The 288,358-nt window shown below is 42.3% G+C and overlaps 6 protein-coding genes across 7 annotated transcripts; 1 reads left to right on the forward strand and 5 right to left on the reverse strand.

The window, feature by feature from the left end:
• Nucleotides 1-81,893: 81,893 nt before the first annotated feature.
• otomp (otolith matrix protein) lies at nucleotides 81,894-94,447 on the reverse strand. Its single transcript, XM_079573858.1, has 9 exons — nucleotides 94,356-94,447; nucleotides 92,345-92,481; nucleotides 92,096-92,198; nucleotides 91,837-92,022; nucleotides 91,397-91,571; nucleotides 89,085-89,152; nucleotides 85,328-85,512; nucleotides 84,437-84,608; nucleotides 81,894-82,073 (listed from the first exon to the last, which is right to left on the reverse strand). The coding sequence occupies exons 1-9, from the start codon at nucleotides 94,438-94,440 to the stop codon at nucleotides 82,063-82,065; spliced, it is 1,122 nt and encodes a 373-aa protein (XP_079429984.1). The 5' UTR covers nucleotides 94,441-94,447; the 3' UTR covers nucleotides 81,894-82,062.
• Nucleotides 94,448-96,982: 2,535 nt separating this feature from the next.
• Nucleotides 96,983-108,684, forward strand: acvr1l (activin A receptor, type 1 like). The gene is made up of 10 exons (XM_079573855.1): nucleotides 96,983-97,124; nucleotides 98,332-98,411; nucleotides 101,582-101,830; nucleotides 101,992-102,203; nucleotides 104,010-104,109; nucleotides 104,189-104,335; nucleotides 105,254-105,529; nucleotides 106,731-106,928; nucleotides 107,000-107,130; nucleotides 108,143-108,684. Exons 2-10 carry the CDS (start codon nucleotides 98,342-98,344, stop codon nucleotides 108,272-108,274), a joined length of 1,515 nt encoding a protein of 504 aa, XP_079429981.1. The 5' UTR covers nucleotides 96,983-97,124; nucleotides 98,332-98,341; the 3' UTR covers nucleotides 108,275-108,684.
• Nucleotides 108,685-114,357: 5,673 nt separating this feature from the next.
• Nucleotides 114,358-122,096, reverse strand: d2hgdh (D-2-hydroxyglutarate dehydrogenase). Its single transcript, XM_079573955.1, has 10 exons — nucleotides 121,961-122,096; nucleotides 119,977-120,311; nucleotides 119,829-119,886; nucleotides 119,607-119,746; nucleotides 118,518-118,711; nucleotides 116,848-117,016; nucleotides 116,644-116,787; nucleotides 116,428-116,570; nucleotides 115,440-115,605; nucleotides 114,358-114,695 (listed from the first exon to the last, which is right to left on the reverse strand). The coding sequence occupies exons 2-10, from the start codon at nucleotides 120,290-120,292 to the stop codon at nucleotides 114,409-114,411; spliced, it is 1,617 nt and encodes a 538-aa protein (XP_079430081.1). The 5' UTR covers nucleotides 120,293-120,311; nucleotides 121,961-122,096; the 3' UTR covers nucleotides 114,358-114,408.
• A 3,490-nt stretch (nucleotides 122,097-125,586) lies between these two features.
• Nucleotides 125,587-149,433, reverse strand: LOC306976025 (RNA polymerase II elongation factor ELL-like). Its single transcript, XM_079573865.1, has 13 exons — nucleotides 149,127-149,433; nucleotides 145,627-145,671; nucleotides 145,395-145,516; nucleotides 143,185-143,345; nucleotides 137,055-137,350; nucleotides 135,153-135,277; nucleotides 131,632-131,992; nucleotides 131,422-131,571; nucleotides 131,201-131,273; nucleotides 131,051-131,114; nucleotides 127,377-127,548; nucleotides 127,247-127,291; nucleotides 125,587-126,094 (listed from the first exon to the last, which is right to left on the reverse strand). The coding sequence occupies exons 1-13, from the start codon at nucleotides 149,253-149,255 to the stop codon at nucleotides 125,966-125,968; spliced, it is 1,872 nt and encodes a 623-aa protein (XP_079429991.1). The 5' UTR covers nucleotides 149,256-149,433; the 3' UTR covers nucleotides 125,587-125,965.
• Nucleotides 149,434-166,601: 17,168 nt separating this feature from the next.
• Nucleotides 166,602-218,335, reverse strand: LOC306976019 (single-stranded DNA-binding protein 3). Of its 2 annotated transcripts, XM_079573856.1 has the most exons (18): nucleotides 218,080-218,335; nucleotides 206,145-206,217; nucleotides 202,833-202,894; nucleotides 196,540-196,624; nucleotides 185,427-185,516; nucleotides 177,761-177,844; nucleotides 171,467-171,526; nucleotides 171,277-171,343; nucleotides 170,886-170,950; nucleotides 170,718-170,779; nucleotides 170,579-170,630; nucleotides 170,469-170,504; nucleotides 169,365-169,419; nucleotides 168,961-169,031; nucleotides 168,766-168,844; nucleotides 167,377-167,405; nucleotides 167,181-167,282; nucleotides 166,602-166,889 (listed from the first exon to the last, which is right to left on the reverse strand). In XM_079573856.1, exons 1-18 carry the CDS (start codon nucleotides 218,133-218,135, stop codon nucleotides 166,860-166,862), a joined length of 1,158 nt encoding a protein of 385 aa, XP_079429982.1. In that variant the 5' UTR covers nucleotides 218,136-218,335; the 3' UTR covers nucleotides 166,602-166,859. The 2 variants fall into 2 exon arrangements, with proteins under 2 accessions (XP_079429982.1, XP_079429983.1); XM_079573857.1 differs by lacking the exon at nucleotides 177,761-177,844 and having other exon boundaries at nucleotides 166,603-166,889; nucleotides 218,080-218,333.
• Nucleotides 218,336-267,943: 49,608 nt separating this feature from the next.
• On the reverse strand, nucleotides 267,944-280,528 carry keap1a (kelch-like ECH-associated protein 1a). Its single transcript, XM_079573854.1, has 11 exons — nucleotides 280,255-280,528; nucleotides 279,063-279,262; nucleotides 276,568-276,724; nucleotides 275,967-276,059; nucleotides 275,735-275,881; nucleotides 275,539-275,663; nucleotides 274,048-274,177; nucleotides 273,768-273,964; nucleotides 268,897-269,102; nucleotides 268,561-268,737; nucleotides 267,944-268,474 (listed from the first exon to the last, which is right to left on the reverse strand). Exons 1-11 carry the CDS (start codon nucleotides 280,462-280,464, stop codon nucleotides 268,293-268,295), a joined length of 1,824 nt encoding a protein of 607 aa, XP_079429980.1. The 5' UTR covers nucleotides 280,465-280,528; the 3' UTR covers nucleotides 267,944-268,292.
• Nucleotides 280,529-288,358: the final 7,830 nt, after the last annotated feature.

Genomic DNA, 288,358 nt, shown 5'->3' on the forward strand with positions numbered 1-288,358 from the left:
GGAGGTATTTTTCAAACCCGGAAGACACAACGCTTCGATCCAGTTAACTCCGCCCCCTCTCTCCGGGCATACAACTTTACCGTAATATAAATAAACAGCAATAAGTGAAGTCACTTCACGATGCAGTTATACGGAGTTGACATCTGCAACACAGCTTGATAAATGGCTAACACACATGCTAATATGCTAACACACAAGCTAACCCGCATTTGGATTGACTCACCGCTCTGGTCCATCGCTGTTTACATTATGGGATTCGCGTTGGTTATAAAAGTTAATCCACTTTGGTTCTGGCGAAGGTTCACCAAACATCCATCAGAGACAGTCACAGAAAAACAATATTTTGGTGAAAGTCGCTGAATCCCGGAGAAAAAAAACAGCTGAGTGGCCTCTACTTGAAAAAGGTTGAATAAACTCCTCGTCCTCGTAGCCAAACGCGCTTCTTTTTCTCCGTCAGTGACATTATCGTTAGTTAAGAATAAAGAACAGGTGTGTCCAGAATAGGTTATAACGAGCTCCATCTTCAGCTGCAGCGCAAACATGACTGATCTGTTCAGACGCTCAGGGGATGTGTTTGTTTTGGCCTCAGCTGACCTGGAAGCACCTCGGGCACATCCATCACACTTTTTTTTTTTCCCTTCACTTTTTTTTTCTCTTTGTTTCTCTCTTACAACAGAAATAATGAAAAGGCTGTTTTACAAATTAAAATCAGGCTGTAAGACATTGCATTGAAGACGTCTAGCACTTTCGTTCCGCTGTTACGACACAACTGAACACTCAGTCGTTCACCAGGAGAGGGCGGAGCCTCAGAGAGCAGGATTCAGGAGGATTACTGAGAGCTGCGTGAATGAAGCCACAAACCACTCTGGGGGTGTTTTTGATAAGGAAATAGCATAACAACATGGCTAAAAGCTCCAAAAAGTCGATTTTGCATGATATAGAACCTGCAAAGTTAGGGTCTGCAGTGTTTTGTACATCGTAAATTTCATAAATATCCGTCTTTGTCTCGTCCGATCAAAGCAGAATTAGCACAAAGAGCCTCCTACAAACGTTTACTTTAAGTTTACTCCATCCACGTGTCCTCAAGCGGCGCCACTTTAGCTTTATGTGATAAAAAAATTGAAAAAAAATACACAATTTCCATGCACCTTTCACAGTCAAGCGATTAATCGATTAATCGTAAAAATAATCGATCCATTACCAAAATAATCGTTAGATGCGGCCCTACAAACAACCAATGGGAACAGGATCTCTCAAGCATGTGTGAGTCAAATTTCTGATGAGGAAACGTTATTAATTGTTACAGGAAAAAAGGTGAATTGCAAAGCTAAAGAGGCAAAGTCATGAGCGAGACCAGTCGTCGGAGGAAACCAAGAGGGCACCGGCACATCAGCTCGGCTCTTATTCATTTTCATTTGAACCCCTGAACTCCTGATGACTTCCCCGGAGCAGAAGCGTCTGGTCAGCGGTGTGTGTGTGCCTGTGCAGAAGAGGAGAGTGTGCTCTTTCTCCAGCTGACCTCAGCAGTTCCTACAGGCCCGGATCCACCGCCTCAGCAGCACTCGCCGCCGCTCTCTGACGGACCATCCCTCTCCTCTCTCTCACCCCCCATTACAACCTCTGAGTGTCCCAAACAACCTTCGGGTGAGGGAGGGGGGATGGGCGGGGGGGTGTAGCAGGAGCGTGATTGAAAAGAGTTGGTACCAGGGTAGTGAAGCAAGTCGGCATTAGCGAGACCATGACGGTGTCCGAACGTCCACACTGTTCCCATGCATTGCGAGGAAGTCGGAGGAGAACAACGGACAACGAAATAAAAACAACGGCTGTTTTCAGACTGCCCGTATTCAAAGGGCCCATGTCACCGGCTGAGAGACTAGTGTTGCTGCTAGTCACGAGAGATGTCCCCGATACGTCCCCTGGCAAACAAGGCGAGTCTCCAGGTAGTCGCGGTGAAAGCAAGGTTAGATTTCAGCAGAGTCTGCGCATGATCTCCGAGAGGTCTCTGCAGTCTCAAGCCACTGTGGCAATGTTGCAAACGCTATTTGTTGACTTTTCTGTGACGTCCCTGCAATGTCTCCAAGACCTGTCAGAAACCAAGGAGATCTCAAAGTAGTATTCGCGACACGGTCTCTACTGAAATCGAACCTGTTCATTTTCGCAGAGACTGCCTGGAGACTCGCCTTATCTCCAGGGGACCTCTCGGGAGAACAATCCATCCATCCATCCATCCATCCATCCATCCATCCATCCATCCATCCATCCATCCATCTTCCACTTGTCCGTTGCCGGGTCGTGGATCAAATTGCACCAGCCCCTTATGGTTCCTCCTGCAGGTGGTGGGTCCACGGAAGGACTACCTCACGATTACACGAGCCTGTTGGTCTCTCATAAGAGACTTCTGACCTAGCACCTGTTTGCCATGGGACACCCTACCAGGGGCACGAAGCCCTAGTCTCGCCAACCAGACTCCGCTTCTTTACAGAGGAGGGTCTGGCAACACTCCACTGTGCGCTTTCAAAGGAAGTGACGCAGCGATATGGAGCCTACCGACCAATCAGAGCAGCTCCCTGAACGGGCGTCACGTTGTTGCGCAACCACGTCACGTAATGCTCCGGTATGCTTGTATTCTTAAGTTTTTCTGACATAAACGACAGAAGTCATTTACTGAACTCCGTGTGGCAGGAGCGCCATTGTTAATGTCCGAATGACACAACTTTTTGTTGCTGTTTCTGTCGTCACATCTGCTACGTTCTCATTGGCTGCTATGCGCTTCGGTTTTCCCACATTAGTCCCGCCTCCAGCAGTAGCTTTTCTACGACAGGGTCGCCAGACTAGTCTCCTGTTTATTAATTAATAAACATCGGAGATTAGTCTGGATGCCAGGCTAACGAAGCCCCCGACAACAGAGCCCCCAGGATCATTCGGGTGCTCAAACCCCTCCACCACGTTAAGGTGGCGGTTCCAAGAGAGGATGAATGAACCACTTACAGTAAATATAAATCGTCACGGTGATGATGAATTGATAAAAGTGGCTTCTGATCCTAATGTTGAAACACATTCAGTTTTTTTCTGCTTATTGTGGGTCGGATACACCTCTCACGGCCGCTAAACATGATCTAATAATGTGCTTATTATGGAGAAACTTCACAAAGTATATAAATGCTCTGAAACGGACATTCGGGGTATTATAATTTTGCTCCCTCATGGAAAAATATCCCTAGTGTTGGGGTTTGAGTAATCTTTAAATCTCTATCCGAGCGCTCCAAGAGGCGCCGCCACATTGACGCCCTTGTGATTCAATGACTTTGAATTTGCGCCGCCGTATTATCAATGCAATTTGACGGGGAACATGCGCTGGCTTTTGTTTCATCATTCCTAATCCAATTGGGACTGGAGCGCGTGTCTTGTTTCGCGCTATCTCTTGGGACGAAGCGTGTCCCGCAAGTTAAAAAAACACCAGCAGCGGAGTCGCAACGCCGTTACTAGGTTAAGAACGACTGGAAAATAGGGGCCTAAATGTCCAAATGGATTTTTTGTTTCTTAAGGTAGACTCTCCCACTGTCTGCGATGCTGAACGCGGGTGTTTTCGTGGCTCGTGGTAAGTGTGTGAGAGAGCGGTGGCAGGAGCTTGAGTAAGAGCCTGCTGTGAGCTATCTCAGAACTGCCAGTCAGTCTGGTCCTACCAACCTGCTCGCCTGTCTATCTAGATCCCTCCGCTCTCCCCCCTCGCTCTCTCCGCACGCTTTCGGTCTTCTGTCTTCTTGTCTGTCAGTCCATCTGCCTGTGAACAACTGCTCAGCGCTTCAGAGTTCGACTTCCTGCCAATCGCTTCAGTATGCACCAAATCCGGCCGTGACGCCAGATAAGACGGCTCTATTTTCACCCATTTTGTTGGTTGGGAAATGCGATATCGGTCTCAAACGGCTAATTCAATGCGTGACTTGGTTTGCTAATCATATCTGTCCCGTGAAGACCCTCCTCCCTTCACTTCCGACTTCATTACACTGATGCCTCTTCGGCGACTGTCGGGCTTCAGTGCTAGTCTAAGTTGCGATGCTCTGGAGGATGTTTTTGCCTCTTGCTGCTGAGGGCTGAGCTCGGGGCTGGACTGGCCATCGGGAGATTCGGGAGTTTTCCCGATGGGCCGATTTACTTTTGGGCCGGATGGGCCAGTCAGACCGAGATAAGGCCCGTTTTACCTTACACCGGCCCACAATTAGCGGGAAAGCCATAAGAATCTCTATCATTACACTAATGCAATTACACATCTCTTTCACTAGAGGAACTTTTATAAAATTACTTAACAATGTTAAAATGTGCATTCCGTTAATGAAGTTCCACTCGAGACTGCAACACAAATAAACTTCACAAAACCAACCACATGATCCCACTGTAGGTGAAGATGAAATGGTAAAACTCACCGCAGAGTTAAAGAGGTGTGGAGTGAGAATAGAAGTCCCAAAAAGGCCAAACATTGTAAATCCTTTCAATGGAAACTAGAAGATTTCCAAACTGCACTGACGACGAGGGGCAAGACAGAGTCACCTGACAACTCCCAGCATGCACTTCTTTGCAAACATTTGTCTAAAATGTATAAAAATGGAGGTCTAAGGTTCTGTGGGTCCTGGAGGGAGTTACAATGAACCATTTCCTCTTATATTCACAATGTGAGGGGCATGAGTGTTATGTCCCAGAGGCCCATTGCTCATTATACTAGATTATCTGGGAACCATAACTCAAGAAAGCGCCACCAGAGGGATATAAAAGGCGTCACGTCCCTCTAGTGAAAGAGTTGCGTAATTGCATAAATGTAATGATAGAGATTCTGATGGCTTCTCCTGTTAATTGTGGGCCGGTGTAAGGTAATATGGGCCTTATTACGGTGTGAATTGCCCATCCGGCCCAAAAGTACGTCGGCCCACCGGGAAAACTCACAAAACTCCCGAATCTCCCGATGGCCAGTCCAGCCCTGGACCTGGACCAGCACAACACAGGGGGGCCGACAGAACGGAAAGACGTGACGCGTCTCAGCTCTGGGAAGGACTGGGCTGTAGTTCCACATTGTTTCACTGGATACTTTCGTACATCTTTACTGTGTTTTTGTGATGTTCAGTGGATTTTTTTTACTGCATAGAGTTCATACAAGCCATGGAGGACCCAACTTTTTAAAAGAGTACACAAACAGCTAGTTTATGAGCTAAAGTATATTTGAGACCTACACATTTCTTCTTCTGAAACACTGAAGTGGCACTATAGAGGAACAAACGAGAAGATGGTGAAAGACTGTTGTGGAAAGGAGAAAGCTGCACAGGAGGAAGGAGAAGGAGGAGGAGTTGAGCAGTGCAGGACACCATGCTCTGAAACGGGACAAACCCAGGAGGCGGTGCACCGTGGAGCACTGAAGGCAGAACTTCGGTTTCCCTGACCTCCAAAAACATGTTGGTCAGTCGCAGGGGCTCAGGACTAACCCAACACCTGAACGTAATTTTGTTGTACAATTGTACAGTGAGAAAAAAAATCACTTACTTACTCATTGGCTTCATCATTTCAGCTCTCACTTCATCCATTGTACAATATTCTCTCTCCTCATTCAGCCACGCCATCCCCAGAACCCTCCACAGACTCCAACCTGTGACGTTTGTTTTGAGTTCCAGATGCTCCTGCTTTTGAATAGAATGCAGGAACACGTCAATTAACCTCCTAACTCCCGCCTGAACCTAGAGGATCTTTTTCCTCACATCATCAGATTTTTTTTCCATCATTTTTTTTCTTGGGTATTCAACTCATTTTTGTAACTTTTTTGTCCTTTTTTTAATCACATTTTTGTCATTTTTTTTGACTTTTTGGTCAAATTTTTATCACATTTTTGTAATTTTTTCGTAAATTTTTTGTCACATTTTTTGTCATTTTTTGTCACTTTTTTGTCATTTTGTATCACATTTTTGTAATTTTTTTTGTCACATTTTTGTCATTTTTTGTCACTTTTTTGTCACATTTTTGTAATTTTTGGGGTCAATTTTTGCCACATTTTTGTCACATTTTTGTCACATTTTTTGTCAATTCCTTGTGACATTTTTGCCACTTTTTCACAAATTTTTCATCACTTTTTTGTCAACGTTTTCTCACTTTTTTGTCACATTTCCATCATTATTTTCGTCTCAGTTTCGTTGCTTTTTTCACAGCTTTTTCCCAGAAGCTTTTGGACTGGGGTAAAGCCAAACTGGTAGAAAATGTGCTTGGTTCAGGTGGGAGTTAAGGGGTTAACAGGTTTAATACAATTGTAAATACATGATCACTTTATCACTAATATGGGAAAATAGCCACAAAAAAAGAGCATTGAATTAAACCTCAAAACATGAGCTTATCTTCGTGTCAGTGTGAAAGTGCCCCGGTCAATCATCATTACGCAACTCCAAACGACACTTTCCCACCGTTCTTTATCATTATTAATTCAGTATTTGTTTCAATTTCGCACACGCGTCAGTCTCGCCCTTGAAAGTGATGGAGCCACCGACTAAAAGTTACGCCCACGTTTTAACCATGTTACTGATCTCGCCGTGACGCCTCCGGGCGATTTTGGAAATGACTTTTATGATTCTGCTGAGTTTAATTTTTGAACAAAGGCACAGTGAGACGGCGCTCATCAGCTTTCTCACAGCGCTCGCAGAGTCCTGACTGACCAGCGCTGCGCGGGGGGGCCGGTGTTATCCAAGGACAAATACAGCTGCTTAATTAAAGAAAGGATTGTAACTTTTCTAACACTACGCCTGGGACACCACTTTGTAAATAAAAGATAAAAGAAAGACTCAATCGCTCTTGGGGGGGTCGCCAGAGCATATAGATGAAATATATATTTTAATATTATTATTATGGTGTTGTAGCATACATGCTATTTTACCAGGGTGCCATTATTTGTTCTAAATTTAATACATTTTGGTTTTAGCCATTGTTTTTTCTTTGTTTTTTAAGAGAGAGTTATACAGGTTAACCTCGCTCTTCCATGGGCACAAAGACCAGACCGGTACGTATCAACTCGTCTAAGCTCAGGTAAGAACATATCTCAGTTAGCTAAAGCTGCTGAGCTACAAGTCGTACAAACCGCTCCAAGAGAAAGCCCTGAACCAGACTCCGAAACATCTAGCCTCGGATACAACACGTGACAGAGGCGAGAGCTGAGCTGTTGCTGTAGTTTTTCCTCAGAGGGTTCATCGATGTGAGCCACAGATGTGTTTATTGTGTCGAGGCTAAATGCTAACCGCTGCGCCACGCTAACGTCTCGAGAAGCTTAAACACTGACTCAGACTGAGGCTCTGTTGACATGGCAAACTGTCGGAATCCCAGGGAAAGGTTTTCTGTTGCCTCTTTGATCAGATCATTTAGTCTGAGGGGTGGACGCAGATCTTTGGTAAAAATCCTGCTGTATTACAAAGTATTACAGTATTACGAACAAACTGATATTTCTGCATGTTGTAGTACAGCATAATCACACTTCAGTCTTCAAAATGGCGTCATAGCCCATGCTAATTTTGTAGTTGAGAGTCCCCGCCTTAACCTGGCATGTTCTACCAGGGGCGGACTGGGACTGAAAAACAGCCCTGGACGCGTAATTGTGACACTTCCACAAATACATATTTTAACGAGTGCACATTAACGAGTGCATTTTCCCCAGTTCGGCTTTTTATTATTATTATTTTTATCGGTATCATCAGCAAAATGAACTGGAAAGGTGGTCGTAGAAACAGAAGCAAAATCATTAATATAAATAATGAATAATAGTGGTCCCAAAATTGAACCTTGTGGTACACCATACTCCACGGAATTCCTTTTAGATTTTTTTTTAGTTTTTTTTTAAACTGGGCTTTACCTAAATCTAAAAGCTTCTCGACTGGAGATCAACAATGTGACGCCTCATTTGAAAGCTAAGACCTACAAAAGTGATAGAGACTTCACGTCACGTCGGTACATTTTTGTCATATTTTTGTTGTTTTTTTTAATTATTTTTTCTATCATTTTTTGTTGTGTTTTTCTCACGTTTTTGTAGGGTTTTTTTGTCCGTGTTTTTCTCATGTTTTCATCCTCTTTTTCTCGCTATTTTGACGCTTTTCTTTTTAGCTTTTAGATTTGGGTAAAGCTCGGTTGAGGCGGGACCGGGGTACCAAGAGCCAGTGGCCCTTCAGTGCTCTTCCAGAACGGACATATGGCCAGTCCGCCCCTGTTGTTCTACTGTGTAATCATGTGTGGCTTCAATGACCTGACACACATTATCAAATCTACAGATGATTTTCCCGGTGACATTTTTATGATTACATTTCAGACTTTCACACCAGGATTTACGGCACACTGTGGGCCACCCATTCTTCACAGATTAAGATGCGACCGCCGATGCCCGAGCTGTGGCCCACAGATGGATCGGTGTTTATTCAAATTCCTCGACATGCCAGCGGGAGATAAAATAGATGTCACAAAAATGATGAACATATTTGAGGCATGTGTCAAAAGGATAATATCAGATAGTGGAAAATGGAGCGCGGTTTAGATAAGACTGACTGATGGCGAGATGTAATTCTCAGATTGGGACCTTCCCTCAGAGTGTGTGACAGTGTGGCCGATAGATAACCCCACACGCGAGTCTTTAATGTGTTACTGTAATGCTCAGGCAGGCGGAAAAGCACTCGCCGAAGTCGGCCAAGGTGATGTGGGTCGACGTCTTAAAGGGAACCCAACATGCACAATTGATGATTTCTTTTTTTATTTATTTTTTTGCTTTTTCGTAAACCATCACTGACCCATTTCCGGTCGGTGTGCACTCACGCCCTTGGCTAAAACAAAGGCGTGTGTCATGACAAGTAATTCTTCCTGCTGCCAGCAGAAGGAGCTCCACATTAGACATTTTGTTGTACTATAGCAGGGGTAAGGCAACGTCAGGCCCTGGGGCCAAATCCGGCCCTCCAGCACAGAACCTCTGGCCCTCAAGATGATTTTGACGAATGCTATTACTCATATCAGAGAGTACTTTTAACATTATTAGAGTTAAATGGGAGAGAAAAAATGTATAAATACTGTCAATACACCCAGTTAGGTCATATATTATGTACAATACTGGCATTTGAAAGAAGTGCACTGGAAAAAGAAAAATAGTTTTATGGAAGAAATGACATAAAGCTACTTGAATTAAGAGATTAAATCTAAGGTTTGAGTAGATTTGGTCTGGTCTTAGATTTTGTGTCATTTCACCTGAAAAACAATTATTTTTTGTCAGATTTTATGTGGGTTTTATTCGTGTTCCATTGGCTACTGAAATTCAACATCGAAGAACTGTAATTCAAGCAATTTGAAGTCATTTATCATTACTTTGGGCTAATAATCAGCGGTTTCGGCCCTCGGTCTGTTTACAATAAAGAAAATCGGCCCTCCGCCAAGAAAACTTGCCTACCCCTGTACAATAGCGTCTTTCACAGTAGCTAAAAGTAGATTGCCGCAAAGCTCCTTTTGCATGGATGTCAATCGCTTGCATCGTTTTCGAAAGTTTTCCATTCATCCATTTTCTTCCACTTGTCCGTTGCCGGGTCGTGGGGGCAGCTGTTGGAGCTGCCCAAAGCACATTACACCAGCCCCTTATGGCGCCTCCTGCAGGTGATGGGTCCACAGAAGAACGGCCTCATGGTTCTAACCGGGCCTGTTGGTCTCTCATTAGAAGGCGTCTGAACCGCTCTTTGAGGACCTGTTTGACCCGACCATGATAAGGAACTGCAGTCAGATTGAAACCAATGTCGGCCACTGGTGGTCGATGTGGTCTCAGACAAGACTCGTTGTCATAGTAACATAAGTAAGAAGAGATAAATAGGTGTGGCCTGTCACTCTTCCAGCGCTGGTTGCTTCCATGTAACGCGTAACCCAGACGCTAAGATGCCTTTAACAGTCAAGCACAAGTTAATGCAATTCACAAGTTTATAATACGTTCAGTATATAGGAATCAATGGTTATATAATGAATACAAGCTAAATAGCACATACCGTAAATTCTCTAATACTGGCCTGTATTCCATTAGCAGCCGGGTCTCTAACAGTGGCCGGGTTCGCGGCTGGCGGAGGCAAATTAAAGCCGGTCTCTAAAACAGGCCGGGCTTTTATTAGAAACTATAGCGGTAGAAATATTCCCCATGTTAGGAATTTGTCTCATACTGGTGTAAATGAAAACTCACGTGCAGGAAGTAAACAAACGGGAACCCGGGCCGATGGGGGACGCTGTGGAGGAGCTGATCCGAGCGTAACTTTGACACAGATTTAGCCACTTTTCAAATCTCCTGTGACTATATTTGGAAACAGGGCAACAAATGTTGTGTGACCCTCCAGGGTTTTAATAAAGTCACGTCTTCAAAGCACGTCCAGCTGCTCCGTGTGCAGGTCAGTCCCACGCCTCAAAATAACTCCTCCGATCAGTGCGAGCGTCTCGTCTTCTCTCGGGTCAGTCTCATGATCGATCACAAACACAAACGCTCCGTCTAAACTCACCTTTTACACAAGATAACAACAAATAATCCGGTCTGCGGTAAAAACGAAACAGAAACCTAAAGCGACATTGATGTCGACGTTCCGCTAACAGCAACGAAACACTTCCTGTTGTCCCGACAAAATAAAGGCGTCAATGTTCCAGCCGCTGGGAGAGGGTTTGAAATGTTAATTAATAAATGAACCTAATATTTTAGGTTCAAATGGACACAAATCTCGTTTTTCTTCATTTTCCTGGTCGTCCGTTTTGCTCAAATAGAAATAAAGGCCTGTCTCTAATTGTGGCCTGGTTCCAATAAAGGCCTGGTCCTAGATGCCCTTGAGTAAATAAAGGCCCCGGCCTATATTAGAGCATTTACGGTAGTAATGCCTTTTTGTTTCTTACTAAATGCCCTCAAGGCTACAGTTATTGTGCAAAGCTTATAAGTAACAAATAAGTACAAATGAAGATAATGAAGGTGATTTTGTTAGAAATGAAAGGGAGGCCTGTATTTAAAACAACAGACACCATCCACGAGGCCTTAACATCCCCCACATACCACAGGCTGAACAAACATGCACATGCAGACATTTAATACTGCGCAAATTAGTCAAGAAATGTCACACAAATGTCTTTGTTCCCACCTCTGAATATTTTTCTCTGCATAGGTAAGTCCTCTTGTCAACAAACCACCTTCTTTTGTCAGTTTGTCACATTTCCAGGGCAGCACTACTTATTAAACAGCCTATGCTCCATTTGCTGTGCGCCCCCTGCTGTTTCCAACGCGGCGTCGCCTGAAGTCACCTGCCGTCGCTCCCCCGCACCGCCACGTCTCCCGGGGACGGCGCCGTTCATCTTTTCTCCCGGCTTGTTTGTGCACTGTATTTCCAGCAATATACACCCCACTTCCTTTTATCGCGGCTGGGCTCCCGCGATTAAAAATGAATGAGAACTTTATTTAGCGCCAGGCATTTTTTCGCTCCGCTCCTCCACTCGAGCGTGGGATTGGCGCCGGGGTGAATGAACCTGTTGTACGCGCGGTTAACCTATCCGGGGCGATGAGACCATAGCGGATACCGGGGTTAGCGCCAGGTTAGCTCGTCAGGTCAGCCGGAGTTCAGAGAGGACTAAAAGCGGCTCCGTTTTGAGGCAGGCGGGGGGGCCGAGGCGAGACAGGGAGGTAGACGGGAGGATGGTGAGGGTTTAGGAAAGGGGTAGAAGCCATGGGAATACGTTATCCGTCGGAAATGAAAGCGAGGAGCGCTTTTGAGGAACTGGAGGGAAACTGCCGGCTTGGATGGTGCAGTGTGATATTATACTCCTGCGTCATGGGAAAGAGCGGTGACTGATGTTGTTCCTCGCACACACAATGCTTTGGAGTTGTGTTTTGTGCCATTCTCGCACGTTGGAATCTTTGGATTGAGAAGTAGAAGTACACGCTGCACGCACAGATATTACTGAAAGGCTGTTGGGATTGGCGATCTCACTTAAAAACCTTTGAAAATGTGTCTTTAGATCGTCCCGTGACCCAGAGTCTCGATCAATAGTGGCCGGGTTTCCACTTTTCTCACATTGTCTCTGAGCACTGAACACCTTGTACTTCCGGACACTTCAGGTCGGCTACAGCAGCTGAAAATGGTAACGTCGCAAGATAATGGATTCCTGAATGGCCTCACGCTTGATTTCTCTTTGACCATTACTTTTTCCATCTCACTTCTTACGAGCCTTTTGTAGTGTTGTCACAATAAACCGAATGCCCATCTCGACTGGGAAATCAGGCTCCTAATTTGGGCGACCAAGCAAAACACTCCGCCATTGAAATGTGTGAGCGAGTTCAGGTAGCGGAGCGTGAACACTGAAGTGAACTGAGCCATTGGTTTAAAGACCGTAAGTCTCAAGTGATATTTCTGGCAAATATTTATGTTGTCAATATCTTGAAAGCGAGGGAGAAGTCAGGACGCCTGCGGAGTGGACCATATCGGAACATAGTGGACCATTGCGGACCATGGTGGACCATGGTGGACCATAGAGGACCATAGTGGACCATGGTGGACCATAGCGGACAGGGGGACGACAGGACCTGGGATCAGCCTGACACAGACACTGTCACTTTTTAAATCATTTAAATTCATCTTGGAATCAGAGGGGAAAGTTTAAAAACGGTGTTGATGTTAAATATCGTGGGTAAATTATGGCTCGATAAGCCATGTTGTACTGACAGATCACTCGTTAAATAATACAAATAAAGTAAAGATTAAAAAAAGATTTTGTTTATGTCCACCTCCTTATTGACAAAAAACAAGGATTCTATGTTTTTATTTCTCATTCCAGTTTAAATGTTCTGAATATCGGCCACATGAGGCCACAGTTTCAGACCCTTGGCTCAAGGGTCAGAAATGTTTTTCTCACATAGTTTTTCCAACTATGTGAACAAGCACTTTTGAAGCATCTCTACATATGAACGGTCTTTCAGTTCTTTCAGTTTCTGTCTTTCTCCGTACGCAGCCCTGGTTGTAAAGAATAAACTTTAAGTTAATATTGTAACAAGCTCCACGGTGACGACAAAAGCACTTTAAATCATCAACTCTCCAGTGGTTAAAACGGTCCAAATCAGAGCTTTCTTCGTTGCTTTACGCTAACTATCAATATTGTTTGGTAGCCAAAAGAAATTCCACTACCCATAATGCAACGGGCGACCCGAGATGGGCATTCAGCTTGTACCAACATTTCAGCCGAATTTCAAGTATTGATACCTACTTGAATGACTACCTTTTCCTTCCTTCCTTTGTGTGAGAGGAAATAGCCGCACTTTCTTTCTGCACACTTGATTCAGAGCGTGGACCTATATACATACTATACTTTGGCCTCTTATTACAAACTTCATCAAAAATCTGAGTCACCTGGGACACTTCAATCCACCAGCCATTCGATTTCAGTTTTGAGCTTGAAATTATAAGTAAGTAAGTGCTTTATTTGCCATTGTACCATCGAACAACAAAATTGCGCTGCGGAAACCGGAGTACTGCCTTCACTGCTCCTCTGAAAGGGGGTTTGTCCCTGTTTGAGCGTGGTGTCCTGCACTGGTCAGCTCCTCCACCTCCTCCTTCTTCCTCTTCATCCTGCGCAGCTCCCTCCGCTCCACAACAGTCCTGTAGGAAGATCATAGCAGACGAACACACCCCGTCTCCTCGTTTGTCCCTTTTGTTCCGCCTCCACTGTCTTTGCTGCAGGTGTGTGTTGCTCTTTGTGCCTCCTAAATGTTTCAGAGAAATGTACAGGTCTCACATGGTTAGTGCCAGATCGTCTGCTCCGGAGGGAGCATACTTGAATATTGAATATTTTGAATATTTTGAGGGTGAATTTTTCCATTTGAATTTGTTCCTACTGCAAATTTGACACTCTGGATTCCAACTGTTTAATTATTGATTTTTTTTTTTACATTGCATGTTTTAAGGGCTAATTTATGTATTTTATTTTATTTTATTTTTGGATTTGTTAAAAAATAAAACAGTGAGTATTTAAAAGATGAATTTTTCATTTTCAATTTAAAACCGTTGAAAAATGAGCAGCGAATGAAAAAAATATAAAAAATCAGACTTTCAATCTTCCATAAAGGTGAATAATGTGAATAATAATGAAAACGTTACTGATTTTGCCCAAACATGACTCCTTACCCGATTCATTTTTCGCTTGGTAAATCATTTTAACCTGGTCAGACGGCCGACCCTCAGCCGCCATCACAACGCGCCGCGCTAAATCACATGAAGCCCTCTGTTTAACGGTGACGTCCGATATTAAAAGTGAGTGCCCCTTTACCGCTCTCCATACGTCACTCGACAGCCTCTCATTAGAGCTCACATTACCCATCTGGACCGGGCCGCAGCCACCTGAGGGGAGGATGACCAGCGCGGCCGGGGCTGGAGAGAGAGAGCGAGGAGCGAGCCCGTCCCGCGAGGATATATACCGCGTGATGGATAGAGGGCAGGGAACAATGAAATATGGATAAGGGCGCTCTTGAAATTTTAATCCACGCTGTTGACTGGAGCTTGACCCCGCGGCGACCTCGCACTGGCCGCGGTGAAATATTCGCAGAGGGACGGCTCAGGGCAGAGACTGTGGAAAACGGCGAGGAGGGAAGACGAGGGTAATAAGGCGAGCCGCGGAGACGGGCTGGTCCATCGAGACCGACTACTTCAGGCAAAAAAAAAAAGCATGGTTCTTGGGAGGGAAGTGAGGAACTGGGCGATATTAAAGCAGAGGTTTGTACTTTTAGTGAAATTCCACCTGCCACGTTGTTTGAAAAGCGCTCGAAATGTAGCTACACGATAATTAGACTTTCAAGAAGGCAATTTATTTTGGTGGTTTAGTATGCAAACGTCCACGCACAGCAGTCTGACCTACTGACCTCTTTACAAAAGCTACCAATTATTGAGCGTGAATGTGTTTTAAAGGAGAGCTGCGTTCAGAATTAGACCCATTTTGGAGTTGACTTCTAAATGAATGTTACTCGTCTTCACGCTCACACGATAAAAAAAAAGCCAGGAATGTTTTTTTATTTATTCAAAATGTTAAATATTAGTTGTGGTGTATTTTGTTATTAATCACTTGAAGCATTTACTGATTGGATTACGCTATGTTGAGAATTATTATGCAAATTGTATTTCAGTGCCATAAAGGTAAAAAAAAAAGTTTTCAATGAAACTCATGGATGGTGTTGTGTCTCTGGGCTCTTTGAATCACTGTCAGGTGTCGGACCCTCCAGAGGTTTGCAGTTGTGCATAAACCTTCAAACCAGGGGTGCCCAAACTTTTGGTCTCCGAGGGCCAAAATGAAAAAGTGCCTGTGAACAAAAAAAATGGCAAATAATAAAAGTTACTTTATTTTATTTGTGGTATACATTTGCATTTGATTCTATCTAAGCCAGGGGTGTCCAAAGTGCGGCCCGGGGGCCAAATGCGGCCCTCAGACCAATTTTTGGTGGCCCTCTGCCTTCTTGCTGAATCGGGACACATCATCAGAGATAGTCCTTTTTATTTGAAATGTAATAATTCTACACAATTCTAACCAAACAACAAACCTTTTACTGTGAGACAGAGCTGGCATGAAGGTTTTGAGCATAAATAAAGGTGTGCGGCGCCATTTAAACCTCTGCTAGTCAAAGATTTTGCGGCACTAACCACCGATCTATAGCCCTTCACCCTGTGTACGCTTCAGTATGCGGCCCCACAGGAAAAAAGTTTGGACACCCCTGATCTAAGCAAATAACATACTACATTAAAACAAATGTTAACTATGGGAAAAGCCTAGTTTATTTAATACAAAATCAATCATTGTAGCAATATAATACAATACAACAACGCCTGTATCTACAGTACCTACAGTGACTTTACCTCATTCTTTTGTTAACTCACAGAAAATGCCACATTAGATCATTTTGAAAGTGTCAGTTCAGCATAAATTCTTTTATAAGTCATTTTTAACATGTACATATGTTGATGTAAACGACCTTTGCAACAAAAGTTGGAAAACTGAAGGTCGATGCTACAACGCTCTTTGATTGAAAAACACCAAGACATCACAACAGTGTTTCCTTAACTTTGCAAAAGGAGAGAAACAGTGCCCCCAATTTGACGCTGGAGGCCAAAAAGTGTACTGCATCCATATTTACCATTGAGAATGATGGGAGAGAACAGTATTAACCATATGCAGCACAAAAGTCACTCACTCTCTGGCACCCCTGGTCTAAACTGTTAATTTAATATTGAAGAGCAGAAACGGCTGCAGTCCTACACCTAGATGTTCGGGAGACTCCAGAGGCACCAGCAGCTTCAAATACCTGTTTGTTGCTTTGTAGCAGCTGTTCTCTTAATCTGATGTATTTGTCTGGCTGAAACTGTCCTCATTGTGCCTTTATCTGCACAAACCGGAGTGTGTCTGAATCATCCACAAATCTCTTATCAGTACGATGATTATGCTTCATCTTTCATGAAATATCGAAGGTTTTCATACCTAGACCAAGGCATTCAACTATTTCATGCTTTTCATCAACAGAGAGATCCTTTTTCTTTCCTATACTGCTTGATAATGGTGAACGGCCTTTTTCAGTAGTTTTTCCTTTAACTGAACTTAACCTGACAACTAATCATCCCAGGTCTCTGAGATTGGTCTCAAAGGTTTTTTTTCTGTTTACTTTATGGCACTGAAATATGCACCCCGGTGCCCCCTACCTTAAAATGCAGTCCCAGTAATTTGGTATACACACTGGAGCATCACATATTATTATTTTTTTTTTAATTTTGTATGGATTGAATATTAAAAATCCATTATATTTCGAAAATCTTGATACTGGCCTAAATTTTCAGAATGGCGAAATCTTGAGAAAGCATGTTGTATCAAGTATGTTATCAAGTAGATTCTAAACATATTTTGAAAAGAAGTAGTCCAACACTGAAAATTAGGCTTAACACTGACGCTTGTGACTTGAGGTGACTTGTCGGCTAAAGCTACCACTTGACTTGACCCCATGACCGATTGACTTGGACATGTGGGTTGCAACATGAGGGCACAATATTGGCCTGGCTCTCAGTTCCTTTAAGTGCTGGTTACTTCCAGGTCAACATCTGTAAATAAGAATGTCATTTATAATCAGGCCTAAATGTACCTTAGGATTTTATGATTAGAAATAAGGTTTTTGTGAGACCAGGGCTCAGGGCTGAACAGGATTGTTGCTTGGATCTCCCTCTTCAGGCAGGAGTTGGGATGACACAGTAACTCTCAGGGGGTGGAATAAGCTGTCTGTGTTTTCCGCCCATGCTGTTTTCCATGTAAAATAGTCTATAGTCAGCTTCTTTTTTTTAAAACAATGACTGTTTCGAGAGGCAAAATCTCAAATCCGAGGCTTTCAGAGCTGCCTTTTCAGCAAACCTGTCAAGTTTTGGATTTGAAATTAAAGGAAATTTTCTGGCGCCCGCCGCGAACCATCCCAGCTCTGCTTTCAGTGACAGAGGGAGGAAGGGGCGGATCGGAATCATCGGAGGAGAACAGTAAAAACCTGAGGATAATCCTGCTGCGCCGGGTACTGTGCGGTTTTTCAGATACAGTATTGGCAGCTGAGACCGAGCAGTACGGCAAATGTATTTGTACAGCACATTTCATGTACAAGGCAACTCAATGTGCCTCACAGCAACACCAAGCACACATAAACACAATCAAAAATACAATGAAAAGCATTAAAGACAAATCAATCAATACAATAACATTCAAATATATATATATATATATACACTGCATATACACATATATGTATATATTCAAATTAGTTAAAATAGGTTCAGTTACCATAGGCAGCAGTAAATAAGTGTTTTCAACATGGACTTAAACAAAGTCAGGGTTGAGGCCTGTCTCACGTCCTCACTGAGACTTTTGCTGCGTGAAACTGAAACGCAGCCTCACCATGTTTAGTCGTGACTCTGGGAACCACCAGGAGACCCCTCCCTGAGGATCTCAGGGCCCGAGTTGATTCATACGGCTGTAACATGTCAGAGATGTACTTTGGTGTCTGACCATGAAGAAACTTGTAACAAGCAGAGCTGTTTTAAAGTCTATTCTCTGAGCGACAGGAAGCCAGCGCAGAGACCGGAGCACTGGACTAATATGTCAGCCATGTGCATGCAACAAAACTCATGGGGCCCGATCTTGTGCATCAAAACGGAGACGATAGCTTCTCGACTGGAGAGCTATAGGCCTCATTTGAAAGCTAAGACGTATAAAACATGTTTTCCTCATTGTTGTCACATTTTTGCCTCTTTTTCCACTGCTCTTTTCTCGTCTTTTTGTTGCCCTTTGTTGTTGCGTTTTCATCTCATTTGTGCCACTTTTTTCCATGGCTTTCTTTGTCAATTTTTTGTTGCTCTTTTGTCACTTTTTTGGATGTTTTTTTGTTGCATTTTCATCCTCGTTATTGTCTCATATTTTTACGCTTTTTTCCAGAAGCTTTTAGATTTTTGGTCATGACAAACTGGAGAAATCTATGTTCCCTTTAATGTTTTTCCTCATGAACTCATCAATACTTCAGTGTATTTGCAGTTTGTGGACATCTTCTAACTTATACTTTCCTTCACAGACAGTGGTCACCAGCATTGGGGGATTTTCCTTAAATGTTTAGCATAACAATCTAATCTGTTCTTTATTAAAAAGGAACCACTTGATCCTCCTAAACAGGCGGAACATGGCGGTGTATCCCCAGGAAATCAGTCTGGCTTGGTTTTGGGAGAAGCATTTTCATATCTGTCTATTATCCCTGATCAGACGAGCAATCATAAACGCATTTACCACAAGTCTGAAGTAAGTTTTTTGTAAAGCATTTTCAAACTTCAGTGGTTCCTCATTACTTAGGAACACAGCCCTATTTGCACGGGATTAGAGTAGAATGAATGGTGGTAAAATGAAGGCCTTAGACCAGACGTTTGTCGAAAATACAACAACAGAAATGTCTGTAAATGTTCTGGCAGTTGCCCAAAAGTATCCCATTGTGTCAATTAGCTTTCAAATATCCAATGTTCTCATCCTTCCTTTGTTCACTGGAATGGATACAAATGTTTAGAAGTGACACATGCAGAGATGTTTGCATTTGGGGCATTAAACATGGATTCTTTTAAAGCATTACATTTGACCTGCTGCTACATGTATAAACCCTCATTAAAGGCACACTGTGTAACATTTTGTATTCTACTGGTGCCAATAAGAAAACATGTTCCTAATGACCAGCTGGTGCCGAAAATATGGTATTTTTGCCGTGGGTAAACAGAGAATGGATTTGGATGAGGAGCTTTAAATCTCAGGTCTGAGGAGAGCTGAGCGCTCACAGCAAACACACGGTTTTAGGGATTTTTCAACCCATAAAAAGTAAAATATTTAAAATAAAGACTCTATTATGTTGTCCTATTTATTGGGTGAAATAATGTTAGACATGACTCACCGCTTTCCATTAATAAACATATAGAGGATAAGGATATGAAATATATCATGCAAAATCGACTTTTGGAGCTTTTAGCCATGTTGTTATGCTATTTCCTTATCAAAAACACCCCCAGAGTGGTTTTTGGCTTCATTCAGGCAGTTCTCAGTAATCCTCCTGAATCCTGCTCTCTGAGCAGCTGCTCTGCCCTCTGCTGGTGAACCACTGACTTGTGACACTCTCACATTTTTTACATCATAGTGTCAAATAGGAAGTCAATCAAAACGCGTGTTAGCCATTTATGAAGCTGTGTTGCAGATGTCAACTCCTTCTAGCTGCATCGTGAAGTAACTTCACTTATACAGTAGCTGTGATATTTATATTTATTTTACTGCTAATTTTGCATGGCTGGATTAGCTCGGAGAGAGGGGGCGGAGTTAACTGAATCGAAGCGTCGTGTCTTCCGGGTTTGCAAAATACCCCCAGAAAATACTTTATACAGAAAAATTTAAATGCCTTTAGTTGACTTTGGAATGGCTAAAATAGCGCGATACAGATCCTTTAAAGCTGCCCTCAGCTGCTCCATTTTACCGGTCTGGAATGGTTGCATTCCCACATTACATCACTAGATACGCCACCTTCAAAACAGCAAGTAAACTTTGTCCCACAGAATCAGACGAGCGCCGCACCTCCCTCGCCTCACAGCGAACCCCAAACACACCCCTCACCCCCCCCCTTCCCACCGCACCATGTCAACACAAACACCTGCAGGGATCGCAAATGTTTGAAGCAGCAGAAGCGCAGCAGTTAGCGGCTAACACAGTCAGAGTGTAGCATTATGAATGAAGTTTACAACAGAAACCTCTGACAGACCTGCCTGATGCAGCTGAAATCCTCACTAAACGTCCGCTTGTTTAATAATCCAACATCTACAGAGTCGTCAGGTCTTTTTTATGTTACAAAGCACACACTGAGAAGTGCATGAGTCGCTTGAGGATTGCGAGAAATAAAAGCTCTTGTTCCAAAAAACCCAGACTTACATGAAAGTTACAGTTTAACAAATAAATATAGGTATCAAAATGTTTGAGAGTGGAACAACGGATGGAAATTAGCCCAAGGCTCTAGTACAGCGTGCCGTGTTTACATGCATGAGTCCCATGTATGTTCATGAACATGCACTGTACTGACCAAATCAATCAATTGATAAGTTGGATTATAGAAGCTTCCCTTCTGTCTTTGAACGCATCACAAGGGCAGTGTGTGGAGGAGTGAGGGGCGTGGGGGTGTGGGGGCAGGGTTCACTACTGACACCTATGAAGAAAAGCCAGTATATCTTATATTTTAATCATGACAATCCACACTTTCATTTTGTGCAGTGACTACATAACACAGTCTGTGTAATCATGGATCTGAGCGAGATCAACCTGTGTTTCCCTTCTATTCCTTTCCGACAACATCACTTAAACATCTACATTGCGTGTTCGCAGCCTGACCCTTATTCCCGCCTCCTTTTGTATCCATTATCACATTCATCCGCCCGCCTGGACGCCTGAGCGAGCGCGAAGAGCGGGTCACGCCGTGTGAAATCCATTTCCATCGCCCCGCCGTGTACATCTACTCACCGCTTCCCCGGGCGCACTTACCTGTGGAGCGGCGGCCCGTGCCCCTCATCATCAATAACCCCCGGCGCGTACCTGCGAGCGGGACCCCGGGCCCATCCATCGCGGCCCCTGCGCTTGTTTGTGTTCTGGGCCCGCGGTCACGGCGCTTCCCCTGGAACTGGCAGCGTCGTCAATCTGAGGCTAATTCACAGAGCCGGGCTGACCTTTTCCAGCGCGGAGAGGGAGCGCGGGAACACGGGACGGGGAACAGCGGAAAAGGCCGTAGGGGTGGGGGTGGTGGAAAGGTAGAAGGGAGGGGGGGAGTGATAAAAGTGCACAGGGGAGAAATCGTCGGCTGGGAGATATGTCAGATAAAACATCAGAGGGAGAATTCCTTGTGGAACTATAGGGAGTGTTCGGGTTTCTGAAGATGGATAAAGCAAGTGAGAGTATGTGCTAATGGAATGGAAATACACTGCTTAAGGGGAGACACTACAGGCAAAACTAATTTTTTTCAGTTTTCAGGTTTTGGCCCAAATTGTTCTCTGAATATACAAAGCTTTCACCCGGAAACAGAAAATACGCCTAATCTTCACAATAACATGTTTAAATATTGCGCTGATTCAATGTTCCCCCATAGACTTATATGGGAGAATGCAATTTCAAGGGCCTTTTTCTCAAAACACATTTTTCTGTCATTGTGGCGACACTATGTCCACGTCAGTCGGACCTAAAGACTTCAAATTTTCCAGCCTTGGACTGAACAATATTTGGAAGATTTTTTCAGAGGGATTTTTTATTATCTAATCCCTAAGCCCCATTTATTGAGTTTTGAATGTCAAAAAATAAGGTGAAAATTACATTTTTACAACATTTTCCACAAAAAAAACAATAGATCCTAAATCCCCTCTGGAAAAGTCTTGGTAACTCATTCATCAATAAAATGAAACCATAAATTTGAATGTAGCTCTATCCATTATTCAGATCTCGTGGCCGAAAAGATGGGAAATTTGGGGCATTTTTAGGCATAAAACACCTTGTTCTTATATGAAAAGATAAAATGACAGAAAACTTGCAATGTGTTTTTTTCTCACATTTATGCCAGTGATCGACAGCAACAGTTTCAAATTGATATCTGTAAATATACATTTTTTCCCTATTCACCTGCAGTGTCTCGCCTTAAAGAGATGTCTTGTCTGAGATCTAATTTGCTTTTGGATTCACTTTAACCCAAGAAATGCACATCATGTAAATAAAACGTCACGCCACAATGAATGAAAAGAGGCTCCAAAAGCCCTGCCAAGTTCTTTGACTTGTTTTGGCTCCAGTTTTGATGTTTTCTTGTGCTTCTCTGTTACTTGTGCTTTTAAAACCTTTTAAAACCTCTTAGTGCAGTCTGGCTTTCCCCAATCTGAAAGGTTACAGCCTGTCGTCCAGTGTAACGCCTCATTTGAAAGCTAAGACCTACAAAACTCATCTGAACGGATCTTTTTTCTCGCGTAGTTGTCACTTTTTTTGACTCTTTTCATTGCTTTTTTGTCACTTTTCTGTTTCTCTTTTGTTGCGTTTTCATCTAATTTTTGTTGCTATTTTGACAGTTTATAGATTTGGGTCATCCTCCTGGAACCGCCACCTTAACGTGGTGGAGGTGGTTTGAGAACCTGAATGATCCTGGGGGCTCTTTTGTCCGGGTCTCCCAGGGCAAACAGGACCTAGGTGACGGGTCAGACAAAGAGCGGTTCAGAAGCCCCGCATGAGAGACCAACAGGCCCGGGTTAGAACCATGAGGCCGTCCTTCCGTGGACCCACCACCTGCAGGAGGAGCCATAAGGGGCTGGTGCAATGTGATTTGGGCAGCTCCAACAACTGCCCCCACGACCCGGAAACGGAGTGGAAGAAAATGGATAGATGGATGGATGGATGGATGGATGGATGGATGGATGGATGGATGGATGGATGGATGGATGGATGGATGGATTTGGCCAAACTGGAGAGAATGTGCTGGGTTGAGCTGGGGCTAAGGGGTTGGCCCATGAAAGCATGCTCATATTTCTCCTGTTCTGTCTGCTCCTCCCCGGCTCCCAGTCCAGTACAGAATTGATTTTAAAATAACTTTATTTGTCTTTAATTGCCTCAATGGCCTTGCCCCGGCCGTGTAATCCGCCCGACCTCCTGGTGTCATACTCCCCGGCACGTTCGCTGAGGTCAGCAGATCAAGCGATGCTTTTTTATGATTTTATTGCCTTTTTTGCACAACACTTTGGCCAACTTTGTTGTTTTTTAATAGTGCTTTGTAAAAACTGGATTGGATAGTGCACAATATGGCATAACAAACAATAACACAATGATTCAGCTCTTTTCTAAAGATTTGGTCATACATGTTACAGTATTACAGGGTAGTATAATACACTGGCCACGTGTTAGGCAAGGCAAGGCAAGTTTATTTGTAGAGCACAATTCATACACAAGGCAATTCAAAGTGCTTCACAGTTGCATAAATACAAGAAAGCAAATACAATCAATAAAAACATCAACATAAAATTAATCAATTACAGTAAAAGGAAAGAGTGTAGATAAAATACTTTCAGTCATATGCATTGGTAAAAAGAACTGTTTTCAGCCTGGATTTGAACATTGTCAGGGTTGAGGCCTGTCTCACATCGTCATGAAGACTGTTCCAGATTTTAGCTGCATGAAACTGAAACGCAGCCTCACCCTGTTTAGTCCTGACTCAGGGAACCACCAGGAGGCCCCTCCCTGAAGTTCTCAGGGCCCGAGATGGTTCATACGGCTCGAACATGTCAGAGATGTAGTATACCACTGATTACTACCACAACATTCCTGCAGAATTCTTCTCAAAAGTAACTTTTTAAAGGTTTCTCTCACTTTCGATTGATCGTCCGAAACAACAGCAGAGTCAAATTACAATAAACACAACATTTCTAACTAATCTTAACAACAGCGAGTGACAAACGCATTCACTGCAGCCGAAATCAAGTTCCCCCATTTTTAACCCCGAATGAACACTTTTTTAAACGTTATTTCCGCGTTATTTCCACCCTGTTACCATGTTAGTTTTTTTTACAAGCAGCTACCTTTACTCGTTCGGCTCGTTGTCCAGAGGTAGAGTCTTCTGCTGCACGTTTCTCTTCACAGTAAGTACGGAAACATATAGTCAGTATTTCGTAGTACTTTACACCTTCCCCCACTCCCGTCACTGCCCCAGGTGCACACCAAAACACCAAAGTACCCAGGACTCTTACTGGCGTACTGATCAGAGCAGGAGAATAGCCGTCCCCAGCACCCAGAGGTTGGCCACCAATCTCGCCGTCACTGCAGTCGTGAGAGTATATATGTCTTATTTCAAACCTTTGCAGAAATCTAAAGTCGTACTAATAGCTGGGTTCGTGTCATGCAATTTCAGTGAAACATGGGAGAATATGTATAGCATGGCGGGAGCTATGGCTGTAACTCGTTATTATTGAAATGAATCTCTGGCCATTTGCACCTAATTGCTCTGGCTCTACTGTTTCTGAACTTTTCTTCCATTTGAGCATGTTACAGTGAAATTGCTTGGAGATTGAGCTCGATTTGTGGGCTTGTGATGAGCCAGGGGGAAAGGGCCGCTGCCTTCTCATGGAATTGTTGCGGGCGAAAAAGACCTGATTTCGTGGGCCATTTTTCCAAAGCATTTCGATGTAAAGTTACACATTGTTTTCTGTGTAAAGCAATATGTTTTTACACCCAAATCAACCTTTACTTTACATTTTACGTCAGTTTAAAAACCGAAGAGATGAGACGTAAGATAATTTGTTTTAGTCATGTTTTAGTCGACGGAAATATATGACAATTTAGTCATGGTTTTAGTCCCATAAACAACTTTTAATTTAGTTTTAGTCGAACTCTGAACAGAAACTCATTTTAATTGCTCAGAAGTTGTGGAGTAAAGGAAAAGTTGCGGAATATTGGAATAGTTGTTGGAAAGTAAGCAAGTACTGTCTTCAGCGCTCCTCTGATCCTCTGACACCGGGCTGGGTTTGTCCCTGTTTCAGAGCAGGGCCGGACTGGGACTGAAAAACAGCCCCGGACTCTGACCAGCCTGGCCCAAATTAGCGTAATTGTGACACTTCCACAAATACATATTTTAACCTCTTACCACCCGCCTAAACCAAATGCATTCTGTCCTCTTTTGGCTGTGTAGCACCTCATTTGAAAGCTAAGACCCACAAAACTGACCTTTTTCCCCGCGCTGTTGCTGTGTTGTGTCACCTTTTGTATGTTTTTTTTTTCTTTTTTTTTTCTTTTTTGTGACATTTTTGTTGAATTTTTGTCACTTTTTGTTGATTTTTTATAATTTTTTTGTTGAATTTTTGTCACATTTTTGTTGAGTTTTTGTTACATTTTTGTTGAATTTTCGTCACATTTTTGTTGAGTTTTCGTCACATTTTTGTTGAGTTTTTGTCACATTTTTGTTGAGTTTTTGTCACATTTTTGTTGAGTTTTTGTTACATTTTTGTTGAGTTTTTGTCACATTTTTGTGGAATTTTTGTCACATTTTTGTTGAATTTTTGTCACATTTTTGTTGAATTTTTGTCACATTTTTGTTGAGTTTTTGTCACATTTTTGTTGCATTTATGTCACATTTTTGTCACATCTTTGTTGAATTTTTAATTATTTTTTTTAATCATTTTTTGTTGTGTTTTTTTGTCTGTGTTTTTCTCATGTTTTCATCCTCTTTTTCTCGCTATTTTGATGCTTTTCTTTTTAGCTGTTAGATTCGGGTAAAGCTCGGTTGAGGCGGGACGGGTGGCCCTAGAGCCAGTGGCCCTTCTGTGCTCTTCCAGAATGCACATATGGCCAGTCCGCCCCTGTATTCAGAGCGTGGTGTCCTGCACTGGTTCCTCTTGCTCCTGCGCAGCTCCCTCCGCCCCACAACACTCTTTCACCATCTTCTGGGAAGAGCGTATAGAACAAATATAATCCGTCTTATTCTCCAGCGAACGTAAATAAGTCACAACAATAGTGGGGATAGAAGGCGTGTGAGTCTTGCCCGGATACCTCCTTGTTTGTCCTCCTCCTTTTTTTGTTTCCAGAAGCGCCTCTTGTGATGCCTCCACTGTGCTGCAGGTGCGGGGGGATCTGATCTTGCGGGTTTGCTTGATTTTGCGTTGGGGACTGGTATTTCAACCTGGATAGACTCAAACAGACAAAAGCAGTGATTAGGAAGAGTTAGGGATGTCTTCCCCTGGAGCCTGGACGCTGGTGGTGGTATGGAAGACCCGTTACGCTGATGGCTGAGGTGGAGGTGTGGCCCTCTCGGAAGCGACCATTGGCTGGAGGTCGGTGATGCTAAAATCAGTCTATCAGGTTGAATTAACGCCTAGGCCTCATTTATTACGGCCCAACAAGCAGCTCCAACCAGGAAGGTAACAGATAGCGATGATCGTCCCTGTGCGCGTACAGTATAGGGCTTATTAATTTGACTTCGTTTATTCGAGTATTGGTACTCCCGCGGGAGGTTCTCCAGGCATGTCCTATTGGAACAGGCCCAGGGCACGCTGGTGGGACTATGTCTGGCCTGGTGTTGCCTCGGGGGTCCCCCCAGAACAGCTGGAGGAGGTGTGCGTGGATCTGGAAGTCTGGGCTTCTCTGCTGAGACTTCTGCCTCCACGACTCGGGCCCGGATAAAGTGGAAGAAAATGGATGGATGGAGTATTGGCACCTTGTTCGGTCCTTGTTCAGACCTGCTCACGGCTCCGTAAAGGTCACAAAGGTTTTGGCAATTAAACGCCTACTTTTCTTGTAATGGTTCGTCAAGAAAACCACCTGAAAACGGAGGCTTTTATTAAATGTGTGCATTTGGGCTGGTCATTTCTGGGTCATAAACGCTACATCATTACTGTGCCAAGCTTTTGATTGACGGGCCCGTCAGTCAAACGGGTCGGCGTTTGGGCCCGGATCCGGTCCGCTAGTTTGTGACCTCTGGGCTCGAGGCTTCGCTTGACCATCATCGACAAGAAGTGTCTCTCAAAAACAAACCTTTGGATGTTTCTTTGTCCGTGCTCGAATGGAAAGTGCGGCAGAACAATAGTTTCAAGCCTAGATTTTTTTTTAAATAAATTGTGAGATAATTAGCCCCTGCAGTCTGAGCACGTACGGGAATGTGGAAATATTTTGAACGCTGATGAGAAAAGACTAGTTTAGCCGTAAAATAAACTTCTGCAGAGCTGTTGTCTTGGGAATGGCTGTAATTTTTAGAGATATTAAACGTTTTGGAAACTCAAATGAGGTCCCCAATGGAAGCTGGGAGAAAAGGCTCAATAAAGCACGAATGTTAAGTAAAGCACACATAAGAATTGAATGCACTTGGAGAACAGTATTTTGAAATGAGGGGTGAGACGAACTCGTAAACTTTTGATTGCATTTCTTGATCTCGTCCATCCCTGAGCTACGAGCAATTTAAGGCTACACGGGCAAATGAAAGTTCGAAAATCCCAAATATAAACTAAGACTGAGTTTCTGAGGCCGTTAACTTGTCTTGATCTTTGTGCTAGAATCAGGAAATATGAAAGATCAAATCCAAAATACTTGGCACAGTTGATGGCTGATGATCTGCCAAGACCAACAAAAAGCAAACGAATGAATTTCTCGAGAAAAGTTCAACGTGAAGAGGGCAGCGCAATATCGGCAAATTTAGGCCTTAACTCCCACCTGAACCGAGCACATTTTCTCCAGTTTGGCTTTACCCCCAGTCCAAAAGCTTCTGGAAAAAAGCTGTGAAAATAGCAACAAAACTGAGACGAAAACAATGATGGAAATGTGACAAAAAAGTGAGAAAACATTGACAAAAAAGTGATAAAAAATGTATGAAAAAGTGGCAAAAATGTCACAAAAATATCACGAGAAATTGACGAGAAATTGACGAAAAATTGACGAAAAAATGACAAAAAATGTGACAAAAAATTACAAAAATATGACAAAAAATTGATAAAAATTTGATAAAAAAATTACAAAATGTGACAAAAATGTGACAAAAAAATGAGAAAAATGTGACAAAAAATTACAAAAATATGACAAAAAATTTGATAAAAAATTGACAAAAAAATTACAAAATGTGACAAAAAAATGACAAAATGTGACAAAAAAATGACAAAAAAATGACAAAAATGTGATAAAAAATTGACGAAAAAAATCACAAAAATGTGACAAAAAATGACCAAAAAGTTACAAAAATGAGTTGAATACCCGACAAAAAATGATGGAAAATAAAATCTGATGACTCTCGGTTCAGGCGGGAGTTAAGAGGTTAACCGAACTAACTAACCCGATCACCGTGTCACGAGATGAAATATCCAATGCCGTTTTCTCACCTGAAACTTTGAACTCAATCTGCCGTATTATTGTTCTAAAGTCCAGACTATTGGATGTTCACTGGAGCTACTTCTTCCATAGACATTACAGGCGCGCCTCTCATAAACACGACTGGTTGGTTTGGGTGACCATTTTTTCATGTTTTGGTTTGTGAGACATTTTTGGCCTTGACACTGTGTTTTTAGTGAGTGGCGTTTGCTTTAGGGGCAGGGCTGAGTCTGTTCCGCTTTGGGCTTTGGGCCGGAATTGGATGACTCGTTTCTATTTCCAAGTTGTTTTCGGTCAGTATTGTTTTTTGTGATGTTTAAAGTGTTCAACGATCACAAAACGCCAGAAAAACGGCATAATATGTCTCATTTAAAGGAACAGGCCCCCGTTTTTACATACTGAGATACGTTCTTACCTGAGCTTAGACGAGTTTTAACTGTCTGCAAAAAGACCAAAGATGTCGTTAAGCATTTGGCCTCTCCCAATGTATCCCTATAGCTCCAAACGGGGGTGAAGTTTGGAAGCGACCGAGCTCTTCCACGGGCACAAAGACCAGACAGGTACGTATCAACTCGTCTAAGCTTCAGGTAAGAACATATCACAGCATGGAAGAACTGTGTGCCCTCAGTCACGCAAAAAGACCAAAGATGTTGTTAGCATTTGGCGTCTCCCAGTGCATTCCTATGGCTCCAAACGGGGGTGAAGTTAGATGTGACCAAGCTCTTTATAGAAGACTGAATGCTAAAAAAGCTCCATAATCTCCCCTGGAAAAAATCTGTCTTTGTCTATATCAACAAAATAAAACCATACATTGAGATTTTCGCTAAAATTCTTGGCAATTTTGGCGCACAATACTTACACCCTTTAACCTTATATTAGGAAATCATGTATTTTGAAACAATAGGCTGTTTCCAACTCCAACTGAACTGATACTGGACACAGACAACCCTGTTTTATTGCAGTATTACTCAGAGTAAAGACTCGTTTGTGTTTTGTGTATTTGGTGAAATGTTCCGCAGAGTGGCTTTAATTTATCTTCCCCGCTCTGCTGAATGTGATCTCCTCGTAACCCGTGTCTGCATCGTTCCTCGCCGCTCCCCCCCCCCCCCCCCTCTCTCCTGTCTGTTCAAAGTCACCGTCTCCATCTCCTGTCATTGCCGGGAGAATTACCGATCGCTCAGAGCGGTAACTTCTGATGGACCGCGGCTGATCACTGGAGCAGCCAGCAGGGCTTTCACACCAAAAAATAATCCTGAACTTTTACAACTTAATCCTGGTCGGTTTGCGAGACACATTTTTGTAGCCTTAACCTACTCAACTATCAGCGGCACATTGTTTTTTTTTAATTAGATTTCACTCACACCTGAGATGAAGTGAAATAACTTTATTGAACAAGCAAGGAAGGCGAATAATGCTATAGATACAGATGACAACGCGTCATACAAGGGGGCACAAAGGGGATCAAAATCTCTCATGGGAATCACAATATTTTACTCTTTTTAAGAGTTTTCTGGCAGACTATGAACTTATTTATCACACACCAATAAAATCGGGGCCATAGGGATGTTTTTTCCCAGCAAATTCTTCATTAGAAGCGAAAACGGTGCTCATTAGCATAGATACAGACGGTATCGCGTCATAGAAGGGGGCGTGGCTTCGCCGAGGGGGGAAAACAGAATCTTTTGGGAAACACAATTTTTCACTCTTCAGCCATTTTCTGGCAAAGTATAAACTTATTTATCACATACAAATGAAGTCAAGTCTAAGTCGGGTCCATATGGATGTTTATTCACAGCAGATTGTTCGGTAGAAGTGAAAGAAACGGCAGTCGTTGCTGGCGCTAGCTAGCATTAGCATTAGCGTGATGCTTCATGTTATTAGTATGTTGTATATTATTATATGTATATTAGTTGTTAGTATTCTCCGTTATTTATGTATGGGGCTGTTAAACCACTTTGCTCCTCCCCATGTCTTTGTATCTTTATTTAGTAGAAAACTATGTTCATAATTCAGCATTTGTTAAAGTCATTTTGAATAATTAGATAAAGTTTCGATATTTCTCCAAATGGTTTTCCCCCTTAACTGTTTTCAAACGTGACCATATCTGGGCGATTGCAGAGATGCCGTCTGCATCTATCGCTTTGCTAACGTTAGCATACGTAGCATAAATTTAGCTTCTTCATATCATATAATAAAGGCTCGATGTCTCATACGCGCTGCTGGCCAATGGAGGGCGACGTCCGCACACGGCGGCCATCTTGCCACAGGGAGCTCGCTCACTCGTAACATTGTGTTTTATGGTGCATGTACTTTTTAAATAACCATAACGGGCTCAATTTTCTACCGATTTTCAAGCGGTTTGGTTTGTTATAAACGTCAGAGATGTAGTTATGACACTGCATGAACATGAACATAATCAACATGTTCAGAATTATAGCCACATTAACAAAGTTTGTAAGAAACCAAACCGTTTGTAAATCTGTCAAGATTTCAGCGAGATTTGTGTTCGTGCAGATCACTCACTTATGAGCTGGCCAGAAAGCTTCCCTGTGGCAAGATGGCCGACGGTTATGCCGGAAGTGACTCCGCCTTAAGACATCTAGCCTTTTTTATATGATACCTATGTGTGGAACCACTTTGCTCCTCTCCATGTCTCTGTATCTTTATTTAGAAGAAAAATATATTCATAATTCAGCATTTGTTAAAGGTACATTATGCAACTTTTTATGCAAAAAAAAAAAAGTATATTGTGCGTATTTGACCTTGTAGTGACCCAGCGGCTGCATGAGTGGTCAGCATGTCACTTTTACTTTCGATCACGGTGGTCTCTAGGACGCCCCAGGATGAATTGTTTGGAAGATTTCCATTCCTGACGGACCCTCACTCCAGAAAACGTACAAAACAATTGATCCCGGAGCGTTGTAGAGACCGCCGTGATTGAAAGTAAAAGCGCCATGCTGACCACTCATACAGCCCCTGGATCACCGAAATCAAATACGCACAAGTATCAACTTTTTCCCCGCATAAGAAGTTGCATAGTACACCTTTAAAGGGGGGGTATTATGCAAAATCAACTTTTTCAAGCTTTACATCATGTTATTATGTCACTCCCTCATTAAAAACATGCCTGAAGTGTTGCCTTGGCACATTCACGTATTTTTGAGTAATCTGTAAAAACTCTGACGGCGGCCATTTTAGGGATAGCTTTGCCTGAGTCCTCCTAGGAACGCCCCCACCTCCTGGAGACGCCTCCGAGCTTTCGTCACCAGCCAAGTAACCAACCACTGCTCCTCAGCAGAACCCCCTCCCCACTGATGCCACAGACAGCGTGTGGAGGGGGCGTGTCGGAAAGGCTCAGAGGTTCTTAAAGAGACAGAGGCCTATTTCAAGACATTCACTACAGCCATTTTGAGAGAGCAATTTTATACAAGGCAGTTCTTCTAATTTACTGCATTTACAGACCAACAGGAGGTTTGGTCATCATTGTAGTGTGATATAGACTGGTGCTATGCTTGAAAAAAGCATAATCCCCCTCTTTAATGTCTAATGATGGAGAAATGGAGGTAAGACGCTGCTTGTTTAGGCGTCGCCATAACTCGCTTTTCATCTGATTTGTTGATAGAAATGTGTGGCAGGAGCGTCTCATCAACAGAGGCAAATACTTTTATCTCCTGAAAATAGTCCCTGCCAGGGCTGAACAAAGAGAATCCCGCTGAGGGCGTTTGCAGTCGGCGCTAACTGCCGCAGCATCGGGCTTTTATCGCCGCACTTCGGGGCCCATACATCAGCGCGACAGTGGCGTCGGGGCGGGACGCGGCGCCGGCCTCTCCAAGGGCGACCCGGCTAATGTAAATGAATGAATAAAACAACGCGGCTTTGATGTGGCTGATCAACAACGCGTCCTTCTTTTTCGCCAACAGGAGAAAAAAAAAAAGAGGGAAGGGAGCGCTGCCCCGAGGCTCGGATAGCGAACGCACGGGGGATGAGCCGCGCACCGGACTTCAATCGGGGGGGGGGGCGGAATATACGGTTATTTATGCATTCAGTCCAAACGGCCAGAGGGAGGGATGGCTGCGCGGGAGGGTGTGGACCGGGCATGGCAGGGTAAAAAAAAAAAAAAACGTCCATAGAAGTGCCGTCCTCTCCATCTGCGAGAGAGAGTGTGTGGAGAGCCGGAGATGAAAAAGAGTCAGAGCGATCGCCCCAGGTAGAAAAGGCGAGGGGGTGGTGGGGGTGGTGGGGGGGGGGGGGACTGCGGGTGTGAAACCGGGGGAGGAACAGAGGAACCGGAGAGAATATTCGTGTGCTGGCCAGGGCTAGGAGGGGGAAAGTCATTCAACATTGATAAGTGTAGGTCAGTATTGAAATTGAAAGTACTTTCGGAGCCAGGGGGGAGATGTTAGGCCCGTGCAAAATCAATGTTTCGGAGGTTTTTACTGAATTGAATTTGTTCGCCCGTCAAAAAACTTACTTGGAATTGTGTTTGGAGCAGCACGTGTCTGAGTGATTAAGGCGGGACGCTGCAGGTGAATATGGGAAAACTTTAAGACGTCAATTTGAAACGGGAAAAAAATGTATTTCCGGTCGTTTTATGTTTCATATATAAGGCGTTTCGTGCATGGCCGATATTTTCAGTGGCAAAATCGAAATAACGGATTGAGCCAGATTTAAATGTATATGGTTTTATTTTGTTGACATATTTCATTCATTTATTGATTTGAGCAGCAAGACTCCGCTCAAAAGGAGTGGCCGAAGAAAGACCTTACAAGCGCCCACCCCCAAAATCAATATAATTAAAATGATCATTTCACAAGAACATATTGGAACAACAAAGGAACAAAACAAGAACAAGGAAACAACAGCAAAACAAAATAGACCAAACACACCCGCAGCATCCGACCGTGGCAGAAACGTCCATTTATAAGATGGTGTTTACATTATGGCTTTACATGACGGAAACGTATGCACCGTATACAATCCCCAAAAGGAGCAATGCTGATTACGACACAACTACGATAAAGCTACATACTTACAAACTATTTACAAAGTACTATAACTTACAAAACACTGTTTGACATGTTCATACATCAACAGAAAAGAAGCAAAATTACAACAACGGTCTCGTTTCATGTACGGAGTCTAGTACAAAGTTACAGAAAGCGATCATTGATACATTTCTTTAAGATGGTTGCCATGCCGAACATTGTTAGTATTACCGAGAGTCACTCGGTTAAAATATAAGTACATATACATTTACATATACATTTGATTTTTGTTCAGATGGGATTTTGGATATCTTTGAATAAGCACTTAAAAAACTAAAAATTTGACTAATTTTTTGTTTTGTTTTGTTCAAAGCTGAATAAATCAGGCTGGGAATTATCCATCCATCCATTCATCCATTTTCTTCCGCTTTATCCGGGGCCGGGTCGCGGGGGCAGCAGTCTCAGCAGAGATGCCCAGACTTCCCGATCCACTCACACCTCCTCCAGCTGTTCTGGGGGGACCCCGAGGCGACACCAGGCCAGCTCGGAGACACAGTCCCACCACCGTGTCCTGGGTCTTCCACGAGGCCTTGTCCCAATAGAACACGTGTGACTGGTGGACTTCTGCGTTGTGTAGTTTATGCAGTTTGTGATGTATTAAGAAGCCACGAGACACAGCGGTAACGTTTGGATACCGCTGAGATATATACAAAAATACAATCAGCAAGTGCCGCTAACAAGATCCAGCCCAAACTAAAGGGGAGAAGACAATGGACAATATTAGCATCTCCCCGCATTTCTTCACATGAATAAATGAAAACATCGGGGTGTGGACGAAGCTCAATATCAACGTAAATACAAATTAAGTATGTTCCCAGAAGATAATAAATATCAGATTTGCAAAGGGAAGAGGCAGGGGTCAAACCCCGAATATATACGAGGGGCATCTCAAAAGTCAACGAAGAAGAAACAAAAACATAGAAGAAGTGGCTGGAGGACCAAGTCTGCACAGTGTATCAAACGTATCAAAGGTATGGACAAAATTCAAGTAAACAAAAGGACAATTTTGTGTAATTATACCGTTATTACTTATGAACGGGTTACACACGCCTGGAACACCTCCCGAGGGAGGCGACCAGGAGGTATCCGGAACAGATGCTCGAGCCACCTCAGCTGCTCCTTTCAACATGAAGGAGCAGTGACTCTACTCCGAGCTCCTCCCGGGTAACTGACCTCCTCACCCGATCTAGGGATTATATAGCCTATATGTAATATTACAAAAATGCCTCTGAGTGGAACAACAACCTCATTTTGAGAAAACCATGTCTTATCCGTGATGTGTGCGTTTAAGTCTGACGGTCACATGGGAGACCTTGGTCCTTGAGACCAAAGATGGCGGTGAGGTTGTTCCATGTGATCAGTGTCCTCGTGTGAAGGTGAAGAGGACCAGTGGATATTTGGAGCTACAGTCTGCTAAAGGTTAAGAGGGATTTGTCCAGACCTAGGTTTTTTTTAATTCCATTCTGGCTGACTTTAATGGGGTTATACAAGTGTCGTGAGGTTACCTTGGCAACAAGTCCTGGTCAGGCGAGGGCAAGACTCTGTGGAGAGGAGACTATAAGGACTCGAATGTGCACATTGAGTTAAAGCTGTCGAGTTCTTTGTTCAACACGGCCATGTTTAGGATTCATGTTTAAAAAAGTTGATATTATTACTTGAGTAAAAGAACAAATACGACTGTTCAAATGTCACTCCGATTTAAAGTAAACGTTGCTCAGTCAAATTATTACTCAAGTACTGAAGTATTTGCTGAATACACCTAAAATAAATTAACTTAACAATAAATACATTCCCAAAGTTATAAGTCTTCTGAACTTTTCGCCCAAAAAAACCCCTGTGCAGGAATGTTTTTGGCTAACTTCCTGTTGGCCAGTGTAGGGTAAAAACTACTTCCTGTCTACATTTGAACATAAATTAAATATAAAATAAGACTTTAAAAAACAAAAACAAAACTTAAACATCAAGCTGTGTGTGTTTCATAAAAACTAGCGCAGGTGGTGGAGCTATTTGAACGTTTGCTAGCGTTAAATTAGGCTACTGTTAGCCTTTAGCTTCGACTTTAGCTCAGACACATTTATAGACGCAGAAGTCTCCTCCAGTGAAGTAGTTACATCCTGTGCAAACTTTAGAACATGTCGTAAGTAACGATCCAACAGTTGCTTGTTTTGTGCCACAGACGCTCTCCAGGAACAAAACACATTTTTTTATTTTTTAATCTAGGATGATGAAGCCAAGGTCACCCCCGCCGCAGCAGCAGAGACATGAGCCTCCCCAGGTAAACGACTCTAATGAAGCGATCTGTCCTGTAAACGGGCTGACACTGACGGTCAGCGCTCAGCCCGAGGACACGCTTTGAAAGAGGAGTAAAAGACACAACAAAGAAGCGTGAGACGGAGACAGGCGAGCGGACGGGACGGATCTGTCAGCTCGTCCTGTCAGCTCGTCCCGTCAGCTCGTCCCGTCAGCTCGTCCTGCTCCAAGTTTACAGGCACGAAAGAAGAGACGCATCACGGGGGAATGATGTCAACCTGTGTCAAAATGTCCAGTCCACATGCTTTTATCTTGTTTTTTATTCATTTTATTATGAATTCAGATTTCATTTAGCCATTGTTTTTTTCCCCTTTGTTTTTTAAGAACTATGCAGGCTAAGGTCCGGGACGGGGGTCATGAGCCCAGTTAATTGTTATAATGGGGGTCGTGGCTCTAAAAGGTTGAGAACTACTGTCTTAATCCTGGGGTACTGGATTTTTCCTATGCAGACAATTTTTCAATCTTTTCAGTTTTGACCCAAACTCGTTTCTAGCTTTCACTTCCAAATGATTCAAGCAAATAAAGTATATGCACGTTTCACGCCCATGTACGGTCTTGAGCAGTGACAAAGTGAAGCAGGGGGGACCACCTCCAAAACGAACAGCATCTAGATCAGACCTTGGGCAAAATACGGCCCGCAGGATGATTCAGTCCGGCCCACAACTTGTAGAGCATAAATTCATAAGTATGTCACAAAAAAAAGTATTGTGTGAGTTGTGACACAGGCTTGTAAAGTGCAATAACTGTCAGCCGTTTTTATGAGGCTACAGTCCTGTCAGGCTCATTATTATTCATTTATTGAAAAAAAGTCCTCAATGTATTTTCCCAATCAAAACATTTTTTTTATTTTGGAGCTTTTATTTATGGACCCCGGCGATACACACCCCATATATGATACTTATATCCCGACATAAGTTCGAGTTATTGTTGGTGCGGCCCTCCGACTCAATTCAGGCTTCTCATGTGGCCCCTGATGAAAATGAATTGACCCATGATCTAGATTCTACTTATATCTTTTATCACTCAGTAGAATGTGAGGTGAAGACCAGGCAACAACACGCGCTGAAAAGAACTGGACCAAAAATTACACTTTTTTTTAGCTGAAAGAAAATTCTCATTGGGGTTTATACAGGCAGAAGCAAGTCAAATGTATCCTGTCCATTCTTAATGCCCTACCTCAAACACGGAAGAAAATAATCATACATCTTGATTCTTGAAACAGAACAAAGTAATTTGTTTACCTTAATAAATCCTTTCCGTTGTCCCTCTGGGGGTCATGCAAGTGTTAATGGCATGATTGGGGGGTCGGAGTCACCAATACACACTAATGAAATCACAAAGAAGAAGCTAACAGGCTAACGGGCAGAGCTAACTGCGGGCTAGCACCACTTAAACAGTATTTACAGCCAAGTTTGAGTGAAAAAAATGATCTCCGTTGTGTAATTGGATGTACAATATCCCTCACTGCCTTTGTCTTTTCTGTCAGCGTAGTATTTACTCTCACGGACAATTAATGAGTAAAAAACCGTAACATGCTACGACACCTGCAGTGGAGCTCATGACCTCTAGGGGCACAAGTTACTTAGTACTAATATTGTGGGGCGGTGAAAGTGCAGTGTTCATAAAGAGTTCAGCCCTTTATTGGGATACTTAAAAATCCCCATAATAACCGGGATACTTGAGAGCACGTAAACACACTCACTGTGTAATAAACAGTAAATAGTGTATATATGGGTCTTTTTTCCTTTACGCGCCTAAAGAAAAACAGCACATACTGAAACACGCATTACTACAGGGCGACAAAATGGATGAGATATTGTTTTCCCCCCCGCCTTAAGTACCATAGCTGCACATCGCCTCCATAGCTTTAGTGCCTCGCCTTTGCACTCGCCTCATGTGAGCTCACAGCCATGAATCTGTTCGGGGAGCTGTGCTAGCACTATGGGCCCCGGGCGTGAATCATCCATCGGCGGCGGGGCCATAAAGCGCGGGGCTGTTAGCTAAGATGGCTCCTGGAATCATCACGGGCCAGCGCTGTATACTCCTGTCCCGCCCATCTATCTGCAGCGCTCGGCGGGAGGCTGCGCACTGCAAAAGCACGGCGGCCTGCACCACTTTGAACAGTGTACATGTGTGTTTGAACACCAAACACATACAACTTCAAACAAACTAAACATGACTATTTTAGAATGTCAGCGAATGTAAACCTTAGCAAAATGCAGTTAGCTAAAATTTTTGTTTGTTTTAGAACAGCACTAGTAATAATGGCTCACACGATGGTCGGCCACAAGGTACATTTACATCAGTACTGCTTTACTTGAGTAGTGTTTCAGTTAAGAAATTGCCTTTAACTCCTCTACATTTGAAAGATAAATATAATACTTTCGACTCCTCTGCATTTCTATAAAAGTACTTTTGGCCATGTGTTTTGTTCATTTTAAAAGCCTCATCATTATGAACAGTAGGTGGTGCTGTCAACGCCGTACAGTACATCTATCTTTACAACGGATCTTTACAAGTATTTTCTACAGCAAATACTTCCGTACTTTCACTGAGGTAGTAATTTGACTTTGTAACTTTTACTTTCATTGGAGTAAGATTTGACCAGTAGCAAAAGCCGACTTATGTTTTTCCAGTGGGAGCCCGGTCAAACCGACATAAAATAAGAAATAGTCGAACGTCGGCCTCAATCTCCCAAACTCTTAGTCAGGCGCTCTCTGTGGAACATCAGGCCACCATGTCTTTATTAATCTGAGGAGCTGACCCTCAGATTAATAAAGGCGCATGTGACAAGGAAAGAAGATTTACAGGTTGTATGTATCACTTTGTAATCAGGACATATTTGCCTTGACCCCAAACATTTGGGTGGGTGCTTGAGCTCCACAGCACCCACAGGATCGGGGCCTCTGACCAGTATCTGTACTTTTACTCAAAGGCCAGCACTGGTCTTACACTGTCCTACACTGTCATTACTCTTTCATTACATGCTCTGTGGTGGTAAGCTATGTATGTAGCCACAGCTGCCCTGGGGTAGACTGACGAAAGCGAGGCTCCCTCCCACCACCGCCAACCACTCACTCACACACTGCAGGTGTCAAGTGTCTTGCCCAAAGACACAACAACAGTCTGCATCTGCAGGAGCTGGATTTGACCCACCAGCTTCTCGCTCTCCGTCTGAGCCACTATGGGTCAAACCCAACGCTGCCAGCAGAGGGCGCACTAAACAACATACAACATGCTTATGTGTTTATTTGGTCAGGGCAGTGCTTGTTAATGAACATATATAGGACACATGCATGTAAACATGCCACCCCAGATTGTAGCCATGGCCGGGCCCAATTTGGGGCAAGATTGAACAAAAAACAAAAACATGTATTTATTTCCATTTATATTTCTGAGAGGAGCAGGGGCGATCATGAAACGTGCACAACACTTATACTGGAGGAGGAACCTCTGTAAATTTAGGAATTTTCACCGCAAAGTTACACGGCTCCCCGAGGCGCAGAAGGACCAGGGAGGGGGCGCTTGAGTCTCTATCACTTTCTTTTCTAAAGTTATGACTGAAAATCTGCGATATTGTAGATCGCAGGGGTTTGGGGTTCAAAAATGAATGCGCAATTTGGCGCCCTCTTCAGCAGATGGTGCCCTAGGCGGCTGCCTGGGTTGCCTATGCCCAGGGCTGGCCCTGATTGTAGCCATGGGCTAATTGCCATCCATCGTCCCACTCACACTCTCAAACACACTCTCCTTCATCCTGGCCTATTGTACATGTTTTTAGTGGTAGGGGAAACCTACACAGACACGGGGAGAACATGCAAACTCCACACAGAAAGGCCCCATCGAACCAGAGACGCTACTCAATAATTATCAGGCATCTTTCCTGTACACACGTTTAAAGCCTAAAACATGAAACACCAAAGTGCTCCATAAAGAGGATGCACATGCACCCCCTCACCTCACCCTGGATATTTCTCTTTTTGCAGTGCAGTTGGTTTAGACGGGCGAGCTGGTCACAGCCGACCACACTGCCAATGGCCATAATGTCAGGCGCGATGATTGAACATGTGAAATATGCGCTCTTTGTCCCTGGGAGTGGTCTTGCAGGAGGTCAGACGCAGGGTCAGGGGAAGGGTTAAGGCGAGACCTAAATTGCCTGCAGGGGAAAGAAAAGGGTCTCGCTCCTGGCCTCCATCTTTTATTAGGCAATCTGCAGACCTCGCCTCCGTGGCACTCACAATATTTGCCCAGTGTGTTCTGGCGGAGCATATTTATATTGCAGGGAATGGGAAGATAATAATTACAAAGCGGTCTTCTATTTCTTTAGAGGAACAAGGACGTTCTGCTGTGGTAAACAATCATCAGGGAAGCATTCGTTTCAGATTTCACAAAGCAACCCATTATCTCTGCGTAGGTTTAGGGACTTTCCGACAGTGGCGGTTCTGGCCTGGTTGGTGCCCTGGGCGAACAATCTTTCCGGTGCCCCACACTCCAAAATGCAAAAGTACGACAGTTTTGATGAGTGTTAATTTGATCGTCATATATCATCATTTTGATCTTTTGATAATGTAAACTACATTTTGACCAAAAGGGCTGTTGCTAAAGGTATAATTTTAATCAACAATATTTTAGGCTTGTTAACTTCAGTGAAGCAAGAGACACAAATGTCATTGAATAAAAAGCTCAAAAGGCTGGATCATATACAGCAGCTGGCTGTGCTCACAGTGCTGTTCTCCAAGTCTGTGCAAAACAAAAGGCCCAGAGGAGGTACAGCATTGAACAGTAAATGGGCTGTGAGGGATTTTGTTATTCCTGCATGTCTTTTCCTTCCTCAACTGTCGAGGAATCACCTTCGATTCGCCCCTACAGTAGATTCTATGCCGATAAGCATGTGGCCGTGAACAGAACCTGTGTAGCAGCATGTACATGTTCTTTCCCTGATGCCCATATCCAAAACCGTCACTGCTTGGCGATCAAGTGCATCGGTGGTTTAGCTCACCTGCATAGTCTCCCCCCTTTGAACCGAGCAATCTGGGATAGTGTCCGCATGATGGCATACTCCCTTCACATGGGGCAGCCTCACACAAACAGTAATTTGAATATGATACCTCTCCACTGGACCTGCTGTGTGCATCCACACTGTGATGCTGCCAGTCAGGATGCAGAGTGGAGGATGTGTGCTTGGCTAACACTTTGGTTTATTTATTTGGTTTATTTGGTAGGGACAGTGGGGACACACCGGATCCCTGGTCAAGAAAAGTAATCAGCGTCTCTACTTTCTCCGCAAGCGGAGAAGAGCCAGAGTCCCCCCTCCAGTATGTCCAACTTCTACAGAGGGACTATAGAGAGCATCGTGACCAGCTCCATCACTGTGTGGTTCTTCTATAGGGACTATAGAGAGCATCCTGACCAGCTCCATCACTGTGTGGTTCTTCTATAGGGACTATAGAGAGCATCCTGACCAGCTCCATCACTGTGTGGTTCTTCTATAGGGACTATAGAGAGCATCCTAACCAGCTCCATCACTGAGTGGTTCTTCTATAGGGACTATAGAGAGCATCCTAACCAGCTCCATCACTGAGTGGTTCTTCTATAGGGACTATAGAGAGCATCGTGACCAGCTCCATCACTGTGTGGCACGGCACCAGCACTGCCTCCTGCTGAAGGAGCCTCCAGCGCATCGTGAGAGCAGCGGAGAAGATCTGCGGCGCCCCTCTCCCCTACATTAAGGAGATGTTCTCCACCCGTCTCACCCGCAAAGCCATCAAAATCGCCAGGGACCCTTCGCACCCATCGCGCAGTCTCTTCAAGGTTACGCCTTCAGGGAGGAGACTGCGGAATCTACGGGTCAGGTTTGCGTACACAGGGCCATCGGCATGCTGAACTCCCTGCCCTCCCTCCCACCCCTCTTCCCCCACCCCCCGCTCCACAATCAAGGATGAGGGAAACCTAATAAAATCTTGAATCTTGAATCGCAGCCGTGGGCGATTCATCCTGGCCTATTGTACATGTTTTCAGTGGTCGGGGAAACTGGAGGAGGACACCAGACACGGGGAAAACATGCAAACTCCACACAGAAAGGGCCCCGTCCCTGGTGGGAAACGGAACCCGGACCTTCTAGCTATGAAGCACGAGCGCCAACCACTGTACTACTGTGTTCGTTTAGTCAAGTTTGTACGGTTTGCCCAGTCACTGCTGAATTGTATACCGAGCTTAGTATTCACAGTCTTTGTTCATTCCCACCGCACACGTACAACGCCCATGAATCAGAGTTAGCTGTGTAAAAGATGACATCCGTGCGCTTGGCCTTTAGCTGTTTATTTGCCCCTCACTGTGCTTCTCCTATCGCTCTATTCCTCACTGTCACGCTCCGCCCCCCTCCCATCGCTCTTCACCACCACTGTTTACATGACTTCTCTCGCGTTAGCCGAGTTACTTTGCATGTCTCCCCTATCCATATCCGTTACCCGGGCGCTCTTTTTTTTTTTGACAAGTGTGCCTTTCTATCATTCACACCTCCTCCAGCTTGAGCACGCGAGTCGCGGAGCGGGATGCGGCGGTGTTATCGTCGCTAAGTGTTTCATAAGGAGTTTGTCGGGCGGGAGCATCACTCAGGGTGGGCACGCGTGTTATTGCCGCTGTTTTGACAAGCGAGAGAGGAAGATCAATAGTGCCATCAGCAGGTGCAAGGGAGAGGGGGGGGGGGGTGTGGGCTTCAGGCGTTATTGGGGGAGGGGGAGACCCGAGACTCGCGGGGGCCGGTAATGTGGAAGATTTGTCAAAGATATCGAGAGGGCACGGAGAGACGGCAGAGCGGAGAATAATCGGAGCTGCAAGAGCGGGACGAAAGGCGAGGGTGTCACGCTGTAAAGGTTTTAGGACGTTCTCCGGTTTGAGGAATGTGGACACATCCGGGCACGCACTTCGGAGAGTTCATTTAAAGCCCGTGATGGAATTAAAGGTTGGATTTATTATGTTTAATAGTGGGACGTTATACCGTGATAATAGTGCTACGTGATACGATTTTTTTGCCTTAAGCGGACATGTTTGGTGGCAACTATAAATGTATGACTTTGTGTAGTGTATATAATCCATATGCTTCTTTCTTTCGAGAGTATTTAACCTCTTTATGGGTTCTTTGGTGACCTCTTGGATGAGTTGTTCTGGGTTCTTTGGTGACCTCTTGGTTGAGTTGTTCTGGGTTCTTTGGTGACCTCTTGGTTGAGTTGTTCTGGGTTCTTTGGTGACCTCTTGGATGAGTTGTTCTGGGTTCTTTAGTGACCTCTTGGATGAGTTGTTCTGTGTTCTTTGGTGACCTCTTGGATGAGTTGTTCTGGGTTCTTTGGTGACCTCTTGGATGAGTTGTTCTGGGTTCTTTGGTGACCTCTTGGATGAGTTGTTCTGGGTTCTTTGGTGACCTCTTGGATGAGTTGTTCTGGGTTCTTTGGTGACCTTTTGGATGAGTTGTTCTGGGTTCTTTGGTGACCTTTTGGATGAGTCATTCTGGTTCTTTGGTGACATCTTGGATGAGTTGTTCTGTTTTCTTTGGTGACCTCTTGGATGAGTTGTTCTGGGTTCTTTGGTGACCTCTTGGATGAGTCGTTCTGGGTTCTTTGGTGACCTCTTGGATGAGTTGTTCTGGGTTCTTTGGTGACCTCTTGGATGAGTTGTTCAGGGTTCTTTGGTGACATCTTGGATGAGTCGTTCTAGGTTCCTTGATGACCTCTTGGATGAGTCGTTCCAGGTTCCTTGGTGACCTCTTGGATGAGTCATTCTGTGTTCTTTGGTGACCTCTTGGATGAGTCATTCTGTGTTCTTTGGTTACCCCTTGGACCAGTCGCTCTGGGTTCTTTGGTTACCCCTTGGAAGAGTCGTTCTGGGTTCTTTGGTGACCTCTTGAATGAGTCGTTCTGGTTCTACGTTCTGGTTCTTTGGTGACCTGTTGGACAAGTCGTTCTGGTTCTTTGGTGACCTCTTAGATGAGTCGTCGTTGCACTCTTGGAGTCATTTCTTGACGTTATAGGTTTTCTTAGGAGATTTTGTAGCCTATTTGTCTGACTAAATGAGATATTTTCTTGATTCAACAAACTTGGCAGTAATCAGGCTTGGGAGTGGCCAATGAAAAATCTGAGAGAGAGACGGGGCATTTACTTGTTCACACAGGGCCAGAGAGGTTTGGATTTTTCCTTCCCTTAATAAATGTGATAATCATTTGGAAACCGCATTTTGTACTCCATGGGAATGTCTTTGTGTTATATCAAAATTGTGAAGTGTGGTAAATATAAGCAAATGTACGAAATCCGGAAAGGAGAAAATACTTTTTCACGGCACTGTATCTTGATATTTTAGGCAGAGGGTTTGTTGTGTAAACCAGTCCTTGATTTAAAAAAATGCGCTCATATCCATGTGCGCACTCTGATCCCCAGGTCAAGGTTAGTCTGCTTTCAGTCTGGCTCAGCTCCAGACACACACACACACACACACACACACACACCCACACACACACACACACACACACGCCCCCCACAGAGAGTATTCTGGACACAACACCAAGCCAAGCAGACTTTCCTCCTCTCCTAAGCACGCTCCATCCATCACAGCCCTCTGGAGGAGCTGGGGCGCCCTTTGGCTAGATCGGCCCAACAGCCAAGGCACTCTGGGGGGGGGGGGACGGGCGCTCAAAGAAGGTCATCCCTGAAGCTCCACAAGGAGAGGGGTAATAAAAATAAGCAGCAGCGTGAATGCACGTGTCCGTCCCCGCGCTCTCTTTTCTCTCGGTGGTATGGATTTCCTCATGCGCCGGCGAGGGGAAAGCCTGTGGGGAGCGCGGCGTGGAGTCCAGGATTCATGTCTCGCTGGAGGGGAGATAACTGGATTGAGAGCGTGATAGCGAGAGCGACTGGGACCCGGCGTCGGAGGTGATCGTTGTTAGGCCTCAGATCTGTGCCAGTTCTGTCGGAAAAAAGGGAAAGGTTTCCACGAAGGAATAAAGCGCAGGTTTGAAGTGGCTGGGGAGATGCTTTTGGGCCGGAGGGAGATTAACAACATCAGGCCTGTACTGGCAAAGGACCGGATTATCACGTCAAAAACATAACACACAACAGATCAATTTTACATAGTGAGGAATCTGTTTTCTTTCATATCTGCCTCCTTGGAAACTGATTGACGACTCAAAAATGCGCGAGTGGGTCGAAACACAGCTTCTCCAGGTCTGTTTTTGGTGAGAGAACAGCATGATTTTGTTGACTTTGGCATAATACCTGTTTTAATAAAGACCGAAACGATAATGGCAACACTTTTTACAACTAGTTTGGGGAAATTGATATATTTTTCAGAATGCACCACACATCAATGTATAGTTCATGCCTCGATATTTGTCGCGATATTAGAGATGATCCTGAGTACATGAGGCAGAACCAGAACATCTATAGCAGGGGTCGGCAAGTTTGCGTCACGAAGGGCCGATTTTCATCATTGCCAAAACACCAAGGGCCGAACCTCACTATTGTAGTTAAGAACCATTTTCTGCAAATGGTGGTCCAGCTCCGAGACCCGCCATTACCTTAATGACAAGCTGCGACCCAAATAAAACTGTAATTTGTGATATATCGCAAAAAAATATTGCATTTACCACACGTTTTTGTTGAACAAGCCGTAGATTCGCTTTTAAGACTGAAATTATGATCAAAACAACCCATCCATCCATCCATTTTCTTCCACTTTTCCGTTGCTGGGTCGTGGGGGCAGCTGTTGGAGTTGCCCTAATCACATTGCGCCAGCTACTTATGGCTCCTCCTGCAGGTGGTGGGTCCACAGAAGGCCTCACAATTCTCAGGCCTGTTGGTCTCTCATAAGGGGCTTCTGAACCGCTCTTTGTCTGACCCGTCACCTCGGACCTGTTTGCCCTGGGAGACCCTACCAGGGGCACGAAGCCCCCGACAACAGAGCTCCCAGGATCATTCGGGCGCTCAAACCCCTCCACCACGTTAAGGTGGCGGCTCAAGGAGGGGATCAAAACAACCCAATCAATCAAATTTGAACAGACTCCAGTGTGTTTCTGTGTAGTTTTAGATGAAAAATATTGAAAAAAAAAAGTTCCCTGTAGGTTCGCGACCCACTTTTGAGTCCCGACCCACCAGTTGAGAATCAATGTTTTACACTATTATGACCAAGTGGGATGTTCTGCAAAGACATTTAAAAAATACACCATAAAAAGACACTATTTTTCGCATTTTTAGAGTCCTTTAAAGGAACAGGCCACCGTTCTTCCATACTGTGATATGTTCTTACCTGAGCTTACCTAGCTTCCAACTTCACCCCCGTTTGGAGCTATAGGAACACATTGGGAGTGGCCAAATGCTAACAACATCTTTGGTCGTTTTGCGTGACTGAGGGCACGCACAAAGACCAGACAGGCACGCATCAACTCGTCTAAGCTCAGGTAAGAACATATCTCAGTATGTAAAAATGGTGGCCTGTTCCTTTAACAGGTATTTGATCGCTTATTTGCATAATCATATTTCTCAAAATCATATTGGGGGCCAGAGATTCTGTGCTGGAGGGCCGGATTTGTCCAGCGGGCCTGATGTTGCCTACCCCTGATCTATAGCAAACGATATTCCAAATGAAAAAACTTAAAATATTGGAAATCACAGTGTACTGTATCACGTCTGAAAACAAAATACATTAAAGCCACAAACATTCCTACCTAAACGTCTTTCCCGATGCTATACTGATCATCCCCAGGCCTATTTGTGATAGAAACGGTATTGACGTGAAGCCGAGTCATTTATCGAGTAACTCATAAACTCCAGTACGCCATGTGACCACAAAACATTTACCCATTACCTCATGGATCACAATTCTTCCCCAGAGACTGCAGCACGTCAGCCTGTACATACCCACACGTGTCCGATATCAAACTACCTCCCCACAGCCGAAACACCCGACACATACATCCTCATTATAACGCTTACCCTGACACGTCGCGCATAGGCCTGCCTGTCCCGCCATCACCACGGGAAGTTTCAATTGACAGAAGTGGTTCGGGGCTCGTCGCTCCTCCTTTTGTCTCGGCAGACTAATTAGGAAGTAATCGCTGTCATTTAGCGCCCGTAATTCCCGCCATGTGACGAATGCGGCCTCTTTAAAGTCGGCGCGGTGGCCTGCTTGTTTGCAGCGGCCTGCGAATCGCCTAATCCTGCTGGGTGCAAGTGCGGCCGTCGAGGACCGCCGAGATTTATGCCTCTGCTAAAATTACATTACACTCGTGAGCATTTTCTTTTTCCTAATGGCGGAGATTAAGCAAATGAGGGACATGTTTGGGACACGTAGAATTGGATAGTAAATATTAGAGATGCACCAATCCAGCTTTTTTGCTTTTTTTTGGGGGGGGGGGTTTGAGTGTCTGCTGATATCCAATATGACACCAAGCGACTTTCTATGAAGTGGCTTTCTCTATCAACTAAATCTCATCATTTCCTGCCGACTATGCAATGGAATAAGCAGCAACTTCCCTCTCTATTGGTACAGCAGTGTTTTTTTTAGTAAACAAACGGCTAGCTTACGAGCTAAAGACATTTGAGACCGACATATTTCTTCTTCTGAAACACAGAAGAGGCACCGAGAGCCCCCACACCTGCTGCACAGTAGAGGCGCTACAGGAAACATAAAAGGGACAAATGAGGAGGTATCAGGGAAAGCCTCACAGCTAAGCCACACATGCCTTCTATCCCAACTATTGCTCCAGCAAATGGACGTTCACTGGAGAATAAAAAAAGATCTTTTCCCAGAGGATGGTGAAAGACTGTGGAGCGGAGGGAGCTGCGCAGGAGGAAGAGGAAGGAGAAGGTGGAGCTGACCACCAGTGCAGGACACCACGCTCTGAAACAGGGACAAACCCAGGAGGCGCTGCACGGTTTCAGAGGATCAGAGGAGACTGAAGGCGGTACTCCAAAACCATGCTGGTCAGGTTGGCCCACAACGGCGGCGCGGCTCAGTCGCAGCAGCTCAGGACTAACACCTGAACACAATTTCGTTGTACAACTGACAAATAAAACACGTACTCATACTTACTTCTTGCAAACAAGATGTTACAGATCAATTCTCATTTATATATATTATATATTAATACACTAATGGAAAAAACATTACACAAGGATCACTGGACTTTTCTACTATACATCCTGGAGGATTTGAGGCTTTTAGGCTACATGAACTCACATAATGTGATCAGATCATTACAACTTGTGCATTGCTAATATGTTAGTTATTCTTTAACAGCATTTCATAAAGCACTAAAATACAAACACTTGGCCACTCCAGCAGTGGCCATTTTATTTCATGAATTATTTCATAATTTCCGCTAGCATTAGCATTCTGCAGTTACCAATAGCATGCTGTTGCTAGCCGCGGCATTTTGCGCGATGACCAAATATATGTTTGCAGATGTTGAAACTAACTCGATTGAATTCTCCAGGTTCTGCCTCTCAGATGAAATGAGCATATTCACTTACATTTAGTTGGTGAAAGTTGTGTTTTTAAAGCAGATGATACCCGATATCTAATACCAGTATTGGATCAGTACATCCCTAGTTCAAATGATTTGCTCAGAATTTAAAGGAGTCATTTATTTGAAAGCTTTTAACCATAGAACCGTACATAACAGTAACATTTATTCTGAATAATAAATATGTGAACAAACGGGATGTGCGGGAAGGTGAAAGATATTTCACTAAACTACCTCCGATTGTCATGGTTTGATAACGGGAGAATTCAGGCAGTGTAGCTTTAATCATGTCTGGGCGCCAAAGCTGCCCTGGGGTCAACTTACAGAGGCCAGGCTTCGGATTCACACCGGCCAAAACGTCCCTGTTACAACAAGACCGGCTCGACCCTCTGAGCCACTGCTGACCCGAAGTCGAGCACTATTGACCAGGGAACGTTACAACAAGCGAGAGCATGTGGGAGGGGGAATCTTCACACACGGCACAGAACATGTTTCTCATTTCTCCCATTATATTTCCAGCCTTTTGCCTCCCAGAGAATGTGTATATTAAAGCCGAACCACCTACGAAATTGCAGGTCAGCGGTAAACGGACGCTGAAACACTTGTCCTTTGTTGGTAATTGCGTAGGTGGCGCTCCCGAGGCCGCGCTCGGAGGGTCAGCGCGGGTCAAGGATGCTCAGCCTGGTGAAGCCAATATAAAAAACCTCCGCTGGGTCACATCTCCCAAGGACACGCTGTATTTAAAGCAGGGGTGCGCGGCTTACCCGAGCAGCGCCGGCTGCCCGCTGAGGCCTCGGCGGAGAGAGAGGACGCGGAGAGCCAAGGAGAGGTGAGAGTGGGAGCATTTACCCCCGGAACGGGCGGGACGCAGCTCATTAGGGGAGAGGGCTGTTTTCGGGGCAGGGCAGGTGAGTGTCCTGTAGGTCGCGGTCGGATCTGTGGACACAACCTAGTGCAGCGAGAGGCGTGTTCTAATAAGGATGGAAGGTTATGCAATGTTTAATGAGGAGGAGAATCCAAGGGCGCCGAGGTTCAGGCGGGAACAAATCAGTTCACACGACGTCACGGCGTTGTATATCGAGTTGGTTCAGATGTGCGATTGTGGTTACTATGGTAGCTTGATTTATGGTTACTATCTCTGAAATGGCAGGCGCTATCCATATGAAACAATAACTGTCTTCTGTCTGAGCACATTTGAACCGTCTCTAAAAGGTGAATCCAGTCGCTCTCACACGGTGATAGGGGAATTTTCTGTTTGGAGACTTCTTTCCTAAACTAATTTAGCCTAGCATTGGAATTAATTAACTGAGGAGGAGCTCAGTGCGGTTCGGGATGAGGCCTCGGGCATGAGCAGGTGCAGGTTTACATGTGGGCTGATTTAGCACTGAGCTTCCCCGCACTGGCTCAACACAAGGACCACATTTTCCTAACTTTCCTATAAGGAGGCCTATATTATAGACCTCCTTATAGACCTTAGAATTTACTTTTTTACTTTTGAAGAACTCTAACGGATCATTTCCGGTTGTGACGGAGTGACCCCGTCTGAGCCCGCGGGAAAGTTACCGCCACCCGCCTAGGCCCAAACGCACACATCCACTCACCTGTTGCCCGTTCCCGTTTTCCCTCCGTCTGTTCCGCGTTTGCGAAACGCTAGTATTCAAGCATCCATCGCGGGGGTCTTGGGTGCACACTAGGCCGTGGCTCAACCATCTCCCTTCCATAACTCCGTGGTCCACCAAACATTCTCCCGCACTCCGTGTTCCCCATCCATGTCCCCACGGGCAAACCGAGCGCCTGCATTCTTCTGGGTATATTGCGTCACGCGCGGGACGTTAATTAATTATAATAAAGTTAAAGCAGTACTAAGTAACTCTTCCCCCTAGAGGCCATAAGAGCAACTGCAGGTGTAGTAGCAAGTTATGATGTTTTAACGTATTAATTGTCTTGGAGAGTAAATACTACGTTGACAGGAAAGGCGAAGGGAGAGAGGGTTACTGTGCATCCAATTATACAACGGAAATATTTTTTTCCACTCAAACTTGGCTGTAAATACTGTTTAAAGTGACGTTAGCCCGCAGTTAGCTTTGCCCGTTAGCCTGTTACCTTCTTCTTCGTGATTCCATTAGTGTGTATTGCTTTCTCCGCACCGGTGGCAGTCAAGTTGCAAACATGGTTTTCTGGCCAGAGACACCAGGGAGAGATGAAAGACCCTCCAATCATCCCATAAACACTTGTATTACCCCCACAGGGACTACGGGAAGGATTTATTAAGGTAAATAAGTTACTTAGTACTGCTTTAAAGAGCAGTTTCCGGGCTCTGGGACATGCTAATTTAGTAAAGTTGATATTCTGCTTGTGCATTAAATTGTGTAGGACTGGTTGATACTGTTTTAGAGTAGTAAACAGCAAGTTGGTGGTGATTGGCTGAGGGGAGGGGCCAATGAGTATAAAAGAGAGGCGCTCTCTCACCCCATCCAGTCTGCATTGGTCTGTCTACAAGGGAGGTAATTATGAGAGCCTTGTTTGCCTCATTATTGTAAATATATTGAAAATGTAAATAATGTATTGTTTGTTTGTTTGTAGTATGCACCTTGGGTTGTATGTTGGGAACGTCGTTTGTAGAAAGTAAAAATGAAAGATGGTGTTATAAAAACGTACGACCTTTGTCACGCCGTTTCCAACACTATCAGCCATACGAGCCCCGCCACACCGGTCTATTGAGTGCACCTGAATATAAGCCGCACCAACTAAATGTACAACAGAAAAAAAATGTGTGCATGTATTTTGGCGGCACTGGTCAATAATGCGCTGGAAATAGAGAAGGGTGGCCTACAAGTACATTTACTTTTATTAAAGTGTGTTAAGAAGAACGCAGTACTAAGTAACTTGTTTACCTTAATAAATGCTTTTCGTAGTCCTAATACAAGTGTTGATGGGATGATTGGGGGGGTCTTTCATCTCCCCCTGGTGTCTCTGACCAGAAAACCAAAATTGCAACTTGCCTCTGGGTCGGAGTCACCAATACACACTAATGGAATCAGGAAGATGAAGCTAACAGGCTAACGGGCAAAGCTAACTACGGGCTAGCGCCACTTAAACAACATTCACAGCCAAGTTTGAGTGAAAAAAATGATGTCCATTGTGTAACTGGATGTACAATATCCCTCTGTCCCTTTGTCTTTTCTGTCAGTGTAGTATTTACTCTCACAGACAATTAATGAGTAAAAAAACGTAACATGCTACGACGCCTGCAGTGGCGCTTATGTCCTCTAGGGGCACGAGTTACTGAGTACTGCTTTAAACGTTTTAAAGCAGTTAATTAAGCACGGCGACTCCTCGGGAGCGTGAGCGCCCCACATCCCCCACCCCCCCCCTCGGCCTGTCTGTGCACGTGGTCCTCGTGTGACAGTCCCGGTGTTCGAAGCTGCTCTGAGCTGTTCCTGGTGAATCACTCGAGGCTTTGCCTGTAGATGCATTGTTATTGATTGTAAGGATTATAACCAAATCTGAACAAGCCTCTGACTCATGCTTTGCTCACACGCTACAGAGACCAGCTAAAGACCATGTCACTGAGATGAGCTGACAGACAATGGTCCACACCATAATCATTCTGAACATAACGTGAAGTACAGATAATATTCAAACACATAGACACAAACAACTGACTCACTGATAGGCAGTCACCCTCTCCACGCAGAGAAGAGCAAGACTAGGATAAAAGGCAACTGTCAATGGAGGTCTGGACTTCACTTCTTCCTGTTCTCTGAAGTCACCAGCTGGTTTTACTGCTTTGTAACAAGGAACGACGGCAATAAACACCTTTTCTTTGAGACAACTTCTATCTCCAGTGTCTGCTTTGGCTATTTCCAAATATCTCTTCTCGCGTGATACAAAAGAACCAGGTCCTAACAACAACATTCAGTATGACCATACAAATCTATAAATTAGGTCCACCGTTGTAAAAGCCTCAAGGTTGATGTTTTATTGTAGACATTTTAGCATGATGTGGACTGATGGTTGTAATGGGTGAATGGTTGAATGAATGAATGAATATTTGTATTTGAGTGGCAGATGGAAACTAGCTCAAGATAAATCTGGTGCAAAGCATCTTTAATTCATGTTTTTGCACATTGTCCCTGTTGAAATAAACTAATGAACTACACTAGGTTCAAAGTGTGGGGAAAGAAGTAGCGGCTTTTAGTCAATGTTGGGCCTAATTATGTTCCTCAAAATGATCTGGAGGACCAGAGAACAAATGCTTGAGGTCTTGACGTTGCCTGTGCCTGCTCTGCAGAGTTGCTCCTGAAGAGCTGGACAGGGAGGATGGGGAAGGCTGGGCTGCTCTGCTTCAAAAGCTGCAGCCACAACCTGGCCCCAGATAAAGCAGAATGGATGAGAATTATGAAAAGGTTGTAGAGCAGCAGAGATAAAAGGCGGAATAAAAACACACTGTCCAGATGCCCAGGTATTGTTCCACATGCATCATTTTCAAATCAAATGCTTTATGGTACTTTCTCATACTTTACTCTTACTTTCTCAACAGCGAATGTCCTGAATGTATGTAACATATGGAGCTCTTCCTAAACATGCCTCTTATGTGTGTCCCTGTGGGGGGGGGGGCTGTCCCGTCCACTTCGCACACCCAACGCCCACAGTAGCCCACAACAGGCAGCAGTGTGACAGCTGCACCACACACATGCTTTCAACAGCGCGCAGTGGAACACACTCCGTCAGCCTGAGTGGTGATTCCTCCTCCGGCGCGGCGTCACTGCTTCAGTATTAAAGCTGGCTGTGCGGGGCAGGGTTTGTTCTGCGGGGCAGGGTTTGTTCTGCGGGGCGGGGTTTGTTCTGCGGGGCGGGGTTTGTTCTGCGGGGCGGGGTTTGTTCTGCGGGGCGGGGTTTGTTCTGCGGGGCAGGGTTTGTTCTGCCCGACTTCTCTCCAGGGAAGACGTAGCAGTGGGTTATTAAGTGCAGGTGAGCCAAGAGAAATGAAGCCGTGATCGTGTTCCTGAGTTGGACATTTGGTCCAGTTTCGCATAATAAATACATAACATTGCCAATGGAAGAGTCCCAAAAGAACCAAGTGCAGCGCTGGAAAGGAAAGTGAAACCGCACGAGCGCGTGTAAATCAGCTGATGTTGTTATCATCTTTTTTTTATGCGGTGGTAAAAGCAAAAAGGTAAAAGAAAACACAGGCTGAAGGTTCAGTAGGTTTGATCTTTTTGTGAACATTTAGTTTGTGAACATTTTCTTCCTTAGTTTTAATAATTGTGAATGATCGTGAAATACAAACATAGCCCCAACGGGGGGACAATAATCATTCTAGTTTTGTGTCTGGACACTGTTCTTTTTGATGAACCGGACCGTCTAAAAGAGCCAGTTCTTTTGGTTCCCAAATGGCTCTTAATTTTTAAAATGTATTTTTATTTCAAGAGGAATAGCCCTTTGAGATGAATCATTCCTTTTTCGAGGGCGTCTTCTAATTCAAATTACCATCAACAAAGAGGGAACAGTACAGACATTACATTACAAAAACATTTATTTTTTTTACCGACATTTTGCAGGAATTTTGGATTCATGGCTTGTTTAATGAGCAACTAGTCCCAGTACAAAATAAGAACTATAATCACGAAAGAAATTTAAAGAACAGTACACTTTCCTTTTCCATTGCTATTACATGGCTTGTACATTAGTTTCGTGTATGTACTATTTTATATTTTATTTAAAGTAAAAATCCTTAGTGTTTCCTCTGCTGCCTGTGTCAGCTCCTGTCCTGCTGCTCCTCGCGCTGAGAGAGGAATTCAGACTCCAGACATCACTCAAGTCCCGACTTCAGCCAGGACTCCTGTACTTCTGCTTTTGTTTGCTTTATAATGGGCTCACGCTCATGTGGAGACAGCCACGTATCGCGCTCCACACGAGGTCGCATTGTTTACACTCCACAAACACGACGGAGTTCTATCTATCCATAAAACCGGAAATATGAGGCGGATTTGAATCGAATAAAAAGTGGCTTAAAGCTAGACATGTGTTGACTGAATGTATGGATTAGTTTAAGTTTGTAGAGTGTTTTCCACCTCGTTTCTCCAGCACAAAACACAGCACACAGATCTCACGAGTGCAGCTCCAGCAGGCCGTCTCCTCAGCGTCTCCGTCCGGGGTCGGTCTTCCCGTTCTCCCGTCCTCAGGGGCGGACTGGCCATATGTCCGTTCTGGAAGAGCACAGAAGGGCCACTGGCTCTAGGGCCACCAGTCCCGCCTCAACCGAGCTTTACCCAAATCTAAAAGCTAAAAAGAAAAGCATCAAAATAGCGAGAAAAAGAGGATGAAAAGTCAACAAAAACATGACAAAAACACACACAAAAATATGACAAAAATGTGGCGACGTGACGAAAAGTTTCCATCACTTTTGTAGGTCTTGTTGATCTCCAGTCGAAAAGCTTTTAGATTTGGGTAAAGCCCAGTATGAAACAAAACATGAATCTAAAAGGAATTCCGTGGAGTATGGTGTACCACAAGGTTCAATTTTGGGACCATTATTATTTATTATTTATATTAATGATTTTGCTTCTGTTTCTGCGACCACCTTTCCCGTTCTTTTTGCTGATGATACCGATCAAAAAATAATAATAAAAAGCCGAACTGGGGAAAATGCACTTGTTAATGTTAAGGCGGGGGGTAAAAGGTCAATATATGTATTTGTGGAAGTGCACAATTACGCTAATTTGGGCCAGGCTGGTCAGAGTCCAGGGCAGTTTTTAAGTCCCAGTCCGCCCCTGCCCGTCCTCCTTCCTGTTTCCCCAAAGCTTCCCCCCTGCCCTTTCCCTCAGGTGTACTTTTTATGTGCCAACGAGAAGGGGCCAATGGACTAGTCAGGGGTTTCTCTGAGGGCGTGTCTTGGAAGTCTCTCTGCACGTCATTGGTTAACAGTAGCCTAGACTAAAATTCCCCTCTTACTGGGTTCATGCACAAAAACAAACAGAAAACAAAGCCCTACAAAATAACTCCACAAGAAGAGCATCACCCAAGAGGACTGCGTCGCTGCTCCTCGTGAACAGCTCAGTCCAAAAAAAGAAGACACGCGTTTCACAAACTTTCATCAATTCAGCTCCTCCAAGAATCCTGCAATTGTAGCAACTGTTCCAATAAGCTGAATCCTTGCAACTACTGCAGCAGTGTCCAGCAGTGTCTAACAGCGCTCTTTCCCCGCGGCCTCACACCTACATCAGATCTGACTTTGCAGTGAGTGGCTGCTCACGGCTGAGTGCAGGGATGGCTTTGTTTCAGCTTTATTAAACATCGTACTGCGCCACGTATAGGGCTGGGTACCGTTTGTTCTTTTTTTTCGATACCACTACTTTAGCGATACCTGCTTTTCGGTTCCGGTGCCTTAACGGTGCTTTTTCCAATAGCCATGTTGTTTTAATAGATTTAAAATAATGTGTATAAAAAGTATCATTCAGGAGAAAATCCTAAAACAGCACAACAAAAAGAAAACAGGCCGGAGCAGCTTCACCTGTAACGTCATTTTTTGAGCAGAACTCCCACTTAAGCAGCGATAAAAAGGGAGAAAGGACATTATTACCTCCAGGGCTGCAGAGACAGACCAGATCCACATCAGGCACCGTTTTCTTTCAGATAAACTTTTCTAAACACACTGCGCTGTTCGACAAACTCCACACGTCAAAGATCTGTTACATAGTGTTATATAAATAAAATATCAAATAATTTACCAAAACTGCTCCAACGTTCCCATGGTTAATACAGAGTGAGCGCTCACTTTATCCACAAACAATCTTTGATCTCATCCTCCGGTGCAGCTGGAGTTTAAACAACAGCAGTAACTTCAGGCTCTGGGGCTAAAGCTAAAGCTAAAGCCCATGTGTTTTGTTGTTGTCACTGCTTTTCTCTTTGTCTCTAGCTCTAATTTCTTATTCAGTCCTGGTTTAGTCCTGGTTTTTAGCCAGCTTTGTGGTTTAGTCCTGGTCTCTGATAATGACTGAAGTGTTCGTAAGTTTATAGCTTTGCTTCGCTTTAAGAAAACATCTGCATTTGCGCTGGAGCTGCTCATGAGTTCAGGCTTTTTTAGACTCACTGCGGATCATTTATTGTCTGGAGAGAAAAAGTAATTGACACCGGAAAAAGTATTTTTGATACCGCCCCCTACTGGAGCTTTTTGTTCGGTACTGTTATGGAAATTATGGAAATCCAACTGTATATTATTATATGTTTTATTGTAATCACATTACTTATGTTTTATGAGCGACTGACAAGTATGCAGTGTAACCTGTTTACAGCTAAAGGACACCTGCTCGGACACCTGCTCGCCCAGGTCAGGACATCTTATCTAGAATTGGAGACAGGGTGCTTGTGTCCTTGCTGTGGCGACGTTTGTCTTATACATTTCGTCAGTGTTTCTGAATGTCTTAGGTCAATCTGACCCATTACACCATTGGGGCATTCCATAATCGTATGATCATTGTGCTGTCTTTGTGTATAAATACTGTGAGCTGTGAACTGTTCTTCAGAGCATCTTGTACCCAGGTACTTGATGTGTCTCCATGTGCACATGTCCAATAAATCGGCACGCTTGATTCATGACAACTTCTCTCTGGTTTTTATTTAATATGGTCTCAATATTTACCATAACAGTACCAAGTAGGTACCGTTAAATGGTACCCAGCAAACTGAGGTTTAGACGAGCTGATCCCGTCTGGTCTTTGGGCGTGCCCGTGGAAGACCGTGGTAGCTTCCGTTTGGAGCTATAGGAACACATTGGGAGAGGCCAAATGCTAACAACATCTTTTGTTGTTCTGCGTGACTGAGGGCACACACAAACACCAGACAGGTACACATCAACTCGTCTAAGCTCAGGTAAGAACATATCTCAGTATGGAAAAACGGTGGCCTGTTCCTTTAAAGCCTTGTTTCTACCAGGCTGTAGCCTTTTCAAGCTGAGTCCATCTACAGTCTATAGAAGAATGTGCAACATACTGTAGAGATGTGGTAGATTGAAGGAATTTAAGCTACAGCTACACTTTTTAAATCACTTTCTTCTTTGACACTATCTTTCTCTGACCACTGGAAAGTGAGTTTATAAACTCACCGCTGAAGATTAAGAGCGAGAGGAAAGTTCGGAAAGACTTTTTGGCCACTGCTAGCGGTTTAAATTCACTCCCTCGTTTGTAAACTCACAGAAAAAACATCAGGTACGGGGCCTTTAAGGAGATGTAAATTGTAGCCGTTTACACTCACAGCCACAGATCAAACCCCCCAAAGCAAACGCTCCGCTCTGGTTCCGTAACTCTTTTCTTCCAAAGTCGTAGAAGGAACAAACTTCCCCCCCCCCCCCTCACTCACCTCTCGCGGGCAGCACTCCAGCCCAGCTACTTTCTCTGACTGTTTAAATGTGATAAATTGGCTTGGCAGTCCAACAAAGCGAGCAACAATTTGCAGGGGAAAAAAAAAAGAAATAATAAACAGAAAGGAGAAAGGAGCGTTCTGGAATTGCAGTTTTTGAAGTTCGGAGGTTGCGTTTTCGGGGGTCGTTTCCGAGGGGGGGACGGTTTGCCGAGGCGCTTGCAAAGACGGCGAAAGTGAAGGAGGTTTGTGCTGAGACCAGTCTGTTTCTCCTGCTTTATTTATCCATCGATACAGAGGTGGAGAAAGAGCTGCATACGCGCACGGGGACAAATGACTGCCAATAGCCCCATCAGCCGACGGAGACGTGAAATAATGGCCATTTGTTTTCCGATGATGCGGCCTCTCTGGGAAATAGAAGCAGCAATAAGAGCTTTTTCAGTGTTACAATGTTGTTCTCTCATCAGAAACATACTTGGAGATGTGTTTTGAATCTTTGAAGTGCTTGTTGAACCGGAGGCCAGGAGTGGGAAGCTTTTAATAAGCCTTTCAAGACGATTAAAGCTTTTTCGAACAAGCAAAATGTAAGATAAGGGTTCAATATGATTATCTGTGAAAACAACCATTGACCTGAAAGAGTCTGCTTTTGCAGCTGATCAAAAGTTTGGGAGCACATGCCTTTAAAGCAGAACTAAGTAACTTTTATCACTTATAAATCCTTTCCGTAGTCCCTCTGGGGGTAATACAAGTGTTAATGGGATGATTGGAAGGTCTTTCGTCACCCCCTGGTGTGTCTGGCCAGAAAACCACAGTTGCAACTTTACTGCCACCGGACCTGAAGCAACCAATACACACTAATGGGATCACGAAGAAGAAGCTAACAGGCTAGCGGGAAAAGCTAGCTGCAGGCTAGCACCACATAAACAGTATTTACAGCCATGTTTGAGTGAAAAAAATGATCTCCATTGTGTAATTGGATGTACAATATCCTGTTCTCCCTTTGTCTTTTCTGTCAGTGTAGTATTTACTTTCACGGACAATTAATGAGTATAAAACCGTAAAATGCTACGACACCTGCAGTTACGCTTATGGCCTCTAGGGGCAAGAGTTGCTTTGTACTGCTTTAAAAGATCAAATCTGTTCAAAAATGTGGATTCAGTGTCATTTTCTGTCCGATTCTTTTTTTGCCTTTGCCATCAGGACATCATGACAGTGTGAATACCTGACACCTGATGACAGTGAATCCATATTTTTGCACAGATCTGACCTGTACGCACCGTTCCTTGGAGCCCCATTTGGCTGTGTGTTGCTGCTGCTTGTCCTGGGTAGCCAGGGTCCTTTGCTGTGGCTGGTTACAGGGCAGGGCTCAGCTGATGTCCAGCTTGGCAGGCACATGGTAAAATGCGTTGGATGGTCTGTTTTGTGACCCTTCAGTTTCATAGCTCTGTAAGCTATGAGCATCTCTCTGTGGGACTCAGGGTTCAGCAGCACTGGCACAGCCGTCCTGCTGCCTTTGGGATTTCATTTGCTTGTTTACAGATGTCCTTTCCATCCATTCTGTTTATTTACAACAATGTCCTGTTATGTTTTGGTCATAACTATAATGTTAACAGCGGAGGAAGAAAGTATATCCAAGTATATCACTGCAATCATGATCTGTTTCAAAAGCTGGAAAAAAAAGAGATTGAAATCAACCAACCTAACTCATTATAAATAAATTCACATTTTTTAGCTCAGAAACTTGCCTGTTTTTGCCCTTGGTGTGTCACACATTGTCTGTCTCTGCTGCACCGCACGTCCCTCCCCCTCTGTCTTTGTGGTCCTGCACGCCCAGGTGTGTTGGCCTTTAATGTACTGTAGCAGAATGCTGAAATGAGCGTTCTACTTTGAATTCAAATTGTGCTTAAAACCTTCAAGACTTCAGCCAGCCCTGAGACTGTCCAAGAACACAGCTCACAACTAACGCTGCATTCCAGCTCAATAAACTCATATAGTGCTGGGTGTCGTTAAAGGTTTCCTGCAAGGTTTCAAAAACAATATTGGGACTGTCCTGGAATATATTACTTTTTTCAGCAACTAAGGAGTATAACATATTACTTACACAAAAAACGGTAATATATTAGTGCATTTAAATGGTTTGTATTGAAATACCAAATTCCCCCCAAAAACACTGCATGAAATCAAGTTGGAAGTTGGTGTATAAGATCTGCAGTTGTGTATAACCAAGGTCATGAAAACAAGACATGAGAGAAAGAGGAAAGCAAAGGAAATCTGTGACTGCACTTTTGCTCAGTGGCATTATTTCTATTTTCAGTTTTTATTTTGCCAAAAGTAACTCAGTAGTAACTCAAAGTAGTGTAACTCAGCTACATTTTTGAAACGGTAACTGCTAATTTAGAATATATTACAATTTTAAAGTAACTTGGTTGTTTCAGCTGAAATAAATGGCATGCATTTAAAACAAATAAATGGAACAAACTCACATTATTGTTCCGTTTTATGATTCTAGATGACAAATACTTTAGCATAGGTATCGGAAAAACAAGGCTGTGGGAACCCAGGGTGCTGAGGATTCTGTAGCAACCCCTGGTGGAAAGTTTGCGAACTGCAGGCAATATCAATGCACTTTTGGGGTGAATTTTGTCCCTCAGCACCCCTAAAATATCTTCCCACGGCTCTGAAGTACCGGTGTTAAAAGAAATATGTAACCGTACCCAGTCCTACTCTTATGTAAACAAAACGGCTAATGCAATAGCAGCTAGCCGATAAGATGCTAACATTATAAGAACATTTCTTCACTCCAAATACAGGTGCTCATCATATAATTAGAATATCATGAAAAAGTGCATTTACTTCTGTTATTCAGCTTGAACTGTGAAACTAATATATGATATAGACTCATTACATGCAAAGCGATATAGTTATAGCCTTTATTTGTTATCATTTTGATTATTATGACTCAGCTTGTAAAAACCCCAAATTAAAAATTGAATTGAAAATGTGAGCCATAATCATCAACATTATAACAAAGGCTATCACTTTGTAATGAGTCTATATCATATATTAGTTTCACAGTTTAAGTTGAATAACAGAAGTAAATGCACTTTTTCATGATATTCTATGACGAGCACTTCCATCCATCCATCCATCCATCCAACCACCCAACCACCCATCCATCCATCCATCCATCCATCCATCCATCCATCCATCCATCCATCCATCCAACCACCCATCCATCCATCCATCCATCCATCCATCCAACCACCCATCCATCCATCCAACCACCCATCCATCCATCCATCCATCCATCCATCCATCCATCCATCCATCCATCCAACCAACCAACCACCCAACCACCCATCCATCCATCCAACCACCCATCCATCCATCCATCCATCCATCCATCCATCCATCCATCCATCCATCCATCCATCCATCCAACCACCCATCTATCCATCCATCCATCCATCCATCCATCCATCCATCATCCATCATCCATCCATCCATCCATCCATATCCATCCATCCATCCATCCATCCATCCATCCATCCATCCATCCACGGGAGGTATTCCAGGCATGTCCTAGTGGGACAAGGCCTCGTGGAAGACCCAGGACACGGTGGTGGGACTATGTCTCCGAGCTGGCCTGGTGTCGCCTCGGGGTCCCCCCAGAACAGCTGGAGGAGGTGTGCGTGGGTAGGGAAGTCTGGGCATCTCTGCTGAGACTGCTGCCCCGGAAACCTTTGCGGACACAGGGAGAACATACAAACTCCACACAGGAAGCCCCTGTCCAGGTGGGAATCGAACCTGGGACCTCCTAGCTACACTTTCTGTCTTCAACTCGCGCCACTCTGATCATCTCCGAGTTTACATGTTGTAATGACCCGTTCACGCGCCGTTCTAGGGTATCTTTTCATCATCCAAGGTTGGAAACGCACCAGTCAAACGTCCCCTCCTGCCCCTGCCTCCTCGCCCCCCACGTCCCCTGTCCGCCGCCGTCCTGACATCCCGTCCCGCATCTCCTCTCGTCGCTCGCCGCTCCCTGGCTGTGCCCCCGCTCCAGCGCCCTGTAGCTAATGGTGCTTAACGGCGGCTCCAGCTGTTGTCGCGTCGGGACTAAATCACAACAGTGGTGACTTATTATCAGCGGCGCGTGAACTGATTGTGTTAATGCCGGCCTGATTGGAACGCATCCATCATTTCATTCGGTGCAATGAAGAGGTAATAACGGGCCTTTTCTGCTAATGGACGGCCACTTTTCCAGGCAGATTCCCACTAAGCGCCGATAACGAGCCGCAAATTTGCCGTATACTCGCACTGCGGTGCCCTTGAACTTTAATGAACAGTTCGAGCTGTGTCACTTCTACACATTTGTATGAAGTGTAAAACACATCTTTGTTGATCGGTTAGTGGACTGTTTATATTTGCTAGTATCGTGTGCTTTGTGTTTGGTTTTGGCCTTAGTTTGATGCGCTGGGATTATTTTATGTAAACCTAACTCAATGGCTTTCTAAAGTATAGGTTATTATGAACTGATTAGCATGTATAGGTATTTCAATGCAAAGGTCGCAGTTGGTTGCATTTGTTCTGTGCAAAAAGTCTCTCAGTCTTGAGTTGAGTAAACAATACTTGGTTACATATCCATCCATCCATCCATCCATCCACCCACCTAACCATCCATCCATCCATCCATCCACCTAACCATCCATCCATCCATCCACCTAACAATCCATCAATCCATCCATCCACCTAACCATCCATCCATCCATCCACCCATCCATCCATCCATCCATCCATCCATCCATCCATCCATCCATCCACCTAACCATCCATCCATCCATCCACCTAACCATCCATCCATCCATCCACCTAACCATCCATCCATCCATCCACCTAACCATCCATCCATCCAGCCACCTAACCATCCATCCATCCATCCATCCATCCATCCATCCATCCATCCATCCATCCATCCATCCATCCATCCACCTAACCATCCATCCATCCATCCATCCATCCATCCATCCATCCATCCATCCATCCATCCATCCATCCATCCATCCACCCACCCCTTTGTCTGACTGTCACCTAGGACCTGTTTGCCATGGGAGACCCTACCCGGGGCACGAAGCCCCCGACATCGGAGCCCCCAGGATCATTCAGCTTCTCAAACCCCTCCACCATGTTAAGGTGTCGTTTCTAGGAGGGGTACTTGGTCACATATGCCCCGTTTTATTCCGTTTGTGGCAGTAAAAACATAGAAGATGGGCATGAAAATCAGTGATGTGTTCCTTTGTTATTGGATACAGCTTTCAACATGACATTTGTTTTGCATATTATCACTTAGAAATGGGGGTCAGCCCTATGTTACCCGGTACCTATGTTCCCCCTGTCAATAGAAGTGCTTAAGATTCGGCACCAGCCCACTATCCTGAAGGTTGGTGACTAGGGCAGGGTCAGGGTTAAGCTGATTGACAAACTATGTCTGACGTTTCACTCTCATGACTTGTGAATGGTTGATGTACCAACTCACCTACGAAAAAAAATCGCACTTGTGGAACATAAGACCCGGGGAACATAGGTGCGCACCCGCGTCATGCTAGCTTCTCATTAGCAACTGTTAGCATCAGCAGGTTCAGAAAGAAATTTGAGTACCCTACCCAAAGCTCTTTAATAAAACTCTAGATTGGACATGATGCTTGTTGGCGTTGAAGACGTGGCGGCCATCTTGTGACTAGCTGGCGAGGCTAACCCTTATAGCAACCGATCGGAGCAACATTTTCATTGATTCAACAGCAGAAAGTGAGATAAATCATTGTTTGTGATTGTTTTATTACTTCTAAGTAGCCTATCTCAGTCAGGAATCCATTTCTTTAAAATGTTTTTTAGTTGTGTTGTTTAGCCGTATTAGCATTGTTTTCTTTAGGGTTAGCATCTGGTGGTTAGCATTCATTGTTTCACTGTCCTACGTTCATTAAATATTGGACATGTGTAAAAAGTATAAATACTGTGTTAAAGTAAGAAACAAATAATGTTTTCGTTTAAATATATAGAAATAAATGAATTGAAGTTTTTGACAAAGGAAAATCCATGAAGGAAAAGTGTATGCCTCCTATAAAACTGAAATAACAATTGAAAAAAATGCATAAAACATTATTTTCTTGCTAGATTTGACACAAGTTCAGTCACAATTATCATAGAGTCATGAAATAACTCAATATAGATGAAAAACAGTAGCAAGGAAATACATGGCGTTTCCATTTACATTATCTAATTTTTTGTCACTTTTTCGTCAAATTATTCTAATTTTTTTGTCAAATTCTTTTCACTTTTTTGTCCATTTTTCCTACATTTTCCGTCAAATTTTTCTCACTTTTTTGTCAAATTTTTGTCCATTTTTGTCATTTTTTTCTACATTTTTTCGTCACTTTTTCGTCAATGTTTTGTCACTTTTTTCACATTTTCATCCTTGTTTTCGTCTCAGTTTTGTTGCTATTTTCACACCTTTTTCTACAGAAGCTTTTGGACTGGGGTAAAAGCTGGAGAAAATGTGCTCGGTTCAGGTGGGAGTTAAGGGGTTAATATTGCCTGCAGTTCACAAACTATCCACCAGGGCGTGCTGCAGCGCCCTCAGCACCCTGGGTTCCCACGGCCTTGTATTTCACGCACAAGTTCATATCACTTGTACACCTACTCATGGTGGGAAGAGTAATTAAAATATTTACTGAAGAGACGATAAATACAATAATGTACGAAAACGTAAGAATGTAAGAAACCACCTAAGAGTTCCACGTCTTACTCATGCAGCTCTATAAGTAAATGCACACAGACTTTGCGACAGGCTAAATCCTAAAATAGCCCCCTTGTTATCCGCAGGTCCCGGCGCCGCTAACTTCACTCCTACAGCTAATTGGCCATTACCTGAACCTGAGTGTTTAACTGTCACACTTAGCCCTAATAGGGACCTGAGCACTGACATGTCTATTTTACTAGCCCTCTTTAAAGGGGTCATATACTGCGGAATGGGTGAGGTGAGGAGACAGCCAGGCCCGCAGCGGTAATGAGCAGGGGGGGGGGGGGGCAACCCAAAGGCGACGTCCTCCGATAAGGTCACGCTCAAGGACTTCTCTCAACCCTTTAGCCCGCCCTCAGGAGACGTTTAGCCACCGGACATTATGGAGACGTGGCGTTATTCATCCGCCTCTGTGTTTGATAGTGAGATTTGTTTTGTTTTGTTTTCTCATTTTAATTTTGTCACTTTTGTTTATTCCTTTCACCTGTCGCACCGAATAAGAAGCCGGCACCCGCTATATTCCCCCTCTGTTCATCCTCGCATGGGGCGGCTTTCCTTGGCAACCCACGTGTCTTCTATCGGGATCATTTCACTCATTCGTTCATTCATGAGTAATCTTTGGGTGGGAGGGGCTTCTTGTAGCTCACTCGGAGGATCGGGAAGTGAAACTGCCGGATGCTTTGTGTCAGCCATTGCACGTCAATATTGCGTTTTCTAACCAACAAAGTGTAAGATGGTGGACACAATGTGGGTTTTCTAACCGGATAAAAGGGGGAACTATATTGCAAGGCGTAATAATACCAGGAGTAATTTGGCATTCGCACAGTAAAGTGAAGATTACTGCGCGGATTTCGAATTACTCCTGGTATTATTACACCTTACAATATAGTTCCCCCTTTTATCCGCTTAGAAAATCCACATTGTTTAATTTAGTGTAATTATACTTTGTAGTGGAACACTTCACGTAACCATATTTAAATAGGGAAAACGTGGAAGAGCTTGGTAGCTTCTATCTTGACCTGTTTTGGAGCTATAGAGGAGAGAGGGAGAGGCTAAATGCTAACGCCGTCTGCGCTGTGTTTACGTGACTGAAGGCACGGGGGAAGATCAGACAGGTCCTAAAGAACTCGTCAAAGCTCAGGTAAGAACATATCTCAGTATGTAAAAACGGTGGCCTATTCCTTTAAAAAAGGTTACTTTAGAGTGAGGTTTGCAAATTGGCCTGGAGCGCCCTCTGTAGCCTACAGAGGGAATGGCATTTCAAACAGTGGCAGCGTTTACAAGTTAATATTTATAAGTTTAGGATTATCTTATATGTAATCTGATTTATGTCTGACTTTTCACACTTACGCCAACAATGCAACAATGAGAAAGAATTAAGTTATTAAGTGATGGGTTTTGAATACTGTTGAGTTTGTCCAGTGGAAATGTTTCCATGATTGTGGCCCTAGTGAGAGGTGGAGCTACAGCACCTAGCTAGACTGACCGTTAGCATGTTCTAATATTTTAAAACCAGACACCCTTTCCAGAATACTGACTTAAACTTATGACTGTACCCAGGGGCGGACTGGCCATAAGTCCATTCTGGAAGAGCACAGAAGGGCCACTGGCTCTAGGGCCACCAGTCCTAGAGCCAGTAAGCTTTACCCAAATCTAAAAGCTAAAAAGAAAAGCATCAAAATAGCGAGAAAAAGGGGATGAAAAGTCAACAAAAACATGAGGAAAAACACGGACAAAAAAACCCCTACAAAAACGTGAGAAAAACAAAACAAAAAATGATAGAAAAAATAATTTCTAAAAATATGACAAAGATGTGGCGACGTGACGAAAAGTTTCCATCACTTTTGTAGGTCTTAGCTTTCAAATGAGCCGTTGCATTGTTGATCTCCAGTCGAGAAGCTTTTAGATTTGGATAAAGCCCAAATATAAAAAAACATGAATCTAAAAGGAATTCCGTAGAGTATGGTGTACCACAAGGTTCAATTTTGGGACCATCATTATTTATTATTTATATTAATGATTTTGCTTCTGTTTCTACGACCACCTTTCCCGTTCTTTTTGCTGATGATACCGATAAAAAAAAAATAATAATAAAAAGCCCAACTGGGGAAAATGCACTCGTTAATGTTAAGGCGGGTGGTAAGAGGTTAAAATACGTATTTGTGGAAGTGTCGCAATTACGCTAATTTGGGCCAGGCTGGTCAGAGTCCAGGGCTGTTTTTAAGTCCCAGTCCGCCCCTGACTGTACCTCTGATAACAGACTCAGAGGGCCGTTGAGAATAAGAAATGATATATGTTTTGGTACATGCATGTGGAAGTGCCAACGATTGCGCAGCCATAATGACTGAAAAGAGTGAGAAGTTAGTTGAGTCGCTCTCAAAACACACAATTACACTTCCTCATGTACGTACGCAGGGAGTTACATTTTTACACTTCAGATCTGATCATTTGGGTCACGTGATTACTCTACTTACCTAATTTCCCTGACCATGTAAACATAGCAAGTGAAAACAAGCTTTCACTTTCAAAAACGGCATGCTAGCAAATCGGTTGTGGCTGTGATGAGCACATTTTTACAGTAGAATGACTCCGGTAATGAAGTTTGGGCTCAAAAATGACATTGTGCATAGTTTTGCGTTCCCTCTGTGATGCTTCAATTACTCGGACGCTTCAATGGTAGAAGAAGAAACAACCTCTGTGAACAGGATTCCTCAAAGAAGCAAAACACTCTACTCTTGTGTGATGCGTCGAATACTTACGCTGCTCTTCCCACCTCTGCATGGTGCGCGTTGAGGGCTGCTGTCGAAAGCTGACTCACCTCCTGTCTGATATATGGTACAGTATAGTGCTGCCTAATGCGTGCAGTAAAGCTGGGGCGTGTAGGCAGAAAAGCAGAGGAGGGAGGCAGCGGCGGCGGTCATTAAACGGTCTGGTGAGTTTAGCGAGCGGCTGGGAGCATTAAGAGCAGCGTGTTTATCACAAACACGCGTAACACGAGCCCGTCCGCATGCGAGACCCCGGCTGGATGCATGAGAAAGTACAAAATAGTAAACAAATGTAGGGACATGACCGCAGGTTGTTGCAGAATCGGACGCTGGAGTGTGTTGTTGTTATAGGGCCTATATATATATAATATTTCACACGTCCTGCTGTGTAATGCATCAGGCCTTTTGCCATCGTTGCCTTTCTAAACTTTCTGAGCCAACACCCTCTCTTTGTCCCCAAACTGCTGCGGATTCACGCTTCACTGGCGGACTCCGCTGCTCTGGAGGTTATTAATGAGAGCGTGTCATAACAATTATACAAGCACTGCCCCTTGGAAGTCCATAGAGGAGAGGAGAAGATGTGTGGGACCAACGTTTATGAACGTACACAGAGCAGAAGGCATGGAGATAAGTGCAAGGGAATTCTGCACACCCCAGAGCTCCTTCATTTCTTTATGTGCTGCTAGTTGAAAGTAAAAGCTTATGTGTTAGATTAAGATTGTTAATTCAGGGCATCCGTTTGGTAATGTCGAACACAATGAAAGGATGAGAATAAAAGGCTAAAACTACAAATTCCTCTGTGGAATGTGTTTTTTCCCCCCTGCTTGTCAAGGGGACGATTTATAGGGTTGTCTCTGCTCCACTGTTGAGCAGTGAATCCTGCGTTATCTCTTCTCTGAAGTGCAGGAAACCGGAGAAAAGGCACCAAGTAAAAAAAACATCACTGTAATCACTTGTATCTGCCGTTTAAGTCAGGCAGTTCCCACCGCTGCCAGCAGAGGGTGCTATAACCTAGCACCGAGATACACACCAACATTGACCTTGTGTACATACATTTCAAGATGTAGGACATTAATGCAAAGGTGCCCAAAATGTGTTTATAAGCCTCAATTATGCATGATGTGTCCTCTTTAATTAAGACAAACTTAACATCCGGAAAACAAAACCGTAGTTAATGTGGATAAAAAGAGAATGGTTTGTCCTTGGAGAGAAACATTCCATCAACAATTGACCGGTTCATAGACTATAAATTGAGGGCTGGTTCTTGATGTGGCTCCTATGGACTTTACATTTTAACTTTATGTCCCTCTTTGTCATATTAGGGACAAAATAAATATATATATATATATATAATATGTATTATATTGAACACAGCCTTGCCATTCTAACATCCATGTGTTTGTCTTAAGGGGAGACACTACAGGCAAAACTACATTTTTTCCGTTTTCAGGTTTTGGGCCAAATTGGTCTCTGAACATATAAGTTTTCACCCGGAAACAGAAAACATGCCTAATCTTCACAACAGCATGTTTAAATATTGCGCTGATTCAATGTTCCCCCATAGACTTATATGGGAGAATGCAATTTCAAGGGCCTTTTTCTCAAAACACATTTTTCTGTCATTGTGGCGACACTATGTCCACGTCAGTCGGACCTAAAGACTTCAGATTTTCCAGCCTTGGACTGAACAATATTTGGAAGATTTTTTCAGAGGGATTTTTTATTATTTAATCCCTAAGCCCCATTTATTGAGTTTTGAATGTCAAAAAATAAGGCGAAAATTACATTTTTCCACTAAAAAACAGCTTATTTTAAAACTAAACAAGAAATCCAAACTCCCCTGTGAAAAAGTCTTGGTAACTCATTCATCAATAAAATGAAACCATAAATTTGAATGTAACTCTATCCATTATTCAGATTTCGTCGCTGAAAAGATGGGAAATTTGTGGCATTTTTAGGCATAAAACACCTTGTTCTCATATGAAAAGATAAAATGACAGAAAACTTGCCATGTATTTTTTTCTCACATTTATGCCAGTGATCGACAGCAAAAGTTTCAAATTAATATCTGTTAATATACATTTTTTCCCTATTCCCCTGCAGTGTCTCGCCTTAAAACACGGTCTTATTTTGTCCTTTTTTCCGCCCTATTCTAACTATGAGCTAGCACCAAAAACCTAGCCAAGCATCTAGCATCAACCAGCTTCAGCCACGCACCCTCAGTCCATTCTCAATGTACAGTCTGTATGATCCAACTCCACACAGGAAGTCCCCACATATATTGTATGGGAGTTCGCTTGTGAATTATTATTGTACATACACAAAAGTCGGGGTAAAAAAAAACAACTACTTCACCCATCATTTGCATTTGTATGTGTATATTAAGAATCGGACGAGGCAAAGCCGACTGGACTGGAAAGCTGGAGTTGCTTGGGCCACAGCGTCCCCTGGTGGTTTGATGAGTCACAGGCCGTTCCCTCATCGGTCTCCACACGGGCAGCGTCATTATGGAGGTGACACAAGCCATTAAACAAGCTGAGCGGAGGACATATTTACAAGCAGCACGGTCCCAGGAGCCCCGCCGTAAGAGCGGGGAGTGGGATGGGGGTGTGCTGATGCGTATGGTGGAGTCATAGATCTGTGCTGCACTGGGACAGCAGAGGCAGTAACCAGTGGTACATAAAGGAGCAATATGTGGTCAAGTGCATTTGGCCATAAAAATAATTAATCTAACTATGCAACTTAGGTGGAGTTCACGCTGAAGAGTTTGTAGCCGAGGGGGTATTTCCACTTAAAGGGAAGGACTTAAGTTTTCTCTGTAGACTTTGCTGTATTCACCCAGATGTCTGCAGACTGTGTTCAACGTCGTTTTCAGAGCGAGAGGAAGAAAATGTTTGATCTATGGGCTTTTGGACGACAGAACAATGAGGTTAACCCTGCCCTCTCAGCAGATCTCCAGTGTCCGGAAAGTCTGGTCTTCCCTATACAGGCTGTAATAAGGCCCAGTCTCACAGCTTTTAGAATTCTACAGGCCATAGATACAAATGCAGAAAGGGGTTTAGATTACACCAATTACACAAGCCATAGCTTTCACAAAATCTCATGGGGAGGCAGGAGAGGAGGAGGTGTCTCGTCATTCTCGGACGTAGGACCGTTCTCACCGTCAAAATGCAGAGAAAAAATATACCTGCTGCCCTTTATCTGCTCCACATGTTGAAACACATGTTGTCCACTAGGGATGGGCGGGTTCGATACCAAACGGCTACTTTTAAAGCATCAATATTGGGCAAAAAGTATCGATACTAATTGTTTAATTAACCAGTTAAAGCAATATAATTTTAATTGACCAATGAATTATATAAAATAACCAGTTTTAGAATGTATATTGATTGAAATACATTCACCCATATGAAATGATGAGTATCGGAATCGACAAAAAGGACCCCAAAAGTATCGGTATTGTATCAATTCCAAAAAATATGGTATCGCCCATCCCTATCGTCCACATAATTTTTTGTATTGCCACCGCTTTGCCATGTCCGCTTTTTGTTTGGCCCATTCTCACAAATCTCGGAAATGTGATAAAAACATATCTGGATTCCTGAGAACAGCAGTGCTAAGTTCCTTCTTCTTCTTTCAACTTAATGGCGGACTGTGAGCCAAACTAAGGCGAATGCCGCCTCCTACTGAGCGTAGTTCGTTGGCGTTTGAAAATGTTTTTGTTGCAGAAAACTTTGGAAGACTGACTATCGAAGGGACTCGGGCCATAGACACCCATGCAAAATGAGCGCTTGTTTCGCTCTAAACCCCATGATGCTTTGCGGCGCTCTATTATTAGCTCTGGTGACAGACGCTATTAAAAGCTGTCGATGTTGTCTTTTGTACGTCTTGCATGCAGCCTAACATCTGAATCTGTTGTTCCTGTCACAGTGGACCCCCACAGTTCTCTCCAGCTTTCCTTGATTTGCTTGTCTGAGATACGGTGGTACGGGAGCACCCGCATAGACTAAAGTTTTTGAGGATCATTTGTGTTGAGAGCTTATTTATTTTATTTATTCACATAAAAAAACATCCTTTACATAAATAAACCTTCTCCAAGGATTTGCAGGAATTCCTTTATGTAACTTTGCTTTCAGCCTTCTTCCTACGCACCCATCACAAATCGATGTGCGAAGTCTCCGAACCCTTTTTTCTACAATTCCACTACAACTGAAAGATAAATGGTAGATTTTATTCTCCACTACATTTCTATAAATGCTCCAAACTACATCTGAAACCTGTATAAAGCGCACTCCAGGTCAGTAGGTGGCGCTGTGCCGATGCATTGTCAATGCCACTGACTCCCAACAAGCAAGAAGGTTTGTCCCCGTTTGGTAGCTGTTTACAGGTAGTACATTTGGGCACACTGTTGTATTTTAAAGTGACATTTACAAAAAATGCAGTACTTTGACCATCACTGCAGTTGACAAGTTGAAAACAGGTTTGTTTTTTGTGAGAACAATATGATGACGTGAGAGAAAAAGCTTCAACCAGAGTCGAGAAATATCTGGTACATACACTGCTAATTCAAGCTAATTCAGCGATTAGGAAGATTTATTGACATGTATATTAGTTTGGGCGATCAGACCCCGGCGGCAGACATGGATGTATGAAAGTCAGTATGGATAAACAGCTTGTAGTTAGGGATGTCTCCCCCGGAGCCTGGACACTGGTGGTGGTATAGGAGACCCGTGAAGCTGCAGCAGGTAGAAGCCGTGGATGGAAGAGGTGGGGACGGGGTGGAGGCGGGTCGCAGTGCAGCTGGGAAGCGAACCAACCATGATTGCTGGGGCTTAAAAGCGGGACCGAGGGCGATGATTGGCTGCTGTGGAGGTGCGGCTCTTACGCTGATGGCTGAGGTGGAGGTGTGGCCCTCTCGGAAGCGACCATTGGCTGGAGGTCGGTGATGCTGAAATTAGTCTATCAGGTTGAATTGACGCCTAGGCTTCATTTATGGGATGCTAACACATACGTACATGATGTAAACGCGCTAGGCCGAGTTGTAGCCCTTGGTTAACTGGCCCCCCTCGCACTTTCAATCAATAAACACAGACACAGGAGGGAAGGCGAGTGAAGTGGACGGACACAACTCCAGCTTAAATCGGTGGGAGATGGTTTTGAGCCTCTTGGACGAATGCTTCAGTGTCTGCCAAACATCCATTACATATATGGCTGGCATTTACCTTGCAATTCGCCCTTGGTCTCAAATGTCCCCTGTAATACTTGGTTAGTTCACCCATATCTCTACCCGGCCCCGTGAAATGGAGGGGAAGTCCTCTCTTAGGAACAAACAAGATCTAATAAGAGTTAAGGCTCTGCAGCACTAAAAGCTAGTGCGAACCCTTCGCCAGCAACCCACCCATGCGCCCAGCCATCTTCGCACCCACCTCCCGGGCTGTTCCCACCCCCCAGCCGGAGCCAGAGCGCCGCGTGCCCGGGGTTATCGGCGGTGCTAAGCGTGGCCGGTAATTGAATAATGACAGTAGGCCCCCCTGATGGATCACCTGTCACTCTCCGGCCGCTCCCGTCTCCATCACTGTCACGCGCTAACGCTAGCCGTGCCACCTCGGCCCAATTGTCTCCCGGTGGATGTTGTTAGCGGGCCAGACACATAAACAGGCGCACTTTAGCACTTAGCCGCGCCGGTGTGAAAGTACCTGTCAGGATTGATTACAAGATAGAAGTAATCAGCTTAAGTAAAGAACAAGGAGCGGCAACGGCGCTAACCCCGGAACGCCCGGTTACAAGGTTGGTGCGTTAAGTAGCAATCTGTCATAATTTGGTTTGAACGGCGTTAGTGTCGATGAAACACAAAACCGTCCTCAACGTTTTTAAAGCCTGTGACCAGAAGACAAGAGTGTGTTCGTCACGGCACCGTGGAGTAGCCAGCATGCTGTTGGCTGTGACAGAATGTGTACTTTATTCTATCTGTTTAATCCTTCCGCAGTCAACAATTGTTTTTTCCCTACTGCTGCCTGCAATGGGAGCTCTGGGTCAAGTCGAAAATCTTGGTCTTCAAGTGTCAATTGTGCATGACTTTTTAACGCTGGTAAAATTCCATTCTTCTTCTTTTGTTTAATTAGACCAAGATGTGCTGAAGTCCCTCGTCCCGGGACCACCCAGGACGCTGTGTCCCAAACTGACCTTTACCTGTCGGGTGGTCCGGACTGGCTGAGCAGCTCAATTTCAATGAACACCTCTTTGTCAGGGTCTGCATTGAGCAGCCTCTCACTTCATTCCAGTTAGAGAGCGCTGCACTGAACCTGCTGGCTGCACAAAGCTACTAAATATGAAAGAGGGAGAATGTGAGGGTCTGAGGGTAAGCAAATATAGGCTTTCAAACATGACATTTAGGTAGAAGTGAAGCCGCTTGAATTAAACCTTATTCTGAGACACAGTTTGTGACAGAATTTCCCACCAGATATCCAAGTTATTCAGTTTAAAGCAGTACTAAGTAACTCTTCCCCCTAGAAGCCATAAGCAAAACTGCAGGTGTAGTAGCAAGTTACGATTTTTTTTACTTTTTAATTGTCTTGGAGAGTAAATACTACGCTGACAGAAAAGGCGAAGGGACAGCGGGATATTGTACATCCAATTACACAATGGAGATATTTTTGTTCACTCAAACTTGGCTGTAAATACTGTTTAAGTGGCGCTAGCCCGCAGTTAGCTTTGCCCGTTAGCCTGTTAGCTTCTTCGTCGTGATTCTATTAGTGTGTATTGGTGACTCCGACACGGATGCAGGAAAGTTGCAATTGCGGTTTTCTGGCCAGAGACACCAGGGGGGGATGAAAAGACCCCTAAATCATGCCATTAACACTTGTATTACCTCCTGAGCACCTACGGAGAGGATTTATTAAGGTTAACAAGTTACTTAGTACTGCTTTAAGAGAAAAAACGGGAAAAAAACCCACTCTTCACACAACATAATTCCCTAGAAGCCTTTATTGTATCAGCGACAAAGGCCTGTTGGAGCCGATATGGGTGGAAGAAACCAGCAATATACTTTAAAAGATGTTGAATTTGTAACATTGTGTATTTTTGTCTAAATGAACTTTGTTAATTTAGTTTTTTCCTCAAGCATAAGTCATTTACTTGTTTTTTAAGTGTGTTTTGAGATTAATTTACTGTATTTAGGAAAAGTCAGTTTGGAGAAAATGTTGTGTAGCCTGCAAGCGGTCATCGAGAAACTGCAGGGTCGCTGGTTCAAAGCTTGTCCAAACCATAGACTGTAAAAATAATGGACGTCTTCTGCTCACTCCTCCCCGTTTACCAGAGTGACCACGGCCGTGGGGGGAATTCATGGCGGATTTACAGACTCCCCCTCCCCAGCTCTGACGAAGCATGTTCCTAAAAAGGGAATAAGGGCGGGATCTTCACTGTAGACTCCGCCCTTGTGTGACGTGTAGCTCGCGCTGCTCCAATGCTAACAGTCTGACCCTCATTAAGGACGAGATTTCAAAAATTCATATTACGAAAACCAGCCTGGTTTCTTACATTGTGACTAACCCAGCGTTATCTCAGGAGGAATATCGAGCCTAGTCTAGATTTAAAAAAATTGAAACTAGGTGTTAAAGTTGTTTTTAAGGCGTCTAAACTCCAATGCTTTTCAATAGGGGCCTAGTGGCGATATGGAGGTACTACAGCAATGGCGGAGCAATGGCAGCCCCCACGTTCCTGGTCAAAAAGCAGGGCAGCCAGCGGCCATTGGTCCAAACATAAAGCCCACTAAATGTTACACAATTGCAGTCAAACCCAAATGGCTGCGATTAGCAAATCCCAAAGACGTGTACTAGGTACTATGATTGTACAATGTCTGTGTCATGCTTTATACCCTGCTAAGTTAAGATCTCCACAAAGAGGTTCTATAATGCCGTATGATTATTATTTCAAAAGTTCCAGTTTAAACTGAATCTTTATCTTAAGACACTGGCTAAACTGCAAATCTATTGGCAATACGTAGCTAAGCATCTAACCAAAGTTTCCTGTAAGCACCTTTTTGGAAAAATAGCATAATGCCACTTCTGCTCAGTGGATGCTCAACCCTCAGTATCAGGTTTGTTTCATTTACATGCCACTATTTTTTGGAATAATTAGAAGCCAGATCCAGCCGTATCATAATGAAAGAGGGGATTGTGTCATTGTCGGTATAATTGGTTGCTGTATTATTACGGACTCAGAAGACTGTTAAAGTGTAGAAAATAATAAAACAAAAAAAAAATAAGCGTGTTTTGAATGACATTAGACTGGATAAGCCTCTATTAGCCTCCACTAATGAGGCGCTCCGGCTTCCCACTGTCACTGCTCCTAAACTGCACACCCAGCAAACAGCACCGGCTTAACTGCAGTTTATTAGCAGAATCTGCGTCCACACTTGCCCCCACGACTATACCACATATTACACGAAAAGAAAAAAAACATACAGCCGGCCCTATGGAAAATATGTTGCAAGAATTTCAATTGCATCGCATATCTTTCTCCAATTCACTTTCGTCAAGGTCAGGACTGAATATACAGTAAGAATATGGAATTTAACAGTGCTGGAAAATAGCTGCTCGTATACAGTATGCTAGCTCTTTGTCAGTCTCGGCGTCGACTTGAGTTCAACTCCCGGCTCTTCCATTCTTACTCGCCCAGATGGCAAAAGATGTTAATTCGACGTTGATTTTTGGTCAGATTGGTTATTTATGGTTGAGATTGAAATGTCAATGTTCAACGTTAAGGCATTGTGGATTGTTGCAAGCCATTCTGTTTTGTTGTCAGTGGGTCAATATGAAAATAAATGTAAGCATACTCAAGAAAAGTACAATGTCTTAGAGCAAGCACCACCTCATAATTTGTATTTGACCTTCCAAGTACGACAACACTCAGATCAAGATCAAATCAGGACTAAACCGGGTTGAAATATGAACTAAATTGGACTAAAAAATACGCCCTTCACACATGTTGTTGTGCATAAAGTAACAAAAAAACATAGATATAATATAATAAAGATGAGCGGGTCCCATTCAGCCCCATTCATCGAAAAGGTTCTGCGCTCGTAGGACGGGCGGAGCCTCCACAGAGCTCCAGAGCTTGATTGACATGTCACTGGAGCCAGTTAATGCACTGAAAATGCCTCCAATTTTCGGGCAGACAGTGTGGTTAAAAATATTTCACCTACACCAGCGTTGTCACATGGGTCAAAGCGATTTTTAGAAAAAGAAAACTCTTTGGAGCCAGGCTTTGAAGCCGTTATTGGGACGTTTGAAGTCCAATTAGTCCCATTGCAAAAAAAACAACTTGTCGATCTGTTCAAGACAAACAAAAAAAGTGGTGTGAACTCTTGGTTACTGGACGACCTTTTACGCATTATCATAAAGAGACCGTCGGCCGGTTCTATAGACACCAAACCATATCTAAAAGGTAAAGCAAAAAAACAACACACTCACAATACATAATTTTAACATTTTTAAACTCCATATATCCCTTTAAATGCAATACCAATAACACCAATAATTGATTATATTTCTAGGTGAAATAAATAAATTCAAATTTAAATTCAAAATGGACAACCCTGAGTCCCACCTGAAGCTGCCCGAGTGCCACAGTGGACAATATTATATTCTGTTTTTGTCTCAGCCTTCAATACCGCTCATGGGACAACCTGTCAGGAGCAGTGCAACACCCCAGTTTGGTCAGGGGGATTAGCCTTTCGTACATGTCTTTGAGTTTAGAAAGTAACATGACCACTGGAACCTTTAGAAACCCCTCGATCACCTTGATCCACAAAACCCAGTGAAGTCAGAAACTGACAACGTTATTAGTCCAATACTCTTTTAATACAATTTAGCGTTGAATGTACAATGTAGCATTAGCCACTACAAGCAGAGTAGCATGAAGTGATCGGAATCCACTCGCCCCCCCCCCCACACCCCCTCTTACCTGTAACAATACACCGATCCGGCCTTTTCAGACATGAGAACGCAGTGATCCAATAAATGGCAAAGCTATAGACGCCATGGGAAACTAGGAACCCTACCGAGACAGTCACATAACGCATTGACACATACGCAAGAGCTCCCACACACTCTGTATAATGTGCCAGACTGCCAATTAGGGCGATAATGGCTAAGGAGAGCTAGCGCGCGCACACACACACTCATGCTAGCACACAGGAACTAAGACTCTTAAGCTTCTAACGCTAATAGCACCCTGTTGTTCGGTGCCAGAGATAGACCCTGTGGGAGGGGGACGTTGGGAGAGAGAGACACAGAAGCTAATTTGGCTAACGTTAAATTCGTTGGCTAGGCTAATGTTGAGTCATAACTTGAAGGCTAATAAAGGTGAGTGATGAAGAGGCTTTATCGTGAGAGGATGGAAAAATGCTAATTTACTTAATAGCAAATGTGTTCACTTCAAATTAAATGTAAAAGGTTTAAATCACTTTATTTACAACTACAAAAGAAATTGTAAGCTAGCGTTGCGCTAATGACAAGATCTAGCTCTACAGGAGGCTAGTTACAGGCCAGGATTGCCAGGTTTCAGCTGCAAAAGCATCTGATAACCTGCCCAAAACCATCCGCGGCTGTAATTTCTTATGTTTTGCTTGTTTGAAGAGCCTTTGTGTACCTAGGATGATGAGAACCAGCCCCGGTTTCTCACTCTCGCAGAAAGAGCAACAATGATGGCCTTGGATGAGAGGTTTTGTAATTCTAAATAATGAGCCTGACAGTTGTCTCTTTTTTGGGGGGTGGGTCAGCCATTGGACTGGGCACACGCTGACACAAAACATTCAGCGGTGCCAATAGTTCTGATATGCTACCTTTACTTGTAACATCTTAAATCAGTGGTTCTCAACTGGTGTGGTGTCAGGACCCACAGTCACCCTGGGATGACAAGCCATGACCCAAAAACAACTTAGGCTTGTAAATTATTGTTGTTGAATAAGCATTAAATAAGCCCAAAAATTAAATAAATATGAAATTATGATCAAAACAACCCGATAACAGTCATTTTAACGGACTCATGTATTGTTATACTTATTTCTGTACATAATTATTAAAAGAAATGTTGGTATCGCTTTATATTAACGCAATACTAAGTAACTCTTGCCCCTAGAGGCCACAAGCGCAACTGCAGACGTCGTAGCAAGTAGCGATTTTTTAATTGTCCGTGAGAGTAAATACTACGCTGACAGAAAAGACAAAGTGAAAGAGAAATATTGTACATCCAATTACACAATGGAAATATTTTTTTTTCACTCAAACTTGGCTGTAAATACTGTTGGAAGTGGCGCTAGCCCGCAGTTAGCTTCGCCCGTTAGCCTGTTAGCTTCATCTTTGTGATTCTATTAGTGTGTGTTGGTGGCTCCGGTCCGGTGGCAGTCGAGTTGCAATTGTGGTTTTCTGGCCAGAGACACCAGGGGGAGATGAGAGACCCCCCCAATCGTCCCATTAACACTTATATTACCCCAGAGTCACTACGAAAAGGATTTATTACGGTAAAAAAGTTACTTTGTACTGCTTTAAGGTATCAATAAGGTATTAATAAGGTGTTAATAACCATTCGTAATCTGCTTTAGATTAGTGTTAAAAGTAGGTTTTGGGCTGATCATGAGTAAACCTATTATTCAGAGCCGTGGGAAGATGTTTTAGTTGGGGGGTGCTGAGGACCAAAACTTACCCCAAATATGCTTTTTCTGTGCATATTTCCTATTAATTAATATTGTCTGCAGTTCCTAAACTTTCCACCAGGGGGTGCTGCAGCCCCCTCAGCACCCTGGGTTCCCATTGGCTTGCTATTATTCACGGCCTATTAGTACGTTAATACATAATAGCAAAATAAGCAGCTTATCAATATCTGTACAAGCATATTCTTCCTGGCCTGTTGATTATTCATGCTTATTAACACCTTATTAATAATTAATGAGAACACCTTAGCATGAAGTGTTACCGAAATGTGTTCTGGGTAAGGCTCACGACCCACTGATAATGGGTCAGTTGAGAACCATTGTTTTAAGTAACTGTGAAATTGCAGTCTACTCCACAGAACTTTTTGTTTTACCTCTAAACTTTTGATGACTTTTAAGCAAGACATAATTCAATCTATTTTACCAACCTTCCTAGAGGAGCAAAACGTCTTTTTGAGAAAACTCTCGATTTGCTGCTGTTTACAATAGCCATCTTTCATGTTTCTAAAAGCTTGCATGTGGTACCTAAATTGGCCACCACTGCCAAAAAAAAATCCAAGCGATTTTGTTTTAGCCGTGACTCTGTTTGTTAGCAAAGCCAAACTCCACAGAACAGTCGCACAGAACAGTCCCGTTTTGAATTTTTTATTTCTGGCTCCCGTTGAACTGAGAAGCCGTTGGGGGACAGTGGCAGCACCATACTGGGCTTTCTAGCATGGGTGCATAATAATTTAGGCTATGTCCAAACAAATGTGTTTTGACTCCGATGAAAGCGTTGAAACTTTTGGAACGGCGGCCTCGCCATTGATACGAAGACTATTGGGCGTTTTTATTGAGTCGTACAAAGCAAAAAGCACACTGCACTAGTTTGGCCGTCCCACATGCAGTGAGACGGGGACAAAGATTCATGAAAGAAGCACTCAGGCCATGTCTGGAATTGTGGATTGCTCGTCGCAGAGTGAGCCATCCTCTCGCGGAAGCTATGATTTCTGTCAGGTGTGTCAACAACAAAATACCACACCAGTGTCCAGGCTTTTACTTTAGCTTTTACCTGGGCTTTATTCCAATAACCCACAGTTGGTGTTTCTAGCATGTTTGTTCAAGCAGCCAATCAGTTTTATAGCAGTTTGGTTGTTCTTGTGACATAGCTTCTTACAATCTGGAATGCTACACAGGCTGTGAAGGCACATTGCGAAACATTTAAGATAACACTGTTGCCAGCAATACAAACATGCTCGGGTTGACCAACTAGACACAGAAAATGCTATTTTTGCAGTAGGTAATCAAATAACGGATTTGAATGAGGAGCCAACTTTTTCTAATCTCAACATCTCCATAGAAACGAGCTGGAGACGCACCCACTCCCTGTAAAGTTACTTTTTTTGTGTCATTTTTCACCATAAAAGATATATAACAAAATAAATATTTGTATTTTATTCTATTAATTGGGTGAGATGTAGGGATGGGCGGATCGATACCACAGTATCGATATATCGATACCAAACGGCTACTTTTTGAGTATCGATATTGGGCAAAAAGTATCGATACTAATTTGCATATGTAAAAAGTAGGCGTGGCAGCAATTTTAAACATAAAAGGACAATTTACATCTTTGTTCTGAGCCAAAACAGTCCACAGCAGCAGGGCCAGCCATATCATTCTGGTTTAGATTCTGTCTGTCATTAAAGTATTAATTTTAAACTTATTATGTATTTAATTTCACATTAACATTGTATAATTAACCAGTTAAAGTAATACCATTTTAATGTACCTATTAATTATATAAACCAGTTTTAGAAATGTACATTGATTGAAATACATTCACTCATATAAAAATGACCGGTATCGGTATTGGTATTGGTATCTAGAAAAATGACCCCAAAAGTATCGGTATTGCATCGATTCCAAAAAATGTGGTATTGCCCATCCCTAGTGAGATGTTATGAGGTGTGACTTTAAAGGTGCATTACGGAACTTTTTAAACAGAAAAACTTGATATTTATGCGTAATCTACCTTTTTGTGACCCAAGGGCTGCATGAGTAGCTAGCATGAATTTGTAGTCCGGCAATTAACCGCATTTTACTTAAAGGTACACTGCATAACATTTTGGACTATACTGTTGCAATCATTACAAAACATGCTCCTAATGACCAGCTCGACAGAAAATGCTGTAAGAAATCAAAGAATGGATTTGGATGGGAACCTAACCTGTTTGAATCTCAAATTCTGCTGACTTTAGTCGACATCTCCATGGAAACGGGCTGGTGACGCACCCACTCCCGGTAAAGTTATGTCACGTCTTAGGAGAGCTGAGCCGCTCACAGCAAAATCACATGTTTGTTTGAGGTATTTTTTAATGCCGAAAATATCTGTCATAAAATAAAAGCTTGCATTTCAATTGAATTTTTGGGGTAAAATTCTACGCAGTGTAACTTTAATAATTCATGTTATTATCATACTTAAAGGTGCATTATGGAACTTTTTATGTGGATTTTTGTTTTTTTATTAGTGAGTATTTTACCTTTTAAGTGACGCAGTGGTTTGCATGGCACTTTGACTTTCCATCACAGTGGCCTCTACAACGCTCCAGGAACAATTGCTTTGTAGACTTTCTGGTGAGAAGGTGAAAACCTACCAGAAACTCTAAAAACGATTGATCCTGGAACGTCATAGAGGCCACCGTGATGGAAAGTAAAGGCGCCATGCAAACCACTGGGTCATTTAAAAGGTAAAGTACTCCCTAACATTTTTTTTTTTTTTACATAAAAGTTCCATTATGCACCTTTAAGTATAATAAAATGTGGTGAATTGCCAGACTACAAATTCCTCCATTGTGACTCTGTTAAACTGTAGCTCTTGCTGTTTGCCTCCTGCACAGTCCGGTAATGTTTAATGTGAAATGTGATGCGTCTTCTGATATACCCAGACCAAAACAAAAACAGAACAGACTCTTGTTTTGCCACATTTAGCTACACAAACCCAAACCGAGGCTCTGAGATCTATCTGTGAGTGGGACTGGCTGGTTGACACGAGGACAGGGACGGGAACAGAGAATCATTGAGTGTAGAAGAGGAGCGGGGAGACGCGGCACCGGGCAGATGGTAGGGCCGGACCGCCGGATGGGAGGACAGAGATGGACGGACGCACTGGGTAAATCCCTTCTGTTCCATCAGCAGAAGCCTGGTGGAGAGAGAGAGCACGCAAATGAGCCCACTGGACGCCACATGTTAGGATTTCATGGATTTTTTTCCTTGTTTTTTTTATTTTTTCATATTATGCTCTATTTTTGGCTTTTGAACATGCAGTAATGAATATGCGTATATGGAAAATGCAAGCACTGAAACGATTATGAGCCCAGTGAAGATGTATCATGGACTTCGAGTCAAGTCAAAGTCACCTTGAACCAAGTCGAGTATTCCTTTTTTTAGTTATTTTTTTGCCGTCACACTCACAAAATCAGCTTTGTTTGTAGAGGGAGTGAACACGCACCGACTCTGGTTCGCATCAACAATTCGTAACCAAACCGGGAAACAATGGAAGCAAAAATAAACAATCCCTGTTCATAAATCACGAATAGGAGAGAAAAATTGACAAGCAACAAACAGGGCCACGCACAGTACGTCACGAGAGTAACAGAGTGCAGATCGTAATTCTGTCCAACACTGAAATATCGCTCCCCTTTGGCTAGAGCTGGTACTGCACCGAAACAACCAAGTCAAGTCTTTAATCCTGTCCCTCGACCAACAGCATCAAAACTTCTCCTCTAAAGATGTATACTTTTTTGGCACCTGCTTTCGATTTTTTTGATACCAGTACTACCTAAAACTTTCCCGGTACCCCAGCCTTGTGCCTGATGCGATGTACCAGGGGTGTCCAAACTGCGGCCCGCGGCCCACTTTTAATTGGCCTGCAGCAAATTCTAAAAACATAATTGAATTCATTATTTAATTTATTATGCAAAATTCGAGTTTATTTAATTATGTCATTCCCTCATTAAAAACATGCCTGAAGTGTTGCCTTGGCACATTCACGTATTTTTGAGTAATCTGTAAAAACTCTGATGGCGGCCATTTTAGGGATAGGTTTGCCTGAGTCCTCCTAGGAACGCCCCCACCTCCTGGAGACGCCTCCGAGCTTTCATCACCAGCCGAGTAACCAACCACTGCTCCTCAGCAGAACCCCCTCCCCACTGATGCCACAGACAGCGTGTGGAGGGGGCGTGTCGGAAAGGCTCAGAGGTTCTTAAAGAGACAGAGGCCTATTTCAAGACATTCACTACAGCCATTTTGAGAGAGACATTTTATACAAGGCAGTTATTCTAATTTACTGCATTTACAGACCAACAGAAGGTTTGGTCATCATTGTAGTGAGATATAGACTGGTGCTGTGTGACTGAAAAAAGCATAATACCCCCTCTTTAAAGCATAGCATTATATGCATGCAAGTTGGTCATTTTTATACTCACTACTGCCACCTTATTAAACCTTGACTTACGCGTAACTGCAGGTTCTATATTAAGCTTGTGCATGACGCCACAAATAAACACCTTTTTGAGTGACAGTGCAGGATTTTTGAGGCAGTTGTGGTGAACAGGTCTGAACTCATTCGACACATTAGGACATTGCAGGAACATGTGGGGCACATGTGTCAAGGTCAAGGCCCACGGGCCACATGCCCAAGAGGTGATTTATTGTGGCGGAGTTATGGATTTTTAATAAAATAACCAGAATGCTCACTCCAGCCACTAAGGGGCAGCTTAAATTTAAAAAAGGAAAGATTTCCACACGTGTCCAGCAGAGGAGGCTGACAAGGATATAAACAGCATATTATAGCCATGTGGTAAATGGTATACTAATAGTATAATAGTAACTTACTGCCATGAATGAAAGATGACTTCATGTAGCACTTTGAGAAATGTGTGACACAGGCTGATGAAGCACAATGAGTGTAAACTGTTGTTATTTCTTAGGCCACAGTCCTTTACAATATATGCAGCCAGTGACCCTGCGTGGGGGCTGAATTTCGGCCCTTGACCCAGACGAGTTCGACACCCCTGATGTAAGTGATGAAAATACATAATTTTAACATTTAAACATTTAAACTCTGTTTAGTCGCTTAATAATTGAATATATATAAAATAAATTATAATCAACTAATAGAAAGCTATGATGAAGGCTGTTTTTTTTTTTTTTTTACTTTAAAGATATTCAATTAAAAAGCAGAGTTAACATTTTATTGAATTTTTTTCTTTAATACAATAGAGGTGAAGTCATATATCTGACCTCTACCGGGTGCGGCCCAGTTGTTGCCCTCAGTGAAAGAAGTTTGGACACCCCTGCGACCGACCAACAAGAAAATGCCCTTAATCTGCTTTTGAGCTAAAAACCTTGTTCATTACAGCGCCTACAAGTCCAAGTCCTCTGGTCTGAGCCTCAAGTCTAGTCACTGTCCCTCAGGATAAAAAAAGTCATCAATCATCAATTACGCCCAAGTCCTTGAAAGAAGCGTGTCGTCTTTAAACCCTCTGTGTGCGGTTCTCTCACCCTCGCACTCGAACGCCTGCAGCGCGGTGGTGTAGCTCGGGCCCAGCCAGGAGGTGTAGCTGCTGATGACCCTCTGCAGGTGGTGGGTGGAGTCGCTGAACATCAGGTCCGGTTCGCCGTACGCCAAAGAGCTGTACATGTGGAAGCTCCCGGTGGAGTTCCCGAAAGCGTTCTGCACGGGACAGGGATCGACATGAGGCCACTGCAGCAAACACTCGAGATTTCCGTAGCGTTTTTTTAACAAAGAAAAAAACACTATGGGCTTGATCCAAACTTTATATAAACTTAAAACATATCAAACAAACCAGTATCCTAAAACATCCAGTTAGATTTACAATATAAAGTCCAATCGATCAAAACAGCTGGACCATTCTGACTCAAAAAAGAAAAAAAAAACAATCCTGACACGTTGAAAGTTTTGCTTTTCTTGGGCAACATAGCATGTCAAGATTTAATTAATTGTCCAAAATAATGACAATTGTAAAAAAAAGAACACTATGAATGCTTCTAAAGTGAGAGAATGTCTGGTTGTGGCAAAGCAATTACTGGGATATCTATAAAAGGCTTTCAGGAGTCTAGTGCTAACTGTCATACAAAAAAAAAGTTGCAGATGTGAGTTGTTAAAAGCTAGCTATAATAAAAACAAAGTGGTCTATTTTCAGACTATTGATTTCATCCATTAGTTGAGTAATAGTCTGCGATGCTTTAGGTTTAGGATCTATGATTGACAGTTTCTTGTCTATCTCTTTCAAAGGCAGTGGAATGATGGTCTCAATCAATCTGTAAAGCACTTTAAATAAATAATAACACACCTCTGGTACCATATTACAGTAAGCATGCCCATGACAAATGAATTCCCTTCCTTTCCATGAAGCAACACCATAGACAAACCTCTAGGCGCTCGAGGAACTTCCAGACCCTGCACCTGTCGTCGGGCCGGACCACCACGGCGTTGGTGGGGACCACGGCCAGGTGGCACTGCTCGAACTCCTCTGGGCCCGCCTCAGTTCCATCAGGGCAAAGCAGCTTCAGGTCCTCCACCTCCATGTCCAAGGCCCAAGACTCCTGGTTCTTACCTGAACATGTGTGGGTGGGGGGGGGAGTCACAATCTGTAAGTGACCTTTTACTTTTATACTGATTATATATGAATGTATTAAGTTATTAATTTAAGTAGTTAAATGAAAAGAACAAATGTTAGAAGAGAAATGAAAGCAAGCTAGCAGTGGCTAAAGCTAGCGTCTCCGCGATGTGTGAAAATGATCACTTAGAAGCAGCAATAGAAACAATTACTGCTATAGTAAAAGTGGATATCAAGTTTATGGGGCTTAAAGCATCCATTTTGGTACCTGAGCGATGATATTTTACATTCTATCATTTGAAACAATGCAAACTTTCACAATGATCAAACAGCGTGGTTAGCTACTTACAACTCCAGGTATGTTTTTGACAAGGAACAACACTACAACTTGGATTAAAGCTCAAATTGTTGATTTAGCATGATATTCTTGTCTCTCCACTGGCAAACCAGCTGCCAGCAACAATTAGTAAGTAGTAATAGTAGTAGTAATAGTAGTAGTAGTAGGAGTAGTAGTTGTAAATGCCTAGTAGAGCAAAGCAGGGATTAGCGAAAAAGATAGCTCCAAACTAGCTTGTTAGGTAAGCTATTTTTATTTTTTTATTTTTACCATTGCAATTTAGGTTTGTCCTCTTTATTCCTTTTTCACCAAGGTATTTACAACAGATGCCCTTCCTGCAAGGTAGCTGAAGTGTCTTGCCCAGAGACACAATGACGGCGGGCAAAGTCCCTGCACTACTGTGAATGAGCAACTGCAGGTGTCGGAGCATGTTGCGATTAACTTATTAAATGTCCCTGAGAGTAAATACTACACTGACAGAAAAGACGAAGGGAGAGAGGGATATTGTACATCCAATTACACAATAGGAATATTTTTTTCACTCAAACTTGGCTGTAAATACTGTTTAAGTGGCGCTAGCCCGCAGTTAGCTTTGCCCGTTAGCTTGTAAGCTTCTTCTCCATGATTCTATTAGTGTGTCTTGGTGGTTCCGGTCCGGTGGCAGTCAAGTTGCAATTGCGTTTTTCTGGCCAGAGACACCGGGGGAGATGAAAAGACCCCCCAATCATCCCATTAACACTTGTATCACCCCCAGAGGGACTACAGAGAGGATTTATTAAGGTAAACAAGCTACTTAGTACTGCTTTAACACTGCGGTTCTGTATCTAACTGTCATTTTACAAACTCAGAACTTAAAATCCCAGTAAAACTCAACCCGTCTCTTAATATTTTCCCACATTAAACTAAAATGTGCAGCGGCAGCGGGCCCTCAGCGGTCTCATTCATCACCTCTCCCTTCCCGAAAACATCACATCCTTCTATTAAAGCGCACTTAGCAAATGGCTCGTGTAAGACGGATTCTGTCATTGGGCTGACATTGGCGAGAGGATAATGAATGTATCCCCGAATCACGAATGACTTAGGCAAATAGAGGAATGTAGCAGGGAAGAGTAAAGCCTGTGGACTAGCCGCAGGGTTGTGTTTTCTGACCCCTGTTAATTGCTGGACATTATTGACCATATGAAAGATCGCGCTTGGTTTGCCGCGTCTGTAGGTTCCTCTCCTCAGCTGTACAAGCGGAGCCTGTGTAGCGTGACTCCGGTAATGATCGCCATTAATTTTGGATGTGGCCCAAAGCGGCGCCATATGCAGCGAGTAGAGCAAACCAAAGGAGCCAGGCTATTTTATTCTCAATCTGGGTTTACACTGTGAAGGTTTGACAAGTTGAACATTTTAAACATTTGAGAGATGGCTGAAAAATCAACTCCTACATTTTGCACGTAATAAGACCTCATGGAGACAAGGTATTTTCTCGTCTGCATTTGACATCCTATACGGCCTAAATAATTGGCAGCCATTATCTGCAGGACGGTGCAACGGTAGAGTAGGAATGGACATTTGGCAAACTGCTGGAGCCAGGAATCAACCTCACGCTGATAAGGCAAGCGACGTGTGCTAGTAACTAAGCCCGAAGCTATTGTTCCGCGCAGGATTGTCACAATTGTTAGCGTCGTGTTCATAAAAACAAATGAATCCACTTTCAATCGCACCATTTCTTGATACACTACCCCGCTTGTGTATTATGTGACCTGCAAAACAAATCTTCTTCTGCCAAGTGACATTAAAGTGTAAAGGTTTCCAAGTAAATCGGATTTTGTACAGATTATGAAAAAATATATTGCTATCAGAGCAGCACAATTCATCTCAAATTGCTAAAACTGCAGAGATAATTTCCTCTGACAACAACAAAAAGTCTTATGAGGATTGAGGATGAGGCTAACTCGAGTTTAGATCTTTACAAGTATGAACTTTAGCAGTTTAGCAGCATATCTACATTTTCTCTTAAGTATGAAGCTTCTGGAGTTATTTAAAGGGACGCTGCGTAACATTTTGGACTATATTGTTGCCATCAGTGCAAAGCGTGCTCCTAGTGACCAGCTCAACACAGAAAATGCTATTACTGCAGTGAATAATCAAAGAATGGATTTGGATGAGGACCTACCCTACTTAAGGCGAGACACTGCAGTTGAATGGGGAAAAAATTTATATTTACAGATATCAATTTGAAACTGTTGCTGTCGATCACTGGCATAAATGTGAGAAAAAAATACATGTCAAGTTTTCTGTCATTTTATCTTTTCATATAAGAACAAGGTGTTTTATGCCTAAAAATGCCCCAAATTTCCCATCTTTTCGGCGACGAAATCTGAATAATGGATATAATAGAGCTACATTCAAACTTGTTGTTTCATTTTATTGATAAATGAGTTGCCAAGACTTTTTCAGAGGGGATTTTGGATTTCTTGGTTAGTTTTAAAATAAGCTGTTTTTTAGTGGAAAAATTTGTAAAAATGTAATTTTCGCCTTAATTTTTGACATTCAAAACTCAATAAATGGGGCTTAAGGGATTAAATAATAAAACATCCCTCTGAAAAAATCTTCCAAATATTGTTCAGTCCAAGGCTGGAAAATGTGAAGTCTTTAGGTCCGACTGACGTGGACATAGTGTCGCCACAATGACAGAAAAATGTGTTTGGAGAAAAAGGCCCTTGAAATTGTGTTCTCCCATATAAGTCTATGGGGGAACATTGAATCAGCGCAATATTTAAACATGTTATTGTGAAGATTAGGCATATTTTCTGTTTCCGGGTGAAAGCTTGTATGTTCAGAGACCAATTTGGCCCAAAACCTGAAAACTGAAAAAAATTGAGTTTTGCCTGTGGTGTCTCGTCTTAGGAGAGCTGAGCCACTCACAGCAAAGACACATGTTTGTTTGTACATTCATGAGGTGTTTTTCCAATGATGAAATAATCCATCATAAAATAAATGCTAGTATTTCAATTTTATTTATAAGTGAAAATCCTACACGGTGTGGCTTTAAACGACAGTGAAATGTTGTCTTTATTTCAAAATGTCATCATAATGGACACCGCAGTGCAAGCCAGAAAAATTGCAAGGTGGGTTTGTTTTATTCATGCGGTCCCCTTATAAGTATTGTGCAAGACTGACCCCCTGTGGTGCATGAGAGAAGTGCAAACTGGAAATGATGCACCTTCCTTTGGCAAACACTCACCGTCCATATTGTCAAACACCGTTGTGTGCTTAACGAAGGCCACGTCGCCGAGGTTCTCTGCCACGCACCTAGGCGGATACCAAATCAATTAGAGGCGTCAAATGAACACAATTGCGATGAACGGTTGCTTTGGAATCTGCCATTACATCAGCGTAACCCAGGAGACGGCAGTGGTCTCCCTCCAAGCCCTATTGTTCCGCTTACTCCATTTATTAAACCAACTTCAGAGCCGCCTGTATTCCCTTCTCAAATACAATTATGACTGTGCCGAGGGCTTGTACCGTACACACAGCTCCACTGCAACAATGTGACTGGAGCGTCAGAAGCAGCCGAACAAAGGGGAACAGGGCCATTTTAAGTGGCCGAACAAGGACATTTGTCAATTAAAAAAATCTGCCATTTGTAGGGATGTCAATTAATGATGGAAAAATGGGAGTAAAGTAAGAATTGTGTAAAGCAGTGGGACTCAAAGTGGGGTCCAGAAGCCCCTTGCAGGACCTCACAGGAAGTTCTAAGATTGTTTACTTATCAAACAGTATCAGAATGAGGTTTAAGGCGAGACACTGCAGGTGAATAAGGAAAATAATAATCATTTAGAGACTTTTGCTTTAGATTACTGACATAAATACAGTCCTGATCAAAAGTTTAAGACCAGTTGAAAAATTGCAAAAATGTACATTTTGCATGATTGGATCTTAGCAAGGTTCCGAGTAGAACTTCAATATGCAACAAGAAGAAGAAGAAGAAGAAGAAGAAGAAGAAGAAGAAGAAGAAGAAGAAGAAGAAGAAGAAAATCTGTGCAGAAATGTGCATTCAGTGTCATTTTCTGACAGGTTTCTCATGACGTCCTGATAGCAAAGGCCAAAAAGAATTCTCGTGTTGGTTGTTGAGCCACATGAGCAGAGCCTCTCGCAGTGCGCCATCACTGCTGACGTGGGACAAAGTAACAGTCATTTTGAATGTTTTAAAAGATCCTGAGGGTTATGGAACAAAAAAGTCAAGTGGAAAACCCAAAAAAATCTCACCAGCACTGAGCCGGTGTCCAGTGTCTCGAGCTGGAGCGTCAAGACACTGGAGCCGAATCCTTTTGATCAACTGAAAAAAAACTATTTCAGTTTATTTGTTGTTTGTAATAAAAGGTTCACTACATTTTTTGTTTTGTCTTACACCCATTTCTTCTTGTTGCATATTGAAGTTCTACTTGGAACCTTAGTAAGATCCAACCGTGCAAAATGTGAATGCCATTTTTCAACTGTTTTTAAACTTTTGATTGGGACTGTATACGGACTAAGTTTTTATATACAGTATTAAGGCTTGTTCTGCATGAAAATGTCCAAACTTGCCTATATTTTCAAGCCTGGCTATCGGCAGACAAAATCACAATATATTATAATATTATATATATATATATATATATATTATAATATTATCTATCTATATATATAATATTGTATTTAGTCTGGGGACCACCAATTCATTTTCTAGGAGAGGTGTGGTTTACGATTGTCCATAGTCGTTGATTGGGCGCTACGAATGTCTATCATGTGTGTCTGCTCGTAGCCGCAGTAAATTTTCAAGCTAAACTATCTAAAACACGGTCTAAAGCTTGATCGAAAGATGGCGTCGCGTCTGCTGCTGTCATGTTGGATCTATAAATAAACCTTTGTAAAAAAAAATATCCGTAAACAAAAGACAAGCTTCCGTATGTCGAATAGCGTATCATCGTCTTGCCGTCCCTCTTCTGTGATTTGCCCCAAATCCGTGCGAAGATTTCGGCCATGGTCCCCAGGCTGTTGTGCGGTTCGAAATGATTCGAGTGCACACACAGCAGCATGGGTATTCCCATTTTCAGCAACCAAATCTGAAAATTTGGTCGACCCATTATCATAAAGAAAACAATGGCAAAGTTTGATTTTATGTCTTTCTTTTGTTGATCTATTAGTGACAAAGATTTTTTTCGAAGCTCAATAACTTGGAGCTCAATAACCTTCAAAAATATTGTTCAGCACAGGACTGGAAAGTCTGGAGTCAGTAGGGTCCTAAAATTTGCATGCGCCTGTACATCACTGCCTTTCTTTGCCGCTGGTGTCTCCCACAAAGGAAATGACCATATTTGGACTACTGTGTCATCTCGGTCGTCTTTCATGCTACACTTGGGGAAAAGGAGGCAGTGCAATGTTGTGATGAGTTCCTGAAACACTACGCCAGGCAAGTCAAGAAAAAAATTCACAATAATAAGCATCGCAAAGGGTGAGTTTGGTCTATTTTGTAGCCTGCCATTAGAACCACGATGCTACCCCTCTACACTGTACCTGAGGGCCCCTGTCTCTCCATAGTGCCTCTCCCGGTGGTTGTTGGCACAGATATGGCGATCGTTCTCGTCCCCTATGCAGGCCTCGCACAGGTTCTTGGGGTTATTGCCTCTGGGGTCGTGCTGAGGGTCCTTCACGCCCGGCACACAGCTGTAACCGAAGAAGTTCCCCACGGCTGGTCCGGGACAGAAGGACAGAGTGTAGAGAGAGGACAAGTCCAATCAAAGAGGGCATTGATACTAGAATGGTTAGATTTTGATTGAAACAAGAGGCCGGTAGCCAACGCTCCTGTAGATTAAAGTTCAGGAAGTGTGAACTAGATAATTACATAACATAGAATTGGGGAGTATCAGAGTCTGTTTTGTGCAGAGGACAATATATGACCTCAATAACTGCAACTCGTGCAGCCTCCTCAACTGGGGTCTGAGCGGTGGTCTTACCTCGGGGGAAGTTGCACTGCTCACCCACGCTGATCTGGGACGTGTTGACCAAGTAGCCGATGGGGACGGTCCAGCCCACCGTGGTGCGTATCCCGGGGTGACACGAGCTGCGTTCGTGCATCTCCAGGAGGGACAGGTCGGCCGAGGAGCGCCTCGCCAGGGCCACCACGTAGTAATTGGTGCCGTCTACAGAAAGGGAAGTTGAGAAGCAACCAGAGAGCACGACCACATACTGTTAAAGTTGCGTACGGTGGATTACCTATTGCATTGTAAGACTCTCCTGCGGCCAGCTCCAGCCCGTGGCACAGCCCGGCAGCGTAGATGTCGTCGGCAGGCATGGACGCTGCATCTGCTGTCCCATTCTGCACACAACACACGTCAAACGAGATCTGTTTATTGATTCCTTTCCGATGCCATTTGATGATTATTTTTTTACGTACTGTTTATATATTGCATGGTCCACACTCAAGATGTGTCTTTTCGATAAAAATGTGACTGTCCGACTTACCTTGATTTTGCTGATACAGTCCTGGGTGTTCACTCCACGCACACACTCCAGGGTCCCTCTTATATTCCTGGCTGTGGCGTTACTGGCGAGATCCAGACACTTCAGCTCCTCTGCGTCGGATATCACACACCAACAAACTGCACCAAAACAGCAAGAACAGATGAGCAACACATTATACATGTAAGAATACGAGGAAGTAGTCTTTCCAACAGATGGTTATTCTGTGATCACTTTTTATATGCATAAATACATAAATAATTTTGCATGTTTTTGATCATTTAAGCAACAAAAAGAACAATATCCTAGGCCAGTTTATTCCACATTTAATTTTGCACTGCCATCAGACTCGGGAACATTAAGTAGACTCAAGAACACTAAATAACTCTGCCATGAGACTCAAGAACACTAAACAACTCTGCCATGAGACTCAAGAACATTAAATAACTGCCATGAGACCCATGAACACTAAACAACTCTGCAATGAGACTCAAGAACACTAAATTACTCTGCAATGATACCCATGAACACTAAACAACTCTGCCATGAGACTCAAGAACACTAAACAACTCTGCAATGAGACTCAAGAACACTAAATTACTCTGCAATGATACCCATGAACACTAAACAACTCTGCCATGAGACTCAAGAACACTAAACAACTCTGCCATGAGACTCAAGAACATTAAATAACTGCCATGAGACTCAAGAACACTAAACAACTCTGCCATGAGACTCAAGAACATTAAATTACTGCCATGAGACTCAAGAACACCAAACAACTCTGCCATGAGACCCATGAACACTAAACAACTGCCATGAGACTCAAGAACATTAAATAACTCTGCAATGAGACCCATGAACACTAAACAACTCTGCCATGAGACTCAAGAACACTAAACAACTCTGCCATGAGACTCAAGAACACTAAACAACTCTGCCATGAGACTCAAGAACACTAAACAACTCTGCCATGAGACTCAAGAACACTAAACAACTCTGCCATGAGACTCAAGAACACTAAACAACTCTGCCATGAGACTCAAGAACACTAAATTACTCTGCAATGAGACTCAAGAACATTAAATAACTCTGCAATCAGACTCATGAACACTAAATAACTCACAAATAACATTAAAAATGGTTGTGATACATGTATCGTATCGTATCGGAAACAATGTTTTTCAATACTTTTGAAACTCAACTCAGTGTAACAAAAATATATACAATTGTTTTTTTATTTACAGATAGTTTTTTTTAAAATCTAGACTTGGAGCTGATTGGTTGAAACAGAAGAGCCAGGTTTTTAAAATGCTTCTTCTGTTTCTCAAAAATTTGAAATTTAATTAATGCATTTTGCAAACAAAACTTTCACTTTCCTATTAAATTTCTTTGTGGTAAATTATCACAGTTTGTTATATTGGAAAATCATACATTTAATACTTTATGCTTTGGAATACATTGTATCGCAATACCTTTTGTATCGGGCCCAACCTATCGTACATATACATTGGATCGCAACAAAAGTGTAGCGTCCCAGCCCATTATTTAGACTTCAAATTATTTATTATTTTTTTTATACCCTTATAGGCGAATTATTAATTGGATCCTATTCTGATCCTGATGGGGATTTTGTAAAGAAGTAAACTTCATTCACAACACGCTTTTTGCAGACAGAATGTAACAAAGTGCTCAGAGAAACAACTCAAAAACGTGAAATTCAAGAAAGTTCAGTGACCACAGAGCAATAAGAAGGTCATGGTCAAGTCTGTGTATAAAGCACATTTACAAAACAGTCATCACCGCCCCTAAGTGCATTACAGGTACAGCGTGTGCAGTACAATAAACACTTGCTTTCAAATCATTCCAAAGTTGTGGTCACATAGAAATGGGTCGTGTTTTACGGACAGCGACAGGGAAATCGCTTGACCCTTATAACGATACATGTCGCGATAAGCCAAAGTAACATTTCAATTGTAATATCATGGAGCAAAACCCATGAACAATCGCTTACTTGGCTTCTTGCGGTCGGCCCTTGCAGACAGCAGCGGCAGCAGCAGGAGTAGACCTACGTGGACCGCTCTCTCTCTGTACCCCATCTCGATTCTGGATTCTGAACTATCCCGTTTACCTTAAGAAGAAGAAGAAGAAACCAGCAAGGGGGCGGGTCAACGGAAAAAAAGAGAAGCAGCTCCGTCCACCTCGGGCCCTTATAAGTTTGGAGCGGTGCACAGGTGAGAGGAAAGAGTCAAATTCATCTCCTGGCACCTCCTCCTGAGCAGATAATCCTTACCCCTGAAATCTGGAGATATACTATTTCCGTGCAGTTATCCAACAGGGGGAGGGGGGGGCAGACATGGTAGGGGGAAGCTGGGAGCAGGTAAGGTCACCTGGCACGCCGGGGTCTTTAATTAAAAAAGCCGTGGACAATGCGCCTCTATGTAAGGAGCAATGGATACAGGCTGCTTCAATCCACCGGAGATGCAGCCCCTTAGGTAAGGAAGGCAACCCCACAGGACCTCGCATTGTGTCCCATCGCGGGATCATTTCTCTGCAAAAAAAAAAAAACAACAACACGAAAGAACACATTAACTGTCATTCCATGTTGTCGGGAAGCGCAAACAGTAAACAAGAACATTTGAGAGGCTGCGGGGTGGTGATTTGGTTGTGGAGAGCAGATTAGCCCGGTTAGGGGAAGGAGATTAAAGCCCATATTGGGTTGCGTTCACCTTTAGAGAAAGAAGGGTCTATTCACAGGGTCAGCAATACGCGATCCGCCGGGACTCACAGCACGGGGCTCACGGGAACTGGAGCAAGCGAATGGAGCTAATGAGCGACGGGCATAAGCACAACATTAGTCATTTATAAGACAAAGTTACTGTTCCCATAGAAAAATGTGTTCTGTGCATTTGACACATTGACAGGAGCAGTAGACAACGACACAGTGACCCGAGAAACAGCTCTGGATTGTAAGTGTAATAATATACTGTAGAAAAAATACATTTTTACTTCCACTTGAAGGCTATAATAATGAAATCATTTCATCTGAATATGTTTTGTCTGAAGAAAAGTTGGAATTGCCTGCCCAGGGACTGCAGGTGGAAATTAGTATTATAAGTGCTACAACCTCAATCTGGTAAAATGCATGTCTCCTTTTCGAGTTTATGTATATCGTTCACTGTCCCTGTTCAAAAATTTAAAAAAAATACAAATTTGAAGTTGTGACATTTTTTTCTCAGGGTTATTCCGTAGATTACAGTGCAAGTACAGTACTATGCAACTTTTTATGTGAGAATAAAGAAGTTATTTGTGCGTTTTCCACCTTGTAGTGACCTGGCGGCTGTATGAGTGGTCAGCACATGTCAGCATGGCACCTTTGTTTTCCATCATGGTGGTCTCTTGGACGCTCCAGGATAAATTGTTTGGAAGGTTTTCACTGCTGACTGGTTTTCACTGCTCTCGCCAGAAAACTTATAAAACAATTGATCCAGGAGCGTTGTAGAGACCACAAAGTCGCCATGCTGACCACTCATACAGCTGCTCACGCAAATATCAGCTTTTTTATTCTCGCATAAAAAGTTGTATGATGCATACGAAGGAGCGGACTTTCCACAAATCTGGATGCAACAGAAAATATCCTATTGATTTTTAGCATTGATTAGAAAAGTTAAAATATTAATAATCAGCTATGTGTTAACTACCAACCATTGTGCAGGTTTTTACAAGAAAGATAAAACTCAATACTTGAAAATACAACAAAATTAGTTTTTAGTCTATAACATTTTAGACAAATCTTCTGTCGCACTTTCGTGCCTACTTCATAGCTACTTTGACGATCTTGACAAAAGGAACACTTGTTACTAACATCTTGATAAAAAGGGGATATATATATACATATATATATATATAAATCCATTAGACTTCTTGAAAAATACAATGTTATTACTCAAAGTTCGCAGACCCTTGTGTTACAATAATATTAATATATAATAAAGCAGTTTTGTATTATACAGAGCCCCTGAAGTGACCCAAAGCCGTGTTTTTTAAACTTTTTGGAGCCAAGGCACATTTTTTTCATTGAAAAAAATCACAAGGCCCACCACCAGCAACTCTGTAGCCTATATTTACAATATAAAGTCGTTCTCATCAAAGTGTCTTGAATAGTATCACAATGCCACTGTCACACCTGTCGCATCCATGCATCAGTAATTCACTTGTCTCAAAGAAATGAGCCACCTGGGCCACTTACTGATATGGAAGAGTATCACATGGTTACTCTGCCGATCACTAGACATCATAGGGACTGAACAACAGCACATTATTTGGGGATAATAATTCATTTGTTTTAAAAAAAATATATTGGATAATTTCCCAAGGCACACCAGATAATATCTCGCGGCACACTAGCACAGTGGTTGAAAAACACTGACCTAAACAGATAATATCGTGTGCTCAAAAGATCATTGATTAATACTTTTTTTTTTTTTTTTGTGGCGCAAAAAATAAAATTGGAGCACTCGATATTTATATATATTATACATTATATATTACTGATCTTGAAATATAAAAAATAAAGCAGACCTGTTGGAGGACCGTCCCGCCCCACAATGCATCTGTGCGCTAATGTTTTGATGACGTCAGTGGGTGGGCTCGCGGTGCTGCTCCTCTCTCCGCTCTGCGTGTCCCATCGAGAAACAACACAATCCAGGCGTTTATCCACCGCGATGTTCCCGTCCCCACACCCCGCACGATGAGCTAGACCCCCGGCCTGGTGTCGCCGCAGGTATGTGGGTGAAGGGGGCTCGCATTAGCGCCTGCGTGGGGCTAGTTTGTAGCGCTAGCCTAGCATGCGGCTAACGGAGCTAACAGCGGCAGACGGAGCCGTGCAGCCTGGCGCCGCTCAGTCGCCTGTGCTCGGCCAACAACAGCCTCGTTAACGGGCCTCCAGACGCACATCCACGAACACACACACACAACCTGTCCGTGAGCTCCGGGAGGACAGTCAGCCCCGGTACTGTCAGGCACAGACCGAGCTACAGTAGGGTTTGACAAAGACACCGGGGTTAGCACCTTATTACGTACAATAACAAACCAGAGGAATCCAATGAGCCAAGTGCTGGCTAGTTTTACTGTGTTTTAAGTGCAATGGCAGCAAAAGTAGTGGAGTGAGCTTGATCATTGCTTTGGGTGTGTGCTTATAGCTACTCAGAGTATAAATATTGACTCTATGACACTAAAGAGCTGCAAAATGGCTTAAAGAGGACCAAAAGAAATCAGCTAAAGGTAATAAAAACTAGACGAAAACGAGGATGAAAGTGCAACAAAAGAGTGACAAAAACGCAATGAAAAAGTGGAAAAAATGTACTGGAAAAAAAAGTCAAAAGTGACGACAACACGGCAAATAAAACAAGATCCGCTTTGTAGGACTTAGCTTTCAAATAAGGTGTTGCACTGGCTCCAGTCGAGAAGGTTTTAGATTTGGGTAAAGCTGAACTGGAGAAAATGCACTCAGTTGAGATGGGGGTTACATTATGACGACGTTAGGGCTGAACGATATGGATAAAATTTCATATCTCGATGCGATATAACTGTTTTGAATGTTCATATCTTGATATCGATGCGTTTATGATATTGTTGCTAGTTTGACATTAATATCTTGAATGTCTTTATCTCAATATCGATACAATAACGATATATCCTTCAGCCCTAGATGACGTGGAGCAATTCAAAAAGAATGGCCAGTGTAAACACTTTGTATAAATCTCAGGATTGTGTTGTCAAAACCATATTTCACTATATTTAACTAATGGAGATGTTTAAAATGTAGAATTTGTACAGGTGGTTTATTGTATTTACCAGCAGCAGAGACCCAGGAGCTAAGGAAATAGTCCCACATCTCTTTTCTCTACTTTTTATGTTGTTTAAGATGTTAGTCCACAGACATTGTTTGTGTTGCTTAGTGAGTCGTCTGTTTATTGTTTCCCCTTCAGAGCAGTGAAGATGGGAGTGTGCGGTGTCCTGGTGCTTCTGCTTCTCCTGCATGTCCTGCACACATCGGCTGAGGACTCAGGTACTCAATCCTCTTCTGCACCGTGTTTACTCATGGGTTTTCTCCAAACTGTTCAACTTTATGATAATCAACACAGCAATAATTGACTTCGACCAAAAGAATGAAATGAAAAACACAATTAAAACTCCAGACAATAAAAGTAAGCAGAGTAAGAAAAAGAGACACACTAAGTTTGGTAAATGCTTGTTAGTGTCTGTCCCTCACATGACGCCAAGCTGCATCATGTGATGCTCTGTCGCTGTTTAACTCTTTCACAATAAGAGTCTTACTAAAGCGATAATGTGCAGTGACTTTTATTGTGTAAACGGCAAACAAGAAGCAGTTTGTCACCGCTGAGCGACTTGACAATAAGGATCAGAGTTTCACCGCTGTTTTTGGAGAACTCTTGTATGTCCAAAGGCATGGATAGACTGCGTGTGTCCATGATTTAAGGATGCGGTGCCTGACAGAACTGTAAGGACGAAGGATGCACTCGCTTCTTCGCAAATGTGCCAGTTAAACAAATAAACCTGCGCTGGCATAAGTACTGCTGAATCAGAGATAGAACGCTGGGTTTAAAAGCTCTGGATCGAGGAGCCTGATCGTGTATGTGCTGTAGAGGAGCGACTGGCTGCCAAATGAGTCACTCAAATGAGAGACCGACCTTGTGTAGCAGACATGACAGATCATCAGCTCTGGAGATCGTAGGACGGTCTAATATCATCATATCGCTCCGCCCTACTTAAGTCATGTGTGATGATGTGATTGTAATGACTGTCAAATTTTATCAGAGTTATGAAATTATTCTTTCATACTTCTGAAAAACATAGTAAATAGGCAAAAATGATATTTAAAGGTATGCTATCATTATTAGGGATGGCCGATATATCGGCGCCGCCGATATTATCGGCCGATATTTGACCTTTTTTCCCATATCGGTATCGGTCCGATATGGGAAAATATCGGCCGATATTTTTTTTTTCTTTGAATTATTTACTACACCGTAATGTCATAGCGCACCTGAAAGCAGCAGCAGCGTAGACGGGCTGCACTGACCTGACTGGGGCAACAATTTATTCAAATTATCTCAAATAAACAGTGGCTCCTAAAAATAAAGAACCTCCAGCATAAATTCACACGTCTCCAAAAGAAAATATGTTTTTACTAAGTTTAAACAAAGTGGAGCGGACACTTGGACACCGCAGAGATGCAGAGCCACAAGTTGCTGCTTCAACAAACTGGACTAAAAGTGCCTCATGGACATTATTCTGAGTCAGGATTAACAGGAATCATTTTCTGATGGATTATGTGTCGCTACATCTGAGGTGAGTTTTGCAAAAGTTTCTCCGTCCTGACGCCAGATTTATAACTTTGTTTGTTAGCGCTAGCATAGCTGCTAACAGGCTAAAGGCTACTACACGTAAACATGACCTTTCTGTCATCATATAGGTCTAACTACAGTGATGATCATGTCTGTATTGACGTTTACTCTGCCCACCTTTGTCATGTTAATGACCTGTGAAAACGAGGCGTTATGTCATGTCGCATTTTCGCGCATATTTAATTAGACGCATTTGCGATCGTTTGCGCATTTACCATTGAAAAAAAAGCAGATCAAAGCTCAGGCTAATCTTGTAAATCTACTGTTTGCTTTTAGCCAGCTCTAAACCAACTCTAAATATTCAGTCTGGCCTCATAAGTTCATATAAGGTGCTGTTAAAGTGACATTATGATATTTCCAATTCCAAAGCTTCATACAGAGCTGTGTGTCCTTTATCAGATTTGTTTAAAGTTAAAACATGTAGATTAAACAACATGGTAGGCTACATATTTTAATAAAAAATGCAATAAATAGTAGCCTAGCATATTCCCAGTGTCAGTGTTTCCCATTAATAGAGGACATGGGTGAAAGTATAATAATAAGTAGGTCTGAGTAAATATTTAGCCAAAAACAAAATGACATTTCACTCCAACATTGCAATTGGTCTTTTTAGTATTTTTCTAATAAAAAGGATTGTTTCATCCTGGTGTGAGAGACGTGTCCCAGGCATAAGCATAAGACATTCCAATAATGGAACAATTTACAAACTTTACCACATTTGAGTAAGCCTTTCTATTGATTTTTAACGTTGAAATAAATATCGGCAAATATCGGATATCGGCCACACCAGAGAGGCAAATATCGGATATCGGTATCGGCAGAAAATTTTCATATCGGACCACCCCTAATCATTATTGCATATTGATTTGTAAAAGGTCTTTACTGCACATAAGAATAACTTTCATATTGATCCATATATATTTCTTAGTTTTTCAGTGGGACTGGATTTTAGTATCTGCCTCCTGGCCGGGTGTTAATAGGCATCTAAAAATGAGTGTGATTCTATTTTATAAATTCTTTTGCACGATTTAAAGCAGTACTATCTTTTTTACCTTAAGAAATCCTTTCCGTAGTCCCTCTGGGGGTAATACAAGTGTTAATGGGATGATTCGGGGGGTCTTTCATCTCCCCTGGTGTCTCTGGCCAGAAAACCACACTTGCAACTTTCCCTGCTCCAACCCGTGTCACCAATACACACTAATAGAATCACGAAGAAGAAGCGAACAGACTGACGGACAAAGCTAACTGAGGTCTAGAACCACGTATTTACAGCCAAGTTTGAGTGGAAAAAAAAAAGATCTCCATTGTGTAATTGGATGTACAATATCCCTCTCTCCTTTGTCTTTTCTGTCAGCGTAGTATTTACTCTCATGGACAAGTAATGAGTAAGAAACCTTCACATGCTGTGACACCTGCAGTGGAGCTTATGGCCTCTAGGGGTACGAGTTACTTAGTTCTGCTTTAATATACAGAAAATGTGTGTCCAAAAGACTATGATGAACGTATATATTTATAAACTCCAACCCCTGGTGAAATCTTTCATGGCGTAGAAGATCAACTAATCTAATAACTGTAATTAATGCCTCACTGATACAACATCAGGCTGGATATTATCGGCGGAGAATCTGGTCGCCAGCTTAACATACTGTACTGTATTGAAGTTGTTCTCAAGGAAATGTACTTGAACTTGTCATTTAAAACCACAAATGCTGCCTCCTACAGCCATTGCATTCTGTTCAACGCTTCTTTAAGTTATTTAAATCTCCGCCCTTATACAGTAACTAATGGCCTTCCTTTCCCGTGTGTGTAGATGGGCCGTTGGTGTGTGCGTGCGACAAGTGCCAGGAGGCCACGGACTGTCGGGGGACGCGCTGCTTCTCCTCGGTCAAAGTGGAGGGCGGCGCTGTGCTGTTCGAGCGCGGCTGCCTGAAGAACGACGAGCAAACCCACCTGCAGTGCTCCACCTCCTCGTCGGTGAAAAAGGCCATCTTCTGCTGCGCTCAGGACCTGTGCAACGCCAACGCCACAAGCAGTGCCCTCATGGCCCTACTGCCGTCAGGTAAGGCCGGCGGTGAAGTGTGAGGATGGTCCTGTGATCAGTTGTCTTACATTATCATCATCAAAGAAGGAAGGAAAGAATACTCGATGCTTAGGAACAGATCCTTTCAATGACTTCAAATGCAACCTCATGAGCCATACTCTGTCTTCTCCTGCCCACAGCCCCGGAGGGCGAGCCGGTGCCCTACCGGGTGGAGACGCTGGCTCTGTTCGTCCTGGCTCCGGTGGTGGTCCTGGTGCTGCTGTCTGTAGTGTCAGTGCTGGCCTGCAGGAGGCTCCACCACGGCCGGCTGCAGAGGCTACAGGAGTTCGACACGGAGCAGGGGGCCATCGACGGCCTCATCTCCTCCAACGTGGGGGACAGCACCCTGGCGGTGAGCCTTATGCTTAAGCTGATGAACCATAAATTAGCCTATACTCTGACTAAACAGATCAGATCCGTTTTATGTTTATGAATAGTTATTTTTCATTTGTTTTTGGTAGAGGTCGACAGATATGGAATTTTTAGTGACCGATGCCGGTGTGCTCGGCCGATATATTCGACTGACTCATTTCATTTTAATACTTTAGGTGATTCTATCATAATTTCTGTCCCAGTCTTGATTAGTTGCCAGTAGCATTAGCTAGCATCAGCATTGTGGAGGTTAAAACCCACTCACCGTTTGAATTCTCCCGGTTCTTAGCTTCAAAATAACACGCAGCATGTCCATATGAGATTTAACTTGTATTTAACGAACTTGTAGCGAACCAATTTTCATGGCGATGTTTCTCTGTTCCCCTGAGGCCTAGCACGTTGTGGGAGAAGTCATTCTAAAACCCTGACTTTCCAATGCAAAAAACGGGAAGGCTCTATCGCTTTCGGTCTCGGAGATATCGGCGCTAGATTGGCTTGATAACCGATATTGATAAATCCCCAAATATTGGCCCGATATATCGGCTGGACGATATATACCACCACAGAAATAGGAACACAAGCATTTATGTTATTAGATATTTTTATAGATGAAAAATATAAAATAATTGTATTCATTAGATTGAGAAGAGATGAAAGTTGAGGTTAATTCAAAGTATATGAAGCAGTTAATTTTGACAACATATTATGTATTTAGTTTAGTTTTAGTCTTAGTCTTTTGACTAAAATGTAATGTAATTTTAGTCGAGATTTAGTCAAAAAAATCTTTTCACTTTTAGTCTAGTTTTAGTCGACTAAAATTGCATGTCAATTTAGTCGACTAAATTTAAGACTAATTTAGTCGACTTATATTTATAATATTCATTATGCTCATATTTAATCTTGTTCCTCTGCTTCATGGAGCTGCTCCACATGAATAAAGCTCAGAGCTGCTCCTTTGACAGAGAATTTACATGATCTGAGGCTCTTTCAAACGGTCAATAGAAGTTTGGATGATTTTAGTCTCTCCTTTTCATTTTTATTTAGTCTGATTTTAGTCGACTAAAATATCTGGACATTTTAGTCATAGTTTTAGTCTCATGAGAAACTTTTAATTTAGTTTTGTCCAATTTTAGTCGTCAAAAATATCACTTTGACTAAAATTAAGACTAAATATTTTAGTCGACGAGATTAACACTGATATGAAGTACTCTTATGAATAACAATTTGCTATAATATAATTTGAGTTTGTTCTTATAAACAGTGTTTTGTCGCTGTATGTTCTGTGGTAAAAGATTCCATTCATGCGTTGGATGAAACATAATTATTGGACTAGTTTTGTTAAAGATGCATGATGCAACTTTTCATGGGAAAATTATGGTGGCTTTGTATCCATGGCTTCTATCCAGAAACACACAAAACAATAAATTGGTCCTGGAGCGTCATAAAGGCAACTGGGATGGAAAGCAAAGGCAATAATATCAACGTTATTTTTCGCATAAAAAATGGCATAATGCACCTTTAAATGGAAGCAGTAACTTCTGTGTTAGTGTTTCTATAATACTGTGTTTTTATACAACCATCTGGTCTTCCTCCAAAACCAGGAGAGTTGTTAATGGCTTTTTGTGACATCAGCCACATGTGCAGCCTTGTTTTGCACCAATTGCAATGTCGTTATCAATTCTATAAAGGCACAAACAAAGTATTGAAATCAGATGTACATTATTGTTAATTAAACTGCAGTGACTTCATTGTCAGTCAGAGGATGAAAGTAATTGTCTGTGTGCAGGATTTGTTGGACCACTCGTGCACTTCGGGCAGTGGCTCAGGTCTGCCCTTCCTCGTGCAGAGAACCGTGGCCAGGCAGATCAGTCTGGTGGAGTGTGTAGGTGGGTGAAAGCCTTTACACCACGTGAGATAAAACTGTGACCGAGCTGCCCACAAAGCCTGTGCGTCTGTGTCTCCCAGGTAAAGGGAGGTACGGGGAGGTGTGGCGCGGCCAGTGGCAGGGGGAGAACGTGGCGGTGAAGATCTTCTCCTCTCGGGATGAGAAGTCCTGGTTCAGAGAGACGGAGATCTACAACACAGTGCTGCTAAGACACGAGAACATCCTGGGTGAGCTGGTATACGCTGGGACTAGGGCTGTGCAATTAATCGAAATTCGATTACGATTTCGATTACAACAGTAAACGATTACAAAATTAGCATAATCGCAAAAAATCGATTATAATTTTTTTTTTCAAATATTTTTTTTTTTTATTTTCACATTTTTTGTTCAAATTTTTTTTTTCACATTTTTAATTTGGGGATTTTTGTCACTTTTTTGCTGGATTTTTGTCTTTTTTTCTGCTGGATTTTTGTCACTTTTTTGATGGATTTTTGTAATTTTTTTGATGGAATTTTGTCACTTTTTTGATGGATTTTTGTCAGTTTTTTTGATGGATTTTTGTCATTTTTTTTGATGGATTTTTGTCATTTTTTTTGATGGATTTTTGTCTTTTTTTTGATGGATTTTTGTCATTTTTTTGATGGATTTTTGTCATTTTTTTGATGGATTTTTGTCATTTTTTTGATGGATTTTTGTCTTTTTTTTGATGGATTTTTGTCTTTTTTTTGATGGATTTTTGTCATTTTTTTTGATGGATTTTTGTCATTTTTTTGATGGATTTTTGTCTTTTTTTTGATGGATTTTTGTCTTTTTTTTGATGGATTTTTGTCATTTTTTTTGATGGATTTTTGTCACTTTTTTTTGATGGATTTTTGTCACTTTTTTGATGGATTTTTGTCTTTTTTTGATGGATTTTTTTAAAGGCAACAAATAATCGTTTGAATAATCGTGATTTCAATTATGACAAAAACAATCGTGATTATTATTTTTTCAATAATCGAGCAGCCCTAGCTGGGACCCTCCATTAGGTCCAGATCCATTATTTCCCCCTCATGCTTTATGATCTCCTCTTTCAGCGTGGTTGTTATTCCCCCACAGCCTCTTCATTCTCCTCCCGTGTTCTCACTCTTCTCTCTGTCGTCCAGGCTTCATGGCGTCTGACATGACCTCTCGAAACTCCAGCACCCAGCTGTGGCTCATCACCCATTACCACGAGAACGGCTCGCTGTACGACTACCTGCAGCGCGTCGCCGTGGAGACGCCGGAGGGGCTGGCCATGGCTGCATCGGTGGCCAGCGGTTTGGTGCACCTGCACACGGAGATCTTTGGCACCGAGGGGAAACCCGCTATCGCCCACAGAGATCTGAAGAGCAAGAACATCCTGGTGACGAAGGACCTGCGCTGCTGCATCGCCGACCTGGGTCAGCAGCACTTCTATCTATCCATCTATCCATCCATCCATCCATCCATCCATCTAAATGAACACACATATGTCTCAGCTCTATTATTGATTTGAATGTAGAACGAAGAAGAGTCAGGCTAGCAAAATTAGCAAATCAACATTAGGACAATCTTTTTGACTGATTACATATTTCTTCCTTTTTTTTTTTTTAAGGAATAGGCCACCGTTTTTACATACTGAGATATGTTCTTACCTGAGCTTTGACGAGTTCTTTAGGACCTGTCTGGTCTTCCCCCGTGCCTTCAGTCACGTAAACACAGCGCAGTCGGCGTTAGCATTTAGCCTCTCCCTCTCCTCTATAGCTCCAAAACAGGTCAAGATAGAAGCTACCAAGCTCTTCCACGTTTTCACTATTTAAATATGGTTACGTGAAGTGTTCCACTACAAAGTATAATTACACAAAATTAAACAATGTGGATTTTCTAAGCGGATAGAAGGGGGGACTATATTGTAAGGCGTAATAATACCAGGAGTAGTTCGAAATCCGCGCAGTAATCTTCACTTTACTGTGCGGATGCCAAACTACTCCTGGTATTATTACGCCTTACAATATAGTCCCCCCTTCTATCCGCTTAGAAAATCCACATTGTTTAATTTTGTGTAATTATACTTTGTGTAACACTACACGTAACCATATTTAAATAGGGAAAACGTGGAAGAGCTTGGTGTTAAACGAAAACACATCAAAAAAGGCTTAAAAAAAATGTGACAAAAACATGGTGACAACAGCTTTCAAATAAGGCGTTACATTGTCGCTCCACTCGAGAAGCAGATTTGGGTAAAGCTTAACTAAGGAAAATGCACTCGGTTCAGGCATTGGGGAAGAGGTCCCCATATTAGTCCCCATTTTAGTCACATTAACTACTTAGTTTTAAATATATATTCAGTGAAAACCTTGCTTTGTCCAAACTTATCATGAAATATTTAAGCTGGTGATATTAACAGTGTTTTGAAGCCTAAATAAAAGTCACATAAAAAGTTGTTTCTTAAAAATGGTAAATGGAATAGAATTGTTTATTCGGGAGCGGTCACCTCCCTTTAACACGCTTACAGCCCGATGAAGAAACAATATCCTATAACAGTTTCTCCACCCTAGACTCCGGTTTAACAGTGATGAGCTTCCTTGTAGTCATTTGTGTTTCCATCTTCACGTCCTTCAGGTCTGGCCGTGACCCACTCCCAAGCTGACAACCTGCTGGACATCGGGAACAACCCGAAGGTGGGCACGAAGCGCTACATGGCCCCGGAGGTGCTGGACGAGACCATTCAGACGGACTGCTTCGACGCCTACAAGCGGGTGGACATCTGGGCCTTTGGGCTGGTGCTGTGGGAGATCGCCCGGCGCACCTACAGCAACGGTCAGCCCCGCACAGCTGGAATATGACCCGTGGTCTTAAAGCGTCTTCTAATGCCTGTTGTGTGATGTTAGGGATCGTGGAGGAGTACAAGCCTCCGTTCTACGACCAGGTGCCCAACGACCCGAGCTTCGACGACATGAGGAAGGTGGTGTGTGTGGAGCAGCAGAGGCCTTTCGTCCCCAACCGCTGGTTCTCTGACCCGGTCAGTATTTACATCAAGTCTTTGCTCATTTACTTTACGCTCGATGGCAGTAAGTTACTATTGTAGCCACAGCCGCCCTGGGGCAGACTGACCATTGACCACATTAGGGCTGTGCAATTAATCGAAATTCGATTACGATTTCGATTAAAACAGTAAACAATTACAAAATTAGCATAATCGCATTTTTTTTTTATATATATATATATATTTTTTTTTTTCAATTATTATTTTTTTGTTCAATTTTTTTTTTTTTTGCAAAGCAGACTTGCATTATTTCAGGCCGCTGGGATTATTTTCCCTTCGCTTTTCACGTGCCATGGCTCATGCTTTTGCCTGACTGCGCTGTGTGATGATGTCATCAGGCCGCGCTGCTCAGTTTGCTTGCGCAGGTGTGAGGCCTGGCCAGCAGGGGGCAGGTGTGAAACAGGGACCTCTCTTTAATCGAGGCGTACTTGAAATCATTTGTACTTTTATGACTGTCCAGAAAACACAAAATATCATCATAGTGTTTTGATTAATAAATAAATAAAATAAAGATCGACTTTTTTTCAAAGGCAACAAATAATCGTTTGGATAATCGTGATTTCAATTATGACGAAAATAATCGTGATTATTATTTTTTAAATAATCGAGCAGCCCTAGACCACATGGCTCTAATATGCTGTTTATATCCTGATCTCTTGTTATATCAATGCCCTCTGCTGGACACGTGTGGAATTCTTTCCTTTTTTTAACTGAAGCTGCCCCCTAGTGGCTGGAGTGAGCAAACTGGTTATTTCATTAAAAAGGAATGGGCTAGAGACTTACTTTTTTTTATGACATGCTCAGGAATGCATGCTCCTCAATGGGGCCACATTAAGTCATCTCGTGGGCCGCATGTGGTCTATTACCTCCGGACTATTGAGCACACCTGAACATAAGCTGCACCAACTAAATTCAGAAACAAAGTTATGTCACTTTTTTTAAATCTTTGGATGATGTAAATGTGCTAAATTCCACTCTCTTGTTTCAGACTCTTTCGGCCTTAGTGAAGCTGATGAAGGAGTGCTGGTACCAGAACCCGTCGGCTCGACTGACCGCACTGCGCATCAAGAAAACTCTAGACAAGATCTACAGCTCTTCGGAAAAGGGCAAAGATTCCTGAAAACTGCTCCAAGTGTTTCTTCCAAATGGACCTTTTGAGGACCACAAACTGTTCAGCCTTCACTCTGTCCAGCCTTCCGCCGTCATTGCCCTCTTCCTTGTCTTAAAACAAACAAACAAACAAACAAGCGCGTTCTTCTCCTCCTGGACACTTGACGTCTACTACGGACCGCCTTCGACCCACTGAGAGGTTCAGGTTTTTTCCAAAGTTTGTGATGGCGCCATGGCAGTACGCTCGAGGACAATCAACTTTTACATGCCAAGAAATGCCACCATGAAACAATGCTCACTTACAAAGGAAAAAGAAGCCAATAGGACGCAGCCGTTGAAAGGGGTGTATTTATGTGAATGTGACTTTTCTCAGCTTTCTATCACATACAGGGCCTTCATCCAAAACATACCTGGAGTTGTAAGATTCATGCATTTTTGAGTTAGCCTTTTATCGCTACTTTTGTTCCTTCATGGGCAGTTTGTTCTTATTAGGCACACACCAATACGTTTAGCTACAGAATGATAATGAGCATATTTGCGACGCATTAATGATCAGATTACTTTTTCCTCACAATGGGCCTTAAATTTGTTCTTAAAGGAATAGGCCACCGTTTTTACATACTAAGATATGTTCTTACCTCACTTTAGACGTGTTAATATATCCCCGTCTGGTCTTTGTCCGTGCGCTCTGCCAGGCAAACGGAGCACATACGCAGCCTCTCCCACATGTCCTATAGCTCCAAAAAAGCTCACGATAGAAGCTACCAAGCTCTTCCACGTGTTCCCTATTTAAATAAAGTTACGTGAAGTGTTTTCATGCGAAGTATATTTACCCAGAAATGTAGCATGTCGATTTTATAAGCAGATAAAAAGGGGGACTATATTGTGAGGCGTAATGATACGAGGAGTAAAACGTCCGCGCAGTAACTCCTAAAGGTTATTGCCGGAAGTGAGCGGGGGAAGTCTTTAGGAGTTACTACGCGGACGCTGTGCTCCTCGTATCATTACGCCTCACAATATAGTCCCCCTTTTTATTTGCTTATAAAATCGACATGCTACATTTCTGGGTAAATATACTTCGCATGAAAACACTTCACGTAACTTTATTTAAATAGGGAACACGTGGAAGAGCTTGGTAGCTTCTATCGTGAGCTTTTTCGGAGCTATGTGACATGTGGGAGAGGTTGCGTATGTGCTCCGTTTGCGTGACAGAGCGCGCGGACAAAGACCAGACGGGGATATATTAACACGTCTAAAGTGAGGTAAGAACATATCTTAGTATGTAAAAACGGTGGCCTATTCCTTTAAGGCATTCTTAGGAAGATTTTTGGCATTCACAAAGGCATTAATAGGATTTGTTCTAACAGAGGATTCAGCAAAGAACAGTCTGGAGGACTCAAAAAAATCTCCAGTTCTGTTCATGATCATGCTCCTGATCCGACCTTCTAAGTCCTATATTTGTAGTCTCGCCAACCAGACTCCGCTTCTTTACAGAAGAGGGTCTGGCAACACCCCATTGCGCGCTTTCAAAGGCAGTGACGCAGCGATATGGAGCCTACCGACCAATCAGAGCAGCTCCCTGAACGGGCGTCACGTTGTTGAGCCTTTGTTTTGTAGTTTTTCAACACAAGCGACCACTTCACGTAATGCTCCGGTTTGCTTGTGTTCTTAAGTTTTTCTGACATAAACGACAGAAGTCATTTACTGAACTCCGCGTGGCAGGAGCGCCATTGTTAATGTCCGAATGACGACAACTTTCTTGTTGCTGTTTCTGTCGTCACATCTGCTTTGTTCTCATTGGCTGCTGCGCTTCGGTTTTCCCACATTAGTCCCGCCTCCAGCAGTAGCTTTTCTACGACAGGGTCGCCAGACTAGTCTCCTGTTTATGAATTAATAAACATCGGAGATTAGTCTGGATGCCAGGCTACTATATGTGTGCATATTCATGTTTTAATTAATTTCAGAATGTAAATATAATTATAATAAATTATAGATGCCTTTATACAGAAATACAGAATACAGAAATTGCTGCCGCCAAATCTATTTAAATGAAGAAAAGGAAAACCCTTTTGCAATTTACAGGTTAAATCTGTTTTGCAATGAGTGCTAATTTGCGTGCCCAAAGTTTTAGGAGAGTCCTTGAGCACGTGGCACCGATTATCTTGGGGTTTTGTTGGTTATTATTAGTTTTGGATCTGTGTCATGGCCATCATTCATTTCCTCCTCTTGCATGCGGCACTTTTTCTGTCCTTATTTGGCGAATGATGGGCGGAGACATGTGCTAAAAAGTCCTCACACACACATACGCGCTTCCGAGTTGGGATTCACAAACTCGAGAACACACTTAGGCCTGTCACGATAACAAATTGGAATGTCGATATATTGCGGCAGGAAAATATCGCGATAAACGATATTATTGACTCTAACGATACTAGATGCTGTCAACTCTAAAGCATAAACGACAGTAAACCCTTGCTCTAAAAGTGCTTTATCATAACTTATCTTAATCATAGCACTGGTTTGACGCTTTTTTCAAGAAGTTTTTAGATTCGGGTAATGCTAAAATGGAGAAAATGTGCTCAAGGTTAAGAAGTTAAGTCCGATAACTCTGCAAGGTTAGGTACACCCATGTTCCCGGAAATATTCACAATAATGATAATCTTTATTTACAAAATAATCTTTCAATCACAAAATGCTTCAAAGTGATGAAAGATGATTACAGACCCTTAAGAATAAAGAAGGAGCCCAAGCTGACCAAGTAAGCATTAATTTGTTCAAAAGCGGCAAAAAAACAACTCCAGGTATGTTTTTTTTATGGTGAAAAGAGGAACTGAACTGGCCCTTTAAGGAAATTGACTTTTTTTTTTCTTTTTTTTTATGCCACTGGCGCACACTACTGAGGATACACGATTGATAAGGGTAAACATAGGAGTAACACTGCTATCCATTGTCACTACAGCGGGTCTATAGTCTGTCGGAAAACGATGCTGCCTGTGCTCGATGGGAGAAAACACTAGCATCCAGAAGATATACGTGTAATAATAACGAAAGTAAGTATTCCGTGTAAAGAGCTATGGTTATTATGATGTAGCAAAAGCCAGGCCCTCATCCATGACCGTGCACACAACGTCACATTGATCACACTACGTCGACTTTTGGTAAATGTTTCAGAATCAGAAAGCTGCTTAAGTGTGTGGTTGTTGTTTTGGAGAAAATGTTGCTGTCTTTTTTTTATATGTAATAATAAATATGTATTGCACTCTTAAGGGGAGATGTTTTGTCGATTAAATAGCGAGTTGGACCCTGAAACACTGAATGCTGTTGTAATGACACTGGAATACTTTTTTTGTTGCTCTGATCTGCTCCGCCTGTGATGATCCCGCCCTTTTCCTCTAGGCTGACTCCTATTGGCCGAGCTGAGTGTCTGTCAGCTGCTCTGTCCCGCACAGCAGCAGTTATCGGTGTGAGATCAGGGAAAGAGTTTGGGAGCTTTGGGACCAGCAGCACATCGACCTCCTCTGGATCTGACTCCACAGACGGTGAGTTCAATCTGCTCTCAGCAACGGCTCAGTCAGAAGTTTTTGTCATAATTTTAGTCAATGTAAGAATAGGACAAAGCTAATGTACAAGTAAAACATCTGAGCTGAAGTGTCTCGTATCATTTAACCTCTTAACTCCCACTATTTTCTCCAGTTTGGCTTTACCCTAATCAAAAAGCTTCTTGGGGAAAAAAGCACCAAAATAGCCACAAAAAATGTGAAGAAAACAAAGATGTAAACGCAACAAACGTGACAAAAATTCAACAAAAATGTGACAAAAATCCAACAAAAATGTGACAAAAATCCAACAAAAATGTGACAAAAATTCAACAAAAATGTGACAAAAATGTGACAAAAATGTGACAAAAAATCAACAAAAATGTGACAAAAATTCAACAAAAATGTGACAAAAAATCAACAAAAATGTGACAAAAATTCAACAAAAATGTGACAAAAATTCAACAAAAATGTGACAAAAAATCAACAAAAATGTGACAAAAATTCAACAAAAATGTGACAAATTCAACAAAAAGTGACAAAAATTCAATAAAAAATGTTACAAAAATTCAACAAAAATGTTAAAAAAAAGAAAAGAAAAGGTGACTAGGTCCAAGGAAAAAGATCAGTTTTGTGGCTCTTAGCTTTCAAATGAGGTGTTCCACAGGCCTATATAATGGCCAAAGAGGACAGAATGCATTTGGTTTAGGCGAGTGGTAAGAGGTTAAATTTAATGCCAAAGGAACAACTCCTGTGGAAAAAAACATCAGTGTTTGTAGGAGCACAGGTGCAGCTCATTAGTAATCAGTGCTTGGCACCTGCAGCTCATTAAAGCTCGGTAATTTAAAGGGGCTAGATGCAAGTTAGCTATTTTATACTCACTGCTGCCACCTCAGGTCATACGTGTAACGGCACCTTCTTTATTAATCTCATGCATGACGGCACTTCGGCCCAAATGAACACCTTTTTGAGTGACAGTGCAGGATTTTATAGGCCGTTGAGGTGAACAGGTCTGAGCTCATTCTGCACATTAGAACATGGCTGGAACATGTAGGGGGAGGAAATACATAATTTTAACATTTTTAAATTCTGTATAGTCCCTTTTAAATTTCACTATGACGATTAAATGAACACTGTCAGTTGCATCATCTCATACCTCCGTGTTTCATGTTCCTTTTAGTTTATTTGTCCCATATTCCTGTTAGTGTGAGTCTGTGCAGACGCAGCTGAAGTCGAGGCTGGAGACGGATCTGAAGGAACCACAGCCTGAGCCCAAATCCATCCCAGGTACAGGCCTTTTTAGCATCACTTTAGTGTCAGTATTTGTCTCGAAATTTGATAAATGCAAGGTTGACTGAACCAATTTTTGATTGTGATCAAATTTACATTAAATTTGAGTTTAGACTAGCATTCTTTAAGATCTTGAGTTAAACGAAATATTGTCAAAAAAGACTGAATAAAAATGAAGAAATGAAGACTTGACACATACTGTCAATGGGCTCTGTTTAATTTCCTAAATATAAATAATGTGTGTGTTCAAGTTTTAATTCACAAGCCTTTGGGCCCAAAATAGACATAAAATCCAAATGTTTGACTATCTGTAGGAGCGCAGGTGATTAGTCATCATCAGTGACCAGCAGCTTCTAAAAGGACTTATACTGATCTGACTTCTCGAAATAGAATGAAATAGATTTTCTCCCCTAATATATTGTAAACTCAAACATTTGTGGGGAAAACGGTGTGCGTCAAATTTGTGAACTTATAGGATATTTTCCTATCATTTTTGTGAAAGTGAGCATGCCTTCAAATGAAGACTAACTTTGCCAGAATAGTTACTCAAAATTAATATTCTAAATACATGTATTCAGTAACAACCCAACACAGTGAATTATATAAAGTAGTCAACATGACGGCTTCATTAGCTTCAGCTGCTCATCACTGATCAGCTGCACCTGTGCTACAAATCTCTCAAACACTGGCCTGTTTATTTGTTAGAATTATTTGTGCCCAAAAGGAACATTTATCACAACAATAATTAAAACAGGGTGATTGAACAAAAACACATGCAAAGTGCTTTAGAGATGAATTATAAACTACAAAAATCACTAAGTACTGCAGCCTGTGACTCCTGGTCTAAAGTTTGACTTCAGGCAAATTCTAAACGTGTATGATTTGAGATTGAACTCACCGTTGTGGAGCAGCTTCATAGTCAGATTCAGAGGTCGTCGACGTGCCGCTGGTCCCAAAGCTCCCAAACTCTTAGATTTGGGTAAAGCCAAAGTGGAGAAAATGTACTTGGTTTAGGAGGGGGTTAAGAGATTAAGCCAACCCTGTATTCTATCTCACTGACACCAGATGGAGCTAGTCTAATTGTTCTGCAGCCTGTAGGTGTCGCCATTGAGTCTAGCACAGGCACGTCTGTAAAACACACAATCCTAGATGAATCTCTTTTATTTAAGTGGCTCTGAAATATCTCCTTAAATCCTCTCATTCACATCAGAACATCAAAATACAGTCAGCACCATTGAGAACACATTTCAGTCAGTCATCAGTTTCCTTTGTACATAATAACAAAATCACTCATCACTATACTACACATGTGTCTGGATTAGCTCCCCAGTGTGCTGCCGTCTGCCTCAGTCTTGTCCGGCAGTGTCTTGTACGGGTTGAGGATGCCTTTGGGGTCGAGCAGGGCTTTGACGTCCCCCATGAGCGCGACGGCCTGGCTGGGTTTGCTGTAGTAGATGTAGTTTCTCTTCTTCAGGCCCAGGCCGTGCTCCGCGCTGATGCTGCCCCTCCTCCCGGCCGTCCACTCGTAGACGAACGGCTCGATCGCGGCCAGGAGGGCGGGGCTCTTCGCCGGGGACGTGATGTTGAGGTGGAGGTTGCCGTCGCCTGGAGGAACACAAACGAAACTGGATTGACAAAGTTGAAAGTGGTTGTAGGACACAAGTAAGACTGCATGAAAGGATGAAAACAAGAATTGAAACTTTCCCTGGATGTACTTTGAGGACAGAATCAGGGAAGGCTTGTTTGCTTGCTATTATATTTAGCCATATATCCTACTGCTACATGATCTTCTAAAAAAAATAATCTAGAAAACAATGAAAATCCTCGATAAAAGCCTTTACACTATCATTATTGTAGCGCCATAAGCAATAACTTGGATCGTGATATTTATCAGAATCTTGCCTCAAGTTTTGAAGAGACTTGCCCCTTCATGATGACTTTTATATGCAGGTCCCGAGGCATACGTGACCCAGGCCCCCATCTGCTGGAGGGGATGCCAAACTGCGCATACATTTTGTTTTTTTGAACCGGTATGAGGTCAATGCCCGTCTGCCACACGGCTGACTTTTGCTCATAACTTTGGAGCGGAAAGTGATAGAAACTTGCGATCTTTTGTGAAAATCGTAGCCCAAAAAAAAGCAAAAGCATGAAATTTAATGCAGTAACTAAAGAAAATTCCACACTAAATAAAAAAAAATATCATGGTAAGACTAAAAATACATTTGAGACTCTAGTTGCCATAGTTGCCGTTACTACTGAACGTCCCCTAGATACAAATATCAATACTTATCAGCCAGTGGGAACAGGATGTATTTGCTTCTGACCCTCCTGTTTGCTCTGACTGCTTACCCACGTGCCCGTACCCCACCACGCTCTTGGCCATCCCCCCCAGGTGCGCCCTCATGTCCGTGACCAGCTGGTAGATCTGCTCCACGGGGAGGGAGATGTCGTATTTGTAGGTGAAGCCATCGTGGGTCAGCGCCTCGGTCACACGCTCACGCATTGACCACAGAGCCTGGGGAAAAAAACAGAGGAATCCTTAAGAAAAAACTGTTCAAATGTTATGTTACCTGTTGATAAAATACATCTTTGACTGTTTCAGCCATCTCTGAACAGACTCTTTTTGGGAGTTACGAGCACTTTAAATCTTTTTAGAGGCAGAAAATGATCAGACCCATCGTAATGTTGGATTATTTGGTTCCTTTTATCGACTTATCGTCTTAGATATTGTGATCTGGCTCATAAAAATAACCAGTCTTTTGAAATGATTGGGGTAAAGCCAAACTAGACGCTCGGTTAAGGAGGGGGTAAAGCGGTTAAACTAAGTATAGGGAAAAATATCAAAACATTGCTGTTCTATCTTTTGCATGTCAAAGTAATATTTTGACTATTAGTTCATGATAATACATAACGCATTAGTCTTACGGACTTTTCCAAACACACACATTTGCTTTAGAATTTTGTGCATTATTGATTCACACCTGGTTCATTGTAGCCACAGCTGCCCTGGGGATGGAAGCCAGGCTGCAGAGCTGCGCCATCGGTCCCTTTAACCACCACTAACCACTCACTTGCATTTAACAATTGGTTTTAGTGAACTAAATTTGCATGAAAATGTTCAAATCTAAACAAAGATTTGACTCGACATTGACCAAAACCCATTTCCATTAAAAGACTAAAACTATATTAAAATGTTAAAAGTCCATGATGAACAACATAAGCTTTCATTTGGAATGTGTAAATAATTCAATCTACCTAAATGTTTGGCAATCGAGATTCTCAGCATTTCATGTACATTTTTTGAATAGTCAGACTTCACATTACATTAAGCCTTTACCTTTATTTTGGACTCTTCTGTGGCCACTGTCCCGTCAGTCACTACACACGTATTCATGGCCTCCTCCAGGAAATGGTGAAGCTTCTCACTGTCGTGGTTTGGGTCAGATCCGGCCGTTTCTATGACGATGTAAAACGGGCAGTCTGTGGAACAAAGTCGTCATGATTTTGCTTTTTATCGCTTATTGCTCTGATCAAATGCGTGCCTCCTGTGTACCTGATATAGGATTTGAAAGTTTGAGATGCGTGTTCAGCAGCCTCATGCATTCACTGTCCAAAAACTCAAAGGCGGACAGGATTTCCCCCAGCATGCCTCTGCAAAGCTGGAACGTCTTCAGCAGTTGTTCAAACGTCTCACATCCTGCAGGCGAGTCACAACATTAGCCTCAACCACAAATACGAATAAATAGAGGTTTCTTACCGAGAAAGACGACGTTGACCGAGTTGGGTTTCCTGGGACACAGGACGGAGACTGCGGTGATGACGCCCAGCGTGCCCTCGGAGCCGATGAAGAGCTGCTTGAGGTCGTAGCCCGTGTTGTCTTTCCTCAGTGTGGCCAAGCAGTCCAGAACCCTTCCATCCGCCAACACCTGCAACACAAGGGAAGCTATAAAAAACATGGTTGATACTCAAGAGCACTCCATGAAATCTTTAAGCTTCTTGACTGGAGCTCAGAGCAGAGATTTGAAAGCTAAGACCTACACAACTCTTCTAAGCCACTTCCTTTTTAGTACTTTTTGTTGTATTTTTTAAATCACAATTTCCTTTTTTGTTACATTTTTGCCACATTTTAATCACATTTTTGTTGCTATTTTGTGGAATTATTGTCACGTTTCTGTCAGGTTTTCAATGATTTTTTATTTTATTTGAGTGTTTTGGAGTGTTTTTGCTGGTCAGGAGGGCCAGCTCCGTCCTGGGCTGCCCCCTGGTCTCTGTGGAGGAGGTGAGGGACGGCAGGGTGTTAGCCAAGCTCACCTCCATCATGGACAACACCTCCCACCCACTGCACGGGACTGTAGAGGAGCTGAGCAGCTCTCTCAGTGGCAGACTGAGACACCCTCAGTGCAGGACGGAGCGCTACCGCAAAGCCTTCATCCCCACTGCTGTCAGACTGTACAATAAGACTGTGAAGTAACATGTGCAATAATCTCTGTATCAATTGCACTTTATTAACTCTGAGTGATCTTCCTGAACGCCGACTGTAACAAGTGAATTTCTGAATGTAGCCGCGAACAAGCCACAAAATGTGTGACCAAAACATGTCAAAAAAGCAACAAAAACGTGATGAAAACACGATCATAAAAACAACCAAAAAAAAGGACGTGACAATCATAACAAGGAAGAAGCTTACGTGGGTTTGGTCGGTCTTAGCTTTCAAATTCACCTCAGTTCGGAGCTATGCTGGGAGAGGCTAAATTCTAACATTTGCGTGACTGAGCGCACACTCAGCTACGCATCAACTCGTCTAAGCTCAGGTAAGAACCAATGGTAAGAACATATCTCAGATGGAAAAAACGGTGGCCTGTTCCTTTAAAGGCGGGGTTAGGAGGTTAAAGTTATAAACACACACATTATCAATCCTAAGGTGTAGAAAAGAAGTTCAGAAAGCCATAGTAGAGGACCTTTGGATAGCTAGTATTCTGATTTGGTAATAAAATGTCACAAATCAGTTCAAACATTTGGTGATTTCACTTCTTAAATCTGAAAATACCATAAATGAGCTTACACTCTGAAAACAAAAATCATCATGCTATCGCTAAACACGGTAGAAGTTCTTCCACTCAGATTTGAGCACGTTATCACAGTCCCTTTTGTTTTAAAAACATTGCCACCACATGCATGTTCTTTTGCAAGGTTAACTACAAACAATTTCACCCACTGTGAGTTAATGTCCCGAGAGAGAGAGAATATCTTGATGCGTCCCTCTCTAGTGCTAATAAAGTCTGCGTTTAGAAACACAAAATCAGGCTCTCCAAACCCCTGAACCATATGCCTATTTGACCACAAATTCAAAATAATGTACAAATAAAAAAATAGGCTCATCATTTTGCGTCTTGTATAGTCTGAGTTTCTATGGCGGGGCCCACTCACCACTTCCAGCCCCAGCACGGTGCCCCTCAGAGAGCCGTAGCGCAGAAGCCTGAGCCCTCCCGCGTTAGTGGCCACATTCCCTCCGATATGGCAGCTGCCCTTCGCCCCCAGATCCAGAGGCATGATGTAGTCCCTCTCCTCCAGGTACAGGGACAGATTCTCCAGCACGCAGCCCGCCTGGCAGGTCAGGATTCCTGGGGAAATGACATGTTTATAGGTGAAAATGTGTGTTTTTCTAAGTATTTAGTTCATCACTACACTACAAAAAGTAAATATCAAGTATTGGCTTAAATGACTTGAATTAAGGAAATGTATCTTGTTTTGAGGGGTTTTCACTAATTTAGACACTTTTCCTGATCGGACCAAGTTTGCTTTGCTTGTTTGAGGACATTTCAGACCAGTTCTAGGGTAAATCTCGCTTGAAATAAGAAAGTAAAATTGCCAATGAGATAAGACCAATTTTCTTTCCCCATTGGCAAAGAAAATGACCTGAAATAAGGACGAAATGTATCGAAACGAGTCCGAAACATCTCAGAACAAGTGAAATAATCCAGGACAAATGCCCAACAACTTCTTAACTAGTCAAAACAGCTAAAATTTGGATTATTATGCTCAAATTGAGACGTTTATACTGATCTAGTTAAATACTTTTTGCAGTGTAAACTCATGACGAATAATTCCTACAGCGCCAAATCTGCGAATAAAAAGAAAACATACTTGATGCATAATCTCTCAAAGGGTTTAATAGCTTTATAGTTTATGCACTTTTGTAGTTCTGTATCTTTTTGAGCGATAAGATATTCCTTTTTGTCAATATTGCCCCTATCATGTGATGTAGGAAAAGGCATATTTAACACAGCCATTCAAAACCTGCGTCTGCTACACAAGAAAATCTCTCGTTACTGTAGAGCAGGGTGTAGACAAACATGTTTTTACAAATACACTCTTTGACTCAACCATTGACCTTGCGTGTTGGGCTATAAACAGCACACAGTGTGGACGGTTGAGTCAAAGCGTGGGATATGTTACATATTCCTGACACGTTGCGTAATCACCGTGACGACTGAGGAAGCAGGTGAAAGAACTCACCCGAGACGCCGTCAAAGCTCAGCACGTTGTTCATCAGGGAAGTGGAGAGGATGATCTCGTCGTAGACCGGCACGCTCCCTCCGACCAGGCCGGTGTTTCCTCCCTGAGGGTTCACAGCCAGGTTGCGACCATTGCAGTACCTTCAAAATGGCACGGACACTGATGTGAGCGCGGCACGCATGGATTTGACTCTCACGGCTTTTCAAACATGCCAGTGATTACCTGAGTATTTGTGAAACTTCTGCTGTGGTTTGAGGTCTCAGCAGAACCTCGCTGGAACCTGCAAAATAACGCTTTTGTTAAGTTTTTTCCTCAAATGATGAGCGGTTGACATTTCCACAATGAAAAGACGCAACATCCTCCTGGTTACCTTGAACAGATTTGAGCCAGTCCACATTGTTGGACTCCAGCAGGTCCGGGTCGGTGATGGTTCTGCCGGGGAGGACGCTCCGGAAATACTCCACATCCTCTTCGGTCACTCTGGAGAAGGGCCGTCTCTCCGGTGCGGCCGATTTGGACTTCTCTGCATTTGTTGTCGTCAGTGCTCGAGCGCCGATCCCGGACAGGACCAAATTGCCTGATGCCGCCAAGTTATTCCCTGGGGCTAATAGTCGACAGGGCGGAGACACTTTGGGAAATCTTAGCGCCGGCGTCAGTCCGAAAGCTCTGCGCAGAATCCTGGCCATGTTTGCTTTGGACGAACAACTGAATGAAAAAAAATAAAGATTCCCCTGAGTATTTCAGTATTTCAGTCATATTCAATTTGTCTCTCCATCTCTAAACACATCCAGATGTCATAAGGAGTTAGTGTGGTGCTCGTTCTGAACATTTCAACGCTCAAAAAGTCTCCACTACGCATCATTTCTTGCTCATATCTGGCAACTATAGTTTGTTGACTTATTTATACTGTTATAGGGCTGTGCAATTAATCAAAATTCGATTATGATTTCGATTACAACAGTAAACGATTACAAAATTAGCATAATCACAAAAAATTATAATTTTATTTTTATTTATTTTTTATGCAAATTTCTTTTGTTTTTGCAAAGCAGACTTGCGTTATTTCAGGCCGCTGGGATTATTTTCCCTTCGCTTTTCACGTGCCGTGGCTCGTGCTTTTGTCTGACATAAAAACAAACGGCGCTGTGTGATGATGTCATCAGGCCGCGCTGCTCAGTTTGCTTGCGCAGGTGTGAGGGCTGGCCAGCAGGGGGCAGGTGTGAAACAGGGACCTCTCTTTAATCAAGGCGTGCTTGAAATCATTTGTACTTTTATGACTGTCCAGAAAACATAAAATATCATCATAGTGTTTTGATTAATAAATAAATGAAATAAAGATAGACTTTTTTTAAAGGCAACAAATAATCGCTTGAATAATCGTGATTTCAATTATGACAAAAATAATCGTGATTATTATTTTTTCAATAATCGAGCAGCCCTAGTTTTACCCCCTTCTGTGGATAAGTCCAAACATTTGTATGCACTCGAATCAGCATTGACATACTTTTACTTTTTATACATATTACTGCATTATTTAACTCCCACCTTAAAATTTGCTCCAATTCTTCTGAGCCCCCTACTTTTTGTTGTATTTTTTAAATCACAATTTCCTTTTTTGTTGCATATTTTGCCACATTTTAATCACATTTTTGTTGCCATTTTGTGGCATTATTGACGCGTTTTTGTCAGGTTTTCAATGATTTTTATTTTTATTTGAGTGTTTTGGCCACATTGCGTGTAATGCAGCCGCGAACAAGCCACAAAATGTGTGATGAAAACATGTCAAAAAAGCAAAACAAAAACGTGATGAAAACACGATGATAAAAAACAACCAAAAAAAAGGACGTGACAATCATAACAAGGAAGACATGGGTTTGGTCGGTCTTAGCTTTCAAATTCACCTCAGTTCGGAGCTATACTGGGAGAGGCTAAATTCTAACATTTGCGTGACTGAGCGCACGCACAAAGGCCAGACAGCTACGCATCAACTCGTCTGAGCTCAGGTAAGAACCAATGGTAAGAACATATCTCAGATGGAAAAAAACAGTGGCCTATTCCTTTAAGGTTAGGAGGTTAAAGTTATAAAACACACATTATCAATCCTAAGGTGTAGAAAAGAAGTTCAGAAAGCCATAGTAGAGCACCTGTGGATAGTTAGTATTCTGATTTGGTAATAAAATGTCACAAATCAGTTCAAACATTTGGTGATTTCACATGTTAAATCTGAAAATGCCATAAAGCATTGAGCATACACTCTCATCATGCTATCGCTTGTGTAATAATTACACCAGTGGTAAATATGTAACAGGCTAGTTAAAAACAATGCTGTGATAAGCTTGTATAGTGTGAAATACTTCCGTACTCACCGAAAGGCGTCACTTTTGCGCGCACATGGCCGGATTAGAAGTTCTTCCACTCAGATCTGAGCACGTTATGCAGAAAACCGAGTCAAAGTCACTCCAGTGTTTACAACCCGGCGAGCTAACCCTGTACCGGAAGTCAAAGAGAAAGTCCGACCAATCAGAGTCTCCCGTTTGGCTCGGTGACCAATCACGTCAGCGCTCTGTATCTCGGTGCAGCCAATCATGGCCTTCGTCAAGCGGCTTGTAAACAACACGGTCTTTAACCTCTTAACCCCCGCCCCCAGTGCAATGCCTCATTTGAAAGCTAAGGACTACAAAACTGATCCTAACTTTTTTGTCACCTTTTCATTGCTTTTGTTCACCTTTTTTATTACACTTTTGTGGCTGTTATAGTTGCATTTTTGTTGTGTTTTTGTAACTTTTCTTCCTCATTTTCGTGGCCACACCATTCATTTATCTTGATGGGAATACGTGTATAAAATTTTCCAAAATGCTCCCCAAAATCAATCCGTTATAATTTTAATTGAACTTACGTATAGAAACACAAATAAAGTATTAGAACTTTGTTGCATTGTGAGCATGAAGATATCTTCCGTAACAACAAAAATGCATGTCTGAATGTATTTCTTAATGCGATTGTTTAGTTGGTTATTTTATTGTGTTAAAACTGTTGACAATATTTTTTAACATTGTATTCACTTGATTTGTAAGAGACAAAAAACATACACGAGCTGCTACATAACTGACTATTGATTCATAACAGTTTTCAATAACCGCAGACTCACTTTTGGGATTTCTTTTACATAATTCTGTCGCTGTCGAAAGCTGGTGGTGTGATGCAAAGGTGAATAGAGTAACCAAAATATTTGGAGTAACGCTCCTTTGAAACTATTTTTCTCAAGTGGAGAAAAATACCTCGAAGTACCCGAGAGGAGCTCGGAGTAGAGTCGCTGCTCCTTCACATCGAAAGGAGCCAGCTGAGGTGGCTCGGGCATCTGTTCCGGATACCTCCCGGCCGGGGGTGTTCCAGGCATGTCCTATTGGGACAAGGCCTCGTGGAAGACCCAGGACACGCTGGTGGGACTATGTCTCCGAGCTGGCCTGGTGTCGCCTCGGGGTCCCCCCAGAACAGCTGGAGGAGATGTGTGTGGACCGGGAAGTTTGGGCATCTCTGCTGAGACTGCTGCCCCGCGACCCGGCCCCGGATAAAGCGGAAGAACATGGATGGATGGATAAAAATACCATTGACGAAAAACAAAATACCATTTGAATGCTTTGGTGCATAAAAGTATAATTAATTTAAGTTTTAGTGTCGTAATCTCGGTAACAAAATTTAAAATCATGCAGCAATTCTGATAATGCTAAAGAATACGCCTATTAATTACATAAAACAATGAATTCTTAAAAATACACAAATTAAAGATTCAAATTGATTCAAACTTTCATCCCTTTGTGTATGAGGCTTTTGTTACTTATTTCTTCAGTGGAAAAGTAACCAATTGTTATACTAAATGTAAGAGTATTCCTTCAAAACAATATTACAGCAGGCTACTGTGTGATAAAAGCACAAGGAATAAACAACATTAAAATATGAACTTTTATTTTGAAGTGCAGTTAAATCATGCAACAGCGATCGCTTCATCACAGCAGCGACGGACGAACATTCTCTTTCACTGCTGATTGAAAGACGCAAACACAGCTTGTACTATGAGTCCTGGGAACTGAGCTCATAAAGATGTGAATTCAGGCACCGGCAAAACACTGACATTATGGATAAAGAAATAATCCCACCTTCAGAACGAACACTGACGCACGGCATACTGAAGCCACGGAACCCAAAGATACTCTGCTTTTACAACACGTAGGATTGGAAATGTTAAGTGTCATGCTTTTAACTCAACACCACAACACTGACAGTAACTTAACACCGAAAACCAAGACGTCGTCACACAAGTAAAATCCCAACGTCATTGTCCAAAACGTCGTCGGTTCGTGGAAATCGGAATATTCGTAGTAGCTGCCGTTTCTAAACTCTTTTTAAAGGAAATGTCCAAAAAAAGAAAGTCCCAAAAAAACGTTCAAATCTTATAAAACGGTTAGGGATCGGCTCCAAAAGGACAAAAAATGTGCACTTTAATATTTTGTACCTTGATTGCTGTTGTGATTGGATAATATCACCACTTTCAGATGCATAGAAGTTGCGCCGTTTTTTTTGTTTTTGTTTGTTTCAAGTGGATACAGCCAGTAATTAAAGGAACAGGCAACCGTTTTTTCCATATGTTCTTACCTGAGCTTAGACGAGTTGATGCGTACCTGTGTGGTCTTTACCCGTGTGGTCAGTCACGCAAAAACATCCATGTTGTTAGCATTTAGCCGAGCTCCTCCTCTCCTCTATGGGGCCGAACGGGGGTGAAGTTAGAAGCTACCAAGCTCTTCCACGTTTTCCCTATTTAAAGCAGCACTAAGTAACTCTTCCCCCTAGAGGCCATAAGCGCAACTGCAGGTGTAGTAGCAAGTGACGATTTTTTTAACTTATTAATCGTCTTGGAGAGTAAATACTACGCTGACAGGAAAGGCGAGGGGAGAGAGGGTTACAGTGCATCCAATTATACAATGGAAATATTTTTTTTCACTCAAACTTGGCTGTAAATACTGTTTAAAGTGACGTTAGCCCGCAGTTAGCTTAGCCCGTTAGCCTGTTAGCTTCTTCTTCGTGATTACATTAGTGTGTATTGCTTGCTCCGCACCGGTGGCAGTTAAGTTGCAAACATGGTTTTCTGGCCAGAGACACCAGGGGGAGATGAAAGACCCTCCAATCATCCCATAAACACTTGTATTACCCCCACAGGGACTACGGAGAGGATTTATTAAGGTAAACACGTTACTTAGTACTGCTTTAAATACGGTTACTTGAGTAGTTACACGATGCAAGTATAGTCACACAAAATCAATAATGTCGATTTTCTAAGCGGATAAAAAGGGGAACTATATTGTAAGCCCCTGTACCCCCTAAGGTATTATTATGCCTTACAATACAGTACCCCTTTTTATCTGCTAATGCTAACAACATATTCAGTGTTTTTGCGTGACTGAGCACACGCGTAAAGACCAGACAGTTACGCATCAACTCGTCTAAGGTAAGAAAACATCTCGGTATGCAAAAAACGGTGGCCTATTCCTTTAACCGTAAATTTTACCATAGAATTCAGGCTTTAATTTTAAACTATTGGTGTGTTGTTGTTGTTTTTTTCCCCCAGTAACGTGACGTTTCCTGCTATGGACGCCATTTCGGGGACGTTTCACGGTCGAAAAGATCGAGATACTTTGTTCTGAGCAAATAGGCTCGGTGCATGGAATGTTTTTGGCTAACTTCCTGTTTGGCCAGCCTCGGGTAAAGACTACTTCCTGTCTACATTTTAATGCTACATTGAAAATTAAGTCAGATTTAAAAAGAAATTGAATTACACTTAAATAAACATCAAGCCAAGTGTTTCAGAAGGAAAAAAAAAACACTTCAAATGGCGTATATTAGCCTATATAATATTTTAGCATTTGTTAGCGTCAAATTAACGTTAGCATTTAGCTTCAAGGCTAAAACAGTTAGAGAAGTCTCCTCCGATAAAGTATTTTCGCTGTTTGTTTTCTGCCATGTAGTGTTTTTAATATTTATGCCAACTCTCCACAGGAATAAAACGCAGACAGGACACAGCCGTTACCCTCGGAAGTTAGCATCGCGTTACTAGGCAACATTCCGTGCACAGAGCCTATTGCCACGTCAGCATTTCCTCACATTTCATCACTCGAGGCCCACGGATCTGTCCTTTGGCACGTTGAACGCACTCTTATACACGCGTGGTGCGTCCCAGGCTCCGGCTGCCGGACCTCAGGGTGCCCGGCTGCTCGGTAACCCACAGCGTCGTGGTCCCTTCCCCCCGCGACGTAGCGATTAGCCACCACGTTTCAAACCATTTCATCGTTTTTCCAGTCGGAGTCTCTTCAGTTGGGGCTCAAGCTGTCCGTGCGGAGCTGCTGCTGGTCATACTCCGATATCAGCTTCTTGATGTGGGCCAGTTTGTTGTGCAGGTACTCGCAGCGGATCTTGTCCTGGCTGTAGTTGGGGTTGGACTGACAACAACAACAACAAAAGAGAGAAAGACATTTTTTTCATTATTGATAATATGTTGCGTTGTTGAATGTCATTTTTTTTGTTAGAGATTAGTTCCATAAATGTATTTGCAATTTTGCAGGTGTCGCATGTCATTTCCCATCTGATGAATTCATTTATTCAGCTGAAAAAGAATTCATAAATTGTAACTACAAATGTAAACAAATAAAATAAATAAATGTCGGTAGGAAGATTTCAAGTGGTCTTTGAGCTGCAAAAAGAGACTTCCATTCCATTTTCTACAATTTTTTTCCTTATTTTTGCTCCATTTTTTCTGAATTTCTTATTACTGATATTTCCCATTTCCCTCCCCAATCTCCCCCATTTTTTGCCCAAATTTCCCCCCAATTATTCCCCATTTTTCGCAGATTTCTTGACATTGGAGATATTGCACATTTGCATATCTTCCACACCTGGTTCTAGATGACAAGTATAGGTATCAGGAAAAAAAAAAAAAGTTCAGGTATTGGCATCAAAGACCCAGTGTCGTTCAAGTACAGGTATGGGTAAAAAATGTAAAGATACCAAACCCTAGACCAGGGGTAGGCAACGTCAGGCCCGGGGGCCAAATCTGGCCCTCCAGCACGGAACCTCTGGCCCTCAAGATGATTTTGAGAAATGTTATTATGCAAATACCTGTTAAAGTACCCTAAAAATGTGAGAAGTAGTGTCGGTATTTTAAAATGTCCTAGCAGAACGTACAACTTGGTCATTTTATATAATGTAAGACGGGGATTCTAGACCCAAAAGTGGGTCGCGGAACCATTTTCAGTGGGTCGCGAGTCTAAAGGAAACTTTTATTCAATATTTTCCATCTGAAACTGCATAACTAACAGAGTTTGTTAAAATGTTTGTTGTTGGGTTGTTTTGATCATAATTTCAGTCTTGTTCAACAAAAACTTGTGTGGGCTTAATGTTGGGTCCCGAAGCCACTTAAGAACCACTGATGTTAAACATTGGTATTTGCAGAAAAAAGTTCTACTTTCGGCTACAATGGTGAGGTTCGGCCCCTGGTGTTTTGGCGAAGATGAAAATCGGCCCTCCACTACACACCCCTGCCCTAGACCTAATACTAAGAATCTGACATGGACCTTTTTAAACAGTTTGCTCACCTTTTTAATCTTGCGATACTCTTGGACGATTTGATTATGAACAGTCTGTTAAAAATGAAAAAAAGTCAGATGTGTTAAAGTTTAGCAGTAAGTCATGCGTGTAAATACATAACAGAGCGTGGTGTCTGACCTTGTATTTCTGCGAGTCGTGCTGCAGGTGTTTGAGTTGCGAGTCCAGCTCCATGAACTGCCGGGTCACGCAGTCGATGCGGGCGTGCAGGTCGCGGTACTCGCTGTACTCCCGGTTGAAGTCCAGCTTGAAGCTCTGCCGCTGCTGGGACGTGGAGATGCTGGTGTACTTCCTAAAAAAAAGAAGAAGACGGCGTCACATCGGAATTAGTCATCGGAATCTAATTTAACCTGCTCAGGCTGGGGTTTAGAGCTCTACAAACATGTTCGGAGACGCATGTGCAACACCCGACCAAAAATAAACCGAAATATTTGGTCGGACCGGCTTTAGCTTGGATTATAGCAGCACTCCCAGTGGCATTGTTTCAATAAGCTTCTGCAATGTCAAAAGATCCAGTGTTGCATTCGTGTTTCACCAAGATCTCGTAATTTGCTGACGGATGCAGATGGCATCTCTGGAATTGCCCATATATGGTCATGTTTGAAGCAGTTGTAAAACAAAGAGGAGGAAACAAATGCTGAAATATGTGTTACCGGGCGAAATAATGGGTATCTATGAACCTCTTACCACCCGCCAAAACCAAATGCATTCTCTTCTCTTTGCCATTGTCGTCACTTTTTATTTCCCTTATGTGTTTTTGTCACTTATTGTGCTTTGTCACTTTATCACTTTTTTTCTGCTGAATTTTTGTCTTTTTTCTGCTGGATTTTTGTCAGTTTTTTGCTGGATTTTTGCCACTTTTTTTGCTGGATTTTTGTCTTTTTTCTGCTGGATTTTCGTCACTTTTTTTCTGGATTTTTGTCACTTTTTTGCTGGATTTCTGTCATTTTTCTGCTGGATTTTTGTCTTTTTTCTGCTGGATTTTTGTCACTTTTTTGTTGCTCTTTTGTCAATTTTTTGTTGAGTTTTTGTCATTTTTGTCGCTTTTTTTGGTCACTTGTTTTTGTTGCGTTTACATCTTCATTTTCTTGTTTTTTATTGCTGTTTTGTAGAAGCTTTTAGATTTGGAGAATTCGGAGAAAACATGTTCAGGTGGGTTAAGAGGTTAAAAAATGTCAATTATTGCTATATTTCACTAATGGACTAATGTAATACCTTTTGTCGACAAACGGTGGTGCTATTTCCTCATGCGTGAGCTTCCTGTCGATTTCGCACACTTTTATTTAAGAAAAAAAACACCACATTTTGAGCTGAAACAGAAAAACGCATTTAGGCCACAAGAGCTTCTACTTGATAATCGCGGAAAGAAATGATCTGTATGATGGATGATTCTGCTTGAAGTTTATAGAGGATGTTAACAGACAAATGTATTTTGTTTTCGTATGTGCCGCTGTAGTTTAGGGATGGGCGATACCACCATACCACATTTTTTGGAATCGATGCGATACCGATACTTTTGGGGTCATTTTTGTCGATACCGATACCGATACCGGTCATTTCATATGGGTGAATGTATTTCAATCAATATACATTTCAAAAACTGGTTATTTTATATAATTAACAGGTCAATTAAAATGATATTACTTTAACTGGTTAATTAAACAATACTAATGTGAAATTAAATACATAAACAAAATTTTGAATTAATACTTAAATGACAAACAGAACCTAAACCAGAATGATAGGCCCGGCTCAGTTCAATCCTTTGCTGTTGTGACTGTTTTGGCTCAGAACAAAGAAATAAATCATCCTTTTGTGTTGACAATCGCTGCCCCGCCTTCTTTTGACATATGCAAATTAGTATCGATACTTTTTGCCCAATATCGATACTAAAAAGTAGCCGTTTGGTATCGATCCGCCCATCCCTACTGTAGTTCACGTGTTAGTAACGCTGTAATAACGGCATTTTGAGGTGGTTGTTGAGCTGTTAAAAACAATAACAAAACCCTTTTTTTGCATTTGAAGTTGTGTGTATTGTTTATCCAGCTTCATATTAATATAATTTTCTACCCAATAAAGATAAAAATACATGGAGGAGCAAAGCAGTTTAACAGCCCATAATTACAAAGGGAAGAATGCTAACATGAAGTAGTAGTCGTAGCTAGCATTAGCATGTAGCTCGTTTTTTGAGAAGGGTCTAGATCATAGAAATATATAGATTCAGCAGATGGACATGCACGTGATCAGTGGAGCTCCACTTTTCCACAGGAAATGACGTCACCTAGGCCTGTCACGATAACACATTTGAAGTTCGATATATTGAGGCAGGAAAATATCGCGATAAACGATATTATTGACTCTAATGATACTAGTTAGTGTCAACTCCCAGGCATAAAAATTACAGTAAACTTTGTTCTAAAAGTGCATAATCATATCCTGCAATAAATATACAAAGAATAAATAGAGGGGAAATACTAATAAATGTACAGGCGATAAATATCGGGCCCAAAAATATATCGTTCATCTGCTATTTATTGAACGATAAGTCAATATAGTAATTATCGTGACAGCCCTAGCGTCACCTCTGCAACTAACCCTAAACCTAACCTTAAGGATAGTGGAGTTAAAGAAAGGTGTTTAATTGAGATTAATTTAAATAAATGTCATGGGAAAATAAGTGGAGCTGACGTCATTTTCTGTGGAGGTCTGGAGCAAGTTCCTCTTGGTTTTTACGCTTCTGCTGAACAATCTGCTGTGTAAAAACATCCCGATTTAGACTTGACTTTATTTGCGTGTGATAAATACATTTCTATTCCACCAGAAAACAAGGAGGCCACGCCCCCTTGTATGACGCATTGCCAACTGTATCTATGGGAGAGGGTGACCAGTGCTTCAAGGTAGCCAATCCAGGTGTGAAAATGATGTCCCTGAGCCACTCTTTCACAATGTGAGCCCGAGGAATCCGGGCATTGTCATCTTGGAATATGCCCGTGTCATCAGGGAAGAAGAAATCCATTGATGGAATAAGGTATGTATATGTTCATGCTCATTCTTTGGGCACATAGCCAGTCCCTCCAGGATTTCGGGGGGATTTTTTGTTATTGTTGCTAAAATCCCTGATTTCCGGGCCATTTTTCCAAAGGTGGCGATAAAACGTTTTTTTTGCATGTACTATACAATATATTTTTGTATTTTACATTATCAGTTTAAACCAAAGAGCCCGAGGAATAAGAAAAGACTTATATGGGCATTACTTTAAATAGTTGTGTCATCAAAAAAACAGAAGCATGTTCAGTCCGCGGAGGCGCTGGACACTTTCTAGTAAATAAAATGGATTTAACTGATCAGAAACTCACTTTAGTTGCGCAGAAGTTGCAAAGTTAAAGGCACTATACCTGATTTTATTTCCAGAAATGGAACAAAAGTGTGTTTTATCCTCCCTTTTTAGTATATGGTGAACACAAATGTTAGTGGAATAAACATTGTGCATCTAATTATAAAACATTTAAATGAATTTCATGAACCTTCAGGCTTTTTTCTGGCATTGTTGAGAACTTGACCCTGAAAGTTATGAAATGTGTCTATAAACTTGTCCCTGTGACAAATGTGGATGCTACAATTATTTTTGGGAGAGTTAGGAATGGGTTTTGACGACCACTGACAATTTTATTAAAAAAAAAAAAAATCAGGTTTAGGGCATTTAAGAAAAAGTTGTAAGGGAAACTGTGGATTACTGGAATAGTTGCGGCTTTTGGAAATAAGAGAAAAACTATATATTTATATATTGTACTTACGATAAATAGTCCATGGTGTCATATGCTTGTAGTATGTTAGAGTCTAGCAGCTTTTCACATGAATCTGAATGAAAAAGGGACAACTTCAATTATTTAAAAAAATACTTTAAAATGCAAAAGACTGTTTTAAGATGTAAGGAGTAAACTTGCCGGTGTAATCTTGAGAGATTTGGTTCAGGTCGTCTTCTACCTTGGCTTTTCTCTCTTTGCTTCTCTCTTTCTCCTTGAAAAAATAAATACATAAAAAAAAAATTAATATAAAGAATATATAATAACAGTAGTAGAAGTAGCAGTATTGGTCACATTTGTAAAAAAGAGCATCAGATTTTTTTTTACTTTGGCCTTCATCTCCTTTGATAAAGTGTTGTTACCTTCTCCTTGTGTTTGTGCCTGCTTTTCTTCCTGGCGACTTTGGGCCTGTTCAGGTCGGGCACTACCAGTGGTGCCGGCGGCTCATCGCATTTTGCCTTTTTGTCATTTTCTCGCGCTCCCCTGGTCGCCTCCTCGCCTCCCCTGATCTCCTCGCATCCCCTGGTCGCCTCCTCAGCTCCCCTCAGCGGCTCCTCGCCACCCCTCGTAACCTCCTCGCCTCCCCTGATCTCCTCGCCTCCCCTCGTCGCCTCCTCGCCTCCCCTCGCCGGCTCCAGCCTTTCGGCCGCCTCCGCCTCGGACAGAGACTGGAAAAGCTTCCTGGGGTCTAGCTGGTTCTTTTGCCCCTCTCTGTCCCTTTGAGCGGCCTGTTCTGCCGGCCGGGGCCTGGGCACGTCCGTTTTGGCGGACATGCGGGATATCCTGGGGCGCTTGGTCACCAAAGGGTCAGTGTACTCCTCGTGCAGCGCGTGTTTGGGCCGATGGGCTGGGGAGGAGTTGGGAGTGTCTCTTAACGGACTGACCTGGGCCTCGGGGACGGAGAGGAGGTTCTGCTGGGGCTGGAAAAGCCTCCTGTAAGAAGCGAAGAAGGACTTATTACATACAGTGGAACAGGAAAACAAAGACTTTCTCAACGACTACTTAGCGAGACAGGATAATGCTTGTGGTACGGATTAATTATAGCTTTACCCCTGTGTGTGGAGGCAATTTTATAAGTAGTAAAAAAAAACAATGCAATGAGACTACAGTATACTGATCTTACACTCATTGGGCCTGATTTTGTGTTTCTAAACGTTTCTATACGCATGTTTTTTTAAATTTATGTATTTAACATCCGTGCAAATTTACACAATTTACTACAATATGTTCATTTTCAATCAAATTCATCTTACACATAGATGTAACATGTTCATATAAGATAAAACAACAACAAAAAACACAGGGGTCTACTAATTTACAATAAGATTGTATTTTTCAAGAAGAGTGATGGATTTAATTAGTTTTTTATTATTTACATTCATTTTCTCAAGGGAGGCCGAATAAATGTTTAAATCCGATTCTTGAAAGTGGAACCATGAAGGTATTTTTTCACACCATTTCATTTTGTGGATATAATATTTTGCTAGTATTATAATTAAGTTTATTATAAATGTTTCATCTGAAGTGAAGGTGGTATTATCAAAGGTCAGTAAAATATGAATTTTTGTCAATGTAATACTCTTACTAAATATTCCTGTGAGGTCGTTCTGTACATCAGGCCAAAAAGTGCAGACAAAAGGACATTCCACAAATAAATGTTCAATTCTTTCACCATCACCTTCACAAAAGGAGCAATTGTTACTGACATCTTTTAAAAAACGACAAATGTAATCTTTTACCGGGTAATATCGATGTATAATTTTAAAGGGGGGGTATTATGCAAAGTTAACTTTTTCAAGCTTTACATCATGTTATTATGTCATTCCCTCATTAAAACATGCCTGAAGTGTTGCCTTGACACATTCACATATTTTTGAGTAATCTGTAAAAACTCTGATGGCGGCCATTTTAGGGATAGGTTTGCCTGAGTCCTCCTAGGAACGCCCCCACCTCCTGGAGACGCCTCCGAGCTTTCGTCACCAGCCGAGTAACCAACCACTGCTCCTCAGCAGAACCCCCTCCCCACTGATGCCACAGACAGCGTGTGGAGGGGGCGTGTCTAAAGGCTCAGAGGTTCTTAAAGAGACAGAGGCCTATTTCAAGACATTCGCTACAGCCATTTTGAGAGAGACATTTTATACAAGGCAGTTATTCTAATTTACTGCATTTACAGACCAACAGAAGGTTTGGTCATCATTGTAGTGTGATATAGACTGGTGCTATGTGATTGAAAAAAACATAATACCCCCTCTTTAAATAAGCACTCTTTAACCTTATTATTGAGAATGTAAGGTAACAGAAAAACTGTACTCCATTGTTTTCTACTCATAGGGATCCACTTTTGTTTACATATAGGGTTTGCAAAGTCATCAAAATGAGCTCTAATAAACTTCTTTATACAGTTTCTCTAGGCATGTGGACGAGTGACGTCACGAGCACGTGATACTGAGCTGTGGCGCCGCCTGGAGGGCAAAAGGAAAGCACAGGCCTTCATACTCCATTACAAATTAGCTAAAAACTTTGGTCAAAAGATCATGCTAAATGTGGATAAATAGAATAAAATCAATGCAGTGAACACACACGCCCCTGTCTGCGACGCTAACAAACGAAGGAAGGAAGGAGCGGAACGTTTCACTGATGTAAGATCAGATTGAACATGTAGAAAGCAACAGCTGTGATCAGGAGACTGAATCAGCAACTGTGCCAGGTTCATGTTATTAGAGGTAAGAAAATACAAACCTGCTCCACATGCACAGACACAAAAAGGTTACTACCATCAAGTTCCAGTCGTGTCTGCTAAAGCCTCACAGTAGATGTTCCTCATGCGGATCACGAGAGGACGGTCCAGTCACAGCAGACTTTTGAACCGAGCACTTTCTAAATGTACAACAGGTCATTTTGTCCCAATTGTGGGGATGCTTTGATCTTCTTTTGGTGAACTTTGGTGATTATAATGATGTTTAAGTGCTGATAATGATAATAAATTAATAGCCTAAATGTAATTGTTAAACTTGTTTAGGCGAAAATGTTGACTTAAGTATTAAGAGTAACTTTAGACTATAGTTTAAGCTTAAACTTTTTTGAATGACGTTGTGTCTGTAGTATATGGCACGGATGAAATGGGCTTTTCGCTTGCAGCAGTCTGACCCCGATCAGTGCAGTAGCTCGTGATCCTCGGCTCAATTATGCTAGGTGGTCTGTGAGGCGACGGTTTTAAAAACGAGGTTTTGAGTGGGCTGTGTTGATTGTGGAGGATTGAGGAGGTGAGCCTTTTGCCCTCCGGCGTAGTGCGCATGTGCGGGATCTCCGACAGTCAACAATAACATTCAACCTGCGTATAGTATAACATTTTGCACTTAAGTGGGCAGGACAGACATCCATGACCGGCTACATCTCTTTCTCCTGGGACACCGGACATGGTACTTAGTATGACCTTAAAAAAGCTCCATCTTGTGTTCTTCCTATCTTTGCTAAAGGAAGAAAACAAGGCAGTGCGATATAAACAAGCAAAAGAATGTGAAATAAACTACAACTCAGTCGACCACTTTTTGTTTTTTTTTGTCAAGTAGCGCAACAGCAAGATGGCGGCTGTCGAACGTCGCATTTGGAGCAGCGCTGTCCTCGAGTCAGATCTGCCCGCCCCCAAAAACAACGCAGCGCTCCATTGGTACAGTATGGTAGCACAGTGTGAAAAAGTGGTAACTGTCCCAAAATCCGGGCTTTTGTTCTAGATCCCGAATCCAGCTCAAATTGTCCCAAAAATGACCCTGACCCAAGAGCAGCAGCAGTTATTGCCGGAGTACAGGCCAACCCACGCCTTTATCATTGGGCACGCGGCGACACTCATACCGTGTCCCCCGTCATCTAACCTTTTTCTTTATTTGTACGCGACACGTGGCGGTAAACTTTGAGGTCAGAGGCAGGGACACTCTACATGTGCTCAGAGCTGGGCCTGGGTCTCCAATAACCTGCCGACTATGCTCACTGTGACGCTTCGCTCACCCCTCGTGCTGCAGTTGGTCGGTGATCAGCGAATGAAGCAAAGTTATCACTGCTTTAATGATGTTCCGGTGGAAAATAAGCTGAACCTCACCTGACGAGGATCCGTTTGAGAAGCTGCTGGTCTCCCGAGGTGTAGCCGGGCCAGTCCTTCTGCAGCTCTTTGAACAGACCGTCTTTCAAAACAAAAGCGCCGTCTTTACTGGTCAGCTGGCCCACCTGTGGTAAGACCAACTTTTATTACTCACAGGAAGACGAATGCAAGCAACCCTCACGCTGTGTCCATCTTTAGATTTCAATTAACCTCTTACCACCCGCCTAAACCAAATGCCTTCTGTCCTCTTTGGCTATTACATAGGCCTGTGTAGCACCTCATTTGAAAGCTAAGACCCACAAAACTGATCTTTTTCCTCGCCTTTTTGCTGTGTTGTGTCACCTTTTGTATGTTTTTCTTATCTTTTCTTTTTTCCATTTTTGTTGAATTTTTGTTGAATTTTTTCTTGAGTTTTTGTCACATTTTTGTTGAATTTTTGTCAATTTTTGTTGAATTTTTGTCACTTTTTGTTGATTTTTTGTCATATTTTTGTTGAATTTTTGTCACATTTCAGTTGAGTTTTTTTTTATCACTTTTTGTTAAATTTTTATCCTTTTTTTTTGTCACATTTTTGTTGATTTTTTGTCACTTTTTGTTGAATTTTTGTCCTTTTTTTTAGTTTTTGTCACATTTTTGTTGATTTTTTGTCACTTTTTGTTGAATTTTTGTCCTTTTTTAGTTTTTGTCACATTTTTGTTGAATTTTTGTCACTTTTCAGTTGCGTTTTTTTTAATCACTTTTTGTTAAATTTTTGTCCTTTTTAAAAAAAAAATTGTCACATTTTTGTTGAATTTTTGTCTTTTTTTTGTTTTGTTTTTGTCACATTTTTGTTGAATTTTTGTCACTTTTCAGTTGAGTTTTTTGTCACTTTTTGTTGAATTGTTGTCCTTTTTTTAGTTTTTGTCACATTTTTGTTGAATTTTTGTCACTTTTTGTTGAATTTTTGTCCTTTTTTTAGTTTTTGTCACATTTTTGTTGAATTTTTGTCACTTTTCAGTTGCGTTTTTTTTATCACTTTTTGTTAAATTTTTGTCCTTTTTAAAAAAAGAAATTGTCACATTTTTTGTTTAATTTTTGTCTTTTTTTTGTTTTTGTCACATTTTTGTTGAATTTTTGTCAAATTTTTGTTGATTTTTTGTCACTTTTCAGTTGCGTTTTTTTTTATCACTTTTTGTTAAATTTTTGTCCTTTTTAAAAAAAAAAATTGTCACATTTTTTTTGAATTTTTGTCTTTTTTTTGTTTTGTTTTTGTCACATTTTTGTTGAATTTTTGTCAAATTTTTTTTGATTTTTTGTCACTTTTCAGTTGAGTTTTTTGTCACTTTTTGTTGAATTGTTGTCCTTTTTTTTGTCCTTTTTTTGTTTTTGTCACATTTTTGTTGAATTTTTTCACATTTTTGTTGAAGTTTTGTCACATTTTTGTTGAATTTTTTCACATTTTTGTTGAATATTTGTCACATTTTTGTTGAAGTTTTGTCACATTTTTGTTGAAGTTTTTCACATTTTTGTTGAAGTTTTTCACATTTTTGTTGAATTTTTTCACATTTTTGTTGAATATTTGTCACATTTTTGTTGCGTTTACATCCTTGTTTTCTTCTCATTTTTTGTGGCTATTTTAGTGCTTTTTTCCCCAAGAAGCTTTTTAATTAGAGTAAAGCCAAACTGGAGAAAATGGGATCCGTTCAGGTGGGAGCTAAGAGGTTAAAACAGAGAAATGGAAAAACTCAAATCTTCTGCCTTGATCAACTATCGGTGAGTTCACATTCGGCCCATAACCTTGTGGGATAAACTTCATTGGTAACCACGGCTTCTACAATTCTCACGGTTAACCTAGCCTGTCCTGCTATAATCGTGGTTTACCTTGACATCCCTGAATGTAACGTTGTCAGACTTTGGCCTTACCTCCTGCAGCATGGTGTCCAGCTCCTCCTTCTCGGCCGGCTTCAGCCCGTCCCTCTGCAGCCTGAGGAGCAGCTCGGGTTTCTTGTAGGGCTTCAGAGCCAGCAGGTGTGTGACCCGCTCCCTCAGCTGCCTCGACTGGACCTCATTCCCAGCGCTGTTCGGACCCAGCGGCCCGGCGGTCTTCTTCACTTTGGACTTGCCCACCCCCTTCTTCATGGTGCTGAGGAGGGAGTGGCCCGGCGGCTTGGGCTTGGCTTGGCTGGAAACCGCAGGGGAGCGCACGGTCACCTTCCGACCTGCGAGAGACCAAAGTGGGCAGAGTTTTATTACAGGCGGAGGTTGATTCAATAGATTTACATTTTTGAAGAAACGGTATCTTAACTTTTAGCTTATTGCGACTAGGGATGCACCAATACCAGCATCTGATCAATAACATGTTATTGATCTATACTATACTGTATAAATGTGGTCCCAGATACCAGAAACCGATACCACTTGGTTCCTTTCAGCTGGGCAGAGCATGACAAAGCAACAAGCTGGAGAATTCTGACGAGTTACTGACTACTTTTTTTCAGTAACGCGTAATCTAACGCATTACTTTTTCCAGACCAGTAATCGGATTAAAGTTACTTTTCCAGGTCAACCAGTATCATTCGCATTTTGAGGCATGGAGGTGATGTCGGCAGCTGGTTTACGTAACTAATAAAGTAACTTGTAATCTAATTTAGTTACTTTTTAAAGGAGTAATCAGGAATCTGTAATCGGATTACTTTTTCGAGTAGTCTGTGGAAACGCCGATGACAGTGCTGAGTTTGCAGTGTTTTCAAGGCGAGCAGGCTAATGTTGCTAACTAGCAGCTAACGGGTCTGGCGACTCTTAGCCACTTCATGCTTAGGGACCTAATCCACTGACTTAAAAGGGGGGGTATTATGCAAAATTGACTTTTTCAAGCTTTCCATCATGTTATTATGTCACTCCCTCATTAAAAACATGCCTGTAGTGTTGCCTTGGCACATTCACGTATTTTTGAGTAATCTGTAAAAACTCTGATGGCGGCCATTTTAGGGATAGGTTTGCCTGAGTCCTCCTAGGAACGCCCCCACCTCCTGGAGACGCCTCCGAGCTTTCGTCACCAGCCGAGTAACCAACCACTGCTCCTCAGCAGAACCCCCTCCCCACTGATGCCACAGGGGGTGTGTGGAGGGGGCGTGTCTAAAGGCTCAGAGGTTCTTAAAGAGACAGAGGCCTATTTCAAGACATTCACTACAGCCATTTTGAGAGAGACATTTTATACAAGGCAGTTATTCTAATTTACTGCATTTACAGACCAACAGAAGGTTTGGTCATCATTGTAGTGTGATAATGACTTTTTAAAAGAGATACAAAACGTGTATATTGAGCAACATTTAGCTACTGCTGAACCAAAATTAACCATAAAGCTATATGCAAACACACACAGCAACATCCTCTAGTAGCACTAGTGATAAGGAACAATCTGAATACCATTGTAAACAAGAGGAAAAGTGGCATCAGTGCATCTCTAATTGTGACCGTTAAAAGAGTTTCAGTTGTGCTTTGTTCCAGCCATGTCCTAATGTGTAGAATGATCCCAGACCTGTTCACCACAACTGCCTCGAAAATCCTGCACTGTCACTAAAAAAGGTGTTAATTCGGGTCCGAAGTGCCGTCATGCACGAGCTTAATATAGAAGCTGCAGTTACGCGTAAGACCTGAGGTGGTAGTAGTGAGTATAAAATGACCAACTTGCATCTAGCTACTTTAATTGTGCTACCTCCATGGTAGATAGACTGCAAGAACACAAAGGTGAATCATTTTCTCTCGAGCCATGATCGGTTTCACAAATCTCGGTCATCTCGAAACACAATGCATGACTCAGACCGTCACGTGTGCTTTAAAACCTGTAGAACATTCAGCATATACGTATATACCTGTTTGTCTGTTTAGGGAAGTGGTTTTGTGGCAGCCAAATGCAAAACAAGTCTAGCTTATCTGTGCACTGCAGGGTTGAACAGTGTTAAGGTTTGTTGATGACGTCCCTCTTCTATGAAAAAATAACCAAAGGAAGAAAAAAAAACTATATAGATTGCAATATTTATCCAATCACATCACAAAATCAGTCATTATAATTATGTTCTACTATAATTATTAATATTTTAAGCACTTATCTGTGCAATGTCCCATTCAAATACGTCCCTGCACATTAAAGGGACTATACGGAGTTTAAAATGTCCTAATATGCAGAATGAGCTCAGACCTGTTCACCACAACTGCCTCTAAAATCCTGCACTGTCAAAAAGCAAAAAGTCATGCACGAGCTTAATATAGAGACTGTGGCTAAACGTATGACCTGAGGTGGCAGTAGTGAGTATAAAATGGCAAACTTGCATCCAGCCCCTTTAAAGTCCCTGTATCCGTGTTTTGTTTTGTTTTTTTCACTTTTCAAACAATGGCCCTAGGAACGAGCTAACTAAAGGCCCTGCACCTGATTTTTTTTTGTTTACAAGCAATGAAGAAGATTTCCACAGTTACTTGTGGTCATTGATAACTTTCCGAACAAATCTCCAACATCTCGATTCTTCACAGAGATGAGATTTTTAAGCACGTTGCACAACTTTCGGGCTGCGAAACACAGCTTTACCGCCAGTGATGCTTGTTCTCGATAACAAGGCTTTATATGGAGGCGCAGGGAAGGAGGACTAAACAGATTTCATTCCACCATGTACTTAAAAGTGGAGCTTTGATTCATTTACACAAAGGGGCATTTTGTATAATAGAGTTCAATTACATCAGTAGAGGTCGATATATCGGGCCGATATTTGGGTATTTTACAATCTATTGCCGATATCTCCGGAACCGAACGTGATAAAGATGTCCCGTTCTTTGCGTTAAAAAAAGGAGTCCTCCCACAACATCCCAGACTTCAGGAGCTGAGAAACGTCACGGTTAAAATCAGTTACAAGTTTTATGTATCTTAGATGGTATTTTATATGTTTTATGTTTCAGACTTTGGCTTATCATTTCTGAACCATAATAGGTTAATAGGTTATGGTAGACTTGGCGTTTTAGTTTTGGAATCTACTTTAATTGTGCTTTAATCTACTTTAATTGTGCTTAATTGTGCAAGGTTAGGGTTAGGGTTGGAATCTGATTTTTGTCTTTAAAACAAGCTCCCTCTCCCTAAACATGAATGTCCTGAATAAATCAGCCCTATACCCCTAATAAAGCGCCCCCTGCTGTCACAGTTCAACACTGACACTTTTTACTTTTCAGAGGCTTCATACACAGGACTGTAGACGAGGCATTTGGAAATAACGGCCAAACTTCCCCCAAAATTTGCATTGGTCTTAGTAAAACTCATATTGGTCGACCCCTTAACATCATCCAACATGAGCGTATTTTCTAAGCACATACATTAGCTGAAGTTCTAATTAAAAAACAACAAGGCTAAGGGTTATAAAGGACGGTTCACTGTTGTCTGGCTTATTTCCATGCAGACAACGCATGGTGGTCTGGTGTTTTTAGAAATATCTGCAAGAACAAATTTCCCTCAGCCATATCGACATAATCCGGTAGAGGGTCCACACACTAAAGTTTTGAGTTTTTAAGTTGCATTAACATGTCGGAAGGAAACATGCTCTAAACACGCTCCCAGGCCATTTCTGCTCATACTAATTTCTATGGCAACTGGAGCAAGATGGCTGAAACGCAGCGCAGGACAAACTTGTCTTGAGGCCAGTCTTATTTCGTGTTGTGTAAGCTCTAAGCAGGAGCGGATCTCAGCGCGGGTCTGTTTCAGAGCTGATGGCGCGTTTCATGACAAATACTGTGGGTAAAATTTGCAATGAATATCGAATTTTTCATTTCGAGCCAGATGATGGAAATATGAAGAGCTAACACAGAAAAGAATGACGGGCATTTCAAAATGTGTAGAGGTCCAAACTACAGTAGGTTTTATTCATGATGAGACCCCAATGAGAGGCACCGGTGTTCAGTTTCAGCATAGAACATTTAAGTGATAGTCTGGAACTGTTTAACCCCTTAACTCCCACCTGAACCGAGCACATTTTCTCCAGTTTGGCTTTACCTCAGTCCAAAGGCTTTGGAAAAAAGCTGTGAAAATAGCAACAAAACTGAGACGAAAACAATGATGGAAATGTGACAAAAAAGTGAGAAAACATTGACAAAAAAGTGATGAAAAATTGATGGTAAAGTGGCAAAAATGTCACAAAAAATGTCACAAGAAATTGACAAAAAATTGACGAAAAATGACCAAAAATGACCAAAAATGACAACAAAAATGTGAGAAAAATGTGATAAAAATTTGACAGAAAAATGTGACCAAAAAATTTGATAAAAAAGGGATGAAAAAATGACAAAAAAACGGATGAAAAAATGACAAAAAATTGACCAAAAAATGACAAAAAATGGACCAAAAAATGACAAAAATGTGATAAAAAAAAATTGACAAAAAAATGACTAAAATGTGACAAAAATGACAAAAAAATGACAAAAAAGTTACAAAAAAGTTACAAAAATGAGTTGAATACCCAACGGGCGGGAGTTAAGAGGTTAACAAAAGTTATAAAATGTGCAAAATCAACCACCTTGTCTCGCATTTCGAAATAAAGTAAGTAATAATATATATATTGTTATTTTATATATATATAGTCTTTCTTTGTATCGGATCTCCGCAACTAATCAGAGTGTAGTATCCTACCGTGTTGACCAATGAGACGAGCTTTTCCTGTGAACCAGCCTGTCAGGTCCAATCAGGAGGGAAGGGGAGGAGCTTAATCGATTGAAAATTCTGTTCCTGCGCTCCTCACTTTGCTAACAAAGAAGGGGGTTTCTGGTTGAAGGGGGAAGGAATTTAATTGTTTGCTTTCACTCTATCTCTCCTCACTTTGCAAACTTACAGATCGTCACTTTAAATAAACAAAATAATTTCAACTTTTGCGATTTACCCATGACTGACATTCATTCTAAAGTTGCAAAATCAATACACCCCATAAATACCTGCTGTTACAATGTAGTGTAGGACTCATTTTAGGCCATTTCTAGGAAAAGAAATCTGGTATAGGGCCTTTATACTGTGCCATGTGTTTGGAATTTGCATTTGAGAACATCTTAAATCTATTCATGTGTATATCTGTCTTTTAACCTCTTAACCTAAGCACATTTTCTCCAGTTTGGCTTTACCCAAATCTAAATTTCACTCTATCTCGAAAAAAATATAGCAACGAAAATGAGGATGAACACACAAGAAAAATGTGACAAAAAGCAACGAAAAACAATGAAAAAAAAAATCCAATGAAAAAGCAATAAAACCACTTCCAAAATAAGACAAAATTGACAAAAAATGACAAAAATGTGACAAAATGTGACAAAAAAATTACAAAAAATGTGATAAAAATCTGACAAAAAAGTCAAAAATGTGTGCAAAAAATGACAGAAATGTGACAAAAAATGAAAAAAATTTGACCAAAAAAAATGAAAAAAAAAAGTGACAAAAATCTGATTAAAAAAAAAAATGAGGATGAACTGAACACACAAGAAAAATGCGACAAAAAGCAACGAAAAACAATGGAAAAAAAAATCCAATGAAAAAGCAATAAAACCACTTCCAAAATAAGAAAAAATTGACAAAAAATGACAAAAAAATTACAAAAAATGACAAAAATCTGACAAAAAATTTATAAAAAATTGACGAAAGAAATGACAGAAATGTGACAAAAATGTGACAAAAAAAATGAAAAAAATGTGACAAAAATCTGATAAAAAAAATAAATGAGGATGAACACACAAGAAAAATGTGACAAAAAGCAACGAAAAACAATAAAAAAAAAATCCAATGAAAAAGCAATAAAAACACTTCCAAAATAAGACAAAAATTGCGGCGACAACAGGACCAAAAAGATAGGATCACTCTTGTAGGCCTTAGCTTTCAAATGAGGCGCTACACTGCTTTTGCTTTTAGATTTGGGTAAAGCCGAACTGGAGACGCTGCACTCAGTTAACGTGAGCTGAAACAGAGGTCGCTCGTGGGCCGCGTGAGGCCGCCGCGTGAGGCCGCCACGTGAGGCCGCCGCCGCGTGCGTGCGTGTGGTACCCTGGAAACGGCCGCCGTGCTTGATGACGATGGCCGCCCTGCTGCGCGTCTCCTCCTCGGCCTGGGCCATGCTCTGCTTGGCTTTGTCGTACGAGTCCTCCGTGGCGTTCACCGTCATCTTCTTCTGGATCACCCCCAGACATGACAGCTCCTCCACCGCTCTGGAGGAAGGAAGGAAGGAGGGAGGGAGACAGTAATTACACGGTGCAAACCAACGAGTCCTCAAAAGACCTCGCATCCGCCAGAAAGAAAATCACTGGCGTCACGGAGCGCTCAAATGTGGATTCTGTGGCTGTTTGTAGCCTCGGTAAATCAGTCATCTGAAGGGAGGGAATATGCTACATAATAAAAATGATTCCAAACAACAATTAACCTCTATCCTGACGACTACAACGACAGAACAGTGGACCTATGCCTGCTTTTGGACACTTCTGCATTGGTTTATTACGTATTCAAATTTATTAGAAGTTTTAAAAAGGAAACCAATCAATTAAGGTGAGACACTGCAGGTAGGAAAAATAAATAGATTTAGAGATATCAATTGAAACTTAAAGGGGCTAGATGCAAGTTGGCCATTTTATACTCCCTACTGCCACCTCAGGTCATACGTGTAGCTGCAGCTTCTATATTAAGCTCGTGCATGACGGCAATTCGGACCTGAATTAACACCTTTTTTAGTGACTACACATTCTACACAATAGGACATGGCTGGAACATGTAGGGGGAGGAAAATACATAATTTTAACAGTTTTAAACTCCGTATAGTCCCTTTAAGCTGAACATTACTGTTGAAAAATGTATTGTACGTTTTCTGTCACTTTATGTTTTCATGTAAGAACATAACATTTTGTGCATAAAAATGGCCGAGACGAAATCTAAATAATGGATAGACCTAGGTTTATGGTTTTATTTTGTTTACATACATATCTTTCGACTCTAGTTTGTTTTTTGAATAAGCTATTCACAAGTGAAAAAATCTGTAGGTTTGGAGTCCACAGGTGCTACTGTAGTGGTTATTTTGTTGCATGAGTGGAATAAAAACCTCATTTTGAGAAAACCAGCCCTAAAGTTTAGTAGCGAGTGCACATGCGCGACACATTTCTCCATATCATATTATGTGGATAAAAGTATAGCGCAGGGGTCTCCAAGTAAACCCTGCGCGGGCCGGATTTGGCCTGCGGGCCGCCTGTTGGAGACCCCTGGTATAGCGTGATCGCGGACACCCTTCTCAGGACCCGTGGATGTAAAACTATTCAACACTTACTACATATTTCCACCTCGCTAACAACAAAACATCATAAGATAAGCATCGTACGGGGCAAGTTTTGTCTTTTTTATTCTCAGACATGAAAACTAAGATGTTATGGGAGGGAACTAGCAAAACATCTCCACTTCGACCGTGAAAAATCAATACTTCAACAGGTTAGTGAAGGAAAGGCCCTACATGAGAAAAGGACTGCTCTTTTTGCCATCATCAGGGCAGCAAGGGATGTTAAGCAAACACAAAATACAAGCCACCATTTTTAGACAACGGCATGCTAACAAATTGATGGCACCGCGATGAGTCCAAAGCTACTTGACAAAATCCAGGAAACAGACGTCTTTGCAATAGATACAGACGGCATCTCGTCATAGAACGGGGCGTGGCTTCGCCGAGGGGAAAATAGAATCTTTAGAGAAACAAGATTTTCCACTCTTTTTAGACATTTTCTGGTGGAATATGAACTTATTTATCACACATAAGTAAAGCAAAGTGTAAATCGGGCCCATATGGATATTTTTTCACAGCAGATTGTTCAGTAGAAGTGAAAAAATGGCAGTTGTAGCTAGCACTAGCTAACCGTTAGCATTAGCCCGATGCTCACATGTAGCATCAGGTTAGCATTCTCCGTTATTCATGTGTTTATGGGCTGTTGAACCACTTTGCTCCTCCCCATGTCTTTGTATCTTTATTTAGTAGAAAACCTAGCATTGGTAAAGTAGTTTTTGAATAATTAAAGAAAGTTTCGATTTCTCTCCAAATTGTTTTCCCCCTTAACTGTTTTCAATCATGACCATATATGGGCGATTCCAGAGATGCCGTCTGTATCTACTACAGGTTATATGTTGCCTATAAATAAACAAAGAGGGCAGTTTAAATACGAGTTCCTGACTGGCGACATTATGCGAAACAAAATCAACTTATTATGATTACTATCTCGCTTGATCACCTGGTGTTGGTCTGCTGGACACATTCGAAGCGGCTGTGTGGGCTGTGGCTGGACACGTTGTTCAGAGTGAAGGTGAAGACACTGACTTTGTCCTGGCCGTCGCTGCAGGGGATGGTGATTTTCTGCAAAATCACCCGCACAATAGGGACATGTTTTTGTTATTACGGAGCCAGAAAAAGTCAAAATGTGACAACAATTGACAGCAGAAGGGGGAGGAAGAAAAAAAAATTACCCCTTTATTGTCGCCAAAACAGATGGTGGGGTTGGAGGTCCTGCCCTGAGAGAGAAAGAGAGAAGGAACAAACACTGATTCAGAGGAACTAGGTTACTGTGTCAGTGTAAGCGCACAGGAAACGCTTTTTTCCTCTCTAAGCCACAGGTTATAGGAAGCGGTCTTATTTCTTATCTCATTTCAAATACTTGTAATACTTCACCTCACATCATTAAATGTTTTGTGCTTGCTTTATCTATATTTTGTCAATAACCCAAACTTTAACCCACACCTACACAAGCAAGTCTTCTCTAGTTATTATCCGGGCATCCAGGCGTCATCAACCAAATCTAAAAAGCTTCTCGATAAAAGCATCAGAATAGCGACATACATGGGGATGAAAAAGCAACAAAAACGTGACAAATAAGCGTTAAAAAAAAAAGCAACAACAAAATTACACACACGCACACACACACGCAACAGGAAATGGTAACGGTAATGCAACTCTGCAAAAAACAAAAACATTGTCGCTGAGTCATTACTTAGTCGCCTCCCAGTCAGGGTGGTTTGTCCTATCAAAGTTCAAATCAGATTAGTTCTTCACATTTGCCTGGTTTTAGCACGATTTAATCGAAGTTTAAGGTCGGTTAGAAACTTTCATGTGTAATGTGTAGTTGTTATATTGCCGAGAACGTCCCAAAAAAAAAAACTTGCTTAGGCTAATCCTCCAGCTAGGAAGCCCAGACCCAACCCTCGCATAGTTCATCGTGATGCTCCACCAATGAGTGGCCGTGAATTGTGTTTATTATTGAACTTTACATTAATGGAGTCAGGAGGATTGTTTTCATCTGGCCGTTGTTGATTGAATCAGTTTGACGGAGATTGCTTTAGAGTCTAACCGTGAAAATCCCCCGTGTGACCTGGCAGGGGCGCGGTCCGAACCCGCCTTTTGAAGAAGATGAATGATTTGTGGTCGACTAAAGGTCAAGAAAATCCAGTTGGTGCGATCGGCTCGAGAGTTAAAGAAAACATCGACAGACTTTTACTGGTGATTTTAAGTTAGTTGCTTAGTTGTTGTTTAGGTCCCTGTTTCGCGATAACATACGGCGGTGCAATATCGCGATAAACGATATTGTTGCGATATTTCACTGAGCCATTTCAACACACTATGTCCCATTCTGCTTCACCTCGCTTTAACCCAGTGCATTTTCTCCAGTTTGACTTTACCCAAATCTAAATGCTTCTTGAAAAAAAGTGTCAACAATATAGTGACGATAATGTGGATTATAAAACGCAACGTGCCGGAAAAGCGGCAAAACACACACACAAATAAAGAGTGATGAAAAAGCAACAATAAACGCCGCAAAAGAGTGACAAAAACACAACATGAAAGCCGCCAAAAAGTGACGAAAAACTGATGTCGATGAAAAAAGCAACAAAAACCTGACAAAAAAAACTTAGAAAAACAGACGAAAACGCGAAAAGGCTGTAAGCTCCGGTCAAGTAGCGCTTTTATATCTGGGTAATTAAGACGTTTTTCAGCAAATTGTGTCAAAACAAGACTTTAAAAAACACAACATCAGGACCAAAACGAGACTGAAAGTTAACTAAGTTAGTAAATGTTTAACTAAAACACATTTATAAGTTCAACGCATTGTTTGCTTTCGGCCGAGTTTGCAAAAAAACTGTGTTGATATCAGTCAGATGAAGGCTTTGGCGATGTTTCGATATATCGTGGCTTCTTGCGATACGGTCAGATATTGCATCACCTAATACCGATATACGATATTTTGTTTTTTGCGATATATCGTGGCTTCTTGCTATACCGCTATTGCATCACCTAAAACCGCGATACGATATTTTTTGGCCGATATATTGTGGCTTCTTGCATTATGGATATTGCATCAGCTAATACGGCGATACGAAATTTGTTTTGCGATATATTGTGGCTTCTTGCTATACAGCTATTGCATCACTTAATACCGCGATACGATATTTTTTTGCCGATATATTGTGGCTTCTTGCTATACGGCTATTGCATCACCTAAAACCGAGATACGATATTTTGTTTTTGTGATATATCGTGGCTTCTTGCTATACGGATATTGCATCACTTAATACCGCTATACGATATTTTTTTGCCGATATAATGTGGCTTCTTGCATTATGGATATTGCATCACCTAATACCACGATATGAAATTTGTTTTGCGATATATCGTGGCTTCTTGCTATACGGCTATTGCATCACCTAAAACCGAGATACGATATTTTGTTTTTGCGATATATTGTGGCTTCTTGCTCTACAGCTATTGCATCACTTAACACCCCGATACGATATTTTTTTGCCGATATATCGTGACTTCTTGCGATACAGTCGGATATTGCATCACCTAAAACCGCGTTACGATATTTTTTTGCCGATATATTGTGGCTTCTTGCATTACGGATATTGCATCACCTAATACCAAGATACGATATTTTGTTTTTGCGATATATATCGTGGCTTCTTGCTATACCGCTATTGCATCACCTAAAACCGCGATACGATATTTTTTTGCCGATATATCGTGACTTCTTGCGATACAGTCGGATATTGCATCACCTAACACCCCAATACGAAATGTTTTTGCCGATATATCGTGACTTCTTGCGATACAGTCGGATATTGCATCACCTAACACCCCAATACGAAATTTTTTTGCCGATATATCGTGACTTCTTGCGATACAGTCGGATATTGCATCACCTAAAACCGCGTTACGATATTTTTTTGCCGATATATCGTGACTTCTCGCGATACAGTCGGATATTGCATCACCTAACACCACGATACGAAATTTGTTTTGCGATATTTTGTGGCTTCTTGCGATACGGCTATTGCATCACGATTTTTGTTTTTTGCGATATATGCGATATATGTAGTCACGGGTATTGCGCAGCCCAAGTGAAGAGGCTACCGCGTCTACAAACAAACTCAATATTTTCCATCAAAATAGGTGGAAAATCCCCACGGACCTTCCCAAACCATTAGATCATGGTTTATTTCGACACAGAAGAATGACTCATTACCAATTCAGAGTATGATATTTTGTTGTACTTCCCATCCACTCTATCATAACTACATCTCGGTTTTGTTCTTTTTGTTGTTGTTGTTTTTTTTTCCTTCCCTGTGAGGCAAATCCACTTCCAACAAACCTCCCCATTATCCATTCACATTGTGCGATTAGCATTCCTTCCTCTTGCCAACAGCTTGTAGGGACTTGGCCGGGGCAGCTTGTGTTACGGTCATGAGCGCACGGGGCTATGTTTCCGCATCGTAGCCGATTATGCAACGTTTATTGCCGTTTTAAAACCCACAACTGGCTCCATGGAGGAAGCAAGAGCACAGCCCGCGTGCCCCATCCCCAAATAAAGCGCTCACGAATCGGTTTCAATAGCTCAACAATAGGCGTTGTACAGCCGGGGTGCAGCGTGGACTTTCCTTTTTTGTTTGCTGGTGTGTGGGGGGGAATAGCCTACCTTGCCGCTCTGAAAACCCCCAATGGCTCTTGCCGCGCTGTCAGTGAGTTTGACGTGGAAAACGGAGACGTTGGCTTCGCGTTGGGCGCTGGACAGCCCGTAGCACTGGTTCTCCTTCAGCGATGACATGCCCGCTTCAGTGTCCGGCGGGGCTCCGAGGCAGGCGGTCCCGAAACAAGCGCGCACACATTGGGGGGGGAAAGGGAGAGGCGATCGGAGGAAGAATAAGGAGGTGCTGGTGGTGCTGGTGGTGGTGGTGGTGGTGGCGGTGCTTCCTCCGCCGCCGCGCGTAATTCTGGAGTAGAGCGCATTAGCAGGGGTGCCAGATCTGGTGGGAGAAAACTAGCGACTTGGTCCTCGAAGTTAAAAAAAAATTAAAAAAAACAATGAGCATGCGGTTTAAACATTGTGTGAAATAAACTGGAATGAATGTATGTTTGAAGTGAACCTTTGAGCTAAAAAATATGTATTATAATTTTTACGTTTTTTGATTTAAGCCATAATTAGCTACATGTAAAAGTTTTTTTTATTTTTATTTTTTATTTTTTTAGCTACATGTAAAAGTGTGCTCTACACATGTCACAATACAACACTTCATCGTTTTGCTCACTGCTCAGTGTAACTAAGCCCCGTTTTCTCCGAATAGTTCAATTATGCTTTGTTTTCTATACATTTTGATCTTATGTTTGTGAAAATTTTTAATTTTTTGAAACTTTTTTCAATCAATTAATAGGCCTAATACTGCGCCTGACAGGACTGTAGCCTTAAAGAGGGGGTATTATGCTTTTTTCAGTCACATAGCACCAGTTGCAGTAAATTAGAATAACTGCCTTGTATAATATTGCTCTCTCAAAATGGCTGTAGTGAATGTCTTGAAATAGGCCTCTGTCTCTTTAAGAACCTCTGAGCCTTTCCGACACGCCCCCTCCACACGCTGTCTGTGGCATCAGTGGGGAGGGGGTTCTGCTGAGGAGCAGTGGTTGGTTACTCGGCTGGTGACGAAAGCTCGGAGGCGTCTCCAGGAGGTGGGGGCGTTCCTAGGAGGACTCAGGCAAACCTATCCCTAAAATGGCCGCCATCAGAGTTTTTACAGATTACTCAAAAATACGTGAACACTTCAGGCATGTTTTTATTGAGGGAATGACATAATAACAGGATGTAAAGCTTGAAAAAGTCAATTTTGTATAATACCCCCCCTTGAAATGTTTATTTTAAAAAAAAGGCTTACACTTGCATTGCACTTGACAAGCCTGTGTCACAGGTTTCTCCTTCTCTGTAGTCATTATTCCTGTACTCCACACACTGTGGTGGTGTTCAGCTACAGGGGCGGACTGGGACTGAAAAACGGCCCTGGACTCTGACCAGCCTGGCCCAAATTAGCGTAAATGCGACACTTTCTCATGCATTTTCTCCAGTTCGGCTTTACCCAAATCTAAAAGCTTCTCGACTGGAGAGCAACAGTGTAACGCCTCATTTGAAAGCTTGAAAGTTGACTTTTTGTCACGTCGTCGTCGCATCTTTTGTCTTTTGTTGCATTTTTGCATTTTTTTTGTTGCTTTTTCATTGCTTTGTTGTTGTGTTTTTGACTCTTTGTTGTTGTGTTTTTGACTCTTTGTTGTTGTGTTTTTGACTCTTTGTTGTTGTGTTTTTGACTCTTTGTTGTTGTGTTTTTGACTCTTTGTTGTTGTGTTTTTGACTCTTTGTTGTGTTTTTGACTCTTTGTTGCTGTGTTTTTGACTCTTTGTTGTGTTTTTGACTCTTTGTTGTTGTGTTTTTGACTCTTTGTTGCTGTGTTTTTGACTCTTTGTTGTGTTTTTGACTCTTTGTTGTTGTGTTTTTGACTCTTTGTTGTGTTTTTGACTCTTTGTTGTTGTGTTTTTGACTCTTTGTTGTTGTGTTTTTGACTCTTTGTTGTTGTGTTTTTGACTCTTTGTTGTGTTTTTGACTCTTTGTTGTTGTGTTTTTGACTCTTTGTTGTGTTTTTGACTCTTTGTTGTTGTGTTTTTGACTCTTTGTTGCTGTGTTTTTGACTCTTTGTTGTGTTTTTGACTCTTTGTTGTTGTGTTTTTGACTCTTTGTTGTGTTTTTGACTCTTTGTTGTTGTGTTTTTGACTCTTTGTTGTTGTGTTTTTGACTCTTTGTTGTTGTGTTTTTGACTCTTTGTTGTTGTGTTTTTGACTCTTTGTTGTGTTTTTGACTCTTTGTTGTTGTGTTTTTGACTCTTTGTTGTTGTGTTTTTGACTCTTTGTTGTTGTGTTTTTGTTGCTTTTCCAGCACATTTTTGTTCCGTTTTCCTCCTTGTTTTTGTCGCTATTTTGATGCTTTTAAGCTTTTAGATTTGGGTAAAGCCCGGTTAAAGTTGGAGGAGAAAATTGAGAGGCCAGACCGGTGGCCTTAGAGCCTCTTCCAGAATGGACATATGGTCAGTCCGGACCATTTTCCCAGGTGGCTATAATGTGTTGTTTATACTGATCTCTTATTATGTCAGCGCCCTCGGCTTTTTTTGACATCTTAAATTTTAAGCCCTAGTGGTGAGCATTCTGGTTATTTCTTTAAAAAAAAAATCAAAACTCCAGACAGGAATGGGCTCGAGACTTACTTTTTTTTTTTTTACACAGGAATCTGTGCTCTACAAGTTGTGGGCTGAATTGAAGCCTGTTGGAAACCCTTGGGCTTCAGTGTAGCCTATTAATTAAAAGCCAATAGAGTCATTTTCGATTCATTTAGGACATAATCTATCCATGTATATCAATTTGGCTGTCCAAACACTCAGATGAAAGCGGCCTGTGAGCGGATCTGGCAACTCCGCTTCAGAGCGCGTTACGTCATGACGGCTGGAGTCTGATTGGCCGAGGGACGTAAATAAACCCTTACGTAGTGTTTACGTAAGTACTTCCACTTTTTTATGCTAATGCTTTAATCAGCGATGAAGGGAAATTGTGCCTTTAAATGCGCGCTCTGTGTGCGCTCTGCGTGCGCTCTGCGTGCGCCCTGCGTGCGCTCTGTCAGCTCGAGCTCGTCCTGGGCATTTACTGCTCTGTCGCTGACGTCACATTCAAATGACCCCGTGCTGCAAACGAGTTTGTTTTGCGTGACATGCAAACAGGTGTCACTTTCTTTTTGGGAGGGAAAAAAAACTAAACTAAAGAGGAAACAAAGAAAAAGGACTTTTGCTCATAACCCCCGCCTGAGCATTGTCTCCAGTTTGGATTTACCCAGATCTAAAAGCTTCTTGAACAAAGCGTCAAAATGGAGACGAAAACGAGGATAAAATCGCAACCAAAAAATAAGGGTTAAAAAAAAAAGCAGAAAAAGAGCGGGAAAAAAGGTTCAGGAAAAGCAACATTAGCACAATAAAAGAATGATAAAAAGCAACAAAAAAGCCACAAAAATGCGATGGAAAACGGACAAAAACAAGAAACAAAAAAGCGGCGAAAAAGCAACAAAAACACAAAACGTGCTTTCCATTAAGGCTTGTTCTAGTTTAACACTCTACCTATGACAGTTCGACAAAGCAGCACCTAAGAGACAACTGAAAGAACAACTTTTCTGCCAACAAAGGTGTGACCATTAAAAGGCATTAGACAGGAACATATTTTAAAATCCTTGCAGGTACAGGTGTGTGAGTGGGAGGGACGAGGGGAGTGGCCTATGAAAGAGATGCACTTTATGTATTGTGTAGTTGTTGTCCTTGCCTGTTTTGTCTGTAATGCACTGCTGTGTGTTGTGGCCTATGTGTTTTATATTTTGTATGTATGTCTTGTTTTTTATGGGACTGCGGATGGAAATGAGCCTTGAGCTAAATCCGGCACATTTACAGCACTAGTTGTCTGTTCATTAATATGCACTGTCCCACTCAGATAAATTAATAAATGAAATGAAATGAGGACACACAAAGACAGTTCGGCTTTACCCAAATCTAAACGCTTCTCAACTGGAGAGCAACAGCCTCATTTGAAAGCTAAGACCAACAAAAGTGATTGTAACTTTTTGCCACATTGTCGCCACGTGTTGGTCACCTTTTTGTCATGTTCGTGTTGCTTTGTGTTGCTTTTTCATTACTTGTTTGTAGCTCTTTGCTGTGTTTTTGTCCCTTTCTTTTGTTGCTTTTTCATGGCTTTTTTCATTGCTTTGTTGTCGTGTGTTTCCATCACTTTTTCGTCACTTTTTTGCCATGTTTTTGTGGCTTTTTTGTTACTTTTTTTCCCCTTTACTTTATTGTGTTTTCGTCTCTTTATTTGTCGGTTTTTCTGTCACGTTTTCGTCTTGTTTTTTTGCCGCTTTCCCCGCACATTTTTCTTCCATTTTCATCCTCGTTTTCAGCAGTATTTTGATACAGCTTTTTCTTTTAAGCTTTTAGATTTGAGTAAAGCTCGGTTTCCGGGGGTAAGAAGTTAAAGGAGAAAATGGAGAGGGCAGACCGGTGGCCCTTCTGTTGCTCTTCCAGGATGGACATATGGCCGGTCCAACACTACACACTAGACTGGTATGTATGATGGTCGCCATTTGTAAAGACCCTGTACCTGATATGTTTTGTGTACAAACAATTCAAGTTTTAAAGGGGGGGTATTATGCAAAATCGACTTTTTCAAGCTTTTCATCATGTTCTTATGTCATTCCCTCATTAAAAACATGCCTGAAGTGTCGCCTTGGCACATTCACGTATTTTTGAGTCATCTGTAAAAACTCTGATGGCGGCCATTTTAGGGATAGGTTTGCCTGAGTCCTCCTAGGAACGCCCCCACCTCCTGGAGACGCCTCCGAGCTTTCGTCACCAGCCCAGTAACCAACCACTGCTCCTCAGCAGAACCCCCTCCCCACTGATGCCACAGACAGATTGTGGAGGGGGCGTGTCTGAAAGAGTCAGAGGTTCTTAAAGAGACAGAGGCCTATTTCAAGACATTCGCTACAGCCATTTTGAGAGAGCCATTTTATACAAGGCAGTTATTCTAATTTACTGCATTTACAGACCAACAGAAGGTTTGGTCATCATTGTAGTGTGATATAGACTGGTGCTATGGGATTGAAAAAAGCATAATACCCCCTCTTTAAATGGTTAGTCATGGTCCACAATACAATACAATACACCCAATAAGTTGCATATTGATGATGGTTGTTTTTGAAGTTGTTTACAGGATGTTTTGGTGGTATTTGAACACAGATGTGTGTCCAGCCGGATGATTTCAAAGCAAACTTCTATCGAGCCTTCCCCTTTGTAGCGCTCCACAGGCGTTTTGTGACATTTGCCCCCACGGTTTAGAAGTTTTAGATGACGATGCCCAGAGAGAAGCTGGTCAGGACTGGCTTTCATTTTGGGAGACGACAGCAGGTGGACACTGAGACGGGCACGAGATGAAGTGAGACAAAATTGGGTTAAAATTGCATCTATCCTCCAGACTCATGGGGGACCTGTCGGATTGGAACCCGCTGGTGGACGGGGCGTCGTCGGGGAAGCTGCGCCTGGTCCGCGTCCTGGTGGAGGGAGGGGCGGATGTGAACGGGCGCAACCGCCGAGGGGATACCGCTCTGCTGGCTGCCTGCAAACATCTGCGGGACGATGCGGCGACGGGACGGGAAGCCCTCAAACTCATCGACTACCTGCTGCAAAACAAGGTCAGGCAAATCAATTTAAAATGGTCTGTTTTACCATTTAACCTTATATCTATATCGAAAATAGAAATGACAATAGAGTGGCACAATATTGGGGAAAAAATGAAAAATTGAATCTGCTCAATATTGTCAGGCTTTGTTGACGAGGTGATCACTTGTCTGTGTGTTGAGGTGGACCCAGACGCCCAGGACCAGGCGGGCCGGACTGCCCTCATGTTGGCCTGTCTGCGGAGGAGCTCCACTGTGGTGTCCAGGCTGCTGTCCGCCGGAGCTGACCCCACATTACAGGACCGGTGCGGGGCTTCAGCGCTGGTCTACGCAGTCAAGGCGCAGCACCCGCCCACACTCAGGGTCAGCGTGTGCATGTCTGTCTTACTACATGTGCAGCCACTGATTTCAACTTCAGCATGTTTAATTTATGATTTCACTATCTTTTCTCTGTTCTGGATAAAGGATGACTCACAGATTTGATTTGGCATGAGTCATCACTAAAATGTTTTGTCCAATTAGGAGTGATATTTGGCAGGCCGTCTGAAATGTTATATATCCTAGGAAGTCAAGAATAGAATGATGCAAAGCGTATTTGTAAGATTATTTGGGCTGTCAATCGACAATCGATTCTTTTTTAATCAAGATTAATCACACTTGTGCAATTCGATTAATCGCTATTAATCACGGTTAATTTTTCTCTAACAATTATATTCATTTTTTATACTTGTCCAACATAAAACACTTACATTTTAACCTCTTAACTCCCGCCTGAACCGAGAGGATCTTTTTCCTCACGTCATCAGATTTTTTTTCCATCATTTTTTTGTTGGGTATTCAAATCATTTATGTAATTTTTGGTCACGTTATTGTCATTTTTTGGTCAATTTTTTATCACATTTTTGTCATTTTTTTGTCAAGTTTTTGTCATTTTTTGGTCACATTTTTATCACATTTTTGTCATTTTTTTGTCATTTTTATCACATTTTTGTCATTTTTTTGTCACATTTTGGTCATTTTTTGGTCATTTTTGTCACATTTTTGTCATTTTTTCGTAAAGTTTTTATCACATTTTTGTAATTTTGTTGTAATTTTTTTGGCACATTTTTGTCATTTTATTGTCAATTTTTTGTGACATTTTTGCCACTTTTTCATGAATTTTTCGTCACTTTTTTGTCAATGTTTTCTCACTTTTTTGTCACATTTCCATCATTGTTTTCGTCTCAGCTTTGTTGCTGCTATTTTCACAGCTTTTTCCCAGAAGCTTTTGGACTCGGGTAAAGCCAAACTGGAGAAAATGTGCCCGGTTCAGGTGGGAGTTAAGGGGTTAAACATATGACAATTGGCGGTAATGGCTATGCTAGTTCCTCTGACCTGAAGTTGTGGGCGCCAGTACTTCCTGTCTGTATTCTTTTCCTGGAACAATAATCATATTGTCTACAGATCATGTTGTGGGCAGTGAGTTCCCGGTAGATGATCATTTACTGTGTGGTCAAATCTTGTAGGATTTAACAAGTTCAGAGGAGACACCTGTGATCATAAAGGACTGATCGTTTGTCTTGAAGCTAAAGGCTAACATGCTATTTCAAATTGTATAATGCATGAAATGAATGTTAGCCTTTAGCTTCAAGACAAACTCACTGATCCTTATAAACACAGACTTCTCCTGCAGAAAGTGATCATCTACCAGGAACTCACTGTCAACCACAGAATCTTTAGGAAATACGATGATCGAATGGGTCTAAGCCAGGGGCGGACTGGCCATATGCCCATTCTGGAAGGGCACAGAAGGGCCACTGGCTCTAGGGCCCCCCATCTGGCCCCTCAATTTTATAAAATGTGCAAAATTGACTACACGGTCTTGCATTTTGAAGTAAAGTAAGTAATAATAATCTCAGCAGCTAATCGGAGTTTAGTATCCTCCCGCGTTGACCAATGAGACGAGCTTTTCCTGTGAGGCCAATCAGGAGGGAGGGGGAGGAGCTTGATTTTGCAAACTAAGAAGGGCTTTCTGGTCCAAGAAGGGAGGAATTTACTTTCAAATTTCCCTCTATCTCTCCTCACTCTGCAAACTTACAGACTATCACTTTAATTTACTCTAATTTGGGCCGGAGTCCAGGGCCGTTTTTCAGTCCCAGTCCGCCCCTGGTCTAAGCTAATCTTAATGGAAATTAATACAGGAAGTGCTAGCGCCCACAACTTCAGCTCAGAGGGACTAGCGTAGCCACATTGCGCGACAAGCCAATTGATTGCACATTTCATTAAAGAGAATAGATGCAAGTTGGTCATTTTTATACTCACTACTGCCTCCTTAGGTCTTACGCGTAATTGCAGGTTCTACATTAAGCTCGTGCATGACAGCACTTCAGACCTAGCCTGGCCTTAGCCATCCGTAAACTCTGGTCAATGATAATTTCCCTACATGTACGTCTGGGTCTGATCTCAGTGGCCGCGTTACATCGGTTGAATTTCAACCAACCATTCAGTGAGCGGGGGAGGCGGGGCTTGTAGGTGACGTCAAGCATTTGCGCCGCATTTGCTGGTTGTAGTTTGGTAATGGCGGCAGATACGAAAGTAAAGGAAGCTCTTCAATCCGACCAGGCTCGGCTCCCAAATATCCAGAAGTTAAAAATGAAGCCTTGGAATGTGCAAGGAACAGCTTTACATACATCGCGGCCAAACGCTAGTGATTCAATCGTTTCAAAGGAGTTCACGCCTCCCACCTGATAACGGAGCTCAGTTGTGAAGCGAAGCGAAGTAAGTACGAGGGTGTGGTAAAACCAGGCTACTTCAGACCCGAAGTAACAACTTTTTGAGTGACAGTGCAGGATTTTAGAGGCAGTTGAGCTCATTCTACACATAAACTCCGTATATAGTCCCTTTAACCAAATATTCACAGTTTCATAATTATAGGAAAAGCCCAACAGGTTTTAACCGGGATCGAGTCCCATTTTAGATATGTTTTCTTTGGTGCGAACATTTTTGACAGGATCTGCAAACTTTTAGGTTCATACAGTAGAGTAAAAAGGACAAAATTAAGATCATTTTTGTTGAAATAGGATCATTAGAGTAGCTCTTGTTTCATAAAAGATTGGAGACTCCTGGCTTACAATATGTAGTTAATACAAGTGCTTTGTCTTTCGGGTCACGTGTGGCTCAGATACAAAACATATGATGTGATTAATCGCGATTACACGGATTGCACATTACCACAGCGGTTAGCGCTGCCACTTCACAGCTAGAAGGTCCCAGGTTCGATTCCCACCTGGACGGGGCCTTTCTGTGTGGGGATTGCATGGTTCTCCCCGTGTCTGCGTAGGTTTCCTCACATGCGCAAGCGCAATAGGTGAATCCTCCAGCCAGGTGATTCTGACCATCAGCCTGGCTCCACATCACAGAGATGTGTTGCCCCAGCGACATCGAAGGATGGGTCAAATGCAAAGGACAAATTTCCATACGGGGACAATAAAGTGATTAATTATGTTTTTGATTAATCGCGATTAATTTTGACAGCCACAAGATTATATATGTTATTTAACTTCTTAACCTCCACCTGAACCAAGCACATTGTATCCAGTTTGGCTTCACACAAATCTACAAAATCTAAATCTGCATCCATTTAGATGTGTTTTGTAGGTCCTAGCTTTCAAATGAAGCGTTACACTGGCTGGATTTGGGTAAAGCTGAGCTGGAGAAAAGGCGGGGGGTAAGAGGCTAAATATTTGTATACTTAATGTCATCTGTATTTGACCCATATATCTGGATTATGAGACTATTGCCACTGCCACATGGACCATAACGTCCTCAAAATCCGTCTTCCAGATGATGGTGGAAGCCTGCAGAGCCAAGGGCCGAGACGTCATCGTCATCATAGCTACAGACCCGACGAATCGAAACACCAAGCATTACCTGAACCTCCCCGTCGCTCCTGACTCCACCCCTTCCTCCTGCACTTCCCCGTCTGGCGTGGTCCTCAAAACGAGCGCGCCCAACTCCCCGGGAGGAGGCAACGTGTTCAACTTCGGGACGGCCCGTGAGTGCAGCTTGTTGCGTGTACATGGAGGAGGAGCACGGTCATGTTCACTCATGTGCTCCTGGTAGATGTGTGCATGGTCTAATGTCTTTTATTCCTTCTCCAAACGCAGATTTTTAGCCCATTTGGTTCGACTTGTCCTAAATTTGACCCAGAACTACTATACTTAAGTAGTATTTGTGTTGAGAACTTACTTTTGAAAGATAAATACTGCATAATATTTTCTACCCCACTATATTTCTATAACGGCTCCAAAATAAAAAGTTAAACTTGTAAGTGTTTTACCCCCATTTAAAGCCCCTATGATCAACACTCCAGAACAGTAGGTGGCGCTGTGGAGATGTACAGTTAAAGTCCACTAACTCACAACAAGAAAGAAGGTTTGTTCCCGATGTGTCGCTGTGCAGAGAGTGAATTCTGGGCCTGTGTTTAATATATTGGCTTGTTGCACGGTATGGCTATGCTAGTTCCTCTGACCTGTAGTTGTGAGCGCTAGTACTTCCTGTCTGTATTCTTTTCCTATAGAGATGAGCTCGGACCTCGGATAATAATCATATTTTCTAAAGATTACGTGGTGGGCGAGTTGGTGAGTTTCTGGTAGATGATCATTTACTGTGTGTTCAAATCTTAATGTAGGATGTAACGAGTTCCGAGGAGACACCTGTGATCATAAAGGATTGATAGCTTGTCTTGAAGCTAAAGGCTAACATGCTATAAAAAAATTGAATAAAAATATATAGCACTAAAAAAATGTAAGTATTAATTGATATTTGAGGCACTATTTCAAATTGTATAATGCATGAAATGAATGTTAGCCTTTAGCTTCAAGACAAACTCACTGATCCATATAAACACAGACGTCTCCTCTACGGAGACATTTACACTGTACAGCAGCTCGTTAACCTGCAGGAAGTGATCGTCTACCAGAAACTCACTGTCCACCACAGAATCTTTAGGAAATCCGATGATTCGAACGAGTCTAAGCTAATCTTAATGGAAATTAATACGGACAGGAAGTACTAGCGCCCACAGCTTCAGCTCAGAGGAACTAGCATAGCCACATTGTGCAACAAGCCAGCAATATATCGTTACGAAGTACGTCAGTACTTGATACGCTACGTGATACGCTAATAAGCTTGTCCAACCAAAATCTTTAGTCAGAATGTCTCACAACATGCACTTTAACTACTCCAATAAAAGGCTTAACTTGCACACTGAGCTATTGAGCATGATAAAAAAACCTCCATTTGTGCATCTACAGTATAAGATCCTTTTTTCTTAAAATTGGGGATATATATAGTCTTATGGACACTCTATTGCGATACACTTGAATCGCGATATGTATCGTATCCAGAACTCTGCATCAGGATACGTATTATCATATTGTGAAGTTGTTATTGTGTTTTGAAGCCAAAAAGATTTCGCAGCCAGCTTTACTTCAGTACTTTTGCAATAATCCAGTAACTTTTATTGAACATTTGAGTAGTACGTTTATGAAAGTCATTAAATCAAGTACTTTGACCACCGATGGTCACAGTATAAAGTAAAGTAAACCTGATAGAAGCCGGATGAGCCTCTTAACCCTGATCTTTATCTTCCACCAGTCAGAGGAGAGGCCAAGAGCGCGGCGACGCAGAGGGGGCTTTCAGAGCCGTGGCTGGCGATTCCCGACCTGGCCTACCTCCGCCAGGCTTTCGACAGGAGCGTCACAGAGCGAGAGCACGACCCGGGCGTCTACCAATCCCTACTGACCCTCTCTGACCCTCCTCCTGACCCCCGAGATCAGGGCCGGTTACCCCCCTGTCCGGTGCCACGCTCCTGGGGAAGACGCAACACAATGCCGGAGCTAGGTTTAGAGCCGTTACACTTGCCGCCTTTGCGGAACAAGTCAACCTCGAGTCGTGGCACAGATTCCAAGTTAGCGTGTAAAAGCGTGTTGTTTTTGCCCCGCCCTCCCGACACAGCCCCGCCCCCCTGCACTAAAGAGTCGGTTAGGGCCGCACTGCTGAGGCCAAGGCAAGTAGCCCACATGAGCAGAGGACAGCAGGAGAGACGAGCCGGACCTTCAGTGTAGAGAAAACTGTGCTTTTGCGTAGAATATTAGAAATATAATTCAAACTTCTTTTTCAGGAGAGTTGTACAGTGGCAGCAGACCAACAATAAGACAGTGAATAAGTAGCTAGAGTTCCTGCCTCACACCGAGAAGGTCAAGGTCTAGGACTAGAGGTCGATCGATATGGGTTTTTCTAAAGCCGATGCCGATTTTTGGGGGGCTTTCTATTGACTGATGCCAATCCAAATGTCTGGTCTATAATCCTGATTCAATCATAGTTTCTGTCCCAGCTTTGAATAGTTTCCATTAGCATTAGCATGTTGCCGTTAGCATTAACATACTGTTGCTAGCCGTGGCATTTGGCGCGGCGATTAAAAATACAATTGCGGAAGTTAATACTGACTTCTTCAAAACGACATGCAGCATGTCCCATATTCACTGAGGTTTAGTCGTTGAAACTTGTGTTTAACAGACTTGTGGCTAACCCATTTTCATTGCGAGTTGTTGGAGGACTTGTTTTTGGCCCCGGCTTTTATCAGCACTTGATCAGCCGACAGCCGATATTGTAAAATCCCCACATATCGACCCGGTATATCAACCAGCTGATATATCGGTCGACCTCTACTATCAATCTCCATGTACACTAGGCTACAATGCTTTCCACAGAGACTGTATGATAGCATTGACAATCCATATTCAAATCATACATAAAATTGAAATGTCTGGATATGTCATTGGCCAATTTTTGAAGGATAGTTATACAAACCAAATAAAATGGTCTTATCGTAGTTTCAATTTTCAAAAGATTGTCAACTGGACTGGCTTCACTTCGATCTTCAGAAGCCTCTTCTCGCTCTTCAAAATGTAAGACTGGTTAAACACACAAGCTAGAGCTATTTAGACTCGTGCCACAACCAACGAACCCAGTCCAGACGATGAGGTTTGAAAATCTCTATTCCCTTATTCCCGAATGAAACGATTATGTTAGAGAAGAGAACATGAATTGCAATAGACAAGCCCTAACGCTGAATCAGATGCTGGTTAGTTTTGTGCACATACAAATCACAAAGGCAAGATTCCCAATGTATTTTTCTCTGGGCCTTTCATGTATAAGAGTATAGCATTATATAGCATTACATTGTGGGTGTGGCCAATATAGGAAGAGTATGTTACAAAGGTAAAGTACTCTCACTTACCTTTTACTGCAAAATCGCGATAACGCCGACATTGCGATATTTCACTAGCCATTTCAACACGACATGTTCGATTCAAAATAACCACATTTTTTCCCAGTTCAGCTTTGACCGGAGCTCACAGCCTGTAGGCCAGTGTATAGCGCTTCATTTGAAAGCTAAGGCCTATAAAAAATGATGTGAGATTTCGAACTGGAGAAAAATGTGCTCGGTTAAGGCGGGGGGTGAAGAGTTTAAACACAAATCGTAAGTAGCTAAATTCAAAACAAGACATCAAACGCGATATATTGCGGCTTCTTGCGATACGGATACCGAATATCGCGATCCGATATTTTTTTTGCGATATTTTTACTCATTTTTTTTCCTACAATAGCAAGCAAAGACGCACTTTCATGGCAAAAAAGAGTGAGTTCATTTTATTTGTTTTTAATATGTATCTACAACAAGGGGGACACAGGCAAAAACGACTGACGACTTTGATGAACTTAAAAACAACGAAAAATACAAACGGAAAAAAAAACAAAAAAAACAAAAAAAAAAACATTTATCATCGATGCAGTTTTCCCACCTTTTTCTGATAACATCTTTTGTCTAAAGAAATTTTACAATATAAAGAAACATACGAAGAAGGAACCTCTTTATATTTACTACACGAGACATTTAGGATCTACCCTAACATGATACAAAGCAACTCCCCGCGGACAGACTGCCTTTTTAACCCCCAATACTGCTCTGCCCTCCGGAGGAACGCCGAGGAACTACGGCCAAAAAATAGTCAATCGTTCCTTCGATATTCCCCCGTCTGCTCCTCCATACTCCTGAATGTTACAGTAATTTACATCAGTACGATAGAATTACAGAAGTGACCCAAAGTAACGGCTTTTACAGGACACACAGGACTGCGTTTGTACAACTGGTTTTCAGCGGCAGGGGAGGAAACGCCTGGCTCATAGAAACGATATCATAATGGGAATAATACTGGTCGCATTTTTGGTTTACAGCACAGAAACAGCATGGGAATAATGTGATAATGGAGAACAACATAATGAAGAATAAAAGCATTGTGTTGCCCCGTCTCTGCATCATTATCAAGAAAATACTGGCAATGTTTTCCAGTTTGCAATTTAAAAATCCTCCAGTTGTTGTTGTTTCCATCTTGTATTACCATGCTATTACCGTGCCGTCTAATGTTACTCAGCATCCCTCATAATGCAGTGTTTTTTTATCTTCAAAATGTCTACAATTTGGTTCTCAAACTGTGGTACACTGGCTCATATTAGCAATTAAACAATTGACGTTTGAAATTGAAATTGATTTGTTCAGGCGAGAATTTAAACTGGTTACAGTGTGCGTCATATAGACTCAAAATGGCATGATAAAGATTCATATTAAATTGAATGATAATGAAGGTCAAAACTATGGCACGCCATTAAAAAGCATCTTAAAAAGCATCAATAGATACAGAAGGCATCTCGTCATAGAAGGGGGCGTGGCTTCGCCGAGGGGGAAAATAGAATCTTTAGAGAAACACAATTTTCCCTCTTTTTAGCCATTTTTCTGGTGGAATATCAACTTATTTATCACATAAATAAAGTCAAGTGTAAATCGGGCCCATTTGGATATTTTCCCACAGCAGATTGTTCAGTAGAAGTGAAAAAACGGCAGTTGTAGCAAGCGCTAGCTAACCGTTAGCATTAGCCCGATGCTAACATGTAGCATCAAGTTAGCATTCTCCGTTATTCATGTGTTTATGGGCTGTTGAACCACTTTGCTCCTCCCCATGTCTTTGTATCTTTATTTAGTAGAAAACTATATTCTGCATTTGTTAAAGTAGTTTTTGAATAATTAGAGAATTTCTAAATTGTTTCCCCCTTAACTGTTTTCAAACATGACCATAGAGTTCGGGAATGTGACGTCACATCGCTAAGCATTATGGGATTAGCAGCCATTGTAAACTAATGGAGATTTTACAAGTTAAAATACTGGAGTTATTGTTCACATTAAAACACTTGGAGACCACAGTGTGTTAGATGTATTTACCAGCAGTATCTCAGCCGCTAACGGAGTCGTTCCACTGTTTTTTTCTCCACTTTTTATACTGTTTTTAGCTAATGTTAGTCTATGGAAATGTATGCTAACAGCTGCAAAGATGGCGGATCTCCATGGTAACTGTGGACATTCCCGAACTCTATACATGGGCGATTCCAGAGATGCCGTCTGTATCTATATGTCGGAAAATTGAAAAGTGCATTCAATTCAGTTTAAAACCCAATTTTAAACAAATGCGTTGCTAGTATAATAGCAAAACAATGAATAGGCTACTATGACATGTTGTTAAAACAAAGCTAAAAGAGCAGATTTACTATGGCGTATTCTTAAAAGCATACTATAAAGATAAGGATTGCGTCGTAAAAATTTGGGATTGCCGTCAAATCCCAAACATTTTCTTTGTCGTCTGAAAATTCTATCCCAATCTCTATGTTTTAAAGGTAGAAAGTTACTTATAGTTTGTGCAACACAATTTGAAAACCACATATTAAATACTAGCAAAATTCAACTAGCCCAGGGGTGTCCAAACTAAGTGCGGTCCGTGGGCCAAATGCGGCCCTCAGACCAACTTTTGGTGGCCCTCTGCCTTCCTGCTGAATCGGGACACATCATCAGAGATCGTCCTTTTTATTTGAAATGTAATAATTCCACAAAATTCTAACCAAACAACTAACCTTTTACTGTGAGACAGAGCTGGCATGAAGGTTTTGAGCAGAAATAAAGGGGGCGCAATTTAAACCTCTGCTAGTCAAAGGTTTTGCGGCACTAACCACCGATCTATGGCCCTTCACCCTGTGTACACTTCAATATGCGGCCCCACAGGAAAAAAAGTTTGGACGCCCCTGAACTAGCCAAATGGTAAAACTTAACGAAAAGCGTTAGCATTCGGTTAGCGCCACGAGGGTTCCTCCCCTGCCCCGCTGTGTCGGAGAAAGTGAAATAGCAAACCATTAACCCGTCCGGTCTCTCATTCATCATCAACCTCCGCTAGACACATCCATCTCTGAACAAATGCACAGTTGTCCCGAATTAGCATGATCAACTGTTAGCTTGTGTATATCAAAAACATGTCGATGATATCAAAATGCATTTTACAGTATTTACAAAATCAACAGATGGGGAGTTTTGTACAAAAATAAGCGAGGAGGAGGAGGTGGTGGTGGCGGTGTGGGATGAGGAGGAAAAAAAAAAAAACATCACCAGCGAAACGTCGACATTAAACCGGCCAGAGTCCTTGCTCGCTTTCAAGATGGCCGACCGCTCGTGTAAGAAAGACATACATCACAGTGTGTTGAGTATCAAACTAGTGGTCAGCAAAACACAAGAGTCCGACGCGGAAGCAGCATGAACAGGGATGGGTCGGGGTGGGGGAGTTAAAAAGCATTAAATAAAGGGAGCACCTCAGGGGTCGGTTTTGGGGCCTTTGAAAAACATGGCAGTATTGACAGAGAAAAGAAAACGGAATAGGAAGTGCATATTTACACCATTGCTACTAGTTCGGCAGTTAACAAAAACAAAACAAAAAAACAGGATTAACACTTAAAAAAAAGTAATAAATAGTTGTGCATTTTTATGTTTTTTTATTTATTTCTTTTTTTAACTGCGTGGAAGCTACCGAAGCGGGGGCGGCCTCTCTTCTGTGTGGTTAAAAAAAAAACGTCTGTCATTCAAAACGTAAGGAAAATTAAAAGGTAAGAGGAGAAGGGTGATGTGGGAAGTACCGTGATGGTGAAATGTTGGGTATGTGCTAGCCTGGTCAGCTGATAAGACCAAAGGTTGACTTTTAAAAAAGAAAAAAGAAAAAAAGGGTGGGGTTTATTTGCGTACCAAAATCCAAATAACCTTCAGGACTGCACTTTCTTTTTTTTTCCTTTTTACACTGAAATTACGGTTTTGAAGGACTTACTAAGCATCTTACTGGCTACTGAAATGTTTCCTGACAAATTAGAGAACCCAAGCATTAAACAAAGCCCATTGAATTGAGTACATTTTTTTTGAAAAGGTATTTTTCCAGCTGAGAAAGTGCGGTTCTTGACCAAGCCAGTACATTTAGAAGTCGCCATCTTCCTTCGTGAATGATGTGCCTTTCGAAAAGAAATCAGAACCTAACTTTTAGAAGAAAAAAAACAATATCATACCAATATCATTAATAACAATAATAAAAATAGCAATGATACAATACATACACAAAAGGAAAAAAAAAATAGAAACAAAAAAAAAACGGATCATCACAACATCGCTGGTAAAAATGTACACAGACAACGACGTGGGGGCGTTTTCAGTAGCGACCCGGGAATCCGCTGCGGCGCGGGAAAAAAAAAATCCGAAATGTTTTGCGATTCCAGAAGAGGGCTGTCTTATTCAGTCTCCTTTAGCCCCCCCTCCTCCCCAAAGATCCTCCATTCACGCAGGCCCCTCCCGAAAAAGTGGAGGTGAGCTAACCCCGGGGCTAGTGTTTTTTCCGACAGTTCCTTTTCTGCCACCCCGGGGGTTTAGCTTTTCACCCCTGCCCAAAAAAACAAAAAAACAAAAAAAAAGAAGAGCCATTTCGAAGAGTCTTGGCGGTGCCGTGGGTGCTGTCCCAAGAGGAGGGTCGCAGAAAAAGAGGAGGAGAGACGGACAGTGAATGGGCCGTAATCCCGTATGAGGCGTATGTGTGTGTGTCGAAAGAACGGGGGGCTGGTCCAATTCCAGATGAAAAGAAAAAAAAACAAAAAAAAAACAGGTGCCGGGGTACAAAAATTTAAAGGGGGTGTGGGGGGAAACAACGGAGAAAAATAGAAAAAGTAGGGGGCAAAAAAATGCAATCACACGCTCATCGTCATGTTGGGTGAATACTGTAAAGGCAGAAGAAAAGAGAGACATGTTAGTGATGTGGCACTGGCTGGGTTTAGCCACCAGAGGGCGCTCCGAGACAGGCTATACACAGTAGAAGACAGTCAGAAGTGATGTTTGCAGTTGTGTGAGTTTATACAAAGGTTTAGCAGAGGAAGAATACCGTTGCTTTACATACGCTTTAGAAGAAGAAGTATAAAGTAGTCGTATTAATAGTACTTATCGTGAAGTACTTCCCCCTGGTCTTTTGGTGCATAAAGGGAGCACTGTGCGATGCCATTGGCCGCACTTACACTTTCACTTTGGAATGGGTTCAAGAAGTTCCCGCCCATCTCTCCGTCGTCCCTCGGCGTTCCTGGGGGGTTGTTCATGCCCCCCATGTTATTCGGAGAACTCTGGGAGGTGGGAGAAAGAGAGGGCAGTTAATTAAGCCGGTTCACACACACCGTTCAATAGAAGGTTCACGTCCGGGACTTTGACTGGACTCACCTTTGGCAACCCGTCCATGTCCCCAGACCCTAAAACGATCAAGTTCACACGTTACGTTCATGACTATGTGTTACAGTTCCATGATGAATAAAACTGAATTCTCCCTCCCTCCATTTTGCTCTTAATTTGTTGTTTTTGGATCAAGGATTTTTTATTTTTTATTTAGCGTTTATACTTTTTAGCCTGCCCTTAACCTCTTAACCCCCGCCTTAACTGAGCACATTTTCTCCAGTTTTCAACTTTACCCGAAATGCAAAAGCTTCTCGACTGGAGTTTACAGCTTATAGGCCAGTGTAATGCCTGATTTGAAAGCTGAGACTTACAAAACTGATCGTAACTTTTGAGGTTTTTTTATGTTTTCGATTGCTTTTTCATCGCTTTTTATCACATTTTCGTTTTCCCTTTTGTCGCTTCTTTATTGTGCTATTGTTGCTACGTTTTTTGTCCCTCTTTTGATGCATTTTCATTAGGGCTGAAACAACTAATCGATTAATCGACAACTAATCGATTAATCGACAACTAATCGATTAATCGACAACTAATCGATTACTAAAATAGTTGTCAACTATTCCAGTAATCGATTAATCGTTTTCTAGTAAACACAGACTAAAATTGAGCAAAAAAGACATGACAATTATGTATTTTGGATGAAAACCTGCTTTGTTTTTAAAGTGAGGGTCTGCAGTGTTTTGTACGTTGTAAATTTCGTAAATATTTGTCTTTGTCTCGTCCAATCAGAAAGCAGAATTAGCACAAAGAGCCTCCTACAAACGTTTACTTTAAGTTTACTCCATCAACATGTCCTCAAGCGGCGCCACTTTAGCTTTATGTGGTCAAAAAATTGAAAAAAATACAATTTCCACGCACCTTTCACAGCCAAGCGATTAATCGATTAATCGTATAAATAATCGGTGGATTAATCGATTAAAAAATAATCGTTAGTTGCAGCCCTAATTTTCATCCTCGTTTTCGTTGCTATTTCTACGCTTTTCTCAAGAAGCTTTTAGATTTGGGTAATCCCAATCTAAAGAAGATGTGACCGGTGCAGGTGGGAGGTGGGGGTTAAGATTAAAACACCACTGCGGAATATTCCAGGTTAGAGCATGAGCATGAAGCATTTGAAAGAGGACGAGTGCATGGGGCTCAATATTTGATGTCTTTGAGTTACCACATAGCTGATTGGCTGCTACCCTTCTCTAAAACCCGTAATTATTCATATTTCTTTTTTTCTAACGAAAAGTCTAAGGAGATTTTGAAAGGAACATGTTAAGATATTTTTCACTCGTAACAGAATAAATGATTATTATTTGGGTGAAAAAGTTACGCCCTGTTGCTTTAAACAATGGGTGCCTATTGTAATAACTGGCGTGGCGCTGGAACACACTGTACCTAGTGATCCGTTCATATGGTGCGGCTCCATGGATCCCATCGCCCCCATTGGCCCGTCAGGTCCTGGCCCCATTGGGAACTGCCAAAACAGAGAGAAAACAAGACTTACTCTCTGTCGTGAATCCTTTTTTAACGACAGTCGGGGCAGCTGTGTATTTATATTCACGAACAGAAACATGACCGATCCTCACTTACGTTCGGTCTGTTGCCGCCAGGACCAATAGGATTCATCATTGTGTAGATGTTTTCACTGGAGTTTGTAGAATCTGACAAAAACAATGACAGAAGAAAAGTTAGAGGAGACATTTGATCCAGGGCCGTTAGTAGGATTAGTGGGGGGGGGGCTGTGCCTTAATCTTACTGCGGGCCCCAAATGTGTTGAGGAGCATTGATATTTGAGAGAAACTCCAAGGGATATGTTGTTTATACATGCCCTGTACATTTCTATGGCCTCCTTATGGGTAATAACTTTGATTAAAAGTTGATGTCAGGTTTTGAGAGGGAAGACGTTTCAGTGGGGTGTTGTGGACAGTAGGTGATACACTGCGAGTCACAGTGACAGTATTTGTGTAGTGCTGGGGAGATAAGAGGTGACGCACCACCTGGGCTGGGCATGATGGGAGTTCCTGGTGGACCACCGCCCCCTGGAGGACCCTGGGGAGAAGACACATTGAGCCATTAGAACACACACATTAAAATGTCGTCTCGCGGGCCAAATCCGAGATGATTTAATCCGGCCCCCGACTTGTAGAGCACAAATCCCTGAGTATGTCAAAAAAAAAAAGTAAGTCTCTTGCCCATTCCTGTGCGGAACTAAATAACCAGTTTACTCATTCCAGCCACTAGGGGGCAATTTGAATAAATACAAAATAATTCCACATGTGTCCAGCAGAGGGCACTTACATAAGAGATCAGAATATAAACACATTATAGCCACGTGGTAAATGAAGCTTAACCACCACAGAGTGTGGAGAGAATGAATAATGACTACAGTACTTTGAGAAACTTGTGACGCAGGCTTGTAAAGTACAAGTGTAAGAAGTTATTACTTTGGTCACATTACATAATGATGTTTTATTTGAAAATAAAAATAAATGGAAACTAACACAAAGTGTGAAGACTTGATTATTATTTTCGCAAACCACTACAGTGAAACAAATATGTGCCTGAATCATGTGTTGATCTTGTGGATATCGTCGTGGGGACGACTGTGCAGGCGAGTGTCTCTACTTCACTATGAGGCATTTTGGTCGGGGTCATACAATCCTATATTATAGCCAACCCGGTCCGGCCCCCCATCACAGTCAGGAACAATAATGTGGCCCCCAGAGAAAAAAGTCTGAGGACCCCTGATGTAGAGTATGTACAGTTTTGTGTTTCGTTTTTTTATGATTGTTGTTTAGTCATGTCTAGTCTCGGTTTGGGTGGCTTATCCAATCAGAAAGCAGAATGAGCCTCCACACTTTCGGATGCCAGATTGTATGAGTAAACCAGTTTGCACTAAACCTAAAGTGACTCTCTCACTGCCAAATCCCAGAGTCTGTCCCCAATCGGATCCTAAGTGGAGTGTAGACCTACAGCAGTCAAAGCTCGGTGAATACATTCTGGAGTCTGCGGGATTATGTGCACAAACTTGCCGTGTGAGTTGAGACTTAAGTGTCTTTTATGAACCAGAGTGCATATGTAACGGAGCTTCGACTCACCACATAGTTCCCTGGAGATGAGGACGAGTATGCTATCTGCAAAAGTCAAACAACATTGAATTGTCATTTCATCCACACACGTGACAGGCAGAAATGACAGCAGGACTTACAGAGTTAGCATTCGGCCCTGGACCGGGCCATGGCCCTCTGCCTCCGGGACCCCTGAAGTAATAAAGCAGAGAGACATAAGCAAAGGCGGTGTGTGTACAACGCCAAACAACAAGGACAATATTGGAATGTGTGACTTACATGTTCATGCCAGGCATCGGGCCCCCCATGGAGTTAGGAGGAGGCCTCATACCTCCATAGCTCTGAAACGGGACAAGTCTAATTATTTCCAGAGTAATTACCCATCTGTGATTGTACATTACAAGTCCCTTTAAATACGTGATCATTGGCTCAGTGGGTCTGGCATACCTGTGGGCCCATAGCCATTCCCCGGGGAGGGTTCATCCTCATGGGACCTCCCATGTTAGGATGTCCTGCAGGAGGAGAGAGGAGAGCTTAGCATCTGATGGTGGTTTAATAAAGCCAGGACTTAAAAGCTGCAGCAGACAAAGCCAGATCTTAATTCCATTAGTCCTAACCCTTTGGCTTCCAAAGCTCTAATCTCTATTAATCTCCATGGAGCACCTTCCTGCATGGACTGTGGTGAAGGGACGGTTTTGAGCCCTTTCATTTTACTCCGCTGTGCCGCCGGGAGTACGTTTCCCTGCTATATCCGGTATCACAGAAAGTCTGACAGTAACTGATCCCGCTACACATTCAGCAAAACAGCGGCAACCCAAGATCTGACACATCCTTTTACCTTGTGGTCTTGTCGGGTCCAAACTGTTTGGCAGAAGAGGCTGAGACCCAGGGATTCCCCCAGGAGGCTGTGGAAACAAAGATAACGGTCACCATGCAGGTTCTAAACACTGGGGCTTGTTCATATTTGGGGTCATGTATCGAAGTTAGATTTATAATTTAGATCCAGATTTAGGGTTTGAACAGATTACCTGATTTGGCATTCGGAGTGAGGGGCGCGGTCCGCCAGGATACCGCGGCGACATGAACGGCTGAAAGACAGAGACGGAGAGGAAAGATTGAGCACGACGAACACGAGGACGAGAAAACGGAGCTTTCATTATTAATAAGTCCGGGAGCACTCAGACGGGAGGCCGCGCACAGAACACATGGATGAACACCGCGGCTGGAGAATGGAGACGAACATTATCCGTGCCAAGTCACAGCGGTGGGATTTCCACAATGCTACTGTGGGTTTAGGAAGTGTTCAAGTCCCCCCGTTATTTAGTTTTCCGTGGTTATCGCGTCGAAGTCTGATGCTGGAGAAGCTGAGAAAATGTGTTGAAAAAAAGCATGACAATGAAAGCAATGGAACGGCTCTGAAGTTAAGACACAGGGTCTGATTGTCACTGTGCTTTTCTTTCATTCAGATTTTTACATATGTTTACATTTCTCATTTCTAATACATACTTAACACAATTATATTTACGGTTTTGCTCAAGGTTTTGCCAATCTTTCTTTAGTTTGACCATTTTGTGTGACGCTTATAGTTTCACTTCCTTATTGGACACCGACAGGAAGTGACATAACAGTAGATAGAGGCAAACTATTTGAAACTGTCGCCCTGCCGACCGTTTTATGACAATGGGAAATGAGTCAAGCCGCTTTTGAAACTTCACCTCTATCTACGTCACTTCCTGTCAGCAGCTTATTAACCCCTTAACGCCCACCTGAACCGAGCACATTTTCTCCAGCTTTACCCCCAATCCAAAAGCTTCTGGGGAAAAAAAGGTGTGAAAATAGCGACAAAACTGAGACGAAAACAAGGATGAAAATGTGAAAAAAGGGAGAAAAAATGGACGAAAAAGTGACAAAAAATTCACACAAAAATGACAGAAATGGATAAAAAATTGACAAAAAATGGAGGAAAAAATGGACGAAAAAGTGACAAAAAAGTGACCAAAAAATGGACCAAAAAAAATAATAATCGAAAAATTTGACGAAAAAAGGGACCAAAAAAGTCACACAAATTTGACAAAAATGAGATGACTGCCCAACAAATAAAGTGATGAAAAAAAATCTGATCATGTGAGGAAAAAGATCAATTTAGTTGTGTAGGTCTTAGCTTTCAAATGAGGTGTTACACTGGCCTACAGGATTTGGGTAAAGCTGCTCTCGGTTCAGACGGGAGTTAAAAGGTTAAAAACTGTAATAAAAATAGCTTTTCTAACCCAACATTAAAATTGCTGCTTCACTGAAACAAAACGATAACAGTGACTTACAAAAGATGTTTTTCCGTCTAAATAAGTCATATTCTCAAAAGCATTACAACCCTTACATCTGCACTTTAAAGCCACAGTGCGGAACATTTGAGGCTCTGTGCGAAGACAACAAATATGTCATGAAACTCAAGCCTAACTTGCCAGCAGGATCAAATGTGGTTGTCGTATTAGCAAGACACTGACTATGCGAGCTATGAAATAAAACGTCATACTAGGAGGCGTGGCCTAGCGAGGGGTAAGGAAGTCAGTCATGGATGTGGAGTCAGTTATTGCACTCTTTTTAGATGTTTTCCGGCGAACAAAAACAAAAACGTCTCTCGAAGTTAGTCATTAGCTTGTAGAATTCTCCTTTATGTATGTATTCATGGGCTGTTGATCCCCTCCATATGTTTGTATCTTTATTTTGGTAGGAAATACATCCATAATTTAGCATTCGCTAACATAGTGGTGGAGTAATGCAGTTCAGGACTGTGATCTCAGCATCATGGGATTTGCAGCAATAATAAACTAATGGAGATTTAACGTTTATTGTTCACATTAAAACACTTGGACACCACAGTGTGTTAGATGTATTAACCAGTAGTGACAGTAGTTTCTCTGCTTTTTATATTGTTTTTAGTAGAGGTACTGACACATATATTGGCCGATCTAACGCCGATTACAGCCGATATCTCAAGGAAAGTGCTAATGCTAACGGCAACTAATCAAATCAGCACCGGCCTTTGAAAAACCCTTATCGGTCGACATCTAGTTTTTGGCTAATGTTAGTCTATGGAAAATGTTTGTTAATAGCCACAAACATGGCGGATTTCCATGGTAACAGTAATTTTCTCACAACTTCCGCTTCTGGGTACTAGCAGACCAGCAAATATGCGAGAAAAAAAACGTAAAAAAAACTCTTAAAAACAAACATACATTTTTGTGAAACTCAACAGAGAGTTACTGAATCTACTCATTTCTCAGACTCATTAAATAAAAATGCCGCACCTACTGCTAAAAAAGTAATATTTACTAAAGTCACTACTTCCGGGGTTAGCGTAGCTGCTGCGCCGTTAGCATTTATCTCCGCGAACCCGGATGTAGCGATTTTGGTAAATATTACTTCTATAGCAGTAGGTGCAGCATTTTTGGCTAATGGGCCTGATAAATAAGTATGTTCAGTAACTTTCTGTTGAGTTTCAGAAATATTGATTATGGTATTAAAGAGTTTTGTGTAGTTTCTCGCACATCCGTGGACCCGGAAGTAGAGCATATGTACGTATATGTGAAAGAGTCGCTAGTTTTACCCCCTCAACTGTGGCCATAGGTCTGTATCTATCTATAACAGCAACATCTCCATAGAAACAAACGGGTAATGTCCCCCTGCACAAAGCTACGAGTCAGGTCTGAGGAGATACAAACACACCAACAAAACCCCCATTAAGAAATTCAAGCTTGTATTTTATTGAATTCATTGAATGAGATGTCACGCAGCGTGGCTTTAAAAGGGTCCGAAATCTGCCTAGTCCGACACATCTTCCAAAAAAAACCCAAACAAGAAAGCGTGTGCGTTTGATGTGGAGGCCTTGCTCTTTTTAAGTGTGGTGTAAGCCGATTCCTCCTGTGGTCTGCCTGCCGTAAGTTAAGACACCTCCGGCCCGACGAACCAAACCCAAAAAAAAACCCTTTCACAGAGCGCCGGTGGAAGCACGGTCCGCTCGCTTCTCCTCGCACGCACACACACACACAACGGCGAAACTGGAAACCACAAAAATGGCAGGAGCCGCGCCGGACCGCAGTTTAATGGGCGAAAGAGGGCTAGCTTTACCGCGCCGGTTGACATCTTTAGCCGCTGTTGTGAACAAGCGGTGAAACGCAGCCGCCCGCTTGTTTTGGAAAGGGCTGAATACGGTACATGTGTTTTCGAAAAAGGAGTGCGGGGGGGAGTAACCCGAGCCGGCGGCCCACGTGCCGACGGCCGGGGCTAATGTCCGAGGCGGCACTTGAGCGAAAAAAAACAAAAAACGATGCTAACTCGACAACCCCAGAGCTTCAACTGTAAGTAGCTACAAGGTGACTGGGGAATCGATTATTGACACATATTGCAAACATATTCCACCAGATCAGTCGACAAACCTCCAGCAATTATCTCGCTCATTATGGTCCATGAATAATTTTTGCTATTTTGGCATTTCCCGGTATACAATTGCTTCAGTAATACATTTAAAGCAGTACTAAGTAACGTGTTTACCTTAATAAATCCTTTTCGTAGTCCCTGTGGGGGTAATACAACTGTTTATGGGATGATTGGAGGGTCTTTCATCTCCCCCTGGTGTCTCTGACCAGAAAACCATGTTTGCAACTTGTCTGCCACCGGTCCGGAGTCACCAATACACACTAATGGAATCACGAAGAAGAAGCTAACAGGCTAACGGGCAAAGCTAACTGCGGGTCTAGCGCCACTTAAACAGTATTTACAGCCAAGTTTGAGTGAAAAAAAAATATTTCCATTGTATAATTGGATGTACAATATCCCTCTGTCCCTTCGCCTTTCCTGTCAGTGTAGTATTTACTCTCCAACACAATTAATACGTTAAAAAATCGTAACTTGCTACGACACCTGCAGTTGCGCTTATGGCCTCTAGGGGGAAGAGTTACTTAGTACTGCTTTAAGTTTGGTGTTCTTCTAGTTTTACAGCCAGTTTAGACAAAACTAAGTCCAAAGTAGGTCAATATCCACCCCTTTCGAACATGGTTTAGCCCTAATCTGATTTGGATCTTGGCCTGGTGGTACTTAGGTCAAATATTTGATCAGGTTGTATTATGGTGAAGCCAAACCTTTCTAAAACTATAGTCAACGGTAACTCAAAGAAGAACACACCCCTTCCTTGTTCCTTGTTCGACTCGGGACTGCGATCGGACGACGCTCCAGCTTCTATATTCAAATTACAATCTTTTACGGCTGCGCTTTAACCTCGTGCGGGATTTTTTGAACACGAGGTGATGAAACGCTTTTCCAAAAATAGAAATCCCAGCCCTTCATTTTCAGTGACATTTTCCCGGGGCCGGTCACTTGTTTTATTTAGCAGCTGCTAGAACATTGAACCAAAGGGTGTGTGTGTGCGTGTGTGTGTACGTGTAAGGGGGGGGATAGTGGGTGGGTGGGATAGCTTTCTGCATGTGTGTAACCCCCACAAACTGCTCCGGGAGAGGGGCACCCGCTGAATTATTCATCGCCCAGGACAGACGACTTCTGCCTGCCTCTGGATGCAAGGCTTTCACAACCGACTGGAGGGACGGAGAGTGGGCGACTCGGGAGGGAGAGGATCCAGAGTGTAGAAGTGAATGGGGGTAAAGGGATGGGGGGGGGGAAACTAGTGTTCATTATGGGAACTAATTTACTTTAACTCAGACATTCATTTCCATTCATTTTTGTTTCTGGATGACATTTTCTTTAATATATTTAGCAGGGCTGCATGGATTTGGAAACGTTTGTGATTGCGATTAGATTTTTTTTGTCATGAAGATTCTGTTTTTTGGTGTGCCAATTTTAAACATGGCCGGGGGCAAAATCATTTGAGAGAAAACTGAAATAAGAACGGCTAAGAACCGGTTTGTGGAAGTCTAAACTACAAGGTTATACAAGTTTTATACATAAGAGACATGATAGTTTGTCATTTCAATACAATTAATTGCTCAGCCCAACCTCCTGGGATGTTGAATTTGTGTAGTTCAGGGTTCAAATGGAAAAACAATTAAACATGTAATTAAAGAAATATAATTGAAATGGTTTCAGCGAAAGGGTTTTGTGCAATTCTTTCTATTTCAACACTTTCTAGAACATTGAGTAGTAGGTGATTTGAAGGCTAGCATCTGTGGGGGCTACAACGAGGAGGATCTGGCTGCAGCCGATGGAGAGTCACATGGGCTGTGGAGCTCCACAGCTCCATGGGAAATGACGCCCCCTCCATTGTCGACTTTTTAAAGTCCTTTGAGATTTGTTTTTTTATTTCATCGTGTGTGCTTTTCAGAGTTAAATGTGTACAGATTTATTTGAGGTTTTATTTATCATGATGAATACACATTATCCTAATCTAAACCCGACTCCGAACCTTTCTCCTAAACTTACCGTTTCCCAAATAAAACACAATTTTTTTGATTTCCCGTTTTTCTGCATGTTTAATCCTTTTGTTTTTGCGCGGGGAAAAAGTGATGGTGATGTAATTTCCTGTCATTTCATTTCAGCTCCAATACCCATGTGACTCTCCGTCAGTTGCATCAAGACCCTGTTGGTCCCATCCGCTTGGAAACCAGCTCTGGTTTCCCAAAATAAATTTATATAATTCATCTTTCTCCATAGATCCATCCATTTTCTTCCACTTTATTCACGGCCGGGTCGCGGAGGCAGCAGTCTGAACAGAGATGCACAGACTTCCCGATCCACACACACCTCCTCCAGCTGTTCTGGGGGAACCCCGAGGCGACACCAGGCCAGCTCGGAGACATAGTCCCTCCCGAGGGAGGTGACCAGGAGGCATCCGAAACAGATGCCTGAGCCAGCTCAGCTGGCTCTTTTCGACATGAAGGAGCAGCGACTCTACTCAGAGCTCCTCACCCTATCGCAAAGGGTGTGCGCCCAGCCACCCTGCGAAGGAAACTCATGTCGGCCGCTTGTATCCGCGATCTTGTCCTTTCAGTACCCAGATCTCGTGACCATAGGTAGGGACGTAGATCGATCGGTAAATCGAGAGCTTTGTCTCCGACTTAGCTCCTCTTCACATTTTCCATAGACATTTGGGGAAAAAGTTAATACTAACAGTTTAATGATGGAAGCTGAATAGCAACTGTTTAAGCAAGTAAAACACACAATTTGAATTTGAAACCTGCGCTTTAATCTAAAACCAGAAGGTTGGCATTTCACATTTAATCTAGGATTTTTTTGGGAGGGGTTAAAATCGATAGCGTTGGGGAAGAGAATGGGGGGTTCTGGAAGGGGGTGGGGGGACACAGTGTTTTTGATCTTACCTGGCCGTGGGGTCCCATCATGGGGTTGCTGGGGTTGTGTGGGGGGGGCTGTGCGTGGGGTGACTGTTGAGAGCCGGGTGGTCCCTTTAAGAAAGAAGAGCATCTATAATCAGAGAGGAGAGGGGCCAGACGGGCAAAGTGGCTGCACTACGTCTCCCCCCGACAGCGGCAGGTATACTGTATTGCAAGAATAAACAGGGCAAGATGGCGGAGGGAGTCTTTGAGGGGGAGGTTTAGAAGAAAAAAGGGGTGATGTGAGAAGAATGGACAATTTAGGTCAAACGTTTAGAAAGAAATTGAACGATAGCTTAGTGACATTTAAGATTGTGATGTTATCATTTGAGACGGAGGGCAGGGGACGGTGGAACTCGACGATCCACAGTTAAAAACCAAAACAGGAAGTACGAGAAAGTTATTTCACATTTGCAATTTTATGCTTAGGATCAGATTCAATGACTTCGATCCACCGAAAGACAGTGGTGGATCTGCTGTCATGGCGGCTACGACGTGTTTACCACAGTGTTGCTAATGCTAACGTTAGGCTAACACCGCTAACGGCAGCAGCTTAAACACTCACAAAGGATGCTCAGCAGCCGTTAAAGACAATAACGGCGGAGAAAAGGATCCTTGTTACATTTGCGGCGCTTTCATTTAGCCTTTAGCATGGAGTCACAATCCGAGAGCGGTGAGGAGAGTGCCGTTTATTCATAGGAATTAGCCGTGTGCTAGTGCTTAGCATTATTAACAGTCCCTAAAAGGTTCAAGGTAACTTTATTGATACGCGTAGGCAGAATTGGTTTGCAGTTGAGAGTTAGTGTGCAATTAAATTACACTTTATGAACCAAAAAAAAAAAAAAAGTACCAAACCGAACACACGGATAAAACCATAAAAAACAAATTACAAAAATAATAATAAAGGAAAATCATTTAAAGGCCCTATACCAGATTTTTTAGATAATATTAGTGGGACATGATGTTTTTCTCTTCTTTTGTTCCACATATTGTAAACTAAAAAGTGCATTTAATTGTAATCCATTCTTATTCATTTTGCTAACGTGCAGGCTAGTTTGTTAGCATTTCTGTGACCCTCAGAAGTGACCATACAAGTTGTGAAAAGTGCTTGTAAACTCATACATGTGAAGACTTTGGAAGACGAGGAGTGTGTTAGGAAAGTTGGGAATAAGTTTGGCCACAACTTACAGATACAGATGAAACAATTTTGTGAAGGTTTTGTGATATCTAATCAAAAATGCTGCATAAATATAACACTTGTATAATGTGAAATGCTTCTTTTAGCCTCTGCCAAACAGTTTCATCTAAACTAACATGAATCCATAACTTGATCTATGTTTACGGAAAAGCATCGGCCTGTAATAGACTGCCAACTTGGTGCCACTGCTGTAATGTGCAATAGATCTACAATCTCATTATCACAGCTGCATATTCGCCGGCGTGAAGTGGTAAACATTCAACCTCTTAACTCCCGCCTGAACCGAGAGCATTTTCTCCAGTTCAGCTTTACCCAAATCCTGTAGGCCAGTGTAACACCTCATTTAAAGCTAAGACCTACAAAACTAAACTGATCTTTTTCCTGACATCATCAGATTTTTTTTCATCACTATTTTTGTTGGGCAGTCATTTTTGTCCAATTTTCGTGACTTTTTTGTCAAATTATTTGATTTTTTTGGTCAAATTCTTATCACTTTTTTGTCCATTTTTTGTCACTTTTTCGTCCATTTTTTTTTCAATTTTTCTCAGTTTTTTGTCAAATTTTTGTCCATTTTTGTCTTTTTTTGTACATTTTTTGTCACTTTTTCGTCCATTTTTTTTAATTTTTCGTCAAATTTTTCTCACTTTTTTTGTCAAATTTTGGTCAATTTTTGTCATTTTTTTGTACATTTTTTGTCATTTTTTCGTCATTTTTTTCTCACTTTCACATTTTCATCCTTGTTTTTGTCTCAGTTTTGTTGCTATTTTCACACCTTTTTTCCAGAAGCTTTTGGATTGGGGTTCAGGTGGGAGTTAAGGGGTTAAAAAAAGGTCAAAGGTCATGATATAAGAGTGATCCTAGTGTCTGCGTACATTGGTGTATGAACGAGAGTGTGAGTGGGTGACTGGTTCCTTGCTGTAAAGCGCTTTGGGCCTGATGAAGGTAGAAAAGCATCGAGACCCTTTACCATCCTACCTTTAAACAGCACATTTCACCACAAAACAGTGACCCATGTACCACCTAAAGATTCAAAAACGGGGTCTTGGATTATTCCATCCCCTAAAACACAACCTATTCCATTTAAACGTCCCCCAACATTTGCAAATTCCTGACCAGCGTTTGGCCTAAGCGGCTGTCGTGTCTCATGGAACCACTGGGAGGCAGTGTTGTCATTAGCTTTGGCAGGAGCGAACAGACTGGCATTCCAACCAAAAAAAAAAAAAAACATGGCAGAAAGTCAGGTTCCAGCCTCATTTTTTGATGACTGAAATGATCCTGAAGTATGTGACCAAAGAGAGCGCTTCCACATCAAGTGCACACGCCGCTCGTGTGTTTAGCAACAAGACGCTAACCACCGCTAATAAATAAAACATTAGCACGTTCCGCCCTGTGTGACTCTCCACTTTTCTGCTCTTATCAACTGGATGTTGCTCGTAGGGCTGCACAAATACACGGACTGTGATGAGATTTTATGCTTTAAAAATCCAGATTTAATTCAATGTATTTTTTTTTTTTTTGAATGCACAATACAAACCAGTGCAGACGAGATACATTTTGTTGGTGCAAAGTGAAAAATGGTGACACATGTTCTTTTGTGTTCATTGTCGCTTTCTACTCAAGTTCATAAAATATTGTCCACGTACTTTAGAGCAGGGGTGTCCAATGTGCGGCCCGAGGGCCAAACGCGGCCCTCAGACCAATTTTTGGTGGCCCTCAGACTTCTTGTTTTATTGACACATGGCCAGAGATGATCATTTTCCCGGCAATTTTAATAATTCCGCACAATTAAAACCTCAAAAGTGAACATTTATTGTGGGTTAGTGCTAGATCGTCTGCTCCGGAGGGACAGTCTGCTGTGAAAACGTGAGATATCATGACACAAATTAATTCACCTCTTAACTCCCGCCTGAACCGAGAGGATCTTTTTCCTCACGTCATCAGATTTTTTTTTTTTCTAACATTTTTTTGTTGGGTGTTTAACTAATTTTTGTCACATTTTTGTCATTTTTTCGTCATTTTTTCGTCATTTTTTCGTCAGTTTTTAATCATTTTTTGTCACATTTTTGTCATTTTTTCGTCAATTTTTAATCCATTTTTTGTCACTTTTTTGTCATTTTTTGTCCCATTTTTGTCACTTTTTTCGTCCATTTTTTTTGTCAATTTCTTGGGACATTTTTGCCACTTTTTTTATCACATTTTTGTAAATTTTTTGTCACATTTTTGTCATTTTTTTTGTCACATTTTGTCACATTTTTGTCATTTTTTCGTCAATTTTTAATCATTTTTTGTCACTTTTTTGTCACATTTCCATCATTGTTTTCGTCTCAGTTTCGTTGCTATTTTCACTCCTTTTTTCCAGAAGCTTTTGGACTGGGGTAAAGCCAAACTGGAGAAAATGTGCTCGGTTCAGGTGGGAGGATTAGGATCATTTGAATTTTTAGACAAACCCAACTCATAGATCTATACAAAATCACAGCAGACCGTCCCCTCTGGAGCATACGATCTAGCACTAACCTTTATTGTGAGACTGAGCTAGCATTATGTTTCCGAGCCTAAATACAAGTGCGGGGAGTGGTTTAAACCAATCTTAAACACACGCAGTTGAATGTTTGAATGCATTGACCACTGATCTGTGGCCCTCCATGCCTTATACATGTCAATATACGGCCCTCGGTGGAAAAAAAGTTTGGACAACCCTGCTTTAGAGGGATGTGTGCATGTACCAAAACACGTGTTAGACATTATAAACCTGGACAGAGCTAGAAGACGGACTCACGACGCCGAATTTCATCCAAGATTTCAAAATGGACTCATTTCATTGTGATTTTTGTTACAGTATTCATGTTCACCCTTTGTGTTGCGACATATATTTACAGAAAAATATGCAAAACACTCACACATGTAATAGTTTAAGTGCTACGGGCCAAAACATAGACGGACCAACAAGCCCCGGCAGCAGGAAACGTCGATCATACTTCGCGGCTGTAGTGAGGTCTTCGTCACAGAAACACAAAAACTGTCGCCCAATCTCTCTCCCCTCGCGGAGGTTATAAATAGCCCATCCACGCATCCCTCCTCGCCGCCCCCCCCCATCTCCGATTCTGAAAACATACTGTCACTAAGAGCCGCCGAGCCCCCCCCTCCTCGCTCCCCAACACCACCACCACCACCACCTCCTGCGCAGTGCAATGTGGCTTTCCTCTCGCCCATACAGCAACACAAGAGAATCGCATTGGACCAAACCAGCAGCAGCAGCAGCAGCGGCAGCACGTTGTCGTCCTCCTTCCTCCTTCCTCCTTCCAACCTCTGCTCCGACAAACGCTCATTTCAATCCGTTATCATCCTATTCTGTGTATTGTGATTAAAAGCACGTCTCTTATGCCTCTTCGTCTTTTTTCGACTGACCCGCATGCGCCCGTATAGATATTACACAACACGGCGACGATGGTAAAAGCCTCCTCCAACACATGCATGGTGGTGGCAGCGAAGAGGAGGGAGGGGGGGGGGGCAGGCCACAGACAGACAGACAGACTGACGGACGGACAGACGAAGCGCGGGAGCTTGGAGGAGCGGAGACGATGTGGGATGGTTGAATCAGTAAACGGTTCAAACGGACCACAGGATGCGGGAGATGGATGAGGCGGGATCAAGGCGTAAACAGAGCGGGGCTAGGGAAGTATGTAGAAGGACTGCCCCCCCACGCCGGTGTGCACGAGTTTTGGCGGTTTGAGTTTGGACAAAAATCAGAGGCCTGGCGAGCCGTTGCATTCTTTTCAAGTTTGCTTTTTGCATCATTTTACGATTTGATCAGTCACGATAATGACTATATCGACTTATCGTTCCTTAAATAACAGTAAACGATGCATTTTTGGGCTAGATATTTACTGTCTGTCTCATTTTTGTAACATTTTTGTCATTTTTTTGTCACATTTTGTCACATTTTTGTCATTTTTTCATCAATTTTTAATCCATTTTTTGTCCCATTTTTGTCATTTTTTCGTCAATTTTTTCGTCAATTTCTTGTGACATTTTTGGGCTAGATTTTTACTGTTTGTCTCATTTTTGTAACATTTTTGTCATTTTTTTGGTCACATTTTGTCACATTTTTGTGACAAAATTTCGTCAATTTTTAATCCATTTTTTGTCACTTTTTTGTCATTTTTTGTCCCATTTTTTGTCATTATTTCGTCATATTTTTCGTCAATTTCTTGTGACATTTTTGCCACTTTTGTATCACATTTTTGTAAATTTTTTGTCACATTTTTGTCATTTTTTTGTCAATTTTTAATCAATTTTTTGTCACATTTTTTGTCATTTTTTTGGTCTGTATATTTATTAGCATTATCAGAGACGTATTATTATTATATTTCATGTTTATTGCAGCTTGTGTGGTATTCTAGGACAGTTGGAGAGTTGATGGTATCGTGTATCGCTAGAGTCAATAACATCGTTTATCGCGATACTTTCCTGTCTCGATACATCGAACTTCAAATTTGTGATCGTGACAGGCCGAGCGCCACGAAAACATTGGAATAAACTACGTTATTGAAGACCATTTTATGCCAGTGAAGCTAACTAAAAAGAATGAAAATCTCATCTCGTTCTAGCATTAGTATGTATTAACATGCACTGTCTGAGCAAAAAAAAAGTCGCCATAAAACAAAAGGTCACGCGCTCTACTATGCCGTTGTAGCGCCTTTAGCTTTGATTACAGCGCATGCTCACTGTGGCATTGTTTCAGTAAGCTTCTGCCATGTTAAAGTGCATGTGACAGGTTTTAATGTTTTTGAAAGTACGGCTTATTGAGATGGAAATCGTTTTTATTTCAGTGAAGCAGCCATTTTAATGAAGAAATGTTGTGCAGAAAAGTTATTTTTATTTGACTTTTTACGCTACTGGCAGGTAGGGCTGTGCAATTAATCGAAATTCGATTACGATTTCGATTCCAACAGTAAACGATTACAAAATTAGCATAATCGCAAAAATCGATTATAATTTTTTTGTTTCAATTTTTTTATTTTTCAATTTATTTTTTTCAAATTTTTAATTTGGGGATTTTCACTTTTTTGATGGATTTTTGTCTTTTTTTTATGGATTTTTGTCACTTTTTTGATGGATTTTTGTTTGTTTTTTGCTGGATTTTTGTCATTTTTTTGCTGGATTTTTGTCACTTTTTTGCTGGATTTTTGTTTTTTGCTGGATTTTTGTCTTTTTTTTTGCTGGATTTTTGTCATTTCTTTGCTGGATTTTTGTCACTTTTTTGCTGGATTTTTGTCACTTTTTTGCTGGATTTTTGTCACTTTTTTGCTGGATTTTTGTCATTTTTTTTAATGGATTTTTGTCATTTTTTTGATGGATTTTTGTCATTTTTTTGATGGATTTTTGTCATTTTTTTGATGGATTTTTTTAAAGCCAACAAATAATCGTTTGAATAATCGTGATTTCAATTATGACAAAAATAATCGTGATTATTATTTTTTCAATAATCGAGCAGCCCTACTGGCAGGAAGTGACATAGATAGAGGCTAAGCTCCAGAGCAGACTCATTTCCCATTGAAATAACATGGTCGGCATGGCAACAGTTGGAAATTGTTTGCCTCCATCTACGTCACTTTTATTCTTTTTTTTTTGCAGAATCTTAAACAGAATTGCATTAACTATGTTTTAGCAAAAAACTGTGTCTAATGTGTCACCTGCACTTTAACCCACCCAGTGTTGCATTCACGTCCCAAAGCTTCTCACAGGGGTTGGAGATCTGGACTCTGCGGCGGCCCATCCATGCGTGAAAATTAAGTCTTGTGCTCGCTGAACCACGCAGCCCCGTGCCATCAGGGAAGAAGAAATCCACTGATGGAACAACCTGGTCACTCAGGGTGTTCAGGAAGTCGGCTGATTCTTTTGGGCACATGGTGTCACTGAACCTGGACCTGACCAACTACAGCGTCCCCAGATCAGGACAGTTACATCCAGGTAGAGGACTTGTTTTTGGAGTAAACATCAAACACAATATAACGTTTTGGTTAAATAGTATTAAAAAAAAAGCCTATTATTGTACTGATGATGTGTATTGATTAAATGATAAGTCAATGATTATCGTGACAGGTCTACTAGCGTCAGCTGCCATTTTATTTATCAGATTTTTATTGTATAGTTTATAAGAGGATTGTTTCTTGGCTGGCCAGGCCACACACACTCTGCACAGTCTAGTCATTTTATTTACCTCCGGTAGCGGACGACACAACGTAGCAACACCGCCGAAAACACAGCCATTCCAGATCATAAGAGAACATTCAAAATGATGTGAACCAAACCCTTTGCATCCCCACGATTTCAAAGCGCTTTAAGAAGTCCATGGGGAATTATCGTTGTACGAGGCCACGGCGAGATGGGACAGTGATGATGACGGCAGTTGTTAATGATAGAGGGGGGGGGGGGGGGTTGTTGAGAGGGTCATACCTGGAAGAAGCCTGGGGGCATGGGTCCACCGGGCATGGCGTCGTTTGGAGGCATGTTCCCCATGACGGGGCTGGGGGCCGCCGCTGCGCTCTGGAACACACAGACAAACTATTTCACCACCATTCTCCACAGTCTCATACGTAGACTTTTCCATTTTTCCCACTCATAAACACGCCAGCGTCGCTTTTAAAGGGGGGGTATTATGCAAAATCGACTTTTTCAAGCTTTACATCACGTTATTATGTCATTCCCTCATTAAAAACATGCCTGAAGTGTTGCCTTGGCACAGTCACGTATTTTTGAGTAATCTGTAAAAACTCTGATGGCGGCCATTTTAGGGATAGGTTTGCCTGAGTCCTCCTAGGAACGCCCCCACCTCCTGGAGACGCCTCCGAGCTTTCGTCACCAGCCGAGTAACCAACCACTGCTCCTCAGCAGAACCCCCTCCCCACTGATGCCACAGACAGCGTGTGGAGGGGGCGTGTTGGAAAGGGTCAGAGGTTCTTAAAGAGACAGAGGCCTATTTCAAGACATTCAGTACAGCCATTTTGAGAGAGACATTTTATACAAGGCAGTTATTCTAATTTACTGCATTTACAGACCAACAGAAGGTTTGCTAATCATTGTAGTGTGATATAGACTGGTGCTATAGATACAGACGGCATCTCGTCATAGAAGGGGGCGTGGCTTCGCCGAGGGGGAAAATAGAATCTTTAGAGAAACGCAATTTTTCACTCTTTTAAGCCATTTTCTGGTGGAATATCAACTCATTTATCACACATAAATAAAGTCAAGTGTAAACCGGGCCCATATGGATATTTTCTCACAGCAGATTGTTCAGTAGAAGTGAAAAAACGGCAGTTGTTGCTCGCGCTAGCTAACCGTTAGCATTAGCCCGGTGCTAACATGTAGCATCAGGTTAGCATTCTCCGTTTTTTATGTATTTATGGGCTGTTGAACCACTTTGCTCCTCCCCATGTCTTTGTTTCTTTCTTTAGTAGAAAACTATATTTATAAATCAGCGTTTGTTAAAGTAGTTTTTGAATAATTAGAGAAGGTTTAGATTTTTCTCCAAATTGTTTTCCCCCTTTACTGTTTTCAAACATGACCATATATGGGTGATTCCAGAGATGCCGTCTGTATCTATGTGATTGAAAAAAAGCATGATACCCCCTCTTTAAGAAAATGCGATGAAGATAATTGCCACCACTCGCATTGCAATTTTAATTCAATCACAAAAGGAATAAACACGAAGATCTCACACTAGCAGACAAACTGGGTGGATGCGGATGAGTGGAGAAATTAGCCTGCAGCTAAATCTGAATCTATCCTTGTCAACACATACATGGAGGAGCTTGTTCGGAGTAGACATAAGCTTATATAAGGCTCCAGAACAAACAGCGACGCACACAGACACGCGAGCAGAGAGCGGGCACACGCACACGCACAAACACACACAGGAAGTGCAAACACGAGCTGCGCAGTCCAGTCTCTCACAAACAACAGAGCGGAGCCCTAACCAGGAGGAGGACTTTAACCTAACATTTCCTAAATCTATTCTTACATTCCTGCAAAAGCCCGGTCCTTTTAAGAGTAGTGAGCGGGCTAGCTTGAAAGTTCAAACTGAATACAATAGCAACATTAAAGGGGATGTGCCGGGGTTTTTTTTTTTGTGCTTTCCTTGCAGTAGATTAAAATCCATGTTGCTCCCTTGCGGTGTAATGTGTCTGCAGACATTGTGAGGAAATGGGGGGAAAAAACAGATTCCACACAGCATATTATGAGCAATCGTAAACCTGGAAGTAGCGCAGATGCTAAAAACAATTAGCCTGGTGGATGCTAATTACTGAGTCAGAAATGATCCTAATAAAGAATCTGGAAGTTATATAAGGTCAGGAGTTTGTACCAAAGCTACAACAATTCATATATAATAATTATGGTTTACTTTTTTGTTTTTCAGTTAAAGTGATAGTCTGGAAGTGTAAATGTTTTACAAATGTAATAAAATGCGCGAAATCAACGACCCGGTCTTGCATTTTGATGTAAAGTGAGTAATAATACACAGTATAAATATATTATTTTTTGTAAAGTCCCTCCTTCCCGGGATCTCAGCAACTGATCAGAGTCTAGCATCCTCCCGCGTTGACCAATGAGATGAGCTTTTCCTGTGAACCGGTCCAATCAGGGGGGAGGGGGAGGAGCTAGATCGTTTACTTTTGAAAATACTGCTCCTGCTCTCCTCCTTTTGCAAACGAAGAAGGGCTTAGAGGGATTTTTTTAAAATTATTTACTTTCAAATTTTACCCTCTCTCCTCATTTTGCAATCTTATAGACTATCCCTTTAAAAAATGAAAGTAAAAAAAAAATTGGGGCCTTTAAAATTGCGACAAAAAAATATTTCCTATCAAATTACAATGAATCTCTGAATTTACTTTATAATAATTTCGCACATGTACAAGTACAAAGGTAAATGCGTTTTAAAATAGTAGTAAGCAGAGCCCGCTTTGTGGAGTGGGTGACCAGCGGAGCGTCGTATCAGTTGCCGAACAGCGCTACGCCGCTCACCCCTCCCCCTCTTTATGCTAATTCTGATCCGAACATGAGCAGGCCACCTCGTCCCTTGGGGGGGGGGTAGCGCCCGGTCGGGTCCTCTCCTCCATTCTTTATTCCTCTCTCCATCTTTCGCTCCTTCCTTTCTCCATCCATCCATCCGTGCTACTCTTCTTCGCCCCTCTGGTACCTCCGTCCTTTTCTCTTTACTTCCTTCATCTAAACCTCTCTCCGCGCTGTCCCTCGTCCGTTATCAAGCTATCAAAGACTAAACCAAGACGAGCACATGACTAATTAGGACAATTGCAAAAGTTTGTTTTTAGGTCCTGATCCTTATCATTTGCTCTAAAGTCATTCGTTCCGTCACATGCCTTCAGTCACATCACAATACTTTCCTTATTGGCTAAACTTTGTAAATATCAACGTCGCATTAGCCGCTATCGCTAATTCCACCGGCCTGGCGCAGCTCGTGTAATGTACCCACAATAACACACACACACACACACACACACACACCTAAGGCCCCTGTACTTTTCCTCCTCGTCCCCCCCCCACACCCCCCCTCCCTCCCCGCAGTGGGGTGTCAGCGGCTCGCAGAAGAAGCTGTTGCCATGGAGACGGGTCCTATCTGCGCTCCGTCCCCCCGGCAGCCCCCTCGACGAGAGCGCACACTCCCGAGCATGGAGGAAAATATACCGAAAACGGCGTGTTAACGAGACACGGATCTCGTGTGCGGAGAGCGAAGCCCGTTTTGTTGTTTTCGTTGCATTTCTGTAGAGTTTTGAGTTTGACTTAAAACTTAAGTGTTTATAATTAAAAAAAAAAAAGCTGGTCTTGGAGCCGACTTTCACATTTTTTCACTAAATGGAAAACGGGTTCATTGTAATGGACGATTAATGTGCTGAAGAAAACAGTGAAACATGTTGAAATGATGGCTACTGGCAATGTCATGCTACCAGATAGATCTAGGCTTCTGAGGCTAAATCCATGGAATGTAAACAGTGAAAGTGAAACTGATTCAAGGATTTAGGATCTACAGAAGAGACGAGGAGGAGAGTTTATTCTTCAGACGTAAAGGGACTAAAGCGGAAAAACCTGTCAGTGACTTTTACTGTCAGTCCAAAAACACAGACTGACTCAGTGTTTTGCTACTTGTCACCTGTGGCTTGTGGACGGCAGTGGAGCAAAGGGGAGCGGAGTCAAACCATCATAGATCCATGAGTCACGTAAACGGCGTTTTGAGATCTTTCCACTCTGGGACCCAGTTTGGAAAATGTTTGTTTACAGACCCTGGACACTGGACACTGGATTGATAAAATATGTTTGCGTTTGGTCCTCAGCTTGACTTCGTATGGACAGGGCTTTAGTGAAGTCAATTGAAGCGCAGAATTGAAAGAAACAAGAACAGGACTCCCTAGTTTCGGTTGTTCATGTAGAGAGAAGTCGCATGGCCATTATAAAATTGAGGCTAACAGATCTAACAGTTTCATAGTGAAACCCGTCCCTTTTGAGTGACACAAGATTATATCAAAGCTTAAAGGGATATTTCAGGATTTTTGACATAGGGCCTCATTTCCTAGTTATCCAGAGTGTTGCTGGTACCTGGAGATATTTTTTTGTAATTCATTCAGTTCTTATGTTTGAAGAGTTTCGTGGCGCTAGGCTAATGCAAGGCTAGCGTATTTATACAATGTAATTTAGCCTGCATTAAAAACAGTGTGACCCGCTCCACAGAGCACCTGAGGCAAATCACTTATAACACCAGACTAACCATATAAATGTCTGTGTCCATAGAATATTTTTTTTAATATAACTGACCTTGCATCACATGAATGATCGCATTTTGAGGGACTATTTTCTAGCAGATCACTCCGCCGCCGCGTAGCTTATACAACCACAAAGCTGATGCTGCTCAAATATAAGCTATTTTAAATGCAAAATGGTTAAAATCATTCTACCGACACAGACATTTATATGGTCAGTCTGGTGTTAGAAGTGATTTGCCTCAGGTGCACTGTGGAGCGGGTCACACTGTTTTTAATGCAGGCTAGCTGATAGCGTAGAAATGTGCTAGCCTTGCACTAGCCTAGCGCCACGAAACTCTTTCAAACTCAAATGACTTCCTCTTGGGCGACATTTGCAATAACCCAGTTTGTTTTCTCTATCGATGAGATCGGTTTTGTTTAGTGTCACGTTTAAAGAGCGGCTTAAAGTTGAGCGATATTTCACGCTCAACATTCATGTTGTTGTGGGCCGCAGAAGGTCGTACGCTTCCGTGTCCGCTGCGTTTATAGACAGAAGAAACACAATGACAGAAAAAGAAGTCTTGTGTGAAGCCTCCTTAAAGCCACCAGTCGACATGACATCAATATTTTCTCCATAACACCACTTACTCGGACAATACTGCGGGAAACGAATGAGCGAAACCCGCGCCTTCGCTCGCCACTCCCCTCTCATTAGTCAAACGCAAACTGAAGCGTTCCCTCCTTCGCCGGAAAACGCAGGGTTGATGAAAAATCTATTAGTGAGCAGTGTGGCTGATGCGACGGGCTGATCGGCTGCTTGTTACAGTATATGTTGGGTCCATCTGTAGAGAAACCCAGTGGGCTCCATTTCTCCACCTCTTCCCCCCCCCCCCCTCGACCACAGCACCTGGACCGATCGATGCCGCTCAACGCGTTATTGACCCGCGTCGATACCTCCGAGGGGCCAGACATAAACAGTGGGCTGACAGGAGTGCGGCTACGCTAATATATTTATGCCTGGACTCATCTGCATGCTAGTCCATTCTGCAGCCAGCGTACCTCAGTTTCCTCGGCCAAACGCACAATGAGGCATAGGGGAGAGGGGTAGTAAGAGGCTCATAGTGCGGTTCTGAGTCAATTCCATCCGTTCTTAACCCCCCAAAAAGATAAATCCATCACTGGGTCGACAAGCCAGAGTCGTTCATTCAAGAAACTGTTAAGGCGACACACTGCAGGTGAATAGGGAAAAAATTTATATTTACAGATATCAATTTGAAACGTTTGCTGTAGATCACTGGCATAAATGTGAGAAAAAAATACATTTCAAGTTCACTAAAAATGCCCCAAATTTCCCCTCTTTCGGCGACAAAATCTGAATAATGGATAGAGCTACATTCAAATTTATGCTTTCATTTTATTGATGAATGAGCTGCCAAGACTTTTTCAGAGGGGATTTTGGATTTCTTTTTTAGTTTTAAAATAAGCTGATTTTTAGTGTAAAAAATTGTAAAAAAAATAATTTTCGCCTTATTTTTTGACATTCAAAACTCAATAAATGGGGCTTTAGGGATTAAATAATAAAAATCCCTCTGAAAAAATCTTCCAAATATTGTTCAGTCCAAGGCTGGAAAATTTGAAGTCTTTAGGTCCGACTGACGTGGACATAGTGTCGCCACAATGACAGAAAAGTGTGTTTTGAGAAAAAGGCCTTTGAAATTGCATTGTCCCATATAAGTCTATGGGGGAACATTGAATCAGCGCAATATTTAAACATGTTTTTGTGAAGATTAGGCATATTTTCTGTTTCCGGGTGAAAGCTTATATGTTCAGAGACCAATTTGGCCCAAAACCTGAAAACTGAAAAAAAAAATGAGTTTGTCCCCTTAATTGCACAAACTAATTTTCCAAATTTTGTTTTGTATTTGAGGAATTTGTTTGCTATTTAAGTTGGACCAATCCTTCGACAGGTTCTTCTCGGCCAGTGGTTTCCCAAAGTGGGGAGTCGCGGGACACTGAAGTGGAGGTCGCAAGATGATTTCAAGACAATATTTTTTTACATTTCTAACATTGAGTTTGATGTGTATTTGATCGAAAACACCTTGGTGAAATTAAGCCAAATATCAAAATACGGTATCCAAACTAACAAGGTTTTGCAGCTTAACATGTTATAAATGCTAATTACATTTTACAGGAGGCGGTCCCGAGTTGTTGGTTGAGTGATTTTGGGGGTTGCAGCCTGAAAAAGTTTAAGAACCCCTGTACTGAGCAACCAGGCAGGAGCTGTGGGAATCGATATCAAGATCTTTAGCCAGGATTTGGGTTAGGAGTAGCTACTGTAGGGTTGGGTACCGTTAAACGATACCTGTATGGTAGTGGAAAAAAAGTTTAGGTACTACTGGTATCGAAAAAATTAAAGTATCGAAGGCAGGTACAAAAAAAAACTTTTATCTTTAGATCCACATTTTGATGCTGTTCATTTCCCCCCCCCCAATTTATTCCCTATTTTTGACCGTTTTTTATTCTATTTGTCCTTATTTTTGCCACAGTTTATCCCAATCTTCTCCCATTTTCCCCACATTCCTTGACATTGGAGATGAACCCGATATTGTAAATGTGCAGCTCTTCCACGTGTTATTGTTCTGTTTTCTGGCTCTAGACGACAAATGTTTTAGTATAGGCATCGGAAAACGTTCAGGTTCAGGTATCGGTATCGAAGACCAAGTATGGTCAAAGTACTGGTATCGAAAAAATTCCCCGGTATCTAGTTGGGGCAGTTGCAAGGCTGCACAATTGTGAAAAATCCTCTAAGAATGATCGGTACACTCCGAAGACAATTGTCAAAAATAAACATTAAAGGGATATTTCAGGATTTTTGACATAGGGCCTCATTTACTAGTTATCCACAGTGTTGCTGATTTCTTTTTGTAATTCAAGCAGTTCTTATGTTTGAAGAGTTTTGTGGCGCTAGGCTAATGCAAGGCTAGCACATTTCTATGGTATCAGCTAGCCTGCTAGATGCTGCTCAAATATAAGTTATTTATATGGTTAGTCTGGCATTATAAGTGATTTGCCTCAAGTGCTCTGTGGAGCGGCTCACACTGTTTTTAATGCAGGCTAGCTGATACCATAGAAATGCACTAGCCTTGCATTAGCCTATGTCAAAAATCCATGAAATATCCCTTTAAATTGAGAAGAACCTTAAACCACGACCTGAGCAGTCAGTGACTCTCTCTATATATACTCTACATTGTTAATGTAGCTGGAAATGAAAAGGGATTGAGTATTAAAGGGGCAAGTTGGCCATTTTATACTCACTACTGCCTCCTCAGGTCATAAGTGTAACTGCGGACCCGAAGCGACACCTTTTTGAGTGACAGTGCAGGAGTGGTGAACAGGTCTGAGCTCATTCTACACATCAGGACATTGTTGGAACATGTAGGGGGAGGAAAACACATCATTTTAACATTTTTAAACTCTGTATAGTCCCTTTAAGATGGCGATATTGCTGTTAACAATTTGTGGACACTATGGAATATGTGAACTTCAAAAAATGCCAAGAAAAACAAAATGATTAAGATATTTGGTTGTTTTGCAAAGTACATTATATAGTCTAAATCAGTGGTTCTCAACCTGGGGGTCGGGACCCACTAGGGGGTCACGAGACAAATTTGGGGGGTCGCCAGAGCATATAGATAAAATATATATTTTAATATTATTATTATGGTGTCGTAGCATACATGCTGTTTTACCAGGGTGCCATTATTTGTTCTAAATTTAATTCATTTTTGTTTTAGCCATTGTTTTTTCTTTGTTTTTTAAGAGTTATACAGGTTAACCTCTTAACTCCCGCCTGAACCGAGAGGATCTTTTTCCACCAGATTTTTTTCCCATCATTTGGGTATTCAACTCATTTTTGTAACTTTTTCATCATTTTTTCATCATTTTTTGTCATTTTTTGGTCAAACTTTTATCACATTTTTGTAATTTTTTCGTCACATTTTTGTCATTTTTTCGTCAATTTTTTATCACATTTTTGTCATATTTTTTTGTCACATTTTTGTCATTTTTTGGTCATTTTATGGTCATTTTTTTGTCACAATTTGTAATTTTTTCGTCAATTTCTTGTCAATTTCTTGTGACATTTTTGCCACTTTTTCATACATTTTTCGTCACTTTTATGTCTCATTTCCATCGTTGTTTTTGTCTCCGTTTTGTTGCTATTTTCACAGAAGCTCTTGGACTTGGGGGTAAAGCCAAACTGGTAGAAAATGTGCTCGGTTCAGGCGGGAGTTAAGGGGTTAATGTCCCTGTTTTTCCCCATGGTCTGACCCGGGCGGGGTTCACGATCCTGATTAACTGTTACAATGGGGGTCGCGGCTCTAAAAAGGTTGAGAACCACTGGTCTAAATAACTGTAGTTTTTGCAAATTGCGACCATTCACAGGGCGATTGTGATTTGATTGCGATGATCCGTGCAGCCCCATTAAAACATGAACCTGCCACTGCCCACCTAAGCTCCGTCCCTCGCATCTCCAGACCGGCTTGGGTGACTTGCCGTCAGTTTGCCCTGCCACCTTCTACCTTTTAGCACCTACTCATTGTCAGCGACGGCCCTATCCGAAAATACAGGCACACGAGCGCGCGCACACACGGGGGTCACGCACACACAAATAAATCCCGGGCTTAGCTGCGGCCCAGTGCTGGGATTAGCGGATTAGAAGTCTATTCCATTATCTCCAACACTATACAGCCCACAGACACAATGCGGCCCTGTCTTGACGAGGTGAGAGAGGGAAAAAAAAACACATTTATTTTGATGATGATTGTGTGTCGAGTTAAAATTCAAACTAGGCTTCGGTGTCTGGTAGGCTTCCTGGCTTATCGCGCACGGTTATTTTTAGCACGGCCTGGTCACTTGTGGTAAAATGTTACTGGTCTTTTTAAAGCTGCAGATCAGTGAAATGTCAATAAGTCAATGTCTGCTTTTTGGGAGGGCCTGATATTGCTCAGACAGTGTGAGAGAACAGGAACTTTTGCCCAAAACAAACGCCGTCGGATCATGTGTTTTCAGACGAAAATGCGACTGCGAGGAAGGGTGTGTGAACTTTTTTTTGCGTCAAGTGTGATGTGACTGAGTGAAAAACAAAGAAAAAGAAAAGAAAAGGATGATGTTTTGGAGAAATGTGTTCCATCAGTGGGTGGCGTCAATGACATCCAGCACCTTCACCTGAATAAAAACTGAATAAAAGCCCAATCAGATGTTTACTACCATCCCCACAACTTTCAAGTTTCTTTTTAACCTCTTACCACCCGCCTAAACCAAATGCATTCTGTCCTCTTTGGCTATTTTATAGGCCTGTGTAGCACCTCATTTGAAAGCTAAGACCCACAAAACTGATCTTTTTCCTCACGCTGTTGCTGTGTTGTGTCATCCTTTTTATGTTGATTTTTTTTTTTTTTTTTTTGTCACATTTTTGTTTAATTTTTGTCACATTTTTGTTGAATTTTTTTTGTCACATTTTTGTTGAATTTTTGTTGAATTTTTTTTACATTTTTGTTGAATTTTTGTCACATTTTTGTTGAATTTTTGTCATATTTTTGCAGAATTTTTGTTGATTTTTTTTTACATTTTTGTTGAATTTTTGTCACATTTTTGTAATTTTTTAATTGATTTTTTGTCACATTTTTGTTGAATTTTTGTCACATTTTTGTAATTTTTTAATTGATTTTTTGTCACATTTTTGTTGAATTTTTGTCACATCTTTGTTGAATTTTTGTCACATTTTTGTTGAATTTTTGTCACTTTTTGTCGCGTTTACATCCTTGTTTTCTTCTCATTTTTTGTGGCTGCTTTGGTGCTTTTTTCCCCAAGAAGCTTTTTGATTAGGGTAAAGCCAAACTGGAGAAAATGGGATCCGTTCAGGTGGGAGTTAAGATGTCAACTACTTCACTTCAACATATTTCTAAACTTTCATTATGATACTTTTCCTATTTCAAGCTTGATTTTTTTTTTTTTAAAGAGATAGTCTGTAAGTTTGCAAAGTGAGGTGAGACAGAGTGAAATGTGAAAGTAAACAATCAAATTCCTTCCCTCTTTAACCAGAAAGCCCTCCTTATTTTGCAAAAAGAGGAGAGCAGGAACAGAATTTTCATAAATAAAACGATCAAGCTCCTCCCCCTCGCTCCTGATTGGACCAGTCAGGCTGGTTCACAGGAAAAGCTCGTCTCATTGGTCGACGCAGGAGGATACTAGACTCTGATTAGTTGCTGAGATCTGAGCAGGAGAGGCTTTACAAATAATATAAATGTATGTTTTATTACTTACTTTACATCGAAATGCAAGACCACGTGGTTGATATTGCACATGTTAACATTTGAAAAACATTAAAACTTCCAGACTATCGCTTTAATGAAAAAGTGCAATTACCTTAACTGAAATCAGAAACTACACATTGAAACGTGTAGAAAAATCAAAACTAAACCAAGTCCACTGCTCACTGTTGAGCTCTACGGCAGCCTAAGAGGGTCAAAAACCTAATGAACGGCCTTTAAAGGTGCACTGTGCAACTTTTAGTGTAAAAAAAAAAAAAAAACCTGAAAAAAAACTGAAAAAAAAAGGTTGATATTAGTTCGTATTTGACCTTTCAGTGACCCAGCGGCTGTGTGGGCGGTTAACTTAGCGTCTTTACTTTCCATCCCGGTGGCCCCCATGATCAACAAAAAGTTGCACAGTGCACCTTTAAACGACAAATCTGCCCCTTGCTTTGTATGCAGCCCACATCCATCGCCCAAAATGAACTCGTTTCCGGTGTCACTTACATAGTCATGGAAGGCTTTGGCCTCGCTGGAGTGCTCGCACGTTTCTCTCCGGTCCGGCGCCGCGCAATACAAGTCCCAGAATACACTGCGAATGGAAAACAAGAGGGAGACAGAGGGGGGGGGGGGTCAGAGGTCAGCAAACACGGCAATACAGGAAGTCGAGTGGCGGCCGTTGGCGAGCCATTTCCCAGCCTCTCAGTATCTCCCATAGTGCTCTTAAACTGTGGAGCACCATTCAGCCAGGGCACTACGCCGGCTCTCAATCGCCCTCTCACTCACTGCATATGCACTTGTGATTTATCATGCGTTCGCCCCCGGGCCCTTCAACGTACACATTCAGGGGCAAGACGGGCACTTTATTTATCAATCTGTGCGCGCAAAGTGATCCTGAAGTGACAGCTACGGAAAGTTTGGTGCAAAAATTTGAACGGGATATTGAAAGTAAATAGAGAGAGAGAGGGAGGTTTAATGATATTTAAATTACTCAAGAGCAACAGTGGCTCGGTCGGTAACAGTTCGTCACTCAAAAGGGAGTCAATTAAGGCGGGACACTGCAGGTGAAAAGGGGAATCGTTTAATTGGCTTGTGTGGGTGTGGCTATGCTAGTTCCTCTGACCTGAAGGTGTGAGCGCCTGGACTTCCTGTCTGTATTGTTTTCCTGGAATAATAATCATATTTTCTAAAGATTATGTTGTGGGCGGTGAGTTCCCGGTAGATGATCATTTATTGTGTGTTCAAATCATGATGTAACGAGTTCAGATCAGAGACGCCTGTGATCATCAAGGATTGATAGTTTGTCTTGAAGCTAAAGGCTAACATGCTATGAAAAAATATATATAAAGGCACTGTTTCAAGTTGTGTAATGCATTAACCTCTTAACTCCCACCTGAACAGAGCACATTTTCTTGATGAAAACAATGATGGAAATGTGGCAAAAATGTCACAAAAATGTCACAAGAAATTGACAAAAATTTGACAAAAAATAACCAAAAAATTACAAAAATTTGATAAAAATTTGACAAAAAAGGGACGAAAAATGTGACAAAAAAAATTACAAAAATGTGATAAAAAATGAAGAAAAAAAATCTGATGACGTGAGGAAAAAAGATCCTCTCGGTTCAGGCGGGAGTTAAGAGGTTAAATTAGCCTTTAGCTTCAAGACAAACTCACTGATCCTTACAAACATAAACTTCTCCTATATGGAAATATTTCTACCAGAAACTCACTGGTCTAAGCTAATCTTAATGGAAATGAATACGGACAGGAAGTACTAGCGCCCACAGCTTCAGCTCAGAGGAACTAGCGTAGCCACATTGTGCAACAAGCCGATTAAGTGACGTCAATTTGAGATGTGATTTTAAGGTGTAATGTGTGGTCATACCGCCTTTGCTCTGGCCCAATCCCGTCAGACCTTGGAAGCTAAGCAGGGAAGGGCCTGGCAGGACTGGGATGGGAGACCGTTTGGCAACACCAGGAAGCCTAGTGAATGTAGTGAGTGAGTGAGTGGCTGGTGGTGGTCGGAGGGGCCGATGGCGCAGACTGGTTTGCCTGGCTTCCGTCAGTCTACCCCAGGGCAGCTGTGGCTACAATAGTAGTTTACCACCACCGAGTATGGAGTGAACGAATAGAGCAATGTAAAGCCATGTGTCGCTTTTCATGCAACACATGGATACCAAACAGGTCAATATTTGTGAATGAACACGCGCGAATGGAAAAAAAAACATATTTTGAAGGGAAAGTCTGGTCTTTTTTTTACTCTGCCATTAAAACCAAGATGTTAAAAGTAGCTAAAATGTTGGAACCGCCTTCCCCAAAGAGAACCGTGCTGATACAAATTAGACGTAAACAGATTTGCCACAGTAGAGAGAAGACGGCCATCTAAAATAGGCATAAGAGGATATTTTTAGGATAGCATTAGCCGCTATTAGCATAACATTAGCCAGGCTGGCTGCTTCTTTCCTCTTTTGTTTTAGCACGTCACGTCTGAACAATTTGATAAAGTCTATCAATAGGTATCTGTCCGCAATATTTGTCTAGTTGCCCATAGACTTGTTTTTTTTTTAAGCTCATCATGGCATGTATCACTTTTCGCCCACTAATGCTAGAGTTCTAGCACTAGGGGCGCCCACGAGAGTTCTACTTGCAATGGAAACATTACAAGTACACTGTAGCGTGAATCACCTAGGGTTGAACTTTGCTGCATGGAAAACATAAATAGCTAATATGTGGGAGACATTGTAGCCGCAGCTGCCTTGGGACAGACAGAGGCTGTGTCCGAATCTCCACCCTAGCCCCTAACCCCGCATTCACTAATAATAATTTATTTCTGCACTAAAAACGACCAAATTCAAGAGACAGTGGAATATTTATGGATAATTATTAGTCGGATCCGTTTTATTTCACATGGATTTTACATGAATGAAGAAAACAGCTTGGATTATTGCCTTTTTTTGCCTGAGAGAGGAAGCTATTGATTATTTAACAGATCGAGCTAAAGGTCAGCAGCTAACGTTAGCAACTATTCATTGCAACAATTTATAGTCAAGTAGTTTATTCATGAAACATACGCAGCACGAAATTAAAACGTCTCTTTTCACTCACTCTGTTGTGTTCATATTTCACAGACCTTTCAAAGGCCGTTCTCCACCAACTCTCGCAATGCATTGTGGTCCGTATTGACCCTCGCTGCAAACTTACAGAATGCATTGTGGGAAATGTTGAGTGGACTACTTTTTTCTCTCTGGACATTCAGACGCGACTACAAAATGGCGTGACCACGATATATGTGCGCTGTAAATGGAAAAGTGTGGACATTCGGACGCAGCCGGAGACATGGCCGCTCTTCTTCTTCTTCTTCTTCACCATAAACCGCTCACACACGCCGGCGTTACTAGCCTTTCAGATCGTCAAGACAACTGTGTCACACGTTTGCCTGACTTTTACACTCGTTTCTCACCAAAGCACCTCAACTCAATGGTGATGTGGCAGAGGTGACTCACCAGGTTTAGATATTACACTTTGGACGGGGGAGGGGGGGGGCTGAGGGGGGGGGGCGTGAGGGAAAGGTAACAACACAATGGAAACTGGAATGCAATGGGTTAATCTGCCGAGAATCCCCGCGCCGGCCGAACAAAGGGGCTAACCTGGGGGTGCGGGGCGGGGGGCGCGCCGGGGACAAAGGGTGACAAGGCGGCGAGCGAGGAGGGGGTGAGGGTCTGAACCATCTGGGGCTATTGTCTTCGGGGGGTTAGGGCAGGGCTGGAGGAGGGGAGAGCGCGGGAGGGTCACAACCTGGGCCAGGGCATTGGTCATCCCCGGGACTGTGGCGGACCAACGAAGGACCGGCCGCAGTCACCATCAGAGCCAAGTCAGAGATGGGAACGTTCTGAAACATTAGGACTCACTTCCATAATCCCAGCAGCTATCGCTAATCACGTTCTAAAAAAAAACTAACCGTGGTTGCCTTAAGCTGCTTATAAGCACATGTAAATATGTAAATGTGCTATTCCTCATCTGAAAGCTAACTAGCACCGGTTAGGACTTGCTTGGGGAAAGGGGCTAGCTATACCGCTATACCTATTTTTTTTCTAATAATGGAAAGAAATTAGCTTGTCCTCCTTTAGCATATTGTTAAGAAGAAAAACACTGTGCCTGTAATTGTAAAGCAAATGGAACAATTTCATGAACTTGCAGGTTAGCCTTCTAGCATTTCTGTGAAAGTGAACCTGAAAAGTGACCCTGCAAGTTGTGAAATGTGCTGTAAACTCGACCCTGTGAAGAATCGGGTGGCTACAAATATGTTAGGAAAGTTAGGAATGTTTCACTGTTTGCTATATCAGGTATAGAGCGTTTAAGTTCCAAAGTGGATTTAGCCGTAGAAGCTAGCAACTCAAGTTTACTTTCTGATTGGATACTAGGCCTAAGAACCAAAACAAAATATGTTTGTTGTTTTTGCAATCATCAGTGAAACCAATATTTGATAAGAACTTGCTCATCTCATATGACAATATATCTTACATACTTTACCTTTAAAGCTCAGTGACTGATATCTCACGGTTAAGAGCTTTGAAATGAGCTATAATGTATCGCATGACCATAATTTATGCTTGCGCCCCTAAAAATGCAACCCATCTTCAGCTGTAGTTGCAAACTGAAACTAGTATTTGTGAGTGTATATATGTTATGTGGTTGTCTTATCTAGTTACTGTGGTATGTGATTTTTTAATTACTTTTTTTAGGTTGCCTTATGAGATCTGGCAGAGGGACTACCTGTGAAAAGTAGCTTTTTGGCTAATTCAGGATCATTTACATTGTCCTGATGTTCATTAATGTACACTGTCCCACTTAAAACTAAATAAGAAAGACAAAAATGATGTTTTCACCCAGTAAGAGAACATCTCACAAAAAAACGGATGCATTCTGTACATAGAGCCGGGACATAGGCCTAGCTGCACTCAGTTACACATGTGAACAATTAAGGAAAAGGGAAAACCTTCACTGCTAATTCCTCAGCCACTTATTAAAAATCAACAAGGCATATTTTTTTTGTCATTAAACAACTACATTTTAAAAAGCCAGTCTGTCTGACATTTAAAAATAATTACTGTTTACAGGGGGAATTCGGTTATTAGCATTTAGCCGGACAAGAAAGCAGCATTAGCCGAAGTGCAACACTAGCCAAGCGTAGCCTAAACCCCAAGCATTTTAATCAAAGCCAGACACATACTTCATGCTAATATTCTGCTAGGCTAGCTGCTAGCTTGGCGCGCTCCTCTGCCCTCTCTAAACAGTGCTGCTGGAAGTAGCCCTTGTTATCTCTTGTGGTGCGCTATGACTAATCGAATCCACTCGGCTGGATGCTAAACCCTGACCATAATAATAACAACGGCATTTGTTGTGGTTCACTGTCAAGCACAGTTAAATACTGCACAAAAAAGTCAGTTTGATCGACAATAGAGATGCAGCGAGTAATTATAGAGTCCGGGATAAAATATTATGAATTGATTTACCGCCAAAGAAATCTGCCCATTTTAGTGGGAACTAGCAAACACTGTTCAGGCTAACGTTAGCGAAAATCAATATAAAAAAGGTACAGAAAAGCTAGCTTCCACTTTCTAACAAACTGTAGTTTCCAAATGCTAAACAATGACTCCTGTATTTTACATTTTAAAGTCTTCAGTTTAGTTTTAGTTTAGTTTAAAAATATCAAAACAAAATTTAAAGGCACAGGTAAAAACATTGGTTTATTATAATGTAGGCCTTTTCCAAGAATACTAAATGGTTTTGCCCCCAAATATTTATTTACCCAGTTCAGTACCAGGGTTTCTACAGGTGACAGAAAGTCAAACTGGATGCTTTGTAATGCCTAATTTTGATGCCTATATAGAAACAGAAGAATGAGGGGAAATTTTGATATGCAAAACCAGATTGGTCACAAAGGGGGAATTTTTGAGCAAAAGATTGTGCAAAATTTCCGTCAAAACTGCAGCTGGGTTTGTTTTAGACCCTGCTTTTTATGTTTTTGACAAATGCACGCAGTAAAGATTATCGAGCAATGTCCTCGAGAGCGTTCTGTCTCGAAGGAAATATTGTATTTCTGACTTTTAAGGCCTTAATTCTGGCAAAATGTATTCTATCATTTTGAATGCCTCACAGAAACCCTGTGTATTATGGCAACCTTTTCAAGTTATGTATGTTTTAATTTTAGTTTTAGTAAAGCAGTATTACATGGACATGAAAAATATTCGAGAATGTACAATATATTTTTGTCCTGGAGTTGGTGTATATTTCCATTTACGCCTAGGGGAAAAGAAATTCATCACTTTTCATGATAACTTTGATTCATGATTCTTTGGATGTCTACTTTTACATTACATATACTACATTTTGATAGAGCTGCTGTGTGTTTCCTTTAAAAAAAAAAATGTGTGTATTAGTATTTCAATGGCGCCAGTAGTTTTTATCGTTCGTTTTGAAGTGGCATTTTTCTTTCTCTGAACCCACCAGGCGACAAAAACTTGGGATTGACAGAAAAATACCATTTTCAGACCCAGCACTTTGCTCCTCAGCTTTACCGTCTGTACCAAAGTAGTAGCTTTTACCAATACAAGCCCCTTTTGTTTCATATCATCTAAGCCCATTTTTATCTACTCCATTATCCTACCACTGAGAGAGATCCAGTTGGAAGTTTTAACCGAGCTCCATGTATAGTCTTGCTTATAAAGTTGTGCCCCTCTTCCTTCAGTGCTCTGAGAGAAAAGTGGAATAAATGTTTAGATGAAGGAGACACTCACCACCACCATGAATGGAGGAATCCGGGCGGCTCTCCTAACGTGATGTTCTTCTCCCATCGAATCTGCAAAAACAGGACGAGCAAAGGAAACGCATTAGGGCGACGGAAAACCGGCGATATTAGACAAAAGTCTTCATTATTGTGAGAACGTTATTGCGATATTTGACAAAAAATATTAAAATAGGGTGAAAATAAGGCTAAAGTGAGGCTTAATGAGGAAAATTGTGACTAAAATACACTTTTGCACATATTTCAAAGTGCAAATAGCTTCCTGCAATGGAGAAATATTTGAAGAAGTCAAATGATAATTATCTGAAATCGTCAAACTTCAGAAAATCGAGCTGTAAACCATGTTAAAATGCTGTTCCCTCATCAACAACTGGAGTATGTGGAGTCATTCACCTAGTTTTTGAGTAATTATGTTTCTTCTTCTTCTTCTACTGCTGAAGCGGCCCGATCGGCATTGACCAAGCTTTTGTTGCAATAGAAAAGAAGTGTCCACACTGCAAAAAGTAACTAACTAGATCAGTATAAACATCTCAATTTGAGCACAATAATCCAAATTTGAGTTGTTTTGACTAGTTAAGAAGTTGTTGGGCATTTGTCCTGGATTATTTCACTTGTTCTGAGATGTTTCTGACTCGTTTCGATACATTTCGTCCTTATTTCGGGTCGTTTTCTTTGCCAATGGGGTAAGAAAATTGGTCTTATCTCATTGGCAATTTTACTTTCTTATTTCAAGCGAGATTTACCCTAGAACTGGTCTGAAATGTCCTCAAACAAGTGTCTAAATGAGTGAAAACCGCTCAAAACAAGATACATCTCCTCAATTCAAGTCATTTAAGCCAATGCTTGATATTCACTTTTTGCAGTGCAGAAGTCCATTTCCTCACTTCGAGTTGATCCCAACGTCATTGATGTGCTAGCATGCCATTAGCCAAAGAGTGGTGTGTATCTTACATTTTATAATTGTGTAATTCACCCTGCTGACAATAGAGGGCGCGCCGAAATAATTAAACGGCAGAATTAACTCATCAAGTGTCTTTCCCATTATGCACGCACATTAATTCCAGTTATAAACCGTGAAATGTGAATGCTGGAGGCCCCAAAAAGCCTTTTTATACTCACACAATTATGCACTTTAATAAACAAACCGCCTTAATGCAACACGTTTGCGCTTCTCCGTCTTGCTGCAAAAGTAAACAACATGCGAGCGGCTTTGTGTGTGGTCAGTGCGGAGAAAGGCAGTGACGGCATCGGTTGTTGTTCGCACCTGGACACAGCGGACGCAGAGCATGATCTAGCGGAGCTTTATCGGATTTCCATGAAAGATTGATGTAACAGCGTGCACTCTGTAATCATGTTAGCCGTGTTTAGACTCGAGCTGCATGTCCCGCAGCAACAGAGGTGAAGGAGGCTTACGGTTTTGGGCTAGGTCAGTGTTGCGCCATGTTAAGAAAATAGCAAGAGACTAATTATGAATCACTTTTTTTTTTTTGACAATGTCTTCAATTTGAGTCACACTACTGTATTTTGCTTTGGAAAGCGATAAAAGTTGATTGTTAAGTACACCAAGTACTCCTTTACACACATTTTGCTCTATAGTACAAAGAAAGCACGCCTTTAGATAAACAGGAAAATTGGATAAATGCTACTTCTACTTTCTTTTAGAATACAGCACTTCTGCTCGCACTTTAGTTGCTGTTGTGTTCAAGATAAATATCGTTTTGAGCGACAAAGCAACGTTTGCCAGTAATTTTATTATTTACCCGCTCGTCTAAGCGGTTTTGTCTGGTTTTATACCTTATAGACCAGGGTTGTCCAAACTTTTTTCACCGAGGGCCGTATATTGACATGTATAAGGCATGGAGGGCCACAGATCAGTGGTCAATGCATTCAAACATTCAACTGCGTGTATTTAAGATTGGTTTAAACCATTCCCCGCACTTGTATTTAGGCTTGGAACCATAATGCTAGCTCAGTCTCAAAAATAAATGTTCATCTTTGAGGTTTTAATTGTGCGGAATTATTCAAATTGCCGGGAAAATGATCATCTCTGGCCATGTGTCAATAAAACAAGAAGTCTGAGGGCCACCAAAAATTGGTCTGAGGGCCGCGTTTGGCCCTCGGGCCGCACATTGGACACCCCTGTTATAGACCATGGATTTCTCACATTGAGTATAGTTTTAATGCTTTATTTAGGCTTTTCACCTGCTTTAAACACCTTAGCCATGGTATATTTTGCAAAAAGCATCGAATAAGGTCTCGAAAATACCCCTAGGTTTAAAGATGGCAGAGGGTGCACTTTTGACCACGGCATCAGTGCAAAAACAACCCCATAAACCTTCACAATAGTTACCTACCAGAATACGTGCAAATAAGCGTGGGAAAGGGAGCTTGGGAAATCTCTGTGTGATGTTTATCGGAGAGTGAGCTGGCGTTTTGTGAACATAGTTGATTTTGCATGATATAGGCCAGGGGTAGGCAAGTTTTCTTAACGGAGGGACCATTTTTTTCATTGTAAAAAGACCGAGGGCCGAAGCCGCCAATTTTAGGCCAAAGTAAAGCACTACACTGGAAAAATTAGCATCTTAAATGAGATAAATGACTTAAAATTGCTTGAATAAAAGGTTTCTTGTGTTGAATTTGAGTCTGTTTGGACTCATCTAAGACAAAGATACAAATGATAATGCCAATGGAAGAAGCATGAAACCCACTTTGAAATCAGACAAATGAACTTTTACTTTTAAACAGATTTGTTTTTCACTTGAAATTATACAATATAATCTGAGAATAATGGCTTGTTCCATTGGCGATAAGATGTTTTATCTGATCTCAGACCGGACCAAATCTACTCAAAACTTAGATTGAATCTCTTAATTCATGTAGGTTTCTGTCATTTCTTCCTTAACATAAACTTCCTGTACATAAAAGGACCGAATTGGGTGTATTGACAGTATTTCTCCCATTTAACCCTAAAAATGTTAAAGTTCTTTCTGATTTGTGTCATAATATTTCTCAAAATCATCTTGAGGGCCAGAGGTTCTGTACTGGAGGGCCTGACGTTGCCCACCCCTGATATAGGCCATTCATTATCCATGTAATCCATCCATGGCACTCTTTGAATTAACTTTTAAGATAGTTTGTTTCTTTTCTTTGAGTGTGGGAAGATTATTACAGTGATCGAAGTTGACGGGCTGGATTTCCTTATTGCTTATTGGGCTTATTCCGCAGTGTGAAGTCCATTTTGCCACGGTAGACTGAAAACAACAGCTCCGCACATAGAGAATATGAAACACTGCGCTGGTCTTACCTCAGATAGGAAGGTCTGTGCGGACTTCTGGGCTCCAACATGTAGCAGGTACTCGTATACGTACAACGCCAACCTGAAGACACGACAGAAAGGAGGTCAGAGGGTCAGAATTAAAGACTGCGTAGCGCGGAAAAATTGACCGTGTAAAGCTGATTTCTAGATACTCTAGTGCTTTACATTACATTTTTTGTTCAGTCACGGTTTGCCATTCTGCGCAAACGGCCTCCCCAAAGTGTCTTCCTCAAGGACACAACGCCACCGTCCCCCCAAAAAAACTATAAAACCACTGCATCAGGACAAAAATCTATTATCCAAAGAATATGTTGGTGGTTGAGCGAAGCCATTTATGGTCAAAGTTTGCTATTTTTAAATTAAAATGAAAAAAGATTGTAATACTTTGCCCCCTTTAACATCAACAACAGTCTTTTGTGGTAGTTGTGAATGAGGTTATTTATTTTTTCTGATGGTAAAGCGGCCCATTCTTAGCTATGGTTCACTTTTCTGTCGTTAACAAGACCTGTGATGGCCTATGATGAAAAGTGCACCGTACCTACTGTGAAATATGGAGGTGAAGGTCCTGTTAGTGTCCTTCTCAATCTCCTGACCTCAACATCATTGAGCCACTATGGGGAGAGCTCAAAGGTGCATGAACAACCAGACAAGACAACCCAGGAATTTACAGGAACTGGAGGCTTTTTGCCAAGAATGGGCCGCTTTATCATCAGAATAAATAAAGAACCTCATCCACAACTACCGCAAAAAACTCCAAGCTGTCGTTGATGTTAAGGCGAGACACTGCAGGTGAAAATGTATATTTACAGATATCAATTTGAAACTTTTTCTGTAGATCACTGGCATTAATGTGAGAAAAAAATACATGGCAAGTTTTCTGTCATTTTATCTTTTCATATAAGAACAAGGTGTTTTATGCCTAAAGATGCCCCAAATTTCCCATCTTTTCGGCGACGAAATCTGAATAATGGACAGAGCTACATTCAAATTTATGGTTTCATTTTATTGATGAATGAGCTGCCAAGACTTTTTCAGAGGGGATTTTGGATATCTTGTTTAGTTTTAAAATCAGCTGTTTTTTAGTGGAAAAATTTGTAAAAATGTAATTTTCCCCTTATTTTTTGACGTTCAAAACTCAATAAATGGGGCTTAGGGATTAAATAATAAAAAATCCCTCTGAAAAAATCTTCCAAATATTGTTCAGTCCAAGGCTGGAAAATGTGAAGTCTTTAGGTCCGACTGACGTGGACATAGTGTCGCGACAATGACAGAAAAATGTGTTTTGAGAAAAAGGCCCTTGAAATTGTGTTCTCCCATATAAGTCTATGGGGGGACATTGAATCAGCGCAATATTTAAACATGTTTTTGTGAAGATTCAGCATATTTTCTGTTTCCGGGTGAAAGCTTGTATGTTCAGAGACCAATTTGGCCCAAAACCTGAAAACTGAAAAAAAATAGTTTTGCCTGTAGTGTCTCCCCTTAAAGGGGAAAATATAGTATTCAAAACTGGGGTACGTAAACCTTTGATCAGGGTCATTTTGGTACTTTCATTTTTTGTTTCACTATAAATGGCATGAAACCTCTTGAGCACAACTGTAGGTTTTGTGAACGTCCACTTCTTCAATCGAAAGCTCGGAAACTCCAGACTTTAGACTAAAAACCGAGTAAAAGAAACTTGATTGGGGACAGGTGCTGGGGAATTTTCTGGCAAACCCCGAAGTGTGTGTCTCACTCCGCTTTCTAATAATCGTCTCCAGATCTGCTAAACCAACTTTCTGAAAACACATCACCATAAACCGTTCCCCCCCCCCCCCGCGAAAAGCGCACCTAGAGCCGCGTTTTGTTTTGCTAACAGCTTAGCGTAACTACCATTTTTGAAGCGCTGAAAAAGCACTATAAAGAGTAATTATCAGCGCACCGGGTCGTTTATTAGCCGTCGCGAGGATGGCGGCGGTGCAGTACGTGAACCCGGATCGTCCCCTTCACTTAGTCACGTTTAAAAGGCTATAAACGACACATCAATGGGGCGGCGTGTGGATATAAGAGAGGCCATGATCCGGACAGGCCGGGACAGTCTCGGGCGAGAGTCTGCCGCACTATCTGAAGCCCCGCTGAGCTCGATACTGATCAATGCAACACGCTACAGCATCAGCTTCTTAGACAGTGCGAGTTAATCGGGAAGACGGATGCTTCACAGACACCGGCTTCGGAGAAATGCAAGGTTGTTGTTCTTCCATCAAAATAATATGTCAAGCATCAGAGGACAATATATCATACAGTAAGTGGCCAGTGGACTCTGACCTTATGACAGGCCAGTTTTTCATAATTAACGCCGCCATATGGAAACCCTGCGCAGATTAGTCAGTGAGGTCGGGGGGGGGGCTAAATGCATCCATCGGTCCTGCACCTCTCCGCAAATATTTGACACCATTACTGGATCTGAAGACCGCCTGGTGGCTGGACAAACTTTTGAAGGGGGCACTTAACCTGCACGCAGTGAGAATCGCCGCGTGGAATTCATCAGAAGAAGACACAACCTGGTCGCTCACAATCCCGGCAAATTCAAATCAAAGGCATTTTTTCGAACGGCAAATAATAATAGACTAGATTCACACAGTATGTTTTGATTGATATTTTTTAGGTTGCACCTCGACAAACGCGTGCCGAGACGCGCGTGATCCTTCGTTCGCATTCGTTTAGCAGTCCATATTTCAGTCTTATCTCACAAACCTTAAAGCAGGGAGGGCCGATTTTCTTTATTGTAAATAGATCGAGGGCGCTGATTGTTATGATTATTAGCCCAAAAGTGAAGCACAACACTGGACAAATTACCATCTTAAATGAGATAAATGACTTAAAATGGCTTGAATTCATCAGATTCTGTGTTGGATTTGAGTCGGTTTGAACTAATCCAAGATACAAATGCCAATGGAACAAGAATGAAACCCACTTGAAATCAGACGAATAATTGTTTTTCCCTTGAAATGACACACAATTATCGGAATTAAGAGAATAACTACGACTAGAGGTTTTATCTCATCTAAGACCAGACCAAATCTACTCAAACCTTGGATTTAATCTCTTAATTCAAGTAGATTCATGTCATTTCTTCCTTAAAACGATCATTATTTTCCCAGTGCACTTCCTTCAAATGCCAGTGTTGTACATAATATATGACCTCATTGGGTGCATTGACAGTATTTCTACCTTTTTTTCCTCCCATTTAACTCTAATAATGTTAAAAGTACTCTCTGATTTGTGTGATAGTGTTTCTCAAAATCATCTTGAGGGCCAGAGGTTCTGTGCTGAAGGGCCGGATTTGGCCCTCGGGCCTGACGTTGCCTACCCCTGCCTTAAAGGAATAGGCCACCGTTTTTTGCGCATACTGGGATATGTTCTCACGTTAGCTTAGACGAGTTGATGCGTACCTGTCAAAGTAAAGCACTTTGGCATTACTCCGCGGACGTCGAAGTGCTCCTAAGGTATCACTACGCCTTATAACATAGTACCTCTTTTTATTCTCTTAGAAAATCGACATGTTTAATACTACGTAACTACTCATGTAACCGTATTTAAAACGTGGAAGAGCTTGGTGGCTTCTTACATCACCCCCGTTGGCCCCATAGAGAAGAGGAGGAGAGGCTAAATGCTAACAACATCTTCGGTAAAGACCAAACAGTTACGCATCAACTCGTCCAGGATGAGGTAAGAACATATCTCAGTATGTAAAAACGGTGGCCTGTTCCCTTAATTCATGGATGTTAAGTGTGCACTGTGACCTGAATCTTGCTTTTCTAAAACGTGTCAATACTGAGCTTTAAATACGAACCCAGATTTGCTATGACCTCTCTGCACACATGCGTCCATGCATTAGGCGTCATCGATGCACTGGCTGCTCCATTTCTAAAGCACTACTGTATACAGTCTGACAGGTCATCACAGACCTCATCAATGTCCAGGTCAAGCTGATGGCACCGACACAGACCCTGCCCCTCGGTGGCACTCACACGGGGCTGTGAGCTACTGGAGAACCAGTCCTGAGGGTTCCTAAAGCTTTTCTCTGACACCCACATCTCAAAAGGCCAACAGGCTGTAGCAGTTCACACACATTCAGGCTCAGGCAAGGAGCGCTTGGTTATTGTGATTCTTTTTTTTCCTTTTTTTTTTTAAGTCAATGATTAATACAAGGCCGGTGTTTGGCTACATTCGTAAACATCTGTTCCACTGTGGTTAAAGTGCATGGGACACTTTTTTGTTGTTGCTAAAACATAGTTAACACAATTATATTTAAGATTTTGCTCAACATTTTACCCCGTTTTCTTTAGTTTGACCATTTTTGTGATGTTTATAGTTTCACTTCCTTATTGGACACTGACAGGAAGTGACATAGATAGATACAGACGGCATCTCGTCATAGAAGGGGGCGTGGCTTTGCCGAGGGGGAAAATAGAATCTTTAGAGAAACGCAATTTTCCACTCTTTTTAGCCATTTTCTGGTGGAATATGAACTTATTTATCACATGTAAATAAAGTCAAGTGTAAATCGGGCCCATATGGATATTTTCCCGCAACAGATTGTTCAGTAGAAGTGAAAAAACAGCAGTTGTAGCTCGCGCTAGCTAACCGTTAGCATTAGCCCGATGCTAACATGTAGCATCAAGTTAGCATTCTCCGTTATTCATGTATTTATGGGCTGTTGAACCACTTTGCTCCTCTTCATGTCTTTGTATCATTATTTAGTATAAACTATGTTCATAATTCAGCATTTGTTACAGTCGTTTTTGAATAATTAGAGAAAATTTACATTTTTTCAAAATTGTTTTCCCCCTTAACTGATTCCAGAGATGCTGTCTGTATCTATAGAGGCAAACTATGTTAAACTGTTGCCATGCCGACCATGTTACGTCAACAGGAAACGAGTGTCAAACTGCTATGGAACTTTACCTCTGTTATTAATTTAATAATAACTTTTCTGCCCAACATGTTTTTCATTAAAAAGGGACAAGTTTTATACTCACTACTGCCACCTCAGGTCTTATGCGTAGCTACAGGTTCTGTATTAAGCTATATTAAAATTTTAGAGGCAGTTGTGGTGAATAGGTCTGGGCTCATTCTACACATTAGGACATGGCTGGAACATGTAGAGGGAGGAAAATACATCATTTTAACATTTTTAAACTCCGTATAGTCCCTTTAGCTGATGTTATCAATTTGTTAATATTCTGTTGCCAATAATATACTCATATGTGGCTGCCTTTAGTCAACATCTCCATGGAGACGAGCTGGAAACAACATTTGATTCTATTTATTAGCGTGGCTTTAAGTTGTTTTACTACATTTTATCATGAAAATATTGAAGTTTCAAGTGGGCAGAAGCAGGAGGATGAAATTAAACTTTGCATTTTCACCATTACTGCTGCGTTTCTTCTCACAAGTGCATCATCTGTACATTTTACACATGGCTGAACCCTCTGACCTGGCCTGGCCCCCCCCCCATCTTCATCCGACGGTCTGCGCGGGTCAGGCTTGACGTCATCGCCTCCACTAAGCCGTGAACGATTGCGCATCTCTGTTGTTTTTTTCGGACGCACTTTCTGGGAAACCAACGAGCCGCCAATTACGATGATCTCTTTTCATTTGTCAAAACTGAAACCTACCGCGTTACCGAGATCTCCGCTCCAAAATACTCGTCTGCGGGCCTTACGGGGTTTTTTTTTTCCGAGGTGAGTGAAGAGGGAGCGTCACCTGAAGCCGCCTGTCCCCGAGCAGCAGCGAGGCTGACCGAACAGAAACAAAAACGCTGCTAAAGACGCGCGCCGGACGCTCGAGGGAATCCGACCACTTTCTGAGGCTTCTGGCGATTTGTAGGTCACGAAGCTCTCGCTGACCGCCGGTGTAGAGTGCAGGCCACACACGCACGACCGCGACAAGAGAGGGGGACTATTACGGACTGGTGAAAACGGAAGGAAATCTCCCAACAGACAATCAACAAAGGAAGTGATTGGATTGACAAACCGGCCACGTTTGTCTTATGGCTAAAGTCCTTTCATCTGACCAACATCAAGCACATTACTTTGAACATTGTCGCTACCGTTTGGCCTGAATTCATATGGAAAAGCTATATTTTTCAGTAAAATATGTTGCCTTACGTTTATTTTTGACTGCAACATTGTCCTTTTTCTTACAAATACCATTTTGAAGTAATTACTTTCTAAATAAACTGCAACACCCCTGAGGTAGGGGGTACGCGGACAACCATTGAAAGGCCCAAGGGGTACGCAAGACAATAAAGGTTGGGAACCACTGAGATAGAGGACACAATGAGCAGAGATATTCGCCATAGACCAAGTTCAAAAGTCGGCATTTTGTCGGCGATCACAATAGAGTTCTTAGAATGTCGTGAACACAGCCTGTTGGGACAAAACTAACTCTCGGTTTTTGGATCGGTGAAATGCCTGAATTGTTTGTTATTGCGCTCTGGCCTTCCCACTCTTCCCACTGTCAAATACTTGTCAGGACGCTTGTCCAAAAACGGTTCGCATCAAACGAGCAGAAACCCACAGCGGCTTGTGGCTCAGGTTGTTGTTAATCTAACACCCTGAAAGACCTGAATCTTGTGAAATTGTGAAAAAGTTTTTTTGTTTCACACTAATAAAAACTGACCATAGTTTGGTAAACAGGTTCGGGGGCAAAGCTTGTTGTTTTGCTGAACTTTTTATCGATTGCTTACAACAAACTAACCCTGGCTCGAACTCCAAACTGTGGTAAATCTTGCCGAAGCTGAAACATGCACGAGCGAAAACCTCTTACTTCCTGTCACCGTTAACAGCCAATCGCAGCCTGCTTCATTCGCCTCTCGAACCAGTCAGCCCTGAAGCCGTCCATAGAAATCCACTCTTTCTTTCTCCGCCGTCGTCCCACATCTGCCTCACGTCTACCGCATCAGCAGAACCACAACCCTCCTCAACCTCTCAATAAGCCCTCGCTCTCAACTACCACGAACGTTCATCCCCTCATTTGATCCACGATTTGATCTTCGATTCATTGCACCGAAGTTCATCCACTCAACCCTTCGCACACACTACAGTCAAGCCACAAGACAGACTCACAAAACTGGGAAACTTCCTCAAGGTGTTTCTAGAAACGCCGTGTAGTTTCCCTCCGCTAAAACCCACCCGTGTGTTCTCTGATACCGGCTTCCCCTTAGAGCACAAGACTCGGGCTCGGTTAAGGCCTCTCGGTTCTGTTCTGGACTCTTGGGGGGGATTGGCGGATCACTGCGTTGTGTGTGTCCCCCCCCCCCCCCCCCCCCGCCCTCCCGCCCTCCCCGCCCTCCACGCACCCCCGAGAGGGCCTCTATGAAATTTTTATGTGCGGTGTGCGTGTTTTTTTTTGTGCCGCTTGTAAAGGGGGCAGAGCATGCGTGCACCTGGACCGCTGCATTATTAAAGCCAGGGAGAAGGGAAGGAGCGAGGGAGCGGCCAGGGGAAGTCGAAGAGGGGCCCGCCGGAGCCGCGCGGGACGGCCCCCCCAGACGAGGAGGGAGAGGGGGGAGTGAGAGAGGGGAGGATGGGCTGCTAGGGGGGGGTAGGGTAGGGTACTATGTGGGGTAGGGGTCGTGTATACCGGGGAAATTGCAATCAAGATTCCATTCCCCCGCTGCACGGTTTTGGAACGCGTTCAGAAAAGTTTGGGAGAAGGTGACCTGCGTAGCAAGAATCCCGCGAGTTTTTAGACGGGGTTGTCCCAAGCTACACGATTAGCTGGTTTACTAATACGCGATTTGAGAACATTACCATACGTTTGATTCCTTCCCCTTTAATCTTGCAGTGCGAAAATAAAAGGTTGTCCATGGAAGGACTCGGTCACACAGTAGAAATACCCATCAATAACTACGACTGTCGCCTGTTAAAGCTGTACTAAGTAACTCATGCCCCTAGAGGCCATGAGCGCCACTGCAGATGCGTTTTTTTTACTCATTAATTGTCCGTGAGAGTAAATACTACGCTGACAGAAAAGACAAAGGGCAAGAGGGATATTGTACATCCAATCACAAAATGGAGATCATTTTTTTCCCTCTAACTTAGCTGTAAATACTGTTTAAGTGGCGCTAGCCCGCAGTTAGCTTTGCTTGTTAGCATGTTAGCTTCTTCTTCGTGATGCCATTAGTGTGTATTGGTGACTCCGACCTGGCGGCAGCAAAGTTATAATTGTGGTTTTCTGGCCAGAGACACCAGGGGGAGATGAAAGACCCCCCCAATAATCCCATTGACACTTGTATTAGGGACTACGAAAAGGATTTATTTAAAGGTAAACAAGTTACTTAGTACTGCTTTAATCAAACATAGGGCTGTATAATGGTAAGAAAATAAATCGCAATATTTGTTCACCTTCAACATTGCAATCTGTGACTTTCCAAGTACAACCAGGCTTGGACTGAGATCAAATCAGGCTTAAGCAGAGTTTAGAAAAAGATCTAAATCAGACTTAAAGTGGACTACATTGTCTCTACACTGGAGATGTTGACTAAAGGCGGCCAAATATGTGATTTAAATAGGTTCAGTCCTCATCCAGATCCATTCTTTGATTAGCCACCGCCAAAATAGCCGGTCTGGCTGGTCATTAGGAGCATGAGTTATACTGCCAGCAACAGAACAATCCAAAATGTTACGCAGCGTGCCTTCAGTTTGATGGATAATATCTGAGGTGAGCATTAATCATCGCTTTACTGGTGTGAAGCAGCAACTACGTGAAAAAGGTTGGGAAGAAAGGTTGCGTTTGCTTGAATTGTCGTTTGTGACAAAGGGACGGGGAATAAACAAATAACACACACAAATAAAGTCAAGACACATTCAGGTCCATATGGATGTTTGGACACAGCAAATTATCCATTTGAAGTGAAAAACCGGCACTTGAAGCAAGCGTTAGCATGTAGCATGAAGCTAACGTTAGGATTCTGGTTAGCATGCTCCGTTATTTATGGGCTGTTAAACCCCTTTGCTCCTCGACATGTCTCTGTATCTTTATTTAGTTGAAAAAAAGATCCATAATTCAGCGTTTGTTGAAGTTGGAGTAATCGGTGCAGGAGTTGCTTTTTGTTTTCTCCGTCTTGTAGCTTCAAACGGGAACATTTATGGGCGACTCCAGAGATGCCGTCTGTACAGGGAGGGAAAGCTCTGACTCACTCACTTCTCATTGGTGTAACACGGTTGTCACGGCAAGTTACAAATGTTTACCTCTACGCGTGTCACTTCCTGTCAGCAGCCAATGGAAGTAATATTGTAAACAAAAAAATGTTGAATTAAAACCTCTTACCACCCGCCTGAACCAAAGGCATTCTGTCCTCTTTGGCCGTTATATAGGGCTGTGTAACACCTCAGTTGAAAGCTAAGACCCACAAAACGGATCTTTTTCCTCGTGTTGTTGCTGTGTTGTGTCACCTTTTGTATGTTTTTTTTTTTTTTTTTGGTCACATTTTTGTTGAGTTTTTGTCACATTTTTGTTGAATTTTTGTCATTTTTTTGTTGAATTTTTGTCACTTTTTTGTTGAATTTTTGTCACATTTTTGTTGAATTTCTGTCATTTTTTTGTTGAATTTTTGTCACTTTTTGGTTGAATTTTTGTCATTTTTTTGTTGAATTTTTGTCACATTTTTGTTGAATTTTTGTCACATTTTTGTTGAATTTTTGTCACATTTTTGTTGAATTTTTGTCATTTTTTGTTGAATTTTTGTCACTTTTTGGTTGAATTTTTTCTCCCATTTTGGTTGAGTTTTTGTCACATTTTTGTTGAATTTTTGTCATTTTTTTGTTGAATTTTTGTCACTTTTTGGTTGAATTTTTCTCACATTTTTGTTGAATTTTTGTCATTTTTTTGTTGAATTTTTGTCACATTTTTGTTGAATTTTTGTCACTTTTTGGTTGAATTTTTGTCTCTTTTTTGTTGCGTTTACATCCTTGTTTTCTTCTCATTTTTTGTGGCTGCTTCGGTGCTTTTTTTCCCCAAGAAGCTTTTTGATTAGGGTAAAGCCAAACTGGAGAAAATGGGATCCGTTCAGGTGGGAGCTAAGAGGTTAAAGATAACTGGGTTTGTGTTAACTATGTTTTAGCAAAAGACTGTGTCTAAAATGCATTATCAAAGTGCAATAAGAAGTATTGTTCATCTTTAGCCTTGTCTGGATCAAAACATGGTTCAAAAAATGTGCAATCAGGAAAATCATAAACAAACCGATTGCACATGTTTAAGTCACTGTGTGTTTTTAGTTTCAGCCTGTGTTGACAAAGTGTCCCTCTAAGTCAGATGGAAGAACTGCCATAGATTCTCATGAGATGGATATCGTGTCACCTAATTTGGCCGGAACAATAATTTAATTACCCAGAAACAAAGTTGCATGAAGAGATCAGTGAACACCACAAAGTAAAAACTGCTATAACTATCACTGTTCCTAAACACACTTAATTAAAACTTTCAGTCTTTACACAAACTCACATTTGGAAAGTACTTTTAAGAATCAGTAAACAATGCCTCTGCTAAAGTCCCATCTTCAGACTTGTAATCCACTAGTTTGCATAGTCAAAGAGGCATGACTGGTGTAGGGCAGTACCATGGCCCGGGACAGACAAATCCCATGTTAAAGATAGATGAGAGGGCCCTCCACACTCTCTGCTCTCCCTCCATCCCTCTCCGGGCCAGGCCTGAGAGCCACAGCCTGGGTCGTCTCAATAATTCAACACAGCAGAAGTGAGGGATGGGAGGAAGGCAGCAGCAGCCCGGTGAGGAGGAGGAGGAGAGCCGGGGGAGAGCTGGAGCACACCTGCTGAAGTGTGTCCCTGTAGGTCCCCCGTACAGTCCGCTGCCCGCTCCAATCAGTGCCATTCAGCGCATATACAGGCATACAGCGCTCACCTGTGCGCAACCCCTCACCTCCTGTTTACCCCGGGGTGAGTGAACTGTGCGCGAACAACAACTCCAATAAACCTTTTACACACTCCAGCCTAACACCATTAAAGCCAGGGCTGGAGCTGCAGTGACGGGCTTAGTTAGCAGTAATCGTGAAGCTGATGGAGGTCCATGAGCGGAGCCTCTGAACTACAGCGAGTCTCCAGAGCGAGTCTCCAGAGCGAACAACAGGCTTCCTCTGCAGGCAGCGCAGACAAAGGGACGGCCGCTCGGCTCGGAGCTAACGCTAACTCCGATGGAAACAACTAAGCAGCTCCGGAGCGAGAAGTCATGGGATTGTGTGAACTGAGACCTGCTCCACATAGTTTTGTGGACCGCTCTGAGCAGCGGTGTGGAGCGGACTCCTGAGGAGCGGCCGGGCCCCTGAAGTTGCGGAGCGGAGGAGGAAGCCGCGTCTGCCGGGCACAAGTCCTCCGCTCACGGGCACAGTGCCTGAGCAGGTATCGGCCCATGATGGAGCAGACCCAGGGAGTGTGTTCATGAACAGCTCAGTCACAAAGCTCCAAACAGCTGGATCCTATTATTGTGTCCGAGCGACACAAAGCAGCAGCCACAATGCCCAGCGCGCTCCACGCGCATTGTTCCCCGGGCTGAGGCTCTCGTGCTCCCCTTCCCTGTCCCTGCACACACATCACTGTGAGCCTAGACTTCAGCCCTGTCCTGCTCACATATGAGCTGCAAACCCCGCAAAACAAGAGCTGCAACTTTACTGACTTTCCTGCTGCTGGGAGAGCGCAGAGCACCGTGGAGCTAGCTCCCGGCTAACTTAGCACTCATGCCCAAGTTTGAGGATGCAGGACCCGGCTGATAAAGTCTGCCACTACCGAGCGCACCACTTCTGAGCCCTGGGTTCAGTCCGCCTGATGGACAGGCGCTTCCGGCTCAGGCAGCCCGGCTCCCACAGCCCAGTGAGCGGCGTGAGCCCGGTCCCAGATGCGCCTGTGACAGGGTTCTGGGTACTTACTTTTCTCGTGCTTGGCTGTCGGAGGGGACCACGGCTCCTTTGCCCTTGCCGTACATCTTGGAGTCTGTAGTGACACTTTATTTCAGCCCAGTCTCCACCTGTCAAAGAAAGCTCCGAGGGAAAGCCAGTGTCTCCATAGCTCCAGTTGTGTTGTCCTGTCTCTCCGCGCACTCGCTCCCCTCCGCTCCGCTTTTTTCTACATCCCCAACATTGCCCACAAATCAGGAGCTTCAGCCGGGGGACTTGAAACCGTCCGCTGGTGGAGCTTTTTTTTTTTTTCAATCGCTGTTCCAGGAGTCAGTCCGCCTCCCTCCGCTGTGCAGCGGTGGGGGCTTCTTAAAGCGACAGCGCCTCACTTTGAGTCAACTTCGCTCAAGTTCAAGTTCCTCTGTAGGCCTTCAACTTTCGGCCGCACATCACACGTATGTGTCTGCGCCGTGACCGTATTTACATGCTTTACATGATTATGGTGAATATGGCTTCACTTCCAAAACTGTAACAGAACATGGGCTCAGACAGAAACTCCCTGTGACCCCGAGTGCTCTGGGTCAGCCAGGCCAGTCATTATTATTCATATGAATGATTTTATTTCATATTCAATTACATCCACCTTGACTAATGTGCAATACTTGAAGAAAAAAAAATCAATAGAATAGCCCTATGCCTTTCATCTAAGCCATCTGTTACAGGCCTCACAACATGCTATAGGCTCTGGACCAGTGGGGTAAAATCAGGGATGGGAATGAAGAACAGTAGAATACACAGTAGAACAGAAGAGTAGAAATAGTACATCCGGTTCCACTTGTAAAACCGGTTCTACTATTATAGCAATCCATCAGAACCATTGTGTCTCCTTCATTACCGACGCCTCTGATCGATACCGTTCACCTGTCGGGCGGAGCCAGCGCAAAAACGTGCAATGAGCACGTGCGGGAACGTGCTTCAGCGCATCACACGGCATCATCAGAAAATACAAGAACATCTTTGGACCCTCGTTCATAAAAACAGAGGAAAGGAGAGACAGGTGAGAAAAATCACCTGTTTATCTGTTCGATGGAGCTCCTCCCTTGGGTCATTGTCAACACTGGCTGTCACACGTATTAGAAAGAATTAGTTAATCACTATTTTGCAGTAGCTTTTTAAAATTATTTACGTGTGGAAGTTTATGTCAAAATAGGCCGATTATCGATTCCCATTTCTAGTTATAATGATGCGCAACAAGATTTTTTTAACCATACATGACTGGAGGCGTAAAAATGTCGGGTCTGTGCCGTCCAAACGATTAAGAATGCAGCGAATAGTTGCCATAACAATAAATAAATGAACACTTTAGTAAAATACTGGGGTGGTGAGTTTACGTGAAAGTATTTGCAGTAGCGCAGAGGTGGGCAACGTCAGGCGCGAGAACCAAATGTGGCCCCGAGATGATTTTGAGGTGCCTTTACCATCTGTCCAAGAAACCCCATCATTCTCTTATTGTTGTCAATGTAAAATAAAAATGTCCTGGGGGGGCTGGGGGGCTGGGGGGGGGGGTGACCTCCAGATCCCCTTGTTTAGTCCAAACACCACCTTGCGTGTGATGCGGTGCCGGAGTTTGGGCCGTAATGGGGAGGCTCGGTCGGTCCTTCATTCGCAGATAAGGGGAAAATGTGGCTGATTTTTTACACAAGTCACCAAATCCTCCACCCAGAATGCCCGGCAGCGCGTGGACCGGCACCGCTTCGAATCATCTCAACGTACACAAACGGGATATTCTCCGATACGACGCGGGCCTAACACTCCACACGCAGGCCTTTAAGCCCTCCGCGCGGATAGTGTAGTTCACCGGTTTGCGCCAGTTCCCCGATCCCCCACATGTGCTCGTCGGCATCCGCGTTGAGCGAGCGCGCTGTCCCTTTAAGAGTGTGCGGCTGAGGCCAGAGCCGGGCTCGTGTGTGCGAGGAGTGTGCGCGCGCGCCGTGTTTGTGCGTTGTTTCTTGCTCTGGGAAGGGCACAGCTGACTGTCTGTCTGCTCGCGCGCCCGTGTGTCCCCGTGCGCGTTGCGAGTGTGCGCGTTGGTGAGCGTGCGTGAGTGTGCGTGTGTTCGTGTGTGTGTGTGTGTGTGTGTGCGTGTGCGTGTGCGTGTGTGCGCGCGCGTGTGGGAGAGAGAGCAGAGTAGGACAGGGTAGGGTACATTTCTGCTCATTTATGTGAGCGCCGCGCGGCTGTCTTTTTACAAGGGAATACACGTAGCGCTCACATAAGGAGAGCGCAGTGTGCTCGTGTTCTAAGGCCAAATGGAATGGAAGACATTTATTCCTCATAACATGTTAGCGACGTTTTGCATTTGGTTAATAAAGCGACCTAACCAGCACACAAACACACACAAAAAAAATAATTGAGCAGGAGTAATATCTACACGTGGGGAAGGTCCCGGGTTCGATTGCCGGGTGGGGCCTTGCTTTGCCTGTGTCATCCATGGGGCTGGGGACTGTTAAACGATGCCGGTATAGAGAAAAAAAAGTTTTGCTACTACCGGTATCGAAGAAATGAAAGTCTCAAAAGCAGGTACTGGAAAAAAAAATATCTCTTACATTTATTTATATCTTCAGATCCAATTTTTGATGCTGTTGGTCCAGGGATAGCATTAAAGGGACTATACGGAGTTTAAAAATGTTAAAATGATGTACACATGTTACACATATGGCCTGAGGTGGCAGTAGTGAGTATAAAATGACCAACTTGCATCCAGTCCCTTTAAAGGAAATGACTTGGTTATTTTTGTCCATTTATTTTCCGCACTGTTTGTCCTTAATTTTTCTATTTTTTGCCCAATGTTTGTCCCATTTTTCCCAATTTTTTACACATTTATTATTTTGTACCAATGTTTTCCTGTTTTTTATTTTTATTTTTATTTTTTTTTGCTCATTTTGTAATAATTTCCCCAAACTATGTTAGGGGAAATATTATTTGTTTACAGTACATTTTCCTCATTTTGCTCGCTTGGGTGCTACGAATGTCTATCATATGTGTCCGCACGTGTCCACAGCCAATTGTGTCCGATGACGTGTGACGTAGCCACTGTAAACTGTCGAGCTAAGCTAACTTACCTACACCACAGTTTGGGAACCACTGCACTCCTTCGATGTTAGGTGGGGAGGTGAAATATGAGAGCTAGTGTGTGTGTGAGTGTGTGTGCGTTACGGTTTTGTTTATTATTATTATTTAGTTTTTTATTTTATTATTATTACTATTATCATTTTGTTTGATTTGATTGCATCTACTCTGCTGTTTTCTGTTCTATTTTTCTTGGACATATCTTGGGGACCCCCATGAAAACCAGATGATTTATCTCTTGGGGCTGTTCCTCCGTCGCCTCTGCTGCTGTCATGTCGGATCTGTAAATACACTTTTATTTTTGTTTTTATCCGATAACAAACTACAAGCTTCCGTACGTCGAATAGCGCGTCATCGTCTTGCCATCGTCCCTCCTCGTTCTGTGATTGGTCCCCAAATCCATGCGAAGATTTCGGCCATGGTCCCCATATTTCGCCAAGTTTTCCACACATTTCCTCACATTGGAGATGACCCCGATATTGTAAATGTGCAGATCAGTCACACATTATTGTTCTGTTTTCTGATTCTAGACGACAAATATTTTAGTCTAGGTTTCGAAAATAGTTATCGGAAATAGTGTCGTTCAGGTATCGGTGTTGAAACCAAGTATCGTTAAAGCACCAGAATCGGAAAAAATTTAACGGTACCCAGCCCTGCTCATCAAAAACTATTTCCCCTCTATCAGTTCTTGTTATCGGTATCGTCCAGGTATCGGTATCGGAAACCAAGCCCTAGTCATCCATTGTCCGGCACCCGCACTCACAATCTCATTCATCCTGGCTGCAGAGGGGACCCTGTTGTAGATGTTTTTAGAAGAACATGCAAACTCCACGTAGAAGGACCCCGCCCCACATGAGCCTCGGAGGAGAGCGTCATGTTAATGAGGGGGGGGGGGTATCTTCATGCAGATTAGACTGTTGCAAACGACAGAAAGAGATGACATCATTAGGAAATATTGAACCAATATCTGCCGACGAAAGACTCTGGGTGTTGTTAAGGGCACTCATCCAAATGAGCTCTAAAACGATCGCATGACGAAAGGCTTTATAAATCAGTTTGTGGAGATCTGACGTTTAATGACGTTTGGTAAATGCAAAAACATGACTTAAATAATTCCCCCCAAACTAATTGATTTGTGTAATTCTGGTAATTGTTACAGATCAATCATAAGAAGAGACTTTTTCTTTTCTTTTTTGCATCTCAGTGTCTCGTCATATCTGCTGTATTGATCTCTAACCAGAGGAACACCATCACTTCCTGCTTTGCTCACTAATGCACGCGCCTCTCAGTCAGACCGTCACTTAAAGCGGACATACAATTTTTAACCATGCAAACACATACCTGGAGTGCAGTGTTGGGGGTACAAGAAAACATGACTTTTTTCAGTAACAAAGGAATATAAAACATAATACTTAAATACGCTAACATATTAGCCATTACAATTCAAGTAGCTCGAGTCACAAGTGCATTTAAATGGTTTGTATTGATGTATGAATGAAAAAATGCCAAACACACTGGTCATCGAAACAAAACACAAGAGAATGGGGAAAGCGATGGAAAAGGAAATATTTGACTGCACTTTTGCTCAGTGGCATTATTGCTATTTTCGTTTTATATTTAGCCAAAAGTAACTCAAAGTAGTGTAACTCAGCTACATTTTTGAAACAGTAATACAAACATACTTCATTATTTAAACTGTAGCTACAATTTGTTTTTTTTACCTTTATTTAAAGCAACCTTAATAAATACATTCTGTAGTCCCTTTATTTTCTTACCATTATACAGCCCTATGTTTGATTAAAGCAGTATTAAGTTACTTGTTTACCTTTTAATAAATCCTTTTCGTAGTCCCTCTGGGGTTAATACAAGTGTTAATGGGATGATTGGGGGGTCTTTCGTCTCCCCCTGGTGTCTCTGGCCAGAAAACCACAATTGCAACTTGACTGCCACCGGACCGGAGTCACCAATACACACTAATGGAATCACGAAGAAGAAGCTAACAGGCTAACGGGCAGAGCTAACTGCGGGCTAGCGCCACTTAAACAATTTTAAGTCAAGTTTGAGTGAAAAAAAAAAGATCTAATTGGATGTACAATATCCCTCTATCCTTTTGTCTTTTCTGTCAGCGTAGTATTTACTCTCACGGACAATTAGTGAGTAAAAAAATCGCAACATGCTACGACACCTGCAGTGGCGCCTATGGCCTCTAGGGGGAAGAGTTACTTAGTACTGCTTTAACCAGGAAAGTCCCACTGAGATAAAGAATCTCCTTTCTCATGGGAGTCCTGGCCCTAGAGGGGAACCTATTGTACATGTTTTAGTGGAGGAAACCTTCGCTGACACGGGGAGAACATGCAAACATGCACACAGAAATGCCCCGTCCGGGTGGGAATTGAACTCGGGACCTTCTAGCTGTGAGGCACGAGGGCTAACTGCTGTGCTACCGTGTTGCTTTCATCTATGCGGGTTTGAACGATCCTGTTTACAGTGGGAACTTCTTATTTTACAGCTGAAAGGGCCGATCTGCATTTTCTGGATTTTGTTTTGTTTGAAGTGTCCTGTGCATGTCTAACGCATTTGAAACCATCACTGGACCTGCACCTGGACCTGGACCTGGACCTGGACCTGAGCCGCTAGCAAAAAGTGCCTGCTTTTAACTTAAAGAGAAAGATTCTAATTATGCCGATAAAGTGTCTTTTCAGTACAATGGTATAAATGTAAGTTTTTGAAAACAGGGACTTCAACACTGAGGCGCAGTTTTATGAGCCATTTATGGATTTTATGGATTTTATGGCCATTGAAGATCTTATCTATTTCTTCATATCTTTCTTTGTGTGTGTGTTTTTTACTTTTGGAGGGAGTAGGAGGTTGGAATGTCCTGTGGTGTTGCTTTAATTAGACGCTCATGTTGTAGATTAGTGATAACAATTCAATAATTTAGAATGAATGTTTCAGACGGATTTGTCCGAACTCGTCTTCATCCTTGTCTCTTCTTCCTCCGCTCTTCCTCATGGTTTCCCATGTTCTGACCCACATTCGCTCCATCCGTCTGTCCCACATCCCCACGCCCCGGTCACATGATGCGCTCTTTCGCTTTCTGCCTTTGACTTCTCAAGCGTTTGTATTCCAGCACACGCATCTCCAATCCTTCAATTTTCGAGAATACTGAAATTGTACGGGGGAAAACCATAACAGCATAATTAAAATAAGTAAAATAGTACTGACCATTGAAATGAGCATGATCGCTAAGACTATGATCCTAGCTGATTGTAAAAATGTTTTGGGGGTCGCAATCTGAACGTTTTGGGGAATTCCCAATGTAAACTCATTCCGCATTTCTAACATTCCAGTTCTCCACCCGGACATTTCACCACTTTCAAGGCAGCAACACTGTCACAGTGATGTAAAGAACAACAACTGGCTGCTAATAAAAAGGCTTTATAGACTGCCTGAACCCCCCCAGAAAAGTGGCCACCTGGATGTAACTAACTGTTCTGATCTGGGGTTGCTGCAGTTGGTCAGGTCCAGGTTCAGCAACACTATTGGCAGGTCCAACCCAGCCCAGTGCCTGGTCTACACGGTGGGACGAGAAGCTCCACTGTCCAGGCCAGGACGCATCTGATGGCCATGGTGGGCTGAACTAGTACTAGCATGACGTGGACAGTGGTGACAAGTGGCATTATTGCTATTTTCGGCTTATATTCTGTAAAAAAAAAAAAAAGTAACTCAAAGTAGTATAACTCAGCTACATTTTTGAAACAGTAACACAGTATGTAATACAAACATATTACATTTTTAAAACAATTTTTTTTTTTTTTTTTTTACATTTATTTGAAGCAACACTAAGTAACTTGTTTACCTTAATAAATCCTTAATGGGATGATTGGGGGGTCTTTCGTCTCCCCCCGGTGTCTCTGGCCAGAAAACCACAATTGCAACTTGACTGCCACCGGACCGGAGTCACCAATACACACTAATGGAATCACGAAGAAGAAGCTAGCGGGCTAACGGGCAGAGCTAACTGCGGGCTAGCGCCACTTAAACAGTATTTACAGCCAAGTTTGAGTGAAAAAAAATATCTCCATTGTGTAATTGGATGAACAATATCCCGTTCTCCCTTTGTCTTTTCTGTCAGCGTAGTATTTACTCTCACTGACAATTAGTGAGTAAAAAAATTGAAAACAGACTGAGCTCTGATTGGCCGGAAGAGAGATGACCACCCTCACTATTAACATGCAGGTCATGCGGATTTAATATTTCACAACATAATACTGCTGTTGAAAAAGGTGATTTTGCCGATGATAGCATTTAGCTGCTTATAGCACAACTTTAGCTGGTGCTAGCATTACACTAGCATGCTGCGTACCTTCACAGATCGTCTTTTAGCTGCTTCTTTCCTCTCGGCACCTCTGAATAATCTCAGCAAACCCCACCAAGGAGACAGCATTTGTTCACATTGTTCTCATCACAAAACCTTTTATCTCTCTTCTGTTTTTCCTTGATGCGTATCTGTGGGAGCGCCGCCCACAGTAACTGCGATCCTTGTGTGTAGCGTAAACCCTCGCCTGTGCTGGGCAGAGTAGATGCGTGACAAGGCGAGTACTTAGACCACGGCGTGCGGGATACAAGCGTGTCATGTGGAACTGTAGCTGAAGTGCCCAAAGAATGAGATCAGCCGACGACCTGAACATCCTGAATGACCAGGTTATTCCATCAATCGGTTTCTTCTTCCCTGGTGGCAAGGGCATATTCCAAGATGACAATGCGAGGATTCATCGGGCTCAGGGCTCAGGTACTGCGAAATGTTTGATGCCTGGACGGTCCTGAAACAGACGGCACTACATAGAGTTACTTGGTTGTGCAATAACCTCTGTAGCAGCATCACTATGACTGTAAAGTTTACACAGCATTGACTTTTTGGGGGGAACATTTTATACTCTGTTCCAATGTGTATGATTTACATTCTTTGCCCTTTTAAAGTTTTTATTATTGATTGAAAATAAGATACCACTATTATCCTTTGATTGCACATTATCCTGACTATTTGCACCCCTTTGAGTGTTCTTTGGACATAATGTAAGTGAATTTCTCCACTGTGAGATCAATAAAGTTACATCTTATCTTACACTATCTTCTACTGTTTGGTTCGATGACAAATAATATATGGTATGGGTATCGGTAAAAGTATCGTTCAGATTTCGGTATAGATACAGACGGCATCTCTGGAATCGCCCATATATGGTCATTTTTGAAAACAGTTAAGGGGGAAAACAATTTTGAAAAAATGTAAATTTTCTCTAATTATTCAAAAACGACTGTAACAAATGCTGAATTATGAACATAGTTTCTACTAAATAATGATACAAAGACATGGGGAGGAGCAAAGTGGTTCAACGGCCCATAAATACATGAATAACGGAGAATGCTAACTTGATGCTACATGTTAGCATCGGGCTAATGCTAACGGTTAGCTAGCGCTTGCTACAACTGCCGTTTTTTCACTTCTACTGCACAATCTGCTGTGAGAAAATATCCATATGGGCCCGATTTACACTTGACTTTATTTGTATGTGATAAATGAGTTCATATTCCACCAGAAAATGGCTAAAAAAGAGTGAAAAATTGTGTTTCTCTATTTTCCCCCTCGGTGAAGCCACGCCCCCTTCTATGACGAGATGCCGCCTGTATCTATCATAAACCAAAGATCGCGAAAGTTCTGGGATTGAAACGATTCCCGGTTTCACATTGTGAAAGAGTGATTCACACATGCATTGGCCGCCACCAAGTCCAGACTTAAACCCCGTCGAGAGAAGAGCGTGCTGGAGAAGGCTTTGCGCAGTGGTTACAATCGCCCATCACGGATACAAGATCTCGGTGAAAAAAGAACGCCAACACAGGAGCTTTTGACTTCGCCGACAATGCCACAGCCGCGGTCCAACGACATATTCGGCCCTGTGACTTTTTTTTTTTTTTTTTTTTTCAGGGGGTCAAGATAGAACAATATTTCATTTCACTATTCTCTACAAACGAAAACAAACACCAGGGGCCTTTAAGGAAACAAAAACGTAAAGGCCCTAATCTGCCAGCGTGCTATACGAGTATGTGGCGAAGTCTGGAATTGCCGGGTGTTGATTCCAGAGGCTTAGGTTAATTGGCGCTGAAAAAGAGGTGGGTGTGTCTCCCCCCTTTACGCCTGCCTTATTTACATAGTTAAGCTGTAATTAGCCTAACGAAGCCCCCTTCCCCACCCCCCTCCCCCCCATCGGCCCGAGCAAACCTACGTACGCGCCCCCCTCCCCTCCTTCCCTCCCCCGTCGGCTCCACAACAGGTTTTTTGGGGGATCTCAATCGCGAAACGAAACCTGTACTTTCCGTCACTCCAGAGCCCTCTCCAATTCACCCGTTCATGTCGGGCTGAATGGGGCCTTTTGCGACACCAATCAAGCCAGTTTGTTGGTTATTTCTATCAGGAGGCATTGAATAGAGAGAGGGGAGAGAGAGAGAGAGAGAGAGAGAGAGAGAGAGAGAGAGATGGGGGGGGGGGGGGGGGGGGGGGAGTGAGAGGGAGGTGGCAGCCATTCCAGCACTCAGCAATCACTTCCTTCCTCCCCCCCCCACCCCCCGCTCGACTTGTGTGCCGCAGCGATTGGATCTAACATGCAAACTAGAGCCCGGCGTGACGACGAGCGTGGCTATATTTAAACCAATTGTTAGGTGGACTTAAGAATAAAATGAATGGGTAAAGTGCTCGGAACTTGATTGGGTAAGAGCATTTTAAATGGTAAAGTTTTGTTCTTATTTGTCTTGAAGGTAAAGGACAATGTGAAATGGGGGGGAAAAAAGAACAGAAAAAGAGCAACCAAAATGTCCAAATAAATAATAATAAGCTACTTTTCAGCAGGGCCGCAGCAAGCCCTTTTGGAGGCCTGAGAAGAAATGTTATATGGTGCCCCCCCCAACAACAAAAAAAAGGAGGAAAAAAAGCAGGGTGGGGAGGAGGTGTTACTGATTAAAATTAACCTCTTAACCCAAATCTAAAAGCTAAAAAAAAAAGCATCAAAATATCGCGATTAAAAACAAGGATGAAAATCCCCAAAAAAAGAAAAAACGCGACAAAATGCAATGAAAAAGCAACAATAACGGACAAAAACGTGACACAAAATGTGCTGGAAAAAAGCAACAAAAATGCGCCAAAAAAGTAGCGAAAACATGACAGAAAAGCAATGGAAAAAAGGCGATGAAAAATCAACACAAATGCTACAAAAACACAACAAAAAAGTGACAAATAGGTGATATGGACTGATAAAAACAAAAAAACAAAAAACAACCAAAACATGACAAAAATGGGACAAAAATGGGACAAAAACGCGGCGACAACGTGGCAAAGAAGATACGATCAGTTTAATAGCTTTCAAATGAGGCGCTACGCTGTTGCTCTCCAGTCAGAATCTTAGGTTTGGGTAAAGCCAGCTGGAGAAAATGTGCTCGGTTAAGGCGGGGGGGTAAGAGGTTAAACACACTCTCGAAACTATACCAATAATATTTGTAGAAAAGAAGCTTCAGCGTAATTTCAACCTGGAAGACGTACCTGCGGTCTTCCAGGTCCGTGCTGCGACCCTCCTCCGCCCCTCCTCCTCCTTTGCCTGGCCTCTCCTCACGGCCTGCTCGTCGGGTCTCGTCCTACCACCGCCAGTGTCCAGGCTCCGGGTGAAGGTTCTGGCCACCTTCTATAAACCACCATGTACAGTAGGTAAGGCCAAAAGTTTGGACACACTTTTTATATTTGGCTTTTTCTTCAAACACACTACGATTCTCACTGAAGGTGTTAAACTATGAATGAAAACATGGGATTAAAATATGTTTTATATTCAAAATTCTTCAAAATTGCCGCAGAATTTCAACATGTTTGGGAAGTCTGAACCATTTCTGTGACGACACCGTGATGTCAATGTTAAAGCAGTACTAAGTAACGTGTTTACCTTAATAAATCCTTTCCGTAGTCCCTGTGGGGGTAATACAAGTGGATGATTAGAGGGTCTTTCATCTCCCCCTGGTGTCTCTGGCCAGAAAACCTTGTTTGCAACTTGACTGCCACCGGACCGGAGCCACCAATACACACTAATGGAATCACGAAGAAGAAGCTAACAGGCTAACGGGCAAAGCTAACTGCGGGCTAACGTCACTTTAAACAGTATTTACAGCCAAGTTTGAGTGAAAAAAATTATTTCCATTGTATAATTGGATGCACAGTAACCCTCTCTCCCTTCGTCTTTCCTGTCAGCGTAGTATTTACTCTCCAAGACAATGAAAAAGTTAAAAAAAAACGTAACTTGCTACGACACCTGCAGTTGCGCTTATGGCCTCTGGGGCAAGAGTTACTTAGTACTGCTTTAAAAGTGTAAAGCAGTAATCAAAGTGACAGGCGGCGATTTGGAAGAATTTATGTCAACATTTTTTTTTTGGTTTAAAACAAAATTCCGTATGTGTTCAGTCATAAATGAACGGCTTCGGTGAGAATCTACCATAGGAGCCGTTTTAAAATGAAAGGAAAAACAAATACATAAAAAAGCATTTCCAAACTTTTGGCCCGTACTGTATTCCATATCAAACTTTGTAATACAGTCCGTCTCTGTGAGTCTTTTCAGGTTGAATTAAAATAACTGAGTTCAGATGTAACAGTTAAAGGGGGGGTACTATGCAAAATCGACTTTTTCAAGCTTTACATCATGTTATTATGTCTTTCCCTCATTAAAAACGTGCCTGAAGTGTTGCCTTGGCACATTCACGTATTTTTGAGTAATCTGTCAAAACTCTGATGGCGGCCATTTTAGGGATAGGTTTGCCTGAGTCCTCCTAGGAACGCCCCCACCTCCTGGAGACGCCTCCGAGCTTTCGTCACCAGCCGAGTAACCAACCACTGCCCCTCAGCAGAACCCCCTCCCCACTGATGCCACAGACAGCGTGTGGAGGGGGCGTGTCGGAAAGGGTCAGAGGTTCTTAAAGAGACAGAGGCCTATTTCAAGACAGTCACTACAGCCATTTTGAGAGAGACATTTTATACAAGGCAGTTATTCTGATTTACTGCATTTACAGACCAACAGAAGGTTTGGTCATCATTGTAGGGTGATATAGACTGGTGTTATGTGATTGAAAAAAGCATAATACCCCCCTCTTTAAGTAGTTGGTGCCCCCCCCCCCCCCCAGAACCTGAGTTTCTCCGCTCCGCCCCTGCACTTCAGCTGTGTCTTTCCTCTTCGCGCCCTTCCCTCTTTCCTTTCTCGCTTGCCGCCGCGAGGACAGGCACCGGGGAACACGACATAATGTTTTGTCAGGATCGGAACTCAAGTTTGCAGCGGATTTATTATGAGCGGGCCACGCGTGAGGTCGCATTGTCACGTATTTCTAAAGCTCTTCTTTCCCATCGTTCTCATCACGTGTGTCTGTTTTGTCAGCTGCTTTAATAAAACTGCGAGTACTGCGCAATACCATCCGATTACACTGGTCTCATTCAGGACGTTCTCATTCTTTGGGCCCATAGTGTTGCTGAACTTAGGCCTAGCGACCCCAGTGCTATTGGTACACCCAGGTGCCCACTTTTTTTTTTTTTAGGGGGGGATTGTATTTAATAATATTGTTAAGCTTTTAAACTTGCACTCCCATTCACTCTCAATCGCCCTCACTCATCCTAGCCCGATGGAGATCTTATTGTCCGTGTTATTATAGTGGTAGGGGAAACTAAAGCCCCCCGAGGAAATCTAAACGAGAGCGCAAACTCCACAAAGGAAGGACTCACCTCGCCCGGAGATTGAACCGTCTCCCTGCGAGGAAAGAGTATCAATAGGGCTGGGGGAAAATATGACTTATTTAGAAGGATAAAATCAGTTTCAAGTTTATTATTTACATTATTACCATTTTATTTCAGTGAAGCAGCTGCTTTAGTGAAGAAATGTTGGGCAGAAAAGTTTACTTTTGTTAGAATTGTTAAGCAGCTGACAGGAAGTGACATAGATGAAGGTAAAGTGCAATTTGTTTCCATCAGATTTGCTCATTTTTAATTATTATTTTCCTTATTTACCCCCATCCCCCCCATTTATCCCTCATTTTCTCCCCATTTTATGCCGCAATTTCTCCCAATTTTCCACCATTTTTCCCCCAAATGATTCCCCATTTTCCACACATTGTTGTTTCCTGGTTCTAGATGACAAATATTATAGTATAGTTATTGGGAATCGTATCGTTCAGGTATCGGTATGGAAAACCAAGTATCGTTAAAGCACCAGTATCCAGCCCCACTCATCAAACACTATTTCCCCTCTATCAGTTCTTGTTACTAAAGGCTTCCAATCCACCGAAAATTGGTCTTATTTTGGGTATCAGAGGAAGCACTGGAATAGGAAGAAGCACGCTCGTGTTTTCAAACCCTGAAACTGAAAGTAAATCAGATCCATTCGAAGTCAAATCTCCCCCCGGCATTAACAAAGTGAGCCCTCCTGAACAGAAGAGGAGATGTTAAGGCGTTTGCATGATAATGAGTGTTTATTATATTTACATAGGTGCGCAGACGGTCACAGCGGCCCGTCCCTCCCAGGCCTCCCCGGTCGCTGGCTGCTACATTCCCCTCGCTGCCCTTCCTATTTCAGCAGGAATTTAATCTTTCCAGCCATCGTTGTTTTTCCTCTCCCCTATTTTTACTGCCGCTGCTGCCGAGGACCACAGGCTGCCTCTCTGTACGCTCCTCATGCCCACCCCCCACCACCACCACCACCACCACCACGACTGCACACCCCCCACCACCGCCGCTAAGCCCCCCCCCCCCCCCCCCCATGCTTTTCTCTCCCCTCCAGTATCTGTGTTTGTCGACCTCTCTGTTACTCATCAGCCCGCCACGTACCTTTTGTCTCAGCATGACTCAAAACCGGACAATAAGGGAACGCATTAAAACAATTTCTCCTAGATGAAAACAATATAATCACATATATTTCTTTTTTTTTTTAATCCTTTCATTCCTTTTTATGTAAAATATTGACTGACTGTTGTAAGTGTGCACTTAACTTTATGACTAAATTAGTAATAATTGGGGAAAAACATGGGGGGAAATGGACCAAAAAATTACTATATCGCCTTATCGTTCAATAAGTGACGGATAAACAATACATTTTTGGGCTCAATATTTATGGAAACTACATTTTTCTTCAGTGCATTTTTCTGATGTAATACTTAATTTTGTACGCAGTAAATTCTAATTGTATTTCATGATCACCAGAGCTTAACTGTCATTTTTTAGCTTTAGTTTCTGTGGCATTATAAGATATGATATTAATGATATTAAATAATAATGATATTAAATAATATAATTTAATTAATATCATTTCCTGACTCAATATATCGAACTTTAGATTTTGTTATTGTGACAGGCCTAAGTGTGAAGGAAAACATCTTGAAGTGGAACTAGACACCTAACTCCGCCCACATTCACTGTTCAAAGGCACCTAAGTGGGTTGTGCCTGGAGGACTGTGGGCGTGGTCAATGCCACGAGGAACAGTGAGTACAGCGTCACAGATAAAGAAGAAAATGGCTCATGAATGATGTGCTAGTCTGACGTGGCCTGGATATGCTGCATGGAGACTTAGTCTCAAGCAGTTGTGTCACAAACACTATTTGTTGTCCTCAACCTTTGAGACGTTTCTGTGACGTCCCTGCAATGTCTCCGAGACACATTGTTGAATACCAAGGAGATCTCAAAGAGACTACATACAACTCTTCTTGGTATCCAAACAGGTCTCGGAGACATTGCAGGGACGTCACAGAAACGTCTCACAGGTTGAGGACAACAAATAATGTTCGCAACATTGCCACAGCTGCTTGAGACCGTGGAGACCTCTCAGAGACCTCTCAGAGACCTCTTGGAGACCTTTTGGAGACCTCTCGGAGACCTCTCGGAGACCTCTCGGAGACCTCTCGGAGACCTCTCGGAGACCATGCAGAGACTTCACCGAGACGACCTGGAGACTCGCCTCATTGCCAGAGGACGTATTGGAGACATCTCCATGACTGGCAACGACTCTAGTCTCCAACTAGTCTCTCGGCCAGTGAGATAAGCCATTTGTATGCGCCCACTCAGTCCACGCAGTCGTGACTGACAGTTTCTGCGACGTCTCTGCAACTCTCTCCTCTCTCTCTTTAGTGAACAAATTGACAATCATGAAGAAGCAGTGAACTGATTTGCTTCATAACTGTCCCAAAACCCATGGACAAATCGAGCACTACTGAGCAAGAAGCGCATTCACAAAACCTTTAGAATATATCTGTGTACAGTTATGAAGTATGGATTTGTGAAGGAATGCAAAAGCAAAGTAGAAAAAAAGAGCAAAGACATATAAAGAATATAAACTGAGCACGAGAGAAAGGAGTTCAGTTTAGATCCGATACGAGGGCTTACATAAAAGGCCTCACAGCAAGGAGGTCCCAGGTTCAATTCCCCGGACAAGGTGGTGCATTTCTGTTCTCCACTGTAGGCGAAAACCTCCAGCTAAAGGTAATCCAGACCAAGATCCTGGTTTAAGATCCGGTGCTCTGGTTTCTTCTAAAAATCGAATGTCCAACAGGGTCCTTTCTGGGGTCAGGATTCCCCTGAAAGAGACTCCATGGGGACTTTTCTGGCTAAATCGAGTTAAATATGTTTTTATCTATTCGCCAACCATCCATGAGGACCATGGCCATATCTGGAGAGGGGTCCTCAGACACTGCAGGGCGGTTACCCAATGCTCCTGACAGCCCAGGTCACTGCACACTTTGAGTCCACGTTAGACCTATTTCTGCAGCCTTGGGTCTTTGCAAAACAACTTACAACAGACTCTGCCAATTGAACACAAAATTGCATCCTCGCTCCGAAACAACGGCACCGGCAAGGTTCAGATTTTTTGAAACCAATTGAAATCAGTGCTTAAAATTCACAACATTGCGAGCTGTTTTGTGTTCAGAGACAATAGTGTGATGTGGGTAAGAGCGCAGACAGATAGAGGGAGGGCGGAGTGTGTCACAGAGAGAGAGAGAGAGAGAGAGAGAGAGAGTAAAGAGGTCAGACTGAGCTTATGAAACATTTTCTAACCTAACCCGGCCTAGTTCTGACAGGGCAGGTCCACTCACTCTCTCTGCTTCATAATGACATTTACTGTACATGCTCCTCCGCACAGTGAGCCCATAGTTGCATTTTTTCCCCCCACAAATACGGCTTTTAAAGATGTGTAAATGGTTGCAGATCAAAAACAAGACGTCTAACATGAAAACATTACCAAAGCAAAGTTGTTTACTAGTCAAAAACACACCAGATTATATTTAGCTCATGTCTTCGCACAGCACCATCAGTATATTTCACGGCAGTATGGTCTTGGTTTCATGTTTTTAAAGAAAAACAATGCCTATTCACATGATTAATGGAAAAAGTCATCCACAGAAAAGCGATAGATATCAACTTCCGACATTAAACGCTGTTGACTTGCACCAACAAAATGGCAGATTTTGGCCTTAACGTTCAATCTATAACATTCGATCCTGAATTCTATTATTAGCTGCAGTACGTCCCTCTCGAAGTGTCCCGCTGAAGTCACGCGGTGGTGCATTCCTTCTCCAGGAACTTGCTCCTGGGTTTTTATAGTTCATGGCAGAAGCAAGATTTGCGTAGAATCCATGGAAGCTTGGCGCGCAGAAAGATCTCTAGGGCAGTGGTTTCCCAGAAAACATGTCTTTTAATATTTATGTACAGAAAAAGTTTAGAATCATACTTGAGTCATCGGTTTGTTTTTTATCATAAATTCAGCTTTTTTTTGGCTTATTTAAAGATACACTATGCAACTTTTTATGTAAAAAAAACATATTTGACCTTTTAGTGACTCAGAGGATGCTTAGGTGGTTAGCATAGTACCTTTACTTATCATCCTGATGGCCTGTAGGAAGCTCATAGGAGCCACCGGGATGGAGAGTAAAGGCGCTAAGCTAACTACCCATACAGCCGCTGGGTCACTGAAGGTCAAATACGCACTAATAAAACTTTTGTTACATCAAAAGTTGCATAGTGCACCTTTAATGCTTATTCAACAAAATCTTTTGAAGAAAAGACAATATTTTGCATTATATTTTACAAGTCTAAGTCATATTTGGGTTGTGGCTTGTCATCTCAGAGTGATTGTGGGTCCCGACACCAGTTGAGAACCGCTGCTCTAGACTAGACCGGTACCTTTCACGAAGGTCAGATTTGTGTGTCAGTTATTACCCTATGTATTTTCACAATATGCTTTTTCTTCCTTCAAAATCTGTAGGTTATCTTGTAAGATTTAGCTTAGCTCGCTCTAGCCCCACGTTAGCCGTGCTAGCATGCTGACTGGTCAGAACTGGTCACGTGGTATGGGCAAAAAAATGCAACATGAAAAAAAAATAAAAGTCGCCATTGTGGAGGGTGCCGATATTAGCCTATAGAGTTCGGGAAATTCCACAGTTACCATGGAGATCCGCCATCTTTGCAGCTATTAGCATACATTTCCATTGACTAACATTAGCTACAAACTGCATAAAAATTGTTTACTTCTGGTGAATTCATCAAATACACCGTGGTGTCCAAATGTTTTAACGTGAACAATAACTCCAGTACTTTAACTTTCAAAATCTCCATGAGTTTATAACTGCTGCTAATCCCATGATGCTTAGCGGTATGACATCACATTCCCAAACTCTATCAACACACACAAAGGATGTAGCTAATATCGTGTTAGCCTCCGTGTTTATTGTTTGTGTTACAATGTTAAGTTTCTAAAGTTCTGAATATGCTAACTGTTAGCCGAGCTAAATGTTGTGTGCAGCTCTTGTCTGTCACTGACCTTTAACCAGCAGCTGCACTTATTCAAATACGCATGTGCGCAATGCTAATTCTTCGCACTTCGTTGTGTTAAATGTTTGTCATATAGTTTATGTAACAATTGTAAATAGTCTTAAATCACTTCAGTGCTGATGGGTAATGAATACAGTTGAGTTTGTCCGGTAGAAATGTTTTTATAATCGTGGCCCAAGTGTCAAACAGAGCATCAGCATCTAGCTAGGCTAACTGCTAACTTTTAAAAATACATACTCAAACTTATGATTGTACCTCATGTAACAGACTCAGAGGTCAGCTGTGAATAAGAGAGTTATTTTTTATGTGGACACGCCAACAATCGTGCTGCATCATCCACAGCCGAGAATTATTCTAAAAAAAAAAAGACAGAATAAAGCATGAAATAGGGGAGTTTATGTATGAGAGCGTTTTCATGCTGCGCTCTGAACTTTGTGAGGTGACAATTAGCTCCAGCCGACCAGCTCAACCCAAACTTTGAACCATATGTGGCCACGCTTTTTGCTCCTCACCAAACTTACTGCTACTCTACACATTTCTGTAAATATATTTTTTACTTTTCAGGGTCGCTGTGGATATTTTTTCAAAGTGTTGCTTGCGCTGTGGAGCATTTCAGTTGGATAAAAGTTGGACGGGGAAGAGGTGGCTCATGTCCTTTCGTTGGACGTTTGGTGGTCCAATATTTTAAACAAATTCTGTGTCTAGCCGGTCATTAGGAGCGTGGTTTACATTGCTGGCACAGTATAATCTAAAATGTTACGCAGTGCGCCTTTAAATGATATGAGGTTCTTTCCGACTGTGTCACTGGAAGTTCAGATGTTTTTAATCCAATTTTAGCCATAGTTTTCGTCAACATGAACTACTTTAACTTAGTCTAAACCACCTTGACCAATATTATGACGCAACATAATAGTTGGTACAATTAACAGTATGATAAGGACGATGCCATTTAAAAAAAATTGTGTAAATTCTTTTGGTTAAGCAAAATGTCAGCCTGGGCTATCCATGCATGTATCATTCATAACACGGTCAGTTTCACCTTATCTTCTTCCTCTCTCCTCTCCCTCATCCCCCTCTCTTTCACTCTCTCTCTCTCTCTCTCTCTTTCCCCCACGTGTTGTTGACTGTCTCGTCCCTTTGGCCCGTAACACTCCCATGCCCTCCCTCCTCTTACCCCCGCAAGGGCCCCTCTAACCCCCCTCAAACTTCTCTCAATCCTGCCCGTGTCTCCTTCCTCTCCTCCGCTCCCATTCTCTCCATTCTCTCCATTCTCTCTTCCTCTCTCTGCCCTTCCTTCTTATCCTTATGAAACAAAATGCGTATTCCCTCCTGGCGCGCTTACACACACACACACGCACACACACACACACACACACACGCACACACACACACACACGCACACACACACGCACACACCAACCATCCAGCCCCCCCCCCCCCACCCCTTTAACTCGCTGACTTAGGCACATACAGGCTAATAGCGTGTGTGTGTGTGTGTGTGTGTGTGTGTGTGTAGCCCTGCTAGCGTAGCGTGCGTGGATCTGGTGCTAGGGGAGGGGGGTGGGTGGGGGGCTAGCATGTTTTTGTGTGCACACTGCTGACGCTGACACACACATGATCTCCATTAGCGGCGGCGTGGTGGGGAAAGAGGCGGGCGGCGCATTCATAAAACCGACCCGTTACAAGAGGGGAAACATCCAGGCATACATGCGCGCACGCTGGGGCCGGCACAGCGGGGGGGCTCCTGGGGGCCCCCTGATCCCCCCCCCCCCCCCCCCCCCCTCCTTCCCCACGCCTTCTTCCCTCTTTGGCCCCTGAGGTTTGCACCGGGGACTGCGAGCGCTTTCTTCTCGGAGAAAAGCATTTGACATGTCCCCGGTGGTTTAAAAAAAAAAAAAAAAAAAAACTGCCCCGTTTGGGTGATACTTATAAGATGTCTTTGTCCAGTGCCCTCAGTGCGATAAAAAAAAAATAAAAAAAATAAAAATGGCGTCATTCCTAAGCAACCAAAAGTGTCCAAGGCAACCAGATGCATGTGTCATAGAAGTAGCCAATGACGCACTGGCAAAATACGTATAGTAATAGTAGGCTGCGGTAATAACAAAAGAGCGTTGGTCTGATGTAAGCGAAGTGAGCAAACACATGTGTTATAGAGGAAGGCTCAAGATGTATGGAGAGTGTCTTGAGGCGCGTGCAAGAAAAAGTCTCAAAAAGTAGTCATCTGGGCTTGGTTATTTCTGTTTCCAGCTGAAGGCGCGTTTCTCATTCAGCCGAATTCTAAAATTGCTCCAGGTTCGGAGGTGAGGTCAATATTCCTTTGAGCTGTTGGACGTGTTGGACGTGAAACCAGTGCCTAACAAGCCTGTTTTATGTAAGGTCTCAGTCATCCAGGAAGGAGATTCAATCGCAGCAAAAAGACACCAGGCCATTTAGGCGCTTCATCCTAGGGCTGTGCAATTAATCGAAATTCGATTACGATTTCGATTACAACAGTAAACGATTACAAAAGTAGCATAATCGCCAAAAAAAAACATTTTCAAATTTTTTTTGCAAACAGACTTGCGTTATTTCAGGCTGCTGGAATCATTTTCCCTTCGCTTTTCACGTGCCGTGGCTCGTGCTTTTGTCTGACATAAAAACAAACGGCGCTGTGTGATGATGTCATCAGGCCGCACTGCTCAGTTTGCTTGCGCAGGTGTGAGGGCTGGCCAGCAGGGGCAGGTGTGAAACAGGGACCTCTCTTTAATCAAGGCGTACTTGAAATCATTTGTACTTTTATGACTGTCCAGAAAACATAAAGTGTAGTGTGGTGTTTTGATTAATAAATAAATAAAATAAAGATAGACTTTTTTTTAAAGGCAACAAATAATCGTTTGAATAATCGTGATTTCAATTATGACTAGAATAATCGTGATTATTATTTTTTCAATAATCGAGCAGCCCTACTTCATCCTATAGAATTAAAACAAAATAACTGGACTTACTCTTAGAAAGACACAGGCGCTTCACTCCCCATCTCCATTTCACCCTCCAAAAAAACTGCCATGAGGAAGCTCTCTGGGTGAGGAGGGAAAACGTTGGCGTCTAAGTGAGTCCAGTTGCACAAGACCGTTTCGTATAAGCTTTTCAAACTGTGGGGCGACGGCGGCGCAGTCGGTAGAGCGGGTCGTCTCGTGAACGGAATGGGTTCCCGCAAATGCGCACTGTCGTTGTGTCCTTGGGCAAGACACTTCATTCCTACTGGCCTCCAATGTCTGCGTACATTGGTGTATGAATGAGAGAGTTTATTGCTTTAATATGATTTGATTATTGTTTGTATAATTTGTGATTGCTTATTGCTTATCTTTGTTTTGGTTGTTTTAAAGACCACTTGGCCCACCTCCCTTCCCTGTGAAGTGGTTGCTTCCAGGCGGGTGAGGTGAGGTGGGGCACTCCTTCTAATACTGGAGGTGTAGAATTGTCCTGGAGAGCAGTTTGCGGTGAGGCTGCACCAGGTTTTTTTTGTTTCGTCCCCTTTGTTTCTTTAAGTTAAAGGAATAGGCCACCGTTTTTACATACTGAGATATGTTCTTACCTAACCTTAGTCGAGTTAATATATCCCCGTCTGGTCTTTGTCCGTGCGCTCTGTCACGCAAACCGAGCACATACGCAGCCTCTCCCACATGTCACATAGCTCCGAAAAAGCTCACGATAGAAGCTACCAAGCTCTTCCACGTGTTCCCTATTTAAATAAAGTTACGTGAAGTGTTTTCATGCGAAGTATATTTACACAGAAATGTAACATGTCGATTTTATAAGCAAATAAAAAGGGGCACTATATTGTGAGGCGTAATGATACGAGGAAGAGCTTTGTAGCTTCTATCGTGAGCTTTTTCGGAGCTATATGACATGTGGGAGAGGCTGCGTATGTGCTCCGTTTGCGTGACAGAGCGCACGGACAAAGACCAGACGGGGATATATTAACTCGGCTAAGGTTAGGTAAGAACATATCTCAGTATGTAAAAACGGTGGCCTATTCCTTTAAGTCCTAGGCTTTTTGTTTTGCTTTATCGTTCATGCTTTTTTTTGTAAATAAATCACTTTTTTGAGCACTATTTTGATGCCTCCTCGCCTGCCTTCGCGGGACATCCGGTAACATCTTCACACTGGTTCCTTACTGTAAAGCGCTTTGGGGCTTGATACAGGTAGTAAAGCGCTATATAAGTTGAGTCCATTTACCATTTACCAAACTGGACCGGGTTGTTTTGCCACAATGTCTCCCAATTTTCCCCATTTCCCCCCAAATTATCCCCCATTTTTCACACATTGACTTTGGAGATTCACGTGATATTCTAAATTTGCAGATCTTCCACACATTGTTGTTCTGTTCTCTGGTTCTATATAACAAATATTTTAGCATCGGTATCGAAAACCAAGAATCGTTTAACCCCTTAACTCCCACCTGAACGGATCCCATTTTCTCCAGTTTGGCTTGACCCCAATCAAAAAGCTTCTTGGGAAAAAACACCAAAACAGCCACATAAAATGAGAAGAAAACAAGGATGTAAACGCGACAAAAATGTGACGAAAATTCAACAAAAATGTGACAAAAATTCAACAAAAATGTGACAGAAATTCAACAAAAAAGTGACAAAAATTCAACAAAAATGTGACAAAAACTCAACAAAAATGTGACAAAAATTCAACAAAAATTCAACAAAAATTCAGCAAAAATGTAGCAAAAGCTCAACCAAAAAGTGACAAAAATTCAACAAAAATGTGACAAAAATTCAACCAAAAAGTGACAAAAAATCAACAAGAAAGTGACAAAAACTCAACAAAGATGTGACAAAAAAGTGACAAAAATTCAACAAAAATGTGACAAAAATTAAACAAAAAAGTGACAAAAACTCAACAAAAATGTGACAAAAATTCAACAAAAATGTGACAAAAAATCATCAAAAATTTGACAAAAAAAATCAACAATAATGTGACAAAAACTCAACAAAAAAGTGACAAAAACTGAACAAAGATGTGACAAAAATGTGACAAAAACTCAACCAAAATGTGACAAAACAACAACAAAAAGTGACAAGAACTCAGCAAAAATGTGACAACAAAAAAAACATTAAAAAAAAGGTGACACAACACAGCAAAAACGCGAGGAAAAAGATCAGTTTTGTGGGTCTTAGCTTTCAAATGAGGTGCTACACAGGCCTATAGCCAAAGAGGACAGAAGGCATTCGGTTTAGGCGGGTGGTAAGAGGTTAAGTACCGGTATCGGGATAAAAAAAAAGCCTGTTGTCAAACTTGCCACGTCTCCTGACTGAGAAAGAAAGAAAAAAATGACCCAGTCCAGTTGGCCACTTCTGAAATCCTTCACACGGACGTTTGCGTTGAAGTGCAGCGATGGCGGTTTGGACGATCCACAGAGGGCTTCGCTAATGAAACAAAGCTGATCCGGGGGAGCGCGGGAGAAAGAAGCTCTGCGTTCACACTTTGGGTCACCAGGGGCACGCCGTCACACCAACGTCCCGAAAGCAGCGTGGGGCTCTGCTAAAAATACTTCCGAGCCCCCTTCCGAGCCCCCCCCCCGTGTCAGGAGGCGCGGAACAGGTGTGATGGGCAGGAGGGGACCGCAGAGCCAAAGTATTCCCGCCGCCGAGGTGCGAAATGCAACCGGGACCGCGCTTAGGTTTGGGGGGGGGGGGGAAATTAACCCGAGATGCTGCTAATTTTTGTCTCTGGCACCAGTTTTTGTTTTGCACGGAAACGAGGGATGCGCCAATTATTCTAAAACCCATATGAGTATGAGTACTTTGATTTGAAGTACTTAAGGATACTGAATACCGATGCACAAGGTATTTTCTTCAACATACTTTTTGTTGTAGACAGACTTTTTCACAGCAGATTGGTTAATTCGTTACTTTACTCACATTTCCTTGAGTAAAGTAGGCTACACTTTTGAAGGAACAGGCCGACGTTTTTCCATACTGAGATATGTTCTTACCTGAGCTTAGACGAGTTCATGCGTACCTGTCTGGTCTTTGTGCGTGCACTCTGTCACGCATAACGACCAAATATATTGCTAGCATTTGGCCTCTCCCAATGTATCCTATGGCTCCAAACGGGGGTGAAGTTGGAAGCTACCACGCTCTTCCATGGGCACAAAGACCAGACAGGTACGCATCAACTCGTCTGAGCTCAGGTAAGAACATATCACAGTATGGGAAAACTGTGTGCCCTCAGTCACGCAAAAAGACCAAAGATGTTGTTAGCATTTGGCCTCTCCCAGTATATTCCTATAGCTCCAAACGGGGTCAAGTTGGAAGCTACCAAGCCTTTCCACGGGAAACAGACCAGACAGGTATGTACAAACTTGTCGAAACTCAGGTAAGAACATACAGTGGGGAAAAAAAGTATTTGGTCAGTTTCACATAGACATTCTATTGGATTTTGGCCAAATACTTTTTTTCCCCACTGTATCTCAGTATGGAAAAAACATGGCCTGTTCCTTTAAGAGAAGTTATATCAGAATACATGCCAGAACATAAGCCATTTTATATATTTTTCATTCAATATCATTTTTAATAGCTTTGCATCATCATGCTTTATAATTATTTACCAAGGCTTAATGGGATTTGATTCTTGGGTCTGACTTTGTTGATCTATAAAGATGTTCAATGGAGATGGGTCACAGACAGAGCAGCCCACGTCCAAAAGGTACTCAATGCCTGTGCTGTATTCATTTATTTTTTTCATTTAATAATAGTTATGAAATGGTTAATTATTGCTACTACTAATCGATCGACTTGTAACTCTGGTTTTCCCATGCGTTTGCGTGTATAGCAACTTAGCAAGTAGCCACAGCATTTTGATTATTTTTACTGAATTTCGGACACGCTTTATATCTTTATCTTTGCATTTTCTGAGTACTTTTCAGTCGCTGGATTGGTTTTTCAGATGCAGTAAGGCCCTGAGCATAAAGCGGTTCAGAAACGCCAGACTCGATAGCTGCTAGTTAGCAACATTAGCTGCTAGTTAGCAACATCAGCTATTTGTCCTGTAAACACTGCAGACTCGGCACTGAAGCACTAACATTTAGCACCATTTAAATCCAGCACAGACTCTTGATTTAGGGAGTGTAGTCTGTGATAAAGTCAGCTCTATGTGGAATATTGTATTTTCTGGGGTTAGCATTGGGGCTAGCATGCTAACCTCTGGAAAAAGCAGGCTGACTCAAACATGTTCCAGTGAAACAAAGCACATAGCAGTCCTTGTAGTCATACTAGTAGCATGAACAAAATCTACTTCTAGACCATTTTAGAACAAACCTTTAAATGAACAGGCCACTGTTTTTACATACTGAGATATGTTCTTACCTTAGCTTTGACGAGTTCTTTAGGACCTGTCTGATCTTCACCCGTGCCTTCAATCACGTAAACACAGCGCAGACGGCGTTAGCATTTAGCCTCTCCCCCTCTCCTCTATAGCTCCAAAACAGGTCAAGATAGAAGCTACCAAGCTCTTCCACATTTTCCCTATTTAAATATGGTTACGTGAAGTGTTACACTACAAAGTATAATTACACAAAATTAAACAATGTGGATTTTCTAAGCGGATAAAAGGGGGGACTATATTGTAAGGCGTAATAATACCAGGAGTAGTTTGGCATCCGCACAGTAAAGTGAAGATTACTGCGCGGATTTCGAACTACTTCTGGTAGAAAATCCACATTGTTTAATTTTGTGTAATTATACTTTGTAGTGGAACACTTCACGTAACCATATTTAAATAAGGAGAACGTGGAAGAGCTTGGTAGCTTCTATCTTGACCTGTTTTGGAGCTATAGTGGAGAGAGGGAGAGGCTAAATGCTAACGCCGTCTGCGCTGTGTTTACGTGACTGAAGGCACGGGTGAAGATCAGACAGGTCCTAAAGAACTCGTCAAAGCTAAGGTAAGAACATATCTCAGTATGTAAAAACGGTGGCCTATTCCTTTAAGTACAGATTTCCACCTCTGGCCTGTACTTAGCTTCACGCGCTCACATGTACGAGCTGCTCAGGTATTAGCCCGCCGCAGACTGCTCATCAATAGGGCTCTGCTTTCCATCTGTCTTTAATCTGAGGCCCTTCTTCACTCCCAACACCACGCGGCTGCAGACTGGATGTAAACCTATGGCCTGTTAGTGTTTAGTCTGCCATAGAGCTGCCCGTCTTATCCGTCCATGCTACAAGACGGCACTGCTGGTCACACTAAGGGGAGGGTCAGGCAACCAGATGTGGCACTTAAAGATCTATTTATTTTCTCTGTTTTGTGTTCTATCACTCTTCCAGTCGCAATTTGTCGAGTCATCCTCACGACCTCACTCCATTTTGTAGCGGTGTCCGAATGTCCCGAGGGAAAAAAAAAAAATGATTGCACTCAAAATTGCCCACAATGCATTCAGAAAAGTGGTGAGCGGTCAGAAGATGAGTCAGTATAGATACAGACGGCATCTCTGGAACCCATATATGGTCATTTTTGAAAACAGTTAAGGGGGAACTCTTTATAATTATGCAAAAACGACTTTAACAAATGCTGAATTATGGATATAGTTTATACTAAATAAAGATACAAAGACATGGAGAGGAGCAAAGAGGTTCAACAGCTCATAAATACATAAATGCTAACATGATGCTACATGTTAGCATCGAGCTAATGCTAACGACTAGCTAACCATCTGTTGTAAGAAAATATTCATATCGACCCGATTTACACTTGACTTTATTTGTCTGTGAAAAATAAGTTTATATTCCACCAGAAAATGGCTAAAAAAGGTTTCCCAAAAGATTCTATTTTCCCCCTCGGCGAAGCCACGCCCCCTTCTATGACGAGATGCCGTCTGTATCTATAGACCACAATGCATTGCGGGAGTGGGAGGAGAACAGACAGGCCACGGTGAAAGGTGGCTAACGTTAGCTGCTCACTGTTAGCTTGCGATGTTGAGGACTTACCGGGGGGTGTTTGGAATGATTTCAGATTAAAACAGAAGGTGAAACTGAGGAGAATTTCAATATTCATTTCAAAGGAAAGTTAGTTTTAATCATGTTCTTCAGTAAAAGGTTTTGATTTTGAGAGAATTCTAGCACAAAATACTAGGGCTGGGACAAAACATCGGATCGGACTTGGATCGCAATACCAAGTATCGATACTTCATCAAGTATCGCAATACTTTCAGTACTTGTGTTTGGAGGCATTTTTATCACACACTTCTTAGTTTTCCAGTAACAGTTACACAGACTTTGCTTCTTTTTGTGTTAATGCACTTTTCAATCTTAGCACTTCAGTAAATGTGAAATGGCATTTGGTTTATAGCTTTAGATACATGACTTTTTACACATTTTAAGGAAAACATATGATATTGCAATACGTATTGGATCGGCCCCTGAGTATCGTGATATGTATCGGATCGTTACAAAAGTGTATCGTCCCAGCCCTACAAACATACGAATCATAATATAGGCAAGATCGTCGAGGTAGGAGGGTATAAATGAACAAAAGGACAAAAAAGGTTGTGAGCCACTATAATAATCAAATCCTTCACCCATGTAAAAGCCAAATTGATAATGAATTACCCATAGATAATAAACAGTCGCTTGAATTTGGCCGCTCTTTATCGCAGAAACACAAATCCATGATTGGCCGGCCCAAGTTTAGCGAGCTTTACTGCAGATATTGCACACTCAACTCTAATGGTGCGTTCCACTTGATCTCGGAAGTCGGAATTTCCGAGCTCTGACTTGGAAATTTCAACTGGAACGAACAACAACATGTTTCCCACAAACATACTGCTCTGTTGCTAGCGTCTCACTAACGGTAAAAACAAAACATGTAAACTACTAGTGCTAAATTATCACTGTATTTACAACAAACTGTATGAGCAACAAAGCTGTAACTTTTATGGATGTGTCTACCTCCGACGTTTCCGACTTGGACAACCGGAACGCTACAACTCGGAGATAACGTTTTATCCTGCTCGGATTTTCCGACTTCCGACATAAGTGGAACGCACCATAAGTTGGCGATTCAGACACGCTGCCCACTTGTTTTTCTCACACGTGAACACCCAGACGAGGAGAGAGTGAGCTTCTTGTCCAAATCTCCAACAGGATTAGTCTACTATATAGTGCGGCACTCTAGAGTAAATGAGGAGTTGGAGGCTAGGGTGGACATTCGGACACAGCCCAGGGTCCTCATTTTAAAAAGTTTGCTTACGCCCCTGGGTAACCCGCCCTCTGCGCCAAACGTTGGATTCATAAAACTCCTACTCGGCTTGGAACTTTGCTCATCTCCAGCTCTGACCCTGGCTTACGCTCTAAACAGAGAATGAAGTCAAAGGGGAGAAGGCGACACTGGCGGAGAGGTGGAGAAGTGGCAGATGAGGAAATGTTTGATTTGTTTTACTCTCATTTTAAATCCAACAGAAAATCCAACGAAGAGAATCACCGTCACACTTCCTTATTTGAAGGAAGGATGTTGGACTGTCATAATTCCATCGACATCTCGTGGCATTTAGATCCGTGCGCCCTCGTGCACGCCCTGCGAGGTAAAGTAGAGACGATCCCCGATGAGTGCGAGTCTGGATTTATGAATTAAAGACCGGACACAAGCAGGAAGTCCTCATGTAAACTGCACATAAGCCGCACGGAGCTCCTCGTGGGTGCCGGTCCGCCCGTGCTCACCTCGCACCTCGATCATCTCACATTTCATCACAAGGACAGGGAAAGTCCTACATGTCTGCCTTTGGTCATCTCCTCTCATTATGATTAACAATATCGACATGGCAAGAAGGAAAAATGCAATGACAACTTACTGAACTTGATTTATATTACCAAAGACTTCACCAATGAGTCATTTATTGTTCATCATTTTTTATTTCGTTTTCATTGTCTTGGTAAAACCCTCTTGTTTTCGCCTCATGTTTAGGCTCACTCTGCATGTCCATGTCTGGTTAAATGGAGGCGTGGGGAGGGCAGATTCCCTCCGTAGGTGACAGGGTTTCATAAATCCGGATTTTCTGTGTGTGCAAGTCCAAGAGCCAGTTTGAATCACTGATGTCAAGTTAAAGTCCAAGTTGAATTACTATCACTATCGACAAAAAAAACAGTCTCAAATCAATGAAATTACAATAGCGTTTAACTACTTTTGAACATATTTTTTGTGGCTCTTTTATTGCTTTGCCATCACTTTTTCAGTGTGTTTTTGTCAATTTTTTTTTGTATTTTCATCTTTGTTTCCGGTGCTATTGTGACGGTTTCTTCAAGAAGCTTTTAGATTCGGGTAAAGCCAAACTGGAGAAAGTGTTCTGGGTTCAGGCGGGGTCTAAAGAGGTTACGTTTGTCTCAAAGGCATAAGCACAGAGGTCGCTCGAGACAAGAATGTTATGACTGATTCCACTTCGAAGCCAAGTCCGAGTCCTTGGTCCGCACGTCCTGGTTCGGGCCCAAGTTCTCAAGCCTTAAACCAAGTCGAGCCCCAAGCCCTCAGTCCTATGTCCGGGTCACAATGACTTGGAAAGCAAAGTCTGGGTCCGGGAATCGAGTGCTACATCTCTGCCTCCAGCCTGATGCTATGGCTTTTTTTCCTTCTTTTTCCATTTGTGTTAAAAATGTGGAGAGGAAACAGCTCGTGTGCCATCGTGTCCCATATCTGTCCTCCAATACATAGAGGCCGGTGGTGTCTACAAATGTGCCTGGATGTGCGCTGTCTTCGCACAAATGAACCAGGTCAATATTTCCACCTGACGCAGTTTTGGGGACAGCGCGTGGAAAGTAGGCTGGCTCGCACCAGTCGGGCGACGACGGGACAGCTTCATGCATGAACAACAGAGTACAATTTAAATACAGATTCATGACAGATCGTAAAACTGCTACTTTATGTTGGTGAATAACAGTAATAAAAACATATGGCAAGGCTTTTGTTTAACCATCAGACACATTACTCTCCATGCGGCGGAGAATTAGTCTCTTCGACAGATGAGTCACTGTCACTCCTGAAATCCGAGCGTTCTGTGGTAATAAGATTTAAATATGAGTAACTGCGCCGTATGAAAGTGCTTATGGACACTTCAGGAATCACATTTTACATGTTATAACTTCAAATCATTCAAATAAATGAGTACAGGAACTTTATCAACAAGAGCTGTGTTGCTTTACATCTCAAGGGGAATGTAACAAGCCAAAACAATGCACAAGCCTCCGTTTTTCACCAACGGCACGCTAGCAAACAACAAAATTCAAATTTAGGGCAAGACAAGGCAGGTAAAAACATTGATTTTTCACACAGGGCTCAAATTTTAGTTTTCTCCCTTAACATTTTAGTTTTGATGTCCAAGTAAAAGAAGAAAAAAAACAACAACCGTACAGGAAACCGTAGCATCCGGAAGAAACCTGCCTGGCTGCCTTCTGTCTCCTCTGAAACGCTGCCCCGCCTCCTGGGTTTGTCCCTGTTTCAGAGCGTGGTGTCCTGCGCTGGCAAGCTTCACCTCCTCCTTCCTCTTCCTCCTGCGCAGCTCCCTCTGCTCCACAATCTTTCACCATCTTCTGGGAAGAGCTTAGACTCTGTTTTTTATTTTCCAGTGAACATCCATTCGCCGGAACACTAGTAGGGACGGAAGGCGTGTGTGGTTTAGCTGCGAGTCTTGCCCGGATACCTCCTCATTTGTTTCCTGTAGCGCCTCTTGTGCTGCCTCCACTGTGCTGCAGGTGTGGGGGGCTCTTGGTGCCTCTTCGGTGTTTCAGAGGAAGACGTATGTCGGTCTCAAATGTCTTTAGCTCGTAAGCTAGCTGTTTGTTTACTTTTAAAAAGACCATAATGGAGTAAAAAAAAAATCCACCGAACCTCAAAAAAACACGGCAAAGATGCACAAAAGCATCTGGTAAAACAATGTGGGGCACAGAAACCACAAATGCAGTTCACAGAAAAAGGCAAAAAAAACCCAGCTGTACCAAGAGAGAGGGAGGTTGCTGCTTGTTCCAATCAATCGTATTGTAAACATAATTTAATTAGGGGTTGTATTTATTCTTTAGGGGTTTATTTCAGATGCTTCTTTGTATTTTCCTACATTTGAACTTATTTTCGTGGAGATGTGAGGCCTCGGTGATCATTTCAAACACTTCCGAGACAATAGCAGTTTGATTTATTTTGGAGAATGATCTTTTTAAATAAGTCTATGTCGGCTTAACTGTGTGAATAAACGCTGTGTTCATCCCTATCCCTGTGCTGCCGAAAAAAGTTGGATTCATATTTTTAATCGCACTAAACCTTATGTAATTAATTTATCGTAATGAAGAACGTTTTGCCTGCTAGCAAGCCGCACATTTCTCGGAAATGACAACAACAAGGCGGAGCCCAGGAAGGTTTTCACACTTATTCATTCACAAACACGCAGCAGCGCAAAAGGCGGCCGAGATGACGCTGTAAAGCAAAAAATCATTGTCATTTTCTTTCTGGGAGACAGCCGTGGCTAAAGACAAGAGAAATATACATGCACATGAGCAGACGATACATTACTTTGGGTTTTCTCAAATGTGGTTTTCAGGAGTGGCATACTGAGTGAAAATAAGACCTAAGGATTCACTTGGATCAAAATGTTGTCTAAATAAATGCAGTTTAGTTGGAGTAAGTGTGCAGGCTTTCTCACTGTTCATGTTTCATTCCACTCTTGAAATACAAGCGTTTTCCAGAGGATTTAAAAAAAAAAAATCCAATTCCCAGACTGAGAGTTCATTGAGAGTTGAACCGTAAAAAAAAAAGGCACAATTTACATTTTTACAGTTATTTTTCCCAATTCACCTGCAGTGTCTTGCCTTAAGAGTTTCTGCAGTAGAAGAAGAAAATACCAACTTTACTACTCGTTTAGAGTAGTAAATGAAGCAAGGTATGTTAAACATTTGGCTGCTATGTCCGCTATAAATCCCTTTATAAAAAGATCTTTCCCTTACATTTAACTGATAAATGCAAAAGAGATATTTCAAAAGCCCAAAGGAATAGTTCACCGTTTTTCCAAACTGAGATATGTTCTTACCTGAGCTTAGACGAGTTGATGCGTACCTGTCTGGTCATTGTGCGTGCGCTCAGTCACGCAAAAAGAGCAAAGATGTTGTTAGCATTTGGCCTCTCCAATGTATTCCTATGGCTCCAAACGGGGTTGAAGTTGGAAGCTACCACGCTCTTCCACGGGCACGAACAAAGACCAGACAGGTACGCATCAACTCGTCTAAGCTCAGGTAAGAACATATCTCAGCATGGAAAAACTAATAAAAAAAACTATTCCTTTAAATTACATGTTCACACAGTCATGTTAAACCGCATCAGTCTGGATTGCGTTTACAGGGCGCAGTAATAGCACTAGCCAAAAGGGGGCAATATGTCAATGTTGGACAGAAACACTGAAGTGGACCTCAAAAAAAAAGGTTTAGCTCAGCGATACTGGCAATCTCGAGATTTCCATGACTTCAGAATTTATGAAAATGTAAGGGCATATATTTAAAGATCCTGTATCTGATATTTTATTTACAAACAGTGAAAGAGGGAGCAAGTAAATTGACTTGTTGGTTGTGTCACAACTTTTTGATTTTATAATTTAAAACATCCCAATTGTGAATGAATTCAAAAGCACATTTCAGGGTCACCTTTATACTCACTACTGCCACCTCAGGTCTTGCGCGTAACTGCAGGCTCTATGTTAAGCTCATGCATGACGATGGTTAGCAGGCTTTTAACGGCAGTTCTGGGCTCGGTCTACACAATAAGACATTGCTGGATCAAGTAGAGGGTGGAAAATAAACTCCATCTAGTCCCTTTAAGGGTCGGTGTCACAGTAGCGCTAACAAAAACTAGCCCGCAAGCTCATGAAACGGACACAAATGCTTTAGAAGCAGATGTGGGGGATTTTTTTCCACAAGTGTCGGAATTTACAATATACTGAAGGAAGACAAAACAAATTCCGTTGCGTTACTAGAAAAGGAAAAAAAAAAAACAAGTCACAGGCTCTTTAATATCTGGGATAAATTACAGTCTTTTTGAGTAATAGCAGATATTTGGGATGACCAATTTGGAAGTAATCGGCATATCGCCCCAGGGAATGCAATCGAACTCCTCCTCACGTGCGCCGAATGTGAACACGGGCCAAAGACAAACTGACTTCAGCCATTGAAATCCATCTCTAATTCACCGCAAAATGTACCGAAGCGCCGTTTCTACGAAAAAGGGATCGTCGGCCCACACGTATTGCCCCCCCCCTTCCTTTTTTTTCCGGGGACCCTATTGCCCCTATAGTCTACAGTAGCGGCGCAAACAAAAGCAGCGTGAGAGATAATCAGTCTTAGTCCTCATCTAAACTACCCCAGTCTGTCCAATGGGCCGCGGACCGTGGGGCTGGGGGGTGGGGTGGGGGGATTGTGTGGGACTTTTTAATCCACTTAAAACCACAGGACCAGAGCTGCTGCTGCTGCCGCTGCCTCGGAAGGGCCTGACCCGCAGTACGTCACACACACACACATGCAACATATACGCATTCATTCATTCGGTTATAACGTACATGCCGAAGTGCAGTTTACGTATATAGCTCATTTATATTCATACAATGCTCTAATGTGGGGTAAAAAGAGAAAAAAAAACGCGAGCTTTCCTATCCATTGGGTCTCAAGTGACTTCAGTTTATTGCTATTAATGATTTAACGGAAAATATCCCGGTGATTGAGACATGTAGTAAAAAAAAGCATGTTCAGCTTTTTTTTGGAATTCACAATTTACAGTGAAAAATTGGTGAAAAATGCAAGTATTGAAAATGTAACTTTCTACGCTCTGATTATTTTTGACTTACTTGGTCCAGTTCGTAGAGTTTCCTCACATGCTCAGATGGAGGTGTCCGCATTTTGGTTTGATCATTTGTTTCACTAGGTTGTTTTTGTATAGGCAACAAATCGGATAAATACAATTTTCCCTTACGCCCTCCTTACTTTATTACTTTCATACGCTATAACACCGATGTATTTTTTTTGCTATGATAAAAAAAAAAAAAAAAACACTACAGTTATAGTTTCCTTTAAGTGCTCGGATGTAAAAATGGAACCCGATAGCCTGCCGTACGGAGGCAGTGATGGATTGCCTTTGGAAAGTAGATTCATTGAACAAGGGTCAACTTTCATATGCCATAGTCTAATCTTACGGAAGCAAAACAAAAAAATTACGATTAGGCCATATTGATCTATACCAGGGGCGGACTGGGACTGAAAAACAGCCCTGGACTCTGACTAGCCTGGCCCAAATTAGCGTAATTGTGACACTTCCACAAATACATATTCTATTATCTTACAACCCGCATTAACATTAACGAGTGCATTTTCCCCAGTTCGGCTTTTTATTATTATTTTTTTGACTGGTATCATCAGCAAAAAGAACGGGAAAGGTGGTCGTAAAAAAAGAGGCAAAATCATTAATATGAATAATAAATAATAACGGTCCCAAAATTGAACCTTGTGGTGCACCATACTCCACGGAATTCCTTTTAGATTCATGTTTTTTTTTTATACTGGGCTTTACCCAAATCTAAAAGCTTCTCGACTGGAGAGCAACAATGTAACGGCTCATTTGAAAGCTAAGACCTACAAAAGTGATGGAAACTTTTCGTCACATTTTTGTCATATTTTTAAATTTATTTTTTCTATCATTTTGTTTTTCTCACGTTTTTGTAGGTTTTTTTGTCTGTGTTTTTCTCATGTTTTTGTTGACTTTTCATCCCCTTTTTCTCGCTATTTTGATGCTTTTCTTTTTAGCTTTTAGATTTGGGTAAAGCTCAGTTGAGGCGGGACCGGTGGCCCTCGAGCCAGTGGCCCTTCTGTGCTCTTCCAGAACGGACATATGGCCAGGCCGCCCCTGATCTATACTATTGTGAAAACGCATTTCAGTCTCTTCGGATTACACGGAATAAACACCATCCACGTTAATTTCACGACACTGACAAAAAAAAAATGTCACATTATTGCACGTATTTAAAAGCATTTCCTCGGGTCAAAAAACGCTTTATTTGGTGCTACGGACAATGTGTCATACTTTTCCCCCGCTTGCACCAACGTTTGTCGTTATCTAATTTGAAATGTACTAATTCTTTATTCTTGCGGAGGGAGGGCAGGCCACTGACTTGAATAGCTGCTTCATGACCCAAAAAACTGTCAGTCTTTCCCTGGAATAAATTGTGGAATATACCACTTTCGGGTACAGGGGGGGAGCCGGGAACGTGCGCCCCGGAGACGCGCCGCTTTCCCGCGCGTAAACGTCCAAACCGCGCAAGGGGTCGGATATTATAGCGAGCGCCTGACGCATATCGGGCGATTCGGGCTCGTTAAAAGGTTCCGAAGGGGAAAGTAGGAAGGACGGCGTTTCGTGTGCGTCCCCGCTCGCCCGCGCCGCGTTTCTAGAGGACCCATAGTAGAATCAATTCAGCGAGAGGGGAGCTTGAAACCGTCCGCTCATGCTTTCCTCCGAGTTTGAGAGAAACACAGTAGAAGTGAACGCAGCGCAGCCCAGAGACGGCAGCTCTACTTACCAGTATATGCTCACTACTCACAGGCACATATAGCTCCACGCGCACGGGCGAGCAACACCGTCGGCAAACGGCACGGAGCAGTATAGGCGAAGGGTGCGCAATCGTGCAAACGGGCGTGACAGTGAAAGTAGATTTTAGTCATAGGCATAATGGCACTATATAGTGAGGGCTAAAAGTGGATGTGGCTATAGGCTATGTGATCGTGTAGGTACACAGGTTAAAGTGCACATGACAAGATCCACGTTTCCCTCCACCCCAGAACACACTGATACAATAATATTCAAGATTTAGCTAAGAAATATTGCTACTTTGTCATATATTTTGCAGTGTTTATTATTTACGTCCTTATTGGGGATGGGCACAGGATGTGGTATAGCCAACAAAGAGGTACAAATTCCAAAGCAGCCGTGCTGTACCAATGGGCCACAAGGGCGTCCCATGTTTTGTCATTGGAATAAGGAACAGTCACTTTAAAGTGCATGCGACACATTAGACACATTTTTTGCTAGAACATAGTTTTATACACAATAATGTTTAAGATCTTGCTAAAGATTGTACCGAGTTTTCTTTAGTTTGGCCATTTTTTGTGATGTTTACAGTTTCACTTCCTTATTGGACACTGACAGGAAGTGACCTAGATGAAGGCAAACAGTTTGAAACTGTTGCCATGCCGACCATGTTGAGTCAATGGGAAACTAGTGGGTCAAACTGTTATGGAACAATACCTTTATCTATGTCACTTCCTTTCAGTAGTTTAAAGCCAAACCGCCTTTGCTCTGCCCAATCCTGTCAGACCTTGGAAGCTAAGCAGGGAAGGGCCTGGTCAGTACTTGGATGGGAGACCGTTTGGGAACACCAGGAAGCCTAGCGAATGTAGTGAGTGAGTGAGTGGTTGGTGGTGGTCGGAGGGGCCGATGGTGCAGACTGGTTGCCTCGCTTCCGTCAGTCTACCCCAGGGCAGCTGTGGCTGCAATAGTAGCTTACCACCATCGGGTATGGAGTGAATGAATAGTGCAATGTAAAGCGTCATTGAGTGTCCAGAAAAGCGCTATATAAAACCAATGCATTATTATTATTATTATAAAGCAGTACAAAGTAACTTGTTCACCTTAATAAACCCTCTCCGAAGTCCCTCTGGGGGTAATACAAGTGTTAATGGGATGATTGGGGGGTCTTTCATCTCTTGCAACTTCGCTGCCTCCAGGTCGGAGTCACCAATACACACTAATGCGGGCGATCGCTGTTGTTGTTTACTTTCGCAATTTTGGCCGGATGTTTTGGTGAATGGTCGGCAACAGCTGATGCATCCAGGCCTCTAACTCGGTTTTATACAATGATAGATCTGTTACAGCGCAAGAGAAGCAATGCCCTGTTTATGAACATTGTTTTTGCTGATTATAGGATTTTAATCAAATGTTTATCAAATATGAAAATGTAAAATGCCGACGCTGGCCAACGGATGTGACGACATCGCGATCGCTCCTATTGAATCACGAAGAAGCTAACAGGCTAACGGTCAAAACTAACTGCGGGCTAGCGCCACTTAGACAGTATTTACAACCAAGTTTGAGTGGAAAAAAAAAAAATCTCCATTGTGTAATTAAATGTACAATATCCCTCTGTCCCTTTGTCTTTTCTGTCAGCGTAGTATTTAATCTCACGGAAAATTAATGAGTAAAAAAACACGACATGCTACGACACCTGCAGTGGCGCTTATGGCCTCTAGGGGCACGAGTTAGTCAGTACTGCTTTAAAAACTAAATTGCTGCTTCACTGATGAACTTACAACTATCCATCTAAGTGACTCATATTTTCAGAAGCATTAAAACTTGTCATATGCACTTGAAGTTTAAGTGCCAGCTTTCACATGGTTAATACTCACTGCTGGTTTTATCTCCAACTAGCTCATAATTAGAAAAAAACATGGAAAAAAACTGATATGGCCTTTGCCTTTAAACTTAGGAATGTTGTGTTTATGTGGGGCTACGCAGCTAGTATGAAATATTAGGGTTATACACACTGTGTTTTTCATTCCATCTATAAGACTTTATAGATTTATTGATATTACCTGCTACCACACCGGATGCCCCTCCAAGTCCAATTCATCTCCATGCACCTATGGATCTGGGTACGACACTGGCTCAAGAGATGTTGCCAACTCACTATTGGCCACTTGTGGTTCTAAGAAGAACATTTTATTTCTACAAGGAAACGAAATATCCAGTAGTTTCACTTCCTGATCCTCAACACGATCTCCTCCTCATACTCCCCTTCGCTGCACAGCTGCTTCAATAAAGAGCAAATTAAAGAGCTGTAGTGAAGCGATGGCGAGTTTTTTCCCTCTGCAATGAAAGGATTAAGCTTAGCAAGAGATGGAGAGGTTGAGGAAAGCGTTTAATGGATACGTAGGACTTCAGGAGGACCCTTTTGAGAGCAGCCACCACGCCGCTAAGAACAGCCACTGGGGAAGATTCGAAGATTGCTCAAAGATGCACTAGCAGGTATGTTTTTCATGAGAGATCATTGTAACAGCGTACCAAATTGAATCGTAGGGCTGGGCTATTAATCGAAATTTAATCGGAATCGCAATCTCTACTTGGGTCAATCTCAATAACGGTCATGGGTCTATATTAGGGGTGGGCGAGTGAAGCCTTGTGACACTTCAAGGCTGTCTTGGCAAAAAGTCTCATAAGGTTCAAAATCTCAAAGCTGTTTCATTCTGTTTGAACAGTGACCTCTTGTGGACAAACCTTAGTATTGCGACTTCTCATAAACACGACAAAATGCTCATGAAGTCAATAACGAAATCTGTTTTTTGGGGGAAGGTGCTCTTTGGTGTTTCAGCCACTGTTTGCCGTAGATTGAGCTCCTTACGTTTCCCTCACCTGGTCAGCCGTCCACGTGGCCCACAGCCAGGCGCACACACTTTCACCACATGAACGCGGTTAAATGGAGGGGGGGGGGGGGGGGTATTATGCAAAATCCACTTTTTCAAGCTTTGCATCATGTTATTATGTCATTCCCTCATTAAAAACATGCCTGAAGTGTTGCCTTGGCACATTCACGTATCTTTGAGTAATCTGTAAAAACTCTGATGGCGGCCATTTTAGGGATAGGTTTGCCTGAGTCCTCCTTGGAACGCCCCCACCTCCTGGAGACGCCTCCGAGCTTTCGTCACCAGCCGAGTAACCAACCAGAGTGTGGAGGGGGCGTGTCGGAAAGGGTCGGATGTTCTTAAAGAGACAGACGCTTATTTCAAGACATTCACAGCCATTTTGAGAGAGCAATTTTATACAAGGCAGTTATTCTAATTTACTGCATTTACAGACCAACAGAAGGTTTGGTCATCATTGTAGTGTGACATAGACTGGTGCTATGTGATTGAAAAAAGCACAATACCCCTCTTTAACCAAAGCCAATGGGAGATTATTGTGATGAAACTGGTGGAGAGCTTTTGTTTGCTGTTGTTGTCATTTTGTTGTTGATTGAAGGTGTGTCTAAGTTCACAAATCATGCATTTATTTTGGAAAATTGATATCAACCAATATGAGGGGGGGAATCGGGGTTAAATTTTTGCCATATCCTTCAGCCGTATTGAACCGTGAGCAAGACTGAAACAAAACACAACTTTATAGGTATGTTTTTCACAAGTCCACCACATTTCAACACGTTAAAAGCTCAATTTAAGCCAAATATCCCTTTAAATCCAGGCTGACCTTTTGACTCGAGACGCCGCCGGCTGGGTTACGGTGGGTTGACAAGCCTCTTCACACCTACCGGTACCCACTGCTAATCTAATATAAGCGCCGGCACGTGGGACACATCTGGATTTGCATGCGCGCTGGCCATTGCGCACACCTCTCGCATGCTTATTTGAATACGAGGCCGGTGCTCTCCAATGTCACCTTCATGGGTATCTTCATCGGAGGAGCAGCATCCTTCAGAATGGAACAGATTAGCTTTGCAGGGCCAGCGCTGATGAGGTCATCACTTCCCAAGGTCACACCTACACGTACACACAGAGCGCTTATAGGGGCCCCAGCAGGTGGAACGGAGGCCCCCGACACCAGCGCATGTAACCTGGACAGGGCCAATAAAGCACCGCCGCCCGGAGAGGGAACAAGCTTAAAGGCCATGCCCCGCAACGCTTCATGTAACGGCCACTATATGAGGTACAAGCACTGGGTGTAGTACCAGGAAGTTTGGATCTTCAAACCTGACTACTGGGGCTGGGTGCCGTTAAAAGATGCCAGTTTGGTATTGATGAAAAAGTTTGGGTGCTACCGATATTGCAAAAACTAAAAGTATTGAAAGCAGGAGCAGAAAAAAAAAACAGTTTTGATGAAGTGACTTGGTCGTTTCAGCTCAAATGATATTTTGCCATTTCTTTTCTGAATGTTTGCGCCATTTTCCAAAATATTTTACACTTTTCCACCCCAATTTTTTTCCTTATTTTTGCATTTAAAAAAAAAAAAATCCCAATATCCCCCCCTCCACACACATTTTTTTATGAATTTTTTGCCCCAGTTTTTCCCAATTTTATACACAATTTACCTTCGCCTGTTGATCCAGGGACAGCATTAAAAGGCAGTTACTTGGTTGTATAAGCATTTTTTTCATATCTTTTATTTATTCATTTTTAAAAAAAAATTTTGCCCAATTTTGCCCCATTTTATGTCATTTTTTTTTTTTTTCTCTCTCTTTTTCTCAATTTTCCCCCAATGTTTAGTAATTTTTCCTTCATTTTTGCCACAATTTCTCTCAATTTCCCCCCCAAATGATTCCCCATTTCTCACACATTTCTTGACAATGGAGATGATATTGTAAATTTGCAGATCTTATCGAAAAAGAGTATCGGTATCAGGTATCGGTATCGGTATCGAACACCATGTATTGTTAAAGCACTATTATCGAAAAAAAAAAGTAAAAGTACCCAGCCCTACTGACTAGTAACTTTGCTGGGAGTGGGACGTAACCAGCTCGTCTCCATGGAGATGTCGATGCTTTTCTTTTTCTGATTACAGTGAAAAGGTGAGGTTGAACAATGGATTGGATTGGATACATTTCCAAATGCTTTGTGTCGCTAAAGCCACAGCAGAATTAGTCAGCGTTCAGACTGGTGCACGCTTTCATTGTGTCTTTGGGCGCGTCACCTCACCCACCAGTAAGGCTGGGTACTGACAAAAAATGTTTTTCATGTCAGTACTTTCACTTTTTCGATACAGATACCTGAACGATACTTTTTCTGAAACCTATACTAAAATATTTGCTGTCTAGAACCAGAAACAGAGCAACAATGTGTGGAAGATATGCAAATTACAATATCTCCAACATAAAAAAATTGGGAATAATTTGGGAAAATTGGGAAAAATTGTGGCAAAAATAAAGAAAAAATAGGGCAAAAAAAATGGGAAAATATTAGTAATAAAAAAATTAAAAAAATGACTTGGGAATGAATTGGGAAAACAAGACAAAAATGGGGCAAAGGAAAAAAAAAAAATGGAGCAAACATTTTTTTTATAGCAGCGGTACCGGTATCATCAGGGGCGGACTGGCCACATGTCCGTTCTGGAAGAGCACAGAAGGCCCTCTGGCTCTAGGGCCACCAGTCTCGCCTCAACCGAGCTTTACCCAAATCTAAAAGCTAAAAAGAAAAGCATCAAAATAGCGACAAAAAGAGGATGAAAAGTCAACAAAAACATAACAAAAACACGGACAAAAAAAACCTACAAAAACATGTGAAAAACACAACAAAAAATGATTAAAAAAACAACAAAAATATGACAAAAATGTGGCGACGTGACGAAAAGTTTCCATCACTTTTGTAGGTCTTAGCTTTCAAATGAGGCGTTGCATTGTTGCTCTCCAGTCGAGAAGCTTTTAGATTTGGGTAAAGCCCAGTATAAAAAAAACATGAATCTAAAAGGAATTTCGTGGAGTATGGTGTGCCACAAGGTTCAATTTTAGGACCACTATTATTTATTATTTATATGAATGATTTTGCTTCTGTTTCTGCGACCACCTTTCCCGTTCTTTTTGCTGATGATACTAATCAAAAAAACAATAATAAAAAGCCGAACTGGGGAAAATGCACTCGTTAATGTTAAGGCGGGTGGTAAAAGGTCAATATATGTATTTGTGGAAGTGCACAATTACTCCAGGCCAGGCTGGTCAGAGTCCAGGGCTGTTTTTCAGTCCCAGTCCGCCCCTGGGTATCATACTGGTATTGTTCAACAGTACCCAGTCCTAACCACCAGGCATCTATCTGTGAGCGTCATGTCAAAGCTATTACAGTTAGTTGTCTCTCCACTTTTGCCTGCAGAGGACATCAGACGCTTGATCCAAGTATTCACAAGGAAAATAAACCCGTATCGCTGCAGCTGCTCGCTGAAACTCAGCAGCATCCGCAGACTTTAGGCCGTTTCCAGCACTGCAGTGACATACACGCGCACAGTGTAGCCCTGGATTCTCCGCAGGCGCCGAGCATCTCCCTCTCACTCTGCTCATGAGACAATCAACACTGTGCACTGCGCCCATGTGTCGCTTGTGTGCGTTTGTGTGCATTTGTATGTTCGCTACACGAGAAAGGCCACATCTGCCTGTGCCTGCGTCATACATGTGACTCACTGTAGTCATCTCCTGCTCGTCCTTTGCAATTTCAGTCTTTCCTTTAGCGAGCTTTCCCCTTTCAAGAGTGTTATATCAGCTTAAAAGAAAGGGGAAAAAAATGGAACTACTAAATTTTCTTTGTTAAAAATGCTATATTGATTGATCTAAAACCTCTTACTTAACATTTTTCCTTTCCTGTATCGCTTCTGTCCCTTTGAATCCACCACACTTCATAAAAACAAACCTCTGTCTCCGTGGATGCAGCGTGCTGTCGGACATCAGTGCTAGTGGCTCCGGTGGATGTTCTGTGCTACGAAGCAGGAGCTGGGCGGGAGGTGAGGACGGGGTTCTCGGTTCCGTAGAGCTGCAGGAGGAGCCGGACTGGGTGGATCTGTGGAATAACCTGAGACAGGCATCACGGAAACATTCAGAAATTATTTTAACACATTTAAAGCAGTACTAAGTAACGTGTTTACCTTAATAAATCCTTTTCGTAGTCCCTGTGGGGGTGATACAAGTGTTTATGGGATGATTGGAGGGTCTTTCATCGCCCCCTGGTGTCTCTGACCAGAAAACCATGTTTGCAACTTGACTGCCACTGGTCCGGAGAAAGCAATACACACTAGTGGAATCACGAAAAAGAAGCTAACATGCTAACGGGCAAAGCTAACTGCAGGCTAACGTCACTTTAAACAGTATTTACAGCCAAGTTTGAGTGAAAAAAAATATTTCCATTGTATAATTGGATGCCAAGTAACCCCCTCTCCCTTCGCCTTTCCTGTCAGCGTTGTATTTACTCTCTAAGACAATTAATAAGTAATAACTTGCTACTACACCTGCAGTTGCGCTTATGGCCTCTAGGGGGAAGAGTTACTTAGTACTGCTTTAAGAATGTTGTTAGTGAGGGAAATACTTCATGAAATGGAATAAAGGTCAGAGGGGGAAAAAGTTGATTTTGCATAATATTTCAAAAAACCAATGAGACAAAGGGTCTTTTGAGCATTTCAACTTTGGCGCCGACAACCCCTGACCAGGTACCATTTTAGTACCACGTTCTGCACTGGGCCAAAGCCAGGCAAGAAGGTGCTGTCCGCAGACCTCATAGAAAAGGTTTCGGTTCTAGTCACAGAAGCGAAACGTCCTCAACTTTACCGAAACCCAGTCCAGTCGATGATGCAGCCTTTTCTATGATGGACACTCCCTGGATGAATGAGAGCCTTCACAAAGTGTCAACAGACTTTAACCAAAAGAGACACCAGGTACCTCTGAAACAGGCATAGCTCATGCAATTCTCTGTTGAACAAAATAACAAGGTTGTGAACCGTGTTTTAGCAGAGGCCAGTTTTTCAATAAAGCCCGGGAGGAACGTTAGAAACTGCACGTTACCAAATCCACCACGAGCAAACACTGTCACAACTGTTTCCTAAAAACTATCAAAACAAAGGAAAAGGAGAAGGGTCTGAACGGAGCCGATGGACGGGCATGTTATCAGTATCGTATCGCGATATTAGGTGATGTAATATACGTATCGGCAAAAGCCACAATATATCACAACATCACTTAAGTCATTCTCTTGCAAATCAGCCAAAAACAAACAATGCATTGAACCTTTTAAAACTTTTACAAACTTAGTTCAATTTAATTCTTGTTTTGGTCCTGATATAGTGTTTTTTTTGACACAATCTGCTACAAAAACTAGTTGCGATTTGTGTTTAGTTAGAATGGAACACATCGCGTTGAAATGGTTTAGTGAAATATCGCAATAATAAAGTTATCGCGATATTGCACAGCCGAAAACTGTCTAACAAGGACAGTGGAGTGAACGAAAGGCATTTTGTTGTTAGGATTAATTTTAAGAAATGTCGCGGGGGGAAAAAGTGTAGCTGGCATCATTTCCTGTGGAGGTCTGGAGCTGATCATGTGACTCTCCATTGGCTGCATTTAGACCTTCTTGGAGAACGGCCGCAGAACCGGTTGACAAGTCCAACATTTTACATTTTAAAATGAAGCAGCACGAGGAATCTATGTTTTTTAGCCCAATAAAGAAATTCACACACCATCAGATCCTTGGAGGTGTATTTAAATTGCAACGTTTCGACCAGACAAGGTCTTCCTCAGGCAAATAAGGTGAGGCAGGTGTTTTTAGGCCTAATAGTTTGTATTCCTGCAGTTATAGGCAACAGGAATACAAACATTTAAAAATACATAGGCCATACCTCCATGACATCATCAGAATAACATTAATTCAATAAGCATCAATATAAAAAGTAGTGTTTTCTGTAATCTGGGAACATTGAACAGGCAACACAATTTAACCTCTTAACCCCCACTTTGACGGAGCACATTTTCTCATTCTAAAAACTTCCGCCTAGTGCTGGGTTTCAGGTCACATCACAGCGTTCTTAGGCCTATATTATTATATAGAGGCAAAAGTATTTAGTTTTTGAGGAAGTGATTGGTCTTGTACAGAGAGATCATGGACTCAGTGACTGATGCTAAAGATCATTTTTCTAATTCATACATTTTCTTTTTAGATGCGACTTGAGAAAGTGTAATGTTAAGTTAATAGGGGAAACTGGCTCCGCCCCCACTGGGTCATGTGACAACATCACATTCTAGAACCTGAAAACAACCAATAGGCTCGTTTGAAAGCTCAGAACAAAACTGTAATGTAAGGGTTTTCCTCGTGTTTCCGTCACTTTTTTGTTGCGTTTTTTTCCTCATTTACATCACGTTTTTTGACACTTTTTTCCGGGAAGTTTTTAGATTTGGGTAAAGCTTGGACACCTGGATCATAACTGGAGAACATTTGCTTGTGCAGGTGGAAGCTAAGAGGTTAAGAACCTGATCCACCACATATATTCAAGAATACAACGATATCTCCACACAAAACTGCTATATTACTGTTCAAAGAAAAATGTTCACGTTAAGTTCATCATTTAAACCTTTTGGCGCTATAGGGTTAGAAGCATGTGAATCCAAAACAATCCAATCCAAATGCAAACACGCAAACATTATTTCAGAGGGGGCTACATTTTGGCATTTTGTCTCTAAAAATTCAAATTTCACTTATTTATTGGGGGACACTGCAGGTGAATAGGGAAACTTTTTAAATTTACAAATTTACATTTATAAAAATGTAATTTTCGCCTTATTTTTTGACATTCAAAACTCAATAAATGGGGCTAAGGGATTAAATAATAAAAAATTCCTCTGAAAAAATCTTCCAAATATCGTTCAGTCCAAGGCTGGAAAATGTGAAGTCTTTAGGTCCGACTGACGTGGACAAAGTGTCGCCACAATGACAGAAAAATGTGTTTTGAGAAAAAGGCCTTTGAAATTGCATTGTCCCATATAAGTCTATGGGGGAACATTGAATCAGCGCAATATTTAAACATGTTATTGTGAAGATCAGGCATATTTTCTGTTTCAGGGTGAAAGCTTGTATGTTCAGAGACCAATTTGGCCCAAAACCTGAAAACGGAAAAAATTGAGTTTTCATTGTCTCCCCTTAAAAAGTTTGCTGAATTATGGGTTCAGTTAGACATCAACAAATGTTTTGAAAAATTGAAAATATTAAATACAGAACAGGAAAAATGTGGTGGCACTAAATTAACCGGCAGTTCCGCTTTTTTTTTTTCCCAGATGAAAGTTCACCTGATGAGTGATCAAACTAGACCCAAATATGAATAACAAATAACAATTGCGTGCGGTGCCTCCACACTCCACACTGCTGTATTGTCCTGCACCCACACCCAACAGGTTTCTTGGTCAATAAAGTCATTATCATGCTCTGAATATGGCATCTGAAATCCGAGACAGGCTTATATAGGGGACAATGCACATCACCTGCCGAGCCATTATCCCACAGAAGTTGAAAAACAAATATATTTTCGGGCGCTTTTTTTGTTGCCGCTTTTTTTTTTTCCTCCTGAAATCTCGATGTGATCTGACTGAGCTTCATTTGAATAAAAAGACCTTAGAGACGGTAGCTAGCAGGGGGAAATTGCAGGAAAAGGATTCAAAGTAAGAAGGTGATGTACATGAATGACTAAATATACAGATCGTCCGTGAGATGTTTCTACAACTTGACTGGAGTCCACCTGTGCTAAACTAAATGGACTGAGCAGAAACCAAGTCCTGAAGTCAAAGGAACTGTCTGTGGACCTCCGGGACAGGTTTGCATCGAGGCACAGATCTGGAGAAGGGGACGGAAAAGCTGTTGCCTGGAGACTAGTTGGAGACTTGAGTTGCTGCTGGTCACGGAGAGGTCTCTGAGACGTCCAGTCGAGATAAGGCGAGTCTCCAGGTAGTCTCGGTGAAAACAGACAGGTTCAGTTTCAGCGGAGACTGCATGGAGAAACTGACAAAGTTTCCCTGCAGAGACTCCATGCGTCTTTTTGAGATCTCCTTGGTGTTCGACAGGTCTCGGAGACAGTGCAGTGACGTCACGGAAACGTTTCACAGGTTGATGATGACAAATAGTGGTCGCAAAGTTGCCACAACTGCTTGACACCGCAGAGACCTCTCGGAGACCATGCAGAGATCATGCAGAGACCATGCAGAGACCTTGCAGAGACCATGCAGAGACCTTGCAGAGACCATGCAGAGACCTTGCAGAGACCATGCAGAGACCTTGCAGAGACCTTGCAGAGACCATGCAGAGACCTCTCGGAGACCATGTGGGAGACCATGCAGAGACTCTGCTGAAATCGAACATGTTTCGTTTTCGCGGAGACTACCTGGAGACTCACCTTATCTCCAGGGGACGTTTCGGAGACATCTCCTTGACAACTTGCTAGTCTCCAGGCCGTTGAGATAGGCGCTATGTATGCGCGCAATCAGTCTGAGTTGCGAAGACATTGCAGAGACTGCCAGTTGCGGCAGTCTCCGCAACGTCTCTTCAAGTCTCCTCTGGGTCTCAATACTTTCCATATGCACTGTATGAAATGTTCTTGTCCAGTCACTACTCACAAAAAACACTGCAAGTCCAGAGATCTCCAGCTTGTTTCCCCATGAACTCATTTTCCCAAAGATGTTTGCGTACACTGGTAACGTTGCTGACAGAATCGAGAAATGTCCAGCTGCTTCAATTTAAATAAGACTTTGCTTATTAAACTAGACGTCTGAAAATTCCTGTTTGATTTACCTAGTTGTGCCTGGTGCTGTTAATATTCGCTGTTGTTCACCATTTCATGTCACTGTACCACTTCAACATCTCACCAACTTTGGCCCCTGAAGAAGTCACTTGGTTGGTCACAAATTATAGTATATTATATTATATTATTCGCTACAGGAAAGTCACCCATTCACTCTCTCATTCATACACCAATGTAGCAGACACTGGAGGCAAGTAAAGATGAGGACTAACTTTTGCATGTGCCTGCCTCTGAAGGCAAAATGAATACTTACTGTGAAATATGTTTTTTTTTTTTGGTAGGCTATATCAGAATATTGTAATGTTACCTGTTTGTATTTGACATGATTTAACATATTTGTCAAAATGTGTTTATTGCCAGCTTATGTTGCTAAGAATCTGTCAACACAGTAATAATACACCAACCATCTTTGAAAATAGAGGTGCGGCTCCATCTAGTGGCAGGGTTCTGGAAGTGTCAATTAAAAAAAGGTTGTCACGAGGTTAGACCCAGTCAAATAACTAGAGCTCCTCAAAGCCAAGATGATGTCAACACAAATAAAGAAAATATAGGCCTGCCAAGTTTATTTTTAATGGTTATTATTACCATATTTACGGAATTGAGAAAATTCATCTGTAAATGACTAAATGTGACTTGGTAACCAGTCTCCATAAAAATTGCCTACCCCAGGACGGCCTCCACAAATTTGAATTACGTTACGTTTTTTGGTTTTTTTGCCTTTACAGTAAAATCTACATTTACATGTTCTTCAAAAAAAAACTTGTGATACCCCACCAAAAGGACAATCGCTACAAAGGCCCGAGAACAGTCGAGCTCTACACCGCCACACATCACTGTGAACAACCGCCCTCACAAAAGCACTTAAAATAATGCATAGTTACAGAATTTTCGAAAATTTGTGCTCATCCGGTGTTTGTCCGTGTCCGTGCACTCGTCACCTCTTCACTGGGGAAAAGAAAAGGCCTCATGATGGGGTCCACTGAAAATCTATTCCCACTTTTCTTGTGAACGTGATGCCAAGTGCCAACCAATGACACATGTTTAAAAATGATGACGTCCGCACTTATACCTACTTCTGATTAAAAAGATTCATTTTGATTGTATTTTTTCATTTGTTTATTTGTTAATGTTCACTTTGTTATTGTTTAACCTCTTAACCCCCACCTGAACCGAGCACACGTGATAAAAAAAAAAGCAACAAAAATGTCACAGCAAAAATGTGACGAAAACGCAACAAAAAGCCACAAAAAAGTGATACAAATGAAATGGGAAAAGTGCCGAAAACACATCAGAAAAATAAAAGACCTGAAAGAGCAACAAAACATTTGACAAAAACGCAACTAAGGAGTGATGAAAAAGCAACAAAGAAACAGCAAGAAAGAGCGACATAAGATGAAAAAGTGACCAAAACACGACCACAAAAAAAAACAACTATGAAAACATGACAAAAACGCTTAAAAATGCGCCAGAAAAAGTTGAGATCCGTTTTGTAGGTCTTAGCTTTCAAATGAGGAGACTGGCCTATAGGCTGTAAGCTTTTAGATTTGGGTAAAATCGAACTGAAGAAAATGTACTCGGTTTAAGCGGAAGGTAAGAGGTTAAAATCTTTTTATCATCAATCTTCTGTCATGATTTTGTTGCTCTTTTGTTGCTTTTTTTTGACACTTTTATGTCACTTTTTCATCACTGTTTTGATTCTTATTTTTTAAGAAGCTTTTAGATTTGGGTAAAGCCAAATTGGAGAAAATGTGGTCGGTTCAGGTGGAGGTTAGGAGGTTAAATCACAAATGAAGTACAGCTGCAATGCTAACTTTACTTTTATGGTGTTATCTCTTAATGTAGCCACAAAGTTCTGACCTGTTTTTAATTCAAATTTAGTCTCCAGTAAAATAGTGCTCCATCTCTTCCCGAAAAACTCTTATTTTACATATACTTGATGGTTCAAATTCTACCCAGTGTCCATGGAAATGCACACACCAGGGATGCTTCAATATTCTCGAGTTACAGTTGCCAAATAAAATAAAATATTGAACTTTATTTGACAGGTTCAGGCGACTCATCGTCTCTTTTTGTCATAGAGCCGTTTTAAGAAGGTTAAGCGTGAATGCTACACTACTTTAAAACAAAACACCAGTTAGGACTTCACAAACACCACATCAATCGCAATCGCAACCAATGAATTACATTTATTTAAACAAATGAATTTATAAAGATTTACAAAAATGGCACACACGCTCCAAAAAAACAAACAAAAAAAGGCCGGCGACAGACCAGAATCACAAGTATATTTTGGAGTCTGATGCAAGCAGAGGTAGACGCACAATACAAAAAAAAATGGAAATTACAAAACTTGATAGAATTATGTTTTCTGTTCACAAATTAAATTACATTACAATAACGAGTTGAAAAATTGCTCTGGTAAAAGATAATACGAAGAGTTTTTTTTGGCTTGGTGGAACACTGTGCTTGTGGTAGCAGGGGAGTTTCCGTCGCTCCGTTTGTGCGTGTCTTCCACAGCGTCCGACGACAACAGCAGAGATCTGGCCTTAGCCTTCTTGCTCAGTCAACAAAGGCTAACTAACTTTCAAGGTTTGTATTTGTGTAATGTCAACATTCAGGGGCGCAAAGGCGGACTGAAATCCTGTGTGAGAATGTGCTCTGGCAAAAATGCATTGTCGTTTGCATTACGCATCACGGGAAGAAGGTCCCAGTTTCGATTTCAGGACTACATCGGCTTTGCATGTTCTCCCTGTGTGGGTGAACACTGCCCACCCGTCGAGCCGTACCTTTCCATGCCGTCTGGTGAAGTCCTGACATGAAATTATTGAACACGATCTATCGTCCAGTCCTGAGTGGTCTTTTGATCGCAGATGTCCCCCGTCCCTTTTGGTGAGGAAGCTACGTGCCGGTCGCCTGGTCTTCCTCCTCCAGCTCGGGCAGACTCCCGGGGCAGGGCTCCATGGTGACGGCCACCCCCATCCCGCTGAAGCCCCTTCTCATCTGCATGACGACCGTCCACTCGTTTTGCTCGGCGCAGTAGCACTCCACACTGGACAGGAAGCCGTGCTGGTTGTAGCCACCTGCGGCGATCAAGTGCAGAAGTATTTCATTATTATTTCAAAAGATGGATTAGATTATTGGATCGGTTAAAGAGTAGGTGACTAACCAAACACATAGATGCATCCGCCGTAGACTGCGACTCCCAGTGCGCTGCGGCTCTGCTGCATAGGGGCCCGGAGTTCCCATGTGTTCCTGGTGATGTTGTAGCGCTCCACAAGTGCCAGCTGCCTGTGCCCGTCATAGCCCCCTATGGCATACAGGTACGAGCCCAAGCACACCAGGCCTGGAAGGACACAGCGGGAGGGTCATACAAGAGGAACCACACGCGGTCACTTATCGTTTATTGAAAAACTAAACAAGATCGACTTAACTTAACAGGTCAATTATGCACAGACAGTTCCATAATGCACCTTTAAATAAAGATTCGAAGCAAGTCACTTACCGAGACCACTGCGGGGGGTGCTCATGGAGGATAATTGCACCCAGCTGTTGGTATCTGGCTGGTATTTCTCCGCACTGTTCCAGCGGTTCTGTCCATCGAACCCCCCTACCACGTAGAGGGCGCCCCCGCAGCCGACCACTCCGGCCCCGAGACGAGCCACCGACATGGGGCTGACGAAGCTCCAGCGGTTGGTCTCTGGGTCCCACCTGAGAAGAAAATCGTCACATTCTAGTTTTACTATACACTGAAGGACACACCCGATGTTGATCCTTTAATAACTTTAAACTGTTTCTGATGGACATAAAGGGGTGCGTACCTATTGTTCCCCAGGTCCTATTCCCAGGTGATAGATATCAATCGGCTTAACCCTCACCCTGCCCTAGCCACTAATCTTAAAGGGCTATTTCAGGATCTTTGAAATAGGGCCTCATTTCCTAGTTATCCTAGTGTCGTTGATTTCTGGAGATTTTTTTTTTTTTTTTTAAATTCATGCAGCCCTTATATTTGAAGAGTTTAGTGGTGCTAGGCTAGTGCTAGGCTAGTGCATGTCTATGGTAACTAGTAGCCTGCATTAAAAACAGTCTGACCCAAGCACAGAGCACCTGAGGCAAATCACTTATAACACCAGACTACAGATATAAATGTCTGTGTTGACGGAATATTTTTTGCAATATAACCATTTTGCATTTAAAAGAACTTATGTTTGAGCAGCATCAGCTTCCTGGTTGTAGGCTACGCAGCGGCGGAGTGATCTGCTAGCTTACCGGATCTACAGTAGATTTTCACAAAGGAGCTTTCTACAAATCAGATATGGCAACGTTTGGAGGACGACCCCATGATTTTGAAGAGGTTTTTAATGCAGGCTATTAGTTACCATAGACAACACAACTGCATGAATTAAAAAAAAAATCTCCAGAAATCAACAACACTCTGGATAACTAGAAAATGAGGCCCTATGTCAAAAAAATCCTGAAATATTTCTTTAAGGATAGTGGTCTGGTGCCTAGACTTAATACATCTATGTTCCCCCAACTCTATTGAGGGGGAATGTAGGTACCGGGGAACATAGGGCTGACCCCATATAAAGTAGCTAGCGTGCAGTTGAGTTGTGTTGCTAATGCACATGATGCAAAATAAAATGCTAATGTGAAGAGTAGCAAAGCAACGCCAGCAGGAGGCACTGATCTGTCCCTGAAGCTACCAAGAGAAGGCCAGATTGAGAAATGACAGATTGAACCATAGGATTGAACAACGATAGCTACTGGGAAACATGCTAATCTCCACACTAGGGAAGGGTTTAATACAGGATAAGAACAGGAGCGCCGAAGGTGTCCGGACTCTAGAGAAGCTCCTCGGATTACTTCAACTCCGCGTGACCGATGTGAACAGCCTGTAAACAAGCTAATATGCCATTTTAAAGAATTCCCATGCCATCGCAAACACACTCACTCAATATCTTGGCTTTGCAGTTAGATAAGCGAGTGCCCAGGGAGTGAGCAGTTTGTACGCTAGCTGTTAAAAGTGCCAGGGGATTAGCCTAAGCTGGCGGCCATGTTGGTAAGGGTTGACGAGCTTTCAGTGAGGCTTTAGATCTTCTTCTGCCCGTAATCCCACAACACCTCAACACTAAATCTGTACAACTGGTCACTACAACTCCCGCGACGCAAGTGGCCCGACAGGAACAGTAAGGGGTTGTGCTGGCTTATCAGATACAGTATATCAGATCATGCTCTTTGGACCACTCTTTCACAATTCCATACGTGTCCTTATCAGGCAGAAAAAAAAAATCCATAAAGAGGAGAGTTTTGGGTCAGTTTGCCCTCTTAACATGTGCATTCACCTGGAAACAAACAACATATCTTATCCTGTAGATAAGACCGTTTCTCTTTTTTTTTTAAAGGTACACTGCGTAACATTTAGGACAATGCTGTTGCTGGCAAAACAAAACACAGAAAATGTTATTTCTGCAGCGGGTGATCAAAAAATGGATCTGGATTAGAACCTAACCTATTCAAATCTCTAATTATGCTTTTATTCGACATCTCCGTGGAGACGAGCGGGAGACGTACCCACTCCCGATAAAGCTACAGCCATGTCTTAGGAGAGCTGAGTCGCTCACAGCAAAAGTTTTTACATTTATGAGGTATTTTCCCAATGATGAAAATGTCTGTCATAACATAAATGCTTGTACTTCAATTTGATTTATTGGGTAAAATTCTACACGGTGTTGCTTTAAATATCCATCTAAAAATATACATGCAATTTTGGTCATTTTTAAAACTGATTTACTTTCATATGACAATATTAATTAAAAGTATGCAGTACATTTTCTTACATTTCCAAATTATCGACAACCCCAAAAGGTTTCAAAATGATCCCTCTGTATCTGTATCTAACTATTTTGTCATATTGACCCACATATGTCGTCAGCTGAACCCATTCTTTTGGAACAAACAAACTAATTAATAACTTTTATCACTAATGTTGTGATTCCTGAGCTGTCGGCGTACTGTAAACTTGAAGCTCAAATCCGGATTCACGTCTTGTATCAGGCTTTACAAATGAATCATAACCAGCTAATGTCAAACTGAATCGAAATAACTTTTTTGTAACCCAGTAAATCACTAGAAGTAATTGAAAACACTTCTTGGTTGCAGTGACAACACAGATACAAAACATCAAGGCAATTTCCCCCCAAAAAATAATAATAATATTTGTTGAATCTTTAATAAAGCAGTCATTTAATAGTTGCTTGTGACATAACTTTAAAACACCCACCAAAGCGGTTCATACATGGCTCACTACGATCTTCTTTGAGGGAATAAATTAGCCATCGAAAAGAATCTAATTGGAGTGTTGAGTGTGCCTTTAAGCTCATCAATAGCCCATGAATATCTCAAATTGAAAAGGCACTAGACAAGGTAGTAATCTCAGTCTTTTTATATGAATGAATGACGCATATTAAACGTTAATAGCAGGAAGCGGCACATTCCTGACATGACAGACATTGTTTTGAACTGTCGCACGCGTGTCTGCATGTGTCGGTCTGCGCTGGAGGACGACAAGAATCCCAAACTAATCTCCGCTCGTTCTCGGAAGGTAATCAGGGCTTTTAAATTGGTTTATTGCTGCTCAATGTGCCAACTCGGTTCATGCAAGTGACAAAGTTGATAGCGCATAATGATTTACTGACTGGCTTTCTTTTGTAGAACCAGGAACTTTCTGAGCAACGGCAGACGGTATCAGGGCGGCAAACACTTTACAATGCACCATTATGACTGAGCAGAGTTGCGCAATACAAACTCACAGACGGTGCACCTCTTCATGTTATCTCACAAGTGACGCACAACCCTTTGAACCTTAGATACTGTGTATTATATAAGTCTAGATTGGCCGTCTGTAGGAGCCAAAATCCACCTCATCTCCATGACAGCAGGTGGCGCTATAGGCTTTGTTCTTACCGCGTCAAAAAGTGTCATATTTTCTAGTTTGTGGAACAAATTAAATCATCCTGAGGACTCAATGGCACTTCCTTGTTGGCAGCTCAGGGAATCAAGAAGGGTCTGAATGCAGCCGATGGGAGGGGCATGTGATCAGTAGAGCTCCACTCCTCCACAGGAAATGACGACAAATACTATGTTGCTTCTATGTCCTGATCCTAGCTCCTGATCCTTAACCTTTCATCGGGTCAACTGTTAGACCTCTGTGCAGTTAGTGAACTGCACCGCGTTCCAAATTATAATGTAAATTGTATTTCAGTGCCATAAAGGTAAAAAAAAAAAGGAAAGGTTTTTCAATTAAACTCATGGATGGTATTGCGTCTCAGGGCTCCTTGAATCAATCTCAGACGCCTGGGATGATTAGTTGTCAGGTAAGTCCAGTTAAGGGAAAAACTACTGAAAAAGGACATTGCACATTATTAAGCAGACCATCATTTTCAAGCAATGGGAAAGAAAAAAGGATCTCTCTGTTGGTCTAGGTATGAAAACCTTTGATGCTTCATGAAAGATTCTGCGTAATCATCATACGTGTAAGAGATTTGTGGCTGATTCAGAGCACACACGGGTTTGTGCAGATAAAGGCACAATGAGGATGGTTTCTGCCAGACAAACACATCAGATAAGAGAACAGCTGCTACAAAGCAGCAAACAGGTATATGAAGCTGCTGGTGCCTCTGGAGTCTCCCGAACATCAATGTGTAGGACCCTCTTGCAGTTGTGCATTAACCGTCTACCCGGCCTCCGCTAAACTGTTAACTGAATACTGACGATAATGGATGGAGTAGTGGATGGATGGGGAATGGCCACAATGTCCCAACAAGGCTGTGACATCAGCAAGGAGGTGGCAGCGTCATGTTTTGGCCTGGAATCATGGGGAAAGAGCAGGTCGGCCCCTTAAGGCTCCCTGAAGGTGTGAAAATGACCATGTGACTGACCACTTTCTTCCATGGTACAAAGAGAAGAGCCATGCTTTCCCTAACAAAATCATCTTCATGCATGTTTTTTCTTTTAACGCCTCAGTTCTAAAATATATTTTTTTTAAAACACCAAAATCATCCTTTAGAGTGCTTATTTTATGACTTTTCCTCAGCTCGCTATAACGGCTCCCTTTCCGGGAGACAAAATGAAGTTTTCCTATACACCCTTGCACCGACATCTCCACATTAGTAGCACCAACAGACTCCAGGCTTTCCAGGCTTGTGCTTCATGTTTTGAAGTTTTTAAGGGTTATTTCTGATATCTTATTGAACCCACAAAAACAAAGCAACATTTAAATTCTTACAGATTTGTTTTTCACTCATACCTATAGAAACTCTGCTGTGTCTCGCCTTAAATCAAGTCTCACATAAGCGTTAGTAGATGGAGCCTCACCTCTCCGCGCTGCAGTGGTGCGTGGACCCCTCGGACCCCCCCACGGCGTAGATGCACCCGTCCATCACGGCCACGCCCACCCTGTTCCTGGGCGTGTTCATGGGCTCGCGGGCGCTCCACTGGTTGGTCATGGGGTTGTAGCAGCAGAGGGCGCTCGAGTCCATGTTTTCCTGGAGAGACATGTTCCGCCCACCCACCTGTCACCACGGAAACAAGTCAGTCATTACTTTTGATCCGTTAGTCACTCGGTGGCTCTGTGTGATGTCTGGAGCCAACCCACAGTGTAGAGCAGTCCGAAGAGCGTGCAGGCCCCCAGTCCGCTGCAGGGCGCCCCCATGTCGGCCAGCCGCATCCACACATTCTTGCGGGGGTCGAAGGCCTCCAGAGCGGATAAGCACTGGTGCCTGAAGCTGAGCACGGAGAGAGAGGAGAGTCACACACTGAGCACATGCAATCGTATATGGGTGCACATTTTTCAGGATGCGGGTGCAGAGTGGGGAGCATTAATCCTTGTTTTACAGTGAAGTTGAAAAAATAAGATGGGCAATTTTACATTGTAAATCATTACTGACATTACTTTACTAAAGTGACAGTAACATTGCTTTTTAAATCATTTCACTTAAGTAGAAGTGAAAAAATCATCTAAATAATTACTTAAAGGCACCATACTTTTATGCATTTGTGGAAATGGCACAGTACATTTCATTATATAGAAATTGTATAAATGTCATGAATTTGCAGGTGAGTTTTCAAGCAAAGTGACCCTGAAAAATGACCCAGCAAGTTGTGAAACGTGCCCATAAACTTGTCCCTGTGAAGAATTGGGATGTTACAAATATGCTAGGAATGAGAGGAACATTTTATTTTACACTACACTACATACATTGTACCTGCCAAATTTAGTACAATGTAATCTGCTCTGTAACAGTGTGTAATAACTTGAACCTATACAGTACATACACAAAGAAATGATGTGTATTAGTACTTTGGAGGTACTTAACGTAATAAGACATAAGACCTTAAGTCTAACCCTAAGGGTCTTGGGTCTTATTACATTATGTACCTCCAAAGTACTACTACACATTATATCATTGTTTATGTACTACACAGGCAGTGTAGTAAGTTATTACATATTGTTACGAAGCACATTACATTGTACTAAATTTAGTTAGTACAATGTGCCATGGTAGTGTATATGAAACTGTGACTGGAATGACTTTGGACCACAACGAACATTGACATTTAGTGGCTTCATCTTTCATTGTTTGCTATAAAAATATTCAGGTATAGGGCCTTTAAGACTAAAAAATTATGCGTGATGCTTGAGTAGTGAGTAACTGTTAGAGCATGATGGTTCATGTTTTAGTCTTGATGTAATAGAACAGACAAAGAAAAGTTTTAACATTCGCACCATAAAGATTAACTAATGGTTAGGACTAATGTCCTAACCATTAGTTAATCTTTGTCAAGAGTACAGATACTTCAAAATAACATGACTCAAGTAGAAGCAGAGAGTACTGTGTGATAAAACTACTGTACTAAAGAAGTACAGGAAGCAGAATATTTCCATAGAACTCTGACTTGTTCTTTGGTGCAGTAGAGTAGACTGGGACACATTTCTTATCAAACTCTGGTGTGAAAAATGAGTCTAACCTGTCAAAAGCATTTGGACAACTAGACGAATAGATAGTGAATATAGAGACAAAGAAAGGTACACAAAGTTCTCTACAGTAAGTGCTGATAAACTGAAGACATAGGCACTGCAGCCTACCCGCCGCCGATGTATCCTCCAGCCACATAGATGAGCTGACTGCCCCTCAGCGGAGGAGTGGGGGTGAGCTTTCGCAGAGTCATGTCCTGGAAGATCTTGGCCAGGAAGTCTTTACAGGAGTTGGCCTGATGGAAACAGATGTTATTGACCAGGTTCGCAGAGACAGTCCTTCGGCACAAGTGGGGGCGGCGTTTACCTTGCTGAGGATGGGGCAGTACTGCAGCTGGCTCTTGAGGAACTTGGGCGGCAGGGCGTAGATGTGGACGGCATTGAGCAGGGCGTGGAGGTACTGAGACCTGCCCTCCATGTCACTGCGCACCCAGTCTGTGCACGCCTTATACACCTGAGACATAAGCGTTCAGAAGCGTTCACACACACATGAGATCACTTTACACGACCTGAAAACCGCCAGCGCTCACGGGACTCACCTCGGACTCGCAGAGCACCTTTATACTGTCCTGGCTGATCAGCTCCAGCAGCTGACAGTGGGACAGGCTGAAGAACTCCTCCTCTTTAGTCACCTGGACACACCCATGGGTTACATTATAATGAACCACAACCGCAGCGATGTAAGACACTCTGAAGGACAATCTTTACAGGGAAGAAACTCGGACATTTGGCATTTCCCGAAACCAGTAAGTCCCCCAGTTTCGAGCCGTTTGGGGACCTCGGGACGAAATTCACGTGTGTCTGGGTGTTAACAAGCACTTTTTCTTAATTGATTATTGAGAGTGCATTCTTGTCAATAAACCCCACTCAACGTTGGATGTTCGGTCGAATCTCTAAAGCCATTCACCAACTTGACACCCATTTATATATTTTTTTGGGTTGAGTGGGTCAGGTTTGCCTGTGCTTGGGTTGGGCTGGGTCGGGTCTGACAAAACCTGACCCCTCCCCACCTTCTTTAGTTGTCACAGTTTCGGATAAGCACCGATGTTGGAAAGCAAACTACTTCACTGAGTTGGAGAAACGGCTCCCTCACTTAGGGGAACAAGGGGAAGGAGGGTCTTTGTGTACATTGGAGAGTACCTCGCTGAAGTGCGTGTTGATGTACTCGCGGCTCCTCGTGTGCAGCTCCGTGCAGCCGATCTCCTCGGCGAAGCGGGCGATGCCGATCACATTGGACGGTTCCAGGTGTTTGGTCAGAAAGTCACAGCAGGCTTTGGCCACATCCTCCATCTGATATCTGCAAGAAAGAGTCGTCATGAGTAATGCAGAGACGTGGGTGGGGTGGAGTTAAAGAATTAGTACATTTTTAAAGAAGATTTGTGAAATTTCAACTTAAAAGGGACTATATCGGGGTGGCCAACTAGTCAGAGACCAAGAGCCGAAATGTTCAACCTTGATCCTGTGAAGAGCCACAAAGGCACCGACCATTAGTGAGATCCAGGGGCGGTAGTTTATTGTGATTAAATAGAATGTGACCGTTTTATTTAAAGCAGTACTAAGTAACTCTTCCCCCTAGAGGCCATAAGCGCAACTGCAGGTGTCGTAGCAAGTTACGATTTTTTAATTTATTAATTGTCTTGGAGAGTAAATACTACGCTGACAGGAAAGGCGAAGGCAGAGAGGGTTACTGTGCATCCAATTATACAATGGAAATATTTTTTTTTCACTCAAACTTGGCTGTAAATACTGTTTAAAGTGACGTTAGCCCGCAGTTAGCTTTGCCCGTTAGCATGTCAGCTTCTTCTTCGTGATTTCATTAGTGTGTATTGCTTTCTCCGCACCGGGGGCAGTCAAGTTGCAAACATGGTTTTCTGGCCAGAGACACCAGGGGGAGATGAAAGACCCTCCAATCATCCCATAAACACTTGTATTACCCCCACAGGGACCACGGAAAGGATTTATTAAGGTAAACAAGTTACTTAGTACTGCTTTAATCACAATAAACTATAACTTTATGTCTGGCCTTTTGCTTTTTTTTGTTCAATAATTGTGTTAGATTTACTGGTTTTACTCCTCACCAAGATTGAAATACATGTTTATTAACTGAAATTTTGTGCTTTCTGCTCTGACTGAGACAGAATTAGATTATTTGTTTTTTTTTTAATGCTGGGGTGTGTTTGTATGTGGAGCCCTGCCCACTGAGCCCCCTTATCTGATTCGCCCCTGGCCTGTGCGCTCAGTGCCTGCAGCTTCGTCCTGACTGGACTGTGCAGAGAACGCACTCTAGGCTGCACAAAGTTCATAAACTTAGACGTCCTCCAGAGGCTCCTGATTTGAGAGTCTGTTTTAAGTTGCATCTGTTACAGTTACTGTCACATGTGAAAGAAAAGTCATGACTTTGTGTATTTCCGTGTTACGATGTCGCGCTTCACATCATATGCTTCAAAAGAGCTCCGCTTTTTTTCATTTCCTAATTTTGATCTTTTTCTGTGAATATGAAGCCAAATTTCATCAAATAAAGAGTAGGCTGATCAGAAATCTGAAAAGCACAGAAGCTGATCCTAGTGCCACGATCTGCCTGCCTGTTGTTCAACCGACATCCCGCTTTGAGTGAAGCTGCTGCACGGCACCTTTTACACGCCGCTCTCATTCATGTGTGTAGAGAGGAAACAGTGTCTGTAGAACTATGGTTGGATTATTGGTCAAAGACTGTTACAGTTTATGGGAAATGTTTACCAATTATTTTGCAAAGAGCCGCATTCTGATTGGCCATGAGCCGCATGCGGCACGAGAGCCGCGTGTTCGCCACCCCTGGACTATATGGAGTTTAAAATGTTAAGATTATGTGTTTTCCTCCCCATGCATGTTCCCGCAATGTCCAAAGGTGTAGAATGAGCCCAGACCTGTTCACCACAACTGCTTCTAAAATCCTGCACTGCCACTCAAAAAGTTGTTACTGCTTGCTGTCATGCACAAGCTTAATATAGAAGGTGCAGATACACACATGACCTGAGGTGGCAGTAGTGAGTATAAAATGGCCAACTTGCATCTAGCCCAGGGGTCGGCAAGTTTGTGTCATGGAGGGCCGATTTTCTTCATTGCCAAAACACCAAGGGCCGAAACTCACAATTTTAGCCCAAAGTAAAGCACCTTTTCTCTACAAATATAAGATTTGCTTGTAATATATGACCTAATGGGGTGTTTTGCTGGGAAATGTGAAAATATTGACAGTGTTATCCACATTTTAGAGTCGTTTTCATGTATTTGGTTTCAGATTTATGAATAAATGTTTCTTCAAAATTCTCTTGGGGGCCAAAGGTTTTATGCTGGAGGGCCGAATTTTGCCCCCGGGCCTGACGTTGCCTACCCCTGATCTAGCCCCTTTAAAGCTACACTCCTGCAATTTATTTTTGTCATCAGGTGTCAGTCTTAACCCTGCTCAGATTAAGGTGTAAATAATTGAAACAAACAGCACATATCTTAAATCATATAAGCTTCAAAAAGTATTCTTAGTTAAAGTTTTCTGCACACGGGAAGCAAAGTTTACCATTACAGCAGGGAAAGGGAAAACAGGAATAAATGACATGCGCACACATATCAAAGTTATTAAGTCATTTCAGTGGTCAAAGAGTTACCTCATGGCTCCCAGGAGCACGTGCAGAACGCACCTCTCCCCCACTGTGATGCGGGCAGTGTAGGCGAAGTCAATGAGCCTCCCCACCACCTGGGGGCAGACATCGCGCAGCGTCACCTCCGACGCGCTGCACTCTTTGAAGTTGCTGGTGAACATGGCCCTGAAGTAGGAGCTGCATGAAGCTAGCACCACTTTATGTACCTGAAGCAAAAAATACAAGTCAGTATGTACTGTGCCTATATACTCATACTCGAAACATTTTTTCTTTTGTATATACAGACTTTGTCCTCATCGTAGGGAAAATTGTGTTCTGCATTTGAGCCGTACTTAAAGGAAGAGGCCACCGTTTTTACATACTGAGATATGTTCTTACCTGAGCTTTGACGAGTTCTTTAGGACCTGTCTGATCTTCCCCCGTGCCTTCAGTCACGTAAACACAGCGCAGACGGCGTTAGCATTTAGCCTCTCCCTCTCTCCACTATAGCTCCAAAACAGGTCAAGATAGAAGCTACCAAGCTCTTCCACGTTTTCCCCATTTAAATATGGTTACGTGAAGTGTTACACTACAAAGTATAATTACACAAAATTAAACAATGTGGATTTTCTAAGCGGATAAAAGGGGGAACTATATTGTAAGGCGTAATAATACCAAGAGTAGTTCAAAATCCGTGCAGTAATATCTTCACTTTACTGCGCAGTAATCTTCACTTTACTGTGCGGATGCCAATCTTGACCTGTTTTGGAGCTATAGTGTAGAGAGGGAGAGGCTAAATGCTAACGCCGTCTGCGCTGTGTTTACGTGACTGAAGGCACGGGGGAAGACCAGACAGGTCCTGAAGAACTCGTCAAAGCTAAGGTAAGAACATATCTCAGTTTTTAAGTCCCAGTCCGCCCTTGGCTGTAACTAATTATGTAGGATATGGTTTAAATATTTATTATTCATTTCAGAAGGACATGGCTAACTCTCCAAAAGAATAAAACACAGAGAGGAAGCTGGCAAGGAAGTTAGCATCATGTCGCTATTCAAAATTCCATCCGCAGAGGCTGTACTCCCCCATTAATGAAGACACAGACACTGGCGGCAGTAGGAAGAGAAGTGTCTTGCCAAATCACGCGACGGCAGAACACTCCGTCCCACTCCGCTGGGACTGAAGTACCCATCTTGGACTTACACATTGTAGATACGAGCTCACCTTGAAATCCACGAGGGTGTCCTTGTACGCCACGCGCAGCACCACGTCACACAGCAGCTCCTGCTTCCTGAACTGGTCCATCACGCTGAGGCACCTGGAGGCGTGGCCCTCCACCGTGTAGTCCAGGTACCCGGAGCAGTGCATGGAGGGCACCACGATGGCGGAGAAGTCGGAATCCCGTGTCGGACGTCTCTTTCTCGGGCAATGCATTCTGGGTGGGAAAACACCACAGGCACAAAATGTTCGGTCCAAAGACTTTTCTGAAGTTCCGAGACGCCTTTTACGTCCGAGTGTGGTGTGGGCGGGGCTCAGGCAGAAACACACAAGTCCTTATGGCCGCCATGTTGGACTCTCCAAGAAATTTACTTTAAGGAGGTAGGTAGTAATACTTTTAAGAAGTAAGCGTTTACTAAAATGTACAGAAACACAATAACGACAAACTTTTGCTACACTTCCCGCTGGGAGTAAGTCAATGAGTGACTTTAGCTTTATGTTAACAATATGAAATGATTCAAGGATTGTGTTTTTAATTTTAGGATTGTTTTGCTGATTGATATTATTCTAATAAATCAAACGGATATGAATTTACCGTCATACACAGTCCCAGAATTTTGATATTTCATAGAATGTGTCTATTTTATTGCACTAACACTCAAACAATACAAACTTGAGTAGTCATCAAATACTTTTTACCAATTTCTTGAAAAACGGATTTTTGTTTTTGACTTTAACTTGAGTAATACTATTTCTGAGGGTGCACTTTTTATAGCTAACCACCTCTGCATCACAAAAAAAAACAAAAAAGCTACTTTAGCCCCAGCTGCCTGGTAGGAAGAGCAGTCCACAGCTGAACGGGTATCTATGATGAAGGTCCTGCTTTAGTTCAGAAGTGAGTTGGGAGAAAAACAACGGAGAGCCCGGTAAACGTTTGTCATGTCGACAAAGAAGTTGCAACATGGCTGAAAACATCTCCCGGGGGGGGCGGGGGCGCTCAAAGCATATAGCTGAGGATCCTTTCAAGTCCAGAAGAAAGGAAGAAGTGCAGAAGTCCTCGAGTTTGTCCAACAATGGATCGCTGTGTCCGTCGGGTGCGGGTGCATCTCCTCACAGAAGACGCCGGAGATTGTGGGCCCTTCGCTGGAGGCTGATCCCGGTTGGCTTCTGAAAAATAGAGAACAATATAGCGTAAGTAAAAAGATTCGGACTACAGTAACGTGATCTCATTGCAATTGACTGGACAAGTGCTGTAATGTTTGTTGTTGTAGCTAAAGTAACATAGGAAAGGCCTTTAACCTCTTAACTCCCGCCTGAACCGAGAGCATTTTCTCCAGTTTAGCTTTACCCAAATCCTGTAGGCCAGTGTAACACCTCATTTGAAAGCTAAGATCTACAAAACTCATCTAAATGGATCTTTTTCCTCACGTCATCAGATTTTTTTCCATCTTTTTGGGGGGGGGGGGTTGTTAACTCATTTTGTAAATTTATTGTCATTTTTTAAAATCTATTTTTTGTCACATTTTTGTCACATTTTTTGTCACATTTTTTGTTTTGTTTTTAATCATTTTTTTGGTCATTTTTTGTCACATATTTTGTCATTTTTTTGTAAATTTTCTGTCTTTTTTTGTCATTTTTTGTCACATTTTTTGTCATTTTTTTGGTTTGTTTTGAACCATTTTTTTGTTTTGTTTTTAATCATTTTTTTGGTCATTTTTTGTCACATTTTTTGTCATTTTTTTGTTTTGTTTTTAATCATTTTTTTGTCATTTTTTGTCACATTTTTTGTCATTTTTTTGTAAATTTTCTGTCTTTTTTTGTCACATTTTTGTCATTTTTTGTAAATTTTCTGTCTTTTTTGTCGAAGTTTTCTCACTTGTCACATGTCACGTGTCACATCTTCGTCATTGTTTTCATCTCAGTTCTGTCGCTATCTTCACACCTTTTTTCCAGAAGCTTTTGGACTGGGGTAAAGCCAAACTGAAAGAAAATGTGCTTGGTTCAGGTGGGAGTTAAGGGGTTAAGAGCTTGTTGTATATTCCCCTAGGTTTCTGTATAATCAGGATTTGAACCAAGAGATCCTTAGTAATGTGAACTGCCTTTGTTTTGGTTACGCACTTGGTCGGGGGGAGTAAAGATCCTTTTTTCCTCATTGTATTCTTTGTTTATCTTAGCATTCCTTTCAGTCATAAAGCAACCCCCCACTGCTGCTTAAATCGGGGGTTGTAAACCTGACCCGCATATCACTTGCTCATTCCGAGTGACGGAAAAGCATCGTGAAAACACTTAAGATTTAATCACCTTGATCAAACCAGTACAGACCCTCGTTTGTTCTAACTATATTATGTTCATCATGTGACTAATGTGAACCGAAGGAGACGGGATAATTCATGGCAGCAGGATAAACCAATGAAGATGCACGATGCGGAACGACCGTACTGTGAGAAGAGTATTCGATATGTTTATAATCGGTTTGTATACTTGTCATCGCTTGAGCCCCTACCTGCAAGTTGGTAACTTTATGCTCACTACTGCCACCTCAGGTCTTATGCGTAACTGCAGCTTCTATATTAAAGGGATATTTCTGGATTTTTGTCATAGGGCCTCATTTCCGAGTGATCCAGAGTGTTGCAGATTTCTGGAGATTTTATTTTTTGTAATTCATGCAGTTCTTATATTTGAAGAGTTTCGTGGCGCTAGGCTAGTGCAAGGCTAGCGCATTTCTACGATATCAGCTAGCCTGCATTCAAAACAGTCTGACCCGCTCCACTGTGCACTTGAGGCAAATCACTTATAACACCAGACTAACCATATAAATGTCTGTGTCGGTAGAATAATTTTAACCATTTTGCATTTAAAATAACTTATATTTGAGCAGCATCAGCTTCGTGGTTGTATAAGCCAGTGGTTCTTATTTGGGGGGTCGCCAGATCATTTAGATAAAATATACATATTTTCATTAGCATATAATCTAATGTTTTATTGTAGCATGTGTTTGCTATTGTACCAGAGTGCCATTATTTGTTCGTAGTTTCATGAATTTTATTTCAGCCATTTGTTTTTTCTCTTTGTTTTTTTGTTGTTTTTTTTACTTTTTGTTTATTGACAAGTCAGAACAACAAGTTACAACAAAGGTCTTTGATTTTTTTCCCCCTCCTCCCCAACAGAACAAACAAAAAACAAAAAAAACATTAATATTATTTTTTTTTTCACCGAATTAAAAAAAATAAATAATAATAATAATAATTAAAAGACATGAAAAAATAAATAAAAATAATAATTATTATAATATTAATAATGATAATTTAAAAAACTAAATAAATAAAATAAAATGCGGTCCTATAAACAACATTATGAGAACTTATCTCCACTTATCTCCTTTACCTGCTATAATGGGCGTCGCGGCTCCAAAAGGTTGAGAACCACTGGTATAAGCTACGCAGCGGCGGAGTGATCTGCTAGAAAATAGTCCCTTAAAATGCAATCATTCATGTGATGCAAGGTCAGATATATATCCCAAACATGATTCTATCAACACAGACATTTATATGGTGAGTTTGGTGTTATAAGTGATTTGCCTCAGGTGCTCTGTGGAGTGCGTAAAACACTGTTTTAATACCTATTTATTTACACTGCGGTACCAGAGTTTTCCTGTTCAAACGGTGAAGTGTTTAGTTTCGGCCCAAACTCGTTTTTTCCAGCTCTCACATTCCCTCTTGCACATCCCTCAGTGTCGTTGTATCCTTGGGCAAGACACTTCACCCTACTTGCCTCCAGCGTCTGCGAACACTGGTGTACGAATGAGAGAGTAAATGGGTGACTGGTTCCTTACTGTGAAGCGCTTTGGGCCTGATAAAAGTAGAAAAGCGCTATATAAGTTAAGACTATTTACCATTTACACCCCTATTGTTCAACAAAATTACTTATATGCACATTTCTCTGACTCAGCTTTGAGCGGTGGCAAAGTGGAGCAGCGGGAACCACCCCTGAAATAATTTGCACTAATTCAGATTCTACTTCTATCTTCCATCACCCATTAGACATTTAGGTGAAGACAAGTCAACCAGATCTGTTTCCTGCCGTGTTATGGCAAAAATACTCTACAACAACAAAAAGTCTGGCGCCCCAGCTTTAAAATAAAAGAATGCACCAAACTGGATGAAAACTCTTCATTTACTTGCAATAAAACTGCTGCAGTTATTTGAAGTGTACATATCTTGCCCCATGGACAGATTTCTTAATATTTGACTCTCAAATCAAGGACGAAAGTACTTATTTCAACATCACTTTTTGCACTGTGCCAAATCAGATTTTCAATGCCTGATATCAAAACATAGAAAAATACACACAATAGATATAGATTCGATGAAGTGGATACTTTTTGATTTCCTTCTCAGTTGATCATTTTCCTAGTTGTGTGTCTTTTGGTCTTTACCTTTGTTTTTTTGTTGTAACACGTCAGTACTAATGAGTTTGCCAATATTACTTGTTTTCCCTTGTTCGTCTGTTAAACTGGTTCAAAACCCTAAGATCTCTTTCCATGGTACTCGGGCTGAAAAGGTTTCCTAGATCGTACTGCTAGGGGTTAAGACACCTCCCCAAAGATGTCCGCAAAAAGGGCTTTAAAGGCTTTACAAATGATTCATGGTGCGATTACGTACCGCTGCACTCTCTCAGGACATTTAATTCAACTCATCTCGTCGCCTGCTTGCACAATCCGCCTGCACCAAACAAAGCCGCGTCACGCTTGTTACGCTCGGAAAAGTGCAAAGTCATTGGGCTTAAAAGCATTTGGGCATAATCCTGTTGACATGGCAGAGGTAGTTCCCCATTCCCCCTGAAACAACAACACAGCGCCAATAAACCCACACCCTGCCTGGTTCTATCTCTTCACTTGCAAACACAAAAAAAACCTGTTTGACCAATCGTTTCCAGGCAGTTCCAGAACAGTCGTCAGAAGTGCGTCAGCGGGTCGGGCAAAGTCAAAATATTGCACAATCGTACGGCTTTTGGTGCTTCAATAGACAGAGGTCAGGATCTCATCTATCAGCTGATGTGGCCAGGCTCCTCGACCGGAAAAAACGTGGCTTCCCCTCGGTCCAGGTCGGTGGGGGCAGGTCCTCGGGTTGAAGTATCTCTTGTTCGCGAGTGAGGGGTGAATGGAGCATGAGATCGATACGACGGGTCGGAGCAGCGGAGACAGTGATGCCGTTGTAGAATCGACAGAGCTCGGTCGAAAGAGCTAAAGAGTGACGGAGCGACTCTCACTAATAATCCTAAGCTTTGGGTCATGACTAAAAAGACACGATCTAAGATTCGGGCTGCACAATATTTATTTTCAAGGATCTCAAGTTGGAAAAGATTTTGGGCTGGATAGACGGTTCAGAGGGGAAGGGGGTGAAGAGCAGGGGGACGACATCCAGCAAATTGTCGGAGGGTTCGGAACAGTCGACCAGGGGTTCCCATCATTTTTGCTTTTTTTGGCACTTTCTTTTATGCTCCTAGTACCCCCTATTTCATGTCTTTTTTAATATGAAATCATTTCAAGTACCCCCTGCTAACTGCTCATGTATCCCTATGCAAAACACTGCACTAGACAAGTGGTTCCCATGCATTTTAGTGTTATATGAGCTAGGGCTGTGCAATTAATCGAAATTCGATTACGATTTCGATTATTACACAAAACGATTACAAAATTAGCATTTTTTTTTGGCAAAGCAGACTTGCATTATTTCACGGCGCTGAGATTATTTTCCCTTCACATTTCACGTGCCATAGATACAGACGGCATCTCGTCATAGAAGGGGGCGTGGCTTCGCCGAGGGGGAAAATAGAATCTTTAGAGAAACACGATTTTCCACTCTTTTTAGCCATTTTCTGGTGGAATATAGACTTATTTATCACATAAGCAAAGTCAAGTGTAAATCGGGCCCATATGGATATTTTCTCACAGCAGATTGTTCAGTAGAAGTGAAAAAACGGCAGTTGTAGCAAGCGCTAGCTAACCGTTAGCATTTGCCCGATGCTAACATGTAGCATCAAGTTAGCATTCTCCATTATTCATGTATTTATGGGCTGCTGAACCACTTTGCTCCTCCCCATATCTGTATCTTTATTTAGTAGAAACTATATTCATAATTCAGCATTTGTTAAAGTAGTTTTTTGAATAATTAGAGAAAATATAATTTTTTTCAAAATTGTTTTCCCCTTAACTGTTTTCAAACATGACAATATATGGGCGATTCCAGAGATGCCGTCTGTATCTATGGCTCATGCTTTTGCCTGACATAAAAACAAACAGCGCTGTGTGATGATGTCATCAGGCCGCGCTGCTCAGTTTGCTTGCGCAGGTGTGAGGGCTGGCCAGCAGGGAATACATGAAATCATTTGTACTTTTATGACTGCTCAAAAAACAGAAAATATTCAGCATCGTTTTTTTAAATTAATAAATAAAATAAAGATTTTTTTTTTTCAATAATCGAGCAGCCCTAATATGAGCGTCATTTTAGCGATATATTGTGGCTTCATATGATATGGATATTGCATCATCTAACATTACTATAACGACAATTTGGTAATATTATGCAGCGTCCAAATACAAGCCGTCAAAATGAAGTTCCTCTTTTCATTTTCTATTTTACTGCGTTGTTGTGAATGAAGAAGAAAACTGTCAATCACGATGACACGCCACAAGGCCCGAGCGAAAGAGCAAAGTCCAAACTTCCCCCGTTCAACCCCTGAACACCGGTTACCAAAGTGCGGCCGACTGAACTGAACCTTGCTCTGTGCACAGGGCCAGCGCCTATTGTTCCAGTTTGAACATGGAGTTAGAATTTCACAGAGCAGCGAGAGAAAACAGCCCGAGGCGCATCCTGCTCATGTCAGCTGCACATACCACACACGCAGGAGCATTCAAATGGGCAGGGAGCGCCGCAATCCAAATAGTAAGGTTACAAACTGAAACGTCATGTTGCCCGAAGCGCGTCATGTTGCAAATAACAGTCACAGATAATCACTCTTAGAACTAATGGCATCGCAGGTATTGCAAAGTTGTCTTAAGCGTGGAAATCCTAGGCCAAGTTTGCATCATGAAGGGCCAATTTTCATCATAGCCAAAACACCAAGGGCCGAACCTCACTATTGTAGCCAAAAGTTAAAAAACATTTTCTGCAAACGCCATTGTTTTACATCAGTGGTTCTAAAGTGGTCCGGCTCAGAGACCCGCCATTACCTTAATGATCCAAATAAAACTGTCATTTGTCATATATCGCATAAAATATTGCATCTACCACACGTTTTTGTTGAACAAGCCGTAGATTTGCTTTGAAGACTGAAATTATGATCAAAACAACCCAATAATACAAATTTCAACAGACTCCAGTGTGTTTCCGTGTAGTTTCAGATTGAAAATATTGAAAAAAAAGTTTCCTGTAGGCTCGCGACCCACTTTTGAGTCCCCGACCCACCAGTTGAGAATCACTGTTTTACATTATATATTGACCAAGTGGGATGTTTTCCAAAGACATTTAAAAAATACACCATAAAAAGACACTATTTATCGCAGGTTTTAGTGTACTTTAACAGGTATTTGCATAATCATATTTCTCAAAGTCATATTGGGGGCCAGAGGCTCTGTGCTGGAGGGCCGGATTTGGCCCCCGGGCCTGACGTCGCCTACCCCTGGCCCTGGGCTAATACGGAGGCTTTGTCAAGGGCTTGCAAAAACCATCCATACTTCAATATTTAAAGTGCATTTGACCGGGTAAAGCTGCCCTGAGCTGGAGCTGAGTGCTACATTAGCTGCAATCTCTGTCTGCGCCTGGTGTCAGGTATCAGCTGGAGTCTACGACGATATAAGAAATGACAACTAAATAAAACATTTATACCGTTATAACGATATGGCCCACACCTAATGGACAACATAGTATTCTCAAATCTCAAATACTGTTCACTAATCTGTCTAAATCTGTGTTAGTGAGCACTTCTCCTTGCCATCAATCAAATGCACCTGTTTGTTGTCAACAACCTGATCAACTCTATGACGTCATGGCGACATGTAAACAAGCAGCAACCTCCCTCTCTCTTGGTACAGCTGAGGTTTTTTTTTTAC

This window comes from Gobius niger (assembly GCF_951799975.1).
Source record: "Gobius niger genome assembly, chromosome: 16".
NCBI lineage: Eukaryota > Metazoa > Chordata > Actinopteri > Gobiiformes > Gobiidae > Gobius > Gobius niger.

What these genes read in the sequence shown, in the direction of transcription:
- d2hgdh (XM_079573955.1), bottom strand. Translation starts at nt 120,292, where the DNA reads ATGGCCAGGATTCTGCGCAGAGCTTTCGGACTGACGCCGGCGCTAAGA. An exon ending in CTGGCTCAAATCTGTTCAAG is followed by an intron (nt 119,887 to 119,976) that starts GTAACCAGGAGG and finishes GTTATTTTGCAG; the next exon opens with GTTCCAGCGAGGTTCTGCTG. An exon ending in CCGTGCTGGGGCTGGAAGTG is followed by an intron (nt 117,017 to 118,517) that starts GTGAGTGGGCCC and finishes CTTGTGTTGCAG; the next exon opens with GTGTTGGCGGATGGAAGGGT.
- LOC306976025 (XM_079573865.1), bottom strand. Translation starts at nt 149,255, where the DNA reads ATGTCATCGCTGAAGGAGAACCAGTGCTACGGGCTGTCCAGCGCCCAA. An exon ending in GGCACAAACACAAGGAGAAG is followed by an intron (nt 131,274 to 131,421) that starts GTAACAACACTT and finishes TATTTTTTCAAG; the next exon opens with GAGAAAGAGAGAAGCAAAGA. An exon ending in GACACCATGGACTATTTATC is followed by an intron (nt 127,549 to 131,050) that starts GTAAGTACAATA and finishes TCTTTTTTTTAG; the next exon opens with GAAGTACACCAGCATCTCCA.
- otomp (XM_079573858.1), bottom strand. Translation starts at nt 94,440, where the DNA reads ATGGGGTACAGAGAGAGAGCGGTCCACGTAGGTCTACTCCTGCTGCTG. An exon ending in GGAGAGACAGGGGCCCTCAG is followed by an intron (nt 89,153 to 91,396) that starts GTACAGTGTAGA and finishes GTATCCGCCTAG; the next exon opens with GTGCGTGGCAGAGAACCTCG. An exon ending in AGTTCCTCGAGCGCCTAGAG is followed by an intron (nt 84,609 to 85,327) that starts GTTTGTCTATGG and finishes TGTCCCGTGCAG; the next exon opens with AACGCTTTCGGGAACTCCAC.
- LOC306976019 (XM_079573856.1), bottom strand. Translation starts at nt 218,135, where the DNA reads ATGTACGGCAAGGGCAAAGGAGCCGTGGTCCCCTCCGACAGCCAAGCA. An exon ending in CCAAAGCCTTCCATGACTAT is followed by an intron (nt 185,517 to 196,539) that starts GTAAGTGACACC and finishes TGTGTGTTCCAG; the next exon opens with AGCGCAGCGGCGGCCCCCAG. An exon ending in ACATGGACGGGTTGCCAAAG is followed by an intron (nt 167,283 to 167,376) that starts GTGAGTCCAGTC and finishes CCCACCTCCCAG; the next exon opens with AGTTCTCCGAATAACATGGG.
- keap1a (XM_079573854.1), bottom strand. Translation starts at nt 280,464, where the DNA reads ATGCATTGCCCGAGAAAGAGACGTCCGACACGGGATTCCGACTTCTCC. An exon ending in TCAACACGCACTTCAGCGAG is followed by an intron (nt 276,060 to 276,567) that starts GTACTCTCCAAT and finishes GGGTGTGTCCAG; the next exon opens with GTGACTAAAGAGGAGGAGTT. An exon ending in CACCACTGCAGCGCGGAGAG is followed by an intron (nt 269,103 to 273,767) that starts GTGAGGCTCCAT and finishes TTTTCTTCTCAG; the next exon opens with GTGGGACCCAGAGACCAACC.
- acvr1l (XM_079573855.1), top strand. Translation starts at nt 98,342, where the DNA reads ATGGGAGTGTGCGGTGTCCTGGTGCTTCTGCTTCTCCTGCATGTCCTG. An exon ending in CATGGCCCTACTGCCGTCAG is followed by an intron (nt 101,831 to 101,991) that starts GTAAGGCCGGCG and finishes TCCTGCCCACAG; the next exon opens with CCCCGGAGGGCGAGCCGGTG. An exon ending in TGGGGGACAGCACCCTGGCG is followed by an intron (nt 102,204 to 104,009) that starts GTGAGCCTTATG and finishes GTCTGTGTGCAG; the next exon opens with GATTTGTTGGACCACTCGTG.